Below are 288,358 nucleotides of genomic sequence, written 5' to 3' on the forward strand. Positions count from 1 at the left end.
TGTTGGCCGTGCGTCATACAATCCTGCGTCGCAACCCCTTAGGGCGTCTTGAACTATCATTTTCTGTCCGTTCACATATCCTCATTTTATTATCACAGGGTTCCTCCTCTTCTTGGATGTTTGAATGCTAGGGGGCCAAAACTTATGTGTAGGGTTAAAGAAAGGGCCCCTCAAAGGCCTTCTAACCATTTCCCAGCCCCCCATCTAGGCCATAATATGCCCTCCATTTGCCCCACACCTTGTGGAATTTCTTTGGGCACCCCCTCGCCTTATAGGTGACCCTTTCTGCCGCCATGTACATATCCATCCCTGCTTTCCATTCACGGAGCAGGGGAGCGGTTGCGGCCCCCCAAGTTTGTGCTACGTCTCTTTTCGCCACCACCAGGGCTAACATAATAAAAATGAAGTGCGGTCGGCCCAGATCTACATCCCCGGGTATGCCCAACAGTATAAATTTAGGGCCCAAGGGGATAGTTGTGTCTAGCACCTTGCTCAATTCCCCCAATACCTTCTCCCAGTAGGCCTGTATCTCGGTGCAGTCCCAGATGGTGTGATAAAAATCTCCCTTCTCATAGCCACACCTCTGACAACTAGGGTCTCTGGCTCGGCCCATTCGGTGAAGTCTGGCCCTGTCATAATAGACTCTGTGAAATATTTTATATTGGATGAGGCGAAGGCGGGATTTAACAGCCACTTCCCTGTGGTGCATCTGGGCTGCTTCCCAATCTATGTTCTCAAGTGCGCCTAAGTTCTGTTCCCATGTCTCCCTCAGCCTGCCCAGCCTGTCTATCAAGTATAATCTTGCAGACCAAGGTTTGATATGTAAGTGATACCGCCTTGGTAGGCATTTGCTCCTGTAGCAGGCGCCCCTCCAGTGGTGCATAGTCTGGTAGCGAGGAAGAGAGTAGGGTCTCTGCCTGCCAGGCATGTCAGAGTTGCGCGCACTTGAAGAACTGGGAAGTATGCAATGCAAAGTCTTTCTGTAGCGAGCGGAAGCTTTTGAGTTTAGCCTTGGCTGCAATGTCGCCTATGGTAGAGTAACCTATGGCTTTCCATCCCTAAAAGCCCCTCCGTTTTTGGATTTCTTTGAGCCCGGGACAGTGCCAAAGAGGTGTCTGCTAAGTAGGTTTGTGATCCCACCCCATTGCCTTCGTTGTTCTCTCCCACACTTCTATTGTGGCTTGGGTAGCCGGGAGAAGCTGCCCCTTACCCCGTCCCCCGTAGAGATAATGCAGGCAGGTACGTCCTGCCATGGTTTCCCTCTCCAGTCTGTAGGTGGGATGGTCTGCCGTGGCGTGTATCCAATCATTCACCAGGGTTAGGTGTTCCGCCCAATAGTAGGCCTCTATGTCTGGCAGCGAGATCCCCCCATTATATTGGTTACGTTGCAAAGTAGTCAAAGCAATCCTTGGTTGTTTCCCAAGCCATAGGAGGGAGCGCAATTTCACTTCAATAGCTCGGAAAGTTAGTCTCGAAAGGGGGAAATACACGTTCTGTAGCGCATATAGGAAGCGAGGCAGGGCAATCATTTTAAACATGGCAGCCCGGCCTAGAATAGTGAGAGGAAGGGATTTCCATCCCTGCTCGTCTTCTGCAAAATTTGTAAGTACCCGTTGGATCTTTCTCTGGTAGTAGAGGTTCTTATCTGTAGTGAGGTAAATTCCTAAGTATGTGAACCCATTATGAGCTATCTGGAGGGCCCCGGGGAGGGTAGGCCTAGTGGACAGGGATCCCGGACTATATATCACCGACTTCTACCAGTTAATGGTGTACCCTGAGTGAGTGCCATAGACGTCCAAGGTGGAAAACAAGGTGGGAATCGTGGTGTCTGGATGCGTAATATAAAGCAGGATATTGTCCGCATATAGAGAGATCTTTTCTTCCCATGTGTCCCCCGGTTTAATGCAGAACCCTCGAATCTCTGGGCACTGCCTTATCGCTCAAGCCACTGCTTCGATCGTGAGAGCAAAGAGCAATGCGGAGAGAGGACAGCCCTGACGGGTACCTCTTCTGATCGGAAAGTCTCCAGAGATCTGCCTATTGACCCTAACCCTCGCCTGGGGGTCCCTATACAGGAGTCCCACCCAGTTTCAGAAATTGTGACCTAGACCGAATTTGACCAAGGTGGCCCCGGGAAGGGCCAGTGGATCGCATCAAACTCCTTCCCGCATCCAGGGACAGGAGCAGGTGTGGGGTGTCGTGGTCCTGAACCTCCATTAGCCAATTATGGGTCCTGCGCAGATTCAGTCGAGTCACCTGGCCGGGCAAGAAACCGGTCTGATCCTGATGCACTAAAGTTGTGATTACCTGGCGGAGCCTCATGGCAAGGATCGTAGCCAGTATTTTCACCTCAATATTGAGAAGGGATATTGGCCGATATGATGTATAGTCAGCAGGGGGCTTCTCCTGCTTATGAATAGGGATAATCGTGGCCATGCGCAGGTCCAGGGGTAGGATTCCCTCTTGAGACGCATCCTGAAAGAGATTCAGTAGGTGGGGGCTAAAGAGATCTGCGCACTTCTTATAGAGTTCCGCAGGTAGGCCATTGGGATCCGGGGTCTTCCCGGGACGTAGTCGGGTTATAGCCAGTTTAATTTCATCAACAGTCATATCTGAGTCTAGCCCCTCCCTGTCAACCTCGTCCAGTAGTGGAGTACGAATTTCCGTCAAGTATTCCGTGAGGTTCGAGAGCGTAGTCCGGGTCCGGGCTTCATAGAAGTTTTGATAGTAGGACGCAAAAGTCTGCACTATCTGCTTATCTCGCGTCTGTGTTATCCCTTGGGGGTCTATAATACTCGCCACCCAAAGGGCCTCCACCTCCCTATGACTAAGCCATGCCAGGAGCCTGCCCTACTTGTCCCCCACATTATACAGCCTAGGCAGGGTCACCTGGGCCTGCGCCTTAGCCGCCTGAGTAGCCAGGGCCCTATATTGATGCTGCACATCCGTTAGCTGTCGCAGGACTGGAGGGTCTCTCTGCGCGATGTTCCGTCTTACTAGGGTAAGAATCTGGGCCTCCAGTGTGGTGAGTTCTTCCTGAGCCTTCCTCTTTTCCCAAGCTATTCTATTTTGCACTCTCTCTTAGAACTGTTTTATACGCATCCCAGATCACCACCCCTGACTGCACAGAACCCTGATTTTCAGCAAAAAAGACTTTTGGATCAGATACCCTGGAGCACCTCCTTGGTCTGTGGTTCCCATGCCAACAATCTCCAGCTCCCATGCCCAGTCCGGGCCCTTTCGCCCACTTGAACATATAGGGGTGAGTGGTCAGATAAACCCCTGGCCATGTATTCCGCCTCGTATATGTCCTGTATTTCACCGCTCGGGAGGAATACATAATTCAGTCTCGAGTAAACCCTATGGGCACCAGAATAATACGAGTATTGTTGTTCCCCTAGATGCAGGTGTCGCCACACATCCACCAGACCCAGTGTGTCTGCAAGACGCGCTAATTGTGTGACAGGGGACGGCTGGACATGCTTCCCCAAACGGTCTATGGGGATATGCATCACGTCGTTGAAGTCACCTCCGATTATGTGTGTCGAGCCCGGTGTCTCTAGTAATATGTCCGTCACCTTATTTAGTGTCTTGGTATGCAGTTTCGGCGGGGCATAGACTGATAGAATGGTAACGTTCCTCCTTCCCCATGACCCTGTCACTCCCACATAGGTGCCCTGGGGGTCTTTCCTAGTATGTTTCACACTGAAGAGAGGCGACTTTTTAATCAGGATGGCAACTCCTCTAGAGCCGGAGGTGTACCCCGCATGCGCCAGGACGGTGTATGCCCCTTGTGCCAGGAACCCACATTTCGTGCCTTCAAGCCATGTTTCCTGTACCAGCACCACATCCGGGTGGGTGCGTTTTATAAAAGACGACACCAACCCTCTTTTTATTTTGTCCCCAAGGCCGTTAACATTACAGGTTGGGCCATGAAGGGGCTATCCTCCGAACCCGTCATGGAAGACTGTAGTGTACTGGTGGGACATGCATTCATATGTGGTAATATGAAGCCCTGTACTAGGAATTTGGTTGGTTGTGTATGCTCTGAGAACTCTGTGACTGTACCTCAACAAAAACGTAATAAACAATAACAACAATTCAAATGATTGAAGCCCCCTGCCATCCCTCCCCCACCCCACCTTGAAGGACTGGGTTATTCTAAGACCCAGCGGTGCCAGGGGACAACACCTGAAACCTTCGTGGGTTACCTGTTCTGGCGTACAAAATACAGAGACACGGGACACTTCCAGCGACGTCAAAGATCAGCGTTTATTTACTGCAGGGATACAGAAATCGCAAGAAGTACACAGCGTTACAACTCAGTTCCCACAATAAACTTCAAAAGAGTCGCGTTCATGTTTCAGGAGGCCGGAACATAATTACAGCAGCATTGCCGGTTCCCAACTGTAAAAACATATCATCCCCACAGTTAAACACATTCCATTCTGACTGTAAACACATTAAGAGAAGGGACAGAAACAGATGCAAAGAAAGAACAAGGATGCACGACAGATTGAAAAAGAGTGTTGGGAGTAATAACGGGAACTTGATTACAGGATCAAAGACCTCGTGCCCAATGCATGCACGACTGAAACAATAGACCAGCACGGTAAGATGAGCCTCGAGCGGGGCCATCTGCCTTTGCCGTGTCATTTCCCCTATCATAAAAGTCACCCTCAAAGAAACTTGTGTCCTTCGTGTAAGCTTGGGAATCCCAGGGTCACAGAGCGGACAAAGTCCGTTCGCTGGCTACTTGAGGGCAAGAGACAAGATGGATGCCGCATCTAAAATGGAACCCGAGGGTTCGGACGGACAAACCCAAAAATGAGACGAACCATACGTGGTTGCGTAGCGAAAACGCGTACACCCACTAAACTCGTCATTTGCGGTTCGTAGACACCAAACTCATCCATATTCGACAACACCCAAAAAGTGTCATTCCGTCTCGCACGGAACCTCAGACGCTCCTTTTGCCCTCATGTAGGCAAGCACTAGTCAAGATCGGAATCGATTTCGAAATTCATCAGATCGGTCAGCTGTTGCTGGAACATCATTCTATCCATCAATGTCTCCTTGGTAACCGATGGCCGTCTTATACACGTTGTAGCACAAAGGCCACATAAGGCAGGACCACACTGTACACAAAGACAACACGTGAATAGAAACGTTACCACAACCCCTACGATCATCAGAATTTTCCAACCCCAAGTGGATATCAAGCCCCAAAACCATCCTAGGAGTGTCCAATTACCTTCGTCCACGTGTATGGACTAGGAAATCTTGTGCAACTTCGAGATGGCTTGGTAAACAGTTGGAGCATTGTCAGGAATGAAAATGCAACAGCTCGAATGGATAACTTTACACACACCACCTCTATCTGCAAGAACAACGTCTAGAACCCTACGGTTCTGCAACGTCATGAGTCTATCCGCCTGAAGTTCGGCTGTTAAATTACCAAGGGCACTCGCAGTTATATTAGCAGTCGACTCAACTACACGGGTCAACTGTCTTAGGTTCCTACTATTAACCATAGGTCCCCAAAATGGCAAGAAACCCTTAAAGAAGTCTCCTGCTTCTTGAACGGCAGTGTCCTCTTTGCTAATAACGCCTCTCACAACTCTAGTCTTGTGATAGTCTGAGGCAACTGTAAAAGTCGGTGGTAAAAGATTCGCAATATAACAGGTACCCGAGAAATCACGGGGTAACCATGTATATGCACGTTCATAACATACGAAATAAGTGCCCTTAGCAGTCAGAAAAACAGGGGAAGAGAGCATCGGTAGGACATACGTGTCAGTACAAGCACTGTCTGTTCCCAAGTTGTGCTCTCGGATTTCGACCCAAACCCTTCAAGCAGAAATTACCGAGGTGGGGTACGATCCATATTGGGGACGAACTCTTGAGCTGTCTATCACCCACTGACGTACTATACTCAGCCTCACTCAGATCCTTATAGGCTTTCACCTCTTCATCTGGAATAAGCGATGCATCAAAGACATCTCAGCAATCGCTATCGCCAAAGGCTTGTGGTACGGACCAGGACCAAAGCTTGCAGAGCGTGGCTCTCGGCTGGGGTAGGAATCTAGTGCACTACGGAACATAGTTTGGAATGCTCGAGCTGACCCTTGGGAGCTATAAGGAAGAACCAGATACGGAATACCCCTATCCATGGTATGTGGCATTAACCCACACACCCAACAGTTGGTAGTATTCATCACCAACTGATGCTGATGTAGGAGTTGAACAAAGGAGTTATTCATGAATTCCGCACGTTTAACCTGTTCGTGTTGAGGCAGGGGATGAAAAGAATGTGGGGAAACAGTGGTAATAGAGCTTAGTTTAGGAGAAAGAGTAGGTGAAACAGAAGGTAATAACGACTGTATTCCAAAATACACTCCGCCCACCAATAGCATAGACACAGTCAGAAACAATAGGAACATCTGAAACAGAAAACATTTTGTCTGTACAATCTTATGCAATTTTGATCTTTGCGCCGACATCCTTTCTACTTCCAACAGCTTAGAGAATGCCATCCTCTAAAACCGTCCGTGACGTACTTGACGCACTTCGTTCTGAGTAGCGATTATCAATTCCCAGGAGTTCCCAGGAGTCGACAAAAGTAACCGACCTAGTGTCAGAAACCTGCTAAACAGAAAGGAGTACCCGCACGGCCCTACGGTTAACCCGGATGATAGGTTTTCTTAAACGCACAGTTTTAATACAAATCTCTTAGCAGTGAAAAGCACATAAAAAGAAACTCAAAAAGAAAGGATGTAATTGTTCATAATGTTCGTAGCACCAGAAAAAGAAAATATTAAAAAAAATGTTATTAGTCCTTGCTACGTGGACGAAGAAAGTATCGATTTCTTCCAGGTTGAGTCTGCTCTACAAACAATTGTTCAGCTGGCAAAACAGTGTTCGGTGGAGTGGACGACGATTCAGACCTTGAGTTCTCTACGACTGATGACTTCACAGATATGTCTGGCAGCGACGAACTGTCTCCTACAGGTTGAGCATCACTAAACGGCACAAAGCATAAAGGGGTCTCAGTTTCCGTTGCCGCAATCCCAGTTCTCACCCAACCATCTGTTGGTGAGGGGATTGTTACTTTTTTCGTGTGGCCGGCGTGAACCCAGTTCTTTTTGCCTTCCAACCGAACTGCAGTCCTCGTTGTTAATAAGACTTGAAAGGGTCCCACAAATCTCGGCTCCAAGTTACGTTTTCGGCCAAAATTTCGGGTAACGACCCAATCGCCTGGCCGGAGCTGATGTCCAGGACCCTCTGTCTGTGCCGGTAGAGCTTCAAAGACCTGTTGGTGAATTAACCTTAATTTAGTGGTCAAATCATGAAGATAATCAATTAGCATTGGATACTCAAGACTATCAAAGGCCTTAGGTCTCGGGACTCCCCAAATGTTCGCAGGGCGGCCGAACACAATCTCATATGGGCTAAGCCCTACTCGAGAGTGTACAGTCGCTCTGGTTGACAGGAGTGCCAGAGGCAAGGCATCAGGCCATGATAGACCAGTCGTAGCTTGTATCTTTGCAAGTTTCAGCTTCAGGGTACCATTGTACCCTTCATCTAAACCCGCTGCCTGAGGATGATTAGCACTATGGAATTTCTGACGAATTCCAAGGCCCTTACATACACTCTGCATCACACTTCCCACAAACTCACTTCCATTATCTGCCCACACAATCCGTGGCATTCCATACCGAGGAAAGTATTCCTTCAGTAGGACTTTCGCTGTGGACAGGGCAGTGTTATCCTTCAGGGGATAGGCCTCAATCCATCTGGAGAACGCACAAACCACAACCAAAACATATTTTAGATTATTGCATCTCTCCATATTGATGAAATCCAGTTGGATAACCTCAAAGGGACAAACAGGGGGAGCAAAATGACCAGGTGGAGTGGGGGTGCCCTTGCCAGGATTATGCATCAGACACACCATGCAATTCTTAACCACTCTCTCAGCACATTTAGCAATACCATCATTCTTCCATACAGGGGACAAAAACTTGCATATCCCTTTCGCACTAATGTGTGACAACCCATGAGCCATCGTCACGACAGCTAATACATACGCATCCGGTAACATCCACCTCTGACGTTCCGACAAGTCAACCCAACATCCATGCATATCCAACTTTCCCGGGCTTTCTTTCCACTTGGTCTTTTCAGCTCCAGTGGCCTCGTTCTGAATGGCTTTCACACTCTCAACAGTGTCTTCACACATACCAGTACCTGTCGACCATCTCACTGAACTTGTCACATACATTCGGGTTGCAAGATTCTTAGCCGTTTCCTTAGCAATCTCGTCCGCAAATGCATTACCACGACCAACATCATCCGTCACTTTCCGATGCGCACTACATTTAACGATCGCCACCTGTTTAGGCAATGTAAGTGCATCCAAAAGATCATTCACGAGCTGCCCGTGTTGGATCTTCGTGCCATGCGATGTCATAAATCCTCTTTCTCTCCACAATCGTCCAAAACTGTGCGCAACGCCGAATGCATACTGACTGTCGGTAAACACATTCACTCGCTTTCCTTTAGACAAAACACATGCTCTTGTCAATGCAATCAACTCTGCCGCTTGCGCTGAATTCTGATTCAATCTCGCAGTTTCCACAACCGTACTCAACGTCACTACAGCATACGCAGTCGTCATGTCGCCATTCGGCAATTTATAACAGGAACCATCAACATACAAAGTGCCATCGGGATCTGTCAATGGAGTGTTTTTCAGGTCCACACGACCCTTTGTTTCTTCCTCAGTTCGTAAATAACAATCATGTGGTGGTACATCATCTGATTCCATATTAGTCGGCAACAATGTCGCCGGATTCAATACATTACAACGCTTGATCTGTATATGACTTGCCAGGAGGGTCAACTCATACCCAGACAACCTTGCACTCGTCAGATGTTGAGTTTTTGTCCGATTCAGAAGAGTGTCAACTGCATGCGGAACCATCACTATGAGCATATTATCCATGACCAAACCTGCGGATTGTCGAATAGACGCCGCAGCTGCCGCCGTCGCCCTCAAGCAACTCGACAACGCTCTAGCTACCGGGTCTAAGGTCGAGGAAAAATATGCACACGGACGCTGCTTGCCACCAAATTGTTGCGTTAAAACGCTCAACGCACAACCTTCCCTCTCATGGACGTATAACGTAAATGGCTTACTGTAATCAGGAGTACCTAACACAGGAGCCGAACACAACGCATCACGCAGTTCAGAAAAACTTTTCTGACATTCTTCCGTCCATGGCAAAGGAGTCGAAACATCCTTGCATGTGAGAGCTATCAATGGCTTCGCTAAGAGTGAAAAATTTGGAATCCACTGTCTGCAGTATGACGTGATACCTAGAAAGGCACGCACATCTCTCTGAGTTGTTGGCACAGTCATTCGAGCAATTGCTGCAATTCTTTCGGGGGTCAACCTTCTTCCCGCCTTTGACAATAAGTGACCTAGGTAGGTTACTTCTTGACAACAATATTGCAGTTTAGAAGGTGACACTTTGTGATGTAAGTCACAAAGATGCTGTAACAGTGACACTGTAGCAGTCTTGCAAATCTGTTCAGTGTCTGCAGCTACCAACAGATCGTCAACGTACTGAATCAAGGCCGCACCAGTTAGCAGCACGAACGCATCAAGTTGACTCTTTAAGGCTTGGCTGTAGATCGATGGACTTTCACAGTAGCCCTGAGGTGCACGTTTGAACCTGAAGCTACGACCACCTAATGAGAAACCGAATAAATCTCTGCTTTCCTCAGCAATCGGAATGCTAAAGAACGCATTCTTCAGATCGATTACCGAGAACCATGATGCAGAGGCTGGAATCAGAGTCAGCAAAGCTGTAATGTCAGGTACCACGGGAAACTGTGGAACAACAATTTTATTTACCTCCCTTAAATCAATAACTAGACGGTACACAGGAGGCTTAGAGGGATCAGTTCGCTTCAAAATAGGCAACACAGGACTATTACACACGTTACCTCGTGTTTCCTCAATGACATCTTTATCGATCAAATCGTAAATGATCGCCAATAGTGCTCGTTCACCATCAAGGGAGATACGATACTGAGGTATGCGCGGCAATCGCGCGTTGAATTTCAATTGAACAACATAAGGGGGTATATCCAGCAGGCCCACATCATTGGGACCTGTCGCCCACAAAGAAGCCGGAAGCGAACTCAATTCCGGTGGGAGCTTATCAATCGACAAATACATAGGAGAGATCACTCTCTGACCCAATGTAAGCTCCACTCCTGCGGGAGAGCAATACAAAGTCGCATGTAACCGTTTCAACAGATCCAAGCCCAAAAGATTCTCACCACAACCAGTAGTCAAAATCAACGGAGCTTCTAACTCAGAAGACCCAATTGTAAGGGGCAAAGGGCTAGAAACTGGATTGCTAACGGGGGCGCCAGAGAATCCAACGGAAACATTCGTTAAGCCAGACAAAGGCACGCCAGGGAGTTTCGAATGCATGATAGAACTTTTCGCTGCACCAATGTCCAACAGAAAAGGCTCAACTACGCCCAATGTGGCAACTGCGACATAAGGCCCTCTCTGATTAACCGGAACTGATACTTCTCCCTTCCTCTGTCTACGGCTGTCCTAGTAGATACCATCCGCGTCAACATCATGCTCAACATAATAGTCATCCACATGATACTGTGCAGATCTACCAGACGAGAGATCGCGTCGATCGAAACAATTTTGCGAGTCTGAGGAAGTGGCAAGACGCTCGGTCTGATTCTGAGTAACACCGCGACCTCTACCACGTGAAGCTTGTTGAGGACCACTACGACCTCCTCAAACCGAAACACCATTGTTCCTGTCACGTAAAACTGGACAATTAAACTTCAAATGGCCCTCACCCCGACAATACGCACATTGATTATACCCCAACACAAAGCGAGGTGCAGAAGAGTCATTACGCAACTGTGATCTAGAAAACTGCGATTGCGATCGATTTGGCTGTTGCGAGTCATTGTAATTCGAGCGCGGAGGATACGCTTGCTGCAATAAGACCTTAGTTTTAAGATCCTTCGTTTTCTTGTCTGCGCGTTCGCTTTCTTCCTTCTCTCTGTTTTCATAGTACTGGGCCGTAGCTAATATCTGAGCAGTGGTAGAAACAGCCCACGAACTTTCAGAATTCTTCAGCTTGTTGCTGAGTTCAGGCAACAAATTCGATACGAATTTATCAACGAACAACCGCTGACCACCCTCAGAGCTCATGTCCTGACCACTATGATCAATAAATGCCTCCTCAAATCTTGTAAAGAAATCGGAGACACTCTCATCCCTCTTTTGTTTGCACGCAGACAACTTGTCCCAATTAATGCGTATTGCTGGCATAAGTGTCTTCATAAGGGTAATTATCCTCTGGGGCAAATCTGCAATAAGCTGTTCAGGTTTAGCCCCGCCAACTTGCTGGGTGTCTGCCGCCGCAAGAGCAACCCAATCACCGCCTAACTCGGCCGCGTGATTCTCATGACAGATTTTCGCCCAAATCGGCTGAGGCACTACATTGCCAAACAACATGTCAATATCGGCAAGGTTCATAACGGTAGCATCCACTAGTTGGGACAACTCCTTATAATAACCGGCAGGATTTTTACGGGGATCGGGCAAGGTTTGCTTTACCTGCAAAACTTCCAATCGCTTCCAAGGGAGGTGTATCCAAACTCTCTGAAAACGTGCTGGAATAGCGGGATTAGCATTAGGATCACCTGGCATCCATACTGGGGGAACTTCCCGCATAGGATACTGACCAGGTTTTGCCATCCACTCTTCAGTCTCGTCCTTAAACAATGCTCGAGGTTGCACTGTACATCGAAAAGATAACAAACGCTCCAGAGCACATCGAACATTATCACCTACAATCACACCAGTCGAAAATTGATTCTGGAGCTCAGAGACCTCGGGCGGTACATTATCAACCGCATCATTATCCCACTCTTCTCTCAAATCTTTACACATTTCCTCGAACACGAGTCTTTGTGTGGGCGCATTAAACTGGGAAAATGTCTCGAACACTATACGCAAAGTGTACTTTGCAGGATGGCGAATCCATCTACACGCCGTTTTTACCAACGACTCACGTTCCCTACCATCAGGAATCTGACTGCGCCTCTGAGCAACATCAGAAAGAGTCGATCCGAGTATTGGCCCAAAAAGCGGAGAATAGAGAGTAGCAACAGCATTAAAGAGACGACTACGAACAGAAGGGGAAGAAGAAGGAGGTACAGGAGCAACAATAGTAGGAGTAGAGACGGTAGCAGTGGACGGGATAACAGGAGTAGTGGTAACAATAGACTGATAAGGGACTGGCAGAGGAGCAGTAGGAAGAAGAGCTGGTAAAGGAGGATGAACAATCTGCGGCACAAGAGGATTCGGGAGAGCAGGAGGAACAACGGGCTGACCAGCAGCCGCCAGAACAGCAGGTTGAGGAATAGGACCCACAGTATCTGGAGCATAGGGAGGTGGTGATTTCAATAGATAAGACAATAACGAATCTTCTATCACTTCCTCTCCCGTCTTATCAGAATTAGGCGGTAACACCGGATAACACTTATCCACCGCCATGTGATGAAGTCGAGCACTAACTTCCTGCTCCTTCTCATCTTTGTCTCGCTGATACTGTTCTGCATTTCGCATCACCGTAATAACACCTTCTCTCTTATTTTTCTTAATCTGTTTGATTTCTTTCTGCTTGGCCTCTTTACGCCATAACCGGAAGGAATCAAACATGGCCGGCCTAGCCTTCCTTTTGAACAGTTTAGCTTCAAGATTATCTAAGACAGCAGTTTCGAAACTACCATGTGATGGCCAACTAAGAACACCATCATTTTTAGTGTAACAAACCCAATATTCATTATATACGATAGGACCTACACCATGGCGACTATAGAGCTCATAAATTGGAGTTCCAACCGGAGGTATCGGACATGAATCCTCCAGCCGGGAATCCGTGCTGCAACATTTAAGAAAACCAAACAAAGTACTACGACCAGGCATCGTGCACACTAACCGAGTTTACAAACTTCGAGGGCTATCGAATTATGATGTCCTCGCACAAAAAATGCAAGACCCTCGGTTTTTGGCAATTGCAATCGTCAAATAAAACCCGACAACTAAGAACCAACAACTAAGAACCACAAATGCAATGGAACCATGCAAACAACAAAGTAACTCTGGGAGCGACCCACAAATACTTAACTGAAAGAGCAATGGCGTCACCAGGAAGGCCCGTCTATCGTCTCGCCGTACAAAGGACTACGCCAGGCGCCAAAACAGGTCGACAGTCAGGGCATCAGTCCGTCGCAGCTGTCTGGAAGCGGGAATCTTCGCGGGAAAAGACTTCGGGCCACTTATTTCGACAACTGGATCGATGAAGCGGGGTGCACCTTCCCTCGGAGATTTCACACGAAGTTCCTCACGATCGTCGGGCTTTGGACCGGTACCACTGATGTCGCCCCACGTTGGGCGCCAACTGAAGGACTGGGTTATTCTAAGACCCAGCGGTGCCAGGGGACAACACCTGAAACCTTTGTGGGTTACCTGTTCTGGCGTACAAAATACAGAGACACAGGACACTTCCAGCGACGTCAAAGATCAGCGTTTATTTACTGCAGGGATACAGAAATCGCAAGAAGTACACAACGTGTAGGTTCTTGGAGACTGCTTCGAATTGCAAAAGTGGATCGCTCCTTTTATACACGTTTTTGCCATTGCACAACATGGCAAACAAAGGTTACAACTCAGTTCCCACAATAAACTTCAAAAGAGTCGCGTTCATGTTTCAGGAGGCCGGAACATAATTACAGCAGCATTGCCGGTTCCCAACTGTAAAAACATATCATCCCCACAGTTAAACACATTCCATTCTGACTGTAAACACATTAAGAGAAGGGACAGAAACAGATGCAAAGAAAGAACAAGGATGCACGACAGATTGAAAAAGAGTGTTGGGAGTAATAACGGGAACTTGATTACAGGATCAAAGACCTCGTGCCCAATGCATGCACGACTGAAACAATAGACCAGCACGGTAAGATGAGCCTCGAGCGGGGCCATCTGCCTTTGCTGTGTCATTTCCCCTATCATAAAAGTCACCCTCTAAGAAACTCGTGTCCTTCGTGTAAGCTTGGGAATCCCAGGGTCACAGAGCGGACAAAGTCCGTTCGCTGGCTACTTGAAGGCAAGAGACAAGATGGATGCCGCATCTAAAATGGAACCCGAGGGTTCGGAGGGACAAACCCAAAAATGAGACGAACCATACGTGGTTGCGTACCGAAAACGCGTACACCCACTAAACTCGTCATTTGCGGTTCGTAGACACCAAACTCATCCATATTCGACAACACCCAAAAAGTGTCGTTCCGTCTCGCACGGAACCTCAACCTCCCCCCCATTTCCACATCCCCAGCCAGAATCCTGCGTCCGAGGTTGTGCATAAGGCTGGTAGAGGTCTGTCACCCACCCCAGCCCCAAACCTATGCTACAACTTAAAACTCTTGCAGCACCACAAATGACCCCAAGAAGAAAACAAACTGAAAAGAAGGAAAAGGACAAAGCCAAAGACTGAGGAAAGAAATCTCGGGAGAGGGGAGGGGAAGACGGGATAGCTGGAAAAGTGAAGGAAAAGGGACAATTCAATGTCCAAGTCTATCGCCTCTTCTGGCCTATCACTTGCGCTGGAATGGAGCTCTTCGGCCGCTCTGCAGGTGGAGTGGATGGCATGTTGGGGGAAGGCATCCAACACCTAACTCCGCCATTATAATCTGGTCCCACAAGTGTCTCAGGGTCGTATTGAGGAGTTCGAGTCAGGGGCGTCTCCCAGCGATACAAGAGGTTATGTTGCTACGTCTTGCTCCATTGCTACTATTTCCGCAACAAGAGGATGTTGCGAGGGATCTTCAGCTCCCTTTTCTCCGGATGTGCTGTCCCTAGTGTCCGTCTCCGTGCAGGGCTCACAGCGGCTAAGGAGACGGGTGGTGCGCGAACCCGCTTGCAGGTTGGAGTCTAGCTAACGTCCCCTTCGCCGTCGAACCCGTCCACTGCCCTTCGTTATATACGGCATTGTCCCCTGCAAACGTTCTCTCCGATTTCCCCGGTATCTCAGCGTCCTCTGAAATCCAGGGAGTTTAGGGAATTCCCCGCCGATGGCTGACTATTGCGCGGCGGAGCCTCCATCTGCTTCAGTAGAGGGCGTTCCTCAATCCATTGCCAGGCTTCCTCTGGCGTTTGGAAGAAGTGAGTCTTTCCCATGAATAGTACCTTCAATTTCCGGGGGAATAGAAGCATATATTGAATTTTATGGTCCCTGAGTTTCCCCTTCACGGAATCATAGGTGCGCCTTTGCTTTCGCACCTCTCTGCTGTAATCAGGGAAAATCATTATACGTGTGTTTTCATGTCGTATATCCCCAAGTTTCCTTGCCTCTCGAAGGATCATGTCCCTGTCTAGGAAGTGGGCTATGATGGTGCGCGGCTGCGCACCCGGAGGAGGCTGTGCCATCAGCGCCTTGTGCACCCTTTCTTTGACAAAACATGCAGAGTATTTATCCGCCGGGAAGGTGCCCTGGAGCCAAGAGTAGAGGAAGTCCAATGTACTTGTTCCTTCAATGCCTTCTCTAAATCCCACAAAGCGTAAGTTGTTACATCTCGCCCTGTTTTCTGCATCGTTGACGCACCACTGGAGGTCTTTGTTCGAGGCCTGAAGATCCACCATCCCCTTGCGGAGATCCTGAAGTGAATCTTCTGCCTCCCCCAGCCTGGTTTCTGATTCAGTGACTCTGGCTGCCAGGTTGCGTAGATCCTGTCTCAGGAGCGTCACCTCCGTGCCCACTTCTCCTATTTTCCCTTTCAGTGCTGTCCTGGAGGATTGGATCACATGAAGAAGAGTGTCTGTGTCGGTATGACTGGCCGGTCGCTCTTCCGGGTGAGGGGGGAGTGATTACTTTAGTACAGCTATCCATTTTCCCCTGGCGCGGTGGATTCAGATCTTTGTCCTTGCCCATAGTCGGAAGTGCAGTGATGGGTCACAGGAAGAGCAGTGGAAAGTCCAGGACTGGCCACCTACACGGTAGGGGGGCTCCTCACACTCCAGTGGATCACGGGCAACAGGGCATCAAGCCGCTCCGTCGCCGTTCAGTCCCAGTACAGTCGAGGCAGCATAAGCCCCCCAGCACATCCGGGGAGCCAGGGCCCCCCACCGATGAAGAAGGCAGGGGGGACACTCGACCCCACCACCACAGGGGAGATAGAGGGGGGCGGCACGGTCAGAGCTGGCCAGGCCCAGCTGGAATCCCAACACCGTCCGCCCTCAGCAGAAGGGCAGCAGGGTGGGTTCCGCTCCCTCAGGACACCACAGCCAGGGACAAATCACTCAGACCCAGCACCACTTAGCCAGTGCGGGGGGCGGTCACCTGCAGGTCCTCCCTGACTTCAAGGCCACACTGGGCCCTACTGGTGTAGTGTTTGAGCCCCAATCCTCTTCAAGATCTTCCACCGGGCCGCCAAGGTGTGGGATGTCCACTCGTCTGGGGCCTGGCCCAGTTCCAGCATCAGCTGGGAGGTAGGCGGGGGCTCAGTTCCGAATCACAGGGAACGCTGCTGCAGCAGTCGCGGCCGTCTGGGTGCCGCAGCCGGGGCCAAATCGCTCCAACTCACCACCGCTTTGCCAGTGTGGGGGGATGGTCACCTGCAGGCCCACGCTGACTCCAAGGCCTCACTGGGCCCTACTGATTTATTGTTCGGGCCCCAATCTCCTTCAAGGTGATCCGCCGAGCCGCTAAGGTGTGGGGCGACCACTCGTCTGAGGCCCGGCCCAGCTCCAGCACCACCTGGGTGGGAGGCGAGAGCCGCTGCAGCAGCCGCGACTGCCCAGGTCCCCCAGGCATTCAGTCATGTAGGGCCAGCCCGTGCAGCACCCTCGCCCTCTGCAGCGGCTCCAGGGCAAGCCCTCCAGGCGGCGCGGTGCCCCGCAGCTGCCCGGCTCACCTGTGTCCTCAGACCCGGGCAGCTTCAATCAGCCCACACGACTGGCTCCAGGCATACACGTCTGTGGATGCTGCTCTCTCCTCGAACCGGCGGCAGGGAGTTCCGCGCCCGAGGGTGCACCGCAACCCCTTGGGGTCCGTCCAGCCGCCCCAGGTCCGAGCGGGCACCAGTCTTGTGGAGCGGCTACAAGGCCCCCCTGGGCCCGTTGCAGTGGCTTGGAGGCCTACAGTCCTCCCGATAGCCCCGGTAGAGAGTTTTATGCCCCATGGGTGCCCCTCAGGCCCGCAGGGTCTATCAAGCCGTCTCAGCTCCGAGCAGGCGCCATTTTGATGAGGCGTCTGCGGAGGCTTTCAGGGCCAGTACAGGTGGAACGGAGACCGATCATCCTCCCGATTGTCCTCACACGTGTCGCCGGGGTGTCTGCTATTTTTTAGTAGCAAGTGGGCTTGTTGTCCGAGCCTGCAGACTGCCGGATTAATGTTCGGATGAAGCTTTCAGCCGGAGCTCGGCGAAAGCACGTCCTAAACGGACATGTTGTTGGCCACGGCCCCCTTTTTTAAACATTCTTAATTTCATACATCAGCATCCAAGGGCAAGAAGAGAGACGTTGCTAAGATGGGCCCAGGAAGAGCTGGTGAGGAGGTGCCGACCACCAGCTCCGCTGCTGAGTGCTCTGCTCAGACTAGTAAGTCTGTATTATGTATTAAGTTATGTGTTATTATTAATATTTCCCTAATGGTGGGTTTTATCATTGTTGTGGTCTTAGGGTAGAATGGTGGGGTATTAAAATGTTGGTGCTGGGTTTCAGGATGGGAGTTGCTGCCTGGAGGCTGGTGACACCCTTACCTGATGTCTTCCTGCCAAGTGGCGACGAGGACAGGATAAGAACGCACTCATGCAAAGCACAATGGATTACATTTTTGTTTCATTCCTGTTATCCCTGCATTATCTTTTTTCCCTTATATTACATGTTTTTCTTTTTTGGTAGCTGACTATTACCGGTCTCTAGTATCTAGTTCACTTATCTTCTGCTTTTCTGGTAATCTTTCCCTCTCTCCTATATATCTTGTGGTACTGTAAGAGTAAGACTAAGATTAACAGATTTTCATACTCAACTGTCTACAGTGAAGACTGCAGGCCCAAGTGAGGTAGTATTATAATTAATATTCACCATGTATGTGTGTTGAGAAGGCTTTCCTTTTCTTGTTCATGCTCCAACTGTTGAGTTCACAAAAGAATAGCCATGGGCATGGACCAACCCCCACCCCCACCCCCTCCTATGTTGTGTGCTGCATAATTTTATACGGTATAATGCACTTTATCACAGCAGAATCATATGCATCAGTGATTGTATTAATACCAAACGAAAAATAGTTGATCTGTATGCACAATTTTTGCTATTTCATCATGTAAAAAGACTTTGTCGATTCATAAGTTAACTTCATTAACTATTTTTCGTTTGGTATTAATACAATCACTGATGCATATGATTCTGCTGTGATAAAGTGCATTATGGGGATTATAGTTTAATGGGAAACTGAGAGTATCAGGTGATTAATTACACACACACAAGGGGGTGGAGCATTTTGGGTTTAAATTAGAGAGCCCGTTACTGGTGATACAATGTTGTTTCAGGCGCACGCCGTGCGGAAAGAGATATCATGGGGAGCAGGTATGTGAGGAGTAGGATTTGTGACATACGGGGTTTATGGAGATGTTGAAGATGGGAATAACAGGAATATTAGGAGACATGAGAAAGGGCTTGAGAGTCCATGAAATGCGGTAATATGGAAATGTTGGGATGAGAGGGTTAGTCTAAATGCATAAGCGTTAACATTCGGGCAGTGGCGGGTTCATTGAAAGCGCGTAATGATTTAGCAAACGGGTGGTTGAAATGTGAAAGGGGTTGCACAATCAAGTTAGATACTTGAGAGAATGTGGGTATATATTTGAATAATTCATTTTGTTGGGTCAGTGAGAAGTTTTGGTTTTAATAGAATGGCACATGTACTATCTGAGTTCATTAAGTTATGTAAGTTAATTGTAAATTCACGCGTTTAAAAAAAAAAAGATGTAACAAAGTTGATTACGTAGTAATCATATATTTTTTTAAATTGTTGATTCACAGTTACCCCTGACGAAGGGCTGGAAATAAGCCCGAAATGCATTGGGTCTTAATAAAGAACTGCTGCTCTGAACTATTATCTGAATTTTGTGATCGTTTTCCCGAAGAGGCCTGGATGGGCACTCGTGATTATAAGAAGCATGAAAAAAATGCATTATGGAAAAATGTGGATCAGTAAAATGGTTTAAATCACATGAAGAAATCTTGGATAGTGTTGTGGATTAAATGGATTACATTTATAACGAGGTTAAATGCTCAAAAGGCTAAAGGATCACAGTATCCAAACAAGCTGTGCGACTGGGAGTGGAGCGTAGAAACACACTCCCCACAGTATTTTATAACTCTTGATGCATTTTGGGCAAGGCACGGCCCAGTTTCGCACGCAAATGTGTACATTGAAGATAAGGATTACATTGAGAAAGACAGCGGTGTGCATGCCACCTCTTGAATTGTTATTGAAATTTTTGCCCTTGTTGGTTTTGCACCCGAATGAACAGTCGAATTACAAATGAAGGACTTCATACAAAGGATTCCACATACGGCGGTACAGCAAGTTCTTAGTAGCAGCAGTGAATAATGAAGTTAACTTATGAACCAACAAAGTCTTTTTACATGATGAAATCGCAAAAATTGTGCATACAGATCAACTATTTTTCGTTTGGTATTAATACAATCACTGATGCATATGATTCTGCTGTGATAAAGTGCATTATGGGGATTATAGTTTAATGGGAAACTGAGAGTATCAGGTGATTAATTACAAACACACAAGGGGGTGGAGCATTTTGGGTTTAAATTAGAGAGCCCGTTACTGGTGATACAATGTTGTTTCAGGCGCACGCCGTGCGGAAAGAGATATCATGGGGAGCAGGTATGTGAGGAGTAGGATTTGTGACATACGGGGTTTATATAGATGTTGAAGATGGGAAATAACAGGAATATTAGGAGACATAAGAAAGGGCTTGAGAGTCCATGAAATGCGGTAATATGGAAACGTTGGGATGAGAGGGTTAGTCTAAACGCATAAGTGTTAACACTCGAGCAGTGGCGGGTTCATTGAAAGCGCGTAATGATTTAGCAAACGGGCGGGTGAAATGTGAAAGGGGTTGCACAATCAAGTTTGATACTTGAGAGAATGTGGGTATATATTTGAATAATTCATTTTGTTGGGTCAGTGAGAAGTTTTGGTTTTAATAGAATGGCACATGTACTATCTGAGTTCATTAAGATATATATGTTAATTGTAAATTCACGCGTTTTTTTGTAAAAGATGTAACAAAGTTGATTACGTTGTAATCATATTTTTTTTAAATTGTTGATTCACAGTTACCCCTGACGAAGGGCTGGAAATAAGCCCGAAATGCATTGGGTCTTAATAAAGAACTGCTGCTCTGAACTATTATCTGCATTTTGTGATCGTTTTCCCGAAGAGGCCTGGATGGGCACTCGTGATTATGAGAAGCATGAAAAAAATGCATTATGGAAAAATGTGGATCAGTAAAATGGTTTAAATCACATGAAGAAATCTTGGGTAGTGTTGTGGATTAAATGGATTACATTGAAAAACGAGGTTAAATGCTCAAAAGGCTAAAGGATCACAGTATCCAAACAAGCTGTGCGACTGGGAGTGGAGCGTAGAAACACGCTCCCCACAGTATTTTACCATTGCGAACCAACCAGATGCCCAGAGTGATATTTTTGTTATAAGATGCTGCAGTGCTAACCGAGCTGTAATAATGTATTGCACTTGTATTTTTGGATTGGAAAAAATAAGGGGAGGCATATTGGGCATCTAAAATATGTATAATGTTTTGTTCTAGCCACACAGACCAACAGTGATGCCTGCTCCAGTGCCGCTGCAGAAGGAGAGTCAGTTGGATGGGGAGAAATGGTGGCAGGGACGGACACTGGTAAGTCACATAAAGGCTTGCTTATTGACTATTATACTCACTAGCTAGTACCAGAGTATCATCAACTCGTGACTGTGAACCCCCAGCTTTACTAGCTACAGCGGTGGTTGAATTATTATGGCCTCTTTTATCTGCACCTCATCAAAAGCTTGCATAATGAACATTGATGGCCTGAGGGAAACCTGAAATAACAGAATGTTAAAAGAAACAAAAATGGTATATAAGTGAAAGGGTGGATTGGTGAAAGGGTGCATGGGTGGGTATAGAGATGGATGTTTGGAAGAAAGGGTAGATATTAAATGAATGCATAATGGATTGGAAAGTTTGGTGTAAGACTGGATAAGAGAAAGTAAAGCTTATTCATTGTGGCTATGGGTGAATTAGAATGAAAGGATGAATGAATATTTGGATTGTTTGGATGAATAAGCAAGGCAGCTTTGGAGAGGGGCATGCTGCTCACCTACTTCACTTACTTTGTTTATGTAGGGTTATCAGAGCTATTGTTCAAAGTGGAGGGTATTTTTTAATTATTGTTCCACTTCCTTGGCTCGCTGTATTTGTTAAGTCAGCCAGATGTATCCCAGCCATCATTCATCACCGCCCCTCCCGTCTATGGCATTTTGACACCTATGACCGAAGTGCAGTATGGTTCAATTCCTGACTGCTGTGTTGACTGTGAAATGTGCATCTGCTTAATTTAATGCAGCAGATACAAAGTTTTCAATGCATTGTAAACCGAACACATAAGGTGTGTTTCCCTTCGCCCAATCGCCCAATCAGTCACCTTTTAGTTCTTCAGTCGTTTATTTTTTCCTAAGTTCTTCCATCCCAGCCTGCAAAGAAATTGGAAAATCCATTCTTGGCATGTGTCACATCTGCTTTTATACCAATGTGAAGTGAAGTGATTCCATATTATACTTCATGGTTTCCCATAATAGATTCATTTTACACCTGTTCAGATTTTTCCCTTTCAACTTCTGTTGACTAGTACAGTGACTGAGTAAGTCAAAGAGGACCTATCGATGATCAGTGAAGTGAACCCTCTATTCTATATCAAAAGTTCTACCCTACCCGCCTATTCCCTCTACCCTACCCTGCAGTAGAGCAAGTCATTTCCTTTACCTTACTTACTGCCCAACAAATACATTTTTTAGAAATAATATGTGGTGGTGGACGAGTCAGTGAGTAAAGTGGGAGAAAGTGCTTGATTTGATGTAGAGTTTAGCATATGGGATAAACTGTGACAAACATGCTAAATACAATCTATAGAGCCTGTTTCTTTCCCTGTAGTGCACTGCATCATTTTCACCAATGTCTACTTATGGCAGACAGGATAATATCCTCATTTCATTAATGAGGTGTGTGACGTAGTATCTTATTTATCTTATTTAATATTCAACTGCCTCTTTGGAGTCAGGATAGAAACAGAAATACATTTGAAGAAGAGCCATGCCATTGGAATTAAAAATAGTTAACTGTCAACTACAGCTGCCCCAGCTGCAGACAGTAGCAAAATACCTGACGAGCTGGCCAGCAACGAGCATTGCTCCATTATTTTAGCACAACACACACCTTGTACTCCATAGAAAATAATGCTGTAGTCATTAATGAGAGGTAACTTTTCGTCCCACTCAAAGTGTCTGTTTATGGTTACTTGAAAAGCCTTGAGAAGAAAAAAAAATGAAACCGCTGTTTTTTTAAAACTCTTTTTATTGAAACGTGCTCAACACAACATACAAATGCCGAGTGTTGTGGCTCGGATATTCTGGCCTTATATTTTGTTAACACATCGGCATACAAAACATCTTTGCAGTTTAATCAAACTTTGATCTTCTCCATTCAAACCCCCACCCCAATCCAGAAAAAACTACTAGTCGCTGAGTTATTGCCATTTTCGATGTGCGCCCTCTGATCTACACCTTTAAGCCTTTGAGAGAAGAGTAGATGATGATGTGTTCAGGGCTCCCATAGCCCTCTATATGCTTGCCATCTACTCCAGACGTTTTCCCACTTTTTTGGGCAGCCCCTACTTTTGTATACTGTTTTTTCAGCTAAGCTACACCAGTCCATATCAAACTTCCAATCTGTAATTTTTGGGAGAAGCCGCTGCCCCTCAGCTTCTTGCCACATTTCGTTTTGCCACTACCTGTGCAAGGGATAGCCAAATGTTCATGTATCGAGGCCATGCAAACCGCTGTTTTTTATAATCCGATGTCATTCTGCCCTTATACTTTTCTGCTCTAATACTTTTCTGCCACACATTCAGTGCTTTTTAGGTAAGGCATGTGTAGGTAAAACAAAATTGGCATTCACATTTCAATGGCCCTGGGGACTAGCAATATACTGCTATTGCGCCATCCACAAATTAAAAACAATAGTTTGCACGGAGCAATCTTTAAAAATGTTCTTGTTTTTTTCTCAATATAGAACCTTTTCTGGTCCACCCGTAGTAGCCAACAGGCATCAGATATTGGCCCGTCTGTGGCAGCAAAGGCTGGAGCGACTCCAGAAGGAATACTAGTGCCTGGTGGTCCCGGAGAAAGAAGAGGCAGTAATAGCTGCCTTCCAGTCTCTGTCGGGCCCTAGTGCAGTCAGTCCCCCTCAGCCTCCAGCCTCCCGGCCATCCCATCACCGGCACCACTGCTAGCAGGCAACTGCTGCCACCCCCTCCCACACTGACAACAGCAGGTCATGCCTGTGGCGCATCCTGCAGCGGCTGGACAACTTAGAGAAAAGGCTAACCACAATACAGAATGCCCTCTTCTAGCCCTTTTTTAATTTTTTGTTTAGATGGAAGTGACTTTTGAGGGTGGAGAGGGTGGGAAGGGGAGTTGGGACTGGGTTTTATTCTCTGGACATTTCAGTTTTGGGGAATTAAGGGTTGGGCCAGTTTATATGGGGAGAGGGGTGGGCATGTTTTGTGGGTGGAGAGGGTGGATTTGTTTGTAAAAAAAATAAAGGGGAAACTATATGTTATCGAAATGTATGCCTGGAGTAGTTTGTTTTACTTTTACTAAGCACTGCTGCCTTCAGTTTTTATGCAGCCTGTCTATGTTTTTGTAAGAGTGCACCGACTAGCTGTAGAGGTACACCTTTCTATCTTGACCATTGGGGGGGTGGGGTGCTGCCATGACCTATATAGTCTACAACAACCTAGATAAACATATACTTGTATTAGCAGTTAGTTACTTACTTACTTAACTAGTTCACTTTACTAATAGTTGTCTTACCTAAATATAGATTAAGCAATAAAAGTAAAGGCATTACAACTTCACAAGCGAGGTCTCACTTCTACTCAGGTGAACTCCAACTGTAGGAATAATCAGAAGGATTATCCATCATAGGCAACTAAGTGGAAATAAAAACACTGAGTTAGTGGGTTATTTCAAAGCTTTACAACAAATTGACCCCAGACTACTAGATGATGGCACAACAAGAGTTCCTGATGGTGATAACAAAAAATTGCAATAGTAATATTTAGGCTAACGGAGAGCTACTAGTAACTTACAAAATCTTCAAGAAATAAAAAATGGAATGAAAGTCTGGAGTGGACAAGCTTAGGCATTTACGATTATGCAACACAAGGCCTGAATGATGATGCTGACGACTGATGTTCTGTGTTCTATGAACGCACCCACCCAGTCCTAAAAATATTATTGTTAAAAGAAAAATTTTACTGTATTGCAAAATTAGGTGGTGCATTTGCATTCTCCTCAGGAATGTCCAGCACTCTTAAGTGCCTGTCTGAACTGGTCCTGTAGGTAAGCAGGAGTGTTGAGCTCAGCTTTCGCCTTTCGTTCATACAGGAGACTAAAAGGCCTACGGATTGTAAAACAGAAACTATATTTTGAAGTCAAGGAGAAGGACAGAAGGAAGTTAAGATTAATGAGGAGTGTATCTAGAAGACTCAGAGGCATAGCAAAAAAAACACAAGAGAGGGACTCAGAGTTTCCCCTTTTGCCACCAGTGTAAAACACAGACACACACACACACACACACACACACACACAGACAGTAGCATATCATAAATCAAAACACCTCTCTCCATTCCACATAGCTGAGTTCTAGGCCTCAGATTCATGGTTTACCTTTGAAGTTGATAACTTCTTGCTTCTAGCTGTTGATGAGGTAGTCCCGCAGCTCCCGCCCTGAGTTCTTCCATTCTCCTCCTGACTCCTAGTAACTCCGTCCCAGACCAGTCATGACCCCAGCAAGATAGACGTGTAGGACACTGCTGTTGAAGAACAAGTAGAGAAACTGAATTGCAGTATTTTGCATAGGTTTTTGTTTGTTAACTGGTCTCTGAAGAACCAGAAAAAAGGAGAGGAGCCTGCAAGTAAATCTGGTGTGAAACGGCCAATCACCTCCAGGGAAAAAATGTTTACTCATCACTCGGGCCCCAAACATTGCAAATCAAAATTACAGCTCAACACCCTCCCTCATTGTCTGCCACCACATGAATCATCAATCATCACTCACAATCACTCGATAATCAGATCACTCGTTGCAATGGTTATCTGTTCAGGCACGGTGGTAGGTACAATATCTCTCCTTTGATGCAAGCAACAAACTGGAGTCTTTTAAATCAAAGATCATCTGGGGCAGTCATCATAGGTGATGAAGAAACAGAAGGATCATAGGAGTGGACCATACAGGTCAATAACATTTTGCTAAGTGAGTTTGTAAAGGCCACTCACCTCCAGGAAAAAAATTATTGCCTATTACTCAGGCCCCAAACATTACAAATCAATCATCTCACCCAAGTTCTCAAATTACAGTTCAACACCCTCCCTCACTATCTGCCACCAAATGAATCATCAATCATCATCACTCACACAATTACTCACTCACTGTTGCAATAGTTGCAGTTACCTCTTCCAATCCAAGCAAGGGTAGTTTAGGTATTAGGTATTTATCTTTGACGCAGGCAACACAATTGGAATTTGGTTTTGGCACTTTTGTAAATCAGCAATCTTCTGGGGCAGACCTGATAGTGCTAAGTGATGCATAAAAGGATAGGCAATAGGCATGCAAGGTGGCAGGCATTGTCTCCAATGTCATTAAGGAATTGTCCCCTTCACTGCGCAGTAGTCCAACTTCAATCCAGCAATATATGTGACTTAAAAAAGGTGTGGCAGCATAAATCTGACGCGAAAATAATATTGTTCTACTAACTACTTTTTTTGTTGCAAAGATAGAACTTCAATGAGAAATAATAAAAAAGTTATATGGGGGCACTGGCATACTTAGTCCTGGAAGTAGAGTTTGTTCTCAAACTCAGGTGGTTCACCCAGAAGTTGGTCAGCTAACACACTTGATTCTGACCAATCATCCTCCTCCTCCTCCTGTGCTGTTTCAGGAACGGTGTAATTGTGTGGTATGAAATGTTGGTTTATTTTCAATCAATCAGTACTCTTATCAAGCACCCGTAAGGGTCTCAAGGTGCTGGGTGGGGGGGACTGGGTCTGCGGTTCAGTCAAAGAGCCAGGTCTTGAGGTCCTTCCTGAATTGCGGCAGCAATGGTGATTGCCTGAGGTGTAGGGGCAGGAAGTTCCAGGTCTTCGCAGTGAGGTAGGAAAAGGATCTTCCGTCAGCTGTGGTCTTGTGAATCCGTGGGATGGTGGCCAGTGCCAGTTGGGCGGAGCAAAGATGTCTGGTGGGAGTGTAGAAGGAGAGGCGGTGGTTCAGGTATGCAGGTCCTTCGTTTTGGAGGGCTTTGTAGGTATGCATGAGACATTTGAAGGTGATTGCCTTGTTGACAGGTAGCCAGTGAAGGTCTCTCAGGTGGGCGGTGATGTGGTTGCGGTGTGGGATGTTCAGGATGAGTCTGGCGGAGGCGTTCTGGGCGGTTTGCAGTTTTTTCTGGAGTTTCTGGGTGGTGGCAGTGTAGAGTGCATTGCCGTATTCGAGTCTGCTGCTGACGAGCGTGTGGCTGACTGTTTTCTTGGACTCGGTTGGGATCCACCTGAAGATCTTACAAAGGAGGAGGAGCGAGTGGAAGCAGGAGAACGAGACAGCGTTGATTTGGTGGTTCATTGGGAGCAAAGAGTCCAGAATGATGCTGAGGTTCTGTGCATGGCCATGAGAGCGGGGAAGATTCCGAGCGCTGCGGGCCAACAAGAGTCTTCCTGGGCGGAGGGGGAGGAGCACAGGATGAGGAATTCAGTATTGTCTGAGTGAAGCTTGAAAATCACAAGGAGGGACAGAGGGCAGATCAAGTGCCAGCACATGCGCCCTCAGGAAAGTAGGTATTCATCAAGTGTGCAGTTCCAATAGAAGAGAAGGTCGGGAGTGCCTGAGGGATCAAGTCGGGGGACCTGATCTTCCAGGAGCAAGAGCAGGTGTCATGCTACATCATAGGGCAGCTCCACGTTGGGCTGGCGTTGCAATACCCAATGGGCCCTGCAGGGGGGCTCTTTGCCGGAGTTCTTTTAACCTGCTGCTGTGAAGTATGAGGGTAAGAGTGAGAGTGCAGTCATTGAGTAGAGTGGTGGGTTTAAAAATAACTCAAAGGGAATTTAAGTCAAACTTTAATGTGTGAAACTCTTGGTTATATTAAAAACAAATACAGGACAGAGTGGATATGATGGTCCACATTAGCTCTAAGCACAAGTGTTGGTCAACATGTTTCTTGCCGGTAATATCATGAATGATCAGGGCAATTTGCAGGACCGTGAAACATAAAACTGCTAAACTACTCAAAGGGAGGACGGTCAGAGGTACATGTGTCACCTAGTGCTGTGCCATTCCCAATGCAAATGGGTACGTGATCTATCTTAGTGCAATCGAGAAGTCAACCCAACTAGAAAAAAAAGGAGAGAAAAGAGGAAAAACAGCAACAATATTCAAAGACAGTATTGGTGCTTAATAGAATGGGTCAAATAAACGATTCCCCTTTTGGAACAGCAGAGTTTGTCAACACATTCACAACTTTATACAATCAATCACCAGGACAAGACACCCAAAAATCATCTCCAAAGCAAACTACATGTGAAAAATTCAATATATTTCTATTATTATAAAATTAATCATATAGGATCACACAAAAATTCATAAAAATACACAATAAAAACAATTAAAAAAAATGTTGTTTAAAAAAACAGTACACAATGTCGTACCTGTGCATAAACAACACTACACATACATTAGTGCAAAAGAAAGGGAGACTCAGTAAGAAACATTTTTTGATCTCTTATCAACAGGAGTAAGGAGACATATGATCATGATCTGCTATTTTCCTAGTTGATTATGTCAACATTCAAATGATTCGGAAACTAGGAGTCACAACAATCTATACTCTCCCTCCTATGATTGCGTCGACGCGTTTCGGTGGAAATTTGAAGATAAGCGACCACCTTCTCAGGACAGGTAATAATTTTCTCCCATGTCGTCAGAAAACAGTCTAAATCAAATCACAAAGTATACATATTAAAACACTACTTACAATAATCAATTCAAACAAAAACAGTAAATTTGAGACCTAAACAGTGTCCGAGAAATCAATCCTATAAACATCCCATTCTAAATATATTGGGTATTTGCAAATGACATATAGTCAGACATAGGGATAGATCAAGCCAATCTGGCGTAGTGTTATTCTCCTGGTGATCATCCATACGGTTATTCATGCACACAATACAAAAAAGTGGTTTCACACTCATCTTGGTTATAATAGAGTCCCATCGAACTTCATTTATGTACCTTATAGACACGAGATGTTTAAACGACGGCTATTGAAGGGATCCTAGCCTCCTCCTTGTGCCTCATCCAGATTACTCAATAGAATCGGGTAACGATCAATCGGCCCAATACTCTAAAAATGATAATTTCAGGCATTAGGGTAGCCTAAAAGCTAGAATGTTTTCTCTAATCTAACTTTTGCAACAGCACAAAAGGTTACCTGATATCATCTTTTGTAACAGTATTCCTTCGATGCAAGTATAGGCGTTTGGTAGACAATTGGTCTAAAGAAAAAGCAAAAATTCTATCTCATAATGTTCTGTTATAGAATAAATTCTTTCTTAATATTTCTCAAGGACTCTAGCTCAATAATATATAGGATTTACCTTAGATGATTTGATGAGTCGAAAACCTCATAATGATTTCAGTTAGGACGAAAAAGATGGGAGTTTCTATTCTTCCCTCATAGATTAAAACACGGTGGATACAATCCTATGGCCTGAGAACAAAACAAATATTTTATATATATATATCAGCCTACTCATCATGTTTGGTCAAACACAATATTGAAGACCATAAATAAGCCTAATAGAACAAAACCCAAAGGTTAAAATTTTTTGGGTCTGAAGACACAATTGTTAACATATTAGCAGACCCCTCGTTTAGGGTCAACCTCAATATTGAAGACCCTATTATCCGCGAAAAGTATAACAATCTTATACTATTACGAAACTAATCCGGTGTGTTATGGCCACCTATGCAGAACCCTGTTAGAAATCATAATCTGTCCTGTTACTATCCAAACCCTAAAGAAACCCCGAGCTAAGGACTCTAAATCCAGAGCCCAATACACAATTTTTAGAGTGCACCAATAGAGTGCCTATACCCTGTCAGCATGTTTAAAAACAAACGTGATAGAAAACGAACGAACGATCCTCGTCTGCCTCACCGTGAATAGGCGCGTACGCGTCATGAAATATTTCTCCGGGTCCCACCAGCTCGACTTAATGGAACCGAATGGCTCATTATTTATACTCGGTATACACGAGTTGATTGAAATCAGCTGTAGTGAGGTTTGGCTCAGAAAGCCTAGACCGCTCAAAATATGGCGGCCATGATGGATGCCCATAACCATTCGACAAAGGGGCTAACGGGCCCGTCTTAAGCACCATGTATTTGCGAGTAAAGACGGCCAACACGGCGGCCATCTTTGACTGCAGGTTCATTTATTTCAGACTGCCGGTCCATTCGTTTTGATGTGTGTCATAGCTGAATAACTTAGAAAGTAGAAACAGGTCAGCATGTACTACTCTAGGAATTCGTATTAGATAACTCTGCACGTACTCGGACAGAATAAAACTCAGTTCCGGAAAGAACGCATGTTGTTTATTGAATTCAACAATAAAAAATAGTCCTCCACGCATCAAAAACAGCCTGTTCCATATAAAGGTCAAAAAACGTGCAGACGTGGGGGCGAAACGATAACTTGTCATACACAAGATTGACGAGATTGGAACAATTCCGCCACACATCCACATGAAACAGTATACACTACGCATAATCTAATAACTGCCAGAAATTACTTGCCTACTTGCCCCCTAGTTAAATAACAGAACACCCTATGGTTTCATATTCTACAGATTGGTGCTGTATAGAATATGCCTTTTCTATTCTGGTGACCAAAGATAGTACTAAATGAAATATATCGCTAGGATATCCTGATATTACCATGATCACGTGTTCATTAGTTGATGAGACGTTCCCATTCCTCCTTCGAATTAAGACCATTACACACTGTATTGAACAATGAAATGTACCACTGTTCTCTTGCCTTCCTTTTTTGTTCGATATTGCCACCCCGGCGACTCATCCAGATTTTCTCTAAAATGAACCACTGAATGTCAGAGTCACTATGGTCCGCTTCGGTGTAATGAGCAACTAAAGGGGCATTTAGTTTTCTCGTACGTATCGCTGAGCGATGCTCCTGTAGTCTGATGCGTAACTCTCTCCCCGTTTCACCAACGTATCCTTTCCCACAAGGACACCTGAGGAAGTACACAATTTTCTTTGCCCATTATCCCTGGAATCTAACATCCTTGAACATAATGGCCGTAAGGTCTTTTCTAGATCTTTAAATAACTGTAGGAGCAAGAATATTGTGTACTTCCTCAGGTGTCCTTGTGGGAAAGGATACGTTGGTGAAACGGGGAGAGAGTTACGCATCAGACTACAGGAGCATCGCTCAGCGATACGTACGAGAAAACTAAATGCCCCTTTAGTTGCTCATTACACCGAAGCGGGCCATAGTGACTCTGACATTCAGTGGTTCATTTTAGAGAAAATCTGGATGGGTCGCCGGGGTGGCAATATCGAACAAAAAAGGAAGGCAAGAGAACAGTGGTACATTTCATTGTTCAATACAGTGCGTAATGGTCTTAATTCGAAGGAGGAATGGGAACGTCTCATCAACTAATGAACACGTGATCATGGTAATATCAGGATATCCTAGCGATATATTTCATTTAGTACTATCTTTGGTCACCAGAATAGAAAAGGCATATTCTATACAGCACCAATCTGTAGAATATGAAACCATAGGGTGTTCTGTTATTTAACTAGGGGGCAAGTAGGCAAGTAATTTCTGGCAGTTATTAGATTATGCGTAGTGTATACTGTTTCATGTGGATGTGTGGCGGAATTGTTCCAATCTCGTCAATCTTGTGTATGACAAGTTATCGTTTCGCCCCCACGTCTGCACGTTTTTTGACCTTTATATGGAACAGGCTGTTTTTGATGCGTGGAGGACTATTTTTTATTGTTGAATTCAATAAACAACATGCGTTCTTTCCGGAACTGAGTTTTATTCTGTCCGAGTACGTGCAGAGTTATCTAATACGAATTCCTAGAGTAGTACATGCTGACCTGTTTCTACTTTCTAAGTTATTCAGCTATGACACACATCAAAACGAATGGACCGGCAGTCTGAAATAAATGAACCGGCAGTCAAAGATGGCCGCCGTGTTGGCCGTCTTTACTCGCAAATACATGGTGCTTAAGACGGGCCCGTTAGCCCCTTTGTCGAATGGTTATGGGCATCCATCATGGCCGCCATATTTTGAGCGGTCTAGGCTTTCTGAGCCAAACCTCACTACAGCTGATTTCAATCAACTCGTGTATACCGAGTATAAATAATGAGCCATTCGGTTCCATTAAGTCGAGCTGGTGGGACCCGGAGAAATATTTCATGACGCGTACGCGCCTATTCACGGTGAGGCAGACGAGGATCGTTCGTTCGTTTTCTATCACGTTTGTTTTTAAACATGCTGACAGGGTATAGGCACTCTATTGGTGCACTCTAAAAATTGTGTATTGGGCTCTGGATTTAGAGTCCTTAGCTCGGGGTTTCTTTAGGGTTTGGATAGTAACCGGACAGATTATGATTTCTAACAGGGTTCTGCATAGGTGGCCATAACACACCGGATTAGTTTCGTAATAGTATAAGATTGTTATACTTTTCGCGGATAATAGGGTCTTCAATATTGAGGTTGACCCTAAACGAGGGGTCTGCTAATATGTTAACAATTGTTTCTTCAGACCCAAAAATTTTTAACCTTTGGGTTTTGTTCTATTAGGCTTATTTATGGTCTTCAATATTGTGTTTGACCAAACATGATCAGTAGGCTGATATATATATATAAAATATTTGTTTTGTTCTCAGGCCATAGGATTGTATCCACCGTGTTTTAATCTATGAGGGAAGAATAGAAACTCCCATCTTTTTCGTCCTAACTGAAATCATTATGAGGTTTTCGACTCATCAAATCATCTAAGGTAAATCCTATATATTATTGAGCTAGAGTCCTTGAGAAATATTAAGAAAGAATTGATTCTATAACAGAACATTATGAGATAGAATTTTTGCTTTTTCTTTAGACCAATTGTCTACCAAACGCCTATACTTGCATCGAAAGAATACTGTTACAAAAGATGATATCAGGTAACCTTTTGTGCTGTTGTAAAAGTTAGATTAGAGAAAACATTCTAGCTTTTAGGCTACCCTAATGCCTGAAATTATCATTTTTAGAGTCTTGGGCCTATTGATCGTTACCCGATTCTATTGAGTAATCTGGATGAGGCACAAGGAGGAGGCTAGGATCCCTTCAATAGCCGCCGTTTAAACATCTCGTGTCTATAAGGTACATAAATGAAGTTCGATGGGACTCTATTATAACCAAGATGAGTGTGAAACCACTTTTTTGTATTGTGTGCATGAATAACCGTATGGATGATCACCAGGAGAATAACACTACGCCAGATTGGCTTGATCTTCCCTATGTCTGACTTTATGTCATTTGCAATTACCCAATATATTTAGAATGGGATGTTTATAGGATTGATTTCTCGGACACTCTTTAGGTCTCAAATTTACTGTTTTTGTTTGAATTGATTATTGTAAGTAGTGTTTTAATATGTACACTTTGTGATTTGATTTAGACTGTTTTCTGACGACATGGGAGAAAATTATTACCTGTCCTGAAGAAGGTGGTCGCTTATCTTCAAATTTCCACCGAAACGCGTCAACGCAATCATAGGAAGGAGAGTATAGATTGTTGTGACTCCTAGTTTCCGAATCATTTGAATGTTGACATAATCAACTAGGAAAATAGCAGATTATGATCATATGTCTCCTTACTCCTGTTGATAAGAGATCAAAAAATGTTTCTTACTGAGTCTCCCTTTGTTTTGCACTAATGTATGTGTAGTGTTGTTTATGCACAGGTACGACAGTGTGTACTGTTTTTTTAAACAAATTTTTTTTTATTGTTTTTATTGTGTATTTTTATGAATTTTTGTGTGATCCTATATGATTAATTTTATAATAATAAAAATATATTGAATTTTTCACATGTAGTTTGCTTTGGAGACGATTTTTGGGTGTCTTGTCCTGGTGATTGATTGTATAAAGTTGTGAATGTGTTGACAAACTCTGCTGTTCCAAAAGGGGAATCGTTTCTTTGACTTGTGTCTGCTGGTGCTCCACCCCTTTTGTGGTACGGGGCCCCTCTCTTCTGATTTGTCATGCTTAATAGAATGGGCATGCAAAGATGTTACATGTTTGGGTTCAATGCCCAAAGGGTATAACAGTACGCCAGTCTTACAAAACATAAATAATCCAGATGGTGGTAAGCAGTGACATTTAACAAGTGGTCACACACATGCTGCGGAGGTCAAGAATGTATACCTCATGTGGAATCCTAAGAGTGCGTGAGTGTCAGTATTGCCCATTCGTTTACAGTATGCATGTCGCCAAGTAGGCGGCGGCTGTGACAACAATGAACAGCCACACCAATTGACGTGAAAGAAGTTAGAAAGAAGTGTCCGTGTAATGGGTGATGGTTGTGGATAGAAGACCAAGTCTCACATGCAGAGTGCAGGGTCACACGAAGGAATTAGCCCACAGAATTTAACATATAATCTTACCTCTAAGAAGGGGAGTCAAAGCTCCAGGAGCAAAAGAGGAGTCACGCTAGAAGAGCGTCATCCCACCTGGAGGAGGGTAAAAAGGAAGAAACAATTAAATAGATGGGTCAAAAACCCAATGCGTAAGCAATTGTCTGAGTGGGAAAGAGATCCCCAGAAAGCACACGAAACCAGTTAGTGTTTGAATTACGGTTCATGATCGCCGCAGACAGCGTGCAACCTACCCCTGGCTCAGCTGATGCTCGTGTGCGAGCAGGCATGCCAGTCCAGATGGTACAAGTAGTGAATGAGGGCTACGTGAGCACAGGGTGCCCGCGCTACTCGTCTGTCTCATGGTCACTGGTTTAGTATCATAGGACATGTAGGCACCATATTGGAACGTGATGGTAGGAAAAATCAGCACCATCTTGGAGTGGTGCTGTGTCCATATCTAGGTAAAGGCGGCATGTTAATCACTACAGAGTGACAGAGGTCAAATTATAATGGCCGGGTGGGTTAGAAACACATATATAATGTGATTTCACAAATGACTAATATTTGTAACAAAAGACTAATGTTTTATCCCTGCAATGCGCATGAGGGAGTGGTCCTCACTGTATGGATGACCTAATCCCAGTACTGATGGTCATCAAGGCGGTACATATCAGTAGTCACATGGTCAGTGTGGATGGGGGAATGTCACAAATTGATTACTTGAATATGATCAGATAGTGGGGGCCAGGTCCCAATGGGCACAGAATAATGGTTAGGTATGGTATGGGCACAGAGAGGTGTCAGTTGTGTATCTTGCCCCAAGGAATGTCGTCATTCAGTCCTGTCACATGTGTGGACAGGCGGAAAATCCATCTCTGTTCTTTCTGGAACAGATAGGTTTTTGTCGCATTAGGATGCATTTCCATGCATGTGAGACTTGGTCTGCTGTCCATGACCATCACATATTACGCCAACACTTCTGTGTAACTTCCTTCACGGCAATTCGTGTGTCCGTTCATCAGTGTCACAGCTGCCGCCTACTTGGCGAAATGCATACTGTAAACGAATGGGCAATACTGACACTCACGCACTCTTAGGATTCCCCATGAGGTATACATTCTTGACCTCCCCAGCGTGTGTGCGACCACTTTATGAACATCACTGCTATCCACCATCTGGATTATTTATGTTCTGTAAGACTGGCGTACTGTTATATACTTTGGGCATTGAACCCAAGCATGCAACAGCTTTGCATGCCCATTCTGTTAAGCACCAATACTGTAATTGATTATTGTTGCTGTTTTCTCCTTTTTTTCTAGGTGGGTTGACTTATCGGTTGCACTACGGTAGATCAGATACCCTCTTGCATTTGGAATGGCACGGCCCTAGGTGACACATGTACCTCTGACTGTCCTCCCTTTGAGTAGTTTAGCTATTTTATATTTCACAGTCCTGACGAATTGCCCTGATCATTCATGACATTACCGGCAAGAAACATGTTGACCAACACTTGTGCTTAGAGCTAAAGTGGACCATTATATCCACTCTGGCCTGTATTTGTTTTTAATATAACCTAGGGTTTCACACATTAAAGTTTGACTTAAATTCCCTTTGAGTTATTTTTAAACCCACCACTCTACTCATTCACTGCACCCTCACTCTTACTCTCATACTTCACAATGGCAGTTTAAAAGAACTCCAAAAAAGGGCCCCCCTGCGGAGCCCGTTAGGAATTGCAGCGCCGGCCCAACGAGGAGCTGCCCTATGATGAAGCATGACAACCCTTGGGGTGTGAGAGGGCTCTTGCTCCTGAAGGATCAGATCCCCCGACTTGATCTCTCAGGCACTCCCGACCTTCTCTTCTATAGGGACTGCACACTTTTATGCATACCTACATTCCTGAGTTAAGCTTGAGGCAGCCGTCCTTCATCCAGGAGGCTACTGCCTTCATACTGTTGTGGAAGTTGCTCTTGGTGGCTGTGGGTTCGTCTGTGAGGGAGAGAATCAGCTGGGTGTCGTCGGCATAGGCGACAATGCTGAATCCGTGGCTTCTGACGATGGCTGCAGGAGGGGGCATGTAGATGTTGCAGAGGGTGGGGCTCAGGTAGGTTCCCTGAGGCACTCTCTAGCTGATTTCAGTGGGTTCAGATTTGAACAGTAGAAGTCTGACTCTCTGCGATCTGCCTGTGAGGAAGGAGCGGATCCTTTCTAGGACTTTTTCGCAGATGCCGACGTTGTGGAATCTCGCTCAGAGGGTGTGGTGGTGATGGAGCAAGGATTCAAGAAAACGAAACTTGCTCGGAGCAATCCCTCATTAACAGTACTAATTATTAGAAATAGTAAAGAAAAGGAAATTAAAATACCCGTGCAACATTTACATATGGTAATAAGAGCTTTATGCATGCTTAAGTAATGAAAATAGAACGCAACGCAACTGAAACCCTCTTTAAACTGGAAAACTCTTTTGCGCATGTGCGAATTAGAACTACGTAGATTATAACGTGACTAACAAATTTTGAGAGGGAAAACTTGCACGCATGCGCAGAAAGTACTAACATTAGGTCTTAAGGCACAGCGTGCCTGGCATATGCTTGCCTGAATTTACAGAGAGAGCGGTCGCTGCTAATGCTTTTGCTTAACAAACAAGTAAATAACATGGGACAGAGTAGAAGTGGGTGGTGAACAGTGAAAATCATTTATTTGAGAAATTAACATTTGTTTATGATTCCTTTATTAATAGTGTCCGTTTGGGCCTCATGTGGCACACAAGAGAAAAATATGGCGCTAAAAATGGATACGAGCTAGACATGCGCAATGTAATAGTGATGTGACCCGATGACCGAGTCACTGAAAGGCTGCCAAGAGCCAAGGACACCCGCCGTGTGAAAATTCTTCTCGACTGTAGAACTGTATCGAAAATGTATTTTGAAAAGTAACATTAAATACATGTGAACGGAAGAGACAGAATATTAAATGAGCTAAAGGGGATGGGTTTGGTTAAACAAAAGAGTTATTAAGAAATTAAACATGTCAGCGTGAGGTTACGACAACTCCCCTGTCCCTGTCCAATCAAAGTGCTTATTTCATCAAGATGTGTAACTTTTGAGGGTGGGACATGCAGAAATGAAGACTAAAACTAGAGTGACTTAAATATTAGAGTGTTCATGTCATGTAATGCATGCAAGCGAGGCGAGGCGAGTATGAGAGGAAAAGAGAGGCAAGAATTACTGCTGCTGAGGAAAGAGAGAAGAGACTGGGAAGATTCACCTCTGAAAGATATTTGATTAAATCGAAGATTCCGGAAGAATATCGAGGAGGGAGAGAGTGTAAGTGAGGGATGCGTCGGATCTGTAGACATGTCAAGTAAGTATTGCCCTGTCCTGAGCCTGTCCTATAGCCTTTGTCTCCTGGGTCTTAAACAGGAAACCACCACCAGCCCTTTTTCGTCAGAGAGTTGGGTTTCTATAATCGCCTTTGGGTAATTATTATTCTGTCTCAAATTTGCATACCTTTTGCAAATGTATGATTTATTATGCCTTCTGTCTCTTCATCTATCCACTCTTAATGCATTGATTTCTTGAATGAGTCTGTGAATTGAATATACATTGCTAAATGAATTTTCTCTCCCATGAAATTTGAATGATGTTTGCACTGTGAATTTGTATTAATGAGCGTTCATTTTATGACTGAGATTTAGATAAACTTTATTGAATCTTACCCAGAGTCTGTGGTTATTTAACTAAGATCAGTAAGTTCAGATTAGTTAATTTGTTCATATCACCATCAACTACTCAACTTATGGTCAATCGACCAAAGGAAGATTGTTGATCTGTGAAGATTAGTTAGACATTGAACACATTTTTTAGATGTAATACTGAATCTCCAGTGAGTTCACTAATCAAGATCAAAGTGTATTACAAAACTTGACCCCCAGCGAAATAGCCAGGAAATCTGATTGATTGTGTATATGGGCCCATTGAATTTTTATTTGTTTGTGAGATGTTTGTCCCTGGCTTTCCGCTGGATCAATGGGAGACGTTGTTGAGAGGTTCATGAGGATGAGGGCTGCAGCCTCGCCTCGGTCAAGAATGGTGTGGATGTCATCTGTAGCGACGAGGAGAGTGGTATCAGTGCTGTGGTTGCTTCTGAAGACCAATTCGGAGAGGTCCAGTGTGCTGTTCGTTTTGACGAACTCAGACAGTTTGGCGTTGATGGCTTTCTTGATGACTTTAGGTGGGAAGGTGAGCAGAGAGATGGGTCTGTAGTTCTTGAGGTCCGTCAGGTCAGCAGAAGGTTCCTTCAGCAGGGGGTTGATCTCTGTGTGCCACCGGTCTTCTGGGAAAGTTGCAGACTCAATGGAGCAGTTGATGGTGTGGCAGAGTTTGGGTGCGATGGAGGTGCTTCTCTGTTGAAGATGTGGTTATGTTATATTAGAACATAACATGTGTATTAGTAAAGTGCATGTATCACTCAAGGGTATCAAGGCGCAGAATAACAGATGTTTTATTGTTACCCGACTCAATGGTACTCATTTTATCGACCTCAGATGGATGAAAGGCTGAATGGACCCACCGGGATCTGAACCTGTGACCATGAGGTCGAACACAGGTCTGTACAATGGACGCATAAGTTCACTAAGCCACCAGATCCGGCTTGTTATGTTAATGCGATGTTAAAGCATGCATATATCCAAAAAGTGTCTTAGCGCTAAATGTGTTGAGGGCAGGGATCCGAGGGGGCTCTGGAGTGGATGCTCTTCATGAGCCTGAAGGTGTCATCAGAGGTGAGGTCAGTCCAGTTGGTCAAAGTCTGTTGGGGGCAGGAGCCATTGGGTGCAGTGGTTGCGGGTGGGATGAGTGAATCTTGGGTTGCAATGCTGTCATAGATCTCCTTTATCTTGCAGTGGAAGAAGGTGGCGAGGTTGTCGCAGAGGTCTTGGAATAGGGGGGTATGTCTGCTGTCGCTGTGCTGGGTTTGGCAAATTCTTTGACCATATCGAAGAGTTCTTTGCTGTTGTGTGCATTGAAGTTGATGCGCCCCTTGATGCCTACTTTCTTTGCTGTCCTGATGAGGCGGTGTTCTGTGGTGATGGTGGATTTGAAGGTTGTGTGGTCTGCTGTGATCTTGCTGCTCCTCAATCTTTTCTCAAGCCGTCTGTAGGTGCGCCTGGACTTTTGGAGGGTGGAGGAGAACCAGCTGGCTTTCTTGGAGGGCTGCTTGCCTGAGGGTTTCTTGAGGGGGGCCAGTGTGTTGGTGCAGTCAGAGATCCAGCAGTGGAGATTGTGTTCTGAGTTTTAGCATCCATGGATGTCTGTGGTGGGGTCTTGCTGAGAGAGGTGGTGAGCTGGTCTTCAGTGACCTTGCTCCAGCTTCTGCAAGGAGTGTGGTAGGTGTGGTGGCATATGGTGGGTTTGGTGATGTAGAAGTGGAAGCAGTGGTGGTTGGTCTAGTGTGGCTCAGAGGTGTGGCTGGCGGATATGTTGTTGCTTCTGGAGAAGATGGGGTTGAGTGTGTGTCCTGCTGAGTGGGTTGGAGTTGTGACCAGTTGTTTGATTCCGATGGTGGTGAGGTTCTTTAGTAGGGATGAGGTGTTGTCATCTTCGAGGTTGTCCAGGTGGAAATTGAGAACGTCGAGGAGGATGTAGTCCGTTAAGGCGAGAGCATGGTGAGCGATTAAGTCGGTTATGGTTTCGCTGAAGGGGGGGTGAGGACTACGAGGTCTATAGACAAGGGTGCCGTGGAGTGTGGCATTCTGGTTGCTCTGGATATGGAAGTGGTGGTGTTCCATATCGGGTGAGTGGTTGTCGGTGGTGGTTGTGAGGCAGAGGGTGTCTCGGTGTACGATGGCAATGCCTCTCCCCCGTCACTTAACAGGATGGTTTTATATAGGCCTGGGCGGTGAACTGTGCTCCATTCATTGAGTTTGTGGAGTTTCTCACACTCCACTAACCTCGCCTAGTTCCGAAAAACTCCACTCTGTGTATCGGAGCGGAGTTTTCCCCCTGCTCGCCAATGGTAAGATGACGAGCACGAGCAAGGAAAATCCAATGCGAGACTGCTTCTCAACAAGATTTCACAACACGGGCGGTCGTGGATGGCCGCTACCGCTCGCGTTGAGAAACTTTCCGTTCACGTTAAGGAAGCTGCTGCTCAAGTAGAACTTCTACTTGAGCAGCAGAAAGAAGGAGCGCCCTCTTGCGCTGTGCGTGATGCCGTTCGTGATGATTTTACAGTGCAGGATAAACACACTGTGCTAAAAACCTGCACGAATGGCGCGAGGTGATGCACTCTGCCACTCGAGAAACTCCGCGTAGCGTAAATCCGCAAACTCCGCCCAGACCTATCAGGGATGGTGGATGCAATATCCGGGGCTGTGAAAAAGGCCTTGTCAGTGGAGATGGAGTCGAGCAGGTCCCAGATCTCTATGGCGTGTCTTTTGAGGAAGCTGGTGTTGAGTAGTATACATCTGAGATGTCTGGGACCGGTTTTTGAGGGTTGTCCAGTCGGTAGGACTGGTGTATGGAGGCCAGCAAAGGTGCAGTTGTGGCAGGTGAATGGGCCTTGGGTATTTTTCAGCGACGTGAGGTAGCAGGTGGAGTGGCGTCCGATGTTGAAGGCATGGAGGGTGCTGGTGTCATAGTGGAGGATGATCCGAGGACCAGTTCAGCCATAGACGGGCTTGCCCTTGGCTCAGCAGCAGGATGGCCTTACTGCAGCCACCATTAAGTAGCGTGAGGGGGAGGGTTGGACAGCTCGGATGCGAGAAGTGCTGTTGGAGGGGGGCAGTGCCATGGGGATGCGCAGTGGCGGGAACAGGGAGAGAAAAAAGGCAGAAAAGTGCAGAAAGAGAAGAAAGTGGCAGAAAAGATTAAATTAAGGAACAAAAAGACCAGAGTAGAAAAGGCAGAAAGCAAAGGAGCAGAGATGCTCCCTTAAACTCACAGACCTGCAGGTTCAGGGGCAGCAGCTACCAGGCGGAGCTGTGCGGAAAGAGATGGATTTCACTGACAAGGTCAGTCTCTCCAAATTTTAAGGCGAAAGACTGGTCCTTCTCGCTATAACATCCACAGCAGCTGCACTGAACACATGTTCAGCAGACACACTATATACAGGACAAGTCAGATAGTTTATCGCCAGCCTGGTGAGCAACGGCCATTGGCGAAACTTCCCATTCCAATACATCAATGGGTTTTGAGCTCTATAGACCTCTTTTGGATCGTGCAGATACTCCTGGAACATCCTGTGGATGGTCATTGATTCTGCCACTTGCTCAACCTCTTTTGCCAACACCTCTGCACTAGACTTAAGCCCTGCTGATTGAAACCAATACAATACAGATGTTGGGTCCAGTCCTTTTGTTGTGTTGTGTGGCTGGACGCCTCATGGATGGATGGATGATGGATCGACCAAGGCAAAATAGGAAAAAATAATTCACAATAAAAAAATGCTAATTAAAAAAATAAAACATTGACAAAAATTACAATTAAAAACAATTACAATACATTTTAAACAAATTAAAATCAATAAAATTATAAAAATGAGAATTACTAAAACAAAAATTTAATAAATTTAAAGTTAAAAAATAAATTACAAGAAAAAATACAAAATGAAAATAAATAATTAACAATAAGTGAAATTATCCTCAAGCATATTATTAAACTGATATCTCATCCTCCCACGCAAGCCTATGTCAAAGGCACACTGGCTGGATGCACAAGATGGCTGCCAGCCAGTGCCACATGGTCAACAACAACACTTAGCAAGAAAGCCTGGGGAACAAAGAAGACATGCAGGCCTATGGCAAAAGCACACTGTCTGCCTACACAAAATGGTGACCAGCCAGATGGTCACAACAGCAACAACCAGCAAGGAGGCATGGACACAACAAAGAAGGCATGTAGGCCTATGGCAAAAGCACACTGGCTAAAGACACACAATTGATGGACGGAATGCAGAACAAATAAAAACATTCACCCCCAGTCATGAGTTCTGGGTTAAATCCATCATTGTTTTGGTCACCATGCCACCCCAGTTTAGACCTGGCCATATGCAAATCAGTCGTGACCCTGTGCCTCATGGGAACAGTCCAGTCCGAACTGCCAAGCCAGGTCCTCCCTGGACGGACCGGAAACAAGCATCCAAGGACCGGTTTCGGGGTTTCACCCCTCAAGGATAGCTTGAATCCAGTGGCACAGTGAGCCCAGGACCCACGTCTGGGCATACCCAGCGCACTTAGGGTGAGAAAGCAAAAGAAACACGATTGATGGACGGAAGGCAGAACAAATCAAAACATTCACCCCCAGTCAAGAGATCTGGGTAAATACATCATTCTTTTTGTCACCATGTCAGCCCAGTTTAGACCTGGCCATATGCAAATCAGTCTTGACCCTGTGCCTCAATGGAACAGTCCAGCACGGGACGTGGGTCCCGTGCTCTCCATGCCACTGGAGTCAAGCTATCCTGGCTGATGAGGGGTGACACCCCGAAACCAGTCCTAGGATGCTTGTTTCTGGTCCATGGAAGATCTGGCTTGGCAGTTCGGGCTGGACTGTTCTCATGAAGCACAGAGTAAAGACTGATTTGTTTATGGCCGGGTCTAAACTGGAATGGCATGGTGAGCAAAAATAATATGGATTTAGACCCAGATCTCTGTACTGGGGTGAATGTTTGACATTGTTCTGCATTCTGTCCATCAATTGTTCTTTTGCAAAAGCACACTGGCAACCTACACAAAATGGCCACCAGCCACATGGTCACAACAACCAGCAAGGAGGCATGGCCACAACAAAGAAGACATGTAGGCTTAAGGTAAAAGCACACTGGCTAGTTACACAAAATGGCCACCAGCCACATGGTCAAACAAAAACAAGCAGGAGGCAAGGAAAACAAAGAAAACATACAAGGCATGTCATGGGGTACAAAGACAAATGGTGGCCTATGGCAAACACACTCACACACTGGCCACCAGACAAGGAAAGGAGGCATGGTAATTGGTAACACAGGAGAAAACAGCATTAATTCAGCAATTCCAAAAACAAAAATTAACTGGGCTAAACATTTTTACAACACACATCTTCCAAAGGCATCAAATATATTACCCCACATATACACTGTTCGCAGAAAAAAAGGTGAAATACCCCCAAAAAACACATTTTATTATTTAAAACGATGCCATTCATGGCATCAATTATGTTTCGATTCAACAGACACCACAGAAACAGTTGTTTCATGTACCCATGACTAGAAATGGGTCTACTGCCTGGAAGGCCCATTGAAAGACTAGGCCACATAGTGAATTAAACAAATATTTCACATTTCTTAAAAAGCATAAATAAAATGTATTAAACTGTGCAACATGTTTCCTTTACAAAAGAAGAAAAATTACATGCACAAAACGTAACTAGGCCCCTACTGAAACTGCAGGCCAACCACCACAATACATATAAAAAAATCAAACAAAAGTACAAATAGATCTTGTTGCATGCCTCCGATCAAACAAACAACACCCTTCTACAACCATTTTTTAAATTACTTGTGAAGCCTCAAATATGAAGTCCTTAAAATCAAAGGTATATATGCAGCAGACAAAGAGAGCGATCCTTTCAGCTCCAAAACCAAATGAGAAGTGACCAGAAGATGGAGAGAGTATGGGAAGAAGCCTGCTGGACAGGAACAGGAAGTTGGAGTCTCTAGGGCGCTTCTTTTCCTGTTGTTAGTAGAAAAGTTTAAAAAAAGGATTCTCGCACACAAAAAAACAACTCCAACGGCCCTTTAGAGAAGAAAATTCACTCAAAAACCTCTCAGCTGCTTGAGCACAAAAGCTGCTCAGGCTGTACGTTCTCGATTGGCACTACACTGGTGCAGTTGCGAGTGGAATCCATGCAAGCAAGTGCGAAGTATCGCGTGAGCTCGCTAGAGGCCCAAGTATATCGTGGCGCTTGCTCGCAAGCACCAAAGTAAATCTAGAGCACACGAATGGGAAAAAAACACTGCTTCGTGCCCGGGAAGAGAGTTTAGGAACCCCGCAGAGTGGCCGAATTCCGCAAACTCCTTGAGTGGAGCAGAGTGTTGCGCCCGGGCCTAAACAAAACAAGGGTCTATTTATTAAGGTATCTTAGATAGTGTCAACAGTTCAACTTATCTCTCGTTTGGAGAACTCTGAGACACAGTGACTTTGCAGATACAAAAACAAATGCAGAATTCAGAAAATACAGGTAAGTCCCAAACATATTGGGCAGAACCACTTGAGCAGGAAAACTGCGTATTTCATCAGCTTATACACACTGGGAAAAGAAAAGCCTACTTGGGCTATACATGACGAGGGAGTAGCCAGAAAATTAAAATAGCACCAACTAAAATTAAAGCTCTGGTGGCACAAAGCAAGTGAAGCAGGTGAGCCCAACCCTCCCCAGGAGAGCTCTCTTGTCTCTTCCATTCAAACATATTCATTAAACCTTTCGCCATTCCTTCTACTATTCATACATTCGCCATCCATTCATTCTTGCATCCATCATTCAATCTTTCCCCATTCCACACATGTATCAAACTACTCTGCCAGCCATCAATCCATCCACGCACTCTGCCATCCATCAATTCACTCTGTCTCCATCCAATCATCCGTCCGTCTGTCCTTCCTTACATCCATCCATCAATCCATCCATTGGTACATCCATCTGTCCATCCATCCAGTGCTTAATGTGCAAAAGAATGAGTGCATTGAATTCCTCTCAGGCTTATTTAAACCACTACCAGACACTGCTGCCCCTTTATCTCACTCTTGCCAGCCACCTACCTTCTCCCTTTGTGTCAGTTTTCCCATCTTTCTCTCCCTCCTTCTTTCCTATTAGTGTGTTTTCAACTTTCTTGCTCACGGTCAATATATAAGGAGGAAAAATAAGTGCAGGTCCCCAAAAATAAGTGCTGGTGTGTCCCTCCAACAACCATCGGCTCAAATTAAGCACTGCATCCATCCATCCTCTCTGCCATCCATCCATCCACTCTGCCATCCATCCATTCACTCTGCCATCCATCCTTCCATCTATCCACTCTCCCATCTATCCACTCTATCATCCACTTATTCATCTGCCACCCATCCTCCCATCAATCCATCCATCCCCCCTGCTATCCATCCATCAGTTCACTCTGCCATCCATCGGCGGCTGGCACAGGTAAGCGCAGTGGGGCAGGGCACGGCGCGGCAGGGTGGAGGCCGATAGATGACGGAATAAGTCTTATTTATTTATTTACTTATACCTATTCCATCGTCTGTCTGCTTCCCCCTCCCATCCAGCACCGCCCACAGCGTTTATCTGTGCCAACCGCCACTGCATCCATCCATCCCCTCTATCATCCATCCACCATCCATTCACTCATCCTTTCACCCACTCATTATTCCATCCCTTTACTCTGCCATCCTTTCATCTATCCAGCCACCTATTCATCCCTATATTGTGCCATCTTTTTACCTGTCCATTGACCTATCCATTAATCCCTTTAACCTGCTACCCTTTTACCCGTCTATCCACCTATTCATTAACTCATCTCTCCATCCATCCAGCCACTTTGCCTCCATTCGTCCCTCCATCGACTCTGGTTCATGAGGTCTCAGAGAAGACAGGAGTTACTGGGCTTCTATTGTGTCAATTGCATTTTTGTACCTACAATAGTCTAGAAACACCTTTCTGTTGAATCCGCCAAGTACACCCCTAAAGCACTTGACTCTCAAGATAGCGAGGCAGAGTGGTCCAAGGTTTACTCCAGGAGGTGATGTGGGCTACAGACTTGGAACTCAGTACAATAAAATAACAATTAATAAATTAATGTTCAACCAGCGCTTGTCCTAAATAGAAAACATGCTTTGTTCTGAAGAAAGTGAAACCCTGTGCATGGAAAATCTCAATGCACATGCAGAAACCAGAGGAAACAAAAAGATAACTTTTTCATTGTGAAAAGACTGTCGCAAAGAACAGTTTCAGCATACTGACTTTAACAGAGAATTCCTCAACGTTAGACTAGCCTTAGGGTGATTTTCCCCCAAACGTTTGCCTTCCACCTCCATTTTTGCTGATCCTTTTCTTGCTGGCCTTAGGACTCTGTGCTCTTTACCACTGCTAACTAAAGCTAAAGTGCTTGTGCTCTCCTCTAAAGATAGTAAAATTTGCTTATACCCAACTGGCATATTTGATTTATGAGTCCCTAGTAAAGTGGTACTACATGTACCCATGGTCCGTAAATTAAATGATACGAGTGGGCCTGCACACTGATTGTGCCACCCAAATAGTTCGCCTTTTAGACATGTCTCAGGCCTGCTTTTGCAGTGTGTGTGTGCGCACTTTTAAGCTGCCACTTCGATCTGGCTAAATAAACCTTCTGACAGGCTCGAACCTTCCCTTTAATACTTGTGTCACGCCTACGGTAGGCTTTGAACAGCCCAGATGGCAGGTTTGCAGTGTATTTTAAAGGTTGAACATGTACATTAACATTTTAAATGTCCTGTTAGTGACAAACCTGTGAACTAGTTTTTCACTACTGCAAGGCCTGCCTCTCCCATAGGGTTGCATTGGGGTACCTTATTACATTTAATAAGTGATACATTTCAATAGGAAGCAGGTAGACAAGTCGAGCTCGGTGTTTCTGGAATTGTGATTTTCCTGTCCTAACTATTTAGCATCTGCTGCCTGTATACTGGGTCACATGATGAGATCTTGTTTGCAGTTGGCCTTTTGTGCATTGCTCCAGACAGTGAAACAAAGGGAAGCTGAGTGTTCATAGGAGGGGCCACTCTAAGTTAACAAGGGGGAGGAGCTCTCACCTACCACACTTTGACATGACACCTTCACAAAGGGGTCTACCACTAGTATATTGTGACCCCAGACAATCTGGCACCAGGGCACGGAGGCAGGAAATTCCAAGCACCTCTGGGGGGTAGAAATCTCTGGACGTTTCTACTAGTTCAAAGTGGGCACCAAGTATAAATATTGGACTTCGGACCCCAACTCTTCAGATCACTTCTAGACCTATGGACTTTGCCAAGAAGAAGGGCTGCCTAAGTGGGAAGTCTACCCTTCTGACCCTCTTTGCAGCCCGAGGACTGCTATGTTGCCCAAGGACTGCTGTTGCTGCACCAGGACTCTTCTGCTGTCATCTGTCCCGCTGAAACCAGCCTGCTTGTTTGTTCAAGGACTCCAAGATCTCCAAGGGTCTCTTGGCTGACCTCCGGTTCTCAAGCCCAGTGGCGTAACAAAGGACTTCGCACCCCTGCAGTGCCCGGGGGCCCGAGCTCCAGGGGGCCTTCAGCTCTGTAAACTGGCCTGGGAGCTCCCAAGTAAATGCAGAAGGGGGCCCCTCCATGCACTTTGCAGGCAGGCCCCTCAAGTTTCATTATGTAACTGCTCAAGCCCCAGGGATACAACAGACTTCTCTTCGCCCACATCTTCGATGAAGGACCGTGCATTGTCTTGAAAGCTCTACAAGCATGATCTAGCACGAGGCATCCTCAATCTGAAAAATGGCCAGTGCCCTGAAGCTCCTTGCAGCCCTGATGGAGGATCGCGCTTCACCCCGGCAGCTCCCCCAGCCCGACCCAGTGTGATGCATCTTGACACCGACAACCAGCCCAACTCGACACAGCAAGCCACATCTCAAAGCAAGTCCTCACAAGCCCCATAGACTTCACCAGCTTCAGCCCAGTGCGACACACCTCAACCTCAGCACCGACGCATTGCTAAGCAAGTCTTTGTAGGCCCCAGTGGCTTCCTTAACAAAGATGCAGGAACTAGCATCGCAGGCTCCCGACGATGGTTCCTGGACGCAGGTCAGCAAAACTTAATGCAAGGTCTTATCATTGCTCTGCAACCAGGATTTAAGATGCTCTTGTTCATCGGGTGTTGGACCTGGCCCTTTTTGCAGGGTCATCCCTAAACTTTTTGCCTTCCTCCGGTATTTTTTCTGACCTGTTGTTGGCTGTTTTATGACTCTGGGCACCTTACCACTGCTGATCAGTGCTAAGGTGCATATGCTCTCCCTATGGTAAAATTTTGATGTTCATTGGATTCCATGATTGGCTTATTTGGTTTACTGTCAGTTCCTAGTAGAGCGCACCAGGGGTGCCAGTGCTTGTAAATACAAATGCTGCTGGTGGGCTTGCAGCAGTGGTTGTGCCACCCACAGAAGCAGCCTGGTAAAATGTGTCTAAGGTCTGCCATTGCAGAACCTGCATGCAGTCTGGTACTGTCATGCTGACTGGGCAAGTGTCCCCACTTGCCAGTCCCTAAACCTTCCCTTACCTTCATGTTAGTCACCCCTATGGTAGGCCCTAGGGCAGGGTGCATTGTAAGGATAAGGTAGGACATGCCCTGAAGTGTGTGGCATGTCCTAATAGTGAATTACAGCCATATCCGTGTTTCACTATTGTAAGGCTACCTGCTCTCCATAGGCCAGAATGGGCTGCTAGATTATAACACTCTATAATCCTAGCAGACTCAGGAAGCATGGTAGAAATTCGTGTTTAGTATGCCTGAACTCAGAATAATAAAATACATCATTTAGTAAAGTTTATTTTAATATCCTGTGTTTGCAAATGCTACTTTTAGAAAGTTAGCCTTTGCGTGCCTAACCATTTCAGTCCGCCGCTGCTGGGAGGGGCTATCTTCTTTGTGTGTAGCTTGAGTGACAGGGCTGGGAAGTTCTAGGAGACAGGCTGGGGCTGCCAGGTGGTGAATAGAGTGATTACACCAGGATGGGTGGGAGGAGTGCACCTTGACTCTGAATAGGGCTGTGCTCTGCCACCACAATGCTGGCTCCACCCCCTGGGGAGCGTCTGATGTCTCTGCCCTGCCTGCTGAAAGGAGAAGCCAGAGTCCCAACAACAAAGTGCTCCACACTGAAAAGAACTGGACTGGGATTATGCAAAGGCCCCCCTGGCCTGTAAAGACAAAAGAAACTGGGTATAAATGTAGGAGCCCTGCTCCTAAGAAATCAGATCCTGATTGAACCACGAAGCAACTCTGCCTGACTAGAAGGACCTGGAAGAAGCTGAAGGAGGAGTAACTTTCCCTAACCTGGGGGATTGGCCTGCAGTTGGTGCCTTGCTGAGAAAGGACTACAAGAGACTTTGCAACTTTGTTCAACTATCTCCAAGGGCTTGGAAGAAGAGCTTGCCCCCTGAACTGAGTCCCAGGACCATTGGACTCATCTGCCTTCCAAAATTGAGTTGCCTGGACAATTCTTGCTTGTTTCCCGCTGGATTTGGTCCCAGTACGACTCGTACCCCATCCGCCGCGAAGCCGTGTCTTTGCCGCCCGGCACCGTGTGTCTACACTGATTTAAAAGCGCTAGTACGCACCGTATTCCTCCCGGCCGCATCGCACCTAACCTTCCCCGCCAATTCGAGTCGTACAGCCCTGGCTGCCTGATCCTGTACGCATCAAGCTTTGTTGTCCCGCAGGTACGGTCCGTACTCTGCTAGACGTACTGTACTGTGCCGTGCTCAGAGCCGAGAAGCCGCACCGCACCGATCCTCCCCGTAAGCAGTACGGCGCCGAGAAGTGTCGCCGCCTATCCGCACCGAAGGTATGGCTCGAACGCCGAACGCCACAGACTCTGCAAGCCGATCCGGACCATCCGCAACGTATCCCTGCAGGTCCCGTACCAACGCCGCGTCCCGACGCCGCGACCCGACCAGACCGAATACGCTGCCGAACTACAATCCGGACCCATCGACTTGTCCCGCATTGTCCGTCGCGGACCCTACGAAAAACCAAGGTACTTTGTTCTGTTCGCCCTGCAGTGTGTACGTCACGGACCCCGGAGTCTGCAACGATTGTTCGACTCGTACTTTCTTTGTTTTTAAACGCCAGCGAACCGCACGTCCAGGTACGAACCGTACAGAGCCTTGAACGAAGCGTACTTATGTGAAAGAAGCGTATTTAACTAAAAGAAGCCTATTTTTGTGTTTTAAGCCTTTTTACAAGAACATTGAACTTTAAAATAATACTGTGGTCATTTTATTCGTTATTCTGGTCTTGTGCTAAGCCTTATATAAAGAAAACTATTGTTATACAACCTTGACTGGTGTCCATTTTTGGTGTATCACTGTATTACTGTATGTGTTCACAAATGCTTAACCTATGACACCCTGAGAATAGTCTTGACTGCTTGCGCCACACTACCTAGAGGGTGAGCAGGGGTTATTTGAAAGGGTGATCCCCTTATCCTGACTTAGAAGTAAGAGTCCCTGCTTGTCACAAGTGCATACCTGTGCCAACAAGAGATTCCCAATTCTAACATTGGTGGCAGCGGTGGGATTTGAATTTACATTTGTGATTCATGTACAGTGATTGAGTGAATGCCACGTAGAGAGTTCAGACCGATAACGTAGCCACACAGTATTGATTTTTGTTTTTGCTGAAGAATCTCCACTTTAAGAAACCATGCCTAGCTCAGTCGGTGGAGGCAGGGCGGCCTCTATATTCTCTGGGGTTGATGGCATAGATTGGGATGAGAAGGCACTGATGAGGTGCACAAGTAAAGTTTTGAAAGGATACCTCTCCAAGTACAGAATTAACCAAACTGGATTGAAAAACAAGGATCAGTATACAAAAGCGCTGAGGGCCTGGTACGAATCCAAGTTCCCAGAGAATGTGCTGGAGGTGATCCCCCCAGAAGGTGCTCCTGAGCCTGGCAGAGGCCTGTCGCCAGAGGAGATGGCCGACAGGATTGCTGCAAGAGCACATGAAGTGGAGATGGCAAAACTTCGAATGGAACTGGAAACACAAAGGCTGGCCATGGAGCATGAAGTAAGAATGAGGGAGTTGGATCTCGAGGCCAAGAGTTTAGACAACTCTCCCTCTGGTGGCAGCAGTATTGAATTTTCTAGTGCTGAGAGAGTAGTACGCACACCCAGAGATGTGGCGCCTGACTTGAAGGAAGGGGTTAACATACACCAGGAGGTTCAAGGGCATGAGGTAGCTCCAGTAGTGCGCAGTATCCCTGAAGGGAATAGGGTAACTGGCGTAGGGGTTCATGGTCCTATTGGTGGGAGGGACACTCTACTGACTCTAGATGAGGGGTGCAGGGAGAGGGGTTCCCCCAAAGTTGAAGTCCTGGTAGGTGAGTGTGAAGACCGCCCAGAAGAGTGTGGGTTGTGTGACAGAGACAGTCAGATACTGTCTTGCCAGTCTCAGCAGAGTGGTGTGGAGTATGTGTGTGAGGCACTGGATGGTCAGGTGAAGGATAGTTTGGTTAACCCTGCTAGGGGGCTGTGTGATCCAATTGTGGGAGAGCATATTTTAAGTCCCTGTTTTCCAGAGCTATGCCAACACCTGTTGGAGAGTGAGTTCTCTGACCGAAGGGAGCTCACATTGGAGGCAGACCTTTTGGTGGATTCCAGAGGGTATGGAGAGGCATTGGGGAGTGACCCCGTGGGGAGTGGCTCAGGTATCTTCCAACCCAGAGTGGTAGAAGTGGTGCAGAGTAGCCCAGCTAGGTCCCATGGTAGGGGTGTAGGGGCTCACGTCCTGTCTCAGTGGAAAAGGAGTGAGTGTGGGGCTGCGTGCCCCCAGGTGCCCGAAACCCAGTCTCAGAGCTTGGATTGTTCTTTAAGGGAACACCAGGCGGGGAGCCTAGGCTGTCCTGATGGGCCGCCCGTTGAGGGGGATCCCCTAGTGTCTGGTGAGCTGGGAGTGTCTGTAATCGGACCTCCATCGGTTCTGGTGTCTGGCAGTACCACTCCAGTTGGGAGGGTGCAGAAGTCCAGATTGAGGGGTGTGAGGGGGAAAGAGTCCCCAGTGGAAAAAACAGTGGGTCAGGGGCCAGCCAGAAGGGCTGCGTCCCCAGTGAATGGCCAGGGTGACACCACTTCTGTCCTGGGGGATCTTCACGCACTGTCAGGTGGACAGGGGTTGGGAGATCTGCGCCAGGCAGACTGTCACACGACACAGGAGTTATGTGTCACCCTCAGGGGGGGCAGGCGACCTCCCCGGAAAGTCCTGGTACGCCAGGTGAGCGTTCAACCGCATGGGTTGGTCCCAGGGTTGGGAAGCCAGGTTCAGGTGTTATCTGACCTGGAGGGTGGGACAACTGTAATCAGTGTCCTGACCCAGGTTGCTTCTAGGGGTACCACTCCAGTTGGGAGTGTGCAGTACTCTGGAAGGGGGTGCAGAGGGAGGGAGTCCTCGCCTCTGACCCCGGCTCAACTGAAGGGTTTAGACCCTAGGTTGGAGGGCCAGGTTCAGGGTGTCCCCCCTGACCTGGACGCCCAGTTGCAGGATAGAACCCCTGAACTGGTGGGTGAATTGCGCAAGACACCTGCCACAGGTGCCCTGGCAATTCTGGAAGGGGGTACCACTCCAGGTGGGAGGGTACGGAGCCCCAAGGAGGAGGACCGGGTGTGGGAGAGGCCACCCCAGTCTTTGGTCCAGCCGCCGGGTACAGTCCTGGGGCTGGTGGGTCAGTGCCAGGATGTCATACCTGACCTGACAGGAGGGGGAATGGACAACGGGTGCCAAGCACCTCGGGCTACTGCCCCCCGCTCCCTGGCACCACAGAGGATGGAGAGCCCTGAGAGGCATACGGCCTGGGTCTCATCCCTGACTACTGTCAGTGGCCACTGTAGCATTTTGCCGTCTGTCTGTTGGGACACACCTGTGGGCCAGTTAACGTTAGGTGCTGCACAGGTGGTGTCCACAGGTGGGGAGAAGGGTTCCCCATTGATTGGCTTGGTGGGCCCTGAGAGTATGGACAGAGGAATTCCAATAGGTTCAGATTGGCGTAGAACTGGAGTCTGCCCCTGCAGTTGCGGGCCAGGTCCTTGTTCTATCGCCCCAAGCAGGGAACACCATCACGGTGGTGATTGGTCTGCACTGCGTTTTGGCTGGAAGGGGGTTGTGTTGGACCTGGCCCTTTTTGCAGGGTCATCCCTAAACTTTTTGCCTTCCTCCGGTATTTTTTCTGACCTGTTGTTGGCTGTTTTATGACTCTGGGCACCTTACCACAGCTGATCAGTGCTAAGGTGCATATGCTCTCCCTATGATAAAATGTTGTTGTTCATTGGATTCCATTATTGGCTTATTTGGTTTACTGTCAGTCCCTAGTAGAGCGCACCACGGGTGCCAGGGCTTGTAAATACAAATACTGCTGGTGGGCTTGCAGCACTGGTTGTGCCACCCACAGAAGCAGCCTGGTAAAATGTGTCTAAGGTCTACCATTGCAGAACCTGCATGCAGTCTGGTACTGTCATGCTGACTGGGCAAATGTCCCCACTTGCCAGTCCCTAAACCTTCCCTTACCTTCATGTTAGTCACCCCTATGGTAGGCCCTAGGGCATGGTGCATTGTAAGGATAAGGTAGGACATGCCCTGAAGTGTGTGGCATGTCCTAATAGTGAATTACAGCCATTTTCGTTTTTCACTATTGTAAGGCTACCTGCTCTCCATAGGCCAGAATGGGCTGCTAGATTATAACACTCTATAATCCTAGCAGACTCAGGAAGCATGGTAGAAATTCGTGTTTAGTATGCCTGAACTCAGAATAATAAAATACATCTTTTAGTAAAGTTTATTTTAATATCCTGTGTTTGCAAATGCTACTTTTAAGAAAGTTAGCCTTTGCGTGCCTAACCATTTCAGTCCGCCTCTACTGGGAGGGGCTATCTTCTTTGTGTGTAGCTTGAGTGACAGGGCTGGGAAGTTCTAGGAGATAGGCTGGGGCTGCCAGGTGGTGAATAGAGAGATTACACCAGGATGGGTGGGAGGAGTGCACCTTGACTCTGAATAGGGCTGTGCTCTGCCACCACAATGCTGGCTCCACCCCCTGGGGAGCGTCTGATGTCTCTGCCCTGCCTGCTGAAAGGAGAAGCCAGAGTCCCAACAACAAAGTGCTCCACACTGAAAAGAACTGGACTGGGATTATGCAAAGGCCCCCCTGGCCTGTAAAGACAAAAGAAACTGGGTATAAATGTAGGTGCCCTGCTCCTAAGAAATCAGATCCTGATTGAACCACGAAGAAACTCTGCCTGACTAGAAGGACCTGGAAGAAGCTGAAGGAGGAGTAACTTTCCCTAACCTGGGGGATTGGCCTGCAGTTGGTGCCTTGCTGAGAAAGGAGAGGAAAAGACTACAAGAGACTTTGCAACTTTGTTCAACTATCTCCGAGGGCTTGGAAGAAGAGCTTGCCCCCTGAACTGAGTCCCAGGACCATTGGACTCATCTGCCTTCCAAAATTGAGTTGCCTGGACAATTCTTGCTTGTTTCCCGCTGGATTTGGCCCCAGTACGACTCGTACCTGATCCGCCGCGAAGCCGTGTCTTTGCCGCCCGGCACCGTGTGTCTACGCTGATTTAAAAGCGCTAGTACGCACCGTATTCCTCCCGGTCGCATCGCACCTAACCTTCCAAGCCGATTTGAGTCGTACAGCCCTGGCTGCCTGATCCTGTACGCATCAAGCTTCGTTGTCCCGCAGGTACGGTCCGTACGCTGCTAGACGTACTGTACTGTGCCATGCTCAGAGCCGAGAAGCCGCACCGCACCGATCCTCCCCGTACGCAGTACGGCGCCGAGAAGTGTCACCGCCTATCCGCACCGAAGGTACGGCTCGAACGCCGAACACCACAGACTCTGTAAGCCGATCCGGACCATCCGCAACGTATCCCTGCAGGTCCCATACCAACGCCGCATCCCAATCAGACCGAATACGCTGCCGAACTACGATCCGGACCCATCGACTTTTCCCGCACTGTCCGTCTCGGACCCTACGAAAAACCAAGGTACTTTGTTCTGTTCGCCCTGCAGCGTGTACGTCACGGACCCCGGAGTCCGCAACGATTGTTCGACTCGTACTTTCTTTGTTTTTAAACGAGCCTTGAACGAAGCGTACTTATGTGAAAGAAGCGTATTTAACTAAAAGAAGCCTATTTTTGTGTTTTAAGCCTTTTTACAAGAACATTGAACTTTAAAATAATACTGTGGTCATTTTATTCGTTATTCTGGTCTTGTGCTAAGCCTTATATAAAGAAAACTATTTTTATACAACCTTGACTGGTGTCCATTTGTGGTGTATCACTGTATTACTGTATGTGTTCACAAATGCTTAACCTATGACGCCCTGAGAATAGTCTTGAGTGCTTGCGCCACACTACCTAGAGGGTGAGCAGGGGTTATTTGAAAGGGTGATCCCCTTATCCTGACTTAGAAGTAAGAGTCCCTGCTTGTAACAAGTGCATACCTGTGCCAACCAGAGATTCCCAATTCTAACATCGGACCTGACTAGGTTCTTGTAGCCTGTCTGCATTCCGTCGTGGTCAGCCTGAACTTGTGACTTTGTCCCCATCCAGAATGACCAAATAACCACAGTTGTTTGGCATTATTTTCACCTAAATCTTTAAAATTGCATATCTCCAATTCTACTGATTCGTTTTGGTCTTACATTATTTATTACATTTTACCCTATAAATGCATTTTACTGTGGGATTTTTCTTGTATTGTGTTTCACTTTAATGCTGTTTGAATTGTTGCATAAAGGCTTTACACATTGCACCTAAGTTCAATTCAATTCAATTTCAGCTTTATTTCGACTTATTTTGTCATAAAAGCAACATACATAGATATTAAAAGAACATATATAATACACAGTCCAAATTCCAGACAATAAAAATGGAGATCAATCACATTAAATTCTATCACAGCTATGCTAAAAACATACAAATTAATTAAAAGCCAGACAATGTTTAAAAGATTGTTATAATACATTTTGAAAGGGGAAAGGAATAAAATTCATAGTATCTGACCAAGCAAGAAGGTTATCTAACCAGCCTTTAAGTATTATAGCTTACATCCTTTCTGATTCCTTATGAGATATACATTGAATAGGAATCTACTTAAGCTAAAAACTATTAGTTGTGAAGTATTTGCTTTGAGTGTACGTTCTGCCTCTTTGAAAAACCTAAACCCCATGTTTATACACAAGGGTTTAATCCATCGAACTCTTGGCTTTTTATATACTGGGCAGAAAAACAGTACGTGGGCATCGTTTTCTTTTGCTTTTTGTGAGCAAAGGGTACACAATCCACTATCATCTTCATTACCCCTCCAACTACTAGTATTTGCAGCAATCTGTAAGACCCCATACCTAAATTGTAAATACAGTGTTTTAGCTAGTGGTGGTCTTATCTCGTCCATGAATTGTTCGAATACAGGAGTATCCTTAACGGACAAGAATTTCTGTGTCAGTATACCTAGTGTGGAGCTAGTGGATACTTCATTCTTTACGTATACCCAAAAAGCAGATTTCAAAAGTTTTTTTGAGATTGGTAACATGTTCTGGGGGTTTTCCCAAAAATGGGAAAACCCAAGCTTTTTAAACCACTGGGAAATATGTTTTAACCAGGGAATACTTTTATATTCGTCAATCCTAATTATTTCTAACAGTCCATTCTTATAGTCGCTTAGCTCAGGGGTTGTCCATAATCTAATCCAATAGAGTAGTGGCCTTAATGTGGCTTGATGATCAGTTCTTTTAAGATTGATATCCAGAAAAACTGGAGTTATCGGTGTTCTTACTGGTATTTTAAGTAGCCTGCGTATGAAGATATTCTCTTCCTTCCTAAAAGTGTTGTTGCAGGAGTAACCCCAGACCTCAGCGCCATAAAGTGCTGCCGATTGGGCCTTTGCTTTGAATAATTCTAGTGCCGGTGTGATTGATTTAGATTGGCTACTGCCGTGCACCTTTAGGATAGGCATTAGATTTTGTTTTAAAATTAAATTACTTTTTTCCAATTGCCCTTTCCAATGGGGCATACTATCCAGCATAATACCCAGGTAATTAAAGCTCTCGACATATTCCAATTTCTGGTTATTTAAGGCCAGATTCTTTCTAAAGGATTTCTGAGGGTTTATGGACATGTATTTTGTTTTGGATGAGTTAATTTCTAGCCCCTTTTCCACACAGTAATTGTTAAAAGTGTTTACTAGGTTTTGTAAGCCTTGCGGGGTTTGCGAGATGAGGATTGTGTCATCAGCAAAAAGCAATGCGGTGACCGCCTCATCTGCTAGTTTCGGGGAGTCATGTTTACAGTCTTTTAGATAATTAGGTATATTATTGACATATAAAGAGAAGAGTGTGGGCGCCAGCACACACCCTTGGCGGACGCCCCGATCCACAGGGATATCCTTCGAAATTTCTCCTCCCTTGCCCCATCTAACTCTAGCATAATTTCCTGTGTGGAGTCTAATTATTTCCTTGAGTAGCTCACTGGGGACTGCCATATCATTAAGGGTGAACCATAGTAATTTACGGGTTACAAGGTCAAATGCAGCCCTTAGATCGATGAATGCTACGTACAAGCTTCCCTTTCTTATATTAATATATTTCCAGCAAATACACATGAATCTAAATACTTGATCCACTGTGCTGGTTTTTAACCTGAATCCTGCTTGGTATTTAGTTAAAATCTGTTCCCCTTTTATCCACATTAAAAGTCTATTTAAAATATGTCTAGCGAAAGTTTTTTGTAAAAGGTCAATTAAACTTATAGGGCGGTAGTTTGCTGGATCATAACGATCCCCTTTCTTAAAAATTGTAACGATTTCAGCCCCTTTCTATGATTCGGGAATTGGTGTCCCAGCCACTATAGAATTACATAAGAAGTTAATGTAGGGTCCCCAAATTCCTACATCATGCTTTAGCAAGTCACCGGGAATTTTGTCGGGACCTGGTGCTTTGCCCGTTTTAATAGCCTGTAGTCCTCAACAGTTTCTTCTAAACTAAAATGTAGACGGGTATTATTATCAAATAGTCTATTAATCTCTTGATCCTCCGTGGCCATCTCCTCATTGGTGTTACAATATAATTTAGAGAAGTGGTTGCACCAGGTTTTTTCATCAAGGTATATGTCCCTGGATGATCTGCCTTTTTTGTTTCCCTTGGAGATTAGATTCCAGAATGTTGCCTGGTCTTTCTGGTGGGCTGCATTTAAAAGGTCATCCCAGAGAGCATCGTCCCAGGCTTTTTTTGCTTGGGCCAATGTCTTTTTATATGCTAATCTACTATCTTTGATTCCCTGGAAGTCCTTTACTTTTACAGCCTGAATCAGGTCAGTTTTAGCATTACGACAATCTTTGTTGTACCATTGGTTTGTTGTCGCTGAATGGTTACCTTTCTGGCTCGAATCCTTTTTATAGATTTTACTTAGATGGGGAGTCAGTGCGTCTACTAATTTGTAATGTAAATCTAGGACATCCTGAGTACCTAGAGCAGGCATTTGGCTTCCCTCCAATATATCGGCAAAGGAATTGTATATGTTTGTCATCGTTTCATCCTTGGCCAGAATATAAGGCCACTTAATAACACGCCTATTATTTGAGACCTGATGATCTCCTACAGGGCTATTTAGCATGGCTATCATGTTTGTTTTAGGTGCGAAAGGTTCTGAATGTAACCATAGTTGGAGGGGGAAGTGGTCACTCTCTGTTCTATGGTCTATTTTAAAATCTATTATTAGATACCATAGACTCATGGAGACCATTAGAAAATCTATGTGAGACCTATAATTTCCCCTACCAAAAGTTGGAGCCGCTGGTCTATCAGACTGAAAGCGGCCATTACACGCCCTTAAATCGTGATTTACTGAAGTTTGTAAAATCTGCATAGCTGCTCTTGACTTTTTTACCATATTATTGGACTCTAAAGGAAGGACATTATTTGCTATGTCCTGTTCTTCAAATAAAGTATCCAAGCCCAATATTGGCTCATATTGGCAGTTAAAATCTCCTCCAACAATTACCTGCTTACTTGGACTTAAAGTATTTAAAAAAGAATCAAGGAGGACTATCACCTGTGAATCTTTACTATGGGGATGCGGTCTATTATATACATTTAATAAGTATATAATTTCTTTCCCCATAGTTACCATTTTTAATCCCAGTATATCAGGGGAATCAATCGACAGTGATGTGATATCTACCTCCACAGTAACCCTTATCCAGATCACCAGACCCCCAGATGCTCTTCCTCTCGCTGACGACACTGCGCCACGACTGAAAGTTCTGTAACCCAGTCTATGAGGTATATCTATAGCCCAGGTCTCCTGCAGGAGAATGATGTCAAAATTCTCAATGTAAGAACACCAAACCTCGTCCTGCATGTCCCTAGATACCCCTGCTATATTCCATGTTATTAATCTAACAGATGGGAATTCAGCTGCGCCATCCGCAATAATGTGTGGGACAGTATTTTCATGCGAAGGTAGGTTTGCGGTAGTTAACCCCCCAGTCTTAATATGCTTGGTACCACATTGTCTATTCTCACCCAAGCTAGCAGTAGTTAACCTTGAATTTATATAGGTCTCCTAAGTTAATTATGACTGCTCTTGTGCCAAGCAACAAGAGGGTTAAGCACAGGTTCATTTGGGGTTGCTTGTGGCTTCACCAGAACAAAGAATTGCCTGAGTAGGGTTTAGACCCCCCTCAACCAGTAACCCAATTTCCTACAATTACCATAACTAATATTCTACTTTTGGGTTTTGTAAAAGAGATTTACTTGTAACACTGGGGGGCACTCCACTTATGTAGAAGGTGGGAGATCAGGTGGTCACCTAAAGAGGCTTTCTAAAGATGAAACTTTTGGCTCAGAAGGTGCAGCAGGAGCTCCTCACAGCCTGCCCGTCTGTACCTCAGTTTCAAACCACTGACTGACACTGGTTCCCTGTCCAAACACAATAAAGCACTCACTAGGGTATAGCGAGGTGTAAAGGTGCTAGAGTACAGGTGGAGTGAGGTACAAAGGTATAAATGTGAGTAAGAGTACTAAGGTGCAGGTAATGAGAATGGTAGTAAAGTGTAGGCATGGTTAGAATACAAGAGTCTAAGCAGGGCTAGAGTAACTAGGGAATAGGCAACAGCAGAGACCGGGATAGAGTACCTAGAAAATAGATATGAGCCAATGATAGCTGTATTAATATACAGATAGGGGTAGTGTCACACGGGGTAAAGTCAATGGGAGAGGTACTTGAGTATAGACAGGGATAGGGTAACTAAGGTACATGCAATGGTAGAGGTATTAAGGTATAGACACGATTATAGGGTAACTAGGGTACACGCAATGATAGTGGTATTAAGGTATAGACAGGGATAGGGTCACTTGGGTACAGGCAATGATAAAGGTACTGCAACATAGTCAGGGACAGGGTCACTAAGGTACAGGCAATAGGAGAAGTACTGGAGTATAGACAGGGTTAGGGTCACTTGGGTACAGGCAGTGGTAGAGGTACTGGAGTATAGACAGTGATAGGGTCTCTAGGGTACAGGCAAATGTACAGGTACTGGGGTAAAGACAGAGACAGTGTCACTAGGGTACAGGAAATGGTAGAGGTGCATATAGAAAAGGGTAGTGTCATTAGGGTGCAGGCAATGGTACAGGTACTGGATTATAGAGGGGATAGGGTCATTAAGGTGCAGGCAATGGTGGTAGTACTGGAGTATAGACATGGGTAGTGTTATTAGGATGCAGGAAATTGCAGAGGTACTGAAGTATAGGCAGGGGTAGGGTCACTAGGGTACAGGCCATGGTAGAGGTACTGGAGTATAGACAGGGATTGGGTCACTAGGGTAAAGGCAATGGAATAGGTACTGGAGTATAGACAGGTAGAGAGTCACAAGGGTACAGACAATCGTAGAGGTACTGGAGTATAGACAGGGATAGGGTCACTAGGGTACAGGCAATGGTAGAGGTACTGGAATATAGACTGGGTTGTGTCACTAGGGTACAGGCAATGGTATAGGTACTGGTGTATAGACAGGGACAGGATCACTAAGGTACAGGCAATAGTAAAAGTACTGGAATATAGACAGGAGTAGGGTCACTTGGGTATAGGCAATGGTCGAGGTACTGAGAGTATAGGCAGGGACAGGGTCACTAGGGTACAGGCAATTGTAGAGGTACTGGAATATAGACATGGGTTGTGTCATTAGGGTACAGGCAATGGTAGAGGTACTGGAGTATAGACAGGGATAGGGTTACTAGGGTACAGGCAATGATAGAGGTACTGGAGTATAGACAGGAATAGGGTCTCGAGGGTGCAGGCAATTGTAGAGGTACTGGAATATAGACATGGGTAGTGTCATTAGGGAACAGGTAATGGTAGTGGTACAGGATGATAGACAGGGTTAGGGTCCCTAGGGTACAGGAATTGACAGAGGTACAGGAGTATAGACAGGGGAAGTGTCATTAGGGTACAGGCAATTGTAGAGGTACTGGAGTATAGACAATGATAGGGTCACTAGAGTACAGGCATTGATAGAGGTACTGGAGTATAGACAGGGAAAGGGTCACTGGAGTACAGGCAATAGTAGAGGTACTGGAATATAGACAGGGATAGGGTCACTAGGGCACAGGAAATTGGTTGAAGTACTGGGGTATAGGCAGGAATAGAATCACTAAGGTATAGCCAATGGTAGAGGTACTGGAGTAAAGACAGGGACAGGGTCACTAGGGCATACACAATTATAGAAGTACTGGAGAATAGACAGGGATAGGGTCACTAGGTTACAGGCAATAGAGGTACTGGGATATAGACAGGGGTAGGGTCACTAGGGTACAGGCAATGGTAGTGGTACTAGAGCATAGACAGGGACAGGGTCAGTGGAAAAAAAGGCAATGGTAGACGTACTGGAATATAGACATGGGTGGTGTTATTAGGGTACAGGCAGTGGTAGGGGTATGAAGGTATAGACAGGAATTGGGTCACTTTGGTACAGGCAATAGTAGGGGTGCTGGATTATAGACAGGGATAGGGTCACTAATATACAGGCAATGATAGAGGTACTGTAGTATAGACAGGGATAGGGTCACTAGGGTACAAGCAATGGTAGAGGTATTGGGAGTATAGACAGGGACAGGGTCATTAGGGTACAGGCAATGGTAGAGGTATTGGAATATAGACATGAATAGGGTCACTAGGGTACAGGCAATGATAGAGGTACAGGAGTATAGACAGGGATAGGGTCACTAGGGTACAGGCAATGGTAGAGGTACTGGGAGTATAGACAGGGACAGGGTCACTAGGGTACAGGCAATGATAGAGGTACTGGAGTATACACAGGGATAGGGTCACTAGGGTACATGCAATGGTAGAGGTACTGGAGTACAGACACGGTAGTGCCATTAGGGTACAGGCAATGGTAGAGGTAGTGGGAGTAAAGACAGGGACAGGGTCACTAGGGTACAGCCAATGGTAGTGGTACTGGAGTATAGACAGGGGTAGTGTCATCCGGGTGCAGGCAATAATAGAAGTACTGGATTACTGCTGACTGCTGTCAAACATTTCTGAGAAATGATTTACTCATTTGTCCTCAGAGACAAAAGAGCAGAATTCTGGGATATTATCATTCTTCAGAAATGGGGCATTTACCGTCTCCCAGAAGAGTTTAATATTTTTGGTTTTTGCAGCGATGGCCAAGTTATCCCATGCCTCTTCCTTAAGTATCTTTTTCCGGGCTGCTAAGACTGCTTTGTATTCATGCCGTAAGGTTTGGATGGTAGGTAAATCCCGTGGTGATTGAGACAGGGCATGCTTCAAGCCCCTTTGCGCTTAAGTGCTGGCCCCTTCAAACCATCCCTTCGTTTTACTACCTGATGGCCCAGGGATCTTTGTTAAAATTGATTTAATCGATTTTGTAATGGTGCAAAACTTCTCAGTCAGTACAAGTGGTGTGATTTCCTCCTGAAGACAATATATAATTTCACTTTGGTTGGAGACCACTATTTTCCTCTCTGTCACACAAGGGTCAACACCTGACCATTTAATTCTACTCCATTTGTCCCAACCGGTTTTATAAAATTTACTGTTTCATATACATCGATCTTTTTGCCCCAAAAGAAAAAGGATATGGTCACTAAGTAATGAGGGTACAACGATAAGATTACCACACAAGCAGCTAGCAAAGACAGATCCCAGAACATGGTTGTTGGATTTGGCCCTTCTTGCAGAGTCATCCCTAAACTTTTTGCCTTCCTCCCAACCTTTTTTTCTAACATGTGTTGGTGATTTTAGGACTCTGGGCACTTTAGCACTGGTTAGCAGTGCAGAGTGCGTGTGCTCTCTGCCCTCCATAGGCTAACATTGGGAACTCCCCCCTTATGTGATAACTCCTAAATAAAACAAAATAAGTATGGCATGTTTGGTATGTGTGGAATGGAAATGATAAATGCTGCGCAATGGTGAGCGCAGATTTATTTTTACTATTTTAGGAATGCCACTTTTAGAAGTTGGCATTTCTGTGTGCTGTGTGCCTGCCTGCATGTCTGTTTCTAGAAGTGACCGGGGCTGGTGAGGAGTGGGTGGCTCCAGGGAGGCAGGATCAGGCTGAGTGGGAGGCCTGCCACTGGAGTAGTGGGCGGAGAAATCCCCTGTCCCTGAATAGGTCAGTGCCTGCCCTGTACAAGGGGCTAGCTCCGCCCCCCTTCTAACACCCCTCCCAGTGCCAGTTGGGACTGGAAGTTCCAAGACCCTTCCAGAAACCCCTACCCCTACCCCTAGACCCTTCCAGAAGCTTCTGGCCCCTTCTAGACATAGGGCAGGGAGGTATATAAATACAGGGGTTGTGACCCCATGTGGTGTGTGTGCTTGTGCTGACTTGAAGGGGACACTCTGACAGGAGGAACCGCCGCGGGACCCAGCTGCTGCTCCTGAGGGTCCCTGCATGCTGGCCTGCCTGGCTGCACCAAGGACTTTTTGCTTCAACTGGACTTGGAAGAGACTATGCTGGAGTGAAGGCTGCTGCGCCAGGAGGTTTGCCACCTTTCTAAGTTTGGCTGTTTTTAGGAACTGCTACTTCGTTGGGCTGAGCTGCCCTACTGCCTGCTGATCTTTTCCCAACTTGTGTCTGCTTCCTAGCGCCTCGTGAGCGCTATATTTTAACCCCCCCAAGGAGGAGCTTGGATCCTGCAGCGCTGTGCTGCCGACGTGTTGTGAGGGAATCCCGGTGTGTGGGATTCCCCCGCCCTGTCAGCAATCCAGCGAGAACCCACCTGGCATTGTGCATCCTCACCGAGTGGGCGCCCACCCCGCGTTATTGCCGCATCTATATTTATGCAAGAGCGGGTGCCCACCCCGCATGTGGATGCTGTTCGCGGTTGCCCACCCCACATGTGGACGCTATTCAAACTAAAGCGGAAGCCCACCCCGTGTGCTGCCATGGAGAACGGCTTATTTTAAATACAGTGGGCGCCCACCCCGCATTTTGGCACAAAGAGCAGGTGCCCACCCTGCTTTATGCTTTAAGGTAAGCGGGAGCCTACCCCGCATTACCGCCAAGGAAAAGAAATTCACCGCCGCTAGCCCGGGAGCCACGAGAAGGACAGTGAGGGCTTCCCCCGTGATGTCAGGGAATCCGCTCTGGGATTGGCGCCTGAGAGAGAGTTGCCCCAGCAACGGGAACGTCATCAGGAAACCGTGCGGAAGTGAGGAGACGTGCCGGAGAGTGGGAGGGGCTGCCTCGCTCCTCACCCGGGCAGCGCCAGCTGAGCTCGAGGGCCCCGGAGGGAGAGAGCCCCGCGTCTTGTCCGGAATCCAGGCGGGAGCCTACCCCGCACTGGCAAAACACTCAAAAGATGACAGAGACTTCGCTCTGTAAGTGAGGGCTCCCCGTAAGCTGAGTAGAGCCCCGCTTGTGTGGTTGAGTCTGCCACCGCAGAGAAGAGTCCAGAACCTCGCGAGCCTTCCACTGAAGTCCCGGTTCCCTGGAGGGGGCCCGGGTGAAGTCAGGAGAGGTCCGGGTGAGTGCAGCTCCGGTGAGTGGGGCCTGAGCTTTGTACGCCGCGGGTGCCGATTTGGGGGCACCAGAGACCTGTGAAGAGGAGCTCCGCGAAGGAGGGGCTCCCAAAGAACTGCAAGTGTTTTTTTTTCTCTTTGGGCGCTAGTTCCTTCATTTGCTCATCACAGCTGTGCCGCAGAGGCGGGCAGCTGCAACAAAGGGGGAAAGCTTTCCTTTGGAGTCCTGGAGTGGGGCCCTCATCTGCATATTGTCCGTGCCAGTGTTGTCTACACAGCTGCACCGCGGAAGCGGGCAGCTGCAATGGTTTTAGGGGCATTTCCGATTTTAGAGTCCTGAAGGGGGACTGCAACATGCCGGTACTTCCTGGCCCTGTTTCTCCGTACAGCTGCATCGCCAGTGGGCCGCAGCTGCAACGTGGGCAACATTTCTTTTAACTTGAGAGTCCCTAAAAGGGGGGCTCCCCAGGCACGACAGTGCCAGTGCTTATTCCTACAGCTGCACCACGAGATCGTGGGCAGCTGCAATGACTGGGGGCATTTCTGTAGGTATGCTAAGGTGTTATGTGCGCACTGCTGTTTTTATGTACAATGCCTTCATGCTCATGTGATTACACCTAATGCCCATAAGGTTATGCCTAATAACATTAGTGGGTTATGCCTAACGCAGGTATAGAGTATACATGGGGTTACGGTGATTCACTAGTGCTATAATGTTTAGGCCTCATTATGTGTACATGCTGTATTTAGGCTGATGCTTGCTAAACGTGACTTATACCTCATGATTGTTGCATAATGTATTTTTATGCCGAATGTGCATTTATACTTGAGGAGGCCTAGCGTCATGTTATTAGGTTCATGCCTGATCTAAATGTGATTTATGCCTATTGGGGTCATGCCTTATAATGTTGCATTTATGCTTAGGGGGATGCCTGATGTCAGGTCATTAGGTTCATGCCTGAGCTAATTTGTTTATGCCTCATGTTAATATGATGCTAAGTTTATGATAATGCCAGTAGGTACGGGGTGTTCTATATTGATTACTTGTACTATTGCGATGGTTCTGGCAGCGACCCGATTGGCGCTGCCTTGTACATAGTCCTCTGTAAATTGCTACCTGGTGCCAGTTGGCAAAGTGTATAGATCTGTGATTGTGATTCTAATGTGCTTTTATAATACAAAGGCTATTTTTATATAACCTTGTGTGGAGTCTCTTTTGCAGGGTGCCTAGTGTGTCGCCGCTGTGTGTGTGTGTTGCGCAAACGCTTTACACATTGCCTCTGGGATAGGCCTGACTGCTCGTGCAACGCTGCCAAGGGGGTGAGCAGGGGTTATCCTCAGGGTGTACCTCCCTCGCCCTCACTAGAACGGGGGTTTCTGCTTGGCTTTGGCACTCGCCCTAGCCTACCGGGAAACCCCGTTTCTAACAATGGTCAGCAATAGAATGTGAGTTTCTTCCTATGAAGGTTGGGTTAGGTGCCTCATTTGGGCTGTTAACCTCTCTAAGGAGTTGGAGATCATATTTGACAATCATCTGGTAAAGTGCTTCCCCATAATCATTATGACAAAAGTGGTCGAATTCCTCACCTCCGTTTATGAGACCACAAGACTTCATATTGGGTGCGCCGCGTGGCTGCAAATTGAAATGTCCTGCCCAGATTAGGACGTACTCTATATTAACTAGGGACAAAAAGGTTTCCAAATCCTGATGGCTACTACCACGCTACCTTGTGTTACCATGCGAGTCACCCTCGTATTTTTTTTCCAGGGGCCCAACCCATCCCTATCTCCGTGTGAGCAAGATCTCATGTGCTCTAGTGGCGGAAAATAGCCGTCTCTTGCTAAGCAAGTGGACCACCTTATTCGTTAAACATTCAGAGGTTTCTCTGGTCCCTGGTTTTAGACGGGGAATATTAACCAAAATAGCCACATATGGACAGCTAGCGGGTGGTAAATGGATGGTGACTAGATCTTGAGAAGATAGTTTGTTCCCAGTATTAGGAAAGTTTTGGTTTGGGCCTTGATGATATGTTACCATGCGTTTACTCTCAGGGGTTTTACTACTAGTCTTAGATCTATCACTACCCAGCAGCACTTCTAGTCTGGGACAAGTAGGGCCCTCTGGGTTAAGCGGTTGTTCACTTGCATTCTTGTGCTTATCATTTACTATTTGTCTGGAAATCTCAACCTGTTCAACTTGGGACCCTTCTTTAATTCTTTTCACTTCTGCCTCCACCCTACCCAACCTTTCAAAGAGTGGGTTTATTATTTTACTCATAACAGCAGATAGTTTGTACCAAAAAAGAGTCCAAGTGTAGGAGTCCTTTCCATTATGATCTTCTATGCCCCCTCCTAGTAATAAGAGTTTGTTGCAGGTTCGGGGGGAAACAGGTGACTTTCTATTCCGCTTTGCTGCAGGTTTCTGGGCTCTATTCACAGTTTTTCCTGCCCTTGATGTTGTTGGTACCAGGGTAGTAAATATCGGACCCTGCCCAGATTCCGTCATTGTAGGAATTTCGTCGGCGAGAACACTTTTATCTCTTACTTGTTGATGTTGGTCAAGTTACCCATTGCCAGGTCCCATACCTAAGTTTATAGTGTTTGGGCTTTGGGCGCACCCTCTTACACCGTTCCCCTTGTCTGAACCCAATGAGGTGACCGACAGGCGCCGCTCTGCCAAAACAATTTCTTTTGTTATTGCCCCGACTGCACGGGCCAAATAGCTGTCAATGGTAGTGGACCACTTGGGGGTGCATAGTGAGTCAGATGGGGTCTTACCCCATCTTGTTTACGTGCTTGACCCCCTAATTGAGATAGCAAAGGCACCAAACAAGTTTACACTGCTACGTTGCTTCTTTTCCGTTATAAGGCTAGTCCTTAGCGAAAAGCACCCATGCAGCAGTAAACAGCAGGAGGAGCCCTACAACAGATCCTGAGACAGTGCGACAGTGTGAGTGTTAACTGTATTACTCACGGTTGGTTATTACTGCGCAGCTCCAGGGGCAAACCCAGCAGGTCTCCGTATATGGATGGCATATGAGGGCCAAGAGCCAAGGGGGTTGGCCCTGCCCTGCCTCTTCCTGACGATGACGGGCGCAGGATGGGCCCGCATTTGGCCCGGGCTTTGGCCGGGCACGGCTTGTGCGTGTCCCGCATTGCGGGTGTCGAGGCAGCGCTTTATAGCGTGATGGACGCCTCCCCCCACGGCAGCTGACAAGGATTGGGACAGCTGAAACGCGTTGCAACCTGGGACGAGTCCCACCAGGGCGTTGTATCGCTGGCGGCCGTGTACAGATGAGTTATAGGGGCAGGAGGTCAGCCAAATGCCCCGCAGCACAAACAGGTATGGCCCACAATTGAACAAGCTGAAAGCGCGTCACGCGCCGCGGGGCTCGAGGCATCGCTTTATAGCATGATGGACACGCCTCCCCTGGGAGAAGTGCTGGAGAATAGACAGGGATAGGGTCACTAGGGCACAGGCAAAGGTACAGGTACTGGACTATAGACAGGGATAGGGTCACTAGGATATGGGCAATGGTAGAGGTACTGGAGTATAGAGAGGGATAGGGTCACTAGGGTACAGGCAATGATAGAGGTACCGGAGTATAGACAGGAATAGGGTCACCAAGGTACAGGCAATGGTAGAAGTACTGGAGTATAGACAGGGATAGGGTCACTAGGGTACAGGCAATGGTAGACATACTGGAGTATAGATCGGGACAGGGTCACTAAGGTACAGGTAATGGAAGAAGTACTGGAGTATAGACAGGGTTAGGGTCACTAGGGTACAGGCAATGGTAGAGGTACTGGAGTATAGAAAGGGGTAGTGTCATTAGGGTACAGACAATGGTACACGTACTGGAGTATAGACAGGAATATGGTCATTAGGGTACAGGCAATGGTAGACGTACTGGAGTATAGACAGGGTCAGGGTCACTATGGTACAGGCAATGGTATATAGACAGTGATAGGGTCTCTAGAATACAGGCAAAGGTACAGGTACTGGAGTATAGACAGGGATAGGGTCACTAGGGTACAAGCAAGGGTACAGGTACTGGAGTATAGACAGGGATAGGGTCACTAGGGCACAGGCCAAGGTATAGGTCCTTGAGCATAGACAGGGATACAGTCACGAGGGTACAGGCAATGGTGGAGGTACTGGACTACCGACAGGGATAGGGTCAACAGGGTAAAGGCAATGGTAGAGGTACTGGAATATAGACAAGGGTAGTGTCATTAGGGCACAGACAATTGTAGATGTGTTAAGGTATAGACAGGGATAGGGTCAATAGGGTACAGGCAAGGATACAGGTACTGGAGTATAGATAGAGATAGGGTCACTAGGGCACAGGCAACGGTATGTGTCCTTGAGCATAGACAGGGATAGGGACACAGTAGAGGCTCCTGGAGGGAGTGCTGCGGGGCGGGGGAGGGGCAGGGTGGAAGGTAGTAAACTCCGGCTCACGGCCGACCGGAGTAATGTAAATAAATAAATAAATAAATAAAACGAATATCATTGCGCGCGATAAAACGCCAAATGGAGATGCAGCACACGCAATGAAATTTGGTTTATTTATTTATTTACATTACTCTGGTTGGCTGCGAGCCGGAGTTTACTACCCCCACCCTGCCCCTCCCCTGCCCCGTCCTGCCTCACCGCCCGCAGCACTCCCTCCAGGAGCCGCTACTGGTCACTAGGGTACAAGCAATGGTGGAGGTACCGGAGTATAGACAGGAATAGGGTCACTAGGGTACAGGCAGTGGTATAACTACTGAAGTATAGACAGGGACATGGTCACTAAGGTACAGGTAATGGGAGAAGTACTGGAGTATAGACAGGAATAGTGTCACTAGGGTACAGGCAATGATAGAGGTACTAGAGTATTGACAGGGATAGGGTCCTTAGGGTGCAGGCAATGGTAACAGTACTGGAGTAACGACATGGATAGTGTCATTAGGGTGCAGGCAATTATACAGGTACTGGAGTATAGACAGGGAGAGGGTCACTCGGGTACAGGCAATGGTAGTGGTACTGGAGCATGGACAGGGATAGGGACACTAGGGTACAGGCAATGGTAGAAGCACTGAAGTATAGACAATGATAGGGTCTCTAGGTTACAAGCAAAAGTACAGATACTGGAGTATAGACAGAGATAGGGTCACTAGAGTACAGGCAAAGGCACAGGTACTGGAGTATAGACAGTGATAAGGTCACTAGGGTACAGGCAATGGTAGCGGTACTGGAGTATAGACAGAGATAGGGTATTTAGGGTACAGGCAATGGTAGAAGTACTGGAGTAAACACAGTGATAGGGTCACTAGGGTACATACAATGGTAGAGGTACTGGAGTATAGACAGTGATAGGGTCTCTAAGGTACAAGCAAAGGTACAGGTAGTGGAGTATAGAAAGAGTTAGGGTCACTAGAGTACAGGCAAAGGTAGTAAAGGTGCTGGAGTATAGACAGGTAGAGGGTCACTAAGGTACAAGCAATGGTAGCGGTACTGGAGTGCAGACAGAGATAGGGCCACTAGGGTACAGGCGTACTAGGGTACGTGCTGTAGTATAGACAGGAATGTGGTCAAGCCAGTGGTAGAGGTACTGGGAGTATAGACAGGGACAGGGTCACTAGGGTACAGACAATGGTAGAGGTACTGGGAGTATAGACGAGGGTAGTGTCATTAGGGCACAGACAATTGTAGATGTGTTAAGGTATAGACAGGAATAGGGTCAATAGGGTACAGGCAAGGATACAGGTACTGGAGTATAGATAGAGATAGGGTCACTAGGGCACAGGCAACGGTATGTGTCCTTGAACATAGACAGGGATAGGGACACAGTAGAGGCTCCTGGAGGGAGTGCTGCGGGGCGGGGGAGGGGCAGGGTGGAAGGTAGTAAACTCCGGCTCACGGCCGACCGGAGTAATGTAAATAAATAAATAAATAAATAAAACGAATATCATTGCGCGCGCTTAAACGCCAAATGGAGATGCAGCTTACGCAATGAAATGTGGTTTATTTATTTATTTACATTACTCTGGTCGGCTGCGAGCCGGAGTTTACTACCCCCACCCTGCCCCTCCCCTGCCCCATCCTGCCTCACCGCCCGCAGCACTCCCTCCAGGAGCCGCTACTGGTCACTAGGGTACAGGCAATGGTGGAGGTACCGGAGTATAGACAGGAATAGGGTCACTAGGGTACAGGCAGTGGTATAACTACTGGAGTATAGACAGGGACATGGTCACTAAGGTACAGGTAATGGGAGAAGTACTGGAGTATAGACAGGAATAGTGTCACTAGGGTACAGGCAATGATAGAGGTACTAGAGTATTGACAGGGATAGGGTCCTTAGGGTGCAGGCAATGGTAACAGTACTGGAGTAACGACATGGATAGTGTCATTAGGGTGCAGGCAATTATACAGGTACTGGAGTATAGACAGGGATAGGGTCACTCGGGTACAGGCAATGGTAGTGGTACTGGAGCATGGACAGGGATAGGGCCACTAGGGTACAGGCAATGGTAGAAGCACTGAAGTATAGACAATGATAGGGTCTCTAGGTTACAAGCAAAAGTACAGATACTGGAGTATAGACAGAGATAGGGTCACTAGAGTACAGGCAAAGGCACAGGTACTGGAGTATAGACAGTGATAAGGTCACTAGGGTACAGGCAATGGTAGCGGTACTGGAGTATAGACAGAGATAGGGTATTTAGGGTGCAGGCAATGGTAGAAGTACTGGAGTAAACACAGTGATAGGGTCACTAGGGTACATACAATGGTAGAGGTACTGGAGTATAGACAGTGATAGGGTCTCTAAGGTACAAGCAAAGGTACAGGTAGTGGAGTATAGACAGAGTTAGGGTCACTAGAGTACAGGCAAAGGTAGTAAAGGTGCTGGAGTATAGACAGGTAGAGGGTCACTAAGGTACAAGCAATGGTAGCGGTACTGGAGTGCAGACAGAGATAGGGCCACTAGGGTACAGGCGTACTAGGGTACGTGCTGTAGTATAGACAGGAATGTGGTCAAGCCAGTGGTAGAGGTACTGGGAGTATAGACAGGGACAGGGTCACTAGGGTACAGACAATGGTAGAGGTACTGGGAGTATAGACGAGGGTAGTGTCATTAGGGCACAGACAATTGTAGATGTGTTAAGGTATAGACAGGAATAGGGTCAATAGGGTACAGGCAAGGATACAGGTACTGGAGTATAGATAGAGATAGGGTCACTAGGGCACAGGCAACGGTATGTGTCCTTGAGCATAGACAGGGATAGGGACACAGTAGAGGCTCCTGGAGGGAGTGCTGCGGGGCGGGGGAGGGGCAGGGTGGAAGGTAGTAAACTCCGGCTCACGGCCGACCGGAGTAATGTAAATAAATAAATAAATAAATAAAACGAATATCATTGCGCGCGCTTAAACGCCAAATGGAGATGCAGCTTACGCAATGAAATGTGGTTTATTTATTTATTTACATTACGCTGGTCGGCTGCGAGCCGGAGTTTACTACCCCCACCCTGCCCCTCCCCTGCCCCATCCTGCCTCACCGCCCGCAGCACTCCCTCCAGGAGCCGCTACTGGTCACTAGGGTACAGGCAATGGTGGAGGTACCGGAGTATAGACAGGAATAGGGTCACTAGGGTACAGGCAGTGGTATAACTACTGGAGTATAGACAGGGACATGGTCACTAAGGTACAGGTAATGGGAGAAGTACTGGAGTATAGACAGGAATAGTGTCACTAGGGTACAGGCAATGATAGAGGTACTAGAGTATTGACAGGGATAGGGTCCTTAGGGTGCAGGCAATGGTAACAGTACTGGAGTATAGACATGGGTGGTGTCATTAGGGTGCAGGCAATTATAGAGGTACTGGAGTATAGACAGGGAGAGGGTCACTCGGGTAGAGGCAATGGTAGTGGTACTGGAGCATGGACAGGGATAGGGCCACTAGGGTACAGGCAATGGTAGAAGCACTGAAGTATAGACCATGATAGGGTCTCTAGGTTACAAGCAAAAGTACAGATACTGGAGTATAGACAGAGATAGAGTCACTAGAGTACAGGCAAAGGCACAGGTACTGGAGTATAGACAGTGATAAGGTCACTAGGGTACAGGCAATGGTAGCGGTACTGGAGTATAGACAGAGATAGGGTATTTAGGGTGCAGGCAATGGTAGAAGTACTGGAGTAAACACAGTGATAGGGTCACTAGGGTACATACAATGGTAGAGGTACTGGAGTATAGACAGTGATAGGGTCTCTAAGGTACAAGCAAAGGTACAGGTACTGGAGTATAGACAGAGATAGGGTCACTAGAGTACAGGCAAAGGTAGTAAAGGTGCTGGAGTATAGACAGGTAGAGGGTCACTAAGGTACAAGCAATGGTAGCGGTACTGGAGTGCAGACAGAGATAGGGCCACTAGGGTACAGGCGTACTAGGGTACGTGCTGTAGTATAGACAGGAATATGGTCAAGCCAGTGGTAGAGGTACTGGGAGTATAGACAGGGACAGGGTCACTAGGGTACAGACAATGGTGAGGTACTGGGAGTATAGACAGGGTTAGGGTCACTAGGGTACAGGCAATGGTAGAGACACTGGGAGTATGACAGGGACAGGGTCACTAGGGTACAGGCCATGGTAGAGGTACAAGATGGCAGTCATGGATAGTGTCACTAGGGTAAAGGCAAAGGTAGAGGTACTGGAAAATAGTCAGGGATAGGGTCACTAGGGTACAGGCAATGATAGAAGTACTGGAGTATAGACATGGGTAGGGTCACTAGGGTACAGGCAATGGTAGACGCCTTGGTATCTTGTTGGGCGTAGATATATTAGAGTATGTGTAGGAGGTAGAGTTAGTAGGGTAAAGGCAACAGTAGAGACTGAGGTAGAGGTTTTGGGATTTATCCAAGCATAGGTCGCTGGGGTAAAGGCAATGATAGAAGAATTTCGGTATAGGTAGGGGCAGATTCACCAGGGTATAAGCAGGGGCAGACGTATAAGAATACACATAGGGGAAAGAGCCCTAGTGAATTGGGGTGCTAGAGGTATTTCAGTGTAGAAGGCGGTGGGGTTGCTAGGGTATATAAAGGATTGCCAATCCACTGACCCACCACCAACCCTCTAGGAATGTATTAGCTTGTGCAGTTCTAAATTTGAATCTGTCTACCTTCTAGCCCCTCCCCCCATCAGTTTACCTCCTTGCCCCGGAGATCCCCCGTAGAGACATCGCCCTGCCCCTCCCCCCCTTTCAGAGTTCAGAGCATGCCCCACACTCAGTGTGTCCAAAACTAGCCCGAAGAGCCATCCCCTGAGCCAAGGATAATGAATGAAGCACTCTGCACCTGCCGGCTGCCCGGGGTCCACGCAGGAGACCCGCTAAGAGGGTGGCTGCCTTAGTGCCACAAGAAGGCACAGGAGGCAGCCTCCCAGTGTTTGGGACCCTCAGGGGGCCAGTAAGCCGCGTCACTTCCGGGTAGAGGGGGTGAGGTATATATACCTTTCCCAGCCCACTGGGCGCCCGCTTTGCCCACGACCCCTGCCGCTGTTCCGGCCGTGCTTCTGGACTGAGTGACCACGAGGTTAGTCTCCTAGTCGCTGCCCTGCCCACCCCCCCATCTGGGTCCCACCATTGGGCCATGCCCGAGAGGAACCCCGTGCCACTACGAGGCCCGGGCCAGCCCTCGCGAGGTCGCTTCGTAGACTGGTGGGTCCTGGTACCGGGGGTGGGGACAAGGGGCAGGGTGGGTAGGGAAGTCCGGCAGTTAGGCCCGGCGAGGTCAAGGCCTTGTCGCTGGGGCCTGCCTTCATCAGCACAGTCTTTTACCATCACGGCCTTATCCTCCTTACACCATCGCCCCCTTTGGCTACGGCAGAGCGGGTAATATCTGGGCAGCGTCCCGGTTTCGGAGGTCGGATCGGTGCTTCAGTGGGGGTGCACCCCCCCTCTCCCGAGCCTTAGGCAGGGCCCGGCCATTGCATTGGCTGCATTCCGGCGGGGGCACGCCAGCCCCCGGGGCATCTGCTACAGCAGCGGTTAAGGGCCAGCTTTTGCCGGGGTCGTAGGCAGCTCCAACCCTTGCCGGTTTCCCCTATGTGGGGAAGGTGTTGTCCTTCTCCGGGCCCGGGCAGAGTTGCCTTAGCCTATGCCTCTGCGCCATGAGGCATTTAGGGTTAGAAGCACTAAGGTGGGGACCCTGCCCCGAGGGTTGAGGGGGTCGCGCGCCTGCCTGGGCCTGCATGGTCACGGACGCCCATGGGTGCTTGGGCTCAAGAGGCGGTCTTGGGGTCCGTTATTGCGAGTCTCCACGAATTAGGTATAAGATATTGGAGCGGATGGTACTCTTCCCGCTGCCGAGAGGTCAGCGTTGCTGGGGCCTGCGTGGCGGCGCTTACCTTGGCTTCGCATGGTCACCAGGTCTCCCGGTGTGTGGGGCACCTGGGGTGCGCAGTTTGCGCCAAGGGCCTGCAGGAAGCATATGGTGCCGTGTTTGAGCCAAAGCGCAGTGTTGTCCTCAGCGCACCCACTCAGCCGACAGGCAGGGCTCCACACCACACGTCCGTGCCCGATAAATAATCACTTCGTGGACTCGCTGGCATCTGGGGGAAAATTACCGGACATTAAGAGAGCAATTCCGACTCCAGAATGGACATTTAGGGATTATCTACGGGGTTTTAGATTTCCATCGTTTCCTGAGGCAAGGTCATTGATGCCCCATGACCGTGAGCTGGCAGATGGGAGGAGGTCTAAGGAGTCTTGGGCATCTTCTAGGGCATATAGTGAGGGGGGTTGACTTGAGCACAGCACCGTTGCTCTTTGGGGGCTGTGCCCTGGCCTAACTGAAGCAGAGGGCCGACAGCTTGTTGTTCTCATTTGCTACGCTGTAGAGTGCCTATCACAGCTACTGTACAGCCAGGTTTCCCTGACACAATTTTTAGCTAATTAGCGACTTGATGGTTTCTGTGTGCCCTTGGGACCCAACGACGGGTGCAGTGGAACCAGCCTGCCGCGGCCTCCAGTAATAAGTGTTCGTCATCCTGGGGCACTGCACTTCCATTCACGTTGAGCCCCGTACGTTTTCTTCAGCAGTGCTGTGACCTCAGCACAGCCACCATTTTCCCGGTTTAAATTTCAGACAGCACTTCACAATACTGGACACATGAAAGCATTTTCAAGTCAAGTGCAGGTTTGCGTCCTTTCACCACTTACGGAGTGGACATTCTCTGCATCGCCTGCTCCCACTAGATGCGAACTCGAGGCAGGCTAAACGCAGGACTAGGAGCACCATCGGGCTTTACTTCCTCCACATTCAAGTCATAAACAACGTCAATGAACCGGAGCTACATTATTGGACCTCACATACATAACAGGAAGGTATTTAAGAGGCGAAAGGGTTATTAAAAATTATTTCGCCTGCAACATTATGACCACAAAAGCGGTTGTGTGTTCGCAATGACAATTTTTCTCACGCTGTACCTTGTTTGTTACTCGCACGCGTTGCGTACATGTTCAGTTTGGTGAGGCGGATGGCCACATCCTCCCTAGAGGGACACTAGAGGGGACATCTAATCACATATGTACAGGGTCATTCAAGGGTTCGGCATGGCAGCAAGTTGTCAGCAGGCGCCGGTCGGGGTACGTGCTAGGGCTTTAATTCCATTTTAGCACACTCAGAGAAGGGCAGAGAAGCTTAAACCGAAAGGCAGGAGACTGGTTCTAGGGCAGTGGCTTACTAGTTGGCGGTGTGGCCCTCAGCGAGCGAGAGCAGCAGAGTAGGGCACTCGGGAACAGAGTTTGAGTCTCTCTACCGGCAAAAAATTCTGGGTTCCTGTGTGTCCGATGGTGACGGCATTTGCAGGAGTGCACTAGAGAGGAGGTCAGTGTCCTTGTAAAGGTTATCGGAATAAAAGCACCATGAGCCCTGAAGTTATAGGTGGCCCATGGGCGGAACTGCGTTGGAACATGGGAACACTTTTATCCTTTTATGTTGCGGCGGTCAAGCGTGGAAAACGGTGTACCTCACCGGGGATAAGGGAGAGTTGCCAGCCATAGGATTACAGCAGGGAAGTACGAAAACAGTGGTTATGCCGATTTATGTATGTCATCCCAGCAGAATAATGCGGCTGCAGTATAGATTTGTAAATTTCATCTGGGTCATAAAGTCAATTCAGAGCTGTTGACTGGTACTGGGAAACCTGGTTTGGGTCCCAGCGTCGGTTTGACACACTTTTGATTCTAGGCAATTCACTTAATCTCCCTGTGTCTAAAGAATAAATCAATCTGACCTTGTGTAATATAACTGATGCACAATGACGCTCCAATACACTGAGCCGAGATCAAGCAACATGAAACTACAAAAAAGAAAAAAAAAAAGCTAAAATAAAGAAGCACTTCAGGTATTAGCATAGCACAGACGTTATGGGCCCTGGTGCAAACAAGGAAGACGGCCTTTGTGACTGCGGTTTGGGTAGTAAACTACAGCATTCACCAGGGGGCAATGGACACCACAGGGCTCTGGGCTCCGGTGCCACTGCACCTGCTGCACATAAAGGTAATGGGTAAAGAACCGGACTACTATAGAGATGTATGTATTGTAATTGCATTTATATAGTGTTTACTACCTCGGGCGAGGCGTCAAAGCACTTTTTCAGTGAGTAGCATGCTACTCCGGAACCCGAAAAGGATTAGTGGTGAATTAGTATAGTGAAATATGAAAATAATTTGAGTGGTGGATATGTTGGCCAGTTATTTGGATTAAGAAGGATAGTGGGGAGATAGAAGAGGGAAAAAGGTTTTGCATTTATATAGCACTTGCTACCCCTGATGGGGTTCTGAAGTGCTTTTTTGGTTTGTAGCACACACCACCGGAACCCATAAATGATTAGTAGTGAATTAAAATAGGGAAATATGAAAGTAATTTGAGTGGTGGATATGTTAGTCGGTTACAGTTACAATCATTTTACATAGCAACCAAGGTTGTAGATAGCCAGGTGTGACACGATCCTATTTAAGTGTCATAAGGTGTGACGTTTCAACAAATATGGGGGACACTTCGCCATTACAATTAAGCACGCAGGACTGGTTAGCAGTCAGGGTGTCTTCTGCCTTTTTGCTGGCAGGGCGGTGCAGGTGGATTAGTCCGGTCGTATTTGCTCCCCCTTTTATGGTGCTGCAGGCCACTGCTGTGATTTGTGTGCAACTTCAGTGTAGAAGACGGTGAATGTCCAGGCACAAAGTTGCAGCAGCCAGGTATGTATAAGGTGTGTAACCTACTTTTGCGCAGTGGGGTTCCTGAGGCGGTCGTCGGGTGTGAAGGGACATGTCTGCCAGCGCACATTTAATTTGGATTTATTTATTGTGAATTTTGGCGCAAACTTAACCCGAAGGTGTCTGAGCGCTTCTCAATAGGACCAGTCACTTTACATAAATACTCCAGAACCATGCGTTACATCTAAGATGAAAGCCGAATAGCTCAATTCACATAAGGATGGGAGAAGCACAAACGTTAATACAGATTTTAGTGGTTAGAGTTGCATACATTGAGTTCTAAGTAACTCTAGGAGAAGAGACTATCAGGGTAGGTGTATGTTGTCACTCTGGAGGGTATCTAGGTGAGTGTAGAACGTACTTAATTCACCGAGGAGAGTTTGTTACTCAAACCCCGTTATACCTCATTTGTGCCTGCAGTGCTGGAAGATGTCAGCCTTCCTACCAACTATTGACCCAGAGGCAAAGCCACAGAATTCTTCCAAAACATCAACCTACGTGCTGTCATGGGGTTCCAATTGTGACACCTTGATAAACGGAGTTGGGCGGACTGCAGTTCGGTCAGTTATTGCCTCACTGGTCATAACATGCAGTTTACTTGTAAGCCTCACAATACCAGGAAATGTAGTTCCTGGGCTACAGGAAGGGCAGCCAGTGGCGGGTCTCTTATTACGTGGGCCATTCCAGGGGCAGAGCTCCTTATATCGATATCATGAATCTGTTGTTAGTTTTGGGAAGGCAGAGCATAGTACAAGACCGGCAATATCCATGCTCTCCCAGTTACCTTCAATACACCTGCCGCCCATTTCTCACTCTTTCTGTATTTAGCAAGCCCCGCACTCTAGGAGACAGGTTTTGCCCACATGACCATTAAGCATAGGGCATAGTGTAAGTACGTAGGGGCAACCTTTTGCTAAGGCCATCCCATCGGGTAGGGTGCCGCACCCTCAGACTTTTTGCCTCCTGAGGACAATAAAGTGAGTCCCTTTGAGTTGGGTAACAATGTTAACCTGTTAATCATCGGAATACCAGCTCTTGGACAGGAGGTCCCCCGAGCTGAAGATGCGCAAACACGCCCATGGTAGGTTTTGATTAGGTGTGTAAAGGTCGTGCCAACTCAGCAAAGTAGTGGCTCATTCGCCCCGTGGCCAGGTGACAGTTGCTCCAGTTATGCATCCCCTGCCCGGTTAGCCAGTTGAGCGGCAGGTGGGGTAAGTTGCCATCCACTAGGGGCCGCTGCCTCAGAATTGGGGAAACAAGGTATTAAAGCACCAAAAGGCTACGATGGTTCAAGTAAAGTTGGCATGTCCTTCCAACTAGGAGGGAGACTACCCAGTTTTTCTTCGGGGGAGGGTTAGCAATGCCGGGGATAATGAAGCAAACTAGGTAGCCTGGTGGGGGTGTAAGTGTCACCGCATATATGGCTCAGTGCAGTGATTTCACATGGGCAGAAGTTTTGTAAGTGCATGTCTTGCGCTAGGAGGGGACATCAGCCCGGAATACCAGCTCTTATATCTGCATGCAGAAGGTGTGGGGCTAGCGTGCAATTGGCAGGTTAGGAAGTGGAAAGTTAAAGGGGATGCCCCTCAGCATTAGCAATGGGTACCACAGGACGCTTCACTTATGGTTATGAGACTGCTTGTCCCATAGCTGGCCCAGCCAGATGGGTAGGAGTGGTTGCCCTTAAAGGGGGGCAAGGTCTTCAGGGTGGGGGGGTACACTGGTTAGAGGAATCTCAATGAAGTGTATTAGAGCTCCTACATCTCCTCTGCTGCATCCCAGCAACATCCGGATCTGGGGGCTGGGTAATCCACACCAGGGTGGGGGCACCGGGACGGCTACACAACATACGTAAAAGTCCGCAGTCAGACTGGGGGGGATTAATTTCAAACTGTCCTCACGTTCTCACCATCCACTTGTTTGCTTCCTGGGTCACATTAACAGAAGTTTAAGTACGCAGTCAGACTTGGGGTGGATTTGTTTCAAACTGTCCTCCCGTTCTCACCATTCACTTGTCAGTCCTGGTTTGCATTAGCAGAAGTTCGGCACGGGGCCACTCACGCCGGGGTGGGGACAGTAGCATGGTGACTCATCACCTGTAGGTCACTTGCAGATGGTGATGAACTTGCAGGCAATAGGAAAAGAAGGGGCAGGCACGTTCTGCGTATGATTTACGACAGGGCTCCAATAGCCAAGAGCACTGGCCCTGTGTACACACTTGCCTCTCGTGGAGGAGAGGGATCTGTTGCAAGAGATGAAGTCCTCCATGTGTAAGTTAGGCAACAATTGGGGGCATGGGAGTTAGGCTTTTGCTTGCCTAGTCCACAGGGTGCTTTGAAGAAGTTGGGGTTTCACCTGCTAATAGTGGCATTGGACTTGTTTGCTGGACCGGTGAGAGGCCTGGGTATCAGCGGGGTGTAGGTAAAGATGCCTCCCCTTGTCCAGAGGGGCATGGACGAGTTTGCTGGACCTGGGAGAGGTCCTCGAACCAGCAGAATGCAGGTAAAGATGCTAAAGGGCTAAAGCGGAGTGTATAGAAAGGTGTGCAGTGCTCAATATAGGGGTGAGGCACCGCAGCATTTATTTCACCAGGATCAATGGTTTGGGTATAGGGCCCATCATGCGTCTTGAGGGTGGCACGAGGGCCAGGATGCAGGAAACAGAGTCATGGTTTGTTTCCGCCACTGAGTTAATTCGGTTGGGGGGCCTCTGCTTGCGCTAGAACAGCTGGCTGAAGATAGCTGCAGCACAGACCGGGGGGGGGGGGGGTCTCCCCTCCTAACAGAAGTACTCCATGCGTAAGATAAGCAACTAATTGGGGGGCATGTGAGTTATAGGGGTCAGGAATAACCCCTCGCTTAATGGGGCAAGGAGCGCGGTCAGGGAAGGCAAGGAAGCCTTGCGCAGGAGAGTAAGGCCTCACGTCCACAGACAGTATCTGGCTAGGATACCCAGGCAAAGTGGGGGAGGGGGATTCCTCCTCCTAATGTGATGGTCGAGTTGGTATGGACCTGTTCTTACTTGAGTTGGAGGAGGCCTTAGGGGCAGCAGCGTGTAAGTAAGGAAGGCTATATTGGTGGGGGCTCTGGGGTGACGGTGGCCACACCCAGAGCTGTGGCGGAGTTACAGGGCGATCCAGAGGCTGTAAGGTACATATGGGTACCCTCTGCAGGAGCACAACAAGGGTGCAAAGGCCAAATATCCACAGGGAGGTTCTCCGGTTGGACCCTGGAGGTGCGACGGCGCCCCTTTAGTCCTATGGGCGGTTGTGGACTTGAGCGACCATTGGTTGCCTGGCAGACTCCGTTCCCCTAAGGGGTGGGCTGTTGGCCCACCGGTGGGAGGTGTCTTCCCTTCCCCAAAATATGGCAAACACCGTTGGGCAGGGCCCCGGTGTAATTTGGCTCATCAGGTGGCAGGCGGCGAGGGGCTGCCTGCCTTGGGATCGCGCGTAAGCTAACCCACCAATCTTGGCATCGTTGTAATGCTAATAAACTGCAGCTATTTTTTCTCCACAAAAAAGGTGTCTTGTCTGGTTATTTCTCTAAGAGATTGCTGTATGGGTGGATGGTGAGTGTTGCCGATATTGGCACTAAGCACTTTAAATAGATCTACCACGTCACTGAGCCATTCATAACTCTACTATTGTTTGTAGTTTATATGCTGTCGTGTTGCTGCCACAAAACAGATCACTGACATTAAGTGCGTCATTTTTGGTCACACTCGTTCCTGAATAAATACACAAATAAACAAAGTGGAAATTAATGTCATGTAGGAAGAGGACAGAAAGGGGAGTGCCCCCCACCCTCAAACACAACAGACGAGGGTAGACAGGGATAGGGACAGTTACGAGGATTGCCTCCAGAAAATGAAAATAAGACCAAAAGCGCCGCAGCGATTTTTATGGGAGTGAAGTAAATCCAGGGGTAAGGATTCCATCCCCAGGGAGGGCTAATCACTTGGCAAAAATCAAGAAAAGGTTCCCCTTGAAGGGTGTCCTTGAGCATGTTTTCACCAGAATGACACACAAGGGCTGCAGTGACAGAACCAGGCAGGGTACAGGGGAAAGGGGCCGCTGATGGCGTCACTCGACTCTAAACAAGATGGCGGACACTGGCCTTTAACTAGGACACTTCAAAACATGGCCTCCCCTGGTTACCTGGGGGTAAGTCCACCTCTGACAGGGAGTGGTCTCACATCTTGGAATGCTGTTGCACAGTCTGGTCGACTCACACTATAAAGTTTAAGCTAAGAGGCCAGCAGTTGACACCTAACACCAGTTGACCATGCTACAGGGAATAAAGAACTCATCGTGAAGCTCGGCCTCACAGTCCACCTCACTTTGATGGCACCACATGCCTGAACTCATTTGTTCCTCCAGGTCTCAGCTTGGTCGGCTATGTGAGGGGTGCCCCCAGAAGGTGACACGCACAGCCGTTGAGGAACACAAGGCAGTTCTGTTGCCGTTGGCAGCTCCTCCACGGCCCAGGTTGCGCAAGGTCGTCTACCTGGCTCCTGTGGTTTCACACAACCCGCTCCTGGCCAACTTCTGATGTCTGATCTGCCTTGTTGCTCTTTCTCCTGCTTGTTTTTCTTTCGATTGATCCTCTCCACTCCCTAAAAAAGCCCCCCCACGCCCTTCCGCCCACCTACTGGATTTCCTGGTAGTAGAAAAAACATTCTTCTGGGTGGGTATAAATACCAACGCCCTCCACCGAAACATCATCTTTTTCTGCGAAAGAGCTCTTCTCACTGACCTGCAGAGGAACAACCATCATCTCCATCTTCCGGACGGGTCAGGTGGATGTCCCGGGACATCTAGTGGGATTCAGGACACCCAGCGGCCAGGACAAGAACAGAGAACCATGAAGTGGATGTTGGCAATCACCTTCCTGGCGTTCTGTGGCTTCACGTTTGGTAAGAAATTGGAATGACACATATGCCAACACAAGACCTTCTGTATCAACACTCCTAGCGGCCTTACCTCAATTGGTGAAATACCTACAATTGCACGAATGGCATTCTGCGAATAACCAGTCTCTCTCAGTCCCCAGATGTAGTAAAGCTAAAAACTTAGATTTCTTGGCTCCAGGTGGTGGAGTAGGTCACCTCTCACTCTGCAAAAAGAATCCAACTTGTCCAAATTCAGGAAAACTCTTAAACCTGGCTTCTTGGTCTATCCATTTGGAAGTGGGTCTTAAGGATTGAGGACTGTTTGATACCATCATTTTTAAGGATTTATGTTTGCGCTTTATAAATACCCACACATATAGATCCTTGGACAGGGAACCTCCTTGGAAGTCTGCAAAGACGGCCCCTTGCACTCTAACGGATACTCATAGACCACTGATCTCTCGAAGAGTATGCCCCAGTTCTAATATCCATCTCATAGATGGGGCATCTAAATACTCAAGGGTATAACAGTAGTTGGACAAATATTTAGGCACCTCAAGGATGTGTTAATAGAAGGTAGGAAAAAGGGCAGAGATGTGAGAGAGATCTTTAAATGCCTCTTGCTATGCATATATGGAAGTAGATAGGGATGAGAGAGACATTGAAATACCGTATTCTATATAAACTGGGAAGAAGGTACAATTGAGAGAAACATTCATATACCTCATGGTATATATGGACCGAAAGAGACATTTAAATACCTCGTGGTATATATAGACCAAAAAAGACATTTAAATACCTCATGGTATATATAGACCGAAAAAGACATTCAAATACCTTGTGGTATATATAGACCGAAAGAGGCATTTAAATAACTCATGGTATATATAGACCGACAGTGACATTTAAATTCCTCATGGTATAAATATAGACTGAAAGAGACATTTAAATGCCTCATGGTATATATGCACCAAGACAGAAATGAAACACTGCACGCTAAATACATGGGAGAGAAAGTAGAAATGAAAGAGACATTTAATTACCGAATGGTATATATACTGAGGGGACGGTAAGTGGGAGATATGAGATGAACATTTAAATACCTTATGCTACATATACAGGAAAGAACATAGAGGTCACTTGATATGAGAGAGACATTAACCTACTCCATTGCTATGGGTACATGAGAGGATGGATACACCAGATGTATAGGTAACTACCTTGTGTGTATGATTTCAGGATAGGAACCAAAGATGGTGAGAGAAACCATATGCACATCACAGCGGGAGAGGATTATAGGAGAGAAACTTTAAAAACTGCATAGAACTCCATACAGGAGAGCAGAGATGCAAGATCTACATTAAATACAATATAGGTATAAAATGGGAAAGGAGGGACAGGGGAGATGGGAGGGAGACAATAAAATGCTGATGACTAGGAATACGTGGGAGGAGCTTAAGGAGAGATATGTAAGAGTCACTGGCTACCTTACACATAGAAATATAGGTGGGAAGAGAGGGGAGATATGAAGTAGACATGTAATACTGCATAGACAGAATGGAGGAGAGGAGAGAGACTTTTAAAACCCTTGGTACAAACACACACTAGAAGGTGGCAAGAAGAGATAGGAGAGAGACTAGTGAAACAAGCATTGGCATAGCCAATAGGTCTCGCCTTTGGCTAAACACTTATAAGGTCCCAAAGGTGAGAACTATTGGCTATGCCAATGCTATGCCCATGACGCAGTTGAATATTTTATCAGAAAGAAAAATAAAGCGATACTGCTGAGGATTACATCAGCGTCAAGTAGCATTAGAAAAAGCTATGCTTCTAAGGGCTTGCATTCTGCTTTTTATGATGTCCTGCATTCCAGGCTAAGCAAACATCAGAACCTGAGCAGGAAACACTGCAATGTCAAACATAGTGCTTTAGTTTGCAGCGTTTCTAAAAAGCAGATACAAATAATAACTAAACTGTAGTTAACAAATGGTGATGGCAAGATGAAGTCTGGGCGCTCACCTCCTGTAATATTCTGGCGAGGCAGCACCCTCACAGATGGCGACTCTGGACCTCTTGGGCCTGGCACCCGCTCCGTCGCACAGTCTTGGCCTGGGACTGGGGGGGCCCAAACACTTTCACTGCCGCTCCACTTGCCTTGCTTTGCTACCCCCAGGGGATCGCCCACCGATGGTGATGCAGCGGCAGGGAGGCCTCATGCGAGCGCCGGCTCTCTCACGGCCGCGAACGCAGCAACTCCACAGCTCTGTGGCGTCCGAGGCACCGGGTACCCGTATGCAGCCCCTTAGGCGTGTAGTCGCACTGCCTGACCGGTGCAGAGCTCTGCGCCGCCCGCAGCCCTCCTGCGCTGCCCGCAGTCACCTCACGGGAGCCAGCCCTCTTCGATTGCAGCACTGGTGCAGCGGTATCTCGGCAGCGGAGGGTCGCCGATGCTCACAGTGTGGGCAGGACAGGCACTAGGGTCACCGCACCTCGCGGACAGCCTCCCGGGGGCCCCACCAATGACGTTGTACGCTGTTCTTTGGCCACGGCGAGGGGAGCTCTTCCGGTTCGATGTTGCTCCGCCGCCATTGGAGCCGGAAATGCTGAGTTCAAATAACGTCGACCAAAGATCGGCTAAAAGTGAAACTAAAACCGCAATACGCAGTGGAACAAGCTGCGAGGCAAATAAGCCCACACAGCGTTTCCCTTGCGGGAGCGAGCCTTGGACACCATCTGTTTGAAAGTTGCAAAGTTACAAACAGATGGTTTCAAAGCTCACTCCCGCAAGGGAATCGCCAAACGTGCACACGTTGCCATTGGAAGCAATGCAATGCATGCACGTTTTTGGCCCAAAAAGCGAATCGATTTCAAGAGGTCTCCTCCTATGCATCGCATGCAAGACCTAAAAAGAGGGGGGACCATGTGACCGTGTATCATGGAGACACCCCTTTTAAGGCCTGGACATTCCTTGCTTGCAATAGCGATACCCAGTGGGCTCAAATGAAGGAATGAAACTACAACCCCCAGAATGCACTGCTGTGATAAATGCGACAGTTCAGATTATTCCAGGTCCCCAAAGCTAAAGGAGTGGCTGGCATTTGCAATTTTAATGTATATTGCATTCCTAAACAACAGTTGTTCTGCTCATTTCTAAATTAGATGAGCTGCGCCACCATGTGGTAGACTGTTCTATGTATGGTGTTGACAATAAGGTGCCGATGCCGAGCACCGGAAACCAATTAAGTGCCGGTGCTTAGCACCGGAAAGCCCCGGCTAAAATTAAGCCCTGGGTGTAAGACCTAGAAGGGCGAGGAGAGACCCAGAGAAGAGGGCATATTCTGTGAGCAACAACAGAGCTGGAGACCAAGCAGGGCCTGTGGCCAGGCAGCAGGAAAGGGGACAGGCGGGCTCCTTGTTTGGGAGCTCCTTTAGAAACACGTGGAGCACAGGGCTACAAAGGAAACATTGTTAATATGAACTAGTTAATTAGAGTGGGAGGTGAACATAAAGTCAGACAAGAATAGTGCTAGAGACTTGAGCGCTCCAGGCAAAATACGGTTTCTTTTATTTGCTGGAGCGCTCCCCATGCCCTCCAAATATGTAGTGTTTTACCTGTACAGTAATTTGGCACCATCAGCAGCTGATGTTATAAGACTGCTGCCTTACCGCGCCTTGTGGAAGTTCTGGCACTGAGTGGGCTGCTGCCTTACCGCGCCTTGTGGAAGTTCTGGCACTGAGTGGAAAGGATGTGATCGGATAGACAGGTGGGTGTCCAGGAAGAGACAGAAAGGTGAGAAAAGGGATGAGGGCAAGGAAGCAGGAAGAGGGGCTGGGACCATGAAGGGTGCTCAGGGAAAAGAGGGATCGTGGAGGAGGAGCCGCGACATGGGAGGCTGGGAGAGAGAAGGAAAAAGACAGACGAACAGCATCACAGAGAGAAAACAGGAATGAAAACGAGCTTGCAAGAGTGAGATAAGCGACGAGGAAAGTATTTGGGTGCACTGGTTGAGGCGCATTAAAACAAGCATTTGCAATGCAATCAGTGTCGCCTTTGGGACCTTATATGTTGTTAGCTACGCAGCACATTAGCCTAGGGTGCTGAAACATCTACTGTTCTTTAACATAGAGGAATGTAAGCACCAAACTGCGTGACATGCCAGGCATGGGAAAACATGGAAAGAAATATTGCATTTAAGCTGGAAATGCTATAGTCCAAAGCTCTGTTTTAATATAAAATAGGAGCCTTTGGTGGTCATATCACTGAAAATACAAGATTTGGAAAAAAATAATATTGTCTACGGATGCTTGTGGAAGACAATTTCTATGTACTGGAATCTATATAATGCTAAAGTGATTCTAGTATTTTACTGACCGCTGCTGGTAGTTTTCTATCAAGGAAGTTAAATAGAGGCAGTTACCAGAAAAAATTAAAAAAAGAAAGTCCCTCAGCAGACAGCAATGCTAGTATTTTATTGACCTCTACTGGTCGTTTTATATCAAGACAGTTAAATAGAGGCAGTTGAACAAGCAGAAAGCAATTCTGGTATTTTACTGACCTCTACTGGTCGTTTTCTATCACAACAGTTAAATAGAGGCAGTTGAACAGAAAAAAAAGTCCCTAAGCAGAAGCAGACAAGTCCTAGAGCTGATCTCCAGAGCCCACAAGGTATATACACATATAAGTATATACTTAAGTATATACAAGAGGTCTCTAATGCTCGAACTAAAAAGTATGGGAGCTGTGATACTGCGCGCAATGAGGTGGGGTCAGCAAGAGTGGGGGCGCGGTCAAATGCGTGGCTAGAATTGAGTCCTGGTTGGTGCAGTGAAGAGCAGTGACTTGTGTATGTTTAGTGCTACAAGGTCTCAGTCTGTGACAGAAAACACTGTGAATATGTAAGTCATTTTTTAAAACAGAGTATAAGGTAGGCGCTACAAAATGCACAAAAAAGGTTTAAGATAAAAAATGTATTTCCCAAATATAGAGGCAGATTTACAAGTCCCGTGCGCCGCTTTTAAGTCACTTTTCCCCATGTTAAAAGTGACGCAAAAGTGGCGCAAGGGGCTTGTAAATCTGCCTCATAGATTTTAGTTATAACCAGCCTGGAGACAGTGCAAATTGTTTTCGTAACTGTCTTTTAAAGGCACACACCTCTCAGCTTACCTGGAAACTCCCTTGCAGTTCCACCCAAAAATAATAAATCTTTGTCATCCAGAAGCTACAAGTGATTCCCTCAATTAAAGCCAATTCCGACATCCAAGCACCCTTACATTTGCAGATTAACCAGTTGCACACATTTAAGTTTCTTTCAAGGAAGCAGGCACACTGATAGGAAGGCTTGTTAGCTTCTGCCCCTCCCTCAGTTTCATAGCACAGCAGGCTCCCTGCCTTACACTTCAGCTGAAACATTTCAACTCTCAGAATTAACCGTCCTGGGACAGTTCTTTTTCCACATAAAATAGGGGAACTGTTTTTCTTAAAATAAAAAAGTATGGCCACATAGTGCTCCTCGGATTACGCCCACTTTCACTTCTGTGTGTGTAAATGAAAGAGGCAATAATTGAAATCAAGAGGTACAGTCTTGGCAGTCAGGAATCGCACCGGTGACGTGCTTTGGGAAAAACTTTGGGTGTTGGCACTTATTCTTTTACAAATTAAACACTGCATTTAAATGGTGTTTATTATCTAAAAGTGAATTATTTGTGTGTGTGTGCATGCATGTGCACGCAGCACTTCATCATGTAATTTCCCCATGAACAGCTACTTTGTAGCAGAGGTTCCTAGTTTTGCATGAAGTGCTCTCTCTAATTAGCCCACCCTTGAAGAAAACCAGAACAGACCCGAACATCTTTGATAGTTACTACCAGCCATTCTCTAGTGTATCAAATCACAAGAAAATCATGTAACGGGCAGTTACAAGGCCACTCCAAGCACAGGTGGAAATAAAGACCTGATTTAGAGTTTGATGGGCGGGTTACTCCGGAGTTTGACGGGTTATATCCAATGGCACTTGTAATATGGTGTACGGGATATCCATCACGTTTGTGACAAAGTAACCCATTCACCAAACTTTAATTCAGGCCATAAATCATCAACTCCACTTATAAATGAAGGTTTCTGCCCACCCCTGGCAGTGATATATGTAGAGCTGCCAAAGACACTCATGGACAGGCTGCCAAGCCCATAAAATCAGAGCAAAACCAAAGTGGATGATGAAAACGGTAACACTTTTTTCCCTAAGTGGGATGGGTATGCCCAGACATGGGTCCCTTGCTCACTGCGCCACTGGATTCAAGCTAGCCTGGCTGAAGAAGGGTTCTGGGTCCAAACTGGGGTGGCGTGGTGGGCAAAAGAAAGATGGATTTAACCCAGATCTTTTAACTGGGGGAGAATGTTTGCATTGTCAGCATTCCGTCCATCAATTGTTTGCTGTAAGCCCATAAAATCAGGCAGCTAGAATGTACCTCAACCCCAAACACACGCCCACAACAAACAAGCCCGAAAACTACTCCAATGACTCCTGGTGCTCTCAAAAATCAAGTTCTAAGTACCCAGTGACCACATTTGGGGCAAACCCTCTGTGTGCCGAATGTACATCTGCACACCGGAAGGGCCCATGGGCCTTAGCCCACTCACAGCCTGGAGGCTGGGCCAAGGAGTCCAGCCCGAGGCCATTGAACCCTGGACTGAAGGAAGTGCAAACCACATGCGCTCCAGGAACCAGCTGAAGACCCAACTATTTATAAAATTGGGCAATTCCCACACAGAAGAGGTGGTGCCAACTCTGGGCGGGACGAGTGCAGACACTAAGGCTCACATTGCCCCACCTATTTGCTGATCTCACCTAGCTGCTGCACCGTGTGTGCCTGAACCCCTATATCCTCCATCTATGGGACAGCAGCCCACTTGTTAAGTACCCGCTCCCACCCCTCCCTGCCGCTTTGGCTAGTCAGGCGAGGAGGTTTCTGCTTACCCTTTGTACAGTCCCTTTGTTGTCTAAAACATGACGCCCAGGAATGTTTATAACTAGAAATATGTGACAATGAGCAAGGGTAGTAGTAGTGTAATACTTCGTTGCATTAATCGTATGATTACAATACTAGAGCAATGAGCAAGGGTGCCCTCCTGCCCTTGCCATGCATCCCTTATTCCTTATGGGAATTCCACCAGCTCTGCTCCCTCTGTGGTGAAACCCCCTAGGCATCCCAGCTAAGAGAATCTGTCTGATTTAATATAGTGCGCACTGTTTGCGATATGGTGCCTAACATTAAGGATTGACTAAGTTCTACTTAAACCCCATCCTAGAATATTCCCGAAAAGGGAGGCAGGGGCGTTCACACTGCCCCCCCTTGGGCAACCCCATCGGTAGAAAATTACCTGCTCCGTTAAATTTTAATCATTGTTGATCACTGGACGTGCCAAATGTTCTTTACTTAGTAGCCTTTTGTGCTTGACACCCTGTTTCCCCATTTCTTGGGACGGCAGCACACTATGTTGGCTGACAGCGTCATCCACCAGCGAGGCTACTATAGCTAACCGACTGGCATTTGAGCTTAACTGCAGGAACAAGTCACCTACCCGTGGTTCTGGGGTGCACTTACTTCGCCCCGTTGACCAGATGGTTGCACAAACCCCTTTGATTGCTAAACCCTGGTGAACACCTTAATGGTATCAAAGCTGGTTTTAAACAATAGATGTCTTGTTCCCACTGTTGGAGACACCTCACCCTTTCGTGAAATTACAACTTACGCAGTACACCCCGCTTGCATAACTGGCGTCGGATCACGTATGCACAGTACCTACTGTCCATCTTCGACCCTGGATGCTTTAATCTTGCCAAAGTGAGGGAACCAAGATTCCCAGTTCCCTGTTTAGCTGCAGTACACCTTCAGTGGGTCCGCTAGGAGATACCACAAACCGCCTTGGTCATGCGAACCTTAAGTACACTATTTTCACCTGGGCGTACCTCTAAATGAGACAGGCTCCACACAGCTGTAAGGCCAGAGACACACATATATGTATTGTGCCCACTATTGGAGACAACTCACCCCTTCGTGGAGTGACAACTACACATGTGCCTACACAAGTCACCCAACAGACAAGTTGGCCCTGACTACCTTGTGTTATGGTGCCAGATTTGGAAAGAGCTTTGCCTACACTTGCTGCACCCTGGGGAACACCCAATGCCCGTGCTCTGGCGGCCACGCGGCGATGCCCTTTTGTCACATCGAACCCCTGGTCAAAATAAGAGTGCCACTCCAACTACTTAAACCTACACCTTGACCATGGGTGGAGTCTAGCTCTCCCCAAACTTCTGCTGGTGTAAACCATGGACACGCGTCCTGTTCAGTTCACTTTAGCAATTCATGGCACTGCAACCACAAGGGTCTACTACTGGGCTGTCTAAATGCGGCCCAGGGTGACCTTAAACAATCGGCTTGGTGTGGATGGGTGCTAACATTACCCGGCTTAAGTGCAATCCCTTTGACAATCACTCCTTTAGATGTGCCAGGTAGAAGCAAGAGTTATCCATCCCGCCTTAATTCCTGTCCCAGTTATCTGAGTAAATTAGTGAAAGATGCACGTTTGAACTGGTAGCTGATACTGTTACTCACGCCTTCAAATGCTCTGCTCAGAGCAGCCCGCTAGACAATGGCTTCCATTGAAAGGCGGTGCCACATCCCTCCAAGCACCTAAGGCGGTACCTCTGAGTAGGGCTCTAATCTAACAGATGCCCCTTGCATCGGATACCGCCTCTGGCAGTAAGCCACTCAGTGCTACTGATGCCTTGGCGCTTCCAATCCTGACCCACCCCTAGCCTGACCTTAGCTGTTTGCCAGGCTCCCACACAAGAGCCCTCCACAAACCTTGTGGCCTAAAACACTCGCTCTGTGGGGCAGCTGCGAACGGACTGCAAACCACTCCTGGCATTCTCTACCAATGTTGTAAATGGAGTTTCTGGTTGGCTAGGGTATGCACCTAAGCCTGGCCTAACCCACCCCTCTAGTCAGAAGGGAGTACACACTTAAGCTGACACCTACCCACCCCCTAGGTGCCTAGGCAGAGACTTTGGCTTATCCCAGAGGCAGTGTACATTTAATGTGCCAACCGTGCTCCCACAGTGGCACACTACAGAAGAGACTCCATACAAGGTTATTTTAATTACCCTTCGTATCATCCATACAATAGAAACTTAGTTCCAATAATGAGTTAAAAAATTCTTTAGCAGACCCTTCACTAGTGAAAAAGCGAGTATGATCCTTACTGATCACTTTTACCTTTGCAGGATTTAATAAATACGCTTGGGCCCCTTTAGCCTGAAATTGTGCAATCAATTCCCGTAACTGCCATCGAAGCTCTACTGTAGATCGGCAAAAATCCGGTCGTAAAAAAAACTCAAAATCTGCTCCCGCTCTCTTTTTATGGGGTCGTGCCAGATGTGATACCTCCTCTCGTGCTAAAAAACTATTAAATGCAATTAAGATAGCTCTTGGTCTATTATTTACTTGGCCAGCTCTGGGACGAATGGTAAAGGGAAAGCGATGGGCACGTTTGATCTCTCTGTCCCAGTCCCACTTAGTCAACTCAGGGAAGGCTGTTTTAAATAGATCAACTATAAATCGACGTGGGTCCTGCCCTTCCGGAATCTGAAGCACTCTCAGATTGTTACTTCGTGCCCGATCTTCAATCTCAGTCAACTTCCATCGCGTATCATCTATCTCCGATTTATAAGAGGTAGTCAGTTTCTTTTGTTGAGCCAGTTCGTCCTCTAAATTAGAGATTAGAGCTTCTGCTTCATTAAATCTTGCAACCAAATCGGCATGAGATTTTGTCATTCGTCGAACTGAATTCTGTAATTTCCGACATATATTTTGGAGTCTCTGACTTTCTTCTCGTGTTTCAACACGATGAGACATAATCGATTGGTAAATTAGTGTAAGAGAAATATCTTCTCCAGAATTGGATGCGTTTTGTACATTGTCAACCAGTGGCAGTCCCCCCTTGCTGACTTCTACTTTCTTCCGAACAGTGGGGGGCCTACCCTCCATAAGATCGCCAGATTCCTCCATAAATAAACTACTATGATCACTACCGTCAGCAGCACTCATCTGGGTAGTATATTGATTTACCAAGTCTTCACAAAAAGATGTTGAATGGTCTGATAAGGAGTAAAAGTCCCCCGATTCCACATTTGGTGCTAGGGCTTGGGCCGCAGTTTTTATGCAAGTTAAAGTACTCAGATGTAGTCCCCTCCTTACTACCCTCAAATTTACCTCACGAACTGGCGGGGGATCTACTAAAGTCATTAGCTGTAAATCCATAGCAAAGTTTTGGGATTCTGCCCCAGTTTCTTCAACGACATCCATTGTCCTAGCTTTATCCAGCATATCTACTCTATCCTCGAGAATAGTTTGATCAGCAGAATTCTGATCAGTAATATCATAACTTGCGGTGTGGTGACTTCCTTTCGTCAAAGGGGCAGGTTGTTTCCCCTTGCGTTTGTCTTTAACGGCTGAAAAAAATCGCTGGAATCTTTTTCTCCCCCTTTGCATTAACATTAACTGTTTTTACCGGTTTTGTTATCTCAGTTGTCAATTCGCCCATAGTATCCACATTCCTATGCTCATTATGCTCAATGTCAATGTCATTACCCAAAGCGCGAGGTCGACCTTTACCTTTCGGTGGCATTTCCACTCGTTTCTCCCGACTCCGCTCGCACAGCGCGGCCGTAAACAGCCTCCCAGCGTTGTGTGCACTTCTAATCGGCAACGCCCACAAGCCGCGTCGGGACCGAGTCAATCCCAGCAGTATACCCGGGAGAGCCGCCGCCAGCATCTGCGTCCGCATGTACTGCTACCTGGCGTCCCAGCTATCTACATCGAAGGTAACTTTAAAGCTCCCCGGCACGAAGAGCTGGAATCAAAATTGCAACTGCTGCTTCTCTAGTGCAATTAGCCGTTTCTCCGCTGCTCCGTTTTCGGCATAATTTCTCTGCTAGTTCGCTTCTTTTCATTGTGCGATCCGCGAGGTCCGGCAAGAGGACGGTCAGCCTATACGTCCGCTACCACGGACGCCATCTTGCCTCTCATTGGAAGACACTTTCCTCTGCTGTAAAGTTTACTGGTTGATAGCTACTAGAGAGTTTTCACTTCTTTTTCTCTTATAAATAATTTAGGGTTGTTTCTTTATCATTATTATTTTTTTTTCTTTTTAAGAATTAAGATCTAAGATTCGTGAGTAATGGCAGGGGGGTTCCAGAAGCCTGCATCTACAGGACCATCGGTCCTAAAGCCTTGTTACAGGGGGGGTTGAGGGGTAGGGGGGTGAGAGTTTTTGGGGCTCATCGGGTGGGGAGGGTGGGGTCACTTTTGTGGGGTAAAAAGGGTAAAATGTCCACAGTAACCAATAGAGAGAATAAAGAACAAGGTATTGCCATTTCAAAAGGCATAAGGGAATGTATGCTTGCTACCACATGGGGGTCATGGTACATACTAGTTAGTATTTTTTTACTTTTCTTGATCTACGTTTGGCTGCTATTATGGTCGCTAAGGGGATAAAGATTTGTTCATTTAATGTCTCTGGCCTTAATAATTGGTATAAAAGGAATAGAATAACTGCAGAACTGCGAACTATTCAGTCTGACCTGGTTTGTCTCCAGGAGACACATATACCCTGGGCCCAACGCGCAATTCTTGAAACACTTGGTTATTCGTTGGTTGTGTCCTCGCAACAAGCGTCAATGATACGTGGGGTGGCGATTTTGGCCAAATCCAATATACAAGCTACAGGACGAAGTTTGTCAGACAAGTTTGGTAGATGGGCTATAACTGAATGTAGATTAGGGGATAGGAGATATACAGTTTGTACCATTTATGGGTCAAATCGAGATGAAGCAACTATTTTGGAGAAGTTAATTATAGAGCTAGCAACCTGGGGGACTCCGTTGTTGATTTGCGGGGATATCAATATTAGCCTAACTAATCAGGAGTTGTTGGATACCCGAGGGTATAAAGGACGTAAACCATGTGTATTTAAGGCCCTATATAATTTGGTAAATGATCATGGTATTGTGGATGTGTGGGGTAAATTACATCCGTTAGACCCAGGGTACACATTCTATTCTTCTCCCCATAAAAAGATGGTACGACTGGATTATGTTTTTTGCACCCAGTGTATCTTTGGCATATCCTCGGATCATTCACCAATTGTATTAGAAATTGCTACTGCTGGTTGTTATGCACCGCCCAAATTATTCTCGTTTGATCGGAAATTATGTTTAAATGATGATTTTAAAGAACATATGTCTCACTGGATTAATGAATTTTTTCAGAACAATAGATCCTCCGCTCATAGCGCAATTGTGTGGGACACGTTTAAAGCATGTTTTAGAGGGGAGGTATTAAGCTTTAGCGTTAATCAGCAAAGAAAATGGAAATCAGAGATGCACATGTTATACTCTGCCTTGAGAGATGCAGAGGGTAAATTAACTCGGAGTTTAACTTTGCAAGGCAGTAATATATCAGAGTTAGAAGAAGCTGTTGCTAGATTCCGGGCAAAAGTTCAGGGAATTTGGAATATAGAGAATGCCCGAAAATATTTGGTGTATAAAAAACAAAATCATGAGTATGGTGAAGCAGTCGGTAGGTGCTTACCATTAAAATTGCGCATGAAAGAATCTGCGCGCTGTATTAAGGTAGTAAAGGACAAAGCGGGAATAGCTTGCCAGGAACCTGCAGGGATCCTAGCTGTTTTTCATCAGTTTTATACGGAGCTTTATACAAAACAGGTAGAGAAGGGTATTGTTTTCGGTAGGTTTTTGGATGGGTTTATCTCACACTTAGATTCTGCTGAGGCGGCGCAGCTAGAATGTCCAATTACAATGGGAGAGTTAGAACTCGCAGTGAACAGTTTAGCTTCAGGGAAGGCTGCCGGACCTGACAAGTTACAGATGGAGATTTATAAACTTTTTTTTGATTTATTAAAAAATGATTTGTTTACCACGATTATGGCCGCTCAGGATGGACATGCCCCTAAATCTTGGGCAGAAGCCAACATAGTGGTTTTCAGTAAAAAGGGCAAGGATCCAGAACTGGTGGGGTCGTACCGCCCGATTTCTTTATTAAATTCTGATGGTAAAATTTACTCAAAGATTTTAGCCTCCCGTCTCTCTAAGATTATCAATTCATTAATTTCACAGAATCAGCATGGCATTATACCATCACGAGGGACTGTTACTCGTGTAAATAAGGTATTGACATTGTTTGATATTGCTCAGACGGAGAAACGGTATCTGGGGTTAATCTTATTGGATGTGGAGAAGGCATTTGATCGTGTGGAGTGGGAGTACCTGTGGGAATTGATGTGGCGAATGGGTTTTGGTAAGAAGTTCATGACTGCCCTACAGGTAATGTACACTTCACCGATCGCTAAGATTGCCTCAATGGGCCTATACTCGGACCCTGTTGTTATTACTAGAGGCACAAGGCAAGGGTGTCCTTGTTCACCATTGCTTTTTGCCTTGTACATTAATCCATTTATTGAGCACTTAGGTAATAGCCTGTTGATCAAGCCCTTTGTAGTACAAAATATTCCATATTTAGTGTTTGCTTACGCTGATGACATTGCAGTGACTTCTGTCGACCCATATTCCGCTCTCCTAGAGATCGAGCAGTTAGCTATGTTTTTCAGTCAGGTATCCGGTTACTCACTGAATGTTACAAATACTATGTACTGATAATTTTGTACTCAATGATGATAGAGTGTTAAAAGAAGTCACATATCTGGGTATTAGGATAAGATCATCGATGCTGGAAGTTGTTGATACTAAATGGAATGCGCTATTACGCAATATTAAGGAATCATTAGATAAATGGGCTCGTCTACAACTCACTTTAATAGGTAGATGCAACATCATCAAAATGAATGTCTTACCGAAGGTTTTATATTTGTTTAGGTCAATACCATTGGAAGTGACAGGGGCCCTACTTCAACATTTACAATCTATATGCGCTAAATTTCTTTGGGCCCCCGGCAAACCTAGACGTGCTACCAGATTCATGACACTACCAGTTGAACGAGGTGGTTTAGCCATTCCTGATTTTGTCTTATATTATTATGTATGCCTTTTGTTAAAGATGCGTATTCTATTGATGGGGGAGGATATTGTGAATAGGGCAGAGGCCCCCTCGATTTTTCCGATGTTATTAGGGTCGGAGGCACGACAATGTTTGTTTAAACAAATTGATGGCAGCTATTTCAAGCAAACTAGGTTTAAAGTTTTGGAGTCAGCCTTTAAAGTATGGAAAATAATTTGTAAATTATGCTCAATAGAGAAATTATCTCAATATACCCCTATGGATGCTGTAAAAATTCTTCCCCCAATTTGTTGGGACAGGGTAGCACTTACCTGGAGGAAGAAAGGTGTCTCTCATTTAGAGGACTTTTTTGTTTCTGGTGGACCCCTTATGTCTTACGAAGAATTAGCTAGACAATATAATTTGTCAAAATCTCAATTTTTCAAATTTCTTCAAATCAGAGATTTTATAAACCGGAAAAATGTATCAGCTGTATCTAATATAGTAGTTGAGGCTGTTAGGCGACAGGAGAAGATTGGTGTGTTATACAGGATATTGTTATCTTACAGAGCAGATGATTTAGGAAAACATAATACAAAATGGTCTACGATATTGGGGGTAGAAAACATATGTATAGAGGACGCTATTATGAGATCTAAGGAAGTGTTACTCTCGGCGAATTTAAAAGTACAGTTCTTTAAAACTGCCTTTAACTTGTATTATACACCTGCACGTATGTCCAAATGGGGGGGAGGGTATGATGGTAAATGTTTTCGGTGTGGGGTAGATACAGCAGATAGTCAGCATGTTTTTTTTAGTTGTGTCAAACTATCAACTTATATTATGGGGATTGAGAAATTTATGTCTAAGTTAATGAAGACTACTCTGCATATCACTCCCACTATGATGCTTTTGGGAATTGGGTCAGGACTTGACAAGGGGACTCCAATGTATAAACATCGGCATCTTATTTTTATCGCTATGACAGTCGCTCGGCTGTGTACTGCGGCTGAGTGGCTACAACCTGAACCTCCTCTTTTTGAACGCTGGCGGGCAAAAAATTATAATTTATTTCAGTTGGAGTGGAGCCTATACTCTGTTAAAGGGGCTAAGAAACGTTAAATTGGGCTCAGTATTTGGGGTGTTTTTAGTGATCATATGAGCTTATGAATTGTATAAAGTGCAATATATTTTGTTTTATAACTGTGTTGCTGTGGTACAAAAATAAATTCCATCTGCCCCTATTACCCTGTGCTATCAAACCTTATCATGACATCACAGGGATTACATAACTCACAAGGTCAATCGGGCCACCATCCTACAGCTCAGTTAGCACAACCCCATAGCTGCTGGGAGGACCTGTACTTAGCATAACACAGCACCGAGTAAATGTAAAGTTGTACTTTCCCACCACTGGGCTGGTAATCGACGGCCCAAAACGACAAAACCTGGACATGAGATCCCAGTTTCCTAGGGTAAAACAATAATTACCCTGTACCATTAACAAATGTGCCACATGCACCCCTGCCCTATCCACCTGTTGCTATGTAGATGTCGTCCAATTCAATGACATAGGCAACATGTGAATCCGTTCTCTCCTTTGTGGTCAACCAAATCCCATATGCCGGGATCTCTCCACTAGTACCTATGCTGCTGAACCTGGATTTGTAAGGCGCAAGTGAGGTTCAGCTAGCGTGCCAATGCTAGTCGCCATGTTTCCAAATTCTCAATAACGTCTGACTTAGTGGGAGCACTGCTAGGACTCGTGGGGCGCAATAGAGGTCTAAAGCATTGGTGCCACTTAAGTGCACTGTCAGTAACCTTCCTCACAGTGGGCATGAAAGAACTGAGCTGTGGCAATTAAAGGCTGTTCCAAACAGGTGCCCCCAATGATTTGGCCCCAGAGCAGCTGGTAGTACTACAGCATGTGCTGTTGAGTACAAGTCTATGCACTCTGACCTCAAACCTCCAGGATGTCGTGTTCTTTACGCGTCAGAGCCCCCCACGCATGCTGAGGAAGGCCGTGCCTTGCCCTTGCCTGGTATTTGGCTGCTATGTCATTGCATCCCTATATGCACTACAAGAGGAGCCTACAACTACAACAAGCCCATCCATTGGCTTAGTCAATGCTTCTACCTGCATCAGATAAAAAGCCACAAGTATAGCTCAGTTGCATAGCCAACCAAGAGCTAGCCGCCCCCATCCATAGCTGACAAGGTTCAGATTGCTATGTGTGACATTTTCATCATTCCAGTGCAACTATGAGTGACATTTAAAGGACTATGACTGACACTTTCTCGTGAACAAAATCAAACAATGACGATGAGGGAGGCATATCGATATCAGTAATTACACCCATTAGACCAGCGAGAAACTCTAAGACCACCAAGGTTTAAGGCTGCTTTTGTGCGCATTTCCTGGCACCACTGTAAGGACCCCACCTTAACAACGGCCCCTACATGAACCTTGAGTGTACAATTCTTGAGCCACTCAGCAGCCACACTTTCCAAAATTTCCTGCAGGTTATTTGCTCAAACAACTGGGCAGCTAATAGCTAAATGAAGCAACGCTCCCCCCCAATGAGAGGGGTGGGGTTGTCGTGGCTGGGCGGGTAACATTCGGCGGAGGCAGGGAGGTTAACTCAAGGCCCGTGGGCCAGACCGACCGCAGGAAGGCACGGCGATTGTGGCCGAGCGCCGTCAGGCCAGTTAGCGAGTTGAGTGAGTGGTCTATGGCCTGGCATTAGTGACGGCGGCGCTTGATTTTACGCCCACACGCAGTCACGGAAGGGCCTGAGCGGAGGTTTTCGTGAGGCCGAGTGGGGCTGGAATAGTCACTAGCTGGTCCCGGAGGGTAATTTATCAGCCCGGGGGCTATGCGGGGCGCACTAACACCCCCCCACCCCCCCCACGTGGGCAGTGTGTGTAAATAAGAATTATTCAGTAAGGGGTTGATGCATCACAGGTAGAATTGACATTGCACACCAAGCTTTTTCCTTTCATTTTTCTTTTTTCCTAAGATAAACACACACACTCACACAGACCCCACACACTGATGCGATTTTTACAACAGCCAGGACTCAAAACTGGCGGGCCCCAACAAACAACTATCCTGCCCACCCGCCGGCAAAACCGGCGGCACACCAGTGGCCGCAGCCACCGCAACCACATGGAACAGGTACCCCAGGCAGCCCCCTCAAAGTGGCTGGTCATCGGCACCCTGGTAACTGCAACCACCGGAACCCTCAGAGAGTGACCAGCTCCCCTAAATTGAAATTGAGCTGCACCTGCGAAAACTGCATGCAGCTGGGAGAACGGGAGGCAGAGAAAACAGGAGCGTGGGCAACGGGCTCCCAGAAATGGGGGGGGGGGGGGTGGTCATGCAGCGCTGCCCGCTGGAACAAGAAAACATCACAGTGCAAGCAAAGGGCAACAATGCACACTTTGAAACGTTCCGTGTTATGCGCCTATCATCGGCGTGGGAGAACAGATGTCACCACTCGGTCGCCACAACACGAATACATCGGTTCAACTATCAGTTGGCAAGAGAGACTCGTTAACAACTTCATACTGCTCTCAACTAAGCAACCCCTAGGCCTTTGAAAACAACATCCAACACAACCAGTCTTGCAGCACGACCTGACCCGCACAGGGATTGAACCGGCAAATTTGCCACTCCAAGCGCCACCCTACCACCACTTAATCCGCCTCATAAGTGAAACAAAACAAATAACACTGTCCAACTGGCCATCAGCATGTGAGAACATAGACACCACCGTTACAACGTCTTAACAACAGAGGTCGCAACGAGCCCTGTGCGCCTCATCGTTACCGTACATCCTGTGCAGCCTCTCTACAATCCGTAATCTGCCGTCCCTAATCCGACCGTCTGCCCCTGCAGCCGGAACACAAGCAAACTAAATCACCGGGCCCAAATCACACCTTTGCATAGCATCTGCTTGCGACCGCGTCCCCTGACCAGTGGCACCAGATGTCGAACCGCCATGTCAGATGCCGCATAGGACGGGCCGCTTGCAGCAGATAACAACACTCCACAACCGAATGCTGCGGAATGCCGCTGACCGCGGCCCCCGCAGGGGGCCAATTGGCGGTCGGCGCCTTAGTGCCCCCGGGGCACCGGTCACACCTCCCCACCCTCTCCCATAGGGAGGGGGCGGGGACGCCGACCGGAGCCCCCCTCCTCGGGCTGGCCAGGAAGTGACACTGTTGACTAACATTAAGCATAGATGTGCATGCTAAATTGTCAACAGTCCCACAACATCGATGTCAGCACAATTTACTGCATGTGTTTTAGCAGCGGCTGCATGAATGATGCTTCGCAGACGCCTCCACACATGCCAGGTGGGAGTTCGTCACCAATTAAGGAGTTAACTGAGGAGTTAACTGAGGGAGCCATCAAGAGAATTCGAACAGCACCGGCAGATTGCAGCACGGGTCCCGCGGCCCCAAGACTTGCTGAATAAGGCCAGGGGTAGGCTGTTATTGACATCCAAACCACCGTTGCTTAGGGCCTCGCGTTCCCAAGTGCAGTAGTCCTTGGGCAGGGCGGACTATAGGGGGATAGTCCTAACGTAGAACAGTCATTGGGCTGGGCTAGTAACGTTAAGCATGGAACGCTGCCTACAGGCTAAAGAGGGTGCTATAGGCGCAACTCTACCCCCCCCCCCCAACGTGCTTATGCGGGCCCTGACCTGTGCACGGGGTGGGGGTGCTCGCAAGAGGGAGCCAGTTTTAGTCCTTCACCTGCCACTCCGAGTTGCACTGACGTGGGGGAAATCACACATAGCTAACTGAATCCTAGCCACCCAGGTGGGTGCCCAGTTCTTGGAGGGCAACGCAACCGCAGATGGAAGCCTTGAGTGAGCCAATGGATGGGTGTAGATGTGGGTGTAGCTTAGTGCCCCTATCTCATCAAAAACGGGGATGCACCGACATAGCGGCAAAAGAATAAGGGGCACAGCAGTGCGCCGGCCTTGGGGTAACCGGACTGAGTATTTGTCCCTTCATGTGAGGGGCGATTCTTTCAATGCTTTTCTGCATAGGACTATTCTCAAACCGACCAATAGTTCGCTGTCAGGCCAATTACTTGCTGGCCACCGGTCAGTGTTTCAGACCACCTCTTGGCGCCCGAGTTAAATCTTGGACCAGGCAGGTTGCAATTATGCGATACAACTCCTGTCTGGGCAATCAACCCGATCGGGTTGCATGGAATCTTCTTCAGCAGGTGGGACTTGCGGGGTTTGCCGTGCAGACGGTCCAAGCGCTGACGTATGGGGCCGCCTGCCCCTCACTTGATAGCTAAGCAAAGCTTTACGAACATTAAAGTATGCGGCCGAGAATTTCAGAAGGCACAACGTGCACAGGGCAGGCTGTAAGCACACTGCCCTGTGGGGTGCCAGGCAGAGAGCATGAGCATGGGACTACCCACAGGCCACGTTGCTTAGCACAACGTTGGCCGAATGGCGTCACGGTGCCCGCGGCACATGCCAGAGGTGAGCTTGCTATTCACTGAAGGGAGGCACCTGGGCTGGTCAACACAGAAGGTTGACAGTCCCACCATTTCAGGGAACCAGCGGTAGGGCATTGAGCAACAGATAAAGTATCAGCGGGTGGGTAACAGACTTCAGTTCTCACGCGTGCTGCCCAAACTCTGAGGCCCAACTATAAGGGGGCCGAGTAGAAATAAGCAGGCAAATAGGTTTCATAGGCAGGCCTCGGGCCTCACAGCTGTGTGAAATCACCATCATGTAGAGATAGGTCCAAATGAGAATAGGGCATTTATTAATGCCCGGAGGACCACTGCGGCTGGTGGTACCCCCCAGAGGAGTACGGGTCGGTCACTGCAGCGGCAGGAAACTGGGAACCAGGTTTACGGACACGTTTACCTCGCCTAGGGGATGCGGCCATGCCAACATATGGTGCTGCCGTCCCAACAACTGACAACTGGGGTGTCAATGGGCCAAATACAAGGGGACATTATGTCAATACAACATTGGCACGCTCATGGTGCCACCAAACTCTAATTCAACGGAGCAGGTATGTGGCACCGCAATGGATGCTCTGGGCTGGCGGGAGGCACCCCCCTGCCACCCTCCTACCGATGTTGGGGGGGCGAAGTAGGACTTAACCTATCGCCAATGCTTGAACCACACAGACAACACGCACTGCTTAAACCAGACAGATTCCCGAGGATGGTATGCCTAGGGGGTTTAATCGCCGAGGGATCTGTAGGGGCATGATTCCCACGAGGAATAACGGACGGTGGGCAGGGGCAAGAGTCGCCCCTTGCCCACGGTCAAGCGCTGTCAGCTAGGAGCACTCCTGTGCACCAGGTTTAGCATTCTTAAGGGTCTGTCCAAAGTTTAAGTAAATCCCTTCATGCCATAACAGCCAAAGCCAGCAGGCGGGTGGGCTGCTGTCCCAGAGATGGGCACGCAGGTCCAGGCACACCCGGTGCAGAGGGCGGCTGCCAGGTGAGGCCATCAAAGGAACGGGCTACACGCGCCTGGGTGCCGTCCTCCTCCCGCCCGGAATTGTGAAAAGGTATAACTTTTCCGCAGAGGAATGAATAGTTCTGGGCACATCCTCTATGGCCCAATGGGTCCTTTAAGTCCGCTGACCCTATCCGACCAAGGATGGATAGCGTCTGGGGCCTGGGGACAGAGATGGGGCCATCTACACCACCAGGAGCTATAACTCACTGGCCTGTGCCTGGGGTTGTACAGGATCTCACTGGTCGCCGCTAGCGCTGTCACAGTGTCATAAGGTGGCAAAAATTTCACACCCTTCTTCTACAGGGATGGTTCCCTTCCAGCTAGACGCAGGAAGCCCTAGACCGGAGAGGTTGTAAGAAAGACTATAGCGGGTTGGTGGGGGGCCCTGGTTGCGACGGTGTGCCGCCTCCAGGGCTGTGGCGGAGTTACAGGGCAATCTGGAAGCAGGCCGGTACAAAGGGTACCTCTGCGCGGCACCATAGGGGGTGCCTGAGCCAAAATCGAGGAGCCTCATGGGAGGGCCCTGGAAGCCGTGTCGGTGCCCCACTAGTCCTGCGGGCGGTTGTGGGCCTGAACAACCGGGGGCTTGCTAAGCAACGCTCCGCCCCGAGAGGGGGGGCGTGAGTAGAAGTTACCAACGGCACGTGATCGTAGAAAGAATCACATGGATGGCAGCAACAGCGGGCATCGCTCCCGCGCTGCCCGGCTCATCAGGCGGGCAGGCGACCCAGTTGGTTGCCTGCCCTTGGATCGCCCGTAAGATAACCCACCCATTACATATTCTGGAATTATGTAATAAACCTGCAGCATTGTTACTCAACTCCAACTGTCTTGTGTGTGTCATTTGGGTAACCTATTCGGGGGGAGGGGGGACAGCGGGGTGCCCCTGGGGGTACTATGCCGCTGACCGCGGCCCCCGCAGGGGGCCAATTGGCGGTCAGTGCCTTAGTGCCCCCGGGGCACCGGTCACCCCTCCCCACCCTCTCCCCTAGGGAGGGGGCGGGGATACCGACCGGAGCCCCCCTCCTCGGGCTGGCCAGGAAGTGACGCGCAATGCGTGTCACTTCCTGGACCTGGTGTGAGGGGGAGGCTATTTAGCCTTCCCCCACCCTTCCTGGCGACCTCTTTGTCGCCCACCTCGCCATTTCCCTCCCTACCGCTTACCCGGTGTAGGCGTTGGGTGGGGGGGGTTTTCTGAGCGTTGTAATGTTTTCTTTTTCGTTGCAGGCAGAGTTACAGGGCGATCTGGAAGCAGGCCGGTACAAAGGGTACCTGTGCGCGGCACCATAGGGGGTGCCTGAGCCAAAACCGAGGAGCCTCATGGGAGGGTCCTGGAAGCCGTGTCGGCGCCCCACTAGTCCTGCGGGCGGTTGTGGGCCTGAACAACCGGGGGCTTGCTAAGCGACGCTCCGCCCCGAGAGGGGGGGCGTGAGTAGAAGTTACCAACGGCACGTGATCGTAGAAAGAATCACATGGATGGCAGCAACAGCGGGCATCGCTCCCGCGCTGCCCGGCTCATCAGGCGGGCAGGCGACCCAGTTGGTTGCCTGCCCTTGGATCGCCCGTAAGATAACCCACCCATTATATATTCTGGAATTATGTAATAAACCAGTAGCATTGTTACCCAACTCCAACTGTCTTGTGTGTGTCATTTGGGTAACCTATTCGGGGGGAGGGGGGACAGCGGGGTGCCCCTGGGGGTACTATGCCCAGCACCCGAAACATGTCACGTGCTGTGCCTCAAGCATACCACGCCATGATGTGCCCCCTCTTTGCCGGAGCCCCATAAAGGCCACCCAGGCGAATCCCAATGACTCCCGCCACCCGCCCGAGGCAGCCCCCCATCACGGCGTAGCAGTGTAATGACCAGGTGCCTGCGCCCTAAACCGCGCACACCATCTCTCTGTATCGCATCCCCAGGGCCGCACCGCCCACCGTGCTCCCCCGATACACCAACCACCAGGCCTCCGGGACTCTGAACTCCCACCCAACACCACCCACGACCGGGCTCCCACCAAAAAAGCCACCGGAGAAGAGGGAGAGACACCAGGAGGTGGGGGGTTATTAAAGCTCCCACCCCCGTGCCTAACAAAACTGATGCACACCGCTCGCCCTCGGCACAGTGGAGGCAAAGAAGCTGCTATTTTAGCCCGACACCCCCAGGGTTAAAGCTGGCAAGCAGGCACACTTCCGAGTGCAAACCCGGCCGCGTGGGTGAGGTCAGCTGCCCTGCAAGCGACGTAACAACACCCTACCAAATTGTGCCAATTGACCGTCCGTAACGGAACTGGTGTATCTGTCCAGTGCTCCGTCCCTACAGGTCGAATTCGCGCTATATAAACTCAAAACAGCAGACGCATTTAGCATAGACTACCTGCCAGTGTGGAAACTTCTAGCCTTTAAGTCCACAGCTCTCAGGACTTGAAAACTACAAATCGGAGACTTAAGCCTGAATTTGACTCTAAACCTGAGACTGGGTGAGTGACAAAGTGTGTAATTTGATGGGCCACCGGGTAATCGGAGGGAGCGCTTCCCTCGTTAGTCAGCCGAGCAATGATGTCATTCGATGCTATGTCGAGTAGTAATGCCAGGAGATAGTACATGGAGATAGCCGGGAACCTCGGTGTAGCTGCGGCACCCTGGGGCCTGCCAGATGTTTACACAGCTGCGCTTTTAAAAGGATCTATAAACTACAATTTATGTATGCTGATTCTGATAAAAACGAATTCTCCGCTGACCAGAGCAGTCACCAGGTGAGACTGTCCGCATGTTATCCTCAGAGCAGGCATCACCTGTGTGCAGCGGGTCGGGCTCACTCTGGATGCGACCATCTGTGCCTCACCGGGTGGGTCCCTTCTTTTCCCTCTCGTGATATGAGGAGTGCGTCTTTTTTAGGTCTCGGCTGTCGGAAGCAGCGCATGCGCTGCTCTCGGCATTGAGAACTTATTGGAATCAATTCAGATTCCGAAGCTCTCAGAGGCGGAGTTGAAGCCCCGACCATCTTTCTCATTTGCTGGGGTCATCCTGCATGCAAAACGCAGGCTCACCATTGAAAAGGAGGCTTCTTAGTCCCTCCTTGTTGCCGCCTTGTCTCCCACCAGGATTGGATCTCGCACTCGTGGTGTCACACAATCGCCTTAATTAGCTGGGACGCACTATGTTTTCTACACAGCTTGTTGGTGAAGAGCAGTTAAACCGATCATCCCGAGTAATGTGATCCATGTCCCGTAAAACCAGGAGTGGCTGCTGACCCGAGGGCATGCTTTCTCTTACTTTTTAATTATACGAAATAGGCATTGCCTCGGGTGCTAGGGGGTGGTGTGGCTCACGGCGAGCATCCACGGCCGGAGCACGGAGCGTCGCGGCCCTGGTTCATTCATGCCTCAGTTTGAGGAGGCTGACCACGTGACGGTCCCCCCCCCTGCAGTTAGTGGTTTGTGACCCGTTACCAGCTGTGAAGGGCGGTCGCCGAGAGGGGGCTCACGAGATAGGATGACCTGTGGGGGGTCATGATGCGCGTGTGTGGGGTCTCGCGGTTTGGTGCCTTTATTGCAAGGCTTAGACGCTAGAGGTTTCAGCATCGTGTGGGACTTTGGGCTGTGCCCATGGCCAAAAGGGGGCTTGGTGGGGATCGACCGTGAGCAGAGTCCCACGGCCTTGTGTGTCAGTTTCGGACTAGCCTGCGGAAGGGAGCGGTATGCTATCGTTTCCTCTGTGTCATTAAACACTCCATAGACACGTACAGTGGATGTAAACTTGTATGCCCCTCTGTAAACTGAGATGAAGTATTGACAATCCTCATGGCTGATCGGCTCGGCCTGAGTCTGCTGAACCATGTGTGTGACTCACACACAGTTGCTGTCTGGGACTGGGTGTGTCAAGTATTTCTATCGCCCCAAGGAACACCAGTGCAGCCGATCGGCAGGCACCTCTGGACTGTTCCGCGTCTAAAAAAAAAAAAAAAAATTTCGAAAACCCTTGCTTCTTGGTGGTCGTGTTTCTAGAACAACCCTCCTTTCTCTTGAATGGGGGCATGCTGCCAGCATAGTAGTAATAGCTTCAGAGTGGGACTTTGGCCAACCAAAGGGAGCACCATGTGGAATCTGAGGTGCTGTGTACATTTCTGCTGTTAACCACTCCTGATGCGCTGAGATGGTACCTGCTAGTATTTTGCATATGATGGCCACAAATGTAATCTTAGCGTAGGAGGCCCGGCCTGGGATATACTTTCGTACATGGTTGTGACCGGGGATACACTTTACGGGTTTCTGGTGCACGGACACGGTATGTAACCAGTTGGCGGATCAGGCATGGGGTGGCGCGGGGAGGCCGTAGTGTCCCACTAAAATATTGAAAGCATGAGTGGCCAACCGCGACGCCCGGGGCCAACATACTGATCAATGAGTATAGCAATTGTCAGGTTATATGCTCGTTTCACATGCAGCCACATGGCAGGCTCTATTTGCTGACCTTCCTGCCCAGCCACGTTATATTGAAAAAGTCACGGTTGTCTTTTATTTTGGAGGCACCATAGATCCAACTTCTTAAGCCACTCCTTTTACTCTTTCAATTATGGTGTGCATATATGTTTCAGTTCATAACTCCGAGATAAGTGCCTGCTAGCTGGGAATTAATGGCTCTTGATGTATGTGCGCTAAGTGGAGAGCTCATTGCAGATACAATGGTCGCTAGCAGGAGCACCTGGGTATAGGTGTCACTGAGCATGCTGCGGTCGGCAGAAGCAAGGGTCGCAGCCTCTCTCGGTTGCAAAGTGTTAGAAGGTGACCTCAGAGGGGCCCGGAGGGGGCCCTGACTGTCCTGAGACCCACCCTCGGGGTATCGTAGCCGGGCACTGGCGGGAGATTCCTCAGGGGAGCAATCTCGTATCTAGGATCGTACACTCGCCACCACACGACAAAGAGACACCACACCGAGAGTTCTTAAGAATAAATCTTTATCAGATCGGAGTTGTAGGATCTTTATGATCGGCAAGGCAAATATATACAAGTGGAGCGTGGGCTCACAAAGTCTTGGAGGGGGGGTAGGAGGTAGCGGGACAGTCTTTGAGGATGTGGATCAGATGCAGGAGCGTACCCGGCGCACAGCTCACAATCCTCGAGCTGGGGGATACGCTTGTCGTCGTGGGGTCCGGCGGGACCAAGAGAGTCTGTGGGAGCCGCGAGTCACTCAGCAGGGCTCAGGTGCAAGTTCGGAGGTCTTACGATCTTCAGGGAGCCGCGAGTCACTCAGCAAGGCTCAAGCACGAGTTCGGAGGTCTTACGATCTTCAGGGAGCCGCGAGTCACTCAGCAGGGCTCAAGCACAAGTTCGGAGGTCTTACGATCTTCAGGGAGCCGCGAGTCACTCAGCAGGGCTCAAGCACAAGTTCGGAGGTCTTACGATCTTCAGGGAGCCGCGAGTCACTCAGCAGGGCTCAGGTGTTTCCAAGGCGAATCTGCCGGACAGTCCCAGAGCACCCCTTGTTATAGGGCGACTCCTCTTTGATGTCCGGAGTCTGTGCAGGCAGGGGTCTTGTCACCTGGGGGTCGCTTGTTGGGGTTTCCTGCCATTGTCCTTTGATCCTTTCAGGGCCGGGTCGGGAGGAGTCGCAGACACCCAGCAGACGTGGAGCCAGCCCTCGGGGAGGCCGGCGGGTCGATCGAAGCCCACCTTCCCAGGGTAGCGCAGAGGTGTGATGGAAACTGCTCCTCCCTTTCTCATCCCAAGGGGATCGCGATGTCCTCCAGCCGGAGGGGGCCTCTAGGCCAGGGTCGCGCTGGGGCCGGGCGGCCATCTTGGTGCATGAAGTGGGCACGCGGGCCCGGTGTGGCCGAAAGGAGGAAGGCCACGGACGGGGAAGTCCGGGTCGGGTGTGTGTGTTCTGGTGGGAAGGATCGGCTAGGCCGTGGGCTCGGGGGCTGGTGTGAGATGCAGGGGTCAGGTCTGGCTATGTTACGAGGGCCGGGTCTAACACGCGTCCCCCCCAGCTGAAAGCCGGAGAGAACTACCCATCTTCTTGGGGGTTCTCTTCGCTGAGGCGGAAGAACCGGGAGAGGCCATCGGCGTTGGCGTGGTCTGTACCAGGGCGATGTTCCACGGTGAAATCCATCCCCTGGAGATTGACCACCGCAGTAGCTTGGGGTTTTCTCCTCGCATCTGCATGAGCCACCGCAAGGGGCGATGGTCGGTTTGAACCTTGAAATGGGTGCCGAACAGGTAAGGGCGTAACTTCTTGAGGGCCCAGACTACGGCGAACGCCTCGTGCTCGATGGTGCTCCATCTCTGTTCCCTGGGCAACAGCCTTCGGCTTAGGAAGGCTACGGGCTGGTCTAGGCCTTGGTCATTCACCTGGGAGAGGACTGCCCCGATGCCATGCTCGGAGGCATCAGTTTGTACCACAAACTCCTTGGAGTAGTCGGGGGCCTGGAGGACGGGGGCAGTGCACATGGCCGCTTTCAGGGCATCAAACGCCTCTTGGCAGGCAGGGGACCACTGCACTTTCTTGGGCTGTTTCTTGGACGTGAGTCCCGTGAGGGGACCGACCAGGCTGCCGTAATTCCGGATGAATCTCCGGTAGTGGCCCAGAAAGGCTCAGACCTCCGTTTGGGTAGTGGGGGGTTCCCAGGCTAGGATGGCGTCGATTTTGGGCTGTAGAGGGGCGACCTGCCCGCTTCCGACCTGGTGCCCCAGGTAGGTTACCGAACCTTGCCCAATCTGGCACTTGCTGGCTTTCACGGTGAGGCCTGCCTGGTGCAGGGCGGTCAGCACCCTCCGGAGGTGCTGGAGGTGCTCACTCCATTCAGAGCTAAAAACTGCGATATCGTCACGATATGCAGCACTGAATTTTTCCAGCCCGGCCAGGACTCTATTTACCAGTCGCTGGAAGGTGGCCGGGGCATTTTTCATCCCGAAGGGCATCACGCGAAAGCGATAGTGCCCATCCGGGGTGGAGAAGGCGGACCGCTCCTTGGCTTCTTCTGTGAGCGCAATTTGCCAGTAGCCGCAGGTGAGATCGAAGGTGCTGAGGAACCGAGCAGCCCCGAGCCGGTCAATGAGCTCGTCGGCTCAGGGAATGGGGTGGGCATCGGCTCGGGTGACTTCATTGAGTCCCCGGTAGTCCACGCAGAAGCGGAGTTCTGGGGCGACACCGGGGGCAGCTGCTTTTGGGACCAGGACCACGGGGCTGGCCCAGGGGCTGTCTGAGGGTTCGATCACTCCTAGGGTCAACATTTTCGAGACCTCGGCTTGAATACAGGACCGGACCCGATCAGGGACTCGGTAGGCTCGGTGTCTCACCGGTGGGCTGTCCCCGGTATCCACGTCATGGACACACCAGTCGGTGACTTTGGGGACCAGGGAGAAGAGGTCAGAAAACTGCCCTAGGAGCTGGCGGCAATCCTCACGTTGCTGGGGAGTGAGGGATGGGGAGAGGTTCACTCCCTCTACGGAGCCGTCCTTCTCTTGGGCACACAGGAGATCAGGGAGAGGATCCGACTCCTCCTCGGACCCGTCATCAGTGGCCAGTAGGAGGCTCAGCTCCGTCCGCACAAAGTGGGGCTTGAGGCGGTTCACGTGGAGGACCCGGAGGGGGTCCCGGGGTGACTGGACGTCCACCAAGTACTTGACCTGGCTCTTCCGCTCAACCACTTTGAAGGGCCCTGTCCATATATCCTGGAGGGCGCAGGGTTTCACGGGGGCCATGACCCATACCTGCTGGCCAGGCTGAAACTCGACCAGAGTGGCGTTCTGGTTGTACCAGCGCTTCATCTCCTCCTGGCTCGCCTCCAGGTTGGTCTCGGCCATCTCTCGGAACCTCCTAGTCTGGTTTCGGAGGGTCAGGACGTAACGGAACACATCTCGGGGGGGGGCCTCGGGGCGCCGCCTCCCACCCTTCCTTGACCAGGCTGAGGGGCCCCCTGACGGGGTGTCCGTAGAGTAACTCAAAGGGGCTGAACCCCAAGGATTTCTGGGGAACTTCTCGGTAGGCGAATAGGAGGCAGGGGAGCAGGACGTCCCACTTACGCCGGAGGGGCTCTTCCAAGCCCGCGATCATCCCCTTCAGAGTCCGGTTAAACCGCTCTACCAGGCCGTTTCCTTGGGGGTGGTACGGGGTGGTGAACTTATAGGACACCCCGCATTGTTGCCATAAGGACTTCATGTATCGAGAGATAAAGTTGGTACCGCGATCGCTCACGACCTCGCGGGGAAAACCCATGCGGGAGAAGATTCCCATCAACGCCCGGCCCACCACGGGGGCTGTGACGGTGCGCAGGGGGATGGCCTCAGGGTATCGGGTGGCATGATCCACCAGGACGAGGATAAAACGGTGCCCTTGGGAAGTAGGGGGGTCCAGAGGCCCCACGATGTCGATCCCGACCCGCTCAAAAGGGGTACTGACGACAGGGAAGGGTTGGAGGGGAGCCTTGCGCTTTCCTCCGCTCTTCCCACTGGCCTGGCACGTGGGACAGGACTTGCAGTGGGCTTCTACATCTGCTTTCATTCTGGGCCAGTAGAAGTGAGTCACGAGGCGACTGTAGGTTTTGTCCTGGCCCAAGTGGCCTGCGAGGGGAACGTCGTGGGCCAAGCCCATGAGGAGGTTTCGGAAGCGTAGGGGTACCACCAGCACCCGGCCGGACCCTAGCTCTACCGACTTCTGCTCGCTGTACAGAAGGTCATTCTCCCAATACACCCGGTGCGTCCCAGTCTGGTCGCCTGCGGCCTGGGCCTCTGCCTGTTGCCGGGGCCCGACCAGGGAAGGACAGGTAGCCTGCTCTCGGCAGAACTCCTCTCTGGAGGGGCCCCCTCGTGGCGCCACTGGGCTAATTCGGGCAGATCGCCTAACTCGGTGACCTGGGCGGAGTCGGAAGGCGGGGGTTCGTCACTGGCGACCGACCCTTCTGGTGGGGGGATGTGGGGACCCTCGGTGGGGACCATCCTATCTTCAGTGGTCGGGGCGTCGTCGACTTCCCTCAGGGGGGTCAGTCGGGCCGCCATGGATCGAGTGGTGGCGCACACCCACTCAGGGAGGCCCATCATCCCTAGGTGGGTCTTGCGCTCGACTTGTTTCCAGGGGGAACTTTCCAGGTCGTTCCCCAGGAGACAGTCGACTGGCTGGGAGGTTCTCACTGCGACTTTCAGTTTACCGACCACCCCTCCCCACTCGAAAGGCACCAGGGCTACCTTACATAGGCTTTCCGTGTTGTCTGCAGAAATGACCGGGCAAAAGACGTTGGGGAGGACCTGGTCTTCGTGGACTAAATGACTGAGGACACCGGTGATGCTGGCCCCGGTGTCACGGAGGGCTTCTACTTGGTGGCCATTGATCGTTACGAGCTGCCCATATTTCTTCGTGTTGGAGGGCAGGAGGCTTCCAGGGACCATTTCTCTATCTCCTAAGGATACTAGGGCCATGGCTGCGGGTTCCCACTCTTCGGTCTCCTCAACCTCCTTCCCCAGTGCTACATTGGCTATCTGTCTAGCGGGGGGTGCTGCCTGGGTGGTGTGTGGGGCCATGGGGCATTCAGGGTCGTTGGCGTAATGCCCGGGCTTCTGACAACGGAAACAAGTGATGGTCACCCGGTGCCCCCGTCTCAGGGGGGGGCCGGATACAGCTGGTGGGGGTGCCGGGAAAGGCGGAGGTTGGGACTTCGGGGGACCAGACTGGGACTCTCTCTGCCCTCCCTGGTTTCCCCCCCTCTCTGGCGGGGTGGTCCCTGACTGGCTCGGGGGTACTCTCCTACAGGGCCCCGGGAGACCCGGGTGTTGGTCCAGCGATCTGCCTCGACGGCCAGCTTTCTCGGATCCGTGAGCTTGCTGTCGAGCAGATGCTGGCGCAGTTCCACAAAGCAGTTCGCAGCCAGGTGTTCCCACAACATAAGGTCTGTTAGTTCTTCCAGGGTGGTTACCTTGCTGCCCTTGATCCACCCATCGAAGGCGCGGCTGAAGAAATTCACATACTCCACCCAGGTGGTACCCGGGATCTTCCTGCAGTCCCGGAACCGCTGGCGGTACATCTCCGGGGTGAGGCCGTACCTTGTGAGGAGGGCCGCTTTCATGTGGTCATAGGAGGTCTGCATGGAGGTTGGTAGGTCGAGCAGGGTGTCTCTCCCTTCGCTCAGGAATCGTCCCCACAACCCGGCCCCCCAATCCTTCTGCGGGACCCGATGGGAGGTCATGGCGACCTCGTAGGCCCGGAACCACTGTTGAATGTCATCGTTTTTGTAATATTCTTTGACCACATCCTTGGGGATGTGGACCTTCTGCTCCGCCGGGGAGGCCGCCTCTCGGTTCCCCGGGGGCCGCGCTTCTTCGCTTTTTGCTTTCAGCTCCATTTCCTTCGTGTTCCCGTTGGAGTTTCTTCTCTTCTAGTTCTCCCTGCACTCGCAGCTGTTCCACCGCTAGCTTTTTCTCGGCTAATTTCAACTCGCCCTCAATTTTGAGATTGGCTAATTCGAGTTCGTGATGGCGACTTCTTTCTCTGTCTGCGAGTTCCTCCGGGGATAGGCCCCCGTCTGGTACGAAGCCTCGCACCTGATTGCTGCTGCGTTCTCCTTGGGAGGGTCCAGCTTCGTCATGGGGCTCCCCCGCTCCTTCTGGGCGGGAGGCTCCAGAATCCACCCAAGCTTTCAGTGCCTTTTGCATATCTTCTTTAGTGTTGAGACCAGTGGTAGCGATTTTGAGTTCCTTACAGAATTGCTTCAGTTCTTTGTGTGTGTACTCTTCCAGCTGTTCCACCTGGAACACGGTACTGGTGTCGTTTTCTGTGAGAACCACGGCGTTTCCTTCTGCCATCCTTGTCGGTAGTGCGTCAGCCGTTCACGGTACGATCTCTAGATTATGGGCCCGAATCCCGTCGCTTGCCACCAATGTTAGAAGGCTACCTCAGAGGGGCCCGGAGGGGGCCCTGACTGTCCTGAGACCCACCCTCGGGGTATCGTAGCCGGGCACTGGCGGGAGATTCCTATGGGGAGCAATCTCGTATCTAGGATAGTACACTCGGCACCACACGACAAAGAGACACCACACCGAGAGTTCTTAAGAATAAATCTTTATCAGATCGGAGTTGTAGGATCTTTATGATCGGCAAGGCAAATATATACAAGTGGAGCGCGGGCTCACAAAGTCTTGGAGGGGGGTTGGAGGTAGCGGGACAGTCTTTGAGGATGTGGATCAGATGCAGGAGCGTACCCGGCGCACAGCTCACAATCCTCGAGCTGGGGGATACGTTTGTCGTTGTGGGGTCCGGCGGGACCAAGAGAGTCTGTGGGAGCCGCGAGTCACTCAGCAGGGCTCAGGTGCAAGTTCGGAGGTCTTACGATCTCAGGGAGCCGCGAGTCACTCAGCAAGGCTCAAGCACGAGTTCGGAGGTCTTACGATCTTCAGGGAGCCGCGAGTCACTCAGCAGGGCTCAAGCACAAGTTCGGAGGTCTTACGATCTTCAGGGAGCCGCGAGTCACTCAGCAGGGCTCAAGCACAAGTTCGGAGGTCTTAGGATCTTCAGGGAGCCGCGAGTCACTCAGCAGGGCTCAAGCACAAGTTCGGAGGTCTTACGATCTTCAGGGAGCCGCGAGTCACTCAGCAGGGCTCAGGTGTTTCCAAGGCGAATCTGCTGGACAGTCCCAGAGCACCCCTTGTTATAGGGCGACTCCTCTTTGATGTCCGGAGTCTGTGCAGGCAGGGGTCTTGTCACCTGGGGGTCGCTTGTTGGGGTTTCCTGCCATTGTCCTTTGATCCTTTCAGGGCCGGGTCGGGAGGAGTCCCAGACACCCAGCAGGCGTGGAGCCAGCCCTCGGGGAGGCCGGCGGGTCGATCGAAACCCACCTTCCCAGGGAAGCGCAGAGGTGTGATGGAAACTGCTCCTCCCTTTCTCATCCCAAGGGGAGCGCGATGTCCTCCAGCCGGAGGGGCGCCTCTAGGCCAGGGTCGCGCTGGGGCCGGGCGGCCATCTTGGTGCATGAAGTGGGCACGCGGGCCCGGTGTGGCCGAAAGGAGGAAGGCCACGGACGGGGAAGTCCGGGTCGGGTGTGTGTGTTCTGGTGGGAAGGATCGGCTAGGCCGTGGGCTCGGGGGCTGGTGTGAGGTGCAGGGGTCAGGTCTGGCTATGTTACGAGGGCCGGGTCTAACACAAAGTGTGGAGGCTTGCTGTGGTGTACCTGCGCGCGTTAAATGTTTTGCGATTTTATATAGGCGCAGGACGGTTCTGATTGTGGTACAGTCAGCATTGGCAGCGTTTCCTGAGGTTGTCCGCAGCGTCGGGTCTGCTGGATTCTCAATGGCGGCCGCCCCTCGCGGGAGGTCTAACTGCTGGTGGTTGTTGACAGCGCTGAGTATGAATGGCCGATGCATCGATGATCGCAAGCACTTTCGGTTTGCGGTCAGCCCTTGGTGTAATCGCGGCGGGTGTTTGTTCTACACAGTCCTGGTTAACCTGCTACTAGTTAAGCTAGGATAGTTAAGCCTCACCACTCTGAAGGCGTCCGACCTCGGAAGCTAAGCAGGGTCAGGCCTGCTTAGGACTTGGATGGTGATTGTCTGGGAATACCAGGTGCAGCAATTTGGTAGTACGCTTGCACGTATGCGTCCCAGGCCTTGTGCAGGGTTGGATCCCCGCCGGGCCACGCAGCCGTTCATCCTCCAGGTCGGAAATGGGTACCTTGGAGCTGGGTGACGACCACCAGCCATAGGTGTATGTCTGTGATAAACTATGTGCCAGTGCCTATAGTAGTGCTACTTTCTAAGCTCCCGTTATGTCTAGGTCTGCACGCAGTTCGTGAATCTTAAAGACTTCCGCGCATCTTGGGGTTGCGATACTAGACGGAGGGATGGGTTCTTGTAAGACATCGTCCTGTTATGCCCAACCCTCTTGCCAGTTCCTCCGTGGCTTTCTTTACTTTCGAACACGCAGAGGATTACCAGCGAACGGGCACCAAGGGACTCGAGTAGGTGCACCCTAGTGACTGCATGAAGCCAAGCCAGGAGGAAGATTGTCTAAGTGGGTGGTACACACAGCAAGCGACAGGGGTCTCATAGTCTTTTGAATGTTACACTGTGACTCAGACCCATTTACCTTGATGGCTACCATCTTGGCCCAAGCAGCGCATGGTGAAGCTTTGCAGATAGGCATACCGGGGTTGTTAATCGGAGCGCTGAGGGTCGGTAGTGCGACCGTTGATATTAGTTTTGCTCCCACAGGTTGAAAAGAATAAAAAGAAACTAGTTCTTGGTTGGCGCCAATTTGATAAGGGACTGGTTCCTTGCAAGCACACAGAGTTGGCTAACTGGTGGGTGGATAACAGATAATCAAGGGACCATTCAGAAATGTGGGCAATCCAAAAGGTGGTCAAAGCATCATGGGTTTAAAGCATTCAAGAAGGCTATTAAGGGATTATTTACAAAATGCTCCAGTGCCCCTAAAGGTGTCGATTGTACCATTTCTTCAGCTTTGCGAGTATAAACTCCTCGAGGAGACACAGGTCTAGGGTACGCGATTGAAGCTAACACTGTAATTTGACTAAGTGCGTACTGGTGCACTGCACGTGACTTAATTGGTCACTGGCGCTTGGGACAGTCTGCCACGAGTTGGCGATGTCTGTCTATTGTAGAGATGACCAGATAGGCATGGATTAACGCAATTGGCATTCAATCACTGGTGCCAGCTGCCCAAGCCATCCTTTTAGTTTTGAGGGCTTGAAATAGGCGGGATGTTCACGTTTGCACGAGTACCCAGGTTAGTAGTTGTAGTGTTACTATGATTGGCAGCACGGCAGGAGCACGGTGTGGTGTACAAGGAAGTAGCCGCCTGACAGGAGTCCTGGCTTAGATTGGCACAATTGTTAGGTGTTCCTTAGAACTGCCTTGCGTTATGTAGCGTGCGCGCGTAGGCATATTCTAGTTTTGTGCAACACCGGGCGTCACTATGTATGTGTCGCCGCGATCAGCCCAAGGGCAGAAAATGTGGTTTGCTCTGCCTTCAGTGGCATTGCGGTCGTCTGCATTGGTGGTTACCGGACAGGGTGCCCTAGGTGGGGCAAATCAGTATATTAGTTTGGGGTTAATAATTGGTGCTCCAAACCAATTTGTACTGCCAGGGTGCCACTAAGCAGGACGACTACTGGGGGGGCAGTCTCTCACAATTTGGCTGTACAGGAATGAATAATGTCTTCTTCACCACTTCCAATAACGGGCATCGCTCCTTCCTTCCCAGCAAGGTAGACCTAAGCGGGTAGTTATGTCCTTTGACTTTGAAGAGCGATTCTTTCAATGCTTTTCTGCATAGAACGATTCTCGACAACTTTGTTTCAGTTTTGGATGGTGCCTTTGTCTCAAATCCATCAATACTCTACTGACTATCGGGTGACTCGCTGTCCACTGGTCCTGGTTCAAGACCGTCTCATGGCACCCAAGCTAATCGTGGACCATGTAGGTTTCAATTGTTTCAATATCAGTTTTGTCTGGGCTATCGACCCAACCGGTGTAGCGAGTGTCCTCCCAGCTGGTCATTGTTTCCCTGCCCTATACTAGCGCCCGTGCATGTCAGTGTGGACAAGGTGGGGTGCTCCTTTGAGGTCCACCTTCTCTTTAGTTTTGTTGGTTTTGAAGTAGGCAGAAACTGTACTTCTCCCCTCAGGGGGCCTTGCACCGCAGCGGGCTCTTCTTGGAGGTGGCACGGGTGGCAAGGATAGAACTTGCACATTCTTCACCTTTTAAAGATTCGCCTGTTTGCCCCACCGGGTGGATGTCAGGATTGCGATATCATGGGGGTCACTGGTTTGTGGCCGAATTTTGGGGAAGTGGCCCTCGGGCCAGTCCATGCATGATGCAGACTTCACGGGGCTCTGGTCACACCATGTGGGCCTAGATCTAACAAAGCACAGGCTGAGAGTGCGGTGTCAGTCATATATGGCGAATTATGAGAAATATGCAAGAGGTAGCGAAGAGGACATCACAGACTTGGTCAGTGATAATATCATGGTGCATCTTTTGTCCCTATTTAGGCAATAGATTCGGACAGGCTCTATTTTGCTAAAGAATAGTTATTTTGTCTCCACATGTCCCCCTTTCGCAGTACAACGAGGCAAACTTTGTCTCTAACTCGGGGATGATGCGCCGCTTTTCCGTTTCCATAAGGGCTCCCGCTTTCAGTACCTGGCTCACGGGCTGGTGACCTGCCTGGCTGCTGCGGAAGTTGATTAGCGGAATGGTCCCAAATGCGGGTAAGCTTACTACTCATCGTAGGGAGACTTTTCATGCTTGTTCAACACGTTAAGGTGACAGTCCCACCTGTTCTGAATGGAGGTATGTCCAATATGCTATGCAGCGAAGCCGGAATTGTGGCTTCAGTTACGTCATGCTACTAACAAGCATTGTTAATGCCAATGGTACTGGCGCGTTGTAGGTGTACTGTGGTTTTGTAGTAGTTACACAGCGACAATGTCAGAAGCCAAAAATTAACAGTCTGCCTTTGCCACCGGTTCCAGCCCAATGGTGGGTAATTATAATTTTACACTCACTCAGGAAATTTCAACGCAGAGAGAGGCACTTACAAAATAATGACTGCATTGTGCAATTGGCTACGAGGGCCTTCATGGGGTACACCTGCGAGTACCATAAAGAATCAGGTACCACGTACCTGGGTGGGCAGTCCCCTGCAAGCCAAGGGCCGGTATCTGGTAGCTCCAGTAGGCATTTTCACCCGCGCGTCAACCAGCAGGTGGGTGGTGGTAGTTGTCAGCTAACAAGTGTGCTGTGGCGCAGACAGGTTTGGTAAGCTCTGCGTTAGTGCCAATTGGCAACAGGGTATTTTCGACCTTTTGGCGTCCCAAAATTCAGGAAAGGGCAGGTAATTGCACTCACCTTTCCCCCCTGGTTCCGCAGACTTGCCTGCCCCCCCCCCCCCGGGTTAGTCTGTGGGCTAGAACCAGACAATAGAAGGGGCATCTCTTGGGATTGGAGTCCTATCTCGTTGATAGTTGAGCGCTGGGGTAGATGTACCATGTAAGACAGGGTTACCACTGGGGTTGTCCCCAAGCTCTGGGGTCAAAATGGGTTGGAACATTAAGTCTTCAGTCCTGGGGCAGCATCCAGCATCTCTTCTATCCTAGTAAGGCCAGTTAGGATAGATAAGTATATGCGAGTGGGTACATACACTGACTAGCAGCGTCATCGTGCCCCGTGAGCATGCGCGCTTTACTAATACACAAAGCTGCAACAAGAAGGGTGTCAAGTGCATAACGAGTAAAGAGGTGTGTCTCTGGCATTACAGCTGGGTGGAGCCAGTCCCAGTTAGAGGTACGCCCGGGGGATATGGTGTGCTCTTTTAGATCCCCATGACCTAGGCGGTGGATGGCATCTACCTCAGCTAAGGTTAGGCACTGGATTACAGACAGTGCGCCCAGTATCGAAGCAGCAGATTCTCTAAGTGGGTATGCCTAGGGGACTTCCCAGAGGGAACTGAGCGGTCGAAATTCCCATAAAGAATAGGGGATGAGGGCTGCGCTGGGGTGCAGCCATGCGCAATGTTCATACGCCGTTAGGGACCTCCAGGTGCGCATTGATTTAGCGAGTAAAGGGACGGTACCTAGGTTAATTAATCCTTCCCGCCCTAATAGCCTTGCTGGGTACTGCTGTAGGAACGGTCCCCTAACAAGTGAGTGCTGTCCCAGAGATCGGAGACACATGTGTCCAGTCACACACGGTGCCAGAAGGGCGGCATCCAGTGTGAGCAGCAAATAGGTGGGCATCGTGAGCCAGGGTGCCTGAAACTGTCCTGCCCTGTGTTGGGCGGGGCTGAGTCAGGTGACGCAGTGGAACTTTGCGGCGTGAAGGTTTAGTGCTTGGCACAACTTCACAGGCAAAGGGCGTTTGTTTCATCAGACACTAGCTGACCCAAGCTAACGGCTAGGGCGATTGGGAGATAGATGGGGCATCGATATCCTGTAGGGATGTCCTTCCATTTAGATTTGCAGGAGGCCCTAGACAGACGATCTAGCGGGCAAGACTATAGCTATTTTGGTGGGGGGCCCTGGCGGCGACTGTGGCCGCCTCCAGAGCTGTGGCGGAGTTACAGGGCGATCTGGAAGCAAATGTGTACCGAAGGGTACCTCTGTGTGGCACCATAGGGGGTGCCAGAGCCAGTGCCCAGGAGCCTCATGGGAGGTTCCTGGAAAACTGTGTCGGCGCCCCGTTAGTCCTTCGGGCGGTTGTGGACCTGAACAACCGGGGGCTTGCCTTGCTACGCTCCGCCATGAAAGGGGCGTGAGTAATAATGGACCGTGATCCGGGAAGAGGATCACCGAAGGGGCAGCATAGATGGGGTTTGCCCCAGTGCTGCTTGGCTCATCAGGCAGGCAGGCGGCCCAGTTGGTTGCCTGCCCTTGGATCGCCCGTAAGATAACCCACCATATTACATAACGGTGTATGTAATAAACCTGCAGCAGTTTCTTACCCAAACAAACATTTGTGTGGTGTGTTTTATTTATGCGTAAGAACATGCATGCTATTGTGGGGGGTGGGGACTGTTGCCTCCTGCTGGCACCCTGCGGTTTCCCTGGCGCCCGCAGGGTGCCCTAGAAGGGCGGGCCTCTAGTGCCAGCTAGGCACCAGCCCACCCCCCTTCTACTAGGGAACCCCTCACGGAGGAGCCCCCCTTCTCTGCAGCCAGTGGCTGCGGCGCGCAGGGTGCGTCACTTCTGGGGCGCGAGGAACGGGGGGGGTATATAGGCCTCCCCTCCCCCTTACCTTCCTCTTTCGCGCCCTGGACATGCCGTCTCCCACCCTACCGCATACCCGGCGTGGAAGCAGCGGGGGAGGCTTAGAATGTTGTAATGTTGTTCTTTTTCGTTGCAGGCGGAGTTAAAGGGCGATCTGGAAGCAAATGGGTACCGAAGGGTACCTCTGCGCGGCACCTAGGGGATGCCAGAGCCAGTGCCCAGGAGCCTCATGGGAGGTTCCTGGAAAACCGTGTCAGCGCCCCGTTAGTCCTTCGGGCGGTTGTGGGCCTGAGCAACCGGGGGCTTGCCTTGCTGTGCTCCGCCCTGAAAGGGGCGTGAGTAATAATGGACCGTGATCCGGGAAGAGGATCACCGAAGGGGCAGCACAGACGGGGTTCGCCCCAGTGCTGCTTGGCTCATCAAGCAGGCAGGCGGCCCAGTTGGGTGCCTGCCCTTGGATCGCCCGTAAGATAACCCACCATATTACATAACGGTATGTGTAATAAACCTGCAGCAGTTTCTTACCCAAACAAACATTTGTGTGGTGTGTTTCATTTATGCGTAAGAACATGCATGCTATTGTGGGGGTGGGGACTGTTGCCTCCTGCTGGCACTATGACCCTGTCATGTGCCTCGGAGACTGTGGTCCGGGGCAAGCAGCCCCTCATACCTGCCCCCTCAAGGCCAGGACCTCCCACATGTGCCGTGTACTGACAGGCCTCAAAGGTGCTCATCCACAGGCGCAGCGCTTAGCCGGCCCCCCTGCAGCTTCCAGGCACTAGGAGGATAGGTCCCTTCAACCGCAGCTCTTGCAGTGTCTCCCAGACCACCCGTCTCTGCACTCAGTGCCGAATCACTTGCTTTGGAATCGGGTAACAGGTCACCTGTGTAATCCCGGCGCCTTCATTTGGCCAGACTTCTGTGAACTTGGGCAAGTTACTTTCCAAGGTGGCTTCTTCGCTCCGCTAGATGGTTTGTAACATGTGGAGATTTAAGTCCAGTTTATTCGAGCCTCCGCTGCAGCCCCTGAGTGAACCACGGACTGATCGCTCGTAGTGCTGTGCTCTCTCCCCCTCCCTCCTTCCTGCCCCTCACACTGAAGTACCATTAATATAGCCCTGTGAGGCGATCCCCTCAAGGTTGTGTGGGTACAAACCACATCCACACAGATACACACACCCCTCACCCCTCTGCACTCCCCATCGGTGGGACACAGGGTTTCTCGTCACTCTTTTCGAGTGGTCAGGAGATGGGGTTTGGGTGTTAGAAGGGGGCTAAAGGCTTTCGTTTCATTACAGTCCATAACAATGGCGTCCCTGTGCGCTCACCAACCTCTGTAACCCCTGCCGCAGACCACCAGGGACCAAGCCCTGTCGCAGACCACCAGCCAACCCCTCAGCGCCTGCCACAGACCAGCCACCAACCACTCTGAACCTCTGCTGTAGACTATTCACAAACCCCCAAGCCCCTGCCACCGACCAGCCACCAAACTCAGTGGCCATGGCTGGGCGAGCTTCCCTGGCACCTCTCATCACCTGGCATCAGAGCCACAGTTAAAGGATACTACTGAGGCATGCAGGGGCAGAGTAGGGCTTCCTAGCTCACCCCACAGAGGGAGGCTACGGGCCAATCAGAGGCAGATCCCCCAGCTCTCCAGGTATCAAGAGTGGCGGGGTCAGATCAGTGCAGCGCAAAAACATAAATCGCTATATACTAGCAGTTTACAAACCGCGCCAAAAAAAGAAACGCCAAACAGCTGATGCTGCGGGTTGAAACTGCACGGTATTGGATTGTTGTGTATTTAGCGCCTTCTGTCCCCGGCAACGCATCAAGGGGCTTCTGCGGAGTAGCTCTCTGATCTGGCACCTGGTGTTGGTGGTTAATTCACTGGTTATCGGTTTTAGTCTTGAGATCTCCATGTGTGCTGGCCAAGCTGAGGGAGGTGATGTGGCATAACGGCCAGAGCTGCCGGCCTTGGCACTGGGGAACCAGATTCGAGTCTCGGCGTCAAGTCAGCACCATGTGATTCTGGGCAAATCACTTAATGTCCCCGCACATACCAAAAAGGAATGTGTCCTTGTGTAACGTAACTGATGCTCGTGTAGAGCGCTCTGATACCTTTGGGTCGAGTTTGCGCTATATAATGTGCAAAAAAAAGGCATTAAAAATGCAATAGGTCTCGCCTTTCATTAAGTTAAAGCCATTTGCTTTGCTATACAATACCATTAGCAAAGCAAATGGGTTTAACTTAATCAAAGGCGAGACCTATTGCATTTTCAATGCTTGTTTCCTCTGGGGGGGGGGGGGGCAGCGTCTGCTTAGGCATGCTGTGCTACCACCTCGCCAGCCCTGCCAAGTCCCACTAATCTTGTTTTGTTAGTTACGGCTTTATTTTTAGGACGAGCATTAGAGAGCTCTTGTATATACTTTAGTATATACTCATATACTTATATGTGTATGTAATTTGTGGGCTCTGGAGATCAGCTCTAGGACTTGTCTGCTTCCGCTTAGGGACTTTTTTTTCTGTTCAACTGCCTTTATTTAACTGTCTGGATAGAAAACGACCAGCAGAGGTCAGTAAACTACCAGAATCACTTTAGCATTCTCTAGATTCCAGTCCATAGAAATTGTCTTCCACGAGCACCCGTAGACAATGATATTTTATTCAAATCTTGTATTTTCAGTGATATGACCACCGAAGGCCCTGGTTTTATATTAAAAACAGAGCTTTGAACTACACCATTTCCCGCTGAAAGGCAATATTTTTCTCCATGTGTTCCCATAACTGGCGTGTCACGCAGTTTGGTGCTTACTTTCCTTTCATGTTAAAGAACAGTAAATGTTTCAGCACCCAGGCTAATGTGCTGCATAGCTAAATACACATAAGGTCCGAAAGGCGAGACCGTTTGCATTGCAAATGCTTGTTTGATTTGTTACCATTGAAGTTACTTCACAGGCTCTTTATTAAATAAACATCGCCTGCTGCTGGACTTTTCGGCTTTTCAGATGTCTGTACTAGGTTAACATCACTAAGGAAGTGTCAGCCACAGACCCGGGAGCCACGAGCAGAGCACACATTCCAGCAGCCCGGCGAGGTGAGGGAGCCCTCCTCTTCTCCACTTCTCATCCAGCCCCCTCCTACCGCTCGCCACCCTCAATTACTCCGCTATCTGTCCAGTCCAGTTGTGTCTTCATTATTTTTGCATACGGTATTTTATATGTTGCATCGTCTAACCTTTGTTTCTTAGTTATTTTACTTTTTTTTGTGATCCTGTGGAGTGTCAAACTCTCATTACGCAGATGTTTTACATGCTATGTTTTATCATGTTGACGTCCACCGTTTTCTTTTTTTCGTTAATTTTGCAGTGAATATTTATAGCGTTATAATTAATGCTTGTCATGAAAGGTCACGAGCACAGCTGGGATTTTTGAAAAAAGTCTTTTGATTTGGATTTTGACTTCAGTTCATTTTGCCTCTTTAACTTGTTTTTTTAACTTCTTTTCAACAGTATCTGGAGAATGCTCTCGTGCCCTATTCTATTTAGGTGCCGATTCCGATCCGTGAAAAAAATGTTCCGACCGACTGGTATCCGTATTTTTTTATGTACGAATCGTACAAGTCCCGTACAAACGGCGAAGTATGATTCGTACATGAAAAATACATACGAATGACCTCGGGAAAAAAGTCTACGACACGTCCCCGGACAGTTTTACGTACGAGTCGTAAAACTGAAGTCCGAGCGCACAATTCCGATCTGTACCGGCGTCCCGAATACACAAGCGTATGGAAAACGTCCCGTACGGAGCGAACTGAGCACGACCCCTACCCCGGGTACACTTGGGCCCGGGGTACAAGTCGTATGGCCCCCCCAGCCTCCCACCCCTCCCGCGTACGTCCGCACCGTACCCCCAGCCCCCCGTATGTATGCGCCGTACCCCCAGCGCGTAGCGCTGGGGGTACGGTGTGTACATACGGGGGGCTGGGGGTACGGTGCGTACATACGGGGGGCTGGGGGTACGGTGCGTACATACGGGGGCTGGGGGTACGGTGCGTACATACGGGGGCTGGGGGTACGGTGCGTACATACGGGGCTGGGGGTATGCGCTGGGGGTACGGTGCGTACCGGGCCCCCTTTTCCTCGTGCATCGCAGCGTACTTAGCTTTTCCGGCACTTTTTGGCTCCCGTAAAAATATAGCCATGCGGAGTGCTGTGGGTACGAATCGTACTTGCTGGTCCGTAAAACGCTGCCTGACTCCGTGCAGACGTCGCGTACGCGCTGTCCAGGATCGGAATTTAATGTTTTTTTTAGCCACACGGTGTTTTTTACGATTCGTACGGAAATGGTATTTCTGTACGAATCGTACTTGCTGGTTTGTACGGTGGAATTCCCGGGTACGAGTCGTACGGAGAAAACGCTCCATACGACCATTTGTACCCGGGTTTTACAGGATCGGAATCGGCACCTTAATGTTGAGGCATTGCACATTTTCAGTTCCTGTTATTTTTCTATTATAGGGGGTTTTAATATTGCAGTTTGCAGTTTCCTGTTAAATATGTAAAAAGACACACATGACACCAAAAACCTTAAGCAAAAACACCAGTGAAGATTTCCTGGCGAAATAGATGGAAAATACTGCCCTCACCACAGTATTATGAGTTTCTATGCATTAATATTATAAGCAATTGTGTTAACATTATACGAAAACAGGTCATTCGCTGCCCCCATTGCTTGGTTTACCTTGTCTGCATTCTTGACTTCTAATGGTGTCTTTAATGGGGCCCGGGTCAAGCCAATAAATATCTATAGCAGTTGCTAAGGGAAATCTAAGTACTGGTGGTATGTGTTTGCTCCGTGTGTGCCTCCCCACACCTGCTGTTGCATTAAGGAGTTTGTGTGTGTGTGTGAGATTATCCCTATTTTAAACCGTTTTTACTCACACTGCAGTTTGGGATAAAATTACACTTCATAAATATAACATGGGAGCTAGTTTGATTTATTTTTTACTCCACTCACCTGGGTACCATATGGCATACATGGATGTTTACTTTAACACTAAATACCACACTATACAATACCACATAATTCACCAACACACAAATCAACCCCACCCAGCATATATTACACGCCACATAATACCATTCAGTACAACATAATTCAACTCCACATAATAAAACACTCCGCACCATGCCACATAATTGCATCTTCATAATTTCACTCCACACCACACTATTCAACTCAACACATTTCCATTCACCACCACATTATTTGACAACAAACCATATAATTATAATCAACAACACAATTACACAGCACACCACATACATCCACTGTATACCACATAATCACACATCATACCACAAAATTCTACAAAACACCACATATTTAACCTCCACTACATAACACTTCACAACACAAAAAAACATTCCACATAATTATAGTTCATAACACAATCCCCCTTAGCACACTTCCAATATCATTTAAATACACCATAATTACTATCCACATAATTCCACGGCATACCATGCGACATAATTCCGCTACACAAATCCAATCCACACCCCTCAATTCCACACCTAACAATTCCAAAACAAACCGCATAATTCCCCTACACAACACATATATCTACTACACACAATAACACGTAGGGAAAATATATTTGCATTTACAATGCCAACAGCTCTGGTTTTTCATAGTAGTACTACATAAATACACACCACATAAATTCACTCTATGCCACATAATAACAATCCACATAATTAAACTCCACAACATGCGTCCTAATTCCACTCAACATAATGTCACTTAATACTACAGTATTCAGCTCCACACACATCTATTCCACACCTTATAATTCAACACTAAACCACATTATTCGACTCCACAACACAAATCCACTATACACCACATATATCCAATGTACAAAACAGAATTCAAAATCATACCACAAAATTCAACAGCACACCACATAATTAAACTCCACTGCATAACACTCCACAAAACAAAATACCATTCCACATAATTACACTCCATTACACAGAATCCCACTCCACATGATTCCAATAGACTTAAAAACACAGAATTACTATCCATATAATACAACTGCACATCATGCCACATAATTCCACTACGCAAATCCACTCCATGCCATACAATTCCACATCACATAATTATACAACTAATACAATCAAAACTAACTAATCCAGTCCAACACATATAATTTCTCTAAACAAATCCACTGCACACCACACAATTCGATGCCACACAATTATACAACTAACTAATCCTATCCAACACACATAATTCCACTACACAAATCCACACCACACGATTCCACACTACACTAGTACACAAATAACTACTCCAATCCAACTCACATAATTCCACTACACACCACATACATACACTCCACAACACATGTAAAAGACATTGCCATTTACGTTGCCAAAAGCTCTAACTCAAATAACTGCGTGACCGATTGCATTTCCAAATGCTTGTTTTTTAATTGTGTTTTATTTCGTGTTTTTGTAAAGTGCCACCCACCACTCTCGGGTGGCCTCATGGCACTTTGAGTTGCAGGTCCATATAGGGACTGTCGGGCAGGGACGGATTGGCAATACGGGCAGCTGGGAATTGGCCGATGGGCCGGTGTGTCAGTGCCCTCTGTGGGCGGTTTGATTTCTCCTTTCCCAGCCCACAGATGGCATTGAGACAGGGAGAGCAAAGCAACATCGCTGGGGGGGCCTGGCCCTTGGGTGATGATCAGCCGTGGCCTTTCCTCGACTCCCTGCCCTGCCAAACAATCGCCCTGGTGGTGGGCTGAGGATCAGATGATGGCGAGAATCGGGCTCCCTGGGGGCCAGGTGCTGCTAAGGCCATTCAGCCATTCTCACCTCAGCCCCCTTGGGGCCAATGCAGCCCAGAAACTGTGTTTTTCTGACACCTCAGCACATGGGCCTTCTCATTCAGGGCACGGTGGGTGAGGAAGGGTGGGTTTGTGCTGGGGCCTTGCTGTGGGGGACAGGTGATGTTGTGGACTTGGGCCATCTTCACATCAGACCCACCCCTATGGATGTCCCAGCAGCCGTGTTTTATGCTTAATCCCCTCCCCTGCCAGGCCTTTGCCCCGAGGAAATGGAGGGCTGGGGAGGGATTGAGTAATTTAGTAAGGGGAGGAGCCTGGCTGTTCCAATGCTCAGTCTGTATGCCATTGTCACCTTTGTCCCAGTGTCTTTCCCAAGAACAATATTCTCCCACTTCCATGCCTTGCGTGTGCATAGGCATATGTGGCCTGCAGGTCAGAATTGCAGAGGGAGATCAAGTTCGAGCCTGCCATCTGTTCTCAACATCCTGTGATTCTGGGCAAATCACTTCCTCTCCCAGGCCCTTAAATAAATAAAAATCTGATCTTGTGTAGTGTAATTGGTGCTCATAAATAGCGCTCAAATAACCGCTCACACAATATAAAGCTGTCAAAATTAAGAACAACAATAAAAAAAACAAGCATTGGCAATGCAACTAGGTTTTGCATTTGCGAGAGTTTGAGTTTTTGGTATTGTAAATGACAATGTGTTTTACCCATGTGTTATGGAGTGGAGGTATGTGGTGTGGAGTGAAATTATGTGGGTTGGATTGGAATTGTTAGTTGGGGAATTATGTGGCATGGTGTGCAGTGGAATTATGTGGATCATAATTATGTGGTTTTGAGTGTACTGGAATTATGTAGAGTGGGATTGTGTGTCAATGGGTGTAATTATGTGGAATGGTCTTTTGTGTTGTGTAGTGGTATGTTGTGCACTTTAATTATTTGGTGTGTTAAAATTTGTGGCATGATGCAGTATTGTGTGATGTGGATTGGATGTATGTGGTGTATTGTGTAAATGTGTTGTTGATTTGATTTATGTGATGTGTTGCTGAATTGTGTGGAATGATAATGTGTGGAGAGGAACTGTGTGGCGCTGATTTACATTATGCTGATTAGAATTATGTGGTATGCTGTGGAGTATATTTATGTGTATTGTTGCTATGTGGCATCAAATGAACTTAAAAGCCACATTGCCTTTCAGATACCAGCAAAACAGTTGTGAAAATGTAAATAAGACTGAGGGCTGCCTTTCATCCCACAAACACATGCTTAATTAACATATTGTAAATTGTATTTATATAGTGCTTACTACCCCTGACGACGAGTTGAAGTGCTTTGTTATGAGTAGCATGCTACCCCGGAACCCATGCTTCAGATCTGGTGCTACAGCATGTGTCTTACAGATGGTGGGCATGTGAAGAATTGTGAGGGATTGTTACACAGATGGAATATTTAAACCAACATCATTAGTTGTCTTCAGGTCACTTGAACCATGATTCTGAGAACAGAGGGTGTTTGTTGCTTTTTCTGAATACTTAGTGGCATTTGATACATATTCTCTTTGAAAAATTGAAGAAGGTTCACTTTTCAGGTTTGCATGTGTTTGCCTATGACCATAAAGTATTATCTATGCCTCTTACACTCATTATCTGCCTACCTCTTCATCTTTCTATAGCAAAGTACCTTTTCTTCTGGCTACCCGATCTTTCGGTCTTTACCTTATGTCTCTCCCCATCACACCTATCACTACCTGATTGTAGTTCTACTACACCTCTCAAAATTTGTGAGTGAGGTAGATTTAATTTCTTTTGAGTGTTTTGCAAAATGTTTTTTATGACTGATTTGCAAAATGTATTTCTTTACTGTTTGTCATTAGAGGTTCTATTTTCCCAGGCAGAGGTTCAGAGCTTCTCTTCCTCTTACTTTTGTTATTACATATTCTATTCCCAGAGATTCCAGTCTAACTCTTTACCCTTGACTTTGTACTAGATTTCTGGTTTATGTGATGATTAGAGTCAAGGACATAGCTGGTTGGGAAAGAGTATCTGACTACATTATGCAGGGCGTTAAGACTGCAAGCAAGTACTAATTTTTAGGTCTCGCCTCGCCTGCACATGCGCAGTCTCGCTGGCGAGATTTAATGATTTGGGGTATTTTGTGTAAAGGGCATTAAGCCCCGCCCCTCTTTTCCATTGGCTGGCGTCACCGTTTATGCTAAACGGTGGCCAGCCATTGGAAAAGAGTTGGTAGTGATGTTTTCGTTTGGCTTTTTGAGCCGTCCCATTTGGACGGGCTCGTCTGCCTTCCTCCCATCGTGAAAGCTTTCTTATCTTTATGGGGCCAAACACATGGCCCCATAAAGATAAGAAACCTTTTAGCAGGCGAGGCCGTCCAAGTGGGACGGCAGAAAAAGAGAAAAGTATACGTCATGGCGAGCGCTTCCTTAAATATACTGTTTTGATAGCGTGGTCACGTATGATGGGACGTGGTTTAACATGGAATGGAGTACCTCTGTGCAGAAGAGATGCTGTGCCCATTGCACAAGCTGTTGGAAAAGTTAAGTTTTCTAAATTCAGCATTGAGTGCCCATTGGTGCTTGTGAAACTCTATAGACACGTTTGCGGCTGGCTTCACAGCGCCACAAGCCCTTCTCTCCCACGCGCTTTTCTTTTTCTCAGTTTCCTGTCACATATAATTTTCAAAACCATGCATCGGTACTTTCAAATTGGTTTATAACATCCTAGACATGTAATATTCCAAATACACCGACAGACATAACAATTCCTATTTAGTGTGTGGTGAATAGGTGCTACATTTTGCAATTGCAGTATGCCTTGCGAGTGCCCATGCAAAACGTTCGTAAATATACCCCTGAATTTAAGAGAACAAAGGTAGAAGTGAAGAAATTCCACTTAACTAATTAAAAGAATTTTAACTGAAATCAATTGCTAGAAATCCGACTTATTGGCTACCTAAAATTGCAGTTGATTTCAGTTGAAGCTCACCAATGCCCAAATGCATCTTTATTTAACTGGTAGAATTTCTCCTTTTGTGTTCAACAAATACACAGTCTGACAGAACACGCATACGCCACAAATGACCATTTTCAAACAGCAACTGAAATTTCTACCCGGTATGGGAGGTCACTTTTAGCTCTTTTTGTGTACCACAGCATGACTGACAAAATAAAACTATAACCCTGGTAATAGAAAGCTCCGGCAACAAACATGAAGAACAAACATGTATGAACTTGAATCCCCGCATGCCACTCCGCACTAAAGTATCTACAACAGCCGCCTTGAAACATTTCCTCTCAAAACTAGGAGCAAAGTTTTCGTTTCGCATTTTGTAGAGTACGAGAGGAAGGTGGCACTTTGCAGACAATATTACAAGACTTACTGGTGTTCCGGAGCCGCTTCCCGTCACCTGGGCTGTGCAGACACTCCCTGTTGCAGGGAGAAGGGCTGTTTGTGCCTTGGGCAGAGAACGGCACACCTGCCTCCGCTGGATACACGTGTGCACCTCTGCCTCTCCGCCGCCTGCGGGCCACGGAGCCAACAGCTAGGCCCAGTCAGCTCTCTGGCAAAGAGGGCCCTGACGAGCATCGCGCACTTACTTGTTGCATCTTCTCCCCTTGGGCCTCTAGTCAGCGAAGGCAGGGCGAGGCGAGGCTAAATCTAGTCCTCCGGTGCAGCCCCAACTCGCCTCCTCCTGGCGCACGATTCGCAGTTTCCAAGGAGACCCATCTAAGCCTATTTTGCCACAATAAGTATTATCTGTGGGGAGAGCATGTTCCACGCGCCGCTCAGCGTGAAGAGGAGCAGACCGAGTGGGATTACAAGGAGGCACATGGCACCTATTCAGGACCGCACGCGCTCCCAGGGCAGGGAGGTGAAGCTGGCAGGCACCTCGTCCCACGGACACGCACATTTATTTACAACACACCAGCACATGGCAGACGTGGCGGTTCGCTCTCCAGCGGGTACCAAACGCCATTCTAGAGTTTACATCTAAGGCATTTGCCATGTTTTTTTTTTATTTTTTATTTTAGATGAAGCGCATTAAGAGTTTCTAAGCGCCGTAAAATAACAGATATTACTTTTCTTCTGTGCAAATGGTGCTCAATGTACAGACCTCGTCAGTGTCGGATTCTGAAGTGGGGTTGCTGCGTTCGAACTCGTGACGTCCACAACATAACAAATGCTAGCGGTAAAGTGTTATGTTTCCGGGCCATTTTTTTAAATGTTTACTTACCGCATACTTTGATATTGAAGCTTCCTCAACATGCCATGGATGGACTCTCCAGGAACTTCTGAGGCATCTCATGGACATATATGCCAACATTTTGAAACTTAACATTTTGAAACTACGAAGTGGACGATTTTGAAAAAGTAAGAATCTGAGAACTTCATTTTCCCTATTGACGTAAAATGAAGGAAATGCAAATTCTAGGCGGGAGACAGCTAAAATAAAGCCTTTGGCTTTACAAACCGGAAGTCTCCCGTCTATATCGGGTATGTTGGCATGCATGCGATGCACGAAAAGGCATATTTTCCTTTCATTCGCGTATACATACATTTAAATGTTTCAAACCACAGTTGATAATTTACATTTACTAGAAACATCGCAAACACAAGCATCTAACAAGGAAACTTAGTCTGAGGCTGAATGATTTCAGTACCGGAAAGAGCATCACAAACTTTAAATAAACACTTTCATTGTATCATTGGGCATTATCTACTGTGCTTCTAAAAATAGACTGGAGGGTACATTGCACTTTGGGAACACAAAATACTCACACCCTCGTCATGCTTCTTAAGTGTTAGCGAGTTTTTGCTATGTTGTTAGTAAAGTTCATATTTTTTGGTGACTTTTCTCAGTGGTGGCTCGAGGATTCTTGCAGTGGTGAGGCGAAAAGTTGAGATCCAAGTTGTAGGAAACGGCAGGCACAACAAGCAAACCAAATTAAAAGAGTAGTATTCACGAGTGGTGCCTCCCCCGGCAAGAACTTATAAACAAGCATTGGCATAGCCAATAGGTCTCGCCTTTGGGACCTTATAAGTGTTTAGCCATGAAACACTTGATGTTGTTGCACCAAGGATATTGTGCTGCATAACTAAATACTTATAAGGTCCCAAAGGCGAGACCTATTGGCTATGCCAATGCTTCTTTCAGAACTGCTGTGCTCCGTGTCTTTGCCAATGTTACTGGCTCTATACGCTTTCAAATGTTTATGTTTATGAGATTTATATTTATGTTTATGAGATTTATAAAGCGCACAAATACCCGTGGGTGTCTCGGCGCTAAGAACGACATCAAGAAACTTAATCCAGGATTTATTGTGCAAAAAGCCACGTTTTGGTCATTTTTCTAAACGAAAGTAGTGACTGAGAGGTTCTGATATTAAGGGGAAGCGAGTTCCAAAGTCTGGCAGATGCGACAATGAAGCGTTTGTCGCCCCAGGCCGCTGTTTTGGTGCGGAGCACTGTGAACAGAGATGACGTAGATGAGCGAAGCGCCCGGGTCGGAGTATAGGCTGCCAGATCTTTGATCAGAAAATGGGGTCCTGTGTTGCGTGATGTTTTGTACGCGATACACAAGGCCTTAAATTTAATCCGATTCTTTACCGGGAGCCAGTGGTATTTTCGGATCACCTGGGAAATTGACTTATATTTTGGGGTTCCTGAAAGCAGCCTGGCAGCTGCATTCTGGACGGATTGCAATTTGTGAATGACCTTATTTTGGGCATTTAAAAGAAGCCCGTTACAGTAGTCAATGGTAGACATGATCAAGGTACTGATGAGGGTTTTTCCTGAAGTTAGGGGAAGAAAAGGAAGAATCTTCTTTATCATCCGTAGCTTATAGAAGGCAGCTGAGACTACTGAATTGGCATGAGGAAGAAAAGTTAGTCTGTCATCAAATATGACTCCTAAGTTTCTTACCTTGGTAACTGGGGGGGGTGGGGGACCCAGAGACAAAGGCCACCAGGTAGAGGACGAGGCTGGGCCTAGTTTGCCAAAGATCATGATTTCTGTCTTATCAGAATTCAATTTGAGACAGTTGTTGGTCATCCAGTTACTAGTGGCCAGTAGGCCACATTTAAATTTTTCAGCTACTTCATTGCCGTCATTGTGTATGGCCAGCACCAACTGTGTATCGTCGGCGTATGAGGTGAGATTCAGCCCATGGCTCCTAATGATTCTAGCTAGGTCAGCGACATATATATTAAAAAGGTCGGGCTCAGAGACGAGCCCTGCGGAACTCCACAGGGAAGACTCAGTTGGGAGGACTGAAAGGTACCAAGGTTAACCGTCTGAGTACGGTTGGCAAGGAAGGAGGCTAGCAGATCCCGGGCTTTGCCCCCAATGATGCCTAGTTCTGCGACACGGTCAATAAGTATGGTATGATTGACCGTGTCGAAGGCTGCTGAGAGATCAAGCAGCACGAGAACTGCTGTGCCCCCCTGGTCCAAAATGACTCTAATGTCCTCGGTTGCCTTTATAAGTGCGGTCTCTGTCCCGTGACCTTTCCGAAATCCAAACTGAGTGGTATCTAAGAGTTGGTGAAATTCAATATATTTGGAAATTTGAATATTCATGATTTTTTCCACAATCTTTGCCGGAAATGGCAAACTGGCTATGGGTCTGTAGTTTTTGGTTTCACTGGAGTCAAGGAGAAAGGTTTTATTATGTTTTTTTTCCATATTGTGGGGTATATACCTGACAGGAACATGGTGTTGTAGATGGTGGATAAGACTGGAGCCACTTGCTCCAGTACAGGGAGGAGTGCGGCCGGCGGACAGGGATCAGTTGCAGAACCTGATTTGATTGCTAGCATGGTATTCGCAATCTGCTCAGAGGTGGTATTTTCAAAAACCATAAGAGACTGCCCAGGGGGGTCTTTTTTGGTTAGATGCACCGTAGCGTTGGACGCTGGAGCAAACTTAGTGTAGATGTTATTCACTTTATCAACAAAAAAGTTTGCTAAGGAGTCACAAAGTGGCTGAGTGGGGGTGATACTATTAGCAGTTGCTTGTCCAGAGAGTTTTACAACCACTTGGAATAAGCGTTAATTCGAATCTTGAGCACCCTCAATTTGAGTGGTGTAGTATCTGCTTTTTTCCTGGATAATAAGTAATTTGTATTTAATAAGCTCATTTTTATAGACTAGTTTGTCCTGCAAGTTGTAGGATCTACGCCATTTCCTTTCGTAGTTCCTGCATAGTTTTTTTCTTTTCTCTAAGGGTTTCCGAAAACCATGGGGCTGATGGGGCATTCCGATTCCTCGAGATATTTTTGAGTGGCACCAGTCGAGTGAACGCGTCGCTGAGCCAATTGGTGCAGCTTACTGATGCTGTGTTGGGATCAGAAGAAACTAGAGGTTGGGTAGAGTAGAGACAATTTTTTAGGAGCTGTGGGTCTGTGTCCCTCCAAACTCTTCGAGGGTCCAGTTTCGTGACGGAGGTTTTGGGTGGGTGTTTGGCACAAATCGAAATTTCAAAAAGGATCGCATGGTGATCGGACCATACTAAAGGGAGGATATTTTGTACCTGGGTGGTCTGAGAGTTAGAAAAAAGGCCGTCTAAAATATGGCCGGCTTGATGCGTGGCAGTTTGGATTTGCTGGAACAAACCTGTAGCTTCCATGTCATTAAGTAGGTTTTTAGTCTGAGTGTCTAAAAGGTTTTCCAAATGAAAATTGAAGTCACCTAGAACTGTAAAGGAGGATTCAGTTGCTGCTGGTTCTAATAGCATATTAAGGGTACCGAGAAAATTTGTCCTAGGTCCCGGTGGGCGATATAATAAGATACCCTTAAAAGTTTGTGATGGCGTTAACTGAATGGAAAAGTGTAATGCCTCAGAGGTGGATAAAGGGATAGGTGTGATTTTTGCTGAGAGTTTGTTGTTAAAAATTAAAGCTAGTCCACCACCTTTTTTATTTACTCTATCCTGCCTTAATGCGGTATAACCCTCTGGAGTGGCCTCTGCAAGATCTGGTCCTGAGGAAGGGTCTGTCCAGGTTTCCCTAACAGAAAGGATATCAAGTTTATGATCAATAATAAGAGCTTCTATCTCATATTTGTGTTTAACAAGGGAGCGCGCGTTAATGAGGGCGGCGCTAATGTTCCTTTTGGCACTACATATGTTACTTATTTGAGGTGTGGGAATATATTTGCAGAGTGGGCAAGCATTCAGAAGCCTAGCCGTGCTCTCTAGACACATGCGAGTGCAGCCCTTTATGGGCGAAGGGCGTAATTTATAGAGATCCAGGGCGAAATATCTGAGAATAGTATGCTTGTCGCATTTGGGGCCGGGGGGCCAGGGGGAGTGGCCCTGGGCCCGGTCCAGGCACGGACGGGCGCAGACGGGCTTGCCTTTGGCGCGCCCGCTGCGCGCGTCCGCTGCGCGTGCGCATGAGAGCGATCTTTATGCTGGGAAAACCGGAAGTGATGCGAGGTTCTGCTCCCGGTGGCCCTCCGCGCAACGGCACTTACCGCGTTGGACCGGGGCCAGGGAGAGAGAGGTAAGTAGTTCAAAATACCAGTGAACAGGGTAAAAACACTTTATGCACAACAATTAAAAACCAGTTAGCAGCCACAATGAAGGAGCATTAAAAACCTGGAATTCAGTGCGAGTGTAGCGCCGCGCAGCTGCAGTGTCAAGGATGATTAATTTACCCAAATTTTCTCTACAAATGAGTTCTCTGAGAGTAACCAAATGATGTTTCATGAAAGGGCATGCCCTGCATATGTGGGCCACTTTTTTTGACAGTGTCCGGGCCAAATTGTGATCCCAATCCAACCCTGCTGTCTGGTACCACAGTAATACTCCGTGAAACCTGGTGATGTAAAACCAATGGTCCATCGTGTAAGGACCGGGCTTTCTGACGCGTTTGCTTTAAAAACGATAAATAAAATACCACAGCCTTGAAAGAGCATCGTGTCTGTAGACCTGAGTCTTCCGGCCGTATTTGGGAGGTAATTCGGGTCTCCACCCTGGACCGTTCCCTATCCCAGGAAGAGTGTTTTGAAGGTGACTGTTCCTTTTCCAGGAGATGTTTCATCGCCAGGGTGAATTGCTCATGTTATACGCAGGGTAAAGGAGGTTCAGAAACTTCAGATTCAGTGTGTATTTATGAGTTGGAAATGGGTCCGTCGATGGTGATTTGGAGGCGCTGGAATCCTGATTTATTTGGGCGCTGAGGTTTAATGAGAGGTTCGTGATGGACTTCTTGAGAAGAGCTGTCACAGCAGCTGCCTTGAAGAAGTGGGGGTACATGCCAGAGAGGAGTTAGGGGCCACACCATTGAGGGGATCTAAGCCCGCCTTCCATGCTGCTGCTCAGGGCTCGCTGGTCCTCCTTTCGAGAGCAAGCGTAGTATGTTGCCTGTCTCTCCCTGTGTGATCTCAGGCACGTGTTCCACGTTTAAAGACTGGCTGGGGCTACCACGTGGCTCAGAGAACAAAGACTGAATCCCTTTTTGGAAGAGATTGTCCCAAAAGGGAAATCTGGTCATGGCAAGGTTTGGCCAGAGAACAGCCTTTACTACGAAATTTTTACAACATTACAAAGCTTTTTTTTACATTGCAATTACTTTTGCCACGCAAGTCTTTCCCACACAAGTCTTTACAACTCATGTGGTAAGTAGATTATATATTTTAAAGAGCAATAAAAAAGAGTGGGTTTGGGCTGTCTCCCCCCCCCCAAAATATAACATTTTAAAATATTACCAACCCTATAAACGACGTAAATGTAATTTGTTAAATAAATGTATATTATGTTAACATTAACGTAGTAAGAATTAATGTGTTACTCTTGAACAGTAGGTGCCAGTGTTGGCCTGTTACTGGATTTTACACACACAGTAAGTATGGTAAATGTATGCTTGGTAGTGGATTCTGCGGTGAAGGTATTTCAAATTGAGTGAATGTGAATGCTTGGCAGTGCTGTGTGATGAAAAATCTGCGTAGTAAAAACATGCGTGGTGATGAATGAACGCGTAGTAATGTCAATGAACCGGTCTGGCCTCAACTTCAGACCTAGCACACATCAGATGGAACACTAGAGGCTGGATACCCTATACCAAGTGCCGGATACCCTGTCACAAGCACCTGGATACCCAGTCACAAGCACCTGGATACCCTATCACAAGCACCTGGGTACCCTAGTAGTAGGTAGGGATACCGCTCATCAAGCGCAAAATCCTGGTCCCAAAAGTGACAGGTCTGGCCGCAAACTGCTAGTCGCAAAAATGACAGGTCTGGCGCAAAATCCTGGTCCCAAAAGTGACAGGTCTGGCCACAAACTGCTGGCCGCAATAACTATGGTTTTAAAAGGGGGTGACATGTAGGGCTAGTTCCAAAAGTGACAGGTCTGGTTGCAAAAATAGAGGTATGTGTGTATATGTTTAAAAGTGCGCAGAAAAGTGCGTGCTTGTAGGAGGGAAACGTTTGGCCATGTTTAAAACTGGGGGGTTGCAGACAGCTGGTGGTTGAACAGCTGTGGAGCAGTCCTGAGGCCATGTGGCCGTGTTGTTTTGTAGAGGTGTACGCCTCTTTTAGGGGTTGTGGTTTCTTAGAATACAGATAAGCCTGTGGCAAGAGCCGTGTACAGCAAGCAGACGTTTGAATACGAAAAGGTGCCTGCAGCCAAAATGAAGAGATACAGCCCGTTCGTGAAAAGACCAGTGTTGGATGGCTCCCAGGCCGTTATCAATAGATATTACCGCAGCTTAACACCCCTGGTAATGGACGAGAATGCTCAACAAGAAACACCTAGGGATATGGGCTGCGACATTACTGGTTTCGGCAACGGCCTGTGTAGGCCTCTGGAAGAACTTAGGCTCAAGGATTACGGATGCCGGATGGTCCAGGTTAAGTGCGACAGCAGGGAAAGTGAGGGCTCGTGTAGTGGCAGTGTGCTTGCTGGCCTCAGTTCAGTGGACATGGAGGAAGATGAAAAAGTTGTAGCACCTCCTAACACACCCGTCTATGAAGACATGGACCTTCATGAGAATACGGCTGCTGAGAAGGACGGTCTGCAACAGCCTGGGACAAGCGTCGAAGATGTTGGGGCCTCGCAGGGCATTAACGACTCACAAGATTTCAGAGCCGTGGCAGAGGGCTGTGAAAATGCAGAGGTTAGTAGGAAAATGTTATGAGCAGGTAGTTACAAAAATTAGGTATTTTATTTCTTCAACTAACGTATTGTCTTTCTTTCGTCTTTTGAACCTAGAGAGAAACCCCAAAAAGGCCTGCGTCAGAGTGGTGGCCTGCAAAAGCGAGCAATGTAATTTTCAATTGTCTGTGGTGTTCAAAACAAGCTGAAAGTTCCACATGTCAAAACCGTGATGGCTGTGATAAGTGTGTATGCGGCTCTGATGCGTGTGAAAAGGAAGAGCAAGGATTGACCTACGACGACAGGCAGGCAATTAAGGCTTTCACCGCGTCGGTGGTACTAAACTGTGTCAAACGTGACTATTACAGCCTTTGTCAAGGTCATCAAATCAAAGATCCTCAGCAGGCGGCGCACGAATGCTTGTGTGAATCAGAACAAGAACAATACGATATATTTGTACTTTGTTAGACCCTTACAAGGTGTATACACTGTTAAGGGTTCTGTATGGGTTGTACAATGAAAAGAAATATGTCCACCCTGATATGTTGAGGATCTTGACAGTGGCACTCAATGAGATCCGATATGCCTTTGACCCGAGCTTAAAACTAACCGTTATGCAGGGAATGGACACTGCTTTCAATAGAAGGATGAAAGAAAGACTCATAGCAAGGCGTGTGTGTAATCTGTATAAAAGAAAATAGACAAGCAGGGTCTTTGGCCCCCCGAAGACTGTTTTAAACAAGGTCTTATGTAACGTTACATGATAGCGTGTATTTAGAACAAACTAGTAGAGTGTTAAACCAAAAGGGTGGCTCTGTGTTAAGCCGTACTTACTATGAATAATGTGAAAAGATATGAAACCCTTGTCTATGATTTTGCTAATATTCTTTATTTTTGTAATAAAATGTTCTTACACAAAACAGGCGTCATTCATTGCATGGTGTGTAATGGCTGATAACATGCAGGAGGGCCTGTTAAGAAAACTTTATTATGATACCAGGGGAGTTGGCAGCTTGGGGAGCGCCGAAGCTCTATATAGAAGGGCTGTGGATGAAAAGGAGTCGGTAAGCAGGGAAGTTGTGAAGACGTGGTTATCAGGCAAGGAGGCGTATTCACTCCATAAACCGGCCAGAAGACATTTTAAGAGACGCCCGACAATCGTTAATGCGCAAATAGATTATCAATGGCAAGCGGACATAATAAGTCTTCAAGATATAGCAAAACGTAACAACGGCTCTTGTTATATATTAACCGTCATAGATGTGTTGTCCAAGTACGCCTACGCAGAGGCGCTGCGTGATAAAAGTGGGGCTAGCGTCACAACCGCTTTTAAAGCCATCTTCGATAAGGGGCGTATTCCTCAAAAACTACAAACAGACGCCGGAAAAGAATTCTTAAACAAGGCATTTCAGAAATTATTAAAACAGCACAATGTTCAACATTTTGTAACACACACGGAGGTAAAAGCAGCTGTTGTAGAACGGTTTAACAGAACTTTAAAGTCTAAGATGTGGAGGTATTTTACGGCCCACAACACCTACAGACACGTGGATGTTCTACAGGCTTTTTTAGCTGTATATAATGCCAGTTATCATAGGACCATCAAAAGGGCACCCGAAGATGTAACACCTAGTGATTCGTTAACTGTTTGGAGAAATGTGTATGGTCGTAATTTCGATACAAAGGTGAAGAAGCCTCTTTTTAAAAAAGGGGATCACGTAAGGATTTCAAAATTGAAAGGGGTCTTCACGAAGGGTTAACAACAGACTTTTAGCGATTAAATATTTATAGTGGAAAGTGTGGAGCTTAAGGAAGGGCTGTATATTTACAGGTTAAAGGACTATGATGGTTAAACGGTGTCTGGGGTTTTTTACAAGGAAGAGTTACAAAAGGTGCCCGATGATCCGAACCGAGTGTACAGGGTTGAAAAGGTTATGAAAAGGAAAGGTAGCGGTGCTAAGAGCCAGGCATATGTCAAATGGCGGGATGGCCTGAGAAATTTAACAGTTGGGTGTTGGCCAGATCCCTGAAGGGTGTGTGAGCTCAAAGCAGCTGATACGATGAAGACAAAGCCCTTTTATATAACCTTACCATCCAACGCTTCTAAGGGCATGTTCCCCAGCAATCAGATTTCTAATTACACCGTCAAATTGGCTAAGCCTGTGGACTTGAAAGGGAACTGGGAGGTTGCCCTAACAGAAATCCAGTAGCCTAGAACATGGAATACATTTACAGCGGCCGAAACCAAGTTTCACATCAAGTGTGAACAGGACCCCAAGGGCATACACGTATCCTTCCCTTACGGCTACTACCCAAGCGTTTTAAGCGTTGTAGAAGCCATCAACAAATCCATAGCTGCCATAGAACCACATCCGAATATTCATCTGGTGCTAGATAACGTTAGAAGGAAGGCGTTTCTTAAATCCATAAATCACAACACCCTGTTTGACTGCTCCGGTAAATTAAGAAGGGTTTTAGGTACAGTACAACATGTGAAAAGTCCGGTGGAACAAGATCACACGTGCCCCGATATTAATGGGGGGTTCTACACGCTCTATGTGTATGGTGATATTGTAGAGGCTCAGAGAATCGGGGATAGTTACTCGCCACTGTTAAGATGGGTTCATGTACAGGGTGATAATAATACGATGGTCAACATACAATTTAACAAACCTGACTACGTCGCTGTTTCTAAAAACCATTTTGACACTATTTCAATTATGATCTACGATGATCAGTCTGAGCCGGTGGCCTTTAAATACGGGAAAATTATTGTTAAGCTTCATTTAAGGCCTAGACACGACAGGGGATATTAAGCAGCAGGAATGGTGGTTATGAAAACATACGGGGACCCGTCCATGTACAGGGACTATTACAGAAGTCAAGCCGGTTGTGGAGGACCCCCGTACTTTCAAGGTTCACCTGTTATGTACGGGGCTGGCTTAGGAGGATTCTTTAGGAGTCTGTTTAGAAGAGCTATGTCTTTCCTGAGAAGAGGCTATGAAATTGCAAAACCTCATGTTAAGACGGCTGCTACGAGCATTGCCCAGGATATGGTGGGGTCTGTTACATCGGCGGTTGCAGAGCGCATGAACAAACAGCCGCAAGAAGGAGTGGGGCTGATGTATATGCCACGCCCGAGTGTCAAAAGGAAACGTGGGGTTTCCAGACGCAGGGGCCCTCCTGCCCCTATAAAAAAAGGAGGAGCTCTTCAAAACTCACTCAGAAAAGAAGAGCGCCAAGAAGGAAGAGAGCTGCCAAGAAGCGAAACGGCTCTAAAGTAAATATTTTTTAAAGCCTCGTAAACAGCACTATGGCCTTCGTACATTGTGGATCAGGAGAGTGTGCCAAATCAGAGTTAGACTTGTTTACTCTAAAACCCACGCAGACAAGCATCGAAAACAGCTTCTTCATGGAGGTATCACCTTTAGCAACATTGACGCCGTTGGCCCCCATAGAGATTTTGTATCAGGGTCCATGGATATGTATTTGGATCTCAACAACACGCTGCTACATCTTATGTGTAAAATTGTAAAAGCCGATGGGACCGACATTGACGACGACGCTAAAGTGGCAACGATCGCTTACCCGCTAGCTACCCTGTTTAATCAAGTGGACATCACCTTGGGTGATCGACTCATCACCCAGAACGATAAAATGTACGCCTACAGAGCCTACATCGAGAGCATTCTAAATTACAGTAGCGACGCCCTTGACACGCAACTTTCAGCGGGTCTGTTTCACAGGGATACATATGGTCAGTTTGAAATCACAGCTCTGGATGGAGCCAATAAGGGTTTTATAAAAAGAGCGGGGCAGGCTGCAGGTAGTCGTACCTTTGACCTCCTGGGTCGCATACATTCAGACCTCTTCTTCCGAGATAAACTGCTCATCAACGGAATTGATCTTAAGCTCAAGCTCAATTGCAACAAGGACTCATTCTGCCTCATCAGTGGGGATGCGGAACACTACAAGCTGAGCATCCTGATCGCGAGCCTGTTTGTAAAGCGAGTGAAAGTGTCCCCGAGCGTCAGGTTAGCGCACGCCAAAGCTTTACAAATATCCAACGCCAAGTACGCTGTGGAACACAGCAGCAGAATTTATTTCTGGGGCAGCTACCCAAACTCATCATCATCGGCTTTGTGGACAATACAGCTTTTAGCGGCACCTATGCCTCAAACCCCTTCAATTTTAAACACTACAGTATCAACTACGCGGCGCTGGTCCACGAGGGCAATGTGATTCCTGCAAAAACCTACACACCCAGTTTTACAACCGCCAACTACGTCAGGGAATATCAAGGGTTGGTTTTGATAACCGGGAAGCATCAAAGGGACTGTGGTGTGGCCGTGTCACAAGAAGGTTATGGGAGCGGATACACGCTGTTCGCATTCGACCTAACACCCGACATGGAAGATGGCGATCACTGCAACCTGGTAAAAAACGGGAATCTAAAAGCTGAAATATGTTTCGCAGAGCCGCTGAGGACGAATGTGAACATGGTCGTATTCTCCGTATTCAACAGCATCATTCAGATCAACCACGCCAAACAGATTTTGTTCGACTATCTTCAAAACATTTGTGAAATGGACACTGTGCAGATACGTGACTTCTTAAACAGTCATAAATACGCTAGGAAATACTTTTTAGGGGTTTTCCCTAGCGATGGGTTACCAACTGAAATAGGGTCAGAAAGACCGAGCACCCTAGTCTTTAACACAGACCCTCATGACAAGGGTGGGACACATTGGACCGCCTTGTTTATAGCTAGGGACAAGGTTACAGTGTTTGACAGTACAGCAGAGTTCCCTGAACACAGTATCTATACACAGCCAATATTCAAGTTTGTGAAAAAAGCTGCAGCTGTGGTGGAGTATAACAAGCTGAGGGTGCAGGATTCCATGGCCATCACATGCTGGGAACACTGTATTTATTTTATCAGTAAAATGTCAGAGGGTGTTTCGTTTAGAAATTTCTTAAATCTATATTCAAGGGATCTTGTTAACAATGACAGTATAGTTGTGAAATATGTAAAAGAAAACACAAGGGTGTTGGTCAGACCTGTGAAAACCGAATATGCAGCTTGTCAAAACTGTAAGGGTTTATAACAGTTGTGTGCTTAATGTTGAACATGTAAAATAAAGACATTATATATATATTTTTTAAAACATGTATTCAGACGCCGTATTTCAATATACATGCACCTTAAATGTTTTAAAAGACGACTGAGACGGATTGAAAAGTTATAACATGTGTTTATTACAAACAGGTTGGTAGGTGGGTCGTTTCACAAACTTTATTGAAGAAACTTATGAAGAAAAAACCCAGACACGTTTATACACATAATACACACAATTATTCAAAAAGTCTGTAGAAACATCAAGGCGTAATCCACGTGAGGGGTTTGGGCACTGTCTTTTTGCGAGGTGGTACCGCAGGTGCCGGGGTCGACCATTTAGGGGATAGCCTTCGAACGTCAGAACTTATAGTCGATGGTAGTAGGGGGTCCTTCAAATTTTCTAGCAGTCGCCGGTGTTCATTATTCCCAACGAGCGTGGAGGGTATATTGAGTTCAGCAGCGGCTTGCAGAAACTGAGCCCAACCACGCGGCGCATTTTGAGGCTTTAGGATTTTGGGGTATGTGAGCCCTTTGACTAGATCGTACATGTGCGACCCTGCAACCGGTTGTCCCTTGTAGAGAAATTCGCCTCGCTCATTCCACGAGGTTAGGTCTTTAGAAGCTGCGAGTTTACTCATTACCATCTGCACAGCCCCTCTGTGCCTCTGGCTTATATTTTTTAAGAGATCGCCAACAAAGGTATCTGAGGATGTTGCAAGATCGGGAGGCGGCTGCAGGGGTTGCGGGGCGTTGGCTGGAGCTGTTGGTTGTTCAGAGTCTGGGGTATATAGAGTCAGCTTGTTTTTCTTGGTATTCCACTGGGTGTAGTAATTTAAGAATTTTTTGAGAGTGACGGAGTAAAGGTTAGCCTTGTCGTAGGGATTTAGATCGGTCCTGCTCAAAATTTCTTGAATTTCAGTATCCAGACGTAGAGTCTCATTTCTACGGATATCCCAGGCGTTGTCCGAGGAAGACCCCATATGCTCCATTTGCTGCCTAGGAACCAGATACATTTTTGTGGCATGCTCCATCACAGGCCCGAGAGGAGGCTTGTAATTATAGGTATAGCTATGCCCAGCAAGTTACCTATAAAACCCCCAGACTGTTTCACCAGTTTCTTCTTGGTGATGAGCGAGGCCCTTTTATTACTGAGCTTCCTGATAAGATCCCTCTTCTTCTTCAACACCTGTAACTGATGCTTTGATATAGGGACATTGCCTTTTAGGGTGTTTAGGGCTATTTCTGAAATGGCAGACACTAAATCGTCAGAAGCGGCGCCCAGGATGGCCTTTCTGTGTTGGGGGCTGGCTGTAGCAAGCATTTTCAGGAGAGCTAAATTGCGGCGTAGGCGGGCAGACATGGTCAACACTGTGTGTTATAAGGGTGGGTTTGTAAATGGCTCTAAAAGGCATCAGCGCGGCTTTTATAGGTCCGGGTCTTGGGCATTGGGGTGTAAACAACCGGTAGGTCGGGGGGAAAAATATCAGCCCTCAGTTTAGTCTTCTAGAGTTTCATTTTTTAAGTCTACCAACAGGTACCTGTGGGGTTTTGATGTAGCGTCGTTAAAGGCCTCCATGAAGAAGTGTGTGTTGCCGGGGTACATCTGTTTAGCTATGACGGATATTTCTTGTTTGTCACAGGGGTTTTTAAATAAAACAAGGTATGAAGCATTGAGAGCCTTAGACCGACTGTTCTTACCCTTGTAAAACAAGTTCTGCACAATGTAGCAGATGCTTAGATTGCGAGGATGTGAATATTGAGTAAAAACTCTCTCTAACTCCGGATGATCACCACCTTCGCGCATAAGGTCATCGACAATTATATTCACAAGGGTCGGGGGCAGTAGATCATCATCGTTGAGGTTATCCGGTATACCCTCTATAAATTCGATAGGGTGGAACCTCCGAGCCAAGTCTGTATAAAGAGGCTGCCAGCATGAATAAAGCCACACAATGTTGTTAGGGGTTTGGGATAAAACAGAGCCGGCATTTTCTAGGAGCTTTTTTATAAAGTAGCTTTTACCGCAGTTTGAGGGACCTGCTAGCACGCAGGAGAACGGATGTTGCAACCTGGTGTCCATGATATGGAGGCTGGCTCTCTAATGGGCCTAATAACCATAAGGCAGTGTTTTATAGTCAGCAGTCAGGACCCTTTTATCAAAAACAACTCGCAATGTTTTATGTAGGGGCTGGGTTGTAATTTCCCACTTCTTTTTGGATCTGACTATGCAGGGCTGGTTCACGACTATGGCTTTAGCATTCTCAGAATCGGCTGCGGTAGCGTATTCATGCACATTTTTAGGGTGTTGCTGACATTTAATGTTATCCCTTTGACCTTCATACACACTTTGTTCTTGTTTGTACGGTAACTGTATGTCTTAGGTCCTGAGGACGTATATTCTAATATATACTCATCCTTATCTAGCTCACTGGTCAGATTACCCAGATAATCCCCTAGAGGAGGTTCTTCATTCCCCGGTTTGCTCAGAAAAATCACAGAGTCTGTATCATGATACATGCAGCGATCCTGGAGCTTATCCATAACCCCGTAAAGCTCTAGACGTGCGTGGGCTGTCGTGAAGCAGGCTATGAAAATGTTTATGTTGTTACTCGTTGTGGGGTACTCTTGGGTGTATTTCCAACACAAAGCAGCGATATCGTCATCGATAAACTCACAGCTGGACACTTCGTAGCATGGAGCAAACAGGTACTTGAACAGTTCATCAGGATCTGTTATTAAGGTAGTATTTGACAGGTTCGTGCGCTGTGCAAATTTTCCCCATAAGGAGTTGAGACAGAGTTTGGCTAACTGACGGCGTGCAGGGTTGACCTCTATCAGATGGGGGCATAAACGGATACTCTCGTGAGCGTAGTAGTCAGCGATGTATTTCTGTTTTGCATCCTGACTAGTTCACCATTCTGGATACCCTGAGGCCTCCTGTTTGTCTCTGAGAAACAAATTAATGTAGGGTGCAAAGAGTTGTGTTGTAGTGTTCTTAAAATGCCACACTTCGTGTACTCTACCGAGCCTGTACCCTTTCTCTAAGGCAGCCTGTACCTCGATGCTACGCCAAGTCCCTGTGAGCATCCTTTGTTCTTCGGTGTGGCTGCAAACGTCAACCTCTTTAAACATTGCACATGTTTGACAGAGGGGAAACAGCAGCTTACCATCGACTCTGCATGGTAACTCCGGAAAGTAAAGCTGCTTAGGAGGATAGATTTCGCATTTGACCAGCCCAACGTATTCGGTTAGGGGCTTAAAATCTCTATAGATGATTATGGGGTGCCCCAAGGGGTACAACTTCATTTTGTTCACAAAAGGGTACAGACTGGTGAAATCATAGTAGTGTATTTTCTCAACCTCACCAGCGGCCTTGTACAGCTGTATGGCATTTGTACGACCCCGAATAAGGCATTGCGTGGCTCCAGAGGTTTGGGTAAATCACGAGTCTTAAGAAAAGAGCAGAGGTCAGTGTTGGTTTTTAACATGTCTAGCCACTCGTGCTCCCAAAGAACTCTCATAGCAAAGCCCCGGTTTTCAACATACCGGGCCTTTGTCAGAGTACGTCTGTATAAGTGTTCAAATGTGGCACCCAGCATTTTGTTATACACGTGAGGTTTGTAACACTTGGGGCAGCCGCGGTAAAACAGCCGTTGAATTCAAAGGCCGTCGGCACTCCCTTAATTACAGAGTACCCGTCCAGGTGATAGGGGCCCAGGCGGTATTCACCACCCTGTAAGGCATGCTGAATTTGTATGTCTTCCTTCTCAGAGACGTGCATGAGCCATTGGATAGATGGGGTTGAATAACGTTTCTGTTTACCGTTATAGAGGTCTGGCGGTACTAGAGCGATAGTTTCTGGCCTCAAAAACATGTGCTGGTAGATGAACATACACATGGAGGCCAGAGTGACGTTTTGAAACGGGTCTATGTATTCGGCCGCTTCTACCATTTTAGGGGTTTGGGATTTCACGGCCAGACCCTTTTTAGTTAGGGTATTGGATTTCAAGGCCTTGACTTTCTTAGTCATTGTCTTAGGTTTCAAGACCTTGACTTTTTTAGTCATAGACACCACAGCATCTCTGAAGAGGTTACAAGCTTGCCGCAGGATCATTACATCAGCCTGACAATAAGCTTTCAGCTCTGTTTGAAACTAAAACTCCTTTTCACGGTTTTCAGAGTACCATTGTAGAAAGCTCTCTTTCTCATCAGGCATCATGTATTCAACCCCGTAGTTATCAGGAGGCGGCATGGGCCCCACATAATTCTGGTTAGCCCAGGTGTTAAAAAAGTGTGGAAAATTACCTTTCCACCCTTGCAACCCAAAGCCCTTTCGCAGCATGTTCAATTTCATGGGCAGGAAATTTAGGTTGTCTATGAACCATATTTGTAAAATGCATACCGTCATCAGCATCAGTTTAGAACCCTGGGTTATGAGTTCAACTTGGATCTTTTCACGAATCATGTTTTGCAGAATAAAGAAGGAGTCATAGGCTTTCGAATTGTGGGCGAGCATGGTATACCCTTGGAATTTGGTTTGAATGAAAGTGCTGAGGAATTCACCAACACACGTTCGCCCTTCAAACTCCCAGTTAGCGTCGGAAGTTAGGTGGTGTGCGTAAATATAGTTAGGCTGGTGTACCCCCGTCTCTTGTGTGCACTCTATATCAAACACTATATAGTCTTCGGTCTTGGTCTGGGGGAGCCCTTTAACCATATAACACTGATGGTTGGTGCCGGCCGTGAAAGACACATGGCACCGGGGGCATATCATGCCTTTGCACTTGTGATCCGTTGCCAGATACCGACCACACTCGCGGCAATCCGTTTTAGGGATGCAGTTAAAAGATTTCGTGTGCATGCTCAAGCAGTCTTGCGAGCGACGAAACATCCTACACGTGCCACACCTAACCTTCAGGGTGGTGTCTTCTATGCACCCGTCCCTCTGACACATCTTACAATGCATTTCACACTGGTGATATGTTCTATTGTTGTATATATGATCACAATGGGTGCACACATACTTGACCCCCAGAAAACCTATAGGGTTCAAGATTTCGTAAAAATGATTTTCGTTGTGAAGGACATATACGGTCTTGTTTCTCACACGTTCCCCGGTTGTAAAGTACTGGCAGGAACCATTGTGATAAAGAACTTTCACCGTCACTGCGAAATAGTTCTCAAAAAGACCTATGTCACCAAAGCCGACCATGCGCTCAGGAGGTATTTCAAGAACCTCATGGGCTTCAGCCGCTCTAGACAGGATGACAGCGTCAGGGGTCTTGCGATCCATCAACAGCCCCACGATGCTGGCCGCCAGACATGTATTGGCTGCGTCGCTGTTAAAGTTGAGCAGCCAGCGTTGTTTCTTACCAATTATCTTACTGTATAGTAATCAATCGATCATGAAATTTGTATAGCGCGCTACTCACCCGGAGGGTCTCAAGGCGCTTGGGGGAGAGGGGTCCGCTACTGCTCGAACAGCCAGGTCTTGAGTTGCTTCCTGAAGGAGAGGTGGTCTTGGGTAAGATGGAGGTGGATGGGGAGGGAGTTCCAGGTCTTGGCTGCCAGGTGGGAGAAGGATCTTCCTCCCGTGGTGGCTCTTCGAATGCGTGGGACGGCGGCGAGGGCATGGCTGGTTGATCGTAGCTGGTGGGTGGGAGTGTAGAAGGTCAGGCGGTTGTTGAGGTACCCGGGGTCCAGGTCGTGGAGGGCCTTGTGTGCTCTTTAAAGGTCTGGAAACACCCCCCTCACGCCCCCGTACAATGAGGGCTATGACTCTAAAAGTGCCGTAGGCGACTAGTTCAGTCTTACTCTGTAAAAGCCTGGAGAGGTTTTCTAAAAATTGCACAGCGTCAAACACATCTCGGGCCTTCCTCCTGGTGAACAACGGCCTGTCAAAACCCTGTCCTTGGAAGCGGAGTTGGAAAATGTCATTAGGACCCACATCGCGTAACAACCTTCCTATGAGCTCCTGCACAGCCTGATGTATAGCTAGAACCCCATGATCGGATGATGTTATATGGTGTAGGTTAACAAATCTAAACTCCTCATAGTGTTCTAAGGCGTTAAACCTCTCTACATTGCGCCTGTAACTTCTAACACTCTCTAAAAACAAGGGCTCTGAACCCTCATCATCAGGAGTGTGACTTACGCCGTTGTTCTCTGGTGTGTCATTTTGTGGGTTCAGGTCGTGACCTGTCTCGGGGTCCTTGTAAGCCTCCGGGTAGCGCATATTCTAGCCTTCTTCAGCTTACGTATTAAAAGCCTACACTGCTTTGCACTATTAACCCACTTTTGGTTTTTTTTACGGGCCCAGGCTTTTCTAGGATCCAGGCCCCAGCCTATCTGAACAGGTTGGTTTGTGGTGGTGTACGTCTTGTTCAGGGAGGTCTCCGCTACAGATCCACCCCGAGGTTCTTCTGAATGTTCAGAGGGTTGGAGTTTTAACGCTACCCCCTACCCCCTTCAAATGGCCACCCCTTGGTATGTTAGTTCATGCCCCTATGTATTGGAGGGTGTGTTCTGCTGAGTTAAGTATTTCAGGCTGTGTTTCAGGCGTTGGTCTTGAAACTATGGTACCTTGTTTGACGGGTTCTAGGGAAACAGGTGTGTCTTGTTTGAGGGGGTCTAGGGAAACAGGTGGCCGCTGCTTCAACAGTTGTATGAAGCGTAAGGACTTTGTCAGTACCCTCTGCACCTTACGGTTATATTTTGATTTCGGGGGCCTCTTATGAGCACCACAGACCACGGGACTCTTTAAGGGTCGGCACTGCCGTTGTCACGCCCTTATACCACATATGTCTGCCACAGCCGCCTGACACATCTGGATGATCACTTTTTTACACATATCAACCCTTTGCACGACCTTCTGTTGGGCCGCCCTCTTGAATATGTTACTGGTAATCCCCAGCCCCAATTTTAAATTAGCGGCGTTCGCCTGGCGTTTTAGTTTTCTAACCGCCATCTGCATCTCTTTTACATGCGCCCCCAAGACCGCATGTGTGTTTATAGAATCGTCTGATTAGTGGGGGCCACCTTGCGCGGCCTTATAAATGGCTGTAACACCGCATGCCCCTCTTTACTGCTAACCGCCTTAGCCCCTTTCTGTAAAGCCTGTGCCTGTAGTGTTTTATAAATACGGACCCATTGCGAATGCCCTGGTGTGTCCATGAGCGGATAAGTACCCCAGGGGTGTGCAATAAGTGGCAATGACCACTGGTCCTAGGCGGTATTGTTATCCCAACATATTGCTATGGGCAGTGTGGGGCTTACGCTAGACGCGGGGCTGGTAGGGTCGTATGCTCCCGGTGGGGTAATAGGGGACACAGGGTATGAGGATTGTGTGGGGCTGTTGTCGTAGTAATCAGGGGGCCTAGCGGAAATGTCTGTGTTATGGTGTGGTACATGGTTCCCAGGGCTCTGTAAACCCCCGTTGTTCAAAGCCTCCTTGTGCCCCGCTTCTGTGGTTCTACCCACGCTGTCTACCAGGCCCACCAACGCATTGACAACATAGCTGCTCCCGATATAAGGACCTCTTAAGTGTTGAGTATAATCACATTTTGAGACCCTAGGCTGGTCCTGAACGCTTATAGTCTGCTTTGGGGTCTGAGCCGGGGTGTGCACCTCTACACGAACCGTTAGTTTATTTGAAACTGCCGGGGGTTTCAGGACACAGACTGGATCCTGCGGTGTAATAGGGTTGTTCAGGGGCGGCGCTATCTGTAGCTTTGGGACCCCCGACTTCAGCTTAAGATATTTTCTTGAGAAGCGTGCTGTTTTAGGGGGCTGTGGCGGCGCCAGCCCTTCTACAACCTGCGGTACAACTACCACCTCCTTGGAGATCAGGGGTGTATAGACATCATTCAGGGGTTTTGCAACCCTTTTTACGGATAGGTCTAAGGGTTTTGATTGTGGCTCAGGACTCCGCGGGTTCTTCTCAGGGCTTGAGGGCCTTGCCTGGACCTCTGGGGGCACCTGCTCCTTCTTCTTGGGGTTTAAGGGTTCGGTTTGGGGCTCTGTGAATACATTGGTGGCCTTTTCACGTTTTAAAGGGTTGGGACGGTTCTCTGAGTCCCGATGTTTCTTCTTAAGGGGTGCCACGCTTGAGATACTTTTCCCTTTTGATACCCTGGGAGGGCTCAGACCAGCTGTACCGTTTTTACACAGACCCTGCCCTATGTTATCTGGATTTGTAAACACGCCTACAGTGCTGACCCCACCCCTGGGCATAAGAGATTTTTCTATAGGATTGTTCATCGTGTTGGAAGGGGTGTAGTATGTAGAGAGTTTCTCCTGGCGTACACGCCTACTCACGCCTTTTGCGGCGGATCTGTTGTTCTGGCCGGTTGCTGTTATGTCCCTTAATGGCTGGGCCGACCTCTCTTCAGCATGTTTCTGAGACGCTTCTAGAATATAAAGAGAAAAATATATATATTAGAGAAAACATAAAGCACAATGTACAATCACCACTATCCTAATTTTCTACACAGCCATCTTTTTATACAGGCGTTGCTACAAGCCGCTGGACCCTCTGGCTGAGAGTCTGTAACACCTCTAGTACTTCTCACACCCTTTTGTAAAAAACACAGCTGCTAGAGGTCTTTTTGCAGCTCCTTTCTTTGGCGTAGGTCCCCCTTTACACGTGAAAGCTTTCCTCTTCAAAGGGCTTTCTTTTGAACGTTGCGCAGTATCTTGTACCTCGGCGCCGTCCATGCATAACACTGGGGCCCCTGTAAAGAAAAAATAATACCCGGTCTTAGACATCTTTCTGCGGAGGTACCCTATACACCCCTTGGTCAGGCCTTTTGCCTACCCCAGCTCGCAGAGTCTTAGACAGCTTAAATAACGGCGAGCTTTTATTATTTACATGTAGGAACGGTAGTGTTTTGCACATTGCTCATAGCTCCTTGAGCATCGAAGTACACCATAAGATCTTCAAGAACTTGTTGTAGGTCGGGATCATAAGCTGTAAAATCATACATACATGAGAACCCCATTAGAAAAAACAGAACTTCTGAGAGATTTGTGTACAAAACTACGTAGAACTACACAACTGTAAATATATATACCTGTCTGCTGGTCTGTCAATTCTCTGGCGTTGATAGTTATTTCAGGGGTGTCCAGCACCGGGGGTACATAGATAACGTCTGTTTTTGCAGGGTCTTGCATCTGGATTAAATAAAAAACAACTGTTTTAAAATACGCCTTTTCTTAAACAATGTTTTACAATTTCAAACAACTCCTGTAGGCATTTAAAAAGGATGTTAGGAGGGTGCCACAACCCACATTTAAAAAAAACAAATAAATAAATAAATAAATAAAACTATAAAAAGTGCAGCATGTGGCGCTCTAAAACATATATTCAAAAAATGGCTGCCTGTGCAGCGCAGAAGCCTGTACTTTAATAGCGCTGGCATTGGGGCTAACCTTAGCATACAATGGTCACCCCTGCCGCATGTAACGTACCGTTTGTTTTAGGGTTTTGAGTGTGCCATTTATTACAATTTTTTACCTCTACGTGTACTGGGCATGCTTTTGCAACCTGCACACGTCACTTTTTCCTTTTGTAACGTAGCGTTTGCTACCTTCTGTATTTTGTTTGCTCTTGATACTTGCACAATTGGCACTATTGCCTCATGTAACGTAACTTTTGTTTTAGTGTTTTGAGTGTGCCATTTTATTGTATTTTTATTTTCTACTTCGATGTGTACTTTGTATGCTTTTGTAACCTGCACACGTCACTTTTTTCTTTTGTAACGTATCATTTGCTACCTTTTGTATTTTGTTTGCTCTTGATACTTGCACAATTGTCACTATTGCCTCATGTAACGTAACGTTTGCTTTTGGAACATGCTCACTTGTAACTTTTCCTATTGTGTAGCGCTCTGACACCTTCGGGTAACACACACACACACACACATCTCTGATGTGCAAGACCCCGCCCCTTCAGTGACTCGCTGGTGACATCACTGAAGGGGGTGGGTCTTGCACATCAGACCCAGAGGAGAAGCAGGAAGCCATAAGCAGCCATGCCGATGATCCGAAGCCAGCCCCTGAACCCCCGAGCAGCGCCACGATCAAGCGGGCTTGGGGGGTATTTAAAAAAAAAAAACACTGCAGCAGGGTCCCTGAGTCCAGCGGACCCCAGGAGCCAGCCCCTGAACCCCCGAGCAGCGCCACCAGCAAGCGGGCTCAGGGGTATTTAAAAAAAACAAAAAACACTGCAGCAGGGTCCCAGAGTCCCACGTGCCCCGGGAGCCAGCCCCTGAACCCCTGAGCAGCGCCACCAGCAAGCGGGCTCGGGGGTATTTTTTACATTTAAAAAAGAGCGGCAATCGGCCGCAGAGCACCACGGTCCCTTGAGCCAGCCACAAGGCCCCCGAGCAGCGCCACCAGCAAGCGGGCTCGGGGGTATTTTTTACATTTAAAAAAAGAGCGGCAATCGGCCGCAGAGCGCCACGGACCCTGGAGCCAGCCACAAGGCACCCGAGCAGCGCCACCAGCAAGTGGGCTCGGGGGTATTTTTTACATTTAAAAAAGAGCGGCAATCGGCCGCACAGCGCCACGGACCCTGGAGCCAGCCCCAAAGGCCCCCGAGAAGCCTCCTGAGCCCCCGAACAGCTCCTGCAGCAAGCAGGCTCTGGGGCTATACAATTTAACACAAGGACAGCGAGCCCCATACCATCACGGACTCCTGAGCACCCATGGACTTTTAGCAGCTTTTTTTAACCTGAAGGCTATGACTTCTGAGGCAGTTCACCGGCAGGATAAACAGGTTGATGAGTACCAATTTGTATCATTTATTTTGAATTTGTAAACATTGTATTTTATTTAAAGGACCTCTGGTAACCTTGCAATACAGGCGCCTCATAACCTCTAATATTCTTGACCTTAAATGTACAGCTGCATGGTAAAATGTTTCTATAAAAATGTATAATCTTAAGACTACACCCCTGCGCCACAACCAAGCCCTCCTTTATACACTTTAAATACAGCTACATTGTATTTTACGCCTTTTAAAAACTTCAATGCCAACATTATTCACATTAACCAGCAGATCATAATGCCTTAAAGCTTAATTAAAACACCAAGGGTACAATACTACAAATGCACTGAGCACCATTTAAAAAGCATATATGCTCACTTAAATGCAGTGTCCCTAATAATTTAAATAACCCCTAAACATACAGCATGGCGTCATCCCTTATTTACCTCCATTACAGTGTAGCAGGCGGCGTCAATCTGGGATAAGTGACTCAGGTCCATTCTTGCTTTAAGTTCCTGGGCTGGCTCTCTGCAGCAGAACAATCCAGGCAAGTTGCTCCCCAAGGGTTTTTGAATGGTTGTTTGGGTAGGAATCCTTAAGGTACAGCAGTACAATCCAGGCAGGTCGCTCCCCCAGGGGTTTTTGAATAGGTGTTTGGGGCAGGAATCCTTAAGGGGCCTTTTTATATTTGTCCCGGCATGCTCATTTGAAGACCCCACAACCCTTTATGGCTTGTGGGGGGGTTTAGAACAATGTCATGGTGGTATTTGTGGTGGGAACCTTTTCTATCCTTGTACAGTATAAACAGTACAACACTTTTATTATTTTGACATCTGGTACAGTCGGGTTAGACACTGGTGCTTGGGTGGCCATCGCCAAAACTCTCTACACCTTCTTGACACTTTTATAAGGGCCCTCAGGTGTTAAAGCTGTTTGGCCCATCCCCGGGGCGGAGGGCTCCATGGATCAGGATCTATCTCCATTCCCAAGCTCCAGCACCTGTTATTTTTAAGGCCAGAGTTTTTCCTGCCAGACCTGTCACTTTTGGGACTAGCCCTACATGTCACCCCTTTTTAAGACCAGGCCTGTCACTTTTGGGACTAGCCAACATGTCACCCCTTTTTAAGACCAGGCCTGTCACTTTTTGCTGCCAGGAATGTCACTTTTTGCGGCCAGGAGCTTTGGGATGTGGGAATTACATCCTGCCAGTTGCCACCCTGTTTCAGGATGTCGGGGGACCGGGGCTGGGTTTTTCACTCGTCCTCCCCCAGATCAGGCCTGTTACCCTTTACCACTTTCACACCTACATGCCCGAGCCTTCACAGGCCTTGGGCTGGGGCCTCAGGACTACTCCACAGCTGTTCAACCACCAGCTGTCTGCACCCCCCCAGTTTTAAACATGCCCAGACAATTCCCGACTACAGGCATGCACTTTTCTGCGCACTTTTAAACATATACACACATACCTCTGTCTTTGCAACCAGACCTGTCACTTTTGGGACTAGCCCTACATGTCATCCCCTTTTAAAACCATAGTTATTGCGGCCAGCAGTTTGCGGCCAGACCTGTCACTTTTGGGACCAGGATTTTGCGCTTGATGAGTGGTATCCCTACCTACTACTTACCCTATCACAAGCGCCTGGATACCCTATCACAAGTGCCTTTTTACCCTGTCACAAGTGCCTGGATACCCGGTTACAAGCACCTGGATACCCTGTCACAAGCACCTGGATACCCTGTCACAAGCGCCTGGATACCCCATCACAAGTGCCTGGATACCCTGTTGTGTGATTAGCTGCACTTTATAAATCCTGATTAATTTAGAAGCTAAATGATGGAGGAGCCCTATGGGCACAGTGAACTCTGATGTCCATTTTCACTGCTCCCTGGGCACTCCTATACTACATCATCTTAAAGAAGGAGCGACATAGGGTTGTGCATCACCTTCTGTAGTACTGATCACACAGGAACACATTGTGCACACGTATGATTTCAAGAGATGTTTCCTTATGCCTTCCACAAAGGCATGGCATCATGCCAAAGAAGTGCAGTCTTTGCTCGCTGAAAGACACACTAACGATATAGCGCATGACAAGTGATGCACAGTGAAACTCACCACCCCATTGGGCACTATTTGGAATAGAACACAGCGGTCCAAGTGATCCCAAAGCACGCCAGTCACACAGTGCACTGATCGGTTGTTCCTCCCCTGTCTTAAAGTCAGGCTGGTCCTCTGTCAGCAGTGAAAGAGAGCAGCGTGTTGAAGCCACCCCTCCACCACTGTGCCTAGCGCAGGTGAGTTTGCGCTGCGATCAGGGTAATTTTTTATAATCAGACACTCGGTCCCGCCCTGTTCCATGCACACCCAATGAAGGCATGCTCAGCGGCTTAGGAAGGGGGATGTGGGCCGCCCTGGGTGGCATCACTAAGGGGGGTAACAAAATGTTGTAGAGCGTATGTATGGATAAGGAAAGGGAGGGGAGGGGGTGTTTCTTCCGCCGAAGTCTGTCTCTGCAGTTTGTACTCGAGGAGGGGGGGTGGATGGGGTGACAAGAAATTACCTGCACCGGTTACTACCTGACCTTGCTACGCCACTGGGCGTCCTGCAGTCTGGTATAGTATGTGCAGAACATCGTCTGGAAAAAATAGTGTCCTAAATATTGCTTGCGAAAATATGACCCTATTAGATTAGTGATAGCCCATATCCTCCCAATGGAGCAATGAATTTGCGAATTATATTTAGACCCCTATATTTATATTAGAGTATGTTTTGTTATTGATATTCTAACATAGTCCAGCAGGGCCAAAAAGGACAGTGCACCTGAAAACGTAATCAGGCCACAAATGTGTACTGTCCCCAAAAACGCAACCCTGTGCATGGTTTTGTCACAGCAGCACCGCCATGTCTCTGGCAGTCACATGCACCAGAGTCACTAGTAAAACAAGCATTTACAATGCAATTGTAAGATTTTGAGCTATTGGCATTGTAAATGGCAATGCCTTTTAAAATATTAAAAGGCATTGTCATTTACAAAAGCAATAGGTCAAAATTCGCCAAAAGGAAGATCTATTGTCATGCAGAGCACGTTGTCTGTTATACGGGCGCCGTGCTCACCATTAAAGTAAACAAAAATAAAAAGCAAGCGTGGTGTCCCTGAAGCAGGCGCTGTGCTCACCAGTAAAGTAAAAAAAAAAAAAAGAGAGAGAAACAGCGCGATGTCTCTGAAGTGGGCGTCGCACTCAACAGTAAAGTAAAAAGAAAAAAAAACAGAGCACGGTGTCTCTGAAGCGGGCGCCACGCTCATCCTGCAAGTTTATTAAAAAAAAAAAAAGGGAAAAAAGCGTGGTGTCTTTGAAGCGGACGTTTCGTTCTTTTTAAAAGTAATTTTTCAAAAAGTGTCACCATTGTACTGTGGAGGTATGGGGCAGGCACTTTTAAAGTTAAAGCAGCATTGTGCTCAAAATTAAATCGGCCTCCATTGTCCTATGTGGGCGCGCTGCAAATACAACAAAAAGGAGCCGCCATTGTTCCCTTTAGTCAGCAATAAACTAAATAGTGCTCACCTACTTATAACTTACACCGTGTAACAAGCCTGTAGCGTAGTTCCTATATCCCTGATAGGCTCTGCTCATTGGAATAACATACACTATAGATTTAACATAGGACTGAGGTCAGTATGTCTCTATCGAGTATATTAAACTTAATTACTTGTGTGTGCCAGCTAACTCAGAGGTCACTAGAAATTTCTCGAATATACAAGAAGGGATTAGTCTCTGACAACCGCATAAACATGACAACTTTGTTTCCCTTTAGAATCGGAACCTTCTCCGAATCGTGGAAACAATAGATAACAGTTTCACACAGTCAATCGTGCATGCTTCATTTCTACAGAGTTGCACAGAAATAGAGAGACGGGCTTTTCAATAAAAGGGTTTATTGAACAGTCTTATTTCTCATGCAAGAGATATGAATTGCTACAATCATAAGACAGACTGCGAAGTACAATTTGTACGAGGTTAACAGTAAGATAAAATAATACTGCAATAGCATGGTTTGTAGCTATGACATATATTAATCAAAATACATACATAAATAACATAGGCTAAAATGTGATACTCCTCTGATGCTTCTAAATTGTTCTACCCCATTGTACCTAACCTAAGTGCAGTACGAGGTTTGAAGTAGGTGCCATTTCTAAAGTATAGCTAGCTATATTTTTAGTTTAGCCAAGAGTTGCCAAAAGTTTCCCTAAGTTCTAGTCAGCTCCATACCTTAGAATGAGAGAGGTTGGAATCTCTTTTCTGAACTCGATAGTCTAACCCCCCGCAAGGGAAGTCAGAGAGCACTGAAGCTGGATTCTCTGCGAGGAGGATGGCAGCGTCAGGTCAGTGCATCAGGCTGGAACTCAATCTCCTTCCGAACTTGCCGTGGCGAACCGCGTAGTCTGGGTTGGATCGAATCCTCCAGGAACCGCAATTTGCCAGGGCAAGTGCTGGTATATTTATACCTTGAAGGTGTCTAGGAATGCCAGTATTGACGTAAAAGTCGGGCAGAGGAACGTCATGAATGAACTCCTAAGGAATAGATGTTCATGCATACTTAATGATTTCCTGGAGAAATCAATATTCAAGCTGAGGGAATTTCCTACAGGCTTAAGGGTCTGGTTTTCCAAGAATTCATTGTGACATGGATGGACGGATGTAGTGGGCCATGCCTGTATTTGGTTTGTACGGACAATGTCTAAATAAGGGCCGGATTTCTATGTCCAAATAAGGGTAATGTGAATTGTACCTATATAAGGGCATAAATCGGGAAACCTATATACAGAATCTAAATCTGCACACAACAAGCCAAGTAAAGGGCCGGTCCCCATGGGAGGTTAAAAATGAAGAAAAGGCCGTACAAAGGAGTGACTAGCAAGCCTATTTATGGATCAGAAGCTAGCATTTACGAAGGGCAATGACACAAGCCAATGAAAAATATGGGCGGGGCTTCAAATGCATACTCCAATGCAGCATGCCTTGCAGAGTAGCGCCTGCGCGCTGACTCTAGGCTCGACTTAAAAGGTGAGGCAAGCTCCTGTTTACCTCCTCTTACAATGTATATATTTATTATTTGTACATTATAAACCTAGCCGAAGGGCAGATGAGCACTGTACAGGGTCAAAGGCAAAGACAGAGTCATCATGACATCATTGGCGTAACATTAGCTCCCACAGCCCTTGTAGGGCAGTGGGGCCCCCGAGCTCCAGGTGACACCCCTGCAATAATTCTGTGCACGGGAGGTGGGCCGCTGACTTGAGAGCTCCTGACTGGGTCCGGAGCGTGGTGGGCCCCCTCCATGTACTTTGCAGGGGGGACCCTCATGTTTCGTTATGAAACTGCAGCAGATTTATTGACAGTTTCTGCCTCATAATGCGGTGTCCTTTAAATAGGGGAGGCCACAGGTATTTCCTAAAATAAAGTACAGTTAGGGCACTCCTGATGGAAACTGAGATTTTGTTCTGCATCCTAAATGTGGAGCTAGAGAAGACCTTTTGCTGTGTTTTTACTTCCTTGCATTTCTTCATCTGCAGGCTGCCGGTGTGCCGAGGGCTACTGGAGATGGTGAGCTTGCAAGCCTGGTAGGTAGGGCTGCTGGTAGTGACAGCTATGTAGATGATGCTGCTGGTTTTGATGATGGTGAGGGTCAGCAAGGGGAGCGGATAGAGTTTCATCGGAGTGGGGTTGATGTAGTCATATTTCTTCAGGGCCTTGATGAAGTGTGCTTGACGTCTAGGAGGCCCTAAAGGGGGAGGGAAGTGTGGAGTCTGGCAACTTTAGAGCAGGGTGTTGCCACAATCTAGTTGCAAGAGGCTTGAAGAACAGTTTTGAAGTTGCTTTCTCTCCCCTCTCTCCTTTTCTTTCTATCTCTCTCTCTTTCTATTATTATTGCTCTCATTTCCTCTAGCTCTCTCTCTCTCTGTTTTCTCGTAACCCCTCCTCTTTAATTTTCCCTCTCTCTCACACACTCCCTCTCTGTTTCTTGCTCCCCTCTCACTCCCTCTCTTTTGCTCTACCTCTCTCACTTACTCTCTCTTTATCTCTCCCCTCCTTTTCTCTCTTTCTCTCTCTCTCGCCATTGCCGGTCCTCCATCCTCTCCAGTACTGAGATAAGAAACCAACCACCCTCGCCCCCTCCACATCCATCAGAGGTTTTGCCCCTCTTACCTGTCACTGCAGATCCAGTGGGGTAGCTAGACCTTTGACTGCCTGTGGTGGCCCCTGCGTTTGCCGCCCCGCAACAGCCACAGGTCGGGGATGTGGGGGTGCTGGCAATCCATGTGTTTGCCACAACAGCCGCAGGTAGGAGCGGGGAGAGGCTGACTCGTGTCACCCAGGGCGGACCAGCCCCCAGCCCTCCTTGCTACGCCACTGTGCAGATCTTTTCCTGATAGGATGCCGGACACTCGCTCGCTTCCTCAAACTATCAGGACTCTTCTCCCTCTCCCCACAGGCTCTCGGACCCTCTTCTAGTCTCCAGCAATCCTGTGTCCGTCCCCTCCAATCAGCCATTTGACGTAATCTCACAGTAGTGGTCGAGGTGAGTGGGATCTGAGGAGCACGACGTGCCCATACTTTTTTAATTTAAGCAAAACCGTTCTCCTACTTTTCGAGAAAAGACAACCATCCCGGTGCGGTTCATTTCGAGAGGTGAAATGCTTCAACTGATGTGTAAGGCAGAGAGACAGCTGTGCTGTGAAACTGGGCAGACAGTTAAACAAGCCTTCCTGCCAGATGTCTGCTGCAGAAAGAAGTGTAAATGTGCTCAAAGAGTCAGATTACAAATGTTAAGGGCTCTTGTAAACTGGTATTGTCTTTAATTGATTGATCACTTGAAGCTTCCGGATGACACAGATTTATTTTAAGTGGTATTGCAAGCGAGTTACCAGCTGAGCTGCGGAGTGTGTGTTTATAAAAGACAGTTATAAAAGAATTGCACTACTTACGGTCTGGGTATTACTAAAATATATATATTTTGGAAGCACTTTTTTATCTTAAAATCTTTTTGAACATTTTGCAGCAGCCTATCTTATACTGTGTGTAATGCAGGTATCCAATAATGACTTGCATATTCCCAGGGCTTTCTGTCACAGACTGGGACTTTCTAGCACTAAACATACATTAGTCACTATCCTCAACCAATTAGTATTCATGACCCACTGATTAACTTAACTTTCACTTCTTTTTCCTTTAAGCTGTGTGTTATTTTCTATGTAGTTACCTGAAGGTGAAACTCTGAAAAAAGTTACAGAATATATATATTTTTGTGCCATGTTTTTGACCCCGCCCCCATGATAAGTCGCCTGCCCCATCACGCGCAGCATCACGTTCCCATACTTTTTTTTTAATGCACTTTGAACGCTGGTATACAACAATCAAATATCCTTTCCTTATCCAGAGTCATTGGTGGGCTCTCTCTCTCTCACTTTCACTCTCCCTCTCCCTTTTCATCTCCCTCTCCCTACATTGTAAGATCCTCCCCCCTGCTGTACCAGAGATCCTCTCTTTCTCCCTCCGGACACTGAAGGGCCTGTTCTTTCTAAATCCATTGCCCCCACTTTAAGATTTTCAAGGTTCTTCTGGCCCATTCCTTTTTCAGCCAGCAAACATGCTGTCTTTCTCCAGGCACCAAATCTTCTCTACCCCTTTGCAGCTGCATCTGTACCCAGTTGCGGCTGATGCCTAGAAGCAGCAGTGGGGCGGGTGGGGGGTGAAGGGGTGGGGGGGTAATCGCTGCCTTTCCTGTGTCCTGTCCCGTCCTCTTCCAGGCTTCTTGTGAGAAACAGGAAGCAGGAAGAACCAGGGCTCCCACACAATAAACATCGTTTACCACGAAACCAGAACATCGCATGGCATTACAACGTGGTTGTTACAACGACCACGTTGTTACAATGCATGCCATTACTCCGCAAGTCAAAACGACTTGCTCTAGGGGTCATAAGGTGTTGGATTTAAAATCCAACACCTTCCCTACTGTTGCACAGACTGGAGTTGGATTAGTCAATTATGCTATTCCAACATCCAGCATCCCCCTCTAGAGCAAGTTGTTGTTGCGACTTGCAGAGTAATGACATGTGTTGTTACAACACAGTCGTTGTAATGACCACGTTGTAATGGCATGCGTAAAAAAAGCATGCGAGGTAACGTGGCATATTCCTCTCACGCTCCCCACAGCCAATCACAATGCTGCAATGCAGCGTTGTGATTGGTCTGAGCGCGTGACATGGCCCTCAACCAGGAGCTGGAGGGGTGGACATGTTCCTCATGCAGGCTATAATGCAGCCTGCATGGCGAACAGGGAAAGTGCACATGACTGTTTTGGGCAGCCCGAGAGGAACGACCAAACAGTCCTTGTGCACTTAGAAGTGTTCTACCATTCCTCCCTTGATCTGCAGCCCCGCATCCTTCACGTATGCTGTCACAGCAGGAGGATAAAATAAAATGATAATAAAATTACGTTATTATCATTATATTTTTTCCATTCTATTGCTGCCTCCTGGCAGTGGGGTAACGCTCCTCCACCTTAGCAAAGGAGGCGCCATTGTCTGTACCTCTTGGTTCAGGGTCGGATTGGTTAGGCGGGCAATGGGCCAGTATTTGAGTTGCAGCTGCGGGGGGGGGGGGTATTGGGATCCTGAGCGGCCTTTCCGGAAGCAGGTGGGCCTCTATTACCTCCTTTTTACCAGGGGTGCCGAGATGTCACTCCCAGTCTCCCCCTGAGCTGATCCATAAATGTATTCAGATTGAACAGGGGTGGGTGGCCAGAGCAGAAGTGGCCCCACTTATGGTCAGGTGTGTTTCACCATTGTGAACCAATCCATGCACAAAGAGTCCTGGCAACATTTGCATTTTTTAAAGTAAATAAAGAATCTCGCCCCCACCTCCTTCTCTCTATAACACTTAAAACACTCAAGCAGGTTTTGCGAAAAGGAAGAGGCGCAATCTGCAAATTTCGGGCACTTTTCTTTTATGGTCCCTGGGTCTATTTCTTTATCCCAGTCTAACCTGTCTTGGGCCCCCAACTCTGCCTCCTGCATCTTCTTCATCTGGTTGGTTCATTGTTGACTGCTGGTGACCTCCCTCTTCGTCTTGTTCTTTTCTCTTCCAGGTCAAGGCCTCCAGTGTTACTCCTGCACCGCTTCCATATACGGCCATTGTACAACAAACGACAGAGCAAAGGTGTACTGCGCAGACGTCAACCAGAAATGTGCCACCATCAAAGTGTCATCACGTAAGTCTGGACCTGACAATGAGTACATGCTCTGCATGGCATGGGCGACAAAGCTGCCAACACTCACAGGGCCACCTTGTGTCACACAATCTCAGTTCTCCTCACACAATCTCCTGGTGACGAAAAGTCGATATCACACAGGGGCATAAGGGTTTTCAGCTCACCAGCTCTGCTGAGCCGACGCCCATCAGGGGTTCTGCGATCTCCCTGGGATGTGGGTATCAACTTTAAAAGAATTTGTAAGTGTTTTGGGGGGAGGGCTGCTCAAAGCCCCGCCCATCTTCTTGGCCTCATCCTCTTTATCACACATAAAGCTGGTGAGGCAGTGAAAGCACAAATCCCTGCCCCCTCTTCTTGGCCCTGCCCCAGCCGTGGTCGGTAGTAGGAGTAACTGCAGGGCGGTGACGTGGGGAGGGGGAGGGGCAGGGTGGGGGGCAGTAAACTATGGATTATGGAGGTTTACTGGTAAGTTAACATATAAATTAATAAAACAAATTTCGTTGCGTGCACTGCATCCCCAACTGCGATGCTGTGCACGCAACGAAATTTGTTTTATTAATTTATATGTTAACTTACCTGTAAACCTCCGTAATGAATAGTTTACTACCCCCCACACTGCCCCTCCACCTCCCCACGTCACCGCCCTGCAGTTACTCCTACTACCGACCGCGGCTGCCCTGCCCCCTTCTTCTTCTCACATGTGGAATTATTTTAGAGGATGGCTGATCTGAGGCAGGCTGATTGGATTGGTCCACTTTAAGTTAGGTACTGCCTGTAGGGGAGAGGATGTGGTGTGAAGGCCAGCGCTGCCAACTTTGAATCCAGGTTCAAGTCTCAGCGTCGGCTCAACAGCCTGTGATTCTGCACAAATCACTTATTCTCTCTGCCTAAAAATGAATGTGTCCTTATGCAATATAACTGGTGCTCATGTAAAGTACTGCAATACCTTTTGGTCAAATTCGTGCTATGTAAAACAAAACAAAAAACACATTAAAAGTAGCACTGTGGACACCGTGAGTCTGCCACGGTGACGGACGACAGGAAGGAAAGGGCTGGTTCAGTTCCACTGGCTTTGATTAGTGTTTTAGGAATTTTATGTACATTTGTCTAATAAGTGACAGTGAATTGACATGTTGACGCTAATTCCCAGAAAATATATTTGTTCAATGAGACGGGCCATTGTCGTATACAGACACACATTTTGTTTAAGTATTGAGAATTTTTTTTATCAGAAATAAAACAATGTTATGTGTTGTGTGTTGTGTTGTGTGTTGTGTTATGTTTTGTGTTATGTGTTATGTGCTGTTTTATGTGTTGTTTTATGTGTTTTTTTGTGTTTTATGTGTTGTTTTGTGTTGTTTTATGTGTTGTGGTGTCTTATGTGTTGTGTTTTGTGTTGTGTTGTTTTGTCTATTGTTATATGTTGTGTTTTGTGTGTTGTTTGTTGTGTTGTTTTGTTGTGTGTTGTGTTGTTTTGTTGTGTGTTGTGTTGTTTTATGTGTTGTGGTGTTTTATGTGTTGTGTTGTTTTGTGTTGTGTTTTGTTGTTTTATATGTTGTGTTTTGTGTTGTTTTATGTTGTTTTATTTGTTTTTTTATGTGGTGTGTTGAACTATAGGCACTTACATTGCACACATACACCACTCGTTTCTTGGCACTGAAACAACAAATGTCCCTCAGGAAGTGATATACTGTAACATGTTCAGAACTATACAGAACTTTCTGCAGGTCAGAGGAAGAGGGGGACTGTAGAGATTTAAGTTGCGTTTAGCTAGAAACATTTGTGCAGTGAAAAATTCTGTTCATGTCTGAAGAAAACGCTGCTCAATTACAAGGAAGTGGCGACAGAGATATATAGGGCCACATATATCAATATTGTAAATAGTGGTTACCGAATTGCGATTTGCTGCGCATCGCAATTACGTAATTGCTATTCCTAATGTATGAAACTCCATGAGTTTCATTTAGCAATTCTAGGTGGGTCACAAATTGACCTACCTCATGAATATTAATGAGGTAGGTAGCAATTTGCGACTCATTGGCAATGGCTAAAATCATGGGGATGGTGGCCTGCTGGGGTCAGCAGACCACCATGTCTGTGATTGTTTTAAAATAAAACAATAATTTTTTATTTTAATGCAGCCCATTTTCCATACAGGAAAACAGGTTGCGTTTAAAAAAGGAAAATGAAAAGTTTTATTTTAATTTTTTAAGAGTAGGCAGTGGTCCATGGGACTACTGATTGCTCTGAAAAAAATGTTTGTGCTACCATTCTTAAAGGGGAAGGGGTCCTCTCTGGGGACCCCTTTTCCTTTGAGGAGGGTTACCACCAACTTGAAGTTGGTGGTAAAATGTGAATGTTTTGCTACTGCATTTCGGTCCCAAAACAGATAATAGGTCATACGAAAGCCATTGCTTTTGATTTGGGGGATATGGGTCTGTCGTGCAAGTTTTGGATTGGTGTTCTTATCATGATTTTAGTAGTCTTTTGGTTTTAATTTGTGCCCATAACTGCACTTTAACTTTGTTTTTAAATGAATTCCTACATTTTTTAAACAAATGTTAAGTTGTAATAATCAAAGCTAATAAGAACTTCACTTTGCCTTTGATTTTTAGGTGGTACATTTTTGGAGCTTTTTTGATCATACCAGATGCAACATTTTGCTGTGTCCAACCTGTAACGGACCTACCGGCATGGCTTAAGACCATGTGTAGCTTGGTTTGGCTAACTCACCGCAGATGGCCATCTTCGGCCACCATACACTATGGGGACCTGCCCCAAGTCGGGTCCTGGACCAACCCACCCGCACAGCGTTTGGGTAGCCAAGTAGAGGCAGGCCTCCTTTTCTGTATTTTTTTTTTTGCATTTGCGGATCTTAATTCAGGGATCAAGTGGGAATTACACAAATACAAATCACACATTATATTTGAAAGTTTTAGGCACAAGGAAATGTAGTGATGTGCCCCTAGTTCCATGATATGAGTCAAGCGCCGAGGCCGGGATTTTAGCCTGTGTCCAAAAGTTCCAAGGTCAGCCTTTCCAACCACTAGTCTGCATTTCCTCCTAGCTCCTCGCCTTTAATTGGGGTGTTCTCATGAAGAAACATTATGATAGACACTTACACTAAAGGAGAAATGTACTAACTATCTGCAGCAGGCTTGTGTCACAAAGTGAGGCAAACCCAGTGCAAAGTGCTGCTCTGGGATTTTCTTTCTAACCCAAATTCTGATTTGCATTGGACAGTAGTTATGCACTATTTTACAATAATTTGCATCAAGGGGGCAAGCCTTTGGTGGAACATGGGTGCTTCCATGAAACCACGAGTTTTAATACAAATCCCTATTTGCTTACATAGATTTGCACCAAAAATGTATGCCTCCTTGAGGGAGGTGTATGTAAGACAAAGGTTAACTGCTCTCAAAACTTTTATATCTTTGCATGTGTGCTGTATTCTACAGCACAAATGCAAAGTTATGAAAGTATTAGGCTGCGTCAAAGCATACTATTTTCTACTGGAAGCGTTTCTTTCAGTAGAAAACCTTTTCATGATATCGAGTAGACACACAGTTGCACCATGGTCCAGGGTGCGACTGGGGGTGAATGTTTACATTGTTCTGCATTCCATCATGTTCTTTTTGCTTGTGTAGCCCTAAATGGTGCAGTTATGCCCAGATGTTGGTCCCACACTCTCCACACCACTATGTTCAAGCTAGCCTGGTTGATAAGGGGTAATACCCTGAAACTGGTCCCAGGATGCTTGTTTCTGCTCCAGGGAGGACCCGACTTGGCAGTTCGGGTGTACAAACTGGGGTGGCATGGTGAGCAAAAGAACAATGGATTTAACCCAGATCTGTGACTGGGGGTGAATGTTTGATTAGTTCAGCATTACGTCCATCATTTTATTTTTCTTTTGTCGCCCTAAATGGGAAGGGTATGCCCAGATGTGAGTCCTGTGCTCACTGTACCATTGGATGCAAGCTAGCCTGGAAACTGGTCCCAGGATGCTTGTTTCCGTTCCAGGGAGGACATGGCTTGGCAGTTTAGGCTGGACTGTTCCCATTAGGAGCAGGGTCAAGACTGATTTGCATATGGCTGCGTCCCAACATGGGTGGTGTGGTGAGCAACAAAAAAAAAACGATGGATTAAACCCAGATCTGTGACTGGGGGTGAAGGTTTGCATTATTCAGCATTTGCTTTTGGCTCAAGGGAGGCAAAAGTGTTCCAGCATAGGGGGAGGGAGAAACAACACCATATGTTAGTAAATATGCCTTTTTTCTGTTTCCTCCGTTTGACGCAGCGCAGCACAACGCACTTTGGTTGCTGCGTTGTGCTGCTTGTTAGTACACTTCCACCAACCTTCCTTTATAGCAGGCATCCCACGACAGAATTTTATTTTGATTTGAATAGCCAACTCTCTGTCTCGGTCTTTCTTCTCTCATAAAGACAAAAGCAAACTCTCTCTCTCTCTGTCTATACTTTCAGACAATGCTTCCTAAGACCTCAACACCAAGATTCTTCCGAGCTCAACACAATATGATTTCAGCTTTTCCCATACTGAACCTAAAACAGGTGCCCAGGCTCTCCTCTGTGCTGAAACAATTCTCTGGAAACTATGGGCCGGATGTAAGAAGCTTATTTCTGTCCGCAAGCAGCCCGATTCACTATATTCATCCCAAAAGTATCAACACATGAAAACACACTGTAATTAAACAGCAGTACATGCTTCAACCAATAAATGATGCTGCATTCATAGTTCATCTCTTTGATAGTGTTAAGGGTGCTATGATATAATCTCATCTGTAAGATTACTTAGGGCATTGGTAATTGCATCTGTCACATCAACAGTGTTACAATGAGCTCTGCATTTGGTGTTCAAGTTATGGTTTGCATCTCTTTGTTGTGAGGTATAGATTGCGGTCCTCACCATATGTTGGAGCCGGCCTCGTGGCATGGTCCTGTTCCCCCTCGCTGAGCCGCACGAGGTCCCATGCACCTCGGGGATCCTCCATTTTGGATTGTACGTGACTCTACGTAACCACCTACGTGACCCCGCTTCACCCGGCCTCGGTCCCAGCGAGGCCCGACATCGAGACGCCAACCCCTGGCCAGGGGGATACCACGCGAACCCTACCCACTCCCGGCGGAGGGCAGTATCGATGGGACCCCCAACCGTCCTTCCACACCTAGGTGCGATCGCCCCACAGCTCTCTGGGGCCTGGCGCCTCTCCTGCCCGGCCTCTCCGCCCCCTCCGGGCGCAAGGGTCCGGACATCAAAGGGCTCCAGTCCTATATCTGGGGCGACCCGACAACAGGACAACAGTTGTATCCTGGAGTCAAGAGCCCTGCTGATCGGATCGCGGCTGACCCTACGGAAGAAGACTCATCCTGAACCCACACTCTGAGCCCTGCTGACGACGTCGCGGCTCCACCGTGCTTAAAGACCTTCACGAACCTTTGGGGCCCTGCTGACGCTGTCGCGGCTCGACCTTGTTGAACCTTACCATCAGAGCCCAGCTGACCTCGTCGCGGCTCGACCGAAGCGGACCTACCACCGGAGGCCTGCTGACTGTGTCGCGGCTCGACCCAAGCGGAACTACCACCCGAGCCCTGCAGACGCCGTCGCGGCTCCCCACGTCCGAGCCGCTCTGAGACCAGCACTCAAGGTCTGGCGCCGAGCCCTCCCGTACCTGGTTGGTACTAAGACTGTCCCGCTACCCTATCCCTCTAAAAGACATTGAGACTCTTACTGGATCCCTCGATTCCACTGTAAATATTGAACGTACTACTGTTGATAAAGAACCAAGTCAAGCAACTGATACCGAGTCCTGTGTGGTGGTATTACTGGGCCTAGTACGATCATAGGAGAAAGACCTCCCCGAGGGGGCTTCTCAGCGGCGCTCGGCTATAACTTTGCGGTAGAAGGGTGCCCCGGAATAGTCTCCCCGACTCCCCGGTGGTCCTCCCTCCAACACCATAGCTCACCAATTACGATGGGTTTTAATTTTTAATTCACAACCATGACTGCACTTTAACTGTGCGTTTTTTATGTGTTATGTGAATTTCTAAGGTTTTCCTAAACATATGTTAAGGAGTCATAACCAAAGCTAACCATAGTTTCGATTTAACTTATGAATTTTTTCAGTTAATATAAATTTGGTCTAATAATTCACTGATATTGGAGCAACTACACTAATAAAAGAGCATTTGCACATTTATTACTAAAGTGCAAACTTTAAATTCGAATTTATTAACACAGCACAGAAAACTTGACATGAGAAAGAACTTTCACGGCATCACAGAAAAAATTTAACATTCACTCTACACAGGGACACATCTCCTAAGAGTCATATTCATGTGATTTTACCATTGGCACGAACCAGAGATGAGTATGTGCACAAAATATACTATGTTATTTATTTACCATTGTTGAGGGAGGCAAGGGGCATCAATGCCAGTTCAAGGCTCCGTCTTTCATGAGTCACAGCCCCTGTCGTAAGAAGGGATGTGCTTTCCCATTTTAGCCTCAAACCACAATTTTGCTCCTGCTTACAACCCAAACTGCTGGCAGATTTACACCAAACTTGGAATGAAAGTAGAACTTTACTCACAAAGCATGCTTTTGTTCGTTTGGTGCAAATCTGTTCAGTAGTTTTTGAAATATAAATATCTTTAAAAGTTGTTGGATGGACTTTAAAGCAGTGTTTACCAAACTATTGGTCACAAACGACAAGTGGGGCGTGGGCAATTTTTGGTGGGTGGTGAAGACCAAGCAGGAAATAAACAAGCCTTTAAATTCTGTATTTATCTTGTCACATCTGCTGTGCTTCAAAGACTGAGGGCAAATGTCAAGCTATGTCTTCTGACAAATTGCAGCATATTTTTTAACTTGGGGATTGATATTTACAAACTCCTCTCACTTTGCAGCCAGAGAAAGAAAGTAAAGTACATTATGAGCCAATCTTGCTCGTGTACAAGGTGTTAAAGGAAAGGATGTAGGATTACATTTTTGTGAAAACACAACAAAATGTAAATGAACTCTACATATTCAGCAGTTAGGACAGCAAAAATTAAGCACATTGTCATTCTGAAGTGTGATGGAAGCAAAGATTTCAACACCAACAAAATAACAAAATGCTTTACTTGGTGTTGCACAAATCATAGTCACAGACATGCAATTTCCACACTTTATCATTTGTGTGCTGTATCGTTTTATCGGTTTAACTGAATGTCTGTGCAAATTTAGTTAATGATGCTCCATCTATCGTAGATTTCACCGCCTGGTGCACTACACTATGGCACTCGACGAGTGCTAGAGTAATTACTTTTAATCAATGCTTACAAAACTCATCATGAACATTGCAACATATAGACTCCAATAACGTAAACAAATAATGCTCTAAAACATATACGATCGTAATTTACCAACAATAATGCTTCTTTTATTGAGCTGGTTTACAGTCCATCCAAATCAGGAATACTTCAGGTCATGAATGACAAAATATGTTGATATGAACTTCATAATACAATGTTCAATTCCCAATGCATTTCGGCGATCTGCTCCGCCCTTCGTCACGGGTAATCTACAATTCAAATTAACGTCAATGACTATATACATAAATTGCATTCTAGAATAAAAACTAAAAATAACAGTGCACATCAAAGGAGTACACAAGGTCCCAATAGAGAAGGTTAAATGGAAATAGTCGGGTATAGATGAAGTTGTCTATTGTGAATAAAAAAGATACCAACAACTGAATAAGAAAAACCAACAAACAGGCCAAAGGCAGAGAAAAAAGAAAAAAAAAAAAAGCCGTCACAAGTGATGTGATCATCAAAAATATGAATGAAGTGAAGCAGCCACCATCCCATGAATGAGTCTTAATCCATGGCGATCAAAGAAAGTGTAACCGTACCTCAGAAGTTCAAGAGAGTCAACCTGGTAAATCAAATCCATAAAACACACAGCCCCACAAATATCTGTAGAAAATATGGCCAAGAAGAATGAGGTGGTACTGTGGTAAAACCGGAATCACCTAGCAACCATGTAGTGACTGTGCAGTTGATAAAATCTGCAACAAAACAAATGAAATGGCCCTCTATGTAATGATCTGCCAACACACTGAAAGCATGAGTGATACGGAGTATCAAGTACTCACCAGTGTATACTGAATCAGAGAGCTGATGCGACCTATTGCCACAGTTCACTTGTGAAATTCCGACAAAGAAACCGAAGGAAACCGAAAACAAAGCAGTCAAAAAGTCAGGAATAAACTAAGTAATCCACTCATAGTACGTCTAACACACCAATGCACAGAAACGACTCACGGTAAAGAGAGCGCGCTTGCATTGAATTAATTGATGTTGCGAAAAATAGAAATCCTACTTCATGGCTTGTCAAGTTGTTGGCATGCCGTTACTTACAACCACCTTCCACGAACCTGAAAAGCCCGTAAATCAACCTGTGTGATTACCACCCGCCTCATCTGAATTAAACGTCCGGAGGACTACACGAACCCGGTCACAAGCAGGAAGACATGCCAACACCGATTGGGGTTATAATTGCAAAACCGGAAAGTGACCACGACATATACCTCGTTGTCACGTGACGCTAACACAGAAGTAATACTATAGGTGAAGAATAGATCGCATTTAAGGAAACAAAGCCGAAATAAAACCGCCCGCAGAGCAACTAGTGATCATGCATGTGTTAAATTAATACAGAGTGAAAATCAGCAGAGACCGGAGAAATTCATGCCAAGAGGAAATTTACTGTTGCATGTACAAGGATCATAATCCAACGACTCTGCTTTAAATAAAATAAGGTGTAACAGCCTAATGAAGTACATTGCAAAATTAAACAGAGGGAAAATGAAATTTACATGGATATAATGCATGTTTTCAACAGAACCCTATAACATCAATCATGCAGGTACAGTACAGAGCCTTCAATTATTGCATGACAATTGTCTGATGATGTATTGATGTTGTAAAGGTTACTTCACAAATGTTGCCAATTTAACACAGATGCACAAGGTTGGTAGTACATCAGCCAGGATTAATATTGACCATGCGTTTAATGAGCGATACCTAAGGTGAAATGGAACTGCTTCACAAACATTAGAAAAGGGTGAATGAATCACAGCAAATATATATAACAATTCCTAAGAACATGTATCCATAGGAAATAACTTAGACATGAAACATTGAAGTGACAACATAAAAAGTCACAATGCATAAGGTAAATAAAACATACAGAAGCACTAGCGGCCACCTGAAGCTACCGGTGGTCATATAAAAAAATAATGAAAAATTGTGTTTGAAAAACAAAACGAGAGCTGTATGTTGGTCTTAGCAGTCAATTTATATAAAGCAGGAGAATTCAATCTTCTCATTAAGTCCCCTTGGTATCAGAGTGTCCAGGTTACGAATCCAAAATGATTCGCATTGTGACAGTATTTTGGACATGTCTCTGTCAACTCTGATTGGCACTACTTCTAAAACTGTAAATCTTAGCTGAGCTATGGAATGATTGAGAAGATGCCAATGAACAGCCAAAGGTGAGGTACTTGTCTTAGTATGGATCCGACTTTTATTCTCAGTTATGCTTGTGCGTAAGGGTATTTCTGTTTTTCCTATGTAGTGAAGAGCACATGGACATTGATCATGTAAATCATGAAGCGGCTGTTGCAATCCGCTGTGAAATTTTAATTGATCTTCTTACCAGACCATGGGTGGTGTATGAAATTGCCAGAAATTACGTTGTTGCAATGCGAGCAATTGAAACATCGGTGCATACCCTTGTGATCTTTCTTAGTATCTAATCCTTCTTGGTTAAGAATTTCTTTTAGGTTCTCTGACAGTTTGTAAGCAAAGATGGGAGAGTTGGCAAACAGTCCACGAAAATTGGGTTCTGTCTGCAATAAATCCCACCGCTTAAGTACTGCTTGCTTAATGGCTGCTGAGGAAGTGGAATAGGTTGACACAAAGACTGATCTGTTAAGTGGTGGTTTCACTTGTTTTTGGAGTAAAACATCTCTTGATATCTGATTAGCTCTCATTTCAGCATAGTCAACTACTTCCTTGGGGTAACCCCTAGACAGAAATCTATTTCTCATGCCAGTAATGAACTGAATAACTTTTCTGGATGAGATGTGCTACGTTTCACCCTCAAAAACTGGGAATAAGGTAAATGGTGTTTTAATGGAGAGGGATGAAAACTAAAAAAAAGAAGGGAGTTGTTGCGATCAGTGGGTTTTTTGAAAACTAACGTGGAAATGCTGGTACCAGAAATATCAATAAGAACATCCAGATAAGATATTTGATGTTGATCTAGTGTATATGTGAACTTGATTCTTGGATGTTTCATATTAAGCATGTTCAAATTGTTGATAAGCATGTCTTTTGTGCCCTGCCACATGATGAATATATCATCAATATATCTCCTGTATAGGATCAAATGATCGGACCAGTCTGAATCAGATAAAATGTGGGCCTGTTCAAATTGCATCATATAGATATTGGCATAACTCGGGGCTCCAGAAAAGCCCATGGACGTGTCATTGGCTTGCAGAAAAAATCTGTCTTGCCACCTAAAATAGCTATGAAACAAGGCAAATTGTCAAAGTTGAAGTAAGAATACTTTGTTGGCTTGAATTTCTTCCTGTCTTAGAAGAGCCCATTCTACCGCTTCAATACACTCAGAATGAGGAATTGAAGTGTATAGGCCTGTTACATCAATGGTACAGAGCCAAATCTCAACGCCTGATGGTATAACCAATTCTTGAAGAAGTTTAAGAAGATGTGTGGTGTCTTGCAAGTAAGTACTACTAGATTGTACTATTGGCTGCAGAAAAGTATCCAAATAGTGCCCCAGTGGTTCATGAAGGGAGCCACAGCCCGACAAGATGGGTCTTAAAGGGGGATCATGTAGTGATTTGTGCACCTTAGGCAACATTTAAATTGAAGGGCGCCTAGGATATCTGATCACCAGAAACTCTTGAGTTTTGTCAGAAATCCATGCTAGGTCTTTGGCTTGCTCTACTAGCTCTACCAGGGACTTCTTGAACTCTTCTGTGGGATCTTGATTAGGTGGTATGTAAGTAGTGTAATCTTGGAGCATCATTTCAATCTTGGTCTCATAGAAGCTACGGTCCAAAATAACCCAAACTCCCCTTTTATCGGCAGGAATCAAGTAAATGGATTTGTTGTGTCTGAGAGCCTTCAAAGCAATTTTGTCTGATGTGGATAAATTGCTATGTTTTGGAAGAAACCATGGATAAAAGTGCAATATCTTTTTTTACCAAGGTTTCAAAAGAGTCTATCACCTTGAAAGTGCTGAGGCACTATTTGGATACTTTCATGCAGCCAATTGTACAATCTAGTAGTACTTACTTGCAAGACACCACGCATCCTCTTAAACTTCGTCAAGAATTGGTTATACCATCAGGCGTTGAGATTTGGCTCTGTACCATTGATGTAACAGCCCTATACACTTCAATCCCTCATTCTGAGGGTATTGAAGCGGTAGAATGGGCTCTTCTAAGACAAGAAGAAATTCAAGCCAACAAAGTATTCTTACTTCAACTTTGACAATTTGCCTTGTTTCATAGCTATTTTAGGTGGCAAGACAGATTTTTTCTGCAAGCCAATGACACGTCCATGGGTTTTTCTGGAGCCCCGAGTTATGCCAATATCTATATGATGCAATTTGAACAGGCCCACATTTTATCTGATTCAGACTGGTCCGATCATTTGATCCTATACAGGAGATATATTGATGATATATTCATCATGTGGCAGGGCACAAAAGACATGCTCATCAACAATTTGAACATGCTGAATACGAAACATCAGAGAATCAAGTTCACATATACACTAGATCAACATCAAATATCTTATCAGGATGTTCTTATTGATATATCTGGTAACAGCATTTCCACGTCAGTTTTCAAGCAACCCACTGATCGTAACAACTGCCTTCTTTTTTCTAGTTTTCATCCCTCGCCATTAAAACACCATTTACCTTATTCACAGTTTTTGAGGGTGAAACGTATCACATCTCATCCAGAAAAGTTATCCAGTTCATTACTAGAAATGAGAAATAGATTTCTAACTTGGGGTTACCCCAAGGAAGTAGTTGACTCTGCTGAAATGAGAGCGAATCAGATATCAAGGGATGTTTTACTCCAAAAACAAGTGAAGCCACCACTTAACAGAGAAATCTTTGTGTCAAACTATTCCACTTCCTCAGCAGCCATTAAGCAAGCAGTACTTAAGCGGTGGGATTTATTGCAGACAGAACCCGATTTTCGTGGACTGTTCGCCAATTCTCCCATCTTTGCTTACAAAAGGTCACTGAACCTAAAAGAAATTCTTAACCATGAAGGATTAGATACTAAGAAAGATCACAAGGGTATGCGCCGATGTTTCAATTGCTCGCATTGCAGCAACGTAATTTCTGGCAATTTCATACACCACCCATGGTCTGGTAAGAAGATCAATTTAAATTTCACAGCGGATTGCAACAGCTGCTTTGGGATTTACATGATTCAATGTCCATGTGCTCTTCACTACATAGGAAAAACAGAAATACCCTTAAGCACAAGCATAACTGAGAATAAAAGTCAGATCCGTACTAAGACAAGTACCTCACCTTTGGCTGTTCATTGGCATCTTCTCAATCATTTCATAGCTCAGCTAAGATTTACAATTTTAGAAGTAGTGCCAATCAGAGTTGACAGAGACATGTCCAAAATACTGTTACAACGCGAATCATTTTGGATTCGTAACCTGGACACTCTGGAACCAAGGAGACTTAATGATAAGATTGAATTCTCCTGCTTTATATAAATTGACTGCTAAGACCAACATACAGCTCTCGTTTTGTTTTTCAAACACACTGTTTCATTATTTTTTTATATGACCACCGGAAGCTTCAGGTGGCCATTAGTGCTTCTGTATGTTTTATTTACCTTATGCATTGTGACTTTTTATGTTGTCACTTCAATGTTTCATGTCCAAGTTATTTCCTATGGATACATGTTCTTAGGAATTGTTATATATATTTGCTGTGATTCATTCACCCTTTTCTAATGTATGTGAAGCAGTTCCATTTCACCTTAGGTATCGCACATTAAACGCATGGTCAATATTAATCCTGGCTGATGTACTACCAACCTTGTGCATCTGTGTTAAATTGGCAACATTTGTGAAGTAACCTTTACGACATCAATACATCATCAGACAATTGTCATGCAATAATTGTAGGCTCTGTACTGTACCTGCATGATTGATGTTATAGGGTTCTGTTAAAAACATGCATTATCTCCATGTAAATTTCATTTTCCCTCTGTTTAATTTTGCAATGTACTTCATTAGGCTGTTACACCTTATGTTATTGAAGGCAGAGTCGTTTGATTACGATCCATGTACATGGAACAGTATATTTCTTCTTGGCATGAATTTCCCTTTACTCTCTGGTCTATGTTGATTTTCACTCTGTATTAATTTAACACATGCATGATCACTAGTTGCTCTGCGGGCGGTTTTATTTCAGCTTTTTTTCCTTAAACACGATCTATTCTTCATCTATTCATCACCTATAGTATTTCTTCTGTGTTAGCGTCACGTGACAACGAGGTATACGTCGCGTCACTTCTCTGTTTTGCAATTATAACCGCAATCGGTCTCGGCATGTCTTCCTGCTTATGACAGGGTTCGTGTAGTCCTCTGGACGTTTAATTCATGTGAGGCGGGTGGTAAGGGGGGCTTGAGGGGGGCAGCCTACCGCACGGAGGTCTCCCCCCGGGCCGTTTAGGAGGGGTGGGGGGGGTGGGGGGCTGGCCCGCGCCGGTCATTTTAGAGTTTGGGCTTGTTTATTTGTAGCCCAAAAGGAGCCCAAGCATAAATGCTTTGGGCTCCTTCTTTCCAGCCACCATTTTAGGTTTGGTGACCTTGTAGCTGGGAGCTTAGGCTGAGGTAGTTTTTTTGCGTGAGGTATTTTCTTGGTTGAGTTTTTTGTGTCATAGTAGTGTTAATTTTGAATGGCGGTTGAGGATTACCGCGTTTTGGAGGCCCTCCGGATCCTGAATGAAGCGGGCCGGATGGACCTTGTGATCGGTGAGGTTTCAGGACCATCGCGCCCTGCTCGTCAGGCTTCGGCGGGCGTGGCAGCGGCGGTGGCTGCCTGCACATCGCCGAAACGCCCACGAATACTGCCGGTAAGTGAGCGGGGCCGCCCGCGCCTTAAAAAGGCAGCCCCTGCTCGTTTGTTGCAGCCTGGGGTAGGGGGAGCGTTGGTGGAGGCGAGCAGTATGGGCGGAGGGGGTGGGGATGTGAGGCACGAAGCGGGTGAGCTGGCAGCATTTCTTTTACCTGGCGAGCGTTCTTCTTCCTCCCCCGCTTTAAGAGTGAAGTGCGGGGGAGGGCGAAGCAGTAAGCGGCGTTCTGCTTCGCTGCCTTCTGCGCCAGTGAAGGCAGGGATCTCTGAGGCCGGGCGGGTAGGGGGCTCGGGCAGGTCATTTTCGGGAGGGGCGACTGCACTGGGCATGTCTTTTGGAGGCGATGAAGGTGTTTCCCTCTCTGTGCGCGCGCATGATTTATCGGGGCTTACTAGCGGCGCGGAGAGAATCGGAGGCGCTCACGCATTGAGCGTATTTGCGGCGGGGGAGTCCTCAACTGGGAATTTTTCCAATGCGCATACGGGTGGGGCAGAGACTGTGTCGTTTCTGGAGGGGGACACAAGGGAGGCATTGTTAGATAGCCCTCTATTGTTTTCTTCCCCTTTTTCTGTGAGGGGTGAAACAGGCTCTGTTGGGGGGACTCTTTGGGGGAGGGGGAGTGGGCCCAGGTGGGGGGGTGGAGCAGTCAGCAGAAGGTGGTTTCCCCTAGGGAGTATGGGGGTATTGGGGCCCCTCTTTCTTTGCGTTGGGGCGATTTGGGTGCTTTTTTCAAGGGTGGGGAGCAACAGTTTATGGAGACAGGGGTCGGAGGAGCTACATTGGGGGAGGTAGAGGAGAGTGCTAGCGAGTTGGACCCTGCTGGGGGGGGCCCAGCTTGGGAGGGGTTGGATATTTTTCCTTCGTGGGCGGAAGGGGTTCGGGGTCTCGGGGGGGAGCCATTGGAGGATTTTCGGGCCAGGGGGCGCGTGGGGGGGGGGGGTGTGCGGGCTGTCTTTTGAGAAGGTGGGAGCCAGAGGGGGTGAGCAGGCAGGGTTCGGGGGGGTCAGGGATTGGGGTTGGCATCTGCTGTGGCTAAGGCAATGCTGGAAAGGAGCTGGTATGAGGAAGGGGGGTATCCCCCCCCGGGGAGGTATGGTTCATTCAGGGTTTTCTAGGGGTAGGCGGTCTAGGGATAATGTTTTGAGCTTGCAAGGGGTAGGTTTTTCAAATAGTACTCAGGGACCCAGCACACCAGTCCAAACTTTTTCTTTGCAGGACAGGGAGCGTGGCAGTGTGGCGGACTCGGTAGGGCGGGGCGCGGCCCAATTACGCCGAGGAGAAGGGAGGGTGAGGCCTTGCGTGGCACATTCCATACCGGCGGGGGATCCCATCGCGGTCAGCAGACAAAGGTCCAGCGCGACCTCGCTGGCCCCAACGACAAGCAGGTCAAGATGGTCAGCATTAACAACGGACATTGATTTTCACAGAGGTCAACGTATGGGGGAGCACCGGCGGGTACAGTCGGCTCCCCGCAAGGTGGACATTCAGGGGCCGTCAGGGCCAGTTTGGGTCATGCGGGGTCTGGTAAGGCCCATGCTGTTGATTTCGCCACCAGGTGGAGGAGCCAATTTTGCTTGATTATAATGAAGACAGCTCTGAGGAAGGGGAATTGCGGGATGATGAGGAGGGGGGCTCTCTCACGTGTCCCATAGTTTCTTACAGGTTTCAGGAGCGATGCCCTATAAACAGACAGTGGCGGCAGGATCCAAACGAGAGAGCGGCCCATCGGCGAGGGCTCCTCGAATGGGGGATTCATCTGAGAAGTTGGGGCGGCGGTCAGAGTCCGTCCGAGCACCCTCATTAGAGCCAGGTGAGACCGCTAGAACACAGGCCAAACCTAAAATGGTGTCTGTGGGGACGGGGGGATTGGAGGGGTGACGGAGGGGAGATTGCACAAAGGTAGATACGTTAAGGATACGGGGGTAGGCACGGGAGATGCTGGAAAAGCGCTGGGTACCAAGGTTGAGAGTGGGACTAACACAGATGCGGGGGAGGTAAGGAGCCTTTGGTAAGTAAAGAATTGAAAATTAAGAAGCTACCTTACATGGGGGTGACAAAGCCTTTGGGTGCCCATTTAATGCTGTCAACCAAAGAGCGCATATGGAAAGGAGAATACGTTGAGATATTGAAGCTCCTCCATAGGGAGGTGAGGGCCAAAGAGGGCTCTAAGGAAGAGGAGTATGAGTTGGCCAAGCGCCCTAAAGTACCGTTGACAATTGAGAACTGGACAGCAGCGTTTTTGATTTGCGCTAGCGTATACTGCGTGGCTATTTTTAAGTATATGGATGTAATCCGGAAAGCCCAGATTACGGGTAGTGGTTATGCATGGGCTCAATATGATGAAGAGTTCCGGGCATGAATGGCGTGGGACTCGGAGGCAAAATGGGGTGAGTTGGACAATGATTTATGGCAGCATATGATGGGGGCAGCGGCTGGGGGCAAGACCATTTTTACAGCTAGTGGGCTGCCTTTAGTTTATCGGCCCTTTCAGGGGAAGCCCACCCGGGGCGGGGTGGGAGGCGCAGTCGCGACACAAACTGGAATTGGGGCATGCTGGGACTTCAATAAAGTGTTATGCACACGGGAGTACTGCCAGTACCGCCACGAGTGCTCCAAGTGTGGAAAGCGGCATCCCCTTGTTAACTGTTGGGGCGTCAGACCACAGGGTGGACAGCAATGGCAGCAGTCAGGTGCAATCTGGCACTTCGCAGCAAGCCCAGGGCGGTAGGGGAGGTAAGGGAGCACAGGGTACTGGGCCGAAGGGCTCCTACGCCAGTTAGGGTGTCAAAGCTGGGAGAGGCTTTGCAGGGGTATGAGGATTTGAGGGCAAAACAGATACTCTTGGAAGGGTTTCAGTGGGGATTACATTTGGGCTACCGGGGACCAAGGCAGATAAGGTGGGCAGATAACCTGAAATCAGCGGTGGAACATAGCAGGGTTGTGCAAGAAAAACTGAGTAAGGAAGTGCGCAAAGAGAGGATGGCAGGCCCTTTTGATGATTGGCCAATTAAGAATTTGATGATATCACCCATTGGAGTAGTGCCTAAAAAAGAAGAAGGTCAGTTCAGACTGATTCAGCACTTTTCATGGCCAGAGGGGTCTTCAGTGAACGATTTTATTGACGAGGAGGCTGCCTCGGTGTCATATTCCTCGGTTGATGTGGCCATGTCACTAGTGATGACCGCGGGCGCAACTGCAGACATGGCAAAATGTGACATTAAGTCTGCATTTCGGTTGCTTTCAGTCCATCCAGATGATTGGAATCTTCTGGGAATCCATTTAGAGGGTAAATGGTACGGGAACAAAGCATTACCGATTGGTTGCTCTATGTCATGTGCTTTGTTTGAATGTTTCAGCACCTTCCTGCAGTGGCATTTCATGCAGCACACAGGTCACACGTTGGTAACACACTATTTGGATGATTTCTTCATTGTCGGTTCCCCGGGCTCCGCGGAATGCCAGATTGCTCTGGACACTTTCCACGAGCTCATGGAGGAACTGGGGGTGCCTTTGGCACCTGAAAAGACAATGGAACCTGCGACAGCCTTATCCTTTTTGGGAATTGAGATTGATTCTGTTGCAATGTGGGCTCGCTTGCCAGAAGACAAAAAATTGAAAATGCTAGAATTGTTAGACAGAATGTTATCAAAACAGAAGGTGACGGTGAAGGACATTCAGGTGTTACTTGGTCATCTTATTTTTGCCTGCAGAGTGGTCAGGGTGGTGAGGACTTTTTGTAGGCGGTTGGGCCAGGCATTGGCAGGACAGCATTTAGATCACCATCATGTCCGTTTGTCAGCAGGGGTGAAGGAGGATTTGCGTATGTGGTCAGTTTTTCTAAACTCCTTTAATGGAGTGCCACTAGCTAGGGAGGGGATGTTCAAATGTTCTCTGACGCAGCAGGCAGTGATGGTTTTGGCATATATTGGCAGGGCAGGTGGTGCGCGGAGAAGTGGCCGCAAGAATGGAGGAATGGGAGAAGGAGCATAACATTTCTGGCGCTCTTCCCGCTATTGGTGGCTTTGACCCTGTGGGGTGAGGAGTTGGCACATAAGAAGGTGCTTTTTCGTGTGGATAACATGGCAGTGGTGGAGATCGTCAATAGGCAGTCAGCAAGAGATGAGCAGATTTTGAAGTTGTTGCGAGTGTTTGTGCTGGGCTGCCTTAGATATGACATTTCATTCAGAGCCTTGCACATACCTGGAGTGAACAATGACATAGCCGATGCTTTGTCTCGTTCGCAGTGGGGGAGATTCCGTGGGCTGGCCAAGGAGGCGGACAGGACACCGACCCCAATGCCGGATCACCTTTGGTATGTAGGCAACGTAGGGTATTTCAATTGGTGGTAGGTTCACTGTCAGTGTCTACTCGGGCGGCATATGCACTTGCATGGAAGGATTTCTTGGCATCTGGGGCTTTTAGGCGGGAGGAGGTATGGCGTCGTTCTGAGGATGTGATACCGTTTATTTTAGACTTCATTGAGAGAGGCCTTTCCAGGGTTACCATAGCCGGGAAATTAGCAGGTATTTCCTTTATGGGGAAACTGTTCTGGGGCTATTCCCCTTCTGCTGGTGAGGTGGGGAGGAGAATGCTCGAAGGTTGGGCTAGGGTGCAGAGATGATTTCCAGGCTTGCATGTTTGCCACCCTTATGGCGTTCATGTTTTTTGGGGCTTTTCGAGTCTCTGAGCTCCTGGGTACCAAATTGAAACGGGGCATTACTTGGCAAGAGGTGTTTTTTGTTGATAAAGGTTTGCATATTTGGCTGGCCAGTTCGAAAACAGATCAGAGAAGCATTGGGAAAGGTGTTTGGTTGGAGGCAGAGTTTCCCAGTTCTACTTGTCCTCTGCGGTTGGCCCCTCGCTGGAAGACTTTGTCTGGGGGTCGGGGAGAGACTTGGTTTTTCAGCATATCAATGGTGCCCGGGTAACAGATTACCAACTGCGGATGGTTCTGCGTAAAGGTTTGCTGAAAATTGGGTTGGACGGGGTGCAGTATGGAACTCATTCTTTTAGGATTGGGGCAGCGACTAAGCTCACAACAGGGGTTGGCCTCAAGGGGACATTATTCGGCTAGGGCGCTGGTCGTCGGGCTGTTTTCAGCGTTATGTGAGAGGGAACGCGGGGGAGGCGCATGCGTCATCCTCCTTTTTGTGAGTCTCATTCTATTTTTCTCTTTACAGGTTCTGTGGCTGGGCCCCACTCGAAGGAGTTGACTGTTTGGATAGTAGGGCATTCGTTCATCAAATGGGCACAGGTTCAGGCGTGCCAAAGTTATTTTGGGAAAATGTTGGGTTTTGATGAGCATCTTTTTAGAATTGTGTGGAAGGGCAAGGGAGGGATGCTCTGGAGGGAACTTACACCGTGTTTGAATAGAGCGATGGTGAAGGGCCAGTGCCCGGATATTTTGTTGATACATCTTGGTGAGAATGATCTGTGTGAAGTGAAAGGTGTGGTGTTGTTGAGGGCAATGAAGAGGGATTTGTCCCTGGTAAAGGAGCGATGGCCGGGATGCCATGTTTTGTGGACTGAGTTGGTTCCGCGGAGGATTTGGAGAGGGGCGTTGAACCCTAGAGCTTTTGACAGGGCAGAAATTCCAAAATTTCTAGGTTTTGTCGCAGTTTAGGGTTTGGGAGGGTGAGTCACAAAGAAATTAGTTTTGAGGCGGTGGAGTTTTTTAGGGATGATGGAGTGCATTTATCCAGGCTTGGTATGGATCTGTATTTGCTGGAAATTAGGGAAGTTTTGTCAAGATGCTTGAATGTTCAAGGGCATGGACAGGGAGTCTGAAGGGGTTTTTCTTATGTTGGGGGGGCAGAAAGGGGGGTGGGTAGTTTCCTCCCCCCCTTCTTTCTGGGTGGCAGGGGTTATTTGAATTTTGACAGGTTTGGCAGAGGTTTGTTGATTAATTGTTAAGTTGGGTTATCGACAGGGAAAGGATAGGTTGGTTATTTTTGGTTTGGTTACACAGGTTGGGTGATTAACAGATGTAAAGGGGCAGGCAGGGGAGTTTGTTTAACGGACGGGTTGTATTTATAGGTTTATATTGGGTTATACGGTAATGTAATGTTTTGTATTGTTTGAAATGTTGTAATGTACAGGTGGGGGCGGGTTCGAGAAAATTTAGGGGAGGGTGCGGGTTTTAGGTATGTGGTTTATTTAGTGAGGCTTAGTTTTGGAAGGCTTTTGCCGAGGTTTATTAAAATTGTTATGTGCACCTGTTCCAATAAAAGCGGCCTTTTTCACACAGCTCTTGGTCCGTGGTCCGAGCTTCTGCTCCCAGCCACCATTTTAGGTTTGGTGACCCGGTGGCTGGGAGCTTAGGCTGAGGTAGTTTTTTCCCTCCCTCCCTATTTACCCCCCTTTTTTTATTTTTTCTGTAAGTTTAGTCGCGGGTTTTTTCCCTTCATTTTTGGTTTTTCCTTAGGTGGCTTTTGTTGGACAGGTGAGCAGGGTTTTTTTTGCTATGTAATGTCGCTTGGAGCAGGTGCTGTGCGGGGGTTATTTGAATTTTGACAGGTTTGGCAGAGGTTTGTTGATTAATTGTTAAGTTGGGTTATCGACAGGGAAAGGATAGGTTGGTTATTTTTGGTTCAGTTACACCGACTGTAAAGGGGCAGGCAGGGGAGTTTGTTTAACAGACGCGTTGTATTTATAGGTTTATATTGGGTTATACGGTAATGTAATGTTTTGTATTGTTTGAAATGTTGTAATGTATGGGGGGGCGGGTTCGAGGAAATTTAGGGGAGGGGGCGGGGTGCGGGTTTTAGGTAAGTGGTTTATTTAGTGAGGCTTAGTTTTGGAAGGCTTTTGCTGAGGTTTATTAAAATTGTTATGTGCACCTGTTCCAATGAAATTGGCATTTTTCACACAGTTCTTGGTCCGTGGTCTGCTTCCCCCCCACCCCTCCCTCCCAATCACACAGGTTGATTTACGGGCTTTTCAGGTTCCTGTGAGGTGGTTGTAAGTAACGGCATGCCAACAATTTGACAAGCCATGAAGTAGGATTTCTATTTTTTGCAACTTCAATTAATTCAATGCAAGCGCGCTTTGTTTACCGTGAGCCGTTTCTGTGCATTGGTGTGTTAGACGTACTATGAGTGGATTACTTAGTTTATTCTTGACTTTTTGACTGCTATGGTTTCAGTTTCCTTCGGTTTCTTTGTCGGAATTTCACAAGTGAACTGTGGCAATAGGTCGCATAGGCTCTCTGATTCAGTATACACTGGTGAGTACTTGATACTCCGTATCACTCATGCTTTTAGTGTGTTGGATGATCATTACATAGACGGCCATTTCATTTGTTTTGTTGCAGATTTTATCGACTGCACAGTCACTAGATGGTTGCTAGATGATTCCGGTTTTACCACAGTACCACCTCATTCTTCTTGGCCATATTTTCTACAGATATTTGTGGGGCTGTGTGTTTTACGGATTTGATTTACCAGGTTGACTCGCTTGAACTTCTGAGGTACGGTTACACTTTCTTTGATCGCCATGGATTAAGACTCATTCATGGTATGGTGGCTGCTTCACTTCATTCATATTTTTGATGATCACATCACTGGTGACAGCTATTTTCTTTTTCTTTTTACTCTGCCTTTGGTCTGTATGTTGGTTTTTCTTATTCAGCTGTTGGTATCTTTTTTTATTCACAATAGACAACTTCATCTATACCCGACTATTTCCATTTAACCTTCTCTATTGGGACCTTGTGTACTCCTTTGATGTGCACTGTTATTTTTAGTTTTTATTCTAGAATGCAATTTATGTATATAGTCATTGACGTTAATTTGAATTGTAGATTACCCCTGACGAAGGGCGGAGCAGATCGCCCGAAATGCATTGGGAATTGAACATTGTATTATGAAGTTCATATTAACATATTTTGTCATTCATGACCTGAAGTATTCCTGATTTGGATGGACTGAAAACAAGCTCAATAAAAGAAGCATTGTTTTGGGCAAATTACGATCGTAAGTTTTAGAGCATTATTTGTTTACGTTATTGGAGTCTATATGTTGCAATGTTCATGATGAGTTTTGTAAGCATTGTTTAAAAGTAACTACTCTAGCACTCGTCGAGTGCCACAGTGTAGTGCACCAGGAGGTGAAGTCTACAACAGACGGAGCATTATTAACTTGTTTAGTAGGAGGTGGGCTGTACCTCCTCTCCAAGTGCACACCAAGACAGATACACTCCTAAATATTTCAGAATCACTAGATTAATGATTTTGTTTAACTGAGCGCATATCCAGCTGTCTTTTTCCCACCTGTGCAACTTTAGTGCCGTTATCATGAGAAATTGCTGTGTGTAAATGAAAGTGCACTACCACACAATGTTACAGAACCGAAATGGTGTATGGGAATGTGGGAGCACACAACTTAATCAATATGAGGGGTGAATACACAATTCAGTCTGAACAAAAAGTGTCCATATCTCATTTGGTGCTTTGGAGGAAGAGGAGCCCCCTGATCTTCCTCAACCAGAGGAAATCCAAACCGAATTACAATGTTCTCCGAGTACACACAGTGTTTTGACGTCGAGGTCGGGGTCTCAACAGTTCTTTATTCCAAATCCAAATGGTCTATATTTAAACCATAACGTGAATAGTGATTTTACTGCTTATTATACCAACGTACACTCCATGCACTTTCCGTTTCTCACACCCTTTGATTACCTTCATAATGTCCCACCTAACCTGTAGAATTTCAGGAAAACATGACTCTTTTCCTTAACCTTGTTATACATATTGGCAAACCCTTGGTCATACACAATAGATACTTACATAGATCACGATAGCTGCCTCCTGGGTCTTTGACCCTGGCGGCAGTACTACTTTAAGCTAGAGTTTCCTCTCTATAATATTATCACATTTTTATTATAGCCCTGATGAAGTCTGCTATTACGCTTACAATGCAAAGATGAAACACGTATTGGCAAGTGGAAAGGTCAAGCAAAAGGGCCGAATTGGATATTGGAATAAAGAACTGTTGATACCACAACCTCTGGGCTACCACACAATATTTTAGTTATATTTTATAAATCTCCCGCCTCATATCCACTAAAGCTAGGAGAGGTTGTGAAAGTTTATCGGTCTTAAAAGCGGGTCATGGTTCAAAAAACTTTGGGAAGCAGTGCTTTAAGGGTTAACACTGTTAGATATCTTCATTGATTTGGGCCTGTTGATCCTATGCAAAGAGTAAGAATAAAACCATTAAATTAATCCCATTGGACGAAAGAGCCTTTTCTCCTGTTGTCCTGTTTGGATCAGCGGTTCCAAAGTTGGTACAGAGGATCTGAGAAATCTAACCAGCTGCCGCTAGAGATACATTTATTTGAATTCATAACTCCCCAAATCCAGCAATGGGTTGATATTGGTCTGTGAAGCTTGCCCTGGTTTCATCGTCTCATGCCCCTGAAGCTTGCAATATCAATCAAAAAAATCAAAACAAATGTATAAAGCGCATAGACACTCCAATAAAGTTTCCCACGACTAGCGTATCTTGAGAGGTTTCGGAAACTGTGCGTATGAGTTACATAAGCTCAGTTCGGCTGGCAGGTCAGTCTATAGTTTTGAACCCAAGTAAGCAAATGAATGACCTCCTTGCCTTGCCCTTTTAATTCTGGGAATGGCGGCCAGATTGGATTTGCAAAATTGAAGTTCTCGTTGAGGAACATAAGGGTGTATTAAAGAGCAGCAATATATAGAGCCAGACGGATGCATGACTCTAAAGACATAGCACATTGCCTTGTACTTAATGCGCTGTGATATAGGGAGCCAATGCAAGTGATGTAGGTGTTGGGAAACTGAGTCATTATGGGGGATGTGACATAATAGTCGAGCCGCCGCATTCTGAACAGTCTGCAGCCTTTTTTAGCAGAGACTGGGTGGCTCCCAAGTAAGGCACATTACCATAATCCAATCTTGAAATTATTATGGCATTTAATACAGTCTTTTGCACGTTCACAGGTAGATACCACATCATCTTTTTTAGACATCTAAGTAGTCCACAGCAGCATGAGCTACCTTAGTGATTCGATGATCCATGGTCAGTTTGTCGTCCATCCAGAAGCCTAAATATTTGCTCAACTGACTGGGAGCAGGGTAAACACCCAGCTCTTCTGGACTACAGTGGAGACCCCACAGCTGGGGTTGAGAACATAAGATGAGCACCTCAGTTTTACCATTCATTTTCAGGCAGTTGAGGCACATCTAATCCACCACTTGGATGAGGCGCTCTCATCCATCACAGAAAGGGAGAATATAATCTGCGTATCATCCACGTAGGAATAAAGAGATAGGTGAAACCTTTCCACCATGCTTGTCAGTGGCCGCACCTTAATATTGAATAAAGTGGGGCACAAAGAAGAGACTTGAGGAGCTCCAGCGGGTAGATTGAACATAGCTGATTTGAAAGCTTTGGCGATGACCTGAAAGTGCGACCTTCCAAAAAAGACACTAACCAGAATAGGCCTAGATCTTGGAAGCTCGCCATTGCAATACTTCTAAGGAGCACCTGATGGGAGACGGTGTCATAAGCGGCACTTAGGTCCAACACCATCACGGACGCAGTTCCACCTTTGTCCTGTTCCTGACCTAGGATTTCCTTAATGCCTAGTAATACCTTGTGTGCTTCTTAAAATAAAGTGAGCTGGCCATTGATGTGCTTATCAAGGTTCTTTGCATAAAATGGTACATGAGAAATAGGGCGATAGCCTAGTCAGATGTCTCCAAATTGGCTTTTAGCAGTGGAAGTAGCACTGCATGGTTCCATGCCCTGGAAAAACTCCCTCAACCAATCAGATTTGAGTATTTGTTTTAGTATCTGGCTCAACGGATCACCAAGAATTTAAATTTGTAGACCTTCAGGCATTAGCAATCCTCATGTCTCTAAAATGTAACTTCTTCATGCCCAACCGGAGACCCTTTTTCAACGCTAATGTCATGAGAACTACTGAACAGATTTACACCATACCATTCAAAGTAAAGTGCTACATACATGCTAAATTTGGTGCAGGTCTGTTCAGTTGTTTTTCTTGTATCAAAGAGGAAAAAATCCTTTGGGAATTAAAATGGGAAACAACTATTTTGGGACCCCACTTTTTCTTGGCCCCTCGTGACAGATCTTCATGAAATTTGCCATGAAAAAACCCAAAGTGAATGTACCTAAAAAAAAATATGAATAATGCATATTTGCCAAATGGCACCAAAGATAGTAAGAAAACAAAAACATGTTTTTTCTGTTAAAAGTGATAGGTTCCAGGGGTGTTATGGTTAGCTGGCCATTTCACTTGTACAAAACCATAGAAATTCCTCCGTTATAGTTAGTTCTGCTAAGTATAACTCGCACACCCGCAATGCACTGCTGATGATGTCACATATTGCATCATTCATGACATGGTCAGTGACATCACTGATGACATCTCAAATGACATCACTGATGACATCACTGATGACATCATCCAGTGAATGTGGTTTAGTTTGAAATTTAAATATGTATTATATATATACCAATCTGTATTGAAGATTGAGTGGATATATAACTGTCTGGATGGAGGATTTAGTAGCTGTCTGACTGTCTGTTTAAGCGAGTAATTAAAAGTGTCTTACTTAATACATGGATTAGTGACTAAACTATGTGAATGTGTGCATCACTGTCTCTGTTGTTGTATAACATGCTGCATCAGTTGGTCACTAACTACATGAGTGTGTATATTAGTTATTGATTAGTTGGGTGAGTATTTGTATGGGACACAGAGTTTGAGTGTGGTTGGATGGGGTGTGTGTATCTCTATGCATAGATGTGTGAATGGTTGATTGACTAGGTGTATAGGTTGAAGAGTGCATGTGGAAACAGTTGTTTGGGTGACTGCGTGTATTTATTTGTGTATTGGTGAGCGAATATATTTTTAGTTATACATCTTCAACAAAGTAAAAAATAAAAGGCATTGTATGTGAGAGTTGGTGTATATAAATAAGTATGTGTAAGAGTCAGTGATTGTGAGAGTAACTATGAGAATGAGTGAATAATTGTGATTGGGATTTTATAACATATTAACTATGAGTTACTATGTGTTTGAATAAATGAGGTGTTGTTGGATAATTGTGTAAGTGAGTAAATGTAAGTGTGATTAATTTTTTTAATGAGTGAGTAGGATGACTGTATAACCGACTAAGATGACTGCTGATGTGTCAACGTCTATATATGTGTATAAGTGCATTTGATAGTGTTCTATTGATTAGTGACTGCATGTATAAATGATTCTGTTGTTGAATGGGGAGTTGTGTGTGTAGACTTAGGAATCAGTGAGTGGGTATGTAGTAACTGGTATTGGTGTGTCAATGGTTTCAAATATGGTACTCTGTATTTTACAGTGAGTGACAAAAGGTTATACTAGTGTAAGATGAGGTGTATCAGATTGTCACGTGGATGATGTCATCAGTGATGTCATTTGAGATGTCATCAGTGATGTCATCAGTGATGTCACTGACCATGTCATGAATGATGCAATATGTGACATCATCAGAAGTGCATTGCGGGTGTGCGAGTTATACTTAGCAGAACTAACTATAACGGAGGAATTTCTATGGTTTTGTACGAGTGAAATGGCCACCTAACTATAACACCCCTGAAACCTATGTTTTTTTCTGTGAATTTCTAAGGTTTTTTAAATGCTAATTTCTAAATATAACGTCTCTGAAACCAATGTTTTTTTCAGTGAATTTCAAAGCTTTTTTAAATGCTAATTTCTAACTATAACGTCTCTGAAACCTATGGATTTTTTCAGTGAATTTCAAAGGTTTTTTAAATGCTAATTTTTAAGTGTGATATTAGTTATACCTATTTCTTGTACTGATTTTCTACAGTTTTTGTAACTGTTTATTTATAAATATTTTATTCATTAAATAACATTATATATTTTTCTGAAATTTGCAAAAAACATTTTTTTAAAACATTCAAACTGAAATATTGATTAGTTTTTTTGTTTTTTTGTTTTCATTTTTTATTTTCATATATTTATATTATTTTCTTTAAAAAAAAAATGTTTCAAATTTTTTTTCGGAGTCGCGCACTCCAAGCGTACTCATCACGGTGGGTGCGCGGATTCTAGCCGCTATTTTAGAAAAGTTGTGAAGGATCCGCATACGGTGTGCGACGGCTGCATGTTTTTCAGTTACATCATATGCATTTAATATTACGTGATGTGCGCGATTGGTATGCGACCAGTCCTCGACTCCTGCTCCCGCGCATTCGCGACACATGTGCATTACGGTACTAGATGCTTGCGCGGTGGCGGGTCCCGTGTGACGTCATATACATGCTGGGGCGCGCTGGGTGCGCGACTCCCGCAAAAAAATTTGATGTTCCAAAATGATATGTATGTGTCTTTAATATACATATCAGGGCAATAGATAATCTAAGATATTCATAAAAATAATATATTTGTACTTATAACAAACCTATATTATTTTTAAATATATTTTTGCGAAGTCGGGTGCGTGCATCGTGAGCGCAGAGAACCAGGTCAGCAGAGCTGCTGTAGAGCCAGAGAAACCAGGTCAGTAGAGCTGCTTTAGAGGGAGATAACCGGGTCAGCCGAGCTGCTCTAGAAGGAGAGAACTAGGTCAGCAGAGCTGCTATAGAGCCAGAGAACCATGTCAGCAGAACTGCTTTAGAGCCATAGAACCGGGTCAGCAGAGCTGCTTTAGAGCCAGAGAACCAGGTCAGCAGAGCTGTTGTAGAGCCAGAGAACCAGATCAGCAGAGCTGCTCTGTAGCCTAAGAAATAGGTCAGCAGAGCAACTCTAGAGCCAGAGAACCAGGTCAGCAGACCGGCTGTAGAGCCAGAGAAACCAGGTCTGCAGAGCTGCTTTAGAGGGAGAGAACCAGGTCAGCAGAGCTGCTTTAGAGCCAGAGAACCAGGTCAGCAGAGCTGCTTTAGAGCCAGAAAACCAGGTCAGCAGAGCTGCTTTAGCTGACACTGACTGACTGACACTGACTGACTGACACTGACTGATTGACACTGACACTGACTGACACTGACACAGACTGACACTGATTGACTGACACTGACTGACACTGATTGACTGACACTGACTGCCTGACTGACACTGACTGACACTGATTGACTGACTGACACTGACACTGACTGACTGACACTGACTGACACAAATCAGTACTACGTAAACTACAAATAGTCCAGCATGCTGCGGCTCGTTTAGTACTACGCTGGCCTCGCAAATCATCCGCATCAGCGGCACTGAATACGCTTCATTGGCTTCCTATCGGTAAAAGGATTCTTTTTAAGATCCTTCTACTCACTTTTAGGGCCTTCCATCAGCGAGGTCCTAAATATTTGTGTAATGGCTTTAAACGCTACCACCCGGCACGCTGTCTGAGATCTTCAGGACTGAATCTGCTTACTATCCCTAAATTCAGGCTAGCCACTAAAGGTGGCAAATCTCTTTTTGTCTTGGGCGCTAAAGCCTGGAATAATCTTCCTTCTTCCATTCGATCCTTGTCTCAGGAGACTCAGTTTAGAAAGGCTCTGAAGACATGGATTTTTTCTCTTACTGATGCAGCCTGCTTAGCAATGGTGTAGTTATTGGTGCTAGCGTGAAATTTGTCTGCCTCCCCCAACCATTCCACCTGGTTGACTTAGCGCCAAGATACTCCTTGGAGTGGTAGCCGCGCTTTATAAATTCACCTTTACATTACATTACATTACACTGACTGACACTGATTGACTGACACTGACTGACTGAAACTGACTGACACTGACTGACACTGACTGACTACTCTCTACTACTCTACTACTCACTCTCTACTACTCACTCTCTACTACTCTCTACTACTCACTCTCTACAACTCTCTACTCACTCTCTACTACTCACTCTCTACTACTCTCTACTACTCCACTACTTTCTCTACCACTCACTCTCTACTACTCTCTACTACTCACTCTACTACTCTCTACCACTCACTCTATACTACTCTACTACTCACTCTCTACTACTCACTCTCTACTACTCTCTCTCTACTACTCACTCTCTACTACTCACTCTACTACTCTCTACTACTCACTCTCTACTAGTCACTCTTTACTACTCTCTCTACTACACATGCTCTACTACTCACTTTCTACTACTCGCCTCTACTACTCTACTACTCACTCTCCAATACTCACTCTCTACTACTCGCTCGTTACTACTCTCTACTACTCACTCTCTACTACTCTACTACTCTCTACTACTCTCTCTACTACTCACTCTCTACTACTCTCTACTACGCACTCACTTCTACACACTCTCTACTACTTGCTCTCTACTACTCACTTTCTACTACTCTCTACTACTCACTCTACTACTCACTCTCTACTACTCTCTACTACTCACTCTCTACTACTCTACTACTCCCTACTACTCTCTCTCTACTACTCACTCTCTACTACTCACTCTCTACTACTCTCTACTACTCACTCTCTACTACTCACTCTCTACTACTCTCTCTCTACTACTCTCTGCTACTCTCTACTACTCACTCTACTACTCACTCTCTACTAGTCACTCTTTACTACTCTCTACTACTCACTCTCTACTACTCTCTCTCTACTACTGTCTACTACTGACTCTACTACTCACTCTCTACTACTCTCTACTACTCACTCTCTACTACTCTACTACTCCCTACTACTCACTCTCTACTACTCACTCTCTACTACTCTCTCTCTACTACTCTCTGCTACTCTCTACTACTCACTCTACTATTCACTCTCCACTACTCACTCTCTACTACTCACTCTCTACTACTCACTCTCTACTACTTACTCTCTACTACTCTCTACTACTCTCTACTACTTGCTCTCTATTACTCTCTACTACTCACTCTACTACTCACTCTCTACTACTCTACTACTCTCTACTACTCTCTCTACTACTCACTCTCTACTACTCTCTACTACTCACTCTCTTCTACACGCTCTCTACTACTTGGTCTATACTACTCACTCTCTACTACTCTCTACTACTCACTCTCGACTACTCTACTACTCCCTACTACTCTCTCTCTACTACTCGCTCTCTACTACTCACTCTCTACTACTCACTCTCTATTACTCTCTACTACTCACTGTCTACTACTCACTCTCTACTGGTCTCTCACTACTACTCTCTGCTACTCTCTACTACTCACTCTCTACTCGTCACTCTCTACTACTCTCTACTACTCACTCTCTACTACTCTCTATCTCTACTACTGTCTACTACTCACTCTACTGCTCACTCTCTACTACTCTCCATTACTCTCTCTCTGCTACTCACTCTCTACTACTCACTCTCTACTACTCTCTACTACTCACTCTACTACTCACTCTACTACTCACTCTCTACTACTCACTCTCTACTACTCACTCTACTACTCACTCTCTACTACTCTCTACTACTCACGCTCTACTACTCCACAACTCTCTACTACTCACTCTCTGCCACTCTACTACTCCCTACTACTCTCTCTCTACTACTCACTCTCTACTACTCACTCTCTACTACTCTCTACTACTCTATCTACTACTGTCTGCTACTCTCTACTACTCACTCTCTACTAGACACTCTCTACTACTCTCTCTCCACTACTGTCTACTACTCACTCTACTGCTCACTCTCTACTACTCTCTCTCTGCTACTCGCTCTCTTCTACTCTTTCTCTACTACTCTCTGCTACTCACTCTCTACTACTCTCTACTACTCACTCTACTACTCACTCTCTACTACTCTCTACTACTCACTCTCTACTACTCACTCTCTCCTACTCACTCTACCACTCACTCTACTAACTCTACTACTCTCTACTACTCACTCTCTGCTACTCTCTCTACTACTCTCTGCTACTGACTCTCTACTCTCTAGTTCTCATCCTCTACTCTCTACCTCTCTCTACCTCTCTCTCTACTACTTTCTACCTCTACCTCTCTACCTCTACCTCTCTATCTCTACCTCTCTACTTCTACCTCTCTACATCTACACCTCTACCTCTACACCTCTACCTCTCTCTCCCTCTCTCTACACGCACACATATGCACATATATATATATGCATATACATGCATATGCATTTATATATATGTATGTGTATATTACCTACTGGCGGTCGCCAGTAGGTAGTTATAGTTAGGACCTATTTTCCATAGGAAATCCGCAATATTCTATTCCCAATAAGTCTAGCGCCGGTTGACGAATCCTCGCAAAATTTTCCAAACTTTTGGCCAGCTCAGCTCTGCTCCTACCCTGAACGTTTTGTGGTGATTCGTCAAGCGGAGGCCGAGAAAAAAGGGGGGCCCAAAACACGTTTTCCCCATGCAATTTCCCATAGGATCTGTTGTCGCAGCAACAGCCCGAACCGCTGAACGGAATGACACCAAATTTGGCAAAGAGGTAGTCCTCAGTTCAGACCCGTGCCTTTTGCATAAATGGTGTGAATCCATTCAGTAGTTCCTGAGAAAATTAGAGTTAAATGTACATAAATATCTATGGCCGCGGAGGATCCGCGGACCGTACACGCACCATACGCGCACCCTCCTCGAACCAAGCGCGCACCCTCCCGATCACACGCTGAATGCTAATTGGCTGTCGAGTGTCTCTCTACATTCGAAACCAGGAACTGTTGGCGGCCATTTTTTGCCTCGGTAGAAGCGAGGCTGAAGATGCAAGGGGAATAAGTGTGTAAAACATATAAAGGGGGCAGAGTGGAAATACTCTGACCCTCTAGAGGTGCTTAGGGGGTCCCAGAAGGAGCCCCTGAGGCCCCCATTTAAAAAAAAAACGGCGAAATGCGCACACAGTGCGCGCATCCTATCGCGTTGGGTACGCGGATCCACGGATTTTTTTAAAAAAAAGACAAGAAATCATTGTTTGTATGACTACTTTGTACACTGAAAGGTAGGGTGTATATTTCTGTTTTTTAAAGGTATGATTCTTATTGGTTAACAAAAACAGATTGTAAGGAACATTATATATGATTAGCTGATATGTTGAAAAGTGAAGCACACTTCCTCTCTTGTGAAGGAACATTGTGTGCTGAACTTCTGACCTGTGTGCTTAGTGCAGTGTTCCATGACCTGTTTCTATGGTAACAGGCAGAAGGCAGATTGGGGGAAGGGTTGAAATGTCTTTCAGTTGGAAAGGGTTGAAATGTTTTACCAAAAGAAATGTGTGTTTGCTTTTGAGTTTATCTGTGAAGGATTATGATGTGATGTTTACATGTATATGTGTGCAAAATGAAAGGGAAACTTTTCCATTCTTTTTTTTTGCTGAGAGGTGCAGTGCAGAGATTCTGTAAAAGAAAATATGGTGAGTGACTGATATACTTCTTAATCTACAAAAGAACTTGAAAGATGAGTTATTTAATTGTGAGGGGATGTATGTAGACTATTTTGATTTTAATCAGACTAATGTATTTCTCCTGCTAAAGTGTAGGGAGTACTTTGTTTCTCTACAATCTTATTGACAGTGTGTGTGCATGTAGAAACCATTCTGTGATAAGCATTTGTGTTTTTCATGTGTTTGCAGACAGATAACTGTGCTGTTTTTATATTTTGGTAGAATTAGAAACCAGTCATTGTTTATGAATTTGTGAAATGATTTATGTTATGGTTCTATACTAAAATGTAGTACTACTTCTAGATGAAGAAATGTGTTTTGGTATAGTGCAAGGGATAGTGTTGTTTGTCTTGAATCACACAGTAAGTCTGTGTGCATTTGGGAACCACTGTGAGAGAATCATTTGGTAACATCGTGTATTTGCTGACAGATAACTGTTTTAACCTGTCATGTTGTGAAGTTTTAGTAGCATTAGAAGACAGTTATGGCTTATGATTTGATTAAATGAGTCAGGCTTTGACAGAAAAGTGCAGTCCTGAAATATGTAGATTGTGTGCAGTTCCCTTACCACTTGCACTGTAGTGAATGAGTTTTGGTAAACTCCTAGGGATAGTGGTGCTTGTCTAGAATCACAGTGTGAGTTAGTGTGTATTTGGGATCAGTGTGAGAGAAGCATTTGGTGACATCATGTATTTGCTGACAGATAACTTTTTTAAACCTGTCATGTTGTGAAGTTTTAGTAGCATTAGAATCCAGTCTTTGCTTATGCGTTGATTAAATGAGTCATGCTTTGACACTGATGTGCTGTACTTAAATATGTAGATTGTGTTCAGTACCATTAACTCTTCTAGACTAGTGAATGAGTTTTGGTAAACTCCTAGGATAGTGTTGATTGTCTAAAATCACACTGTGAGTCTGTGTGCATTTGGGTAAGGATTGTGAGAGAAGCATTTTGTAACATCGTGTATTTGCTGACAGATAACTGTTTTAAAACCGGTCATGTCAAGTTTTAGTAGCATTAGAAGCCAGTCTTTGCTTATGCTTTGATTAAATGAGTCAGGCTGTGACACAAAAGTGCAGTCCTGAAATATGAAGATTGTGTGCAGTTCCCTTACCACTTCCACAGTAGTGAATGATTTTTGGTAAACTGCTAGGTATAGTGGTTGTTGTCTAGAATCACACTATGAGTCTGTGTGCATTTGGGAAGCACTGTGAGAGAAGCATTTGGTAACATCGTGTATTTTTTTAGCAGATAACTCTTTTAAAACCTGTCATGTTGTCAAGTTTTAATAGCATTAGAAGCTAGTCTTTGCTTATACGTTGATTAAATGAGTCATGCTTTGACACTAATGTGCAGTACCATGTACTATTCTGTTCACTGTGGCAGAACTGAACATTTAAAAGTTTTACCTAAGCACTGTCCTAGAAGTAGTCTGATTATTTGGTCAGTTTCTAAGTACCAAATAGACTGCTTCAAATGTCTATGCAGTATGCATGTAGTGTTCTAACATACTATACACTTGTCTTTTACACCTTCAATTCCCTAGTGAGTATCCATACACTTCCAGGAAACACCCTGTCTCTCCCTTTACAGTCCTCTAGAGACCCATTCACCAAGACACTCTCTTTCCAGTACTCTAATGATTCAGTCACTGCCTAAGTATTCATGCACTGAGCCAGGTCTTAGCACATGGACTTCTTCAAACCCCTATCCACTATGCATGCAGACCTCTAACCACCTACACACTTGTCTTTCACACCTTCAATTCCCCAGTCAGTATCCATTCACTTCCAGCAAACACCCTGTCACTCCCGTTGCACTCCTCTAGTGACCCATTTAGCATCATGTACTAATCCATTCACTGCGCCAAAACCTAATAAATTCACCCAGGCACTCTCCTTGCAGTACTCTAATCATTCAGTCAGTACCCAAGTACTCATCCAGTGACCCAGGCCTTAGTATATGGACTGCTTCAAACCCCTATCCACTATGCATGCAGTCCTCTAACCACCTACACAATTGTCTTTCACACCTTCAATTCCCTAGTCAGTATCCATACACTTCCAGGAAACACCCTGTCACTCCCTTTGCAGTCTTTTAGTGACCCATTCAGCATCATGTACTAATCCATTCTCTGTGCGAAAACTCAAACACTTATAAATTCACCAAGATACTATCTTTGCAGTACTCTAATCATTCAGTCAGTGCCTAAGTATTCATGCACTGAGCCAGGCTTTAGCACATGGACTGCTTCAAACCCCTATCCTCTATGAATGCAGTCTTCTAACCACCTAGACACTTGTCTTTCACACTTTCAATTTCCTAGTCAGTATCCATACAGTCCAGCAAACATCTTGTCACTGCCTTTGCACTCCTCTAGTGACCCATTCAGTACCAAGTACTAATCCATTCCCTGTGCGAAAAGCCTAGCACTTATAAATTCACCTAGGCACTCTCCTTGCTGTACTCTAATCATTCAGTCAGTACCCAAGTAGTCATGCAGTGAGCCAGGCCTTTGCACATGGACTGCTTTAAATGCCTATGCCGTATGGGTGCAGTCCTCTAATCACCTTCACAGTTGTGTTTCACACCTTCAATTCCCTAGTTAGTATTCATACTCTTCTAGCAAACACCCTGTCACTCACCCAGTGTGTCTCCTTATAGTACTGTAATCATTTAGTCAGTTAGCATGTAGAGTTTTAGTGAGGTAGGCTTTAGGGCATGAACTGCTTCAAAGTAGTATGCACTATGCATGTAGTGTTTTAACCATCGTCACACTTGTGGTTCAGGGACATAGTTTCTTAGTCAGTATTTCTATAAAATGTGTTTGTACAGTAATGGAATAGTATAATTTTGAAAGTTATTAATATACATTTATTTGTGATTCTTTTTTACAGATACAGAATAGGAGTGTTTCTCATCTGTTTGCACTCTTCTCGTGCAAGATTGTTCGGATGAAGGGTCCTTAGGTGTTTCATCATACTTGCCGTGCCGTACGAGTATTTCTTGTTAGGATCCCCTCGTGACAGAACTCTTTTGCAAATCTTGCACGTGACCAAGGTGACATTGGTCTTTGTTTGCCCCTTGGGAAAAGTAAAACATTTCCTCACCACTGAAGAAAAACGTTGTGGGCGTGGTGCCTTCTGCAAAAAAATATTCCTCAGATTCGGTAAATATTTTAAAGCGGCAACATTTACAGTTTTGTAAAGTTAAACTTATAAAATGTTGTTAGCTGTATGCATTTTATATATCTGTGATTAGTTTCTTGTGGTATTTTGTTGAGAATAGCATGTTGTTTTTTTTTTAACAATCTTTCTGATTTTCCAGGTCTGTCGTCGACATCCATGGTCCCCACAGGAGTGTTCCGCTTTGTTGTTTTGTATTATTGTTGATACATTTTGTTTATTAGTTTATCGTTCATATATATGTTAATAAAAAAATAAAGTTTAAAAATAGTTTATCGTTTACATATTTATGATTATAAAAAATAAAGTTTGAAAAAAAAATTAATACGTTTTTGGTTGTTCTCTTAACTGCTGTGTGACTCTTTCTTGTTCTTATTACTGTTATTTGATGGAGTCCACCATGGTGTTAAATTTTGGGGCACTTATCGCTGGAATACTGGTAATATCTGCAGTTTGCACCAACTTTTGAATAGTGTGTTAGATTTATCTCAACTTTACTTCCATTAAAGTGCTGATAATGAAACGGAGACTAGCCGTTCTCTTGCAAAAAGACACAAGGTGCACCTTTCCGATTTATTCTAAATACTAAAATCCTGTATTGAATTGCACTGAGGTATTGGCTGCACTTACAGTGTACACACAAAATCTATTAAGAAATCTCATTGTATTTATATTGATTGGGAATAGTGTGTCAGGTGCTGGATCTTGACGAGATACACTGCTCAGTTCGTATATTGTTCTGCACACGGAAAAAATCACATCGCAACTTTCACACCAATTGCAATGCGAAACAAATTCCGGCGACAAGACATGTTAGCACCAGGGATTTTACACCTGCTTTCTGCTGGTGTTAAGCAGGACAACTACCTGCACCATGAAAGGGAACACAGCCAAGAGCCACACCACAGCACCCACAGGTGCCATAGAGTCAATGAGCATGATACAGGGATACCCATGAGGGCCAGAAGACTCATCTCAACAACTCCAGGACCGCCAATAACCCCCAAACCCACATCTTAGCAAGTATGTCCCTCTGGTTATTGTCTTAGCATGATAGGCACGAGCCCTGCAACATCACAGTGTGCTGTCACCTCAGCGTTGGCAGTGAGCCTGGACGTGTAGCTACGCTCGCATCCTCCTGCATGCACAACTGGCGTGTGCTGGTCTGGGGTTCACAGGTCAGTGCAGGGGTGTGCCTATAAGGCAAGGGGAACGGGTGTCTCGGACATGTCCGTGTACAGGAAGTGCAGTAAGTGCGTCTCTGTGTTCTGGTGTGGCCTGCTACAAGAGCCGCAGCAGTCGATGTTGTAAAGTGGCATGCACCACCTCCAAACGGCACTGTGATGGTGTAGTTGGAATGTAGCAGGACATGCGCAAATAGGCATTGCAATGGTGTGCCGTACAAGTGCACGAGATACAACAGCGCACCGTACAAAAGTGTGGGGGCTCGTGGGAGGGAGGAGCAGCCGTTTGGCAACATAACACACAGTGAACTCGACCATGTGCCACGTGCTGGGCATTTTATCCATGATGACCACGGTCGCAGACATCCCACAACACCAACGACTGGCCATTGTACACATCCTGTATGAATGCAGCGTGGTTTTCATTTCTATGCTCGTTCAGTGGTGTGATGTTGGCGGGTTGTGTGACTTGTGCTCCTTGTTGGTGTGTTTCATTTTGGCCATAGTTAGTCTATATGTGTGTTGTACTTAATTGTGCATGTGTGCCATTCTGCCCATCTCCCCCCCTCCCCCCATTCCCTGCTTCTTCCTCTTCCTGGTGCTGTTGTGTCTATAAATTTGTTGCTCCACACATAAATACATGTAAAGAATAAATTAGAATAGTTCCTTGATTCTTTTAGGTTTCAAAACTTCTCTATTGGTTTCTTTTTAATTTTCCATATGAACAGTTTTTTAAATATTCAACAACACATAGAAGTCAGAAGTGCAACTTATTCTATCAACACACTTTCTAGGACATTCTACAACACGTGCAGGTTAAAAGTTCATCAATTTTGTCAAACTTAACGATATTTTTTTGCAACATTTTCTTGAACATTTAACGACACGTGCAGGTTAAAAGTTCACAATTGTTTTAAGTTCGAACAGTGCCTTCCAAATGCAAGTAGCAGGTGTGGTTGAGCTGAGCAAATTTTATCCTATGATATGTACTCCACGTTGAAACTGCTTTTTCTTAACCAATCACAAGGATGCTTTTCCACAAAACTAATGTGCACCCTACTTTTAAAAAAGAATGCATTTCATGATATCTTTAGAGATAAGTTATAGATAGGAATTAGCATTTAAAAAACCTTTGAAATTCACTGAAAAAACCATAGGTTTCATGCACGTTATAGTTAGGAATTGGCATTTAAAAAACCTTTGAAATTCACTGAAAAAACCATAGGTTTCAGGCACGTTATAGTTAGGAATTAGCATTTAAAAAACCTTGGACATTCACTGAAAAAACCATAGGTTTCAGGGGCGTTATAGTTAGCTGGACATTTCCCTCATACAAAACCCTAGAAATTCCCCTGTTATAGTTAGTTCAGCTAACTATAACTCGCGCTTTCGCAATGCACTGCTGATGACGTCACATATTACATCACTCATGACATGGTCAGTGACATCACTGATGACATCACTGATGACATCTCAAATGACATCACTGATGACATCATCCATTGAGTGTGTGTTTCTGAACAGTTTTAATATGTTTAATATATATAGGGAAAGGCCTGTTGATGAATAAGTGGGTGTACAAGTATGTGAATGGATGATTTTCTAGGTGCGTAACTGACTATAAATGAGTCATTAAATGTATCTTACTGCAGACTAGTGACTAAACTGTGTGAATGTCTGTATGTGTCTGTGTGTTGGTGTATAAGTGGCTGCATGGTTTTGTGAATAGCTATATGAATGTTTATATGGGTTATTGATTGGTTGTCTGAGTATCTGTATGGGTGCCTGAGTGTTTGTGTGGGTAGGGTGTGTGTGACTCTGTGACTAGATGTGTGAGTGGGTGATTCATTGGTTACATGGTTTTAAGAGTGCATCTGTGATGGACTGTATGGTTGGGTGACTGTATGTAAGGGTGTGTTAGTGATTGAATGTATATCTCAGTTGTATATGTGTCAGTAACTACATATGTGAAACTCAGTGTGTATGTGTGTAAGAGTATATAACTACCTATATGTGAGAGTGTGTGATTTTGGGAGTGGCTGTATGCGCCATAGTGCAAGGATATCTGTGTCATGTGCTGTTTATTTTTCTGCAGGAAGACACAGAATTTGTTAGTATTTTTATGAGTAAGTGAACTTGAGTGTGTTTAACTGTATAGGTGAGTAAATTGGACTGTGATTAATTATTTGCATGACTGACTAGATGTGTCAGTACCTCAATGGATGATTGGCGGTGTGTGAGTGTCTATATAGGTGTATAAATGCACAGAGTGACTGTAAGTATGAGTGACTGTACAGGTGAGTGAGTGGACATGTATGTAGACCGAAAAGTCAATGAGTGGGTGTGTAGTTATTAGTATCTATGGTTGTCAAAATGGCCGTTTGAAATTTTGAGTCGGTGTATCAAAGGTTATATTAGGGTGTGAGAAGGTGCAATAATTTGTCACATGGATGACGTCATCAGTGATGTCATTTGAGATGTCATCAGTGATGTTACTGACCATGTCATGAGTGATGTAATATGTGACGTCATCAGCAGTGCATTGCGGGGGCGCGAGTTATAGTTGGCTGAACTAACTATAACAGGGGAATTTCTAGGGTTTTGTACGAGGGAAATGTCCAGCTTACTATAACGCCCCTGAAACCTATGTTTTTTTCAGGGAATATATATATATATATATATACATACACTGAGGGTAACTACACTATCCAGCGTGCACCTGGGCACTAAGCCACACCCACTCAGGGCGGGACAATATATAATTGCAGGCTGGCTCCTCCTAATGTTTCCATGCTATGCCCCTGATGAAGAAGTTAAATGAACTTTGAAACGCGTTGGGCGCTCCACAAACTTTCTGGTGCGAAACGGCTGTCCGCCTTGCTAATAAATCAACAGAAGACGAGTGCATCTGGATATGCTTGGGCTTGGGCATTTGTTTATTCATATATACATACATATATAAACATATATATGTTATGTTATGTTAATTCGGATCTTTTATAGCGCACAGCTACTCCGAAGAGTGTCCCGGCGCTTTGACAAAAACCCGAGAAGTGAGGCTAGGGCAGATGAGAGCAGACAGAAGGGTTACTGGGCAAAGAGCCATGACTGCATATCTATATAAATACAAATATAAATGCATATATTCATATACATATATACATACATATGCATGTTATGTACATGAAAGTTTGAAAAACACTAATAAAAGCAAAGCTAAAAAGCCACCTAATTACAAACACCTAATTACAAACAGAATTGCTTTAACTTAAACGAGGGCGAGACCTATTGCATTTTCAATGCTTGTTCACTTTGGTTCCATCAAGAAGGCATTCAGATGTGTCACACATTTGCCATAAATTCTGAATGTTAGCAGTCTAGTTGCTCATTAGATCACCAGGGAAGTCTGCTTCTGGTATTCAAAGTGCATGTTTCAGTCTGCATGTCAAAAGTTTTTAATGAAATAGAAGAGGATTTGAGAAGTCAAAATGTGCCCTAATTTTTCTTTCTGCAGCACTAATCATAATTTCTATGGCAAAATGAACCCCCTCATTTTGTTCCTTTGCAAATTAAATGTTTTAAGTGTTACCACTTTATTACAATCAAGATGGCTTCAGGTGTGTCATAAGTAAGACTGTTAGCCCTCCAGTTGTTCTTTAGAACACTCTGGGACATTCTGTCTTTGGCTATACTTGGGTACATCTGGGTGATATTTGTGCTATATTTGGGCTCTTTTGTCTCTGATGGCCATCTTGGGAGACTTATTTGTTATGAAGTTTCCTAATTTCCTCATTTACTACAGTCTCCTCAGTAGGAAATACTTTCAGTTTTTTACTTTGATTCCATCAAGAAGGCATTCAGATGTGTCACAAATTTGCCATAAATTTAAAATGTTAGCTCTCTAGTTGCTCATTACATCATTGTAGTAAAGCTACTGCTCACCAGGGAAGTCTGCTGCTGGTATTGAAAGTGCATGTTTCAGTCTGCATGTCAGAATTTTTTGATGAAATAGAAGAGGATTTGAGAAGTCACTCAAAATGTGCCCTAATGTTTCTTTCTGCAGCACTAATCATACTTTCTATGGCAAAATGAACCCCCTCATTTTGTTCCTTTTTAAATTAAATATTTTAAGAGTTACCACTTTATTCCAATCAAGATGGCTTCAGGTGTGCCATACGTTTGTCATAAGTAGGACTGTTAGCGCTCTAGTTGTTCTTTAGAACACTCTGGGAAGCTGCAGTAGAACACAAAGGAATCAACTGACAATCTCTGCCCTTGTTGGATGTACATGTTTTACTGAGAATGTCAGACTTCATTCTCAGATGACTGAGAAAGATAATGTGAATTTACAGAAAATATGCTCTCAGTATAGCTTATAGATCACCTTCCAAACCTCTGTGGGAAAAGCATGAGAAAACAGTTTTCTCTCAAACATGGTTCATGATATCCCAGCAGAAGGCTTTTTCACATGGTAAAATCACCTTAGAACACACCATAATTCCTAAAATGAGTATGGTACCATCAACAAATTATTTATAATGTAACTAAAGTCTTAAAACCTTCTATTAACTGCAATGCTATTTAATGAGGTGCTATCTTGTATATTGGTCCCAAGATGACTGCCAACACTTCTTGGATGAAGTGCTGACAGCCAATCAGATCTCACGGTGTGGTTAGGCGCCGCCCAGATATATCTATGATTTTACTTTTGATTTTCTCTTCAACTACTGAACGAATTTAATCCATTTAACCAAAAGGCACGAGTGTGAACCAAGGGCTACCTCTTTGCCAAATTTCGTTTAATTCCGTTCAGCAGTTCAGGCTGCAGCTGCGATTAACGGTTCCTATGGAAAATTGCATGGGAAAAACACGTTTTGGGACCCCCCTTTTTTCTCGGCTCCCGCATGACGAATCACCCCGAGACTTTCAGGATAGGAGCGGACCGGAGCGCCTCACCAGTTTTGAAAATATCGCGAAGATTCGGCAACCGGCACCAAAGTTATTCCAAATAGAATGTTGCGGATTTCCTATGGATAATGATAATAGGTCCTAACTATACCTACTGGCGACTATATATATATCTTGTATTATGTCAAATCGGGGATAGATCCCAGAATTGTTTACATGTAAATACCCTTATATTATGTCTCTCAGGAAAATATGCCGTTTTTTAGAAAATCTTTTAAGTATTTATACTTTTCTTATTAAGTTTGAATATATTAATTATTTATTCAATCAGGAATCTTTCTATAGGCTATTTTTTACTAAAATTATCAATTGTGACTACTCCGTTTGAGTGTAATGAATTTTAGATTAGATTTTAACTAAGAGAGATGGTATTTATTGTCTTACTTTTCACTTCATTGTTTATCGTGACAAAGTGAGGTTTTGACTTGTGTATTGAAGGTTGGCGAGTATTTTTTCCAGTTCTATTGCATTTCATCTATCACGTGTTAAAATGTAGCACTTTAAATGGTCTAAGGATACTTACAGTGTTGTCACGTGATCAAGGTCCGTTCCGGACTGAAACGCCTAATGGCCGACATTAAAATGCAAATCTAAGCACGCAACTATGGGTCCGTATCTGCTTTGCTGAAGAAAAATTCTGCAGTGGCGAGAAGCAGCTGTTTCTGATATTTGGACTGGCGAGGCTTTGACCAGTCGAACACGGACGCCCAATCACTAAGAGGCGAATGACTAACAAAGCTACTACTTTCGTGTCCACGACCGGAAGGAAAAAGTATCCGGAAGGAATTGTAACAGTCAGCCCCCCACAGCCAAGGATTGTGCCGCCGGGATTGTCTACTGTGCTCGCAGTGTCGGAGGACTCTCGGGACGCTGAAGAGATGAGAAAGGTAGGACGAAAAGGCATTGTGGGGCGATTGGTGTGCCAAGTAGCGTACGGGACAAGAGGGTTATTCTACATGTCTGTGAGCCCGGGACACACTAACCATATTACCATCTACAATCAAATTATGTCGGCCGACATGCTTAAAGACCATGAGGCAGCAGCCTCTGAGATGTTTGACAATGTGCCCTCAACTGGTAATATGCAAAATCTGCTAGGGGCCAATGTCACCAAAACAAACGATGATTTAAAAAGTAAAATGAAAACGTTGGAAAAGGTGATGCGCGTAGAACAGGGAAAGTGGTGGGAACATAAGTCACTACTACGGTATTTGGATGTGGGGAGAATTCCCAGAGGATTGCGTATTTTAACGGCACCCAGCTATGAGCAACCTAATCCAGAAATGATGAAGGAATGGGCCCAATGCAATCTGGACTCTTCCAGGCGATTGGTAGAGATACTAGTGAAATATGCGGAGATAGATAGAGCGGCATTACAACTCCGCATAGAAAAAATAACTGACGAAGTAACAGCTATGGGTCTCACTGAAGACACATCTAAATTAAGACAAGAGATGACCAGTTGACTACGAAAAGAGGAAGATAAGGTGAAAGAATGGAAACCATTTAAATTCCACCAGGATCGTGTGGATTATGAAACCGGTCGAATCTTCACCTTCTTGCGCAAATATGAAGCAATGAAATCAACCAAATATGCTGCCTCCAATGTTCAATAATCCGGTACTTCCCTTACAAAACAAACAATTGCTGACACTTCTAACTCTGATCTTAGTTCGGCGATTGAAAGTGAAGCCGAAGGGGACCCTACCAGACCTATGATAGGTGGAATACGAGTGGCACCTTCCCCAGCAGAAGAGCTGAATTTTTTAGCAGAGGAACAGAGAGCAACTCTCCGACCAGGGCCCCAGAGAAAACCAGCAGGCAGAGGAGAAACTACCGTCGGAGGCAGAGGCGAAAGGCTAGAATTGGAGGAAAGTAAAAAAACAGTAATTAATCTGTCAGAAGCAGTCCTCAATCAAGCGGAAACCCAAATTCTGGCCTTTGGCTCATCATACTGTGCAGAATCGAATTTTGATAATCCAAATACAAGAATGGACATTTACAAATTTGTGCGAAAATTAAAACTTCAAAAATGTCATGCTGGCACCGATACCAATCGTCTAAGCGATTTGGAGACTGAGGAAATCTCGCAACCCATGCCGTCAGCTGACCAATCCTTGTTACAAATATTGGCTGAATTACATCAGGAAAATCAAAGTATGGAAGTTGAATAATTTTCTCCCACTTTAGCCAGGAACATTTCAGCCTCACAGCAAGCCCCCAGGATGATTACTCCATTTAAAAAGAAATCGACATTTACCCCGATACTAGCAAGAGATGGTATTGATATATTCAGTGAATATGTAATCAGTGAAATCAAATAATTAAATCATAAAACTCTAAACACCAAAAAGAAAATAAATAACAGAAACAAACAATACTACTCTTTGATTAACAAACTACAAAAGGACAAAAATGTAATTGTTAGAAACTCCGATAAAGGAGGAAATGTCGTTTTGTGGGCTAGACTAGACTATATGGAAAAGGCTCTGTCACAGTTAAATGACATATTATGTTATAGGCTCAGCAATTCAATGGCTCTAAGGGAGACATCTAAGGATTTTTATGCGAAACTGGTGGCTTGGAAGAGTATGGGATTATTAAATATGGACGAGTATCAGTTTATTAGAAATGACCATCCAACCGTCCCTAACATTTACTTCATCCCAAAAATCCATAAAAATGCCACCAAGCCCCCAGGCATGCCAATCATATTGGCCAGAGACAGCCTACTAGAAAATGCTTCCAAATATATATACTTTTATCTTCAAGAATGGGTTCAAGAATTACCCTCCTAAGGGATACCAGTGATTTTATTTCCAAGATAAAGGATTTTAAATGGGACAGCACATTCTATCTTTTAACTTTGGATGTGTCTTCCCTATACACTTGTATTAATCATAAGGACGGTCTACGTGCTATTGAATGTTATCTGAACAAGAACAAGGCTACCTTCCCCAGCACAATAATGTTATTAAGCATGATCAGCTTCTGCTTAAACAACAATATATTCCTGTTTGACAAAATGTTCTATCAGCATATGCGAGGTGTCGCAATGAGAGCCAGCTTCTCCCCCAGCTATGCCTGTTTATTTATGGGCTGGTGGGAGGAGCTGGTTCTCAGGGACAGGTATAAAAAGTATATGGAGGATCATGTCAAACTGTCCATAGATATATTGATGATTTATTCATTGTTTGGGAGGGATCCAAAGAGCAAGCCTTGAACTTTGTTTCAGAGATTAATGAGAATGGTGTCAACCTTAGTTTCCGATCAACTATTAGCAATACCAGCATCAATTTTTTAGATGTGGAAATATATGTTAAGGGAAACAACCTTGAAACTAGGTTATACAGAAAGGAGACTGCCGGCAACGCCGTATTACATTTCTCTAGTTTCCACCCTCGACACCTAGTATGCAGCATCACTTATGGGGAAATGCCACGTCTCAAAAGAATTTGTAGTAACCCAGAGGACTTAGCCATAGCCCAAAACAAAAGTAACATGAGATTTTTATCTAGGGGGTACCGTGCTAATATCATACAAGAGGCCATCAACAAATCACAAAATCTGGTAAGAAATGAACTACTAATTCCCAAAAAAGGCAAAATAGCGACCCAAACAAAAAATGAAAACCCCGACGAGTTGCGACTTATTATCACCTATAATGCTCAAGAGAAATCCATAAAGAAGATCATATATAGAAACTGGACCATTGTTAAAAATGACCCTGTAATAGGTCATGAGCTCCCAATGAAACCCAGTATCACGTACAAAAGAGCGCCTTCTATGTATAACAGTCTAGTTTCCAGCAGTCCAGAATCATCCAATACCATCAATTGGTTAACTGCTCCAACTGGATTTACTAAATGCAAGACATGTAAGGCATATCAATATGGCACAAACAGAAACAGCTATTACACAGCATTTTGCGATAAGGAAGTCAAAATTAACAAACCCCTTCATTGCAAAACCAAGTATGCAATATACGTGCTAGAATGTACATGCCAACTTAGGTACATAGGTAGCACGAAGCTACCGGTGAGCAAAAGAATCTTGCAACACATTAGGCCCTACCTACCCTGTCGCCAGACATTTTCGAGAAGTCCACAAGAATGATTTATAAGACTTTTCGTACTTTGTAATAGATGCTATACCTAAAACTAAAAGAGGAGGCAATAGGAATTACCAGCTTAGAAAACTTGAGACACGTTACATTCTTAATTTAGATAGTAAGTCACCAGGAGGGTTAAATAACACAGAAGATTTATACACCTGTTTGTGAATATGTCCTGCCCATCCCTAGACTTTGTGTATCCTTTTTCACAAAATAATTTTTTTTAAATAATTTTTTTCGTTTTTTTAGATCAGCATAACTCTATTCAACATTCTCAAGTCTTCCCATTCCTATTCTAAAAATTGTTTTCTTGATCTAACTGAAATGCAATGTAAAAATAGAATAGCAAAGTATGGGAAATATACTTATGACTCATGTGAAGGCTGCCAAACCACTCTTACCAGTCAATATTCTGTTTTTTTAATAAGCTACACCTAGTTGCACTTTATTGATTAGCACTCAAGTTTTTATATTCATCTGTGATGAGTAGAAAGATGGTGGTATTTTGATACATTTTAGGTAGCACATAGCACTTTTTTTTAATAGAATAGATAATGTATTTATTCAAATTCAATCCAGGATACACATATTGCATTTAAGCAAATATTGTATTATGTCAAATCGGGGATAGATCCCAGAATTGTTTACATGTAAATACCCTTATATTATGTCTCTCAGGAAAATATGCAGTATTTTAGAAAATCTTTTAAATTGTGATAAGTATTTATACTTTTCTTATTAAGTTTGAATATATTAATTATTTATTCAATCAGGAATCTTTCTATAGGCTATTTTTTACTAAAATTATCAATTGTGACTACTCCGTTTGATTGTAATGAATTTTAGATTAATTTTTAACTAAGAGAGATGGTATTTATTGTCTTACTTTTCACTTCATTTTTTATCCTGACAAAGTGAGGTTTTGACTTGTGTATTGAAGGTTGACGGGTATTTTTTCCAGTTCTATTGCATTTCATCTATCACGTGTTAAAATGTAGCACTTTAAATGGTCTAAGGATACTTACAGAGTTTTCATGTGATCAAGCTCCGTTCGGGACTGAAAAGCGTAATGGCTGACAATAAAATGCAAATCTAAGCACGCAACTATGGGTCCGTGTCTGCTTTGCTGAAGAAAAATTCAGCGGGAGGCGAGAATCAGCTGTTTCTGATATATATATATATATATATATATATATATCACAAAATAAGCGATCACTCAGAGGATATTACACCCGGCACTTGATTTATTTCCAGTAACATGTTTTGACTGCACCACAAGCTTGCTCACACACTGGATTATGGGACAATCTTGCAATACATACAGGGTCACGGAAAGTAAAATAGGACAAGAAAATTCCTTCCCTTGGATTCGTGTAAATGGTAAATCGTGAACAAGGCGTTACAGAACCAATTACATTTTCTCAGAATCTGCTGTTCGCCTGAGAGTGCACTTCATTGGACTGGATTGTTTGGATTGATTGTCCTGCGTGACCCGCCGGTGCAACGCGCCACCTCTCATGGGCCCTGGGTCACAGAAGGGACAATCGTTTGGGGGATATATATATATGTATATACAAATATATATGTATATATATACATATATATGCTGTGCCAGTGAAAATAAATGTAGTGCAACACCTTGTTATTGACAGCAAGTGTACTAATAGACCAACAGTCACACATTTATTACGGTAGTGTAAAGGTCCGACTCGAAATGATTGCCCTAATATAGTGTAAATACTGTGACAAGACTGCTTATGGTGCCACAGAACTAATTTTGCAATGACTTTCCAGGAAACAAACTACTGCTAATAATCAGTAGGCCTGCTTTGTGTGTTTTTATATCAATATGTGAATGTACCCCCTTGTTACCAGCCTCTGGTGAAATAAACATGTTTATAAATAATTCTTGTGATGAAGCAAAATGACAGAAATCATACATGCAGCTCCCCAGGAAGTAATATGCTGCTTTTCACCACTGTTGTGGGAGGGAAGGTGCATCATGACCCACTGGTGTCTTTGACTCTTGCGAATGAGTATAAATTGTTTCTTCTCCTCTTTCTTGCTTTTTTATAAATCTTTCCATTTGTTTACAGGATACAGCCACATCTACACGAGCTATCGATGTCTCAGTTCAGGCTGTACCCAGAACCTCCCAATCGATTCCACCACTGGAGTCGGTGTCAACATCTCCTGTTGCGACAGCGACTTGTGCAACTCAGGGCCTGCCACCGCCCAGCTCTCGCTTCTGTCCTGCGCTGGCATCCTGGGGCTGTGGCTACTCAACTGGGCCTAACTGACACCCAGAAAAACATTATGGGTAAAGAAAGAGTCAGTGACCGACTCCACCTGGTCGGAGAAGAAATGAAAAAGGATGATGATGACTGCAAAATGTCCCCTTCTGTTTGATTGCTTCTCCTCCACCCTCTGCAGCCTGAACCACCAACCTTGACTGAGCAGTGGAAGAAGTCAGAGCCATCAATCCTAACTAGAGAAGCTAGATCCCCTCCCCCCACTGTTAGGGCAAGCAGCTAATGACCTTCTATATGCAAATATTTATCACATGTGTACTCCATATGAATAAAAAAGGGTAAGGATAGTGAACATAATTAATTTTTTTCTCTTTCAATCTTTGTTTCATTTCACACCTAGGCCGTTGCATCTTGGGAATAACGATTCATGCAAATTTGACAGTGACTTGCAATTTCTGCCACCACGTGATCTTATTCGGTCATGCTGTCAAAAAACATGACGATAGTGGACGAGTGTGTCAGAAAATTGCATGTTTGATTACTGGCATTTACACCAGCAGCGGGTTATACACCCGTGGTTCTTGGGATTGTTTCGCAGACCTTACAGCAAGCACAGCATTAACGGATTACAACCAATGGAATGGGCTGCCTACAATTAATGCCTACATTAATGTAAAAACATATATAGCAGGTAATATCTTCATTATGCTCTTATATTGTAATCTTGGGGACCTCTCTCGTGTTTCATTACCAGGTTGCAATAAGTTCTCGATATACAGTCACAATATATAAATAAAACCTGAATAAATAAAAACCGTGGAAGATAGTTTTGGTGTTCTGTGGTACACGAAGTTAAAAGCAACGCAATTGATAAAATGTTCTTGAACTGTCAAGCAATGAAAAGGAAATCGAAAAGAGTAAGATGTTTTACAAGCGCTATATTATAAAAGAAAGAATGAAAAGAGTGGAAGGCATATGCCAGGGCAGAATAGAGAGATGTAAAATCCATCACGGAACGGAAGTTTAAAAGGAAAAAGGGGTCCACAGGTAGACCTCAGAATGACCAATCAAAACTCCACATCGATAATTCGTAGTGGTTAATGGTCAGCTGACCAATCAGAACCCCTACTCGATCTTTTGCAGTTGTGGGTGGTGAGTTGACCAATCAGAACTCACAGTCAATCACTCAGGGTGGTGAATAGTTAGTGATAAATGTAGGACTCAGAAGTAACCCTGGGCGTAGTTTGCGAAGTAGCACTACGCGTAGCTACGCAAAGTGCACTTCGCACTACGCGTAGCACTTCGCGAACTGCGTAGTACCCTGTTCGCACTGTGCAAGATGCCGTTTTCAATGATTGCACAGTGCGGACAAGCATCCGGCACTGTGCAATCATTGAAAACGGCACAGTGCGAGCTGTAGTTTTCTGCCGCTCGAGTAGATTTTTACTCGAGCGGCAGCTTTCTCAATGCGAACTGGTAGTTTCTCATCGCGAGCGGTCGCGAGCATACCCGACCACTCGCAATGAGAAACCTGACCTCCCCGCGTTGAGAATCTCGCCGGGAGGTTTATTTTCCACGCTCGCGATTGGCAACTTGATGTTGCTGATCGCGAACGAGGAAAAAGTCTCGCCGGGATGTCATTTTGCTTGCTTGCTCGTGGTTGCCAACTTGACGTTGAGGACCGCGAGCAAGCAAAAAACAAGCATTGGCATAGCCAATAGGTCTCGCATTAATTAAGTTTGAGCTATTGGCATTGCTAAATATTGCAACACCAATTGCAACCAAAGTCTATAAATTGTAGGCCCAAAAAATGAGTATTTATTTTTGTAGCAATGGTGGCATGCTGCGCTTTAGATTAATATGTTTAAAAGTAAAGTGCACCATACTGCGATTGCTACAATATTTAATTGTGGCTGCGTTAACAATTGATGTGTGCACTGATGGCTGGTGGTGTGTGTGCCGTTAGAACTTGTGCACTGATGGCTGGTGGTGTGTGTGCCTGGTGGAAGTGTGCACTCCCGGCTGGTGGTGTGTGTGCCTGGTGGAAGCGAGCACTGACGGTTGGTGGTGTGTGTGCCTGGTGGAAGCGTGCACTGATGGCTGGTGGTGTGTGCCTGGTGAAAGCGTGCACCGACGGCTGGTGGTGTGTGTGTGCCTGGTGAAAACGTGCACTGACGGCTGGTGGTGTGTGTGCGTGCCTGGTGAAAGCATGCACGGACGGCTGGTGGTGTGTGTGTGTGTGTGCCTGGTGAAAGCATGCACGGATGGCTGGTGGGGTGTGTGTGCCTGGTGAAAGCATGCACAGACGGCTGGTGGTGTGTGTGTGCCTGGTGAAAGCGTGCACTGATGTCCGGTGGTGTGTGCCTGGTGGAAGCGAGCACTGATGGCTGGTGGATTTTGTGCCTGTAGAAATTGTGCCCTCATGGCTGGTGGTGGGTGTGCCTGGTGAAAGCGTGCACTGACGTCTGGTGGTGTGTGCCTGGTGGAAGCGTGCACTGACGGCTGGTGGTGTTTGTGCCTGGTGAAAGCGTGCACTGACGACTGATGGTGTCTGTGCCTGGTGAAAGTGTGCACTGACGGTGTGGTTGTGTGTGTGGTTTTGTGTGTGGCAGTGTGTGTGGTAGTGTGTGTGTGTTGTGGTAGTGTGTGTGTGTTGTGGTAGTGTGTGTGTGGTGTGGTAGTGTGTGTGTGGTGTGCTTGTGTGTGTGGTTGTGTCACAGGGCAGCAAAGGGGACAGAAGGAGAAAAAGGCACAGAATCACTGGGGCAGCGAAGGGGACAGGAGAAAAAAAGGCACAGAATCACGTGGGCAGCGTAGGGGACAAAAGGAGCAAAAATGCACAGTATCACGGGGGCAGAGAAGGGGACAGAAGGAGAAAAAGGCACAGAATCACGGGGGCAGCGAAGGGGACAGAAGGAGAACAAGTTAGGAGTGAGGTGGGAGGAAAGATGCCAGTACATAGGCACTATTAGTTTCATCTCTGCAGAGGACAAATCAGTATTGCTGGCAATGTATGACAAACAAAGCTCTACAAGGCAAGTCTCAGGATCATTCAAAAGCTATATTTAAGGGGGACAAGGTTGTGGTTAAGACAGCCAAATTGCATCTACAGAACTGGCAATTCACTTGCACTCCGGCCATTTCTGCTCAAAGCTATAAACGTTCACCATTCTCCAACCACCAATTCACAAATGTATACTAAAGACACTAATTTTACACGAGGTACAACTGGCTACAGTAAAAAGTTATACGTATTTTAAGATCAAGACTATCTGGCCAAGGGATTCAGACACGTCAGTGACACTGGATTTCCAGCTTTTAATTAGGTTTCGGCTGAAATTTTACTGAAGCACTATATGAAAAAAAAAGAACCGAAGGCAAGCAGCCTCATTAGCGCTGGAAATAAAAGGAGGTTCCTGGTTTAGGGCGGGGGGCACACTGCAACAAGATCAGTTATACACGAAGCTGGACTTTGTGGGTAAGGTGCTATACCGTTACTGCACTGCCTCGGTTACTGGCTGCTTGCATAAGTGTCCATATCACTCAACAAGCAGCCACTCAAAGTCGTCGCTGCACAAAACAAGGATAGCAAAGACAAGTTTGAAAAATACACTTAGACATAATGGTCAAATACACTTGGGCCAATTACACTCCGTTTTAAAAAGATGACTCACTATTACATCCTATCTGTGGCTGGTCCTGGCATGCCTCTGGGCTGATTTACTTCCACAAGTGGCTCATTTGTAGATGAGAACCACAGGAAACAAATAATCCCGTATAGGCAGCCGGTGCTCGCCATTGCCTAGCTTGCCTCTGTTGTATGCCTCACAGGTTTCCTGTTGACAAAAAGTCACAATCCAGTCAGACTTCAATTATTCAACAGATTATTGGTAGTTATATTTTCCCTTACTGGCCGCTACAGCCGTCCTTAAAAATTACAATATGTTGAGGGAATGGCACAGGTCAACAACGCACATCAAGTAAATACAAGCATTTTCAATGCAATAGGTCTCGCATTTGTTAAAGTTGGAGCTGTTGGCATTGAAAATGACTGTTTGTTAATGTTTCTTTTGTATGTGCAATAATAAATAGACTCCTTATTTGCAAAGCAACCTATTAATAACGTACAGAAATGGAAAAAGATACAGCAGGTAATGCAGATGATATGGAATATATGAAAAAATGTAGTTAGTTGTTAATTTGAATACTGTAAAAGTTTTGCAAATATTTTTTAGAATATGAAGGGGATACGTATTGGTTATGGTAATAGTTGTCTACTTTTTTGCACTTCTAAAAAAATTGTTTATGGTTATTAGGCGATTTTTTTGGCATTATATCAATAGGAATATGTATAAAAATAAACGACCAATATATAAAGGTAATAAATTAGCAAAAATTGTAAATTACTCAACAGGTGACTTGTTAAAAAAATAATGTTACTGACAAACACAATCCTCTAGTCATTTGCGGCGTGACATAGTCACTGCCAGGCAAGTGAAGAGAAAGGTGCAAAACATTGGCCAAGCAGAGGTCAACACTCATCCGTCGAAGTAATAAAGCAGATCGTAATGGAAAGAGAGAACTGCGGGCATGGTCTGGATGAGGGCAGTAAGAGACAGAAACAGGCCGTAGTGGGTCCACAATCCTGTTTCTTAAATGGGTTAAAATGCACATACTGCTCTAATGATGTCAGGAAGGGGCGTATAGCAGTGCGTGCAGTTATGGGATGGCTGTAGGCAACTGACTGTAAGAGGTGGGTGGGGGCATGCGCCGTATGTATGGGGGAAGTCTCTGCTGGACCAGATAGTGGCTTAAATAAACCCGTCCCCTTTCTCCACATGCCCCTTTCACACTTGCCATCTTCGCAAGAATACAGTGGCAAAGAGAAATGAAAGGACTAACACATTACACCCAGACACAAAAGACAGACTACAGTGCTTTGCATAGTGACCACACCGTCATCCGCTCCACTCAACACGCATGCTCAGACGTCACCCAAGGATTACACTGACACATTCGTTATGGGTGAAGAACTGCTGCAGGTTTATTTCATACAACATAAGTATGACGATAGAGTGGGTTATCTTACGGGCGATCCAGGGCAAGCAGCCCCTCGCTGCTCCGCCCGCCTTGCGAGCCAGCACGCACGGTGGGTCGATGACCTGCAGTGCGGCACATTTTTTTCAGATCCTCCTTTGGATCACGTGATCTGTCTAATACTCCCGCCCCCTTTAATGGGGGCGGAGCATGTTATGGCACACCCCCGGTTGGTCACGCCCCCCAACCGCCCGAAGGACTAACGGGGCGCCGTCGCGGTCTTCCCAGAACCTCCTTCGGCTCCCAGACCTTGGCTCGGGCACCCTTACTGTGCCGGACAGGGGTACCCTTACTGTACCGACTGTCGCAGAGGTACCCTTACTGTACCCTTCTGCCTCCAGATCGCCCTGTAACTCCGCCACAGCTCTGGGGAGGCTCCCGTCGCTGCCAGAGCCCACCCTTCCTCCCTTCGCTGTTATAGGTGCCCTTGTGAGCTAGCTTTAGTGGGCTAAATTATGGATCCTGTTCTGTAACCCGTATAACATCAATAATTTGCAACTTTACTCAGAACACCAGAGCAGACTACAAAGGGGGTTTCCACCAAAAACGAATCGACGCAAGGATGTCTTTTGGCCCCCACTGCTGTTAAGCTTATACGTGACATCTATACCCTTCGTTCCTTGAACATAATTACATAAACTTATTTAATTATTATTTATTTAAAACATTTATAGAGCACGGCTGTCACCTGGCAGGTATCCTGGCGCTGGTAGCTTACTCCTGGGTTAGAAGCGATGGGAATTGATTAAGGGGGGGCGGGGGTGGAAGGCTGGGGGAAGAGCCATGATTTTATTCGTTTCCTGAAAGGTAGGAGCTGTGGAATTTGGCGAATGTCGGCAGGCAGACTGTTCCAGAGCTTGGCGGCAGCTACTCTGAAAGATCTTCCCCCGATCCTGGCCTTCTTAAATCTGGGTACTTTCACAAGGCAGGCAGTCGCGGATCGTAGCGTTCTGGTAGGGATGTACCAAGAGAACAGATGTTGAAGAGGTCTTGGTCCTGAACCATGTAGTGCCTTGAAGACCAAGCAAAGGGCCTTGAAGGCAATTCGTTGCTTCAAGGGAAGCCAATGCAACTCGGCCAAGGCATCGGTGGCCGAGGATCTCCTGGTCCATCCAAGGGCCAGTTTGGCTGCTGCCGACTGGACTCGTTGGAGTCTGTCTAACATTATCGAAGGAGATTCAAGCAGTAGGGCGTTGCAATAGTCGAGGCGACTCAGAATAGTGCACCTGACTATCAATGCTCGGGCTGGAGGTGGTAATAATGGCAGGATTTTGCGCAGTGAGCGCATAAGGGCCGAGCAGGTGGCGACTGTTCTTGTTACCTGCGTTTCCATGCTAAGTTTGTTATTTAGCATGACGCCCAAATTGCGAACGCTGGCAACAGGTAGCGGATTGTTTGGGTTCTCCGGGGGCCAGAACTCCGCAGGCAGAAGGCGAGGGATACGGCTCGCAGGACAGAACAGAACCTCGGTTTTCGAGGAGTTGAATTGGAGGGAGTTCCGATGTAACCAGCCTGCGGTGTCTCTTAGGCAGTTGTGGAAGTCTTCCAAGGGAATGGAATTTTCGCCCTCCCAAGAGAAAAGGAGCTGGGTATCGTCCGCATAGTTTACTGTAGTCATATTATGGGATTTGATTAAAGTGACCAGTGGTTTTAAGTAAACATTGAAAAGGATCGGACTGATAGAGGAACCCTGGGGTACACCGTGAGGGACTGGGGAGAAGGCAGATTGGAAAGGAGGGAGGGATACGGCCTGTTTCCTATCTCTGAGATAAGAGTGAAACCAGAGCAGGGCCGTGCCATCAACCCCAGCCTCTCTCAGCCTCTCAAGCAGGGTCACGTGGTTGACAGTATCGAATGCGGCAGACAGGTCTAATAAGATCAAGGCCACGGCTTGGCCCCTGTCTGCACGCACTCGAAGTTCTTCCATGGCAGTAAGCACTGCTGTTTCGGTGCCATGGGCTGGACGAAATCCGAATTGGAAATCGTCCAGAACGTGATGCTGCTCGAGGTGGGTTGAGAGGCAGGTGCTGACCCATCGTTCTACCACTTTCGCCGGAAAAGGCAGAAGTGATATGGGGCGAAAGTTGGAAAGGCATTCTGGATTCAGAGTTGGTTTCTTCAGTAGCGGGGTGATGAGCGCTTGCTTCCAGGGGTTGGGAACGAGTCCACAACCGAGAGATTGATTGCAGATCCTCCGGAGGGTGTGGAATAGCTCGTTCCCGCATGCTTTCCAGGTTTTCGGGGGCAGAGGGTCAAGGGGAGATCCCGAGGTAATGCCCAGTGCCAGTTTCTCAAATTCTGCTTCAGGGATCTGGGGAAAGGCCAGGAGACTTTCCCTAGGAGGGCATGCTGAACTTGGAGGATCAAGGTTAGCGGAACCAGGTCCGGGGGGGGGTTGGAGTGTTATGTGATGGGGGAGTTGCCAGGTTGTTAATGATGGTCTCGATTTTGTCCGTGAAAAACTGTGCGAGATTGTCACAGAGGGTCTGAGATGAGGGAATAGATTTCTTGGCGCAGTCAGGATGTATAAGGTTATCCAGAATCTGGAATATGCTTTTTGGACTGTTAGCTGCGTTAACTATAGTGGAGCAGTAGTAAGTCGATTTGCTCTCTGCAATGGCAGATTTGTAGTCACGGAGCATATTTTTCCAGAGGGTTTTATTATTGTCACAGTATCCGTGTCTCCACTTTCTCTCGGCCTGTTTACAGGCTGATTTAAGAGTTTTCAGGGAGTCATTGTACCAGGGAGCAGGTGCTCTACCTTTGGGTTTGCAGTGTTTTAATGGGGCAACAGAGTCCGTGATGGAAGTTATTCTCGTGCTGAAGGCTCTGTAGTTGTTTTCAACCGAGCTGGTAGGAGAGAAACTATCCTCCACATCAAAGACTTTGGTGGTGGCGCTGAGTTTTTCTAGGGCTTTCCAGTTTCGATACGTAAATTCAGATAGAGAGCTATTGTTGGGCTTTCTAATTGTGGTGCTGGTAATGTAGAGTTTGATGAGTGAGTGGTCCGTCCAGCTCATAGGCAGAATGTCGCCTACTTGTGTTAGATCAGGGCTCGAGAAAATAAGGTCGAGTCGATTGCCTGCAGAGTGGGTGGGATCCTTAATCAGTTGGTGAAGCCCCACGCTGTCACAGGACAGCAAGAGGTTGTCTAGACCTGTATCTAGGCTGCCGTTTGGCCAGAGATTGAAGTCTCCTAGAATAACTAGTTTGTTGTGGGAGGTTGCCATGTTTGTGAAGATAGTAAGAAGAGCTTGCTGTTGCGGGATGGAAAATGCCCCTGGAGGTCGGTAACAGATGATCACTGTGAAGGTGACTCCTGGGTGGCAGTTTATGGCCAGACCAAGGAGCTCAATCCCAGGCACTGGGTCTATGTCTATGGTGTTTATTTGCCATGAGGCTCGGGAGATAATGCCAACTCCGCCGCCGCGGCCTTTGGGTCTGGGGAGATGCAGGATGTTGAAGTTTAAAGGGCAGGCAGATGCTAAATCGATATCACAGTCGGCATGTGTCCAAGTCTCAGTTAGGAAAAGGACATCTAGATGGTGGGATTCTATGAGGAGATTGATTTCAGTGGCATGCTTAGGTAGGGATCTGACGTTCAGCAGACCTCCTACGATTAAGCCCTTGTGGGTGAAGTCAGGTAGGGGAAAAGCTGTCTCTTCAAAGGTGAGCTTACCTTCGTGTGCAGACCCTCGTACATTAAGCAATGCATCCCGGGTGTAACATGGGGACTGTGGGCCGAAATGGGCATGGTTGGTGGCGCTAGTCGCGTCCTCGTCGCGGACGAGCGCCGACGAGCTTGCCTTAAGCACGCCTTCGGCGCGCAATCGGCGTGCCCGCTGCGCTCGTCCGCTGCGCTTCCGGTGTTGACCCATGATTTATAGTGGCAACGAATGACGAGGGAGGGGGCGTGGCCAGCAAGAGATGGGCGTGACTGTAGTCTCCCTCGGCGTGCAATGGCGCCAAAGAAATGAGCGATTCCGTTCAGACAGCTAATAATCAGCTGCTCGGCGAGTCAAGGGTGAGTGCCAAAGTAATAATCAATGTGCAAATAAGCAGGTATTTTAAAAACAGGACACAACAGGTTAAAATGCAGCAATAACGAGCTCCCAGCTTTTCGCCTCAGGAGTAACGCATACAATGGAGCAGCGCTAGTGCTCAGCGCGCTCTATTTATCTCTGTGGAGGGGGCGTGGCCAGCAAGAGAGGGGCGTGACTGTAGTCTCCCTCGGCGTGCAATGGCGCCAAAGAAACGAGCGATTCCGTTCAGACAGCTAATATTCAGCTGCTCGGCGAGTCAATGGTGAGTGCCAAAGTAATAATCAATGTGCAAATAAGCTGGTATTTTAAAAACAGGACACGACAGGTTAAAATGCAGCAATAACGAGCTCCCGGCTTTTCGCCTCAGGAGTAACGGAAACAATGGAAGAATATGTTCTCTGCAGCAATGGAAGAATATGTTCTCTGCAGGAGAAGGTGGATGTATTTACGGAAAACAGAGTATCTTTCCTGGCACGAAGGAGGTTTCATTTTCCACTTTGTCTAAAAAGGTGATGTATTGATAGTGTTTCTGGTTCCCGCAATGCAGCTGCTTCGGGGTTTGCATGATTTCTAGGCAGGGCAAAATATTTAAAGCCGACTGCTACAGATGAGAATTTACCTCTGAAGGAGACATATCTTTCAGCTCGCGGATCAAACTTTGCGAACGTTTCAAACCCCTGGGCTACAAAGAAAGACTGAGCGAAGAAGGCAACACCTAACTCTGTTTCTCAGGCTAGAAAAATGGCATGGGCAACAAGGCATTGAAACTGGCGGTTATGGTATGGACATGAAATCCTATTGTGATCTTCAATTGGGCCAAATTAGGGTCCTTTGTGGCTTAGAAGTGTGTTTCCAACAGCTACAGCACAATAAAGCAAGATGAAGGTAACGTGTGAGTTACTGCCTTCCCTACGTTTATCAACACAAGCTGACATCACGGGTATCTAATGATGGGATGGGCGCTTAAAAGCTGTGAACATCAGACAGTAGGGGGGCAACAGCCTCTGTCCTTGTCCTCTCACCCAGCACACGGGCAACATATGCTCACTGTCCCTGGCTGCTTCATGACACTGTCTCTGAATAGTAATGCCACCCTTGGCTAGTGATAGCATTCTTGGCAAGTGATTCGTTGAGACAATCTCACCTTCCTACAGCACGCAATAAAATAGGTAAAACTGCTAACTCTGCCGTATTTACCTTTTCGGCCAAAGCTCCCTATTTTTGTTTCCTTTCACATTTTCTTATTATCCTATTGTTTACTTCTAATGACCAATATCTCAGCAACATCTCCTGGTTTTGGCCTCCCTCCCTACTGCCAATAATGACCTGGCATTCTCGGGATCTACCTCAACTAACCAGATAATACGAGTTCTATTGCATATTCTTGCAAATTAAGTTACATTAATTGGATGGTGGAGTCTTATTCCAGCCTTGTTCTTCAATAGTTCATATAAAATCAAACTAAGAAAATATTATTGAAATATTTCGGTCCATTCCTACTTTTTAATTTACTTAAAATGAAAGCTTAATTCCTGAAGATGGCATGTAACTTAAACTAATATTTATCGAATTCAATCAGTTTTAATAAGTGGATTGGCTCAGCACCTCCGTCCCTAATTCAAAACCTAATGCTAACCACAACAATCGGGAACATATGTGCAAGTGTCTTAACAGGCACTGAAACTATTTACCGTTAGTGTAATGTTTGTTATATAATGTTGTTAGTTAATGATATTGACTGATACAACTTGCCTGCAATTTTTAGAATTGATTTTGTAAAACGCTGTAATCTTATCTCACCTTAACCATAACTATTAGTCCCAAATATTGTTAAACTTGTTGACTTCCATTTAATTTATTCCAAAATAGTGTACTTTCTTTTTTATTAATTGTTTATTCCAACAGTGTGGTTTGATGTCACCTATGAAACATCCTGTGTGGTTCCACAAGCTCTGTTTGCGAATATAAACACATTATGTTCTGCTCCTAAAAGATTATAAAGAACCAAAACCATCCAACATTTGTTGTGTTATGTTATACTAAATTTGTAGGGCACACGTACCAGATTGGTTTCCTGGCGCTACTCTGAAACTTGTTAGAGTGGGATGTTACTCATATACCTGTCTAACTACCTGTCTAACTAGCCATGTTTTAGGAGTTTGCGGGAAGTCATGAGGTCTGTGCAGGACCTAATCTCTAGAGGTGGGGAGTTCCAACTATATCTGGGACCTGGTGTGATAAACCTTGTTCCACCAAAGTGTTTCCATGTACAGGATCCCTGGGGAAACCACATGTAGTTTCAATCTTGGGGGTCGCGACGTGGCCAAGGTGAACATTTCACGTCAACACATTAATATCGTAGAATGGATAAAAGAGAGCAGTATTGGTGGATTCCATAACAAAATGACTTTCGAGCTTTTGCACATGACCACTTGATGTGCCATTGGCTTGCCTATTTGGCAATGTCCTTTTCGCAGGAGTACAGCTCTCAGATATCATTCACCCAACACAGGGCATCTTATGAGCGACACCAAATTTTTACCGCTCCTTGTGCTTTCTAAAATAGACCCGATCCTTGGTTCCCAGCACACAATGCACTTAAATGTCATCTGGCCCTGGTGCCTATCAAACAACTGTGATAGCATCTGTCACCCTCATAAATAAATAAACAAACTTAAAAAAGTCGCAGAAGAGGCGAGCCAGGCCAAGTCTCGGTAGACCATGTCACTCTGGGCTTTACCTTGCCTCCCTGTGGAACAGGGAAAATAACCTTAAAGATGTTATGTATGACACACAAACCCAGGCCTTCCGCTTGTCTCAAAACAGCTCAGGCTGATGACTGTCCTGTATAGACTAATCCGCCGCGAGTAGAAGAAAACATTTCACCAGCTGTTTCCGAATAGCAAGGCTAAAAGATGAAAGGCAGCAGCATCTCTTGACTTAACTGTGGAACTCACCATAACAATACATACCTTCAAGGTGTTATGTATGACCCACGAACCCAGGGCCTCAGCTTGTCTCAAAACAGCTCAAGCTGCTGACTTTTCTGTATAGACTAAGCTGCCACTATGACTGTGATTCGAAAGAAAACATTACACCAGCTGTTTTCGAATAGCAAGGCAAAGATGAAAGACAGCAGCACCTCTTGACTCAAGCGTGGAACTCACAATAATAACATCGGTATTCCAAATCCAAACCTTTAACCAATCTTTGATCACATGTGACTATCTTAATCACCATCAGCCTAGGCCTACTTCCTTAGTAAAATGGCGAGTGGCCCGTAAAAGAGTACATTTGAAATATAAAGCCATGCCTTTTCAACATGAAGCCAGGAACGAAGGAAAGCTTGGGGACAATAGTGTGAATAGTGATGGAGGCCTCTGGTTCAGGGCTTTCAGGAATGAAACATCCGTCAAGGTAAGAGAGACCACTAACTCAACTCGCGCTTGCATTGGATTCGTGCGCTGCCGAATACAGCAAGGAGCATGCCCAAGTAACTGTCCCTTGCTAAGCGACCTGAGCAGGAGAGGACATGCGACATACCCCACTATGGTTGACCTACACAGAGCCCAGCTGTGCCCACACACAGGGGAGATTAAGTGATTTGCCCAGAATCACAGGATGTTTTAGCGTCATTACCGAGATTCCAACCCAGTTCCCCAGGTCTGAGGCCAAGCACCCTAGCCGTTAGGCTAACTCCTCTCCCCAGCTCTCTATCTTTGCAGCCAGATCTGTACTCCTGCAACGCTGCACCTACAACAAGCCAGTACTGTTAGCTTTGACCATGCCTCTTTGTTGCATACGATAAATGAGTCATGATTGTGGCTAACAAGCATATCATCTTGAAAATGCCTCCATTTCGGCATGGTGAGGCCGAGTCACCAAACACTACTAGCCAAGTTTACTAACGTTTTACACTCCCAAGCCCTTTCAGAGGAAAATATACTTGAGTCACATTGCAACGTGCATATATGTAACTCTAGCCACAATTCAACATAGGACTCAACAGCCCTTGTACTACTGCTCAACTCAAGATCTGCGCTTTCACCTCACCCCCGGGAGTCCAGCCTCAACCTGTCCCCCTGCCTGACTGCTTGGCCTTTTCTACTTGCACCTAATTGATTAAAACAAGCATGTTGATCCATTGAGCAGGTCCTCCCTATTTGACTGGGCAAAATTTGAAATATTTGCTTAGCATGGACCCGCGTCTGCAGTCGTTGCAACCAGCAATTATGATCTACCCGCAAAATTACACCTACCGCAAGCCAGGACTGTTGACCATGCCAATGGTCGGTAATGCATGAGGTACATGAGCAACTATCATGGCTTCAATGTATAATACTTGACTTGCTTCAATTCTGACTCCTAGGCCAAAGATGTGGCTGTGCAAGATCTATAACGAGTCACTAATGTACATACGTAGTAAATAACGTATACTCACTTATTAAATCATTCCAACAAACAAATGATGGACGGAATGCTGACAATGCAGACATTCTCCCCCAGTCAAGAGATCTGGGTTAAATCCATCGTTCTTTTGCCCACTATGCCACCCCAGTTCAGACATGGCCATATGCAAATCAGTCTTGACCCTGTGCCACATGGGAACAGTCCTGATGCTCCGTCCATCACCACCCCCTTTTGTACTGCTTTGTTAGCCATAAGTTGGCAGGGTATGCTCAGACGTGAGTCCCTTGCTCACTTTGCCACTGGATTCAAGCAAGCCTGGCTGAAGACGGCTGAAATACCAGAAACCGGTCCTAGGAAGCTTGTTTCCGGTCCAGGGAAGACATGGCTTGGTAGTTCGGGCTGGACTGTTCCCATGAGGCACAGGGTCAGACTGATTTGCATATGGCCATGTCTGAACTGGGTTGGCAGAGTGGGCTAAAGAACGGTGATGGATCAAACCCAGATCTGTTGACTGGGTGTGAGTGTTTGATTGGTTCTGATGCTCCGTCCATCACCACCCCCTTTTGTACTGCTTTGTTAGCCATAAGTTGGCAGGGTATGCTCAGACGTGAGTCCCTTGCTTACTTTGCCACTGGATTCAAGCATGCCTGGCTGAAGACGGCTGAAATGCCAGAAACCGGTCCTAGGAAGCTTGTTTCCGGTCCAGGGAAGACATGGCTTGGTAGTTCGGGCTGGACTGTTCCCATGAGGCACAGGGTCAGACTGATTTGCATATGGCCATGTCTGAACTGGGTTGGCAGAGTGGGCTAAAGAACGGTGATGGATCAAACCCAGATCTGTTGACTGGGTGTGAGTGTTTGATTGGTTCTGATGCTCCGTCCATCACCACCCCCTTTTGTACTGCTTTGTTAGCCATAAGTTGGCAGGGTATGCTCAGACGTGAGTCCCTTGCTCACTTTGCCACTGGATTCAAGCAAGCCTGGCTGAAGACGGCTGAAATGCCAGAAACCGGTCCTAGTAAGCTTGTTTCCGGTCCAGGGAAGACATGGCTTGGTAGTTCGGGCTGGACTGTTCCCATGAGGCACAGGGTCAGACTGATTTGCATATGGCCATGTCTGAACTGGGTTGGCAGAGTGGGCTAAAGAACGGTGATGGATCAAACCCAGATCTGTTGACTGGGTGTGAGTGTTTGATTGGTTCTGATGCTCCGTCCATCACCACCCCCTTTTGTACTGCTTTGTTAGCCATAAGTTGGCAGGGTATGCTCAGACGTGAGTCCTTTGCTCACTTTGCCACTGGATTCAAGCAAGCCTGGCTGAAGACGGCTGAAATGCCAGAAACCGGTCCTAGGAAGCTTGTTTCCGGTCCAGGGAAGACATGGCTTGGTAGTTCGGGCTGGACTGTTCCCATGAGGCACAGGGTCAGACTGATTTGCATATGGCCATGTCTGAACTGGGTTGGCAGAGTGGGCTAAAGAACGGTGATGGATCAAACCCAGATCTGTTGACTGGGTGTGAGTGTTTGATTGGTTCTGATGCTCCGTCCATCACCACCCCCTTTTGTACTGCTTTGTTAGCCATAAGTTGGCAGGGTATGCTCAGACGTGAGTCCCTTGCTCACTTTGCCACTGGATTCAAGCAAGCCTGGCTGAAGACGGCTGAAATGCCAGAAACCGGTCCTAGGAAGCTTGTTTCCGGTCCAGGGAAGACATGGCTTGGTAGTTCGGGCTGGACTGTTCCCATGAGGCACAGGGTCAGACTGATTTGCATATGGCCATGTCTGAACTGGGTTGGCAGAGTGGGCTAAAGAACGGTGATGGATCAAACCCAGATCTGTTGACTGGGTGTGAGTGTTTGATTGGTTCTGATGCTCCGTCCATCACCACCCCCTTTTGTACTGCTTTGTTAGCCATAAGTTGGCAGGGTATGCTCAGACGTGAGTCCCTTGCTCACTTTGCCACTGGATTCAAGCATGCCTGGCTGAAGACGTCTGAAATGCCAGAAACCGGTCCTAGGAAGCTTGTTTCCGGTCCAGGGAAGACATGGCTTGGTAGTTTGGGCTGGACTGTTCCCATGAGGCACAGGGTCAGACTGATTTGCATATGGCCATGTCTGAACTGGGTTGGCAGAGTGGGCTAAAGAACGGTGATGGATCAAACCCAGATCTGTTGACTGGGTGTGAGTGTTTGATTGGTTCTGATGCTCCGTCCATCACCACCCCCTTTTGTACCACTTATTAAATCATGGCACAGTTTAACAAGAACTTTGCACAGATTCTAGAAAGTGCAAAGCAGCGGCGGCTGCATGAGCAGACTGTCGGAATTCTTCAACAGTCAGACGGCCTATCCCCAACAAACACAGCGTACATATCTGCCCCTCTGCCTAACTTTGATGCTCTTCTGGGTACCCGCTGCCTCATTGTCTACTCAACAGGATGTTGCCATACCCAGCTGCACAAAATAACTTGTGCCGAGGGGATGCACCCAACACCCCCTCGTTATTTACCCATGACTGACACTGCAGGGCCCTTACCACTCTGCACTTTTCCCCCATCAACACAACATACTACCTAACAGTCAACAGTGTCTGCTCACCAGCGTGCCATGTCAGAGTATGCGTTGTGTACCAGCCCGTGTTTGGTAGGAAGCAAAGGGGGAGTGGACACTGAATAAGGTCCTGGCATACCACATGTACCAAATAATTAGTGCCTAGACTAGTGATCCGCCATACTTCCAGTGTCAGTTTCCTGTCTTGCATCCGGCAGCTGTCTTAAGTACTGGCGCCCGAGACAAATTGCCGGGCATAGAAACCGTAAGTCCACCCCAGCTCTTTCCCTATACTGTGTTGGTGTAAAATATGGCCTGATCAGTGTCAACATATAGGAGGATGCATCTACTTAACAACGACGATTTGGTGCGGTGCCGTGGCAACGGCCGTACCACGTGGTTTGCTGCGCAAATGGGCTATAACCTAGTGGAGGGGGCCCTTGTCCCCCCACCCTATGCCCCTCCTTCATCCTGAAATGCAACTCACGGCACCCCTTGGAAAACTCGTACTTATGTAGGCATTGGTATATGAGCTATTTGACCAGAATCACGGATGAAGAACGAGCGCCGCGCTCGACCCTGGCATACCCGTACCTATTCGGCAAATCTCTCCTTACAATATGACCTTGGTATGAATGCATCAAAAGATTGCAGAAAGGACGCATTCACAAGCATGCTCTATATGGTGCCATCCGGTGCTAGGGCCCAGTCTGCGCCGTCTACCTCTCCATTTTGCAAGTAACATAAGGATGCTTCTTTCGCAAGCAGCACAGGCTGAGCCACGTGCGTCACACACACTCTTTAATCTACCCGGCTCCCGCTCTTTACCGCAGGCACCTAAAACCCCCATGCCCGAAAGCCACCTAAAGGACTCGCGCTTCCACGCAGGAGGCGCCGTTAGACCTCGGCTCGCGAGCGCTCGGAAGAGACCGTTCGGCCCGTTAAGGGCGCGCTTCACCCCCGCGCAGGAGAGCGGGCGAAAGCAGAGCTAACCCCTACTCCCCTGCCAACCCTATCGGCAGACAGTACCGAAATTGCAGGGCCCATTCAGTTGCATAGTGTGTATCCTCATTGGCTCCGCGTCAATCGCTGCTGCAGGTTCGCTAAACAAATTGTGCCCTCACTGCAACATAATCCCCACGCGCTCGCAGCAGGCCCGTTAACCCTCCGCACTGATGACATTTCTATCGCGCTGCACAACCCGATGTTTGTCATCCGGAGATCAGCGACGCCATCTTGTCTTAACGGGGATGGCTTCCGAAGCTAAATCGCATTATAAATGGCACCTGCGCCTTGCAGCAAGCAAAACCCGCGCACTAACACTCTGCAGTAAATCAGCAAGTTCGTTTTCTATCTGTACAAGGTGCCGCTAAACTAGCAGCCCCGGCAGCAGGAGCTTAGCATAGTGGATGCCGGCTTCATGGCGATTTACTCTTAACCTCATGCCCATACCCCTCAACTAATGAAGCGCACAACGGTCAAAGGGTTGCTTTAAGAACCTATGCCCCTCATTAACAATTCTACCTCATAAACGTGAGGTCAGGCACACATAAATTGCCATCTGTGACCGCGTACATTGGTCTTGATTTAATTAGGACCTTTAAAGAGTTTTGTGGCTGCCGGGTTGATCAGGGGGAGAAACAAACAAATACAACCGTGCATAAAGGCGGAAGGAACATTCAGACGCCATCTTAACCCACTGTGCGTCATAGAGATCTCATTCACAGTTAACTGAATAATTGAGCTTCGAACACACGCATAGCAGAATATTTTAAACAAAGGGCAAGTTCCTTAGTGCTTTTACAATGTCAACTATTCACTTTCACCGGGAATAATGATGCCTGTTCCGTTCCGTGCGTTTCTAGTCCCCCCCCCCGCAGGCCTAGGATGAGGCATTCGGATGCTGCTCTTCACTGCTCTACGGCAAATGGGGCTGGAGGGGGCCCTGCCGCTGGCAAGCAGAAGTCATAGGTGCCGATAGCTGCTCCGTACACCGGCTCTCGCTCCCACCAAGTTTTACCTGAAAACAACGGGCTCCTGCCAAACCCGACGCAAGGATAAGCGGCCGTCCTAAGGCGTTCGTAGCCCGCCCCTAACCCTGCTGCGTTCCTACATCTGCCCCTGTCCCGCAACTGACCGCCACCCTGCCGCTCCCGACCAAGCGTAACCACCTCCACCCCCCCGTGGTGTCCGACCACAGGGCCCCTGTACTACCCGGGCTTAACCCAGGGACGGGGCCGGGGGGGAGGCGAGAGCCTGGACATACCGTAGTGCTGACGACGACCCGACCACGACGACCCAGACGAAGGCGGCGGCAACGTTGTAATCTCGCGCGGCCAGGAGAGAAACAGGAAGCAGAGGGCGATCTACGGAGGCGGGAGGCTTAAATAGGCCTGGCCCCGCCCAGCCCAATGGCCCGCCTCCCCCAGTAGTGGCCATTGGGGCTTCCCCTCCCAAGGCGCGGCCTTACGAGAGAGGTGGAACAGGGGGGGAGGCTCCGACGGGTGGCCACTAGAGGGCTGTCCTGCTAATGTCCCCCTGCGTGGGACGCGGCCAGCGGCAAAACTCGACTCGAACGTATTAGCCAACTTTCCATGAGCACCAATTGCATTACAGAGGGACGCATTTTTCAGCGCCGGGAGGAGATTGTGATTTGTCTACAATCACAGAGTGTTCGAGCCCCCGCCACCCTCTAACCTGGTTCCCAGCTTCAAAGTCGGCAGCCGTTGGGAATGCAACCTTGGCTTTACATATAACAAGCATTGGAAACACAATCGGTCTGGTCCTGCCCGCCATGCATGCGAGCTCCAAGGCTAGGGGGTGGGGAGGTGTGTGCTGAAGTGAGGAGAAGCACCCCGAGTGGCCATTACGAGTGAGCAAGCCACGGAAAAAAACACATGGACAACACGAGGGGAGCGAGGAATTTACAAATTGAACGACATGCGGAGGGGAGGGAGGGACTAAAGGCAACACGACCGGGTGAATGAAAAGTGGTATGTGGGGCAGGCTTGGAGTAGAGAAACATGGAAAGCAGGAGGAGTGTGGGAAATGTACCCGTTGGGAATGCAACCTTGGCTTTACATATAACAAACATTGGAAACACAATCGGTCTGGTCCTGCCCGCCATGCATGCGAGTTCCAAGGCTAGGGGGTGGGGAGGTGTGTGCTGAAGTGAGGAGAAGCACCCCGAGTGGCCATTACGAGTGAGCAAGCCACGGAAAAAAACACATGGACAACACGAGGGGAGCGAGGAATTTACAAATTGAACGACATGCGGAGGGGAGGGAGGGACTAAAGGCAACACGACCGGGTGTGGAAAGCAGGAGGAGTGTGGGAAATGTACAACTTGAACGGCATGGGGAGGGCGGGGCTAAAGGCAACACAACACGGACACCGAACACCGGGTGACAGAAAAGCAGGCTGTGTTGTTTGAAAGGAGGGCAGGCAATTAACATTTGAAGCCGAGGCAAAGGAAAAACTAGCGGCCGGAGACGCAAAATGTGGTGGGGGAGGGGGAGAAGCGGGAGTTGTGTGCGCGTGCGTCATCGCGATCGCTCTGAAAGCGAAAGTGATCGCGATGAGGCACACGAGTTTTCAAAGTGCTGCTGGCGGCCGGCTGCGCGCGTGCACGATCGCGTGAACGCAAGCGTTAGGCCAGCCAGCAGCACTTTGAAAATCCCACATACAAAATGTCTCTTCGAGCCAGCGCAAGCGCTGGGGCTCAGCGAGACCTAATGACTGCTGCACTACGCTACGCTACGCGTGTTTGCACTGTGCTACGTGCAATTTGCGTAGTGCAAAGTAGCGCAAACTTCGCAAACTACGCGAGCGTAGCGTAGTGCTTTGGCCAGGCTTACGAGTCAGAAGCCATAACAGTGCAAAGCTGAACAGTGAAAGAACTAAAAGACGGAGCCAGGGACAGATTGGGCTGACTGAGAATGCATAGTCAGAGCTCGAGAGAGATCGGACAGTTTAGAATTCAGAGCCTGTCCAGAGAGAATGAGAAACTGGGCAGTTGGAAATGTAGAATCCAATCTACAGAAAGAGTGAACAGTTAGGGAATGCAGAACCCAATCCATGGAGAGATTGCACAGCTTGGGAAAGTACAGGCCAATCAGAGAGAGGTTTGAGAGTTTAGGGATGCAGAAGCCACCCCAGTAAGAGATTGTACCATTTGGGAATGTAGAAACCAATCTAGAGAGAGAATTGAGAGTTTAAGAACACAGAGGTGAATCCAGAGACAGATTGAACAGTTTGGGAACGCAGAAACCAATCCCGGGAGAAATTGCAGAGTTAGGAACGCAGAAACCAATCCCGGGAGAGATTGCAGAGTTAGGGAACGCAAAAACCAATCCAGGGAGAGATTGCAGAGTTAGGGAACGCAGAAACCCACTCCAGGAGAGATTGCAGAGTTAGGGAACGCAGAAACCCACTCCAGGAGAGATTGCAGAGTTAGGGAACGCAGAAACCAATCCTGGGAGAGATTGCAGATTTAGGGAACGCAGAAACCAATCCCGGGAGAGATTGCAGAGTTAGGGAACTCAAAAACCAATCCTGGGAGAGATTGCAGAGTTATGGAATGCAGAAACCAATCCTGGGAGAGATTGCACAGTTAGGGAACTCACAAACCAATCCTGGGAGAGATTGCAGAGTTAGGGAACGCAGAAACCAATCCTGGGAGAGATTAGAGTTAGGGAACGCAGAGGTCAATCCAGAGAGAGATTGGACAGTTTGGGAATGCAGAAACCAAATCTTCAGACTTGCCAGTATAAAACTAGATATCAGGCTGTAATCCAGGGCATGGATGAAGGCCCCGGGGTTGGTCTTGTTACGTGGAAGCCAAGACATCGACATCCATTGAGAAGTGTCAGGGACCTGTGAGAGGAGCTTGGCTTTGAGAGGACCTTTTGGGACTGGCTCAAGGAGGTCCTTGTCACTAGTGATCAGCTGGAACATTGCGGAATCAACTGCAGAGACCCTCTGGAGCACGCAGCCAGCACTACACGAAGGCTATGGCAAGCAGCTGCCTAGGGTGCCACTACCCTTTGCCTCGGTAGGGCATCGCATTGAACTAGTGGCCTCAAAAGTGCTTTTTTGGGGAAAGTGAGCAAAATAGAATTTCTTGCATGGAAGTTCCTTGGACACTATCTTTGCCAATGCATCTCTCTACACCTGATGTGGACTGATGCTCACCCCTCAGACGTACTAATCACTGACCTAGTGAATCCACTGTGCCTCTGCTTGCAAGGGCACAGACAGGAGCTTGATGTTGCCAATGCAACAAAGGCTTTATATTCATTTTTCCTCGTTGTTTTAAGACTTTCCCATCCAAAATGTACTCACCAGCTGCCACGAAAGAAAATGAGGGCTGGGCACGACCTGCAGCCTATCTGAGGGCTTTGAGAGGGCTTGGTGGAATGTTCTACCCATCTCCACCGAACACGTCTTCTTTGTCTGCAGGGGCCTGCGAGGTTGTCTCCTGAAAGAGGTATGGTCTGGTGGATACAAGGCTGACCCTGGATCTAAGAGACCCGGGTTCTAATCCCCTTCCAGGCTTAACCCGAAATCCTGTGATTCTGGAAAAATCGCTCAATCCCCCTGTGGACCAATTTCTAAATACGTTTGGTGTATTTGTGTGAACTTGAAAATGTGTATCACAGATAGGTCACACTCTACACACTCATATGCCTTCCGTGTTCTCCAGCTAGGTTCATGCCATGTGATGACCACTAACTTCATTAATACATGAATCCTGAGTTTCTGCTGTCCTCCTGCAGTGTGTGTTCCTCTCCTACAGAACATAACCACAACAGGTCTTGAGTGGTTGTCTACTCTGAGATTTATGCTGTTGTTCTGCTGCCATGGCGTAGACCAGTCATGATCCTGTTGAGAAGCAGTGCCCCATGGTATCTAAGGGCTGGAGTGGTTGTCTCCCCCAATATATGCTGCCATTGTGTCGTCATGGCTTGGATTGGTTACTTCCTAATAGCCGTGTTGTGTTCTCCTACACTTGAAGGCAAGAAAGGCTGTCTCCTCAGATATATGTTGTCCTCCTGCATCAATTGGCAGGATTGGTTATGCCCTCGTTGATATGTTGTTCCACCCTACAAGCAAGGGCTGGTTAGGCTGCCCATCTTAAGTTTGTGGTTTCCGGCAGTGGTAATCCCTTCACCTGAGGTGCTCAGTTCCTGCAGGGATTGTAAAGTGTATGAAAAAGACACATCGCCTTTCCGGAAGTTTAACCACTCTACAGTCCATCATCTCAAACCCAGACCCGCATCCTCGTGAACCACGGGGCAGCGCCTGTCCCTCGCTGCTGCACAGCGTTTCAAACTGGGTGGATGAAACTGGGGTACAAATGAGATGGTAAACAGTAAGTGATACTTTCTCAAAAACCGACTCCAAAAAGGAATGGGTAAATCTAAATCCAGAGGTTTACAAATCCTCATGGGTGTTCATTTACTCATTCTGCTGTTCATAGAGGTCTCGCTGGCTATCTATCGAAACCTGTCAGAGTCGCAGATTTCCATGTGCCTGATTCTGAAAAATGTTACAGTGAGTGTAGTGTCGAGGTCTAGCCTTCCGACGACACGTAACTCACCGCAAAGCATTGTGGGAGTGACGTGACGCGGACGGCCATTTCAGAACGTGGCGCGAAGGCTATGAGACGGCTCTCCCTTAAGAGAATAAAGGATCTACATTTGCCTACTTGTTCTGTCCTCATTCATGGGGAGCAACTTGCTACACCACAGTGGCGACGAGGTGGCAGACCCACGTGGCCGTTACCAGGCGCGATTAAAGTAGGGGAGAGCCGGCAAAAGTACTGTGGAGGCGGGATTGAGGCGGCAGCAACCAGTTTTCATCGCATGAGGTTTTCGGCGCGCATCTCAGCGTGCGCCTCACACCCTTCCCTCTTTCCTCAGCACCCGCTATCACGACCTGCTTCAGGGGTCTGTGTGGTCCACAAGACCTTCCTCACGCATGAGGTGTCCCACGACAGTCTCCCACGGTCTTACCGCAGGCAAGGCAACACCGACAGCAAGCCAGCCAGCGTGAGGAGTACCTGGTCCTCAGACCTGCATTGCCACGCCACGAAGCAGCAGCCTCAGTGAGTACACCGCAGCAAGCAAGCCAGCACAGGGGGCACTCTTCTCACAACCAAATGTGCCCCACTACAAGACCATAAGTGTCATCTAGCGACTTCCGCCCCACATCAAGGTGCACCGCCTTCCACGCCGCCCGCACCATGTGTGCACAAACCTTCTCCTTAACCAACCTGGTATCCATCCTACCAAAACCAGTGGAACCAGCCATGAAATGGGCCAACTGGAAGGGGTATTTCCTGAACTACCTATCGGCGCTGGAAGATGAAGGTGAGGAGGCGTTCTCCAGTAAACGCCGGAAGAAAATCCTCCTACATAATCTGGGTCCAGAAAGCCTGCGCATCTACGAAAACATGGTGAAGAAACCTAGGGCTTCTACTGACGACGACGTCTTCCAACATGCCATAGAAGATTTGGACAACCATTTTCAGCCAGTAATTTGCACAGCCATCGACCAGTACAATGTTTTCCAGCGCAAACAGACAGAGTTGGAAACAGTGGAGGACTACGTAGCTGCCCTCAAGAAGCTGGCCATCAACTGTAAATTTGGTACCCTGCACGATGACCTCATAAGAGACCAAATCGTAATGCACACTACCCACTCAAGCGTCCAGGAGAAGCTGTGGGTTAGTGGCGAAGCGTCCTTCCCAGAGATCATCGCAATAGTCAAGAGAGCAGAGTTGTCCAAACGGTGCTCATTCGCCACCAAGAAAGAACCTGTCCAAAAGCCCACAGTGTGCAAGGTGACAGACCGAAGGATCCAGAACGCAAAACCTACGGCCAATTCTGGCTCAGCCTCCAACTGGCAATCTACGCCCAAATCCCAGGGGCCCAGCCACGCTCCTGTGGACAAGCAAGGAACCTGCTACAGATGTGGCAGCCAATCCCACATGGCAAACGAAAGGAAGTGCCCAGCATTCCATGTCAAATGCTCCTTCTGCGGAGTCACTGGACATTTCGGCAAAGTCTGCAGATGGAAGCCCAGAAGTGCCACAGTCAAATATGTTCAAGATGACTCCGACGACCAAGATGGGGCAGACCAATCCGACCAAGATTGCATCCTCTGCATCGAGGACCAAATCCTGGGCATTGGTGGCGTCGCCAAGAAAAGCCATCCTGCATGTTGGGGGCGTCCAGATCGCCATGGTGGCAGACTCTGGCTGTCCATACAAGATCATCCAAAAACATCTATGGGACAAAGACTTTGCCCACATGGTGGGAGACCACCTTCATCCCACTGACGTCCACCCAGTCACATACATAGGGGAAAGAATCCCCCTGGTGGTGTTCCTGCGGCTCCTGTTCGGGTTCAAAACAGGCACATGACAGCGACGTTGTACATCACACAGAAAGGCCCATCCATCCTAGGGTGGGCGAACCAGGGAGCGCTAGGCATACAACTCAACCCAGGCAGTGACACACAAGTGCTCCTGATGGACGACCCATCCACGCCAGCCTCGTTGAAAGCGGAGTTCCCTGCAGTTTCCAGCGACCACATCGGGAAGATGTCCAAGTTCACCCACAAGATCATACTCAAAGAAGGAGCTGTGCCAGTCTCCCACAAAGTCAGGAATATCCCATTTAACTGCAGACAGGCAGTAAAGCTAGAACTGAAACGGTTGGAAGACAATCACATCATTGAACCAATAGATTGCGCCGAATGGCTTGCGCCCTTGGGGGTGGCGTGCAAACAGAGCGGGAAGATGCGTCTTTGCATTGATCTCCGAGAACTCAATAAAAACATCATCGTTGACAAGTTCCCGTTGCCCAAAATAAGTAAAATAAGAACTACTGGCCCAGACCAAGAGGGTCAAATGGTTCTCCACTATCGACCTCATAGCCGCATACCACCAAGTGTTGCTCCATCCATTGTGCAGGAAGCTCACCTCTTTCATCACGCCTTTTGGCTGCTATAGGTTCAGACGGTTGCCCTTTGGTCTCGCATCCGCGGCACCCGTCTTCCAAAAACTCATGCACACACTCTTCAAAGACGTCCACGAAGTCCTCTACTTCCAGGACGACATCCTCGTCATGGGGAAGACCAAGGCCGAACATGACGACATTCTGCACCAGCTGACGGCTAACAGTCTCACGGCGGTACTTGAGAAGTGCAAGTTTCGCTTACGCAAAGTGCAAGTTTGGCTTACGCAAAGTGACCTATCTGGGACACGAGATCAGTGACACAGGCATCTCCCCAAAAACAGCAAATGTGGAAGCCATCATGTCCGCGCTCTCCCCTAAATGCAAAGATGACGTCCGTTCGTTCCTGGGGCTGGCGGAGTTTTACAGCAAATTCGTCAGGAACTTCGCGACCAAAATGCACAGCTTACGTCAACTGCTGAAAGAAAAGAACACCTTTTCCTGGTCCGCAGAGTCGGAAGCAGAAATGTCTGCCAACAAAAGAGACATTTGCAGGGCGGTTCCCCTCCACGGATTTGACGGTGCCGCATCCAGCATCCTGACCACGGACGCCAGTGACAAAGGGTTGGGAGCAGTCCTTTCCCAGAGAGCAGCGGATGGTACAGAGACCACCATAGGGTTTGCCTCGCAATCCCTCACTCCCAGTGAGAAGTATAGCGTGATCGAAAAGGAAATTCTAGCATCCATCTGGGTGATGGAAAAATGTAAACAATATCTGTGGGGATCAAGATTCACGCTCTGCACAGACCACAAACCCCTAATGAAAGTTCTCACATCCAGCGGCAATGTGACAGTCACCCCATGCATCGCGAAAATGACACTACGTCTCTTGGACTTCGTGTACGATGTGGAATACATCCTGGGTCCTAAGAACAGGGTGGAAGACTTCCTCAGCAGGGCAGCGGCCATGGAAGGAGCGGTCACACAGTCGGACTGGGACGAGTACAGCGTTGCATTCATGACGGATCACAAACACACCATCAGTGCCCAGGACTGGGTAGAAGCCTACGCGCAGGACACCGACCTCTCACAGGTCAAACTGTATGTCACGCACGGCTGGGCAAAGAAGAAGCACACAAAGGACAACTTCAGGAAATACTGGGAGGTCAGCAACAAACTCTCTATCAGCGATGACTCGGTATTTCTGCTGCGAGGCGACAGAGTTGTGCCCCCGAAAGGGTTGATCGATCGCATACTCCACATCACCCACGAAGGCCACCTGGGCATCGTAAAAGCGAAAAGAAGAATGAAACTACTGTACTGGTGGCCAGCCATGGACAACCAAGTGGAGAGATTCGTGAGAGCATGCGAGCATTGCGCCAGAGCTGACAAAACACTCACCACCATGAGACCCCCCATGGGGGAGTTCAACAACCCCAACAATCCCTGGGAGGACTTATCCATTGACATCGTAGGCCCTATACTGGATTCCTGGGAGACCAAACACCTCATCGTCTTAGTGGACCGATACTCGAAGTGGCCGGAGGTTGAAATCAGCGAATCAGTGGATTCCGACACCGGCATCGCCTTCCTCACCAACATCTTTCTGAGGGAAGGCATTCCCAAAACCATCACCAGCGACAACGGACCCCACTTTACATCAGCCAAATGGACAGCCTTTACCAACCGAAACGGTATGCAGACAAAGCACACACCCGTCCATCACCCGGCAGGCAACGGCCAGGTGGAACGCTTTAACCGCGTGATCATGGGCTCAGTCCAGGCAGCCATCAGTGCCGGGAAGAACTGGGAGGCCAAAGTCAAGAGCACAGTGTGGGCGTATCGCATCACGCCCACCCTCACAGGCTACAGCCCGTTTAAAATCCTGAGAGGCAGAGAACCCTTTACCAGAGACAATACAGCCAGAGCAAATGGTCCCCGGCAATCGTCCTGAGCAACATTGAGAAAGCCCAACGCATTTACAAAGCACATTAGGACAAGAGGCATTATGTGCGTGAAGTCACGCTGATGGAGGGCGACTGCTTCCGAGTCAAATGGGGCAACCCAGAACAAAAAGGAGACAGCAAATTCAGTGAGCCCCTACGAGTGGTGGACCTATACACACATTCGGACTTGTTGAGCGACGGCAAGGTGTGGTCACAATCCAGACTGGCCAAGTGCAACAAAATCCTTTATCAAAAAGATTTGGCTTATACAGCACTCCTAATAGTGGTAAACACAGTTGATCGTACTGTAAATGTAACACGGATTATTAGCAAAATTATAGTATAAACAAATTCGATAAATTCAGAGAAATAATTCGCATAATGTTCATACAAATACGGCGGGATTGAAATGATGAATCAACCTGGTTCCAATATGTTCGATACGGTTTAATATTCTCCAATGCATGTGATGTACGAAGGAATAGCCAACACGTGTTTCGTCTGTACATAAATAAGTACAAAGACTTTTTCAAGGCTGTATGATGAAGACATGCAAAAAAAGGGAAAACATTTTTTTTTTTTGTATATATAAACCAGGTATAAATTAAATGCAACTTCTAAAAGAGAGCTATACAGTCCAATTTCCACAATCCATGTACACAAAATACCAGTATATTGTGAAACCTAAATACAAATATAAGGTATTGCAGAAAACCATAGTTAGTAGAATCTGATGTAAAAGGTATCAAGTGTCATGAAAGATATTTATGTAATAAGCATAGAGAAGAAGGAGATCACCGAAAATATGTCAATGTTTAAAAAGAATAGATTTGAACAAGGCTAGAAAAAATGCCAGAACCTAAACCAGTATATGTGGCAGAAGAATGAAGGTGAAAGCGAACAATAACAACGCAATATAATCGAAGAATGAAGGTGATAACGAACATTGACACCGCAAAGATAGTCCAGAGTGAATACCCAATGTGAAAAGGCAGAAACTCATTATAGCTCACCCAAAAGTGTGTATATATAGGGATCACACTAACCAAATGAGCAAATAGTCCATACGCTGAACGTGTGGTCCAATATTCACAAGTATAGAAACATAAAACGTCCAAGTAATGGCACATGGGGATATACTAGAGCAAAATAAAGGTAATGGTAAGTAACTGTGGGTGTAGTGTCACTCCTGATGTCACTAATGTCACTGCTGATACTGGAGAGTTCTGACTCGCTAGCACTAGGTTCCACAACTTTACTTCTGGTATTAAGATCTTTGACACCACCCCTTGGTCTAATGTCGTCAAATTTTTTTTGCAAACGTGAAAATACGACCATTTTTATAGTCGCCCTCGTCTCTTTTGAGTTTACGGATTTTCTTGTCTCGAATATAGTTCTGGTGGGCGCTCAAGACTTCACGTAGTATCTTATAGTTTTTTTCAGTTATATCTTTCATGTCTAGTTTTTTGATTTCCTCCTCAACTATTGCGATTTCTTCAAGTAGCTTAGTTCTCTTCCTTTCCGCATGGCGAATAAGGAGATCCATCATCCCAAATGATGATGAAGAAATGAGGTTTTCCCATTCTTGTAATAAGTCAGGGTCAAGATCCTCAAACGTTGGAAATATAATGACCCGTAGTCCTCTAGGGACCTGTCTAATCTCTATATATTTTTTAAGAGTTGTCAGGTCCCACCATCTGGAGAGTTCGGACTCACGCAGCCTCTCCAATTTGATGAAGAGTTGTCTAAGCCCTTGAGGTTTGGTTTCTTTAAGAACTGTGTTATTGGACTGGATGCTATGGTCAGAAAATATGTCATTAAAAACTCTATCTCGTTCATCATCAAAGCCCGCCATATTGGGAAACGCTATATGTATATAAGGATAGTAAATATCAGGAAAAATGTATGACCTGATGCCGCCTACAGAGAGATTGAGTGCCGGTACCCACTAATTAAATAGACTGAGAGATTAGGTAGTAGTGTACCCAAACTGGGAACGGACCGCACATCAATAGAACATGCAAACAGTAGAATGGAGGCAGAAGTAAAAATTCAGAATGTCAGTGGGTGCTGTTAGCCATGTGCACTTACTACCAAGAAGTGCAATAAGCAGTGTGCAAGCACAGATGCCAAGAATTATCAAAAAGATTTGGCTTATACAGCACTCCTAATAGTGGTAAACACAGTTGATCGTACTGTAAATGTAACACGGATTATTAGCGAAATTATAGTATAAACAAATTTGATAAATTCAGAGAAATAATTCGCATAATGTTCATACAAATACGGCGGGATTGAAATGATGAATCAACCAGGTTCCAATATGTTCGATACGGTTTAATATTCTCCAATGCATGTGATGTACGAAGGAATAGCCAACACGTGTTTCGTCTGTACATAAATAAGTACAAAGACTTTTTCAAGGCTGTATGATGAAGACATGCAAAAAAAGGGATTTTTTTTTTATATATATATAAGCCAGGTATAAATTAAATGCAACTTCTAAAAGAGAGCTATACAGTCCAATTTCCACAATCCATGTACACAAAAAAACAGTATATTGTGAAACCTAAATACAAATATAAGGTATTGCAGAAAACCATAGTTAGTAGAATCTGATGTAAAAGGTATCAAGTGTCATGAAAGATATTTATGTAATAAGCATAGAGAAGAAGGAGATCACCGAAAATATGTGAATGTTTAAAAAGAATAGATTTGAACAAGGCTAGAAAAAATGCCAGAACCTAAACCAGTATATGTGGCAGAAGAATGAAGGTGAAAGCGAACAATAACAACGCAATATAATCGAAGAATGAAGGTGATAACGAACATTGACACCGCAAAGATAGTCCAGAGTGAATATCCAATGTGAAAAGGCAGAAACTCATTATAGCTCACCCAAAAGTGTGTATATATAGGGATCACACTAACCAAATGAGCAAATAGTCCATACACTGAACGTGTGGTCCAATATTCACAAGTATAGAAACATAAAGCATCCAAGTAATGGCACATGGGGATATACTAGAGCAAAACAAAGGTAATGTTAAGTAACTGTGGGTGTAGTGTCACTCCTGATGTCACTAATGTCACTGCTGATACTGGAGAGTTCTGACTCGCTAGCACTAGTTTCCACAACTTTACTTCTGGTATTAAGATCATTGATACCAGCCCTTGGTCTAATGTCGTCAAATTTTTTTGCAAACGTGAAAATACGACCATTTTTATAGTCGCCCTCGTCTCTTTTGAGTTTACGGATTTTCTTGTCTCGAATATAGTTCTGGTGGGCGCTCAAGACTTCACGTAGTATCTTATAGTTTTTTTCAGTTATATCTTTCATGTCTAGTTTTTTGATTTCCTCCTCAACTATTGCGATTACTTCAAGTAGCTTAGTTCTCTTCCTTTCCGCATGGCGAATAAGGAGATCCATCATCCCAAATGATGATGAAGAAATGAGGTTTTCCCATTGTTGTAATAAGTCAGGGTCAAGATCCTAAAACGTCGGAAATATGATGACCCGTAGTCCTCTAGGGACCTGTCTAATCTCTATATATTTTTTAAGAGTTGTCAGGTCCCACCATCTGGAGAGTTCGGACTTACGCAGCCTCTCCAATTTGATGAAGAGTTGTCTAAGCCCATGAGGTTTGGTTTCTTTAGGAACTGTGTTATTGGACTGGATGCTATGGTCAGAAAAGATGTCATTAAAAACTCTATCTCGTTCATCATCAAAGCCCGCCATATTGGGAAACGCTATATGTATATAAGGATAGTAAATATCAGGAAAAATTAATGACCTGATGCCGCCTACAGAGAGATTGAGTGCCGGTACTCACTAATTAAATAGACTGAGAGATTAGGTAGTAGTGTACCCAAACTGGGAACGGACCGCACATCAATAGAACATGCAAACAGTAGAATGGAGGCAGAAGTAAAAATTCAGAATGTCAGTGGGTGCTGTTAGCCATGTGCACTTACTACCAAGAAGTGCAATAAGCAGTGTGCAAGCACAGATGCCAAGAATTATCAAAAAGATTTGGCTTATACAGCACTCCTAATAGTGGTAAACACAGTTGATCGTACTGTAAATGTAACACAGATTATTAGCAAAATTATAGTATAAACAAATTTGATAAATTCAGAGAAATAATTCGCATAATGTTCATACAAATATGGCGGGATTGAAATGATGAATCAAGCAGGTTCCAATATGTTCGATACGGTTTAATATTCTCCAATGCATGTGATGTACGAAGGAATAGCCAACACGTGTTTCGTCTGTACATAAATAAGTACAAAGACTTTTTCAAGGCTGTATGATGAAGACATGCAAAAAAAGGGATTTTTTTTTATATATTTATAAGCCAGGTATAAATTAAATGCAACTTCTAAAAGAGAGCTATACAGTCCAATTTCCACAATCCATGTACACAAAAAAACAGTATATTGTGAAACCTAAATACAAATATAAGGTATTGCAGAAAACCATAGTTAGTAGAATCTGATGTAAAAGGTATCAAGTGTCATGAAAGATATTTATGTAATAAGCATAGAGAAGAAGGAGATCACCGAAAATATGTGAATGTTTTAAAAAGAATAGATTTGAACAAGGCTAGAAAAAAATGCCAGAACCTAAACCAGTATATGTGGCAGAAGAATGAAGGTGAAAGCGAACAATAACAATGCAATATAATCGAAGAATGAAGGTGATAACGAATATTGACACCGCAAAGATAGTCGAGAGTGAATACCCAATGTGAAAAGGCAGAAACTCATTATAGCTCACCCAAAAGTGTGTATATATAGGGATCACACTAACCAAATGAGCAAATAGTCCATACGCTGAACGTGTGGTCCAATATTCACAAGTATAGAAACATAAAACATCCAAGTAATGGCACATGGGGATATACTAGAGCAAAACATAGGTAATGGTAAGTAACTGTGGGTGTAGTGTCACTCCTGATGTCACTAATGTCACTGCTGATACTGGAGAGTTCTGACTCGCTAGCACTAGTTTCCACAACTTTACTTCTGGTATTAAGATCTTTGACACCAGCCCTTGGTCTAATGTCGTCAAATTTTTTTGCAAACGTGAAAATACGACCATTTTTATAGTCGCCCTCGTCTCTTTTGAGTTTACGGATTTTCTTGTCTCGAATATAGTTCTGGTGGGCGCTCAAGACTTCAAGTAGTATCTTATAGTTTTTTTCAGTTATATCTTTCATGTCTAGTTTTTTGATTTCCTCCTCAACTATTGCGATTTCTTCAAGTAGCTTAGTTCTCTTCCTTTCCGCATGGCGAATAAGGAGATCCATCATCCCAAATGATGGATCTCAGATGGTGGGACCTGACAACTCTTAAAAAATATATAGAGATTAGACAGGTCCCTAGAGGACTACGGGTCATCATATTTCCGACGTTTGAGGATCTTGACCCTGACTTATTACAAGAATGGGAAAACCTCATTTCTTCATCATCATTTGGGATGATGGATCTCCTTATTCGCCATGCGGAAAGGAAGAGAACTAAGCTACTTGAAGAAATCGCAACAGTTGAGGAGGAAATCAAAAAACTAGACATGAAAGATATAACTGAAAAAAACTATAAGATACTTCGTGAAGTCTTGAGCGCCCACCAGAACTATATTCGAGACAAGAAAATCCGTAAACTCAAAAGAGACGAGGGCGACTATAAAAATGGTCGTATTTTCATGTTTGCAAAAAAATTTGACGACATTAGACCAAGGGCTGGTGTCAAAGATCTTAATACCAGAAGTAAAGTTGTGGAAACTAGTGCTAGCGAGTCAGAACTCTCCAGTATCAGCAGTGACATTAGTGACATCAGGAGTGACACTACACCCACAGTTACTTACCATTACCTTTGTTTTGCTCTAGTATATGCCCATGTGCCATTACTTGGACGTTTTATGTTTCTATACTTGTGAATATTGGACCACACGTTCAGCGTATGGACTATTTGCTCATTTGGTTAGTGTGATACCTATATATACACACTTTTGGGTGAGCTATAATGAGTTTCTGCCTTTTCACATTGGGTATTCACTCTGGACTATCTTTGCGGTGTCAATGTTCGTTATCACCTTCATTCTTCGATTATATTGCGTTGTTATTGTTCGCTTTCACCTTCATTCTTCTGCCACATATACTGGTTTAGGTTCTGGCATTTTTTCTAGCCTTGTTCAAATCTATTCTTTTTAAACATTCACATATTTTCGGTGATCTCCTTCTTCTCTATGCTTATTACATAAATATCTTTCATGACACTTGATACCCTTTACATCAGATTTACTAACTATGGTTTTCTGCAATACCTTATATTTGTATTTAGGTTTCACAATATACTGTTATTTTGTGTACATGGATTGTGGAAATTGGACTGTATAGCTCTCTTTTAGAAGTTGCATTTAATTTATACCTGGCTTATATATATAAAAAAAAAAAAAAGAAAAATGTTTTCCCTTTTTTTGCATGTCTTCATCATACAGCCTTGAAAAAGTCTTTGTACTTATTTATGTACAGACGAAACACGTGTTGGCTATTCCTTCGTACATCACATGCATTGGAGAATATTAAACCATATTGAACATAATGGAACCTGGTTGATTCATCATTTCAATCCCGCCGTATTTGTATGAACATTATGCGAATTATTTCTCTGAATTTATCAAATTTGTTTATACTATAATTTTGCTAATAATCCGTGTTACATTTACAGTACGATCAACTGTGTTTACCACTATTAGGAGTGCTGTATAAGCCAAATCTTTTTGATAATTCTTGGCATCTGTGCTTGCACACTGCTTATTGCACTTCTTGGTAGTAAGTGCACATGGCTAACAGCACCCACTGACATTCTGAATTTTTACTTCTGCCTCCATTCTACTGTTTGCATGTTCTATTGATGTGCGGTCCGTTCCCAGTTTGGGTACACTACTACCTAATCTCTCAGTCTATTTAATTAGTGGGTACCGGCACTCAATCTCTCTGTAGGCGGCATTAGGTCATTATTTTTCCTGATATTTACTATCCTTATATACATATAGCGTTTCCCAATATGGCGGGCTTTGATAATGAACGAGATAGAGTTTTTAATGACATCTTTTCTGACCATAGCATCCAGTCCAATAACACAGTTCCTAAAGAAACCAAACCTCAAGGGCTTAGACAACTCTTCATTTCCAGATGGTGGGACCTGACAACTCTTAAAAAATATATAGAGATTAGACAGGTCCCTAGAGGACTACGGGTCATCATATTTCCGACGTTTGAGGATCTTGACCCTGACTTATTACAAGAATGGGTAAACCTAATTTCTTCATCATCATTTGGGATGATGGATCTCCTTATTCGCCATGCGGAAAGGAAGAGAACTAAGCTACTTGAAGAAATCGCAATAGTTGAGGAGGAAATCAAAAAACTAGACATGAAAGATATAACTGAAAAAAACTATAAGATACTACGTGAAGTCTTGAGCGCCCACCAGAACTATATTCGAGACAAGAAAATCCGTAAACTCAAAAGAGACGAGGGCGACTATAAAAATGGTCGTATTTTAACTTTTGCAAAAAAATTTGACGACATTAGACCAAGGGGTGGTGTCAAAGATCTTAATACCAGAAGTAAAGTTGTGGAAACTAGTGCTAGCGAGTCAGAACTCTCCAGTATCAGCAGTGACATTAGTGACATCAGGAGTGACACTACACCCACTGTTACTTACCATTACCTTTGTTTTGCTCTAGTAAATCCCCATGTGCCATTACTTGGACGTTTTATGTTTCTATACTTGTGAATATTGGACCACACGTTCAGCGTATGGACTATTTGCTCATTTGGTTAGTGTGATCCCTATATATACACACTTTTGGGTGAGCTATAACGAGTTTCTGCCTTTTCACATTGGGTATTCACTCTGGACTATCTTTGCGGTGTCAATGTTAGTTATCACCTTCATTCTTCGATTATATTGCATTGTTATTGTTCGCTTTCACCTTCATTCTTCTGCCACATATACTGGTTTAGGTTCTGGCATTTTTTTCTAGCCTTGTTCAAATCTATTCTTTTTAAACATTCACATATTTTCGGTGATCTCCTTCTTCTCTATGCTTATTACATAAATATCTTTCATGACACTTGATACCTTTTACATCAGATTCTACTAACTATGGTTTTCTGCAATACCTTATATTTGTATTTAGGTTTCACAATATACTGTTATTTTGTGTACATGGATAGTGGAAATTGGACTGTATAGCTCTCTTTTAGAAGTTGCATTTAATTTATACCTGGCTTATATATAAAAAAAAAAAAAAAAAAATCCCTTTTTTTGCATGTCTTCATCATACTGCCTTGAAAAAGTCTTTGCACTTATTTATGTACAGACGAAACACGTGTTGGCTATTCCTTCGTACATCACATGCATTGGAGAATATTAAACCGTATCGAACATATTGGAACCTGGTTGATTCATCATTTCAATCCCGCCGTATTTGTATGAACATTATGCGAATTATTTCTCTGAATTTATCAAATTTGTTTATACTATAATTTTGCTAATAATCCGTGTTACATTTACAGTACGATCACTGTGTTTACCACTATTAGGAGTGCTGTATAAGCCAAATCTTTTTGATAATTCTTGGCATCTGTGCTTGCACACTGCTTATTGCACTTCTTGGTAGTAAGTGCACATGGCTAACAGCACCCACTGACATTCTGAATTTTTACTTCTGCCTCCATTCTACTGTTTGCATGTTCTATTGATGTGCGGTCCGTTCCCAGTTTGGGTACACTACTACCTAATCTCTCAGTCTATTTAATTAGTGGGTACCGGCACTCAATCTCTCTGTAGGCGGCATCAGGTCATTAATTTTTCCTGATATTTACTATCCTTATATACATATAGCGTTTCCCAATATGGCGGGCTTTGATGATGAACGAGATAGAGTTTTTAATGACATCTTTTCTGACCATAGCATCCAGTCCAATAACACAGTTCCTAAAGAAACCAAACCTCAAGGGCTTAGACAACTCTTCATCAAATTGGAGAGGCTGCGTTAGTCCGAACTCTCCAGATGGTGGGACCTGACAACTCTGAAAAAATATATAGAGATTAGACAGGTCCCTAGAGGACTACGGGTCATCATATTTCCGACGTTTGAGGATCTTGACCCTGACTTATTACAAGAATGGGTAAACCTAATTTCTTCATCATCATTTGGGATGATGGATCTCCTTATTCGCCATGCGGAAAGGAAGAGAACTAAGCTACTTGAAGAAATCGCAATAGTTGAGGAGGAAATCAAAAAACTAGACATGAAAGATATAACTGAAAAAAACTATAAGATACTACGTGAAGTCTTGAGCGCCCACCAGAACTATATTCGAGACAAGAAAATCCGTGAACTCAAAAGAGACGAGGGCGACTATAAAAATGGTCGTATTTTCACGTTTGCAAAAAAATTTGACGACATTAGACCAAGGGCTGGTGTCAAAGATCTTAATACCAGAAGTAAAGTTGTGGAGACTAGTGCTAGCGAGTCAGAACTCTCCAGTATCAGCAGTGACATTAGTGACATCAGGAGTGACACTACACCCACAGTTACTTACCATTACCTTTGTTTTGCTCTAGTATATCCCCATGTGCCATTACTTGGACGTTTTATGTTTCTATACTTGTGAATATTGGACCACACGTTCAGCGAATGGACTATTTGCTCATTTGGTTAGTGTGATCCCTATATATACACACTTTTGGGTGAGCTATAATGAGTTTCTGCCTTTTCACATTGGGTATTCACTCTGGACTATCTTTGCGGTGTCAATGTTCGTTATCACCTTCATTCTTCGATTATATTGCGTTGTTATTGTTCGCTTTCACCTTCATTCTTCTGCCACATATACTGGTTTAGGTTCTGGCATTTTTTCTAGCCTTGTTCAAATCTATTCTTTTTAAACATTCACATATTTTCGGTGGTCTCCTTCTTCTCTATGCTTATTACATAAATATCTTTCATGACACTTGATACCTTTTACATCAGATTCTACTAACTATGGTTTTCTGCAATACCTTATATTTGTATTTAGGTTTCACAATATACTGTTATTTTGTGTACATGGATTGTGGAAATTGGACTGTATAGCTCTCTTTTAGAAGTTGCATTTAATTTATACCTGGCTTATATATAAAAAAAAAAAAAAAAAAAAAAAAAAAAAACCCTTTTTTTGCATGTCTTCATCATACAGCCTTGAAAAAGTCTTTGTACTTGTTTATGTACAGACGAAACACGTGTTGGCTATTTCTTCGTACATCACATGCATTGGAGAATATTAAACCGTATCGAACATATTGGAACCTGGTTGATTCATCATTTCAATCCCGCCGTATTTGTATGAACATTATGCGAATTATTTCTCTGAATTTATCAAATTTGTTTATACTATAATTTTGCTAATAATCCGTGTTACATTTACAGTACGATCAACTGTGTTTACCACTATTAGGAGTGCTGTATAAGCCAAATCGTTTTGATAATTCTTGGCATCTGTGCTTGCACACTGCTTATTGCACTTCTTGGTAGTAAGTGCACATGGCTAACAGCACCCACTGACATTCTGAATTTTTACTTCTGCCTCCATTCTACTGTTTGCATGTTCTATTGATATGCGGTCCGTTCCCAGTTTGGGTACACTACTACCTAATCTCTCAGTCTATTTAATTAGTGGGTACCGGCACTCAATCTCTCTGTAGGCGGCATCAGGTCATTAATTTTTGCTGATATTTACTATCCTTATATACATATAGCGTTTCCCAATATGGCGGGCTTTGATGATGAACGAGATAGAGTTTTTAATGACATCTTTTCTGACCATAGCATCCAGTCCAATAACACAGTTCCTAAAGAAACCAAACCTCAAGGGCTTAGACAACTCTTCATCAAATTGGAGAGGCTGCGTAAGTCCGAACTCTCCAGATGGTGGGACCTGACAACTCTTAAAAAATATATAGAGATTAGACAGGTCCCTAGAGGACTACGGGTCATCATATTTCCGACGTTTGAGGATCTTGACCCTGACTTATTACAAGAATGGGAAAACCTCATTTCTTCATCATCATTTGGGATGATGGATCTCCTTATTCGCCATGCGGAAAGGAAGAGAACTAAGCTACTTGAAGAAATCGCAATAGTTGAGGAGGAAATCAAAAAACTAGACATGAAAGATATAACTGAAAAAAACTATAAGATACTACGTGAAGTCTTGAGCGCCCACCAGAACTATATTCGAGACAAGAAAATCCGTAAACTCAAAAGAGACGAGGGCGACTATAAAAATGGTCGTATTTTCACGTTTGCAAAAAAATTTGACGACATTAGACCAAGGGGTGGTGTCAAACATCTTAATACCAGAAGTAAAGTTGTGGAAACTAGTGCTAGCGAGTCAGAACTCTCCAGTATCAGCAGTGACATTAGTGACATCAGGAGTGACACTACACCCACAGTTACTTACCATTACCTTTGTTTTGCTCTAGTATATCCCCATGTGCCATTACTTGGACGTTTTATGTTTCTATACTTGTGAATATTGGACCACACGTTCAGCGTATGGACTATTTGCTCATTTGGTTAGTGTGATCCCTATATATACACACTTTTGGGTGAGCTATTATTGAGTTTCTGCCTTTTCGCATTGGGTATTCACTCTCGACTATCTTTGCGGTGTCAATGTTCGTTATCACCTTCATTCTTCGATTATATTGCATTGTTATTGTTTGCTTTCACCTTCATTCTTCTGCCACATATACTGGTTTAGGTTCTGGCATTTTTTTCTAGCCTTGTTCAAATCTATTCTTTTTAAACATTCACATATTTTCGGTGATCTCCTTCTTCTCTATGCTTATTACATAAATATCTTTCATGACACTTGATACCTTTTACATCAGATTCTACTAACTATGGTTTTCTGCAATACCTTATATTTGTATTTAGGTTTCAGAATATACTGTTATTTTGTGTACATGGATTGTGGAATTTGGACTGTATAGCTCTCTTTTAGAAGTTGCATTTAATTTATACCTGGCTTATATATAAAAAAAAAAAAAAAAAAAAAAAATCCCTTTTTTTGCATGTCTTCATCATACAGCCTTGAAAAAGTCTTTGTACTTATTTATGTACAGACGAAACACGTGTTGGCTATTCCTTCGTACATCACATGCATTGGAGAATATTAAACCGTATCGAACATATTGGAACCTGGTTGATTCATCATTTCAATCCCGCCGTATTTGTATGAACAGTATGCGAATTATTTCTCTGAATTTATCAAATTTGTTTATACTATAATTTTGCTAATAATCCGTGTTACATTTACAGTACGATCAACTGTGTTTACCACTATTAGGAGTCCTGTATAAGCCAAATCTTTTTGATAACTCTTGGCATCTGTGCTTGCACACTGCTTATTGCACTTCTTGGTAGTAAGTGCACATGGCTAACAGCACCCACTGACATTCTGAATTTTTACTTCTGCCTCCATTCTACTGTTTGCATGTTCTATTGATGTGCGGTCCGTTCCCAGTTTGGGTACACTACTACCTAATCTCTCAGTCTATTTAATTAGTGGGTACCGGCACTCAATCTCTCAGTAGGCGGCATCAGGTCATTAATTTTTCCTGATATTTACTATCCTTATATACATATAGCGTTTCCCAATATGGCGGGCTTTGATGATGAACGAGATAGAGTTTTTAATGACATCTTTTCTGACCATAGCATCCAGTCCAATAACACAGTTCCTAAAGAAACCAAACCTCAAGGGCTTAGACAACTCTTCATCAAATTGGAGAGGCTGCGTAAGTCCGAACTCTCCAGATGGTGGGACCTGACAACTCTTAAAAAATATATAGAGATTAGACAGGTCCCTAGAGTACTACGGGTCATCATATTTCCGACGTTTGAGGATCTTGACCCTGACTTATTACAAGAATGGGAAAACCTCATTTCTTCATCATCATTTGGGATTATGGATCTCCTTATGCGGAAAGGAAGAGAACTAAGCTCCTTGAAGAAATCGCAATAGTTGAGGAGGAAATCAAAAAACTAGACATGAAAGATATAACTGAAAAAAACTATAAGATACTACGTGAAGTCTTGAGCGCCCACCAGAACTATATTCGAGACAAGAAAATCCGTAAACTCAAAAGAGACGAGGGCGACTATATAAATGGTCGTATTTTCACGTTTGCAAAAAAATTTGACGACATTAGACCAAGGGGTGGTGTCAAAGATCTTAATACCAGAAGTAAAGTTGTGGAAACTAGTGCTAGCGAGTCAGAACTCTCCAGTATCAGCAGTGACATTAGTGACATCAGGAGTGACACTACACCCACAGTTACTTACCATTACCTTTGTTTTGCTCTAGTATATCCCCATGTGCCATTACTTGGATGTTTTATGTTTCTATACTTGTGAATATTGGACCACACGTTCAGCTTATGGACTATTTGCTCATTGGGTTAGTGTGATCCCTATATATACACACTTTTGGGTGAGCTATAATGAGTTTCTGCCTTTTCACATTGGGTATTCACTCTGGACTATCTTTGCGGTGTCAATGTTCGTTATCACCTTCATTCTTCGATTATATTGCGTTGTTATTGTTCGCTTTCACCTTCATTCTTCTGCCACATATACTGGTTTAGGTTCTGGCATTTTTTCTAGCCTTGTTCAAATCTATTCTTTTTAAACATTCACATATTTTCGGTGATCTCCTTCTTCTCTATGCTTATTACATAAATATCTTTCATGAAACTTGATACCTTTTACATCAGATTCTACTAACTATGGTTTTCTGCAATACCTTATATTTGTATTTAGGTTTCACAATATACTGTTATTGTGTGTACATGGATTGTGGAAATTGGACTGTATAGCTCTCTTTTAGAAGTTATACCTGGCTTATATATAAAAAAAAAAATTAAAAATAAATAAATACATGTTTCCCTTTTTTTGCATGTCTTCATCATACAGCCTTGAAAAAGTCTTTGTACTTATTTATGTACAGACGAAACACGTGTTGGCTATTCCTTCGTACATCACATGCATTGGAGAATATTAAACCGTATCGAACATATTGGAACCTGGTTGATTCATCATTTCAATCCCGCCGTATTTGTATGAACATTATGCGAATTATTTCTCTGAATTTATCAAATTTGTTTATACTATAATTTTGCAAATAATCCGTGTTACATTTACAGTATGATCAACTGTGTTTACCACTATTAGGAGTGCTGTATAAGCCAAATCTTTTTGATAATTCTTGGCATCTGTGCTTGCACACTGCTTATTGCACTTCTTGGTAGTAAGTGCACATGGCTCACAGCACCCACTGACATTCTGAATTTTTACTTCTGCCTCCATTCTACTGTTTGCATGTTCTATTGATGTGCGGTCCGTTCCCAGTTTGGGTACACTACTACCTAATCTCTCAGTCTGCAACAAAATCCTTCATTGGGGCATGGACAATAGCAACACATACGTCAGCGATCTTGAAGAAGGTAACAGCCCCACTGGGGTAGAAGCACCGACCACGGAACCAGTGAGAGAGGACATGGAGGTTGCCAACAGGAGTGAGACCAGCACCTCGGCAAATGCTGAAGGACAGACAGCCAAGCGGCAAACACCGCGTCTGCCCAGCCAGGACACAGACTGTGCTGGTATCCCACAAGAGATTTCCGAAACCCAAGGTAGAGGCCATGAGGAGAGTACGAGGATGGCCGGATCCAGTGGAGGAAGAGAGCAAGGGATCCGAGCACCCGTCATGCACACCCGCAAGGGCCGTACAGTGCAGATTCCGAAACGGTTCAGTGAATTTCAGTTGTGAATCTCTCTCTCTCTCTCTCACTCCCCTCCTCTAATGCGTCGGCCTATCGCCCCTTCAGTTACAGTTCATATTATCATTGTTGTTAAGGGGGGAGATGTGTAGTGTCGCGGTCTAGCCTTCCGACGTCACGTGACTCACGGCAAAGCATTGTGGGAGTGATGTGACGTGGACGGTGATGCAGCGCGGAGGACAAGATTTACATATTCTCCCTATGTTACAGATTCTTAATCACAACAACTCATTCAAACACTCATTTATTGATGGGGCCCATAACACCAACACACACACATCATTCATTAAATCTCACTCGAATCTGTGCACAGGAAGAGAAAGGCGCTGGTCATGTGGGTACCTTATTACCTATCAGGATTAATTTGCTTTACATTATATACACATTATACATATACATCTTTAGAATCCTGACCTTAACATCAAGGCACTCCACCACTTGGTCGATGGACCAATTAGTTGGACTGGTTGATGGTGAATTAGAACCAGCTAAAACACAATTAAAGCCTAGGAAACATTTGATATATTCTGTAACTAATTAAAGAACCACAAACTCATTTCTTAATATTTCAATTATTGTTTATCTAATATATTTCTTTACATTTGTATTTATTAACTACAGCTCATAATCTCAAAATTTTAGTTTTATTAAAGAGAAATCAAAAATTTAGTAAATAGACATGAATTTAGAAAAACGCAGTTAATTAATTACCAATTGGCAAGCGACTATGGCTTCTGATCAAACAGAGAGTTATCCGCATTCTCGGGTACAACTCCCAGGACGGGCTGTCTGACCCACAGCAAAGGATCAAACCATCAGATGAAAATATAGGAAGCACTTCAATCTTTTCTCTCAAACGCCAAATAAACTCAAGGCAAACCAATAAATCGCCACCAGCTCAATGCAACCCAACGCCATGGACGATCAAACCCGTTGGAGACACCCAATGGCGGATGAGGGCTTCTTATACCCTTTTTCCGTCTTACTTCAATGGCGGTAAGGGCTTAGGTGGCAGCTAGTCCCGACACCGCTTGGCACCAGCTTTGCAGAGGAACTAATTAATTGCCTGATGTGTATCTTGTCTGACAAGAGGAAACGTTTTTAAAAAACAAAATCTTTTACCTTGTAAATTGTAATTTGTGTTGTAGGGACCCCTTGTTGTCAGATATCTAGTGTCACGCTGTTCTAAAATACATTCACGCACGCATTGAGGGATCAGACGTTGCTTTAAAGTTTGAAAAAGTGCTTACTCGCCCGGTCCGACCCATCAGCCAATCACGGGTGAGGAGGGCGGGACAGTGACAGGCCTACACAGGAAGGCGAGCGGTTAGCGCTCTAGCTTCCATTTATTCGAGGGCTATTTAGGCTGCGAGGACGCTCCGAATTTTGCGGTAAGGGCTTAAGTGGCAGCTAGTCCCGACCCCGCTTGGCGCCAGCTTTGCAGAGGAACTAATTAATTGCCTGATGTGTATCTTGTCTGACAAGAGGAAACGTTTTTAAAAAACAAAATCTTTTACCTTGTAAATTGTAATTTGTGTTGTAGGGACCCCTTGTTGTCAGATATCTAGTGTCACGCTGTTCTAAAATACATTCACGCACGCATTGAGGGATCAGACGTTGCTTTAAAGTTTGAAAAAGTGCTTACTCGCCCGGTCCGACCCATCAGCCAATCACGGGTGAGGAGGGCGGGACAGTGACAGGCCTACACAGGAAGGTGAGCGGTTAGCGCTCTAGCTTCCATTTATTCGAGGGCTATTTAGCCACTCGTCATCCCTAGCACGCAGCGTGGGCGCGCAGCATGGCGCCTAATCCTGCGCCTAAGACGAGCCAAAGACTAGCCCGTCTGTGCCCGTCCGTAACCGGATGGGGCCAGGGCCAGGGGGCTATGAAGAATTACTCACACACCTCAGAGACCATGCCCAGCCACCGGAGAACCTACAGCTCTCAGGTATTGAGAGATATGAGTAATCACCTCCCGAAGTTATGTAATGCAGTCAGAGAACCCATTTTAGAAGGCCCATTCACCTGTCAGGTATGTTATACACAATTTGGAGGGGAATGTAACCAACTGAATGAACTAGATGGCTTACACTCTAAAGTGCAAAGAACTGTTCCGATGTTTCACAAAATGGACAGCATGCCCCGGGGGAGTAAAAATCTACTTTGTAATACTCGCTCATTAGCGAAGCATGCCACTCATGTATGGGACCTTATATCGACTGAGAAACCCGATTTCTGTTTCTTAACAGAAACATGGCTGAAGCCACATTCGGTCCCAGCCGTTACATTGGGTATCCCGGTGGGGTATAAAATAGTCAGGCTAGACCGTTCTAATAAAACAGGAGGAGGAGTGGCGATTGTTTATAAGGAGGAATTGAACATCACTACCCTTGATGAAATATGTACACCCGAGATGGAAGTACTAATTTTCAAAATTAATTTAACACCCAGGGAACAGAGGAAGGGAGCTTTGGTATATCGTCCACCAGGCCCAAGTGGGAATTTCTCTGTCGCACTCATAGAGGCCTTAGTGCCATATATTCAAGAAAACCAGGACTTCCTATTGGTAGGGGATTTTAACGTACATAGTGAGTCCGAGACATGTACAGAGGCTAAAACTCTCCTATTGGATTTAGATTCCCTAGGACTTAAAAAGATCAATCATGGGCCCACTCATGAGGCAGGACACACTTTGGATTTAGTTCTGTCGAACTCATCCTTCATTAAATGCATGACACCTACACAGGTAGAGTGGACAGACCACTTTATTTTAAAATTCTATACTACTTCCAGGTATAAACCACGAATACAGACCACCTTAGCCAGTAAGAGGAGACCTTGGCATAAACTCACCATGGAAGCTTTTAGAGAGAAGTATAAAACCTTCCCGTTTGAGAATTCTACAGGGGACGTAGTAACTGCCCTTGACAGATTCGAGGAGACGGTTAGAGCAGTAATCAATGCCATTATCCCGGAGAAAGAATTTAAACCGCGCATGGCAAATAAACAAGAAGTTTGGTTCTCTGAAGAATTAAGATCTTTGAAACAAAAAACCAGAAAATTGGAAAAGCTATGGAGGCAGTCCCAAAGACCTTATGATAAAGAACAACACAGAACCTCTCTTAAGATATATCACAAGGCCATTAGAACGGCCCGGAAAAATCATATTGCAGCGCAATTAACAGCGGCGGGGAAAGACTCTAGAGTGTTGTATAATATTCTACAGTCTTTTACCAAGCCAGTGGCCTGTGAGACTGTAGAGGTCACGTCCCAGGATCTCTGTGATGAGGTCTCTCTATTTTTTATGAAGAAAATAGATGGGATCTATGACAGGATTATGGCTTCAAATATAAGCACTGCAGGAGGAAATAACATCTCTCACGAGATCACACGACAGGTACAATCTATTCAGGGCCTTACAAGTTTTCCCCATATTTCCCTAGAAGAGGTAATCTCATTGATGACTCAAATTAAGAGTGGCAGCCCCTTAGACTCCATTCCTGCACGTATTATGCCTATGCTTGCAGATGTTCTAGGACCACAAATTCAGAATCTGGTTAATGTTTCTCTCAGTACAGGGAAGGTTCCCTTAGATTGGAAAAGAGCTTTGGTAAGACCGCTGAGGAAAAACACTGCAATCCCCTGGACGAAATTGTCTAATCTAAGACCTATTTCGCTTCTCCCCTTTTTGGGTAAAATAATAGAGAAATTCGTAAACCGACACCTGTCAAACTATATCGAAACGACAGGTGGGTTAGACTCCTCCCAGTCAGGTTTTAGGCCAAGACACAGTACTGAGACCACCTTGCTGTCAGTCGCGGACGATCTACACATGTTCCAGGATAAAGGTTATTCTGTTATCTTGGTCCTGTTGGATCTGTCCACGGCGTTTGACACAGTGTCACATAACATCATGATCACCAGGCTAGTTAACATCGGCTTGGAAGATAAGGCTTTAGCCTGGTTGGGGAGTTTCCTAACAGACCGCACTCAAAGGGTCACTTTGGGGATATATCGATCAGAGGAGAGGGAGATCCCTAAGGGGGTACCACAGGGCTCATGTCTGAGCCCTACTCTTTTTAACATCTATGTGGCCCCCCTAGCAGACATCATGAGATCCCATGGTTTCATCCAAGTGTCATACGCAGATGACACCCAACTCCTCTTCCCTTTCAAAACCCTTACTGCCAAAGTTAGGAATGATTTTGCCCAGGGGATGAAAGCAGTGGCTCACTGGATGGCATCTAACTTCCTGCAATGTAACGTGGCAAAGACGGAAGTGATGCTGTTCGGGGAAGCCAAACACCTGTGGACTCCTGACTGGTGGCCTCAAGACCTTGGCCCAGTCCCTGAACCTAGACAGGTTGTGAAAAATCTAGGGGTCCGATTGGACAAGGAGCTTTCCCTAAAACATCACGGCAACCAAGTGGTAGGCTCTTGCTTCCACATTATAGGTTTGCTACGGAGAATCTTCCCTTTGCTGCCAGATTCAACTAGGAAAACTTTGATACAGGCGCTAGTACTAAGTAGGCTGGATTATTGTAATGGACTATTGCTGGCAGCAAATGAAGGAGTCACTTCTACACTACAGGTAGTCCAGAATACTGCTGCCCGCCTTGTTCTAAATCGGCCTCCTCGTACTCCCTCCAAACCCTTACTTAACAAGCTACATTGGTTATCTATCAAACAGAGGGTGAAGTTTAAAATCTGCTGTATTATACACAAATGCCTACATGGGAGAGGCCCTGTATATCTTTCCAACAAATTCTGACCCTATGTACCCATGCGTTCTCTGAGATCCAGTGAGCAGGCTCTGTTATGTGTACCAAGAGCAAAAAAAGCAAGCCAGGGAGATAGAGCCCTATCAGTTGCTGGTCCAACCCTATGGAATAGTCTCCCTATATCCTTGAGGTTATGTGACGATCATCTTCCTTTTAGGAGGCAATTAAAAACCTTCCTATTTCAGAACTATTAAGATATACTGCCTAGATTTCCTCCTCTGCTGTAATATGGCCGCCTAAGGCGCGGAGATACTCCTCCGGGAGTCGAGTCCAGCGCGGTACAAACCCATAATAATAATAATAATTACACAGTAACATTTGGGGGCAGAGAAAATGTTCTGATTGGACAGTTCGGGGTTATCTGTAGGTTATTGAAAGTTTCCCAGCGCAAAACTGGTTCTTCATGATGACTTGGCATAGGAAGGCGCAAATTGTTAAGTTTCGTTTTGGCTCCCAGGCGAGTGCAGCGAATGTAACACTTCAAGGTAAAGAAGTCATCTTTTCACAGGTTCTGTATTGTCCTTTACGCTGTTCCCACATTGTCATCTATTGGTTTGTGGTCAATTTCAATTCCTGTCCTTGGTAGGGAACGCGGTGTCAGAAGTTCAGGTTACTTGGTGATCTCCAGAGCCATCCGGGCATGCGCAGAAATCATTGCCCTCATATGGTGGCATCTGCTTCAGAGAACGCCATCTTGGGTACTGCGGCCTAGTAGGCCCGAATGCCAACTTAAGCAAAAATAAACAGAACAGTAATTAAAATATAGAAATGAAGATGCTAATGTTTAAACCCACTCTAATCCCATTTTATATTAGTATTTTCCTCGCTGTGGCAACATTTAAAGCAATAATACTTACCATTTGATGATTTTAAAGCACAGACAATCACAAAGCCACATAAATCATGCAATTTTACTATTTCACCACAATCTAAGGTTAGTTTGCGTATCATAGTTAATTAATTGTTCTGCCATGCAATTAGCATTTTAGTCCCACGTGTATTCTGTATTTATCAAGGTGCAAAGGTTGATTAATACATTTTCACTGCAAACATGTTACTTAAATTAATTTTAGAATGATTACGTAATTAATTTCATGCAAATTAGAGGAGGTATACAAAATGTTGTTTTACCTGCTCCATCAACAGCCATTTCGGATCGCGGTGTGAAGGCTATGAGACGGCTCTCCCTTAAGAAAATAAAGGATCTATATTTGCCTACTTGTTCTGTCCTCATCCTGGGGGGGCGACTGGCTACACCACAGTGAGCAGGGATGACTTACTGCTCACTTACTCCTGGAAAAAGATTTTGTGAACCGGAGCCCCAGCAGACTCCTGAAAATTATTTGTGAATTGGCAATTCTAAGAATACAAAACAACTTCCACTTGTATGCCACCATAGTTAAGCATGGCTATTTGCAGGTGTATATCTGACTTACACACACAAATTGTGTTAATAATCAGCCCTCTGTGTTTATCTCACACGCAGCCATTGGGCATTTCCATCGACTTGCCAAGATACAGTTCCACCGCGGCAGCCATGTTGGAAAACCCCAAGGTGCGACTAAATTTGCTTTACCACCAAAGCTTCAAAGCTAAATAAAAAACAAGAAATTGCTTCCAGAACCCCAAGACATTTACCCATTTGTCAAGGCCAAGGATGTGGAGAGGCTTTAGTTACCCATGGCTATGTTATATTTATATAATACATTATTTTGTTGAATACCATTGTGTTGTAGTAAAGGAGTTTGGGGTGTCTGATGTACCTTTAAATCAAATTGTAAACGCTTCCTTAAAAGTGATTGTAATAAAGCGGATGTGGTTGTTCATATGTCTTCTGTTGTTGACTCAATTATTTTGAGGTAGTAGACCACTCTTAATCTTCCACTCTTAAAGAAATAGTGTCATGTGATATCGCTCCTTGCACCTTACCTGAAAAATTCTGTCTATAATTAGAGAATAAACTAGAAGAAGGGAGAATTTTCTGATTGGTTCATTTTTTTTATGTATTATAGAGCGCTGGTTGTAATCTTGTGATATCTTCAAGGTTCTTACATACACAGAACGAACATAATGGAAATAATAAACAATAATTTGGAAGCAAACAGGATGAAGCCATGCGGGCGGACGTCAGTCAAATGAATCCACGATTGATTTATTTTAAGGCATTGAACCTAGTTTGAATTTGATTTGAGGATTTAAGGAATCTCAGGTTCCCGGGTCGTGTGCACCCTGGGATCGGCCGCTGTGTTTCAGCCGATTGAAGGGGTGTTGTGGAATCAGATGCAAGGATGTTGGACTATCTTTCACAGGTATGCCTGCCGTTTGTTACCAGGACCTCATGGATAATGCTTAGGGGAATATTCTAAGTGGCGGAGAGAGGCGTTAGCCTTCTTGGCTTAACACCTCTCTCTGCCACTTCGGAAACGTGAGGTTGCACCCTATTCTCAAGGATATGGTGCAGCCTCGCGTTTCCCCCTGCGATGGCGCTAAGTTTCACAACTTAAAGCCAACGCAGGCACCCTTGCAAGGGGGTCTGCAAGCAGGGAGGTTTGTTTCTGTACAGGAAGGTGTCCCTTCCTGCACATAAACAAACCTAAAATGCCAGTTTGTCACTTACATGTGCGCTGCTTCATGCAGCACACATGTAAGTTACAAAACAGCATTTAAAAAAAAAAGTTTGTTTATGTACAGGAAGGGACACCTTCCTGTACATAAAAAAACATGGCATTTTGCTTTCTCCGTGTGTGCTGCACAAGGCAGAAACGAGGAGAAATAAAGCATTTCTCCTCGTTTTGCCACCTTAAGATCAGATTTTTCCTGGTCTTAAGTTTGACGCTACCTCCTATTTACGCTGCCCTTGTGAATAGGAGGTAGCATCAAACTCAATGGGTGTTGCGGTGGAACGCCCACTGCAACATCCAATGCCCACCCCTTTCACGCTAAAAACAGCGTGAAGGGGGCCCTATTCACAAGGCAGCGTTAAACCACTAAACGTGGCTTAACGCTGCCTTGTGCATAGGGCTAAGCCCCTATCGCCACAACAACGTCACTGAAAGTGACATTGTGGTGGCGATGGGGGCTTGAGAATATGCCCCTTAGTGTCTTGAACTTGGTTGAACCTTCAATCTACTAGGATCTAGCGGATTTCTTTCAGAGCTGGTTTGGAGTGGTCCTTCGTGTGCTCAGCCACACCTTGAAATCTAGTCATAGGATCATTGTCGTTTCTCAGCAAGATTATTTGGAAGGCACCTGTAGATCACCTCTCAATAGTTGAGTCAAAATGCCTCTTTATCAAAAGGGGTCTCCGAGCACTCAATCAATCACTGTGGAGATCGAGGTATCAAGGGACGGTTCCAGGATTTTTGGTGCCCTGGGCCGAAAGGGAGTGTGCGAGGCTCCTCTAATTTTCATACGTGACATATTAGGGCTACTGAAGCTGCTTTGTTCAGACTTCTCCTGGGCCGCAGCTCCTCCTCTCAGACACCTACAAGCACCTCTTTTACAGCCCATATCAGGCTTAACTCAGGTTTACCTCTGAGCTTGGGGGCTCAGAGTTAAACCTGTGTGGAGCTAAAGTGCTGATAGTGGGCGTCCCGCAGTGTCACTGAATAGGCAGCCGGTCAGAAGGTCTAATTGCAGGACAAACCTGCAAAATGCATCTCCTTGCAACTGGGAGACCATCCCTAAGAGGCCCAGGGAGGACCCCCCTCCCCTCCCTCTCATGGGCCCAATTGCAAAGAGACACCTTTATTTCAATTGAATCGGCAGGAGTACAATAGGGCTGGTGATGTGTTAAACTGGTGCGGTTCCTGATGCTGGTGGGCTGAGTGCGAGGCCCTGGGCAGCTGCCCACACTGCCCATGCATAGCGCCGGCCCTGGTGGTATCAACTGTATTTTTATTTCAATGTCCAGTTTAATCCACACATTTGGATTTGTACAATAGACCAATTGCCATCATGTGTTTCATCTGAGCTGTATCCTGTCACAGTAGACTTCCTCAGGGCTTATATTTATTGTGTTCTTTCATTTATCAGTCATAATCTGTGTTATCTTGTCTTTTAGTATTCCAATTTCCATACCGCTATCGTATTAGGTCATACATTTACAACACTTACAGTCCCACCTCAGAGTGGTAGAGCGAGCCCCGTGGAGCATTTGTCGCTTCTGATCTCAACATCAGCACAGCACAAACACAGAAGTGTGAAGAGCTGTAGGTTCACACTCTTAACCAGAGGATTGATTTGAGGTGTGAATGAAAGGCTTGAGTCCATAGTAAACACACAGGTTCCTAACTTTTTCTGAACTTCAGAGCACAGGCCTAGACTTGAGGGCCACTAGAACTGGTGAGATCTGGCCCACCGAGGGCTAGGATTTCATCTTTTGCTCAGCATACAGATTGGAATCCTCCTCTCGTCCAGCACTGGATATGATTTGCACAATGTTGGCTTGCCACTTTGAGTTATTTACTAGAAGGGTGTAGAGTTGAGTCTAGTTGATGTGCTGGAGCGGGTAATTATTTTTCTTTTTGTGTACCCACTTCATTTTCGCATGTTTATATTAAAACGAATAATTAATTAATCATAATTCCATTAATAGTTGATGTGTGGTGTTTAACCAACCTTATTAATAGAAAGAATACACGTGGGAGTGCATTTGCATGGCTAATTAATATGTGAACTAAGCCTGTATGCATATTAATATGATAAACGTTGCTTTTGTGATGTTATTGTAATTTGTGCTTAAATAAACAAGTATTAAGGGCTTTAAATGTTGCGTATTGCTAGATAAATGCAAACACATATGGGTATAAGTAAGGGGATAACATTGTTTTAATCATTTCAATGTATTAATTATTTTTTTTGTGTTTCTTTACTTAAGTTGACCATTTGGGCCTACGACAAAATGGATTCCGAATTAATCTAACAGTACTGAATGACATCAATGGTGGAACAAGGAGAAGTGCGCCTGCGCAAACTCCAGCAACGTGTCCCCTCGGTGACCTGTCACAACTGTGCCCAGCAAGGCCACCCTGGGCGAAGCGCCAGTTCCCCTGGATGTAAAAAAAAGATACTTTGGACTAATAAATTTGTCATGCCCTGACCTAATGAAACTTTTCCAGTATGGGAACTTCATCGAATGTTTCCTGATGCACCAAGATGTATTCCAATGGACCAATCAGTGCCCATCAAATTTGTATTTGATACTTTTTGCAATGTAATTTTACTATAAATTATGGTAGACTAGAGAGGTAAGTGCGAACGTCATTTCCAGTTTCCTGATGTTATGCTGACGGAGAGGACGGTGACTCTGCATGACAGAACAGAACTTTGACGAATTGACTGAGGACCAGACTCTGACTTAGAAAACGACAATTAGCCAGAATAGGTAAATATGACAAAATGAGATTGGATTATTAAGATTTAACCTGCATTTAATTAGATAAAATAATTGAATTGACTCATGTGTTGGGTTGTTATTTCATTGAAAAGTATTGTTTGTTTATTGTTGAAGCAGTAATGTATCATTAAATTCAATTCAACTAGATTGATCCGATCGACCCTTTAGATGGAAGGGATGCTAGGTGTAATATAGGGAAAGTGGTATTTCCTTCCAGAGCAGTGTTCGGAAACAATGTCCTCTTGTTAGGTGCGGGTAGTTTGATAGAATGAATGTTGGTGTTATGGGCCCCACCAGCGTATGAATTGTGTGATGTGTGTGACTGAGAAATCATTCTGTCCGTGGTAATAGAGAGAAATTGAGAATCCCGAACTGCGTAAGTTTTCTCGTAGCAAGATGATGGTTTTTATTGTTTTGGTTTAATGATTGTGCTTGTATATAGCTTATTGATTGGTATTGATATGTGTACTAACACTATATGTTGAAGTCGTATTGAGTTTTATGTAGTTTGTACGGCTTCTGGGACGTAGGAAGTCGGTGACAGTTCCGTAGTAGAGCAGAGGTAAGCGCTGCTCTCGGGAAAGGCGGAATTGTTGGCCCTGTATGCACACAGGGAAAACGTGTAGCGATTGAAGTTGCACAACGCATTGTCTGGGTTCGATTTGGTAGCATCGCTGTGTGTTGCCATTAGAGACATTTTCTGTGTGAAAGAAGTGTGTATGATAGCGAAGGTTACCTGTGAAGTTCTGGTCTTAGGTACCAGGGATCCTATTGGCATTCCGATAACGCTTATCACTAGAAAGGTAATAGGTACTCTCTGAGCTTGTTAGAAGGACAGGGCAGAGGTAAGCGCTGCGTTGTTAACTAATGTAATAATTCTGTAGTAGGACAGATTGTTCGCTGTTCTCGGAAAAGGCAGAATTCTGTGTGAATGTGCTACATTTTCTTGTGTGAACGTACGTGGATGAAAAGGCATTCCGGTTAATTGCGAAACTCTGGTTTTATTTCTCAGGAGCATTGCGGCTCCAACCATGTGTCTTAATTCTGGAGAAACAGTTAATTGATGCTTGATAGAAGGGTGAAGTAGAGGGATGTGCTACTTTATCAACGGAAGTAATGATTCCGTAGTAGGGCAGAGGTAAGCGCTGCTCTCGGGAAAGACGGAATTCTCGTGAGAAAGGTCTATTGCTGTTCTTTGGTTAGCGAAGCGGACAATGGAGATGTTTATATGTTGTAACTAACAGAATTGTAGAAATTGAAACAAAGTCTACCGAGTAGTTTTGTAAAGGAGGGGTAGACAGGAGACAGGAGTCAGGAGCAGGAGCTGCCGCAGCGACTGCTGACGTCAGAAAGACTGCACTGAGATTGGACAGTGGGTCAGAACAGCAGAAGCGCCCTGATTGGTGCGTTAGTGTGTGCCGCGCAAGGATTGGAGAAAATACAGGGTGACGTAAACGCTCCAGGATTGGTGTGTTAGTGTGAGTCGTGCTGGGATTTGAGAATTGTGACAGTGACGTAGACACTCCGGATTGGTGCGCTTAGTGTGAGTCGCGCTGCAATTGGACAAAAGATCGTACAGTTGTAGAGGAGGCTAGGGATTCACGGAAGACAGGAAAATGTATTATCATTCAGCTGAAAAGAAGAAAAAATCCTTGTTTAGTAAAATAAAAGGATGGTTTGTGAAGGACAAAAAGATTGTGATGAGAGAAGGACAGTTACTTCCTCCGACGAAAACACCCACATCCTTCATGGTTGCGAAATACGGATATCATACTTGCATTTGGTTAGACAATTGGGTGAAGTATACGAAAGATGACGGAGTCCTAGCTTTTCCAGAACATGGTTCATTTAATTTGGCAATATTAAGAAATTTGTCGGAGCGAATGATGAGTTTAGAACCAAGACCTAGACCGACACAGTTTGAGGCATTGACTGAGTGGGAAGATGAGATGCATGAGCGAGAAAAACAGAGAAGTGGCAGTAGATATAGATATATGTTTGGACGACAGTATGATCGCGAAAATCATAGTGATCGAATGAGAAGATGGAGAGACGCATATATGACTGAAGGACTGTTTCCAGTAAGAACTGCAGGAGAAACTGAAGGGAGAAAGTGTGTAGGGAAAAGACATAATGTAGAATCAAGAAGGTATGGAGCAAATGAATCAAGTCAAGTCAAGTCAATAATCTTTATTCGGATAAAAAAAAGATATCCATAAAAGATGACAAATGAATCAGAGGATGATGTTCTAGATGATATGTTTTATAAAAATCCACCACCGTACAGACAAGAACCAGATGCATTGACCCCAAGTGCCCCAATGAGAGAAACTCTGCGAATTATCAAGACAGACGTTATGACCCCAGAGGTGAAAGGAAGTAATTCCATTAGAGGAGAGAAAGAAATAGAAATTAAGACCAATAGTGAAAATTCTATGGAATTAGCAAAAACGACACTAGAACTAACCGAGAAAATAAGAGAATTGACCAAGAATCTAGAAGCAGTCACAGTTCCTGTAACAATAGGTCCAGTAATGCCCATTTTTGAGAAACAGAAAGAAAGTGAACATTGTCTAACAGTTCCTTATTCGAGCGATAGACAGGCTGAACAACCACTAATGAGAGCAAGAGAGAATCCCTGGAGACATACAATTAGTGTAATTGAACCGAATGTATCAAATAATCAATTTTTAAGTCCAGATTCTATAGAAAGAAACAGAATGGCAGCAGGACCAATATTAGAACCGCAAAGAATGTCAGAACAAGGGAATGTAGAAAAATCAGCAGGAATAACTACAGACGAATTGAGCGAATGGTTGAAGGGCTTGCAGGGAAAAGAAAAAGAATCCCAAACAATTGATGTGGCCAAACTACGCATGGTACTAGAAGAATTAATAGTAGGGACCATTCCCACAGAAAAGTTGAAAAATTACCAGGATGAGGAGTTGTTGTTTTTGTGCAAGAGCGTCACTTGGAGAGCAAAAAACCTACATGACAGGCTAGAAGAAATAGCAAGTGAAATGGGAATTGACATGGACAAGGTAAAAGCATTCCAAAAGCCTTACTGAGTGGATTTCACTGAAAAGGATATTGAAAACATGAATACCACAGGACGAATAGGACAGATCAAGGACATAATCACTTTGTTGAGAAAATGGGGAGATGTGGATAAATGGAGAAGTAGGTGGTATAGAAAACGAGATGATGCCTCAGATAGAACTTTCCCAGCATTCCCCGTGAGAGAAAAAGAAAAGGTAGTGACAGAATTTCCCATGAGAGAGATTCCAGGAGGGGGATATGTACATGTCCCATGGACACGACAGGATATTTTGTCATTTACAAATGACTTCCCTCGATTGCGAGAAAAGCCCGTCGAGTGGTACAGACAAGTAGACAGATTTGTTAAATTGTCAAAAGTATTATGGATTGATTTGAATAGCCTATTTGATATAATAGTACCAGCGGACTTATGAACAGAATGTAAGATAGTAATAGATTGGCCAACCAAGGAATACCCAAGAGATCCCAAAACAGGAGCACCAGACCCCGAAGTAATGAAGAAATATGAACAAGTTATGGTATTTCTGAAAAACAAGGTACCTCCCAAAGAAACAGACTGGGTAAAAATAGATCGAACACATCAGGAAGTAAAAGAATCAGTCCATGCTTACTATGAAAGACTAATACTAGCTTTCAAGCAGTTTAGTGGAGATGAGAATCTAGGTGAAAAGGATCTGAGTCATTTTGTATACAGATTTGTATATGGTCTACGTCCTGAAATTAGTGATATGATAAAGCAGCACACTGTCGATTGGCAAAGTAAGAAAATTGATGAAATATTGAGACATGCTAAATATTTTAGTGATGAGATTGAGGCAAAGCAACGAAAACTGAAGGAAAAGGCAATGTGGGCACAAGTGAAAGTCGCAGAAAGACAGGAAGCTCAGTTAGTTGAACAAGCAAATAACCCAGGAATTAAACCGAGATTTGGCCCAGGAAAAGGGAAAGGTAATATAGAGGAAGCTAAAAAGAAATTCCCATGCCATAATTGCGGTAGGTTAGGGCATTGGAAATCCGAGTGTAAGTTTCCTCCAAGTACTAATAATGAAAATCCATCATTGAATCCACAGGTGCAGAATGAGGTGAGTGGCCAACAGCCGCAACAGCAGAAGGCTGTTAATCCACAGAATCAGGTGCCAAAACCGCTTTTACCACAGAGCAGAAACACCCAGAAGTATAGAAATGAATCAGGATTCTACAATGAAGAACAGGTAAACAATCTGCCACGCGCAAGCGCTGTTTCACAGTATTGGCTGCAGCATGATGAGAGTGATTCAGAGGAGAGTTATTGACGGTGCCAAAGAGAGGCAGAAGAGTACGTGTTTGGCGCAACTCTAGAAATAGACCAGACAGGGCCATTTGTGGATGGGAAGGTTAATGATGAAACCATTACTTTTCTAGTCGACACTGGCGCTACACGATCAACTGTCAGGTCAGCTGATGTAAAGAATCTTCCTCTTTCGGATGAAACAATCCAAGTAGTTGGTGTGTCTAACAAACAAATTAGAACGTACCTTACAGAACCAGTAAAGGTCAAAATAGGGAAATTTTCAGACATGCATCGCTTCGTGGTGTGTGACACCAGTCCTGTGAATTTGCTAGGAAGGGACTTGTTGTGTAAAATGAACTGCACCATATCTTTTACTCCAGATGGAATAGCATTTGAAACACCAGATGAGGATGTATTGTATAAAATGACCATAGCTAACAGAGAGAATGACGTTACTGAAACATATGCCATATTCAATCCTGATGAATTGCCACCAGAGTTAAAACAGACAGTAAAAGCAGGAGTCTGGGACTTCACTGGAGAAGATGTAGGACTTATGAGAAATGTAGATCCGGTAAAAATTACTGTAAAACAAGGAGTAACCTATCCAAACATCCCACAATATAGACTGACACCTGAAATAATTGAAGGAGTAACTCCAATAATTGAGAAAATGATCAAGCAAGGAATTTTGAGGGAGATAATGAGCAGTCCATGTAATTCACCCATAATGGGACTGATGAAGCCTAATGGAAAGTTCAGAATAGTGCAGGATTTGAGAAAAGTGAATAGAATTGTTGTATCATGCTGTCCCATCGTACCAAATCCATCAGTGATTTTGTATCAGATTCCCCATGACGCAGAATGGTACACAGTAATTGATTTGTGCCATGCTTTCTTTTCAATTCCTTTGCATCATGACAGTCAGCAAATGTTTGCATTTCGGTTTGGAAAGCGTATTTTGGCATGGTGCCGAATCCCACAGGGGTATACAGAGAGCCCCTCAATATTTATTCAGTTGTTGAAGAAATCTCTGGAGAGTCTAGCAATGCCTGAAAATTCAGTTTTGGTCCAGTATATCGATGACCTACTTGTGGCATCGAAAACACATGAAGCTTGTGAAACAGACACGATAGCTTTGTTGAATCATTTGGCAGATGGAGGACTAAAAGTATCACCAACAAAGTAACAATTTTGTAAGAAAGAATTACAATACCTAGGACACAATATTGAGAAAGGACTGAGAAAAGTGACAATAGACAGAATCAGAATCATCAAAGGAATGAGAGCTCCTATGACACAAAGAGAAGTGAGAATGTTCCTAGGAATGGTTGGTTATTGTCGTCAGTGGATAAGTAACTTTTCCCTGATTGCAAAACCATTGGTAAAATTGACAAAAAGTGAGGTAAAAGACCCCATTGAATTAAACAAGGAAGAATTGGCAGCATTTAGGAAATTGAAGGACAGTCTATGTGAAGCACCTGCCCTGGGTATGCCAGACTATGAGAAGGAGTTTGAGTTGTATTGCAGTGAGAGAAACGGATGTGCACTTGCAGTGTTAATACAGAAACATGGAAGATTGAGGAGACCAGTTACATATTTTTCATCAATGCTTGACCCAGTAGCTGTAGGTTTGCCAGGATGTCTAAAAGTGGTAGCTGCTACATGCCGAAGCTTAGAGCAAAGTGAAGGAATTGTGATGGGATATCCATTGAGAGTGTTTGTACCTCATGCTGTGGCGATCCTTTTACCAAGGAGTCGAACACAATACATGTCACATAGTCGACTGACTAAGTATGAGAAGGTCATTCTAGGTGCAACTAATGTGAGCCTTGAGAGATGCGTGAATGTGAATCCAGCCACACTATTGCCGGATGCTGAAAGAGTGGAGGTAAGAGATGAAGTTGATCATGATTGTTTGGATGTACTTGACTTTTGTACGAAACCAAGACCAGACATAAAAGATTTGCCATTGCCAGAAAGTGATTATGTGATGTTTGTGGATGGATCTTGTTTGAGAACGGATGAAGGATTGTTGAGTGCGGCATATGCAATATGCACAGTTGCAGCAGTCATGGAAGCATCACACTTGAAAGGAGTTAAATCCGCTCAAGTAGCAGAACTAGTAGCATTGACAAAAGCATGTAAGATTGGGAAGAATGTGAGAGTGACAGTGATAACTGACAGCCAGTATGGCTTTGGAGTTGTCCACGATTTTGGCCAACTTTGGCTACAGAGAGGTTTCCTGACCTCAAGTGGAACTCCTATAAAGAATGCAGAAGTGGTTGGAAAATTGCTTGAGGCGATACAACTGCCTAGAGAACTGGCCGTTGTAAAATGTGCTGCTCATGGTCAAGGTAGTGATTATATCACTACGGGGAACCGTTATGCCAACGACATGGCCCAATATTGTGCACGAAATCAGTATTCAATCAATCGGGCAAAGGAAAAGGAAATGTCTTCTTGCTCCTTAATGTTTACTAATGTTGTGGGAACGTGGGAAGAGGTGAGACAGTTGCAGGACGAAGCAGGAGATGAGGAAATGAAACAGTGGGTAAAAGCAGGATGTGCACCAAGTGAGAAAGATCATGTGTGGGTCTATCAGGATGGAAGACCAGTAATGCCTGATAGCATGATGTCAACCATGGCACGGATGTATCATGGCCAGGGACACATAGGAAGAGATGCCATGATAAGGGCCTTTAAGCAAACCTGGTACAATGCAAAGTTCAGGTTGGTAGCAGAGAGTCTTTGTCAAAGATGCTTGATATGTCAGCAATACAATCCTGGGAGGAAAACAGTAGTGAGCCTAGGAACAATAGGTCGAGAGGGAGGACCTTTCACCAGAATGCAAGTAGATTTCATTGAGATGCCCCCTTGTAACAGGTTGAGGTATGTTTTGGTGATAGTCTGTCTGTTCTCCAGGTGGGTGGAGGCATTCCCAACAAGAAGAAATGATGGAATAACAGTGGCTAAGCTATTGTTAAGAGAATTCATCCCAATGTTTGGGTTCCCAGTGACCATTGAATCAGACAGAGGAGGACACTTTTATAATGAAATTATGAAATTGATCTGTGAAGCATTGAGTGTGCAACAAAAACTACATTGTGCCTACCGACCAGAGGCTTCTGGTGTGGTTGAACAAATGAATGGTACCATCAATAGGGAAAATGTGTTTGGCCACAGGTATGAAATGGGCTGATGTCTTGCCTCTAGTCCTGATGACAATTAGATCTACTCCAGACAGAACTACAGGTTTGAGTCCCCATGAAATCATTATGGGACGCACCATGAGACACGTGTTTGTACCAGTCAACAAATTGATGACTATAACTGATGACATGGTTTTGGATTACTGTAAAGGCCTGGCTGACGCAGTCCATTCTGTGTTTCACCAGGTTGGAGCGGATGCCACCACTCTTGAAAGAAAACCGGCCCATGATCTGAGCCCAGGGGACTGGGTGAGAATAAAGGTCCACAGAAGAAGAAATTACTTGGTTCCAAGGTGGGGGAGGCCAAGGCAAGTTGTACTGACCACAACTGCTGTGAAGTGTGCTGGACTGAAAAACTGGATCCATGCAAGTGACACTTTGAGAGTTCCAAATCCAGCAGACAGCATTGGCAAAGAATATTTGTGATGATTCAGAATCGAGTGCTGATTCAGATAATGAGAGTTCAAAGACAAAAGAAAATCCTGAAAGGGGGGAGAAAGGGCCAAGACTAGCTCTAATTCCACAAAGTGTTTCCCTGAGGAAAACACTGCAGATTTCAGATACAAGTTCAGATTCTGGAGACGAGCAAGAGATACCAAATACCAGTAACGAACACAAAAAGAAGAAAAGAAAAGAACACTCCAACAGAAGGGACATTTACACCAGATGAGAAAGTGGGAGAAGTTCCACCTGAAATAATTCTTGAAGACAGAAATAGAGAGAGAGGGACAGATTTCTGCGGAAAACCCCCGAGGAGGTGTAGGGACAACCAACACTGAGTTAGGTGAAGGGACAAGTAGACAGCAGGAAGATTGCGTGTCGGAGACCCGAGGAGGGACAGAAGTAGGGAAAACACAAGAGGTGGAAAAGGAAACTGTTGGAGAGGAAAAGCAAGTTGAGACAGAATCTGAAGAAAGTGAAAATGAGATACATGAAGGTCGAGTTCTGAGAAAGAGAACTTGGATCGAGGAGAGAAACATTAAAGAAGGCAAATCAAGAAGAAATGCTAAAGGAGACCTTTGGCCAAATAAGATAAAGAGACTGAGATATTGATTGACACGAGTTAATCCATCAAAGGCTGAACAAGTGAATGAAGTGTCAAGTCAGAACAAAACAAAAGAAGAAGAGATAAGTGTGTCTGAAGAAAACAAAAGAACAAGGAAACCAAACCAGAAGTATAAGTCACCAGAATGGACGTATGTGGCACTGCCTGAACAAGGAGAAGAGGCAGATAGTCAAGGAAATACAGAGGAGGCTTTGCTGAAATTGGTTGAGGAAGAAGAAGCAGCGGGAATCCTGAGAGTTATCTTGTCCGACATTGGAGAAGAAGCGGAAATTCAGGAATTTCTGTATGTGGACGACGAGAGGAAAGTGAAAAATGATGAGATGCCAAACTGAATAATTCCAAGAAAGGCCTTTGCGAAAGAAAATTAAGAGACTAAACTAGAAAATTGAATGACTGGAATAACCTGTTAGGTGGTTAGTGCCTTAAGGTGGAAAACCGGTTGTGGAGTATTAGAGGCTAAGTCAAAAGACACGGTCTATTTAACAAGATGGCTAACATAGATGATAACAAGAGTAGATGTACCTTTATGAAAAGATGGTGTAAGATGTGTTGTTGTTGTACAGGATTATTAATGCTTCTTTGGAGCATACTTGCTCTACTGATCTCTTTCAAAGTAACTTTAGATACATTAGAAGGACATACTGAAAATACGACTAACATAGGGAAGATTCCCCAAAAGGTAGTTCCGACTAAAATAAGCAATGAACATATACACAAAGATAGGTCTATAACTGATTTTTCTAACAATGTGTTTTCAAAATTATTGTATGAATATGTAAAGACAATGGATGTAAGGGATTGCTACATATGTATGCAGTTACCTGCCTCTGTTTCAGAAGGAGTGACTTATCATCACCTTCCAGCAACTTATGGAATATCATGTAGCATGTTAACTAGTATATTTTATAAAGTAGGTAAATTAGAATATTCTTTTTCTAATGTTGATAATATTCTTGGACAAGTGCCTATGAATAACAAATTAAACCCAGCTAAAACTGCTAAAGTATTAGGTGAAATTTTTATAGAAACTAAGGAATTAACATTAGAATATATTTTTAGAAACAATTTAACTTGCAGTTTGAAGAAAGAAGAAAAGACATTCTTAGACATGGTTGAAGAAAGGAGATTAAAGATGCACGGAAAAGCAGAAGGAAGTAAAATGGACAAAACGGTTTGGGATACAGATAAAGAAAAGGAGTTGAAAAATGAAGCCAGTCCAACTATGGCTATAGATACACCACAGAAAGGCAAATTATGTATTATGAGGAAAAGATCCCAATACGATTATTATTTTATAGGGACTAGTGAGTGCCATGATACATATTTTATTGCAACCGGATGGGGATTTAGAGGTGGAAATGATCCAGTCTTTCCTGGATTATATTACATTTGTGGCAACAAGGCTTATTATCGATTGCCAGACCATTGGTATGGCACATGTTATATTGGCCTGGTCTTTCAAAAAATCTTTCATATGGATAGAGTAGAAAATAATGGACAAAATAATAAAACTAATGCGTAGTAGAAGAGAAACTTGGGCAGAATTTGTAGGTGATATTTTTGGAGCCTTGATACCAGCAGTGGGAATATCTTTGAATGCAAATAATATGCGGAAACTATCAACAGTAGTGGATCGCTTGTCAACAAGCACCGCTGGAGGATTCTTATTGGTAAATACTGAAATGGTTGCCATGCGTGCTATGGTAATGCAAAATCGACTTGCCCTTGATATCTTATTGGCAAAAGAGGGTGGAGTCTGTGGAATGCTGAAAGTTCAACATTGTTGCACTTACATTCCTGACGAAAGCAAAGATCTAAAAGTTTACATCAAAAACATTACAGAATTGCATGATGAAATAGTACCACTGGAGGTTGAAAGTATCTGGACTAAAATTAGTAATAAGATGGCTGCTATTAAGAATTTCTTAGTTAAAGTAGGTAGTACGTTTATAGGTAAAATATTATTTCCACTAACGTGTGTAATTTTCATATTATTAGTACTTAGACTAGGATGTATGTGTTGTAGACTTAAAAGAAATAAGAAGAAAATGAAACGAGAAAATATTAAAAAGAAAGAAAAGAAACTAGAAAGAGAGTTTGAGGATATAGAATTGGAGGAGTGGAAGGAGAGTATGTATGAGTCAGCAAAAAGAGAGGATGAAGGGGAAACTGAACTATAATATGAGCAAGAAAACATTTGAATTTCTGTAAAAGGGGGAGAACAAATTTGTGGGTTTTGTGTTTTTGTGGTGATAAAATCACCAAAGGGGGGGGGCTGGAGCGGGTAATTATTTTTCTTTTTGTGTACCCACTTCATTTTCGCATGTTTATATTAAAACAAATAATTAATTAATCATAATTCCATTAATAGTTGATGTGTGGTGTTTAACCAACCTTATTAATAGAAAGAATACACGTGGGAGTGCATTTGCATGGCTAATTAATATGTGAACTAAGCCTGTATGCATATTAATATGATAAACGTTGCTTTTGTGATGTTATTGTAATTTGTGCTTAAATAAACAAGTATTAAGGGCTTTAAATGTTGCATATTGCTAGATAAATGCACACACATATGGGTATTAGTAAGGGGATAACATTGTTTCAATCATTTCAATGTATTAATTACGTTTTTTGTGTTTCTTTACTTAAGTTGACCATTTGGGCCTACGACAAAATGGATTCCGAATTAATCTAACTCTACTGAATGACATCAATGGTGGAACAAGGAGAAGTGTGCCTGCGCAAACTCCAGCAACCGTGTCCCCTCGGTGACCTGTCACAACTGTGCCCAGCAAGGCCACCCTGGGCGAAGCGTCAGTTCCCCTGGATGTAAAAAAAAGATACTTTGGACTAATAAATTTGTCATGCCCTGACCTAATGAAACTTTTCCCGTATGGGAACTTCATCGAATGTTTCCTGATGCACCAAGATGTATTCCAATGGACCAATCAGTGCCCATCAAATTTGTATTTGATACTTTTTGCAATGTAATTTTACTATAAATGATGGTAGACTAGAGAGGTAAGTGCGAACGTCATTTCCAGTTTCCTGATGTTATGCTGACGGAGAGGACGGTGACTCTGCATGACAGAACAGAACTTTGACGAATTGACTGAGGACCAGACTCTGACTTAGAAAACGACAATTAGCCAGAATAGGTAAATATGACAAAATGAGATTGGATTATTAAGATTTAACCTTCATTTAATTAGATAAAATAATTGAATTGACTCATGTGTTGGGTTGTTATTTCATTGAAAAGTATTGTTTGTTTATTGTTGAAGCAGTAATGTATCATTAAATTCAATTCAACTAGATTGATCCGATCGACCCTTTAGATGGAAGGGATGCTAGGTGTAATATAGGGAAAGTGGTATTTCCTTCCAGAGCAGTGTTCGGAAACAATGTCCTCTTGTTAGGTGCGGATAGTTTGATAGAATGAATGTTGGTGTTATGGGCCCCACCAGCGTATGAATTGTGTGATGTGTGTGACTGAGAAATCATTCTGTCCGTGGCAATAGAGAGGAATTGAGAGTCCCGAACTGCGTCAGATGTACACCCGAGGTGGACCTTATGTTGGTCTAGAAGCTGAGGCTGGGAGTGAATGTAAATGTTCCAAAGAAGTGGGGAAAAGGGAGACCTCTGGGGTACTCTACACAGTAAACAATGAGAGGAAGGTCTTTGTTGCTCACAGAGGAAGGAGATAATAAGTTAAGTCAAAGACTAGGAAAAGCATGAGCCTCAAGCTTCAATCCAGCTGTTATTAATGAACTACAAATGAGGCCCCTTTGTGTTAAAATAAAGTGCATCACAGACTCAGGAGAGATGTTGCAGTTAAAACAGCCTTCAAGAACTCCCGTTGTGAGCTGCTGTACCTAGGGGTTATTGGTTGTACTCGCCAATTAGATATAAGCATTAGTTTATAGCAGAGCTGATACATATTGAATACTCTTAGGAGTCCCATTAAACATGTGCTCATAAAGTGATACTTGTGTCAGTTTAGAAGCACACTCAACCCCTACATCAAGGTGTTGTTCACACACAAGCCCACGGGGCTTGCACCATGTGCAGTCTCCCACCAGAAAGGTATCCTGGGCGGAAGAGGATGTCTTGAGATTTGGGTTGAGATTCTATTAGGTGGCTTCCTGCAATCACTCCAAGACATGTTAGACAATATTCTCTGGTGCGATAATTGCTCATGGGGGGCCTGTAGTTAAAGGCTGCATCCTAGGGAATCTGAGTGGTTGAGCTACTTAAAGAATTGCAGTAACGGAAGGCGTTAACCGGACCCTAGAGGGTACTGTGACTATTGACACCCCGCCACTGGCAGGGATAGCCATGTGAGAGGCTTGGGGAAATACGCAGCAGTCAACCCACGTGTTTCAAAGCGCCCAATCAGGACAGCTGGAGAAGGGTCATCATGTGGTCACCCAGACTCGCTACTTCTCTGGAAATGCACCGAGCATCTGGAATGCCCTCCCAAGGAACCTGCGCTGCAACCCCTACTACCTTGGCTTTAAAAGAGACCTAAAACATCACCTCCTCAACAAATATTGGAGTCCATAATTCCATAATTCTCTCAGACCCTGCTACCCTTTTATCTCCTGTATTGGTTTTCTGTCTTCTAACCTGTGGGACCTTTCGTTTCTCCCTTTACTCTTCTCTATGTGTACCCCGGCCTTCTCTCTCCCTGGTCTCTCATGTATACTATTCAGCTCTAACTTCTGTGCAGTAATGCTGCTTGTTGAAATTCTTCCCTGTTTTTTGGTTCATTTGTTACTGGACTCCTCCTCACCTACCCTTTGCCCCCTACCTCTACAATTTGTTCTCCTTGTTTATATTTTTTGTGAGCTCTGAGTCGTTACCGCCATTTTAATATTTAAATGTATATAACCTGTGAATCATCAGAACTCTGCCTTCATCTGACTTAATGGTGAGATTTGCTTGTTCCTGATTGTAGATTTTGCTCTGAACTATTGTTTCCTGTATATTTTGCCGGCTCCTGCTCCTGTAAAGCGCTCTGATCCCTCTGGGTCTAGCCAGCGCTATATAAAACCTTACAAATAAATAAACAAATGTGGCCAAAAGTGAGCTCTGCTAGGGCAGCTCCTTCAGTGTTCGCTGCAATTGTTGCGTAGGAGGGAGTTGCATTTATTGAACCAGCATTTCAGTCCCATGGGAGCAGGTAAAAAGCAGAGTGGTACCAGTAGGGGGTAAGAGCAAGCAGCACTCTGAGGGGAAATCCTCAAGTTCCCTGCCTACGACCTGCTCAAAATATGAAATGGGGAATGCAGGTGAGGACAAGCCTGCATATTCAGACCCGCAAGTAGCGCCTGTAGAGGATCCCACCCTTTAGTGAGTGCAGCAAAGGGAAAAGGGACAATGATGAGGGATCGCCACAAGAAGTAACATCATTCCGGGGAGGCGCATCTACACAGAAACAGAGTTAGCTTCCACACTCATTCAAGATAGTTCTCTCATCCAAATACTTAATCGCTATCCCAAACAGGAGGATGAATGTTTTACTGGCAGAAGGTTTCCAAAAACTCTTTCCAATCACCTTTAAAGGCCCACAGGTGCGGCGTCGCTGTAACAATCTCGTCTGTGATAGAAAAAATGAGGTCGCCGGGCACATAGTAGTCAAATATCTCGAATTGGGCCGTGTGGCCAGCCCATTTATGTAGCCCACTTTTAAGAATTTCATAGTCTCCCCACTGGCGGTTATCCCCAAGAAAGAGCCGAGTCAGTTTAGGCTTATTCACCATCGATCTTACTTGCGGTGCTGATCTGTGAATGATGGTCTTGGACAAGACCAATGTTGAGTATCATATGTCACATTGGATGGTGCAGTGGACATGCTAAGAGCAGCAGGTAGGGGTGCCTTAATGGTGAAAGCAGACATTGAGTCCTCATTCCGATTCCCCCGGGTACAACCAGACTGTTACCACCTGCTGGGCTTCCAGCTCGATGGGGTTTTCTACTACAATGGATGCCTTCCTAAGGGCTGTGCCATATTCTGTACATACTTCGAGGCCTATTGCACCCTCTTCGAGTAGGCCCTGAGAGAGAGCTGTCCAAAAGGTGGGAGGATGCACTACCTTTATGACTTCCTCTTTGTAGTCGAACTGGGCTCATCACAGTAAAGTTTTACTGGACCATTTCATTTCACTGACAGAACATCTCAGCATCCCATTGGTGAACAACAAAAATGAGGGCCCATCAACCCAATTAACATTTCTCTATGTCAAGCTAGACTCAGTGGAGGGGGTGTGTAGTTCAACAGCCCAGGAGATAAGATTTGAAGCAGGTCATCTCAGGTCTACTGGCCAAGAAGAAAGTGACTTTAAGGGAGGTTTAGCAGCTCCTTGGCAAACTTAACTTCACAGCGAGGGTCATCCCCGCTGGAAGGGCATTTGCTAAGCGATTGGCTTGGTTGACAAGGGGCCTCTCTTAGAAGCACCACAGGGTCCAGCTGACTGTAGTGCTCAAATTAGACCTTATGCAGTGGCAGGATTTCCTGGCTAACTTCAATGGGACTCTAGTCTGGCCGGAACCCTGGGTGTCTGCTGAGTAATTGAACCTCTTCATGGATGCAGCGGGGGCGAGGGCTTCGGTGCCATCCTGTTGTCAGCCTGGTGTGCGGCTTGGTAGCTGGACAGGTGGGATGAAGCAGGGTGGACTAGAATGTGATGCTGCTTGAGCTATTTCACATTGTTGTGGAATTTTCACTATGGCAAACAAAGCTTGCTAACAGGCAAGCAACACTTTGGTCCGACAACCACGCAGTGCTACAAGTAATAAACTTGGGTACAGCTAATTGCCCGAGGGTGTTGGGCCTGCTGTGATGCTTGGTGGGCTGCCAGCTGAGCACAAGCAATAAAAGCCAGACAAGTTTCTGGGTGAGATAACTCAGTCGCAGATGCAATTTCTTGTTTTCAGTGGGCTTGGTTCTGCCAACTGGCACCGAGGGCAGACCAGAAGATGACACCATTCGTCACCGATCAATTGGATGTGATGGAACAGACTTAGCAGTCCTCAGTGACAATGCCCTCACGTGCAAAACCTCCACCACTTATCGTAAGTGCTGGAGGCACTTCCAAAGGGTGACTGGAGGAAGTGACACACAGGCTATGTACAGCAACAGTAAAATGGAAAAGTTTATACATTGGGCATTCACCAGTGGAGGTCAAAAAGCCTGGATGCAGTCTCACCTAAGTGATGTCGCTTGTTATTGCAATTTGTACAGAGGCGAGGACCGAACCAATTGCTTTGATTGCTGCACAGTGATGCGCAGATGGGACCGGATTCAAGCTAGAAGCAAGGACGACTCCCAGCCCATAGACTTCACCAGGTTGATGACACTAATAAACCTGCATATATAACAACGAAACACTTCTGCCCAATCAGTACTTTATAATACAGTCATACATCCCACAAATTCAATTGTCCCACGGAACAGTCTTTTTCAACATTTAATATCAAAAATATAAATCATTTTATTATAGTTTAGTATTTTGATGTCACATGTGTACCTCAGCAAACACAAGGAGATGATGGACGGAGCGCTGAAACTTTACAGACACTCACCCCCAGTCACAGATCTGGGTTAAATCCATCATCATTCTTTAGCTCACTTCGCCACCTCAGTTCAGACCCAGTTATATGCAAATCAGTATTGACCCTGTGCCTCACGGGAACAGTCCAACCCGAACTGCCAAGCCAGGTCTTCCCTGAACCGGAAACAAGCATCCTGTGTACATCAACCATTCTTAAACAACATTTTCATAGCCAATAGGTCTCGCTTTTGGGACCTTATAAGTATTTATTTATGCAGCACAATATTCTTGGTGGAACAACATTAACTGTTGCATGGTTGAACACTTATAAGGGCTCAAAGGCGAGACCTATTGGGTATGCCAATGCTTGTTTTTTTTTTTTTTTTTAAAGGACAAGCAGTGCTATCAGGCTCCGGCTGCCACTTAGAGGTACTGAGAGAGAGAGAGAGAGAGAGGTGTGTAGAGAGGGAGAGAGAGAGGTGTGTAGAGAGAGAGAGAGAGAGAGAGAGAGAGAGAGAGAGGTGTGTAGAGAGAGAGAGGTGAGTAGAGAGAGAGAGAGAGAGAGAGGTGTGTAGAGAGAGAGAGGGAGAGGGGTGTGTAGAGAGAGAGAGGTGTGTAGAGAGAGAGGTGTGTAGAGAGAGAGAGGAGTGTAGAGCAAGAGAGAGAGGTGTGTAGAGAGAGAGAGAGAGAGAGAGCGAGGTGTGTAGAGAGAGAGAGGTGTGTAGAGAGAAAGAGGTGGGTAGAGAGTGGTGGGTAGAGAGAGAGGGGTAGAGGGAGAGGGGTAGAGAGAGAGGTAGAGCGAGGTATAGAGAGAGGTAGAGAGAGGTAGAGAGAGGTAGAGAGAGAGAGGTAGAGAGAGAGGGAGAGGTAGAGAGAGAGAGGTAGAGAGGTAGATCTAGAGAGGTAGAGAGAGAGGTAGAGAGAGAGAGGTAGAGAGAGAGAGAGGTAGAGAGAGAGGTAGAGAGAGAGAGAGGTAGAGAGAGAGAGAGAGAGAGAGAGAGAGAGAGAGAGGTAGAGAGAGAGGTAGAGAGAGAGAGGGAGAGGTAGGTCTCGAAATTGCGTTCTGAAAGTAAGAAAAAATTGGTTTTGATAATACATTGTGAGCATGTAGTCTCACTATAGCCGCTACGGATAAGGTGCATACCAGACATTATGTCAGTCCCCAGAAGTCACCAAGGCATTTCAACTCTCTGTCTCAAGAAACTCCTAATGGGATGGAAACTAACCGCTACCAGTTACCCCTTGTTATTTTGTCTGTAGGGGAGGGGCATAGAAATCCATTGCCCCGGTGGAAGAAGCCAAATAATTATCTTGACGCACATGCCACATCATTATTAAGTCCATAAGTAGTTATCCGTATTTAAGTGAAAGCCTAATAAGGTGAAATGGGCCGCCGTGAATACTGAACGTTCTGTCCATAGGAAGTGATATATGCAGCACGCGTTTATGGCAAACAATGAAGGCACGATACAGCCCTCATGTCGCGTCATTATAAAACGCAAAATTAGTTTGCCACGTTTAGATGAAACCTGATAAGGAGAAATGGACTGCCGTATAAACTAGACATTCCATACATAGATAAAAGTCTATGCAGCACACGATATGGCAGACGGTGATGGTACGCTGCAGCGCATGAAATATATCACAAGCATAGGAGGAATGGGCTGCCGTATAAACTAGACGTTCCATACATAGATAAAAGTCTATGCAGCACGCAATAAGGCAGACGGCGATGGTACGCTGCAGCGCATGAAATATATCACAAGCATTGACCGCGCGGCCGTGACGCGGCCACACGGCCGTGAAAGTGATCGCGATCACCAGATGGCGCCGGGAGCAGCAGCAGCCAGCGGGAGGAGCGGGAGGCGCTCTGTGGTGGGGGAGGGGGAGGAGCGCTTGGGAGAGCAAGCGAGAGGAAAGCCAGATGGCGCCTGATCGAACGATGCGAGGAATGCACGTTACTGTGCGCGTAACCGCACACTCTAGGCCAGCAAAAGCTTGTGGTCAGATTTCTAAAGCTCACTCACTAAATGTCTCGCCAGACCAGCGCATGCACTGGCTCAGGCGACATCTAAAAAGGGTAACGCATTTACCTGCCTCATATAGGCACCCTACATCCTCAAAAAGTGGTTGATAGGGGCCTTGAACCAGTCACCCATAACAGGTGCAGAACTTGAATTTCAGGAGTGGACTTTGGGTGCTGGAGTTATTTAACTGAGCTCGAGTGCATTCAGCTCAAATGTCAGGTTGTTCTCTTGGCACTGAATACCTCATACTGTTCTTAGTGTCTCTTGTTTGATAATGATGGCAAGCATCCACTACCACCATCTGGGCTTCAGTATTCTACCTAGGTAGTCCTTTAGTAAATCAGCCCTCACCAGCCAGATCCCATAAAAGGGAGCGGGAGATTTAAGATGGGCACTTAAGTCATCTTTTTTGTTCAGAGGTTAGCCATGGTCACATTCTTGGCAAGCTACAGTTACACGACCTCAAACTGGCCTGAACCAGTGTAAATAGTATAAAGTATGCATTCAGGTTCTGTAGAGGGTTTTTGAGACACACATAACCTAGCCACAATGGCTTGCGCAGGGAAAGGGTAGGAATGAATAGTAACACGGGTGCATTCAGAAGTCTGGGACACAGTCATTTCCACTATCTAAAACGGCAGCCCACCTTCTTTAGCCTAAAGATACTAGGGAGATCTCAACAAGGCAGCAAGCACTAGCACCCACATATTCAACATACCTCTCACACTAAGAGGAAAGGAAGGTGTTAAAGGCTAGACAGAGGCTACGTGAATTCACCAGGGAGGGACACTAAGCAGTCTCCCAATGTTAAGGTACAAGTACAAAATCAATGTACTTCATAACCATTACCCGCTGCAACCCTTCGTCCAGCAGAGTTGAATAGTCTTCTGATGTACAACTAATAGAAGTCAAGTGAACCTTTTGTCAGGACTCGTTCTTGATTCCCTCCTGAAGGGGCCAAGCCAGGTAACTTTACAAAAAATGAAGCACAGTGCTACTGCTTCAGTGATTTTCAAATTTGCAGAAACCCTAATATAGTTACTAAAGAAAACAAATATTTATTTTTCAAATGCCTTTAAGATCTCCATCTTTTTCCCCAGTGGAGAGATCCAAGGTTAGGAAAGATACAGCACTGTACTGGTGTAAGAGTGAGAGGTTGGACACCATACTCACACACTTCTATCATGGTGGTTGGCAGCTCTCTAATCTCCTGAGAGGATGGAGTTGCATTTGTTTGCCATGATCCACAGGTGAGGGAGGATTTATGTTACAACCAAATCAGGCTGCCAACTACCAAAAATAAAAGTGGAAAAATATGACATTTTTAAAAGCTAGTGGGCCAAACCTTATCTATACACTGGTCTGATATGTCCACTAATTAGATACCCCACCAAAACATCCAAATGTAGAGCAAGGGTGTCATGCTCAAATACTGCAAATGTGTCTCTTGAATTTGTTTTAACACTGACCAAACAATGACTACCACTTCCCAAGATAAGAGATACAGTAAAATGTAAAACAATTTAAAAAGTAATACAAATATGGGAATTTTTTATGCTTCACAATGTTGAGCAGAATGGGTACTCCAATGCAGCTGCAGGGCAATATTGCTTTTGCACCAAAAACAGAATGGGCATGTGCTGCTCCCATGGAGATCACGCAACTCTCTCTGAAGTATAAGAAGCATAATTACTTATTAGTTTGTCATCTAGCAGTTTACAGAAGAATATGTTGGTTACTTTACCATGCATCGGATTCAAAGAGTTTACTCAAATCTGATTCAATTAGAAATGTGATTACTTTAATCAGCACTGAACAAGAAAGATTGACTATATTGATAACAGATGGGAATTGCTCGGATTATGTTGCTCGCCACTATTTTACAAGGTTACTGCACTTCATTGTAGAAAGCAAGCTCTTGCAATACTCTGAAATATATAAAGCTCTGAACTATATAAACCCGCAGAATGAGGTTGGCCTTTGCTGAATTACAGAAGATTACTTTGTGTTTGATATTTTTATTAGGATGATCTGCTGTGCAATCATGTATCAACCCTACAAATGCAAGACTAAACTGTTAGAAATGGGATTCCTGGTTGGCTAAGGTATGCGCACAGGCCAGGCAGGGACCACCACTCTTGTCAGGGTAAGCTAGATACATACTAAAAGAGAACCTGGGCTCACCATCTGGCAGCTTGGCACAAAGCAGTCAGGCATACCTAAAAAGGCAACGTGTAAAGTATTTGTGCAACACACACATAGTAACACAATCAATACATCAGTAAAAGACTCCACACGTTTATAAAAAATAGTTATACTATAAACAAAACACAAATCCAATAAATAGACATCAAGATGTTGAATTTTGAAGAAATAAATGCAGTAAGGTGCTTAGAAGCAAGTAACGCTAAAAGGTTACTTTAGGTCACTGTGGACCGAGCAAAGTCAAAGTTCAGGCCCACCGCGATGGAGCACCGACCGGCTACAGGACCCATGCACGCCCCAGTGAACAAAGTACCTTTCCTGGTCACAAGCAACTAAATGCTTCGATGTGGAGTCCCGCAGGCGCCGGATACATCGATCTTCTCCATGCAATGATGGCATCAGCTCCAAAGACTGGTACCAAGACGAGAGGCTCAAACAATGCGCCTGATTCTGACACGCATTCAAGAGGATGAATCGATTTCACTAAGCTGCAGCGACACGCTATCCGACGCATCGATCTCTGAAGGCAAAGCGTTGGTTCTTGTGCCATGCACAGATTTTACTCCTGCAACAGAGTCGATGCACCGGTTCTGCTATACGCAGACAGGAGATGCGTCAATTTTGTACAACACAGCTGTAGCTCCCACTTCTGAGGTCCAGAACTGGAGAGGCAGCTCAGGCAAGGGTATGACTCGCAGATGGCAGAGTCCAGCATCATCAGCAGATTTGCAAGAAGTCTTTTGTGTCCAAGAGACTTCAGAAAGCAGGAGGTAAGCCAGTAAGGCCTTTGAGGTCACTTGGAGGAAAGGCAGAGTTCAGTTCTCCTTCAGCAGAGACGGAGAGCAGCAGGCAGCAGGGCAACAAGCAGGAAAACAGTACTTCCAAAAAAGCAGTCCAGTTGAGTCCTTTAAGCAGCCCAGCAGTCCTTCAAACAGAGGTTCAGTTCAAGATCCAGAAGTGTTGGATTTGTTGAAGTCCGACACCCAGTACTTATACCCAAATGTGCCTCTGATGTAGGGGGTGACTTCAAATGAGCTCTCTGAAGTGGAAAAGAATTCCTTTGAACCCAGTCCTGTCTGCCAGACTATGTTATGTTATGTTATGTTATGTTAAACAGGTTTTTGTATAGCGTGCGGCTACTCGAAAGAGTGTCCCGACGCTTTAAATTGCACGCTAATCGCAAAACACAACAGAAAAAATGAACAGAAACAGAAAGAGAAGAGACCTGATAGGACCTGAAACTAAGAAGTGAAAAGCCAAGTTTTAAGCCCCTTCCTAAAGGCCAACAGGTTGGTAGTGCTGCGCAGGGACACAGGCAATTTATTCCACAGCTGAGGCGCTAAAAATTTAAAGGAGCGGCCACCAATGCGAGCTCTCTTCACGCGGGGCACTACCGCAAAAAACAAGGCTTCAGACCTAAGCGATCTGGCAGGACGATAAAAAGACAGCCTTTTCTGAAGATATTTTGCTCCAGATGTGTGCAAGGCTTTGTGTGCCAGGGTGAGAGATTTAAAAACTATCCGCTTCCGGACAGGAAGCCAGTGCAGAGCCTCCAAAAGGCCCGAGGCTCTGGCACGGCGAGATAGTCCAAAAATAGCACGTGCTGCCGAATTCTGAACAACCTGTAATCGTTGAAGCAGGTATTCTGGCAGGCCGAGATAGAGAACGTTGGAATAGTCTATTCTCGAGCCTATCATCGCCTGCACCGTGATCTTCCTGTGTTCCTCCGATAACAAGGGAAGGAACTTGCGGAGCATCCGGAGTAAGCCAAAGCAGGTCCCTGTGAGACCGATTACCTGCGAGCGTAGTGCGAGGCCATTGTCGATCTTAATCCCAAGGTTTTTCGCTACCTGGGACGAACTTGCTGGTGGAAACATGTTCTCAGGCCACCACACTTTCCAATCCGGGTCCGAGCTGCACCCAAAGAAGAGGACCTCGGATTTATCCGAGTTGCACTTGAGGCTGTTATGATGGAACCACTGAAACACAGCCTCAAGACAACCCTGGATCCTACCTCCATCGAAGTCTGCACCCCTCTCACAGGTAAAAAGGAGCTGGGTGTCATCAGCGTAAGAGATGGTCTGGGCCCCGAAAGACTCCGCCAGGGCCGCCAGAGGGGTCATGAAGATATTAAATAGAGTTGGGCTCAGGACAGAGCCCTGAGGAACTCCGACACCCAATGGCGACATCTCGGCGGAGCAAGCAGAAGCCCAGACCGATTGTCGACGGCCTGCTAGGAAAGATCGAAACCACTGGAGCACCGTCCCTCGAAGACCAATCTCTGAGAGTCTAGCAAGCAGACCCTCATGAGGGACGGTGTCAAAGGCCGCCGACAGGTCTAACATCACCAGCATCGCTCTCCCACCCGAATCCAACACCTCCTTTATCGCCTCCGAGACTTCCAGGAGGGCTGTTTCGGTGCTAAGATTGGCGCGAAAACCCGACTGGGTAGGGTGCAGTAGGTCGTGGGCCTCCAAGTAATCGGCAAGCACCTTATGCACGTGCTTTTCAATGACCTTCGCCAAAGCCGGCAGAAGCGAAATAGGTCTATAATTCGCTAACACCTCCACATCCAGACCAGGCTTTTTAAGCAGGGGAATAATCATTGCCTGCTTCCAGGACTGGGGAACCACACCCTGTGCAAGAGAACAGTTCAACAGGGGGTTCACAAGTGGATTAATGACAGCTGCCATTTTAGCCAGGAATTTTGCGGGGCAGGCATCCCGAGGGGAACCTGACTTCAGTCCCACCATCAGGTCAAATGAAGCTGTCAGCGAGAGAGGAGGGAAAGCTGCCAAGGCCACACCGGCGTTCAGTCGGATAGCAGCGGCATTCTCCGCCCGACCTGATACCTCAGGATCCAACACAAGGAAGGAGTCCTGGATCCGCTGGATCTTGGAGGTGAAAAAGTCCGCAATCGCCCTGACCCAGGACGCAGGAGGGGGGGTCTGGGCGGGCGCTGCGCGAGAGGCTGTAAACTCCCGCACAATGGCGAAAAGCTCCCTACAGGAATT

General features: G+C 45.9%; 1 protein-coding gene across 2 annotated transcripts; it reads left to right on the forward strand.

The window, feature by feature from the left end:
- The first annotated feature begins 68,137 nt into the window (after nt 1-68,137).
- On the forward strand, nt 68,138-213,678 carry LOC146867368 (prostate stem cell antigen-like). Of its 2 annotated transcripts, none has more exons than XM_085604579.1 (3): nt 68,138-68,303; nt 164,433-164,555; nt 212,697-213,678. In XM_085604579.1, the coding sequence occupies exons 1-3, from the start codon at nt 68,255-68,257 to the stop codon at nt 212,894-212,896; spliced, it is 372 nt and encodes a 123-aa protein (XP_085460705.1). In that variant the 5' UTR covers nt 68,138-68,254; the 3' UTR covers nt 212,897-213,678. The 2 variants fall into 2 exon arrangements, with proteins under 2 accessions (XP_085460705.1, XP_085460695.1); XM_085604569.1 differs by lacking the exon at nt 68,138-68,303 and adding an exon at nt 82,943-83,140.
- The last annotated feature ends 74,680 nt before the right edge of the window (nt 213,679-288,358 follow it).

This window comes from Triturus cristatus, chromosome 1_2 (assembly GCF_964204655.1).
Source record: "Triturus cristatus chromosome 1_2, aTriCri1.1, whole genome shotgun sequence".
NCBI lineage: Eukaryota > Metazoa > Chordata > Amphibia > Caudata > Salamandridae > Triturus > Triturus cristatus.

Bases quoted from the DNA above. Each gene is read 5' to 3' on its own strand.
- LOC146867368 (XM_085604569.1), top strand. From the start codon at position 83,089: ATGAAGTGGATGTTGGCAATCACCTTCCTGGCGTTCTGTGGCTTCACG. The intron at 83,141-164,432 runs GTAAGAAATTGG...TTTCTCTTCCAG, and splicing joins GTTCTGTGGCTTCACGTTTG to GTCAAGGCCTCCAGTGTTAC. The intron at 164,556-212,696 runs GTAAGTCTGGAC...ATTTGTTTACAG, and splicing joins CACCATCAAAGTGTCATCAC to GATACAGCCACATCTACACG.